At 54.1% G+C, this 286,396-nt stretch overlaps 1 protein-coding gene and 1 long non-coding RNA gene across 2 annotated transcripts; one reads left to right on the forward strand and one right to left on the reverse strand.

Annotated features, from left to right (window-relative positions):
- The first annotated feature begins 2,373 nt into the window (after positions 1-2,373).
- Positions 2,374-5,766, forward strand: LOC122490177. Its single transcript, XR_006299109.1, has 3 exons — positions 2,374-2,609; positions 3,392-3,486; positions 5,680-5,766. It is a non-coding gene; the product is annotated as an uncharacterized LOC122490177 (long non-coding RNA).
- Positions 5,767-20,273: 14,507 nt separating this feature from the next.
- Positions 20,274-187,276, reverse strand: RPS6KA2 (ribosomal protein S6 kinase A2). Its single transcript, XM_043592740.1, has 21 exons — positions 186,942-187,276; positions 114,678-114,794; positions 107,989-108,070; positions 93,377-93,457; positions 90,192-90,271; positions 87,606-87,712; positions 85,309-85,346; positions 80,911-81,053; positions 74,864-74,934; positions 72,050-72,138; positions 59,039-59,103; positions 49,936-50,038; positions 47,596-47,726; positions 46,444-46,569; positions 37,603-37,692; positions 35,400-35,558; positions 33,763-33,924; positions 31,321-31,397; positions 29,107-29,224; positions 25,067-25,204; positions 20,274-23,341 (listed from the first exon to the last, which is right to left on the reverse strand). Exons 1-21 carry the CDS (start codon positions 187,038-187,040, stop codon positions 23,216-23,218), a joined length of 2,202 nt encoding a protein of 733 aa, XP_043448675.1. The 5' UTR covers positions 187,041-187,276; the 3' UTR covers positions 20,274-23,215.
- Between the last annotated feature and the right edge of the window lie 99,120 nt (positions 187,277-286,396).

Here is a 286,396-nt window from a genome sequence, read left to right on the forward strand (position 1 = left end):
GAGAGTTAGATCACGCTGCATCCATTCCACTGAATCATGTAGCAGCTCGGAAGGGGAAGGGTGCTCTGTGTGTGCCGGTATGGAAAGAGCTCTAAAATGTGTAAGAAAAATCAAGGGGCAGAGTCGTGTGTAAAGTGTGCTACTCATTTGTGCATGGGGACAGAGAAAATCTGTAAGTTTGTTTCCAAAGTTGAAAGGGACGTGTTAGCAGGGACTGCCTCAAAAGATGTCCAAGTGCAGAGGGCTGGAGAGAAACTGCCTTTTCACCGTATACTTTTTTTATTCCTATTGAAATTTGTACAGGAAACATACGCTATCGAAAATAAACATCAGGGGCGCTGGGTGGCTCAGTCAGTGAACCTCCGACTCTTGATTTCTGTGCTGACAGTGCAGAGCCTGCTTGGGATTCTTTCTCCTCTCTCTCTCTGCCCCTCCTCGGCTCACTCTCTCTCTCAAAAAAAAAAAAATCTTTTTAAATGGCATTAAAGAAATGCCTTTGAGAAGTAAAACAGCAGGCCTTTGAATCAGATTCATTTTCTGCTCAGGATCTCCGTGGGTCACACCTGACCTTGATCTTGTTTGAAAGTTGTCTGAATAGGCAGCACTGCCATCCCAGAATAACACAGGAAGGTCGGTTATGTTCAGCTGGTGCTTCAAGGTGAAGGAATAAATGAATGAGCTGAGGAAAAACAAGAGGGTTGATTATTAATAGTGCTATGGTTATTAGCGCTAAAAAGAACCGCAGGCCCAAGGTGAAGTCACTTGCCTCCAGTCCTGCAAACCAAGACTTAATTGCAGTTTCAAACTTTCCGGGAGTGGAATTTGAAGCCAGGCAATCTGGAATTTTCTGGACAGTATCAGTGAGGTAATATGTTACTTGGGCCCTTTCCAGTCCCCCCCTGCCCCCAAAGGAGATGACATAATGTGCGTGATAAGACCCCTTGCCCTTCCCGAGGTGACCTTGCCTGAAACCATCTTTTCTTTTGCAAATAACTTCTTGCTTCCCTCTTTCCTATAAAAACGTTCCTGCCGGGAGCCGATCCGTCCAGCCTTCCTGATGGCACAGCCCGGGTGGTTGGCGGAAGGGCAATGCACAGCGACCCTCCGAATGGGAAGCTACTGGTATCCCTCCTGTTACTCATCACGGCCATCCCCATGGTCCAACTGGCATTGGTGATTCAAAATAAACCCATGGGGGCAAACTCGGGGATATTTTCTGGGGATGACCCCCAGAACAAAAAAGAAACCTTTTATCCAGCGGGTGCCATCCCCACCTGCCCGTCCCCTAAAGGAAAGGTAGCCCCATATATTTCCCAGCCAGGGAGGGGGGGCAAATGGGTTCGAAAGCCCCACTCCGGCCACAAAGGAATGTATCTCTGGATACAAGTTACTCCAACCCCTAGGCCCACTTGGCCCCCAGGAGGCATTCCAGATGGTAACTGGACCTGGTGGGTTAAGGTATAGAATGGTTCATTAATTCCTAGGTATACATTGTCTCTCTGGGAGCGCATAAGGCGTGGGTTCCCAGGGCCCTCTTGGCTCTTTCCCGGCACCCCAGACCAAAGCGAATACTTTTGTTCCTTGTACCGCAAATTGTTCAAAGGATCAATTGAACCATTAAGAAGTCATGTCCCTGTCAACGTTCCACTTGAGGTGTTGAGAGCTGGATGGCCTTTCATGAAAATAGCAGAGCAAACGCTTTATAAACTATAAGTAAACGTAGATACATAACGAAAGTAGTATGAAGAAATTAATCAATAAGCAAAGGGGAGGAGGGAATGTTACAAAGAAATAACCATGAAGTTCCTTAATGGGTGATGACACAAAGGAGCATTTTTAGAATTAGGTAAAGCCGAGAAACACAGATGATGCACGCCACAAGGAATAACGCATATAATGCCACGCTTGCCACAATAAAGCGGCCTGTCTAACACACTGCTGTCGTCTGTGTGCATTTGTTATTTTTGCCAACGCCGTTCATCCTTCGGGAACCCCTGGACCTGCTGGGGCTGGACTCCGGCACCTTCCATTTTGGACAACTCCTTGGAGCACGTCTCTGCTGGCCTGATGGAAGGCTGCCCAATTCATGAATCGCTTGATAAAGCCAAGTAGCTCTTTAAATTTTACTTCTTGAGTTTTGTTTTTTAACGCTCGCTACCGTGTGTTAACCGCTAGGCACTTTTCCTACGTTAGTTCTTACAACCCAGAGGGGTGGGAGCAGCGTAAGGAAACTGAACGGCTTCTTGAATAAAACCGAGGTGCTTCTGCAGGGTTCGCGGGAAGGGTCCCTCCCCGATTCCCAGAGTGAGAAGAGGCTCCCGGTTCTCACAATGGCTCAGTCTTATCTCCTAGTGTTTTCTTTTCCTCAGGAGCGGTGGATCAGAAGAATCCTCTGCAGATTCCTAGACCCCCGCAAGCTTAGAGCTTCAGGAGATCTGGAGGGGAGCCTCTGAAAGCTGGTCAGTGACAGCGCGTGGAGAAACACTACTGAGGGCTCCTGTCCCCAGTTCCTGGTGTCACCGCCAGGCCAGCGTCTGAACATTCTGCTTGCCACAGTTGGGCCACACTTGGATCTTCGAGGCTTCTGTTAAGTTCCCATTGCGTGGAAGGTAGGGGCTAGAGGATTTAATCAAAGGAATATATAAAAGGAATAACGCTCTGCTAAGCAGCAGCTTCCCCGAGATCTGAATCTGGCTCTCTTTCTCTAAGAGCCGTGCTTTCTTTGCTTATTTCGTGTTGCCACAATTAGGACTTCTTCCATGTAAATATGTATCTTTCCTACTTCAACTACGGAGCAGGTAATATGGTCTCATGTATAAGAGAACACAGCAGGAGGCAAGAGACCCAGCTACATTATTTCCTGAAATTCTAGAAAGGCCTAGAAACCTCACCCGGTCCCTACACGGACAGAGTATGGAAAGGTAAAAATGCAAACATCGCTGGCTTGGGTCCCAGGTTTCCGGAAGAGGCTGCAAGGGCCTAGCATCAAGCCAGAACCTCATACGCCCAGAGTTCTCAAAGTCCAGAAATGACGGTCACACACAGGGCTTCCCTGTTGACTATGAGGAACGGGAACTGTGAGCTCAGATTGAAGTCAGAGGAGGGGGGAAGCTGGCCCTTAGTCACACCGCACCCATGTGGGCCGGTGTTGTGTAGGCAGTCCATATACACCGTATCCAGGGCAGTGCTTGTGTGGGTAGGGGGGTCCTCCGTGGGGGTCCTGTGGAGGGTTTCCTGGCAGGCAGGTCTGTGATACCTCACACGGTAGAAGCAATCTTCTCTATGGCAGTACACTTGCCATGTTTTTTCACTTATCAAAATAACAAAAAAAAAAAAAAAAAAAAGAGGACAGGGTAGTTCTGCTTATGAACTAACACACTTAATTACACAGGTTTTCTTCTGGAAATGGGGATAACGAGGACCATATTGTCCATCTGGGACAGCTATTGTGATGACAAGAGACAATTTCCGAGGAGTACTTGGGGGGTGAGTACGTGTTTTATACACATAGATGTGTGACCGGGCTCCTGGGTGGCTCAGTCGGTCAGACCCCTGACTCTTGATTTCGGCTCAGGTCACGGTCTCTTAGTTCATGGGATCGAGCCCCATGGTGGGTTCTGCGCTGACAGCACAGAGCCTGCTTGGGATTTTCTCTCATCCCTAAGGACTGTTGGGGGGGGGACCCCTCAAGATAAGGCAAGGCAACCTGGCTGTATGCGTACGTAACATGCCTCATGACCCTGTGACATGAGGCCACCTGATCAGACCGCGTGACTGGGTGTTACCATGTATGGGAGACGGGCAAGAAAAACATTTATAAAAGACTACACCTCACTGCACTCGGGGCTCAGCTTTTCCAGTGCGAACCCAACCGAACGTTGCCGGCACAAAGTTCCTTCCTGGAAAGAAACGCTTCGGTGTCTCGACTCTGTGCGAACCTCGGTTCCCGTTCCACTCTCTCTCTGCCCCCGCCCTGTGCGCACTGTCTCTGTCGCTCTCTAAATAAACGTTAAAAAAAAAAAAATTTTTTTTTTAACGTTTATTTATTTTTGAGACAGAGAGAGACAGAGCATGAACGGAGGAGGGTCAGAGAGAGGGAGACACAGAATCCGAAGCGGGCTCCAGGCTCTGAGCTGTCAGCACAGAGCCTGACGCGGGGCTCGAACTCACGAACCGTGAGATCATAACCTGAGCCGAAGCCGGCCGCTTAACCGACTGAGCCACCCAGGCGCCCCTCTCTAAATAAACTTAAAACACACACACACACACACACACACACACACATACATTCAAAACATAGATGTGTTGTTACGTCCTGCTGCCCATCTATTGCAGCCCAACACCTGCCTTACATGGATTCCAGCTAGGTAGCACACATTAGTTTGATTGCTTTAGTAATTTAAAGAATGCAGTAAATGAGTAAGCCAAGAAACTCAGGAGTTCAGTGAGAACCGGGGACACTCAGAGGCCAGTGCACCGTCTGGAATATGGATGTGTACTTTTTTGCCTCCTTAGCTCTTCAGGTCCTACCTGTAATCAATCCATTGTGCTGCCCCTAAGGCTTGAATACTTGGAGATCAGCAGCCCCTGCCCCCACGCACTTTTCTCCTGGGTCACTGTTCTCATACTGATGAGGGAGCGTGGGGCAAGCTGAGGGCAGGGGACAGGCTAACAGCACCCAGCGCCTCAGGTGGGATGTGTGTGTGATGTTCCTCGGACTCTCCTGGCTGCCCGAGAACAGGGGAAAGGAAAGAAAGCAAATGTCTGACTGATGGAGATCATCGTCATACAGGACAGGGGGCTCCTTCAGTTTACGGAGAACCTAGTAAACTTCAAGAAAGAGGAAATCTAGGGGCGCCTGGGGGGCTCGGTCGGTTGAGGGTCCGACTTAGGCTCAGGTCATGATCTCGCAGTTCGTGGGTTCGAGCCCCGCGTCGGGCTCTGTGCTGACAGCTCAGAGCCTGGAGCCCGCTTCAGATTCTGTGTCTCCCTCTCTTTGCCCCTTCCCCGCTCATGCTCTGTCTTTCTCCGTCTCTCAAAAATGAATAAACGTTAAAAAAAATTTTTTTTTACAAAAGAGGCGATCTTATCCACAGAAACCTACAGACTCCATTTCCTGAAGCCCTAATATCACCCTCACCAAGATGTAAGGGGGGTTAACTGCTGGCCATGGTGGTGTAGGAAAGAAAGGCAAATGAAAAATTAAATTCCTTTACTGCCTACAGCCCAGCTACAAGTCCTTGAAACAGGCAGAGTGACCTTCCTCTAGGAGCTCAGCTGGCTCGTTGATAACTTTGCTGGGGGGCAAAAGGGAATCTTGGCTAAACCTTAGCCTGACCCTCAGGATCCCATGAGTCTACTTTAACTAACATATAAAAACTCATTTTGGAAGCCTCCTTTATCTCAACTCCCCCAGGATACATGCCGGCAATCATCCTCCAAGCTTATGGCCCCTGGTATACATCTGAAGGGTCTCATGACTGAGGTTTTACTAAACGGTAATAAATGGTGTTTTCAAGGTCCTGGAAACCTTGCTTCCAAAATGCCTTAGAGACTTACTCTGTCCCTGACCCCCTCCCAACCTGAGGGTATATCATGAGTCACTCACCACAACCCCAGTGCAGCTCTTTCTGCCCACGGGTCCTGTCCCCTTGCTTTAACAAAATCACCTTTTTGCAGCAAAGACATCTTCAGGAATTCTTCCTTGGCCGTCGGCTCCGGACCCCACCATCACCCCAAAGCCCCATCGATACTGTTCCTCCGGAAGTCACAAAGAAATGGCTTCACGGGCAAGAAACCTTCATTTTGCTTGGCAATTCAGGAGTTTCCTAGGCATAAACGGTAAAGGATATCATGTATGATAAAGGATAAAGGAAACAGAGGCATCACTCGTTTGCATTCTATACTGAAATGAGCGATTGGAGCCACAACTCCCACTAAACACTGAACTAGACACTGAACCCAACCCCTGAAAGGCGAGAGGGAACTGGGTAATCACAGGATGCCAAACTGTCACCCACGGGTCGCCCACTGCTGGTCACAGGGAAGAAGAGGCCGACACGCTTTGTGAGTATAGACAGCTTTCTCCTACCATGGTGTTCTTAGGGGCTTCAGGGGAAAAATGAAGCCGGTGGAGGGCAGGGGGTCCTGGGCCAATGGTGGGCAGGGTTTCCTGGGCCAAAGGCATTTAGGAAACGTGTGACTCCGACAAGGTTAATTTTTTTCTGCAGCTCTTTTGAGAGCCTTTATGAAGCTCATGTGAATTTGTGATGGCATAAAAGTTAATCCATGGAGCAGTTACCAAATGTCCTTAACCAGAGAGCCCTTTGGAAGGAGCATCTCGTGGGACTGGCGGTCCAGGGGCTCCAGTGGCCCCGTGCCCGGCCGCCAGGGTGTGCCGATGGAAGAAACCAGACCTGCCAGTCAGGTGAACAAATCCTGCCACTTTTTATTTAGCTGCCTGCATTTGGCAAGTTTTTAAAACTGCCTAGGCCTCGGTTTTTAAATCTATAAACGGAGCCAATATCGCACCATATATGCAGTTGAGTTTCTGTGCCTACCTGTGAGCCCCCTTCTGCTGCTGCTCCGTTTTCTAATCAGTGAGGGGCTGTACATGTTGGAGAAAGGTGGGGGGGGGATCTCAACTTCTCTCATACAATGGTTTGGCTCTGAGTGTGGTGAAAACACCCTGTGGGGACAAGCTGCTCTGGGAAAAAGGACTGAGGCTGCCTCCCCTTTGACCTCACGCTTCCCTGTTGGTTCTTCCTTCCAACTGGTCTCTTGGCTTGGGGCGAGGGCCCTTGAGGGCAAAGCATCTCCTGATGGAACCCAAACTACCCCTTCGAGCATCAGGACTGAGCTGAGCCAGCAGGACCACCCGGGATCACTGGGAGACAAGCTGCCTTTGACCTTCACTGCCCACCTGCACAGACCCACCTCTGCCCCACGTTCTCCTCGAATACACCTGCAAGTATCTTCGGCACTTTGGAGATCGTCTTTGAGACGCCAGTCGGCCGTCTTCCCGGAGCTGGCCTCCCTGAAATCAGTCCCTTTCCTGTTTCTCCGTCACTCCTTTCTCTGCCTTTGGGTTTTGCCAGCAGCGAGTGGGCGAACCTGCTGTGTTTGGGGCCCTGGGCCCCGGCTACAGCCACATCCACAGAAGGGGTAGCCCACATGGCCGGTGCAGACAGTCCTTCTCTGTGCAGCAGGACGGAGCGGCCACGGGATGAGCTCTTGGGTTGTGACGGCAGGAGCCTGCAAAGCCCCCTGGTCTGCTCCGAAGCTGGCTGAAACTCTACCTTTTGTGTTGATAGAAAAGGAAGCCGTGGGGAGGGCCTCCCAGTGACTAAACCCAGGACAATCTGAGTATCAGAAAGCACGAAGCCTGACTGCAGGACCCCTAAGGGAAAACCAAAGGATGTAAAGGAAGACCACAGAATGGGAGAAACTTGTTGCAAGTCATATATCTGATAAGGAACTATTTAAAGAATAACTTACAACCTAGTAATACAAAGACAGCCCAATTAAGTAACAAGCAAAGGACCGAATAGAGGTTTCTCCAAAGAAGACACACAAATGGCCAATAAGCTCACGAAACTTATTAGCCATCAGGGAAATGATAAAACCACCATGAGACCCCCCTTCACACTCTCCAGAAAGGCCACAATCAAGGGAGTGGAACACAACAGGTGTCGGGCAGGATGCAGAGGGACGGGAACCCCCATTCGCGGCCGCTAGGAGTGCAAAGTGGCTGGACTGCTTTGGAAAACAGCCTGGCCGTCTTCCCGGGGTGAAGCACGGGGTTGCCACATGACTCAGCCACCCCACCCCCAGATACACACCCAAGAGAACTGAAAACATATGTCCACACAGCACTTGCATCCAAATGCTCATAGCAGCATTGTAAATAACAGCCAAAGAGTGAAATCAACCCAAATATTGGGTCAACTGAGGAACAGATAAATAAACTGTGGACTAGCCACGCGATGGAATATTACTCAGCAATAAAACGAAACAAAGTCCTGGCACGCGCTACGACATGGATAGATCTAGCAAGCACGGTGCTTATGAAGGAGCCAGGCACCCGGGACCGCGTGCAGTATGAGGCCACGTATATGATGTGCACAGGGTGGGCTCATCCAGGGAGACAGGAAACAGACTAGCGGCCGCCTGGGGCTGCGAGGCTTGGGGCAGGGCTTTGCACTCTTCTTCCGGGTGGAAACCGTCCAATATTGGTTGTACAGATGGCGGGATAACTCTGTGAATGTGCTAAAAACCACTGAATTGTACACTTTAAAGGGGGACACTGCATATGCGAGTTGCATCCCGGTAAAGTTATTTTAAAAAACTTAGCGCAAACAAAAACCTTAAAAAAGGCACAGAAAGAAAAGCCAACAAAATAAAAACCTGAAACTCCTTTGTGATAATTCGTGCGCCAACTCTTCCGGTAATTAAAGGGAAAGAAGCGTTTACCCCTATGAACTACTTCAGACAGGCCTGGTGACGGAGGAGGGCTCTTGTCCTCAGAAGGAGCTCGGCTGATGGATACGGGAGAGTGGTGGAATGAAAAGAACACCAGTTTGCAAGCCCGACCGCAGTGGCGGATTCAGACAGAAGGCAGCACAGAACTCCAGTCATTTGGTGAATAAACGGGAGCCAGATCTTCCCAGGGACTGTTCGCCGTGTGAAAGGGGAAATGCAAATGAACACGGAGGGATCCAGGAGATTCCACTTGGCATCACCATCAGAAGGGCTGTAACTTACTGCCTCCCGGTGTGATGCTTCAAGTAAACAGCTGGTGAAGGGTCCACCCACACCTGGAACCTGAATCCCATCAAGCCTGGAAATGCAAGGATTAAGGCACGTAACCCAGGGACACTCTCAGGAAGTAATCAAACACGTCCCAGCAGGTGCAACATGCAATAGGACAGCCGGCGACGGAACCCCTCTCCCACGAGACCCCGGCATGAGGAAAAAGGAACTCGAAATATCACCGGAGCCACACGCAGGACTTGAAGTTTCTAGTGACCACATTCAAGCTGTAAAGGAAATAGGTGGGGTTAATTTTAGTGATAGAGTCCGGCCGAATATCCAAAATATGATTTCAATGCGTAATCAGTATAAAATTATCATTGAAGTATTTTATTTTCATATGAAGTCATCAAAATCTGGTGTGTATTTTACACTTATGATTCATTTCAAATTCAGATGGTAAGTTTTCTTTTTTTTAATGTTTTTAGTAATCTCTATACCCAATGTAGGGCTTGAACTCAAGACCCCGAGATCAATAGTCACGCACCCCTCTGACTAAGCCAGCCAGGCGCTCCCCAGATGCTAAATTTTCATTAACAATATTTAAAAAAATTTTTTTTAATGTTTATTTATTTTTGAGAGAGAGAGAGACACAGAGCGTGAGCAGGGGAGGGGCAGAGAGAGAGGGAGACACAGAATCAGAAGCAGGTGCAAAGCTCTGAGCTGTCGGCACAGAGCCCGACGCGGGGCTCAAACTCACAAACCGCGAGATCATGACCTGAGCCGAAGTCGGACGCTCAACCGACTGAGCCCCCTGGGTGCCTCTTCATTAGCAATATTTGATCTGTATTTACATTTCATAGAATTTATAGTTTAAAAATTATATTTATGTAACCAAGTTATTTCAGGCATATGGAAAAAGTTTCCAAAACTGAATCGAGTAACCCCTGAAATCATTTTCCTTTAACATTTGCGTTCGCACTGGCAACACTAGTTAATCTTTTTTAGGAGAATTTACTTTGAAGCAAAAGCACATCAGTTGCAAAATACATCAGCTCAATGTAGGTGAACCGGCCTCCTCCTGCTTCAACTCAGTTGTGTTAGCACTGAATTCAAAGGTTCCTTACTGTGTAAACTGAGAAGCAGCCCCTCAGCTCTGGGGGTAGTGTTTGCAGCTAATTCTTTTTTTTTTTTCTTTTTAAAAAAAAAAAAATTTTTTTTTCAACGTTCATTTATTTTTGGGACAGAGAGAGACAGAGCATGAACGGGGGAGGGGCAGAGAGAGAGGGAGACACAGAATCGGAAACAGGCTCCAGGCTCTGAGCGGTCAGCACAGAGCCCGACGCGGGGCTCGAACTCACGGACCGCGAGATCGTGACCTGGCTGAAGTCGGACGCTTAACCGACTGCGCCACCCAGGCGCCCCCAGCAGCTAATTCTTATAATGCTATAAATTCGTGCTGTTAACACGTTCTATTTATTCACGTTAGAAAAATTCGTAAAATCAGCATATGGATTTGTGTTCCAAAGATTTGGATTGCAAATACATTTCCCTACCTGCCTAGCAAGGTCACCAATAAGCTTTTCCCTTCCTCCCGCCCCCCCCCCCCAAAGACTTTACTTTTAAGCAATCTCTACACCCGACGTCGGACCCGAACTTACTACCCTGAGATCCCCGACGTCAGACCTGAACTCACTACCCTGAGATCAAGAGTCACCCGCTCTGCCGACTGAGCCAGCCAGTTGCCCCCGAAAAGCTCTTTAAATGGTGTTGTTAAGCTTCACATTGAGCTCTTCTATGCACATGCTGACATTGATGAGAAAACATAAATCCCACTCCATTTGTTGTCTTTGATTATTATTTGGTGAGAGAATCTTAAGCAGGTTCCACGCTCAGCATGGAGCCGGATGCAAGGCTTGATCCCACAACCCTGGGATCATGACCTGAGCCCAAATCAAGAGTCAGATGCCCAACCGACTCAGATGCCCAGGCGTCCGTCCCTCGAGAAATTCTTGGACTGCAGGTAAAGGACTCTTTCGTGACTCAGCCAACAAGCACTGGCAGACATCATTCTGTTCCTTGTCCTTTGTTTCTTTCCAGGGTCTTTGAAACTGACGATGCTTCATGGTATTTGCACAATTTAAAAACTCTGTGACTTTCTTCCTAGTGTGTGCTTCAGAAGACTGAATACAATATTTTTACAGTGTATCACACAATGTAACACACAAAGCCCTAAGAGGAACATCAGGGTCGCGGTTTAAAATTCCAGTAAATCCCAGTTCGCAGCTAACATAGCTAGAGCACCGTCTGTTGTGACACACATCAGCTTGTTCACCTCTAGCCGACACTCAGGACTCAAAAACACCCTCTCCCTGGGTTTAGTTTTCAGGCCACGAATTGGCAACGTTTGTTTCCACATTTGAAATTCTGTTCTGTATTTTCTATGTTGTTTCATACTGCAGTTGCTAGTGTGTTTTAGATCAGCCCATTCGGTGTTACCGTTTTTAAGCTAAATGATGTTCCATGGGGTGCTCTGGGTGGCTCAGTCGTTGGGTTTCCGACTTTGGCTCAGGTCCTGATCTCACGATTTGTGGGCTCGAGCCCCGCGTCGGGCTCTGTGCTGACAGCTCAGAGCCTGGAGCCCGCTTTGGATTCTGTGTCTCCCTCTCCCTCTGTCCCTCCCCCGCTTGCGCGCGCACTCTCTCTCTCTCTCTCTCTCTCAAAAATAAACATTAAAAAAAATGACGTTCCGGCAGTGGAAGATTTTGTGTCTATTCTGAGTACATAATACTGGCTGAGCATATTGTCATGAATATGAATTGTCTGTATCACGATCCACAGTGTGGCCCTTCCTTGCGGCGTTCCACCCGTGGTCGGTGGCTCGTTTCCCCAAGACACGCGGCGGATTCTCGCCTCTGATGCGCCATGAACGTTTCCTCCTGGTCATGGCCCGGGGTCGCCTCTTGTTTTCCCTGCGTGGCCTCCACCAAGCTCCACGAGCTTTCCACGATGGTGCCTCTTGTCCGCCTGGAGCTGGCGGTGGGGAACTTGAATTCCAAGGGCTTTGTCTGGACTTCAGCAGACACACTGTCTTTTTTCTTTTCTTTTTTTTTTTCTAAATGTGATCTCAGTGCCGGAGGTGAAAATCGCCAGGTGAACCGAGGCACATCCGACCTGAACTCCCCGGGAGGGTCGTACCATCACACGGATGAGTCAGGGACGTGAAAACACAGAGCGAGCTCAGCTCAGTTCTGTAGGAATCTTCCACAAAGTGGGTCGACGTTCGCCGCTCACCAGGGTTAAGTGTGTTTGCTTGACCTCAGAGCAACTTCCACGTGGGCCACACCGCTCAGGTCTGGAAGGCCGTCCTGGGCAGCGTATCTGAAAGCTAATATTTGGCTTATCCTCATCCCGTACCCCTACACATAAGAAGATGCGGTTTTACCGGATTCCCTGGTCAAACTCTAGTGTCGCTGAATGATTAACCTTAAGGGGACATTGCCTGCGGTGGCAGTCAGTTGCTCTGGATGTTTCTGCCAAGGGCACAGGGCACCTCCTGGGTCCCGTGGCCTCGCACGCGGGGTGCGGGAGGCCCCTGTGCTTCTGTGAGGTCTCCCTGAGGGAAGGACCCCCCGGGTGGGTCCTCACGCCCATCAGAAAGGCCCAGGCTCGAATTTGAACCCCTGACTCCCAGATGCCAAAGTGCACGAGTGCGTCTGTCTTCACGCAGCCCGGGTACCATGTGTTGAAATCGCTTCCCAGGGACTTCTGGGGCAGGTGGGGAGGAGGAGGAAGGGCAGTATTTCTAAGGGAGACGTGGCTCGGACCTCACGGCACCCCCCCCCCCCCCCGCCGCCCCATCTCTGTGCTGTTCCCCACTCTCTTGCTGTCAGCATCGCCCACATCCATGAGATGTCCGGTGTTGTGCCTGGGGTTCAGGTCAACACAATCGGGGACTCTGCCCTGCTCGCACTCCAGTGGGAGAGGCAGGTGGGGCAGTGGGGGGTGGGGGGGGATAGGTCTGGCAGGTCGGGCTGAGTGCCAGAGGGAGTCCCATGAGGTGACGGGGCAGGGCACAAGAGACCGGGGCTCCGGGCTCCGTCTGTCCCGCTCACAGCTGGAGGCTGTGCGAGGCGGTGGGCAGTCTGACGCAGGTGTGTTGGGCCAGCGGTGGCCCAGCCCCCTGGCGCCTCCTGGTGGCCTCAGGGTGGTTCTCCTTGACCTGCTTGGGGGAGGAGGGCGAAGGGAGGGCACAGTAAGTGCCAGTCACGGATACACGCCCTGTTTTCTCCAGCAGCTGCACCCGTGGGCGACCCTTGGCCCAAACGCATTGAAAATGCACGAATAGGGGCGCCTGGGTGGCGCAGTCGGTTAAGCGTCCGACTTCAGCCAGGTCACGATCTTGCGGTCCGTGATTCAAGCCCCGCGTCGGGCTCTGGGCTGATGGCTCAGAGCCTGGAGCCTGTTTCCGATTCTGTGTCTCCCTCTCTCTCTGCCCCTCCCCCGTTCATGCTCTGTCTCTCTCTGTCCCAAAAATAAAAAACGTTGAAAAAAAAATTAAAAAAAAAAAAAGAAAATGCACGAATAGTTTCTGACCCAGAAACTCACGGCCAAGGGGCACGATGGGCTGAGGGTTTGTGTCCTCAGGTCCATACTTTGAAGCCCTACCCCCCCTGAGGTGACGGTATTTGGAGGGGGGCCTTTGGAGGTGATTAGGTTGAGGTGAGGTCATGGAGGTGGAGCCCCTTAAAGGAAGATACTAGAACCTTCTGTGAGCCAGGAGGTGGGTCCCACCAGACAGGGACGTGCTGGCGCCCCGACCTCAGACTTCCTGGGCTCCTGAACGACGAGGAACAAAGGCCCCTTGTGTCCGCCCCAGGCAGGTGTTTTGTTAGGGCCTGAGCTGACCAAGATGGGAGGGAAGGAGACCCAGCAGCCAGTGACCCGGGATTCTCGAGTCCTGCCATACGGTCCTACGGATGGTGCCCTGTTAGGATAGCGGTGTCGGCGATCGAGGGATGGTCACGGCACTGGGGGACCGGGGTGGGGGGGGGATGTCCTGGCCTGGGCAGCCGACACTGGTCCTGCAGCGAGGGGCTTTTCTGCCCTTGTTGGGCTGGAGATTGTGGGAGGTAGGTGCCAGCAGCCAGCAGAACTCCCTCCCTTGGTGGCCGGGGACTCACCAGCAAAGCATTTCCTTTCTTTCTCTGTGCTCTTGGGCTCTGCGGAAGGATGCTTCCCCAGGCGACACAAATGCTCCAACTGACCCGTCAGATGTCTTGCGTAACCCACAGACCCCAGGCGTCACCTTCCAGTGATCTCAGCTGGTGAACAAGGGCACCGGGGCTCTTGCTACCCTGGGGGTGGGGGTGGGGGGTGAGGAGGTGGCCCCCTGTTCGCCCGTGACAAAGGCCCAGCCCCCCAGGCGCAGAACAAGGTGAACACGAGACAGAAGGTCCCAGGCAGCTCACACCCTGGTTGGGGGGAAAGCTACATGGAATCAGACCTGGGGGAGGCGGCTGAGGCTGCCACGAGCTTCTGCTGTGACAGCTACGGTGGCCATGTCTGTGCACTCGGGCCGCGGTGACAAACCACCACACGGGGGGCTTAAACAACAGAAATTTCTCTGTCTCACTTCTGGAGGCTGGAGGTCCAAAGCCAAGGAGTGAGAAGGCTTGGTTTCTGTGGAGGCCTTGGTGCCTGGCGTGGACCCCCCTTCCTCCAGGGAAAGTCATACAGGACGAGGGCCCATCCAGCGACCCCACCTTAACTGGACTGAGCTCCCACGGTCCTCCGTGGGCTGAGGACCTTGTCTGGAGGGGACACAGTTGAACGGTGAGTACCCACAACTTCTTCCTGGGCTTTGCCATAACCCATTTCCTCCCCCCGCCCCTCCCCGGGGTCCCCCGTTTCTGTAGTTGGCCGTGGGTGGCACCACGTGTCTCCTCAGTTTTGGGCTATGGCCCTGGACGGGCCGGACGGGAAGGGTCACTGGCAGCAGAGCTGATGGGCTGAGGCCCGTCTGGGTTTTCTCTCCGGGGCGGTGGGCGGGTTGCGCCCCCATCATTTACAAAGGGTCGTTGCCTGAGAGGCGGGCATGCGTCTGCTGTCACTGCCGCTCCCAGCACAGGGGGAAGGGCTGTAGCACCTGCGGTGGCCGCCGGCTGCAGTGTGGACGGCGTGACGGATCGGCTTTCTTGTGCTGCAGATATCTGGAAGTCTGGGAGCCAGGTGGAAAGGCGTCGTCCTCACGAGGCGGGAGGCGGAGGGAGTTTTGTCTGGGGCGATCCAGCCTGCGGTCCCTGGCAGGCGAAGCTGGGATGCAGGTGGCGGGGGCGGGGGACAGGGTGGAGGTGTGGGGTGCGGGTGTAGGTGTGGGGGCAGGGGCAGGGGCAGGTGCGGGGGTGGGGAGGACAGGGAGTGGGGCGGGGGACAGGGTGGGGGCAGGGGGAGGGGCAGGGACAGGGGCAGGGGGAGGGCCAGGTGGTGGGGGCAGGGGGCAGGTGCGGGGGTGGGGAGGACAGAGAGCGGGGGCGGGGGACAGGGTGGGGGCAGGGACAGGGGCAGGGGGAGGGCCAGGTGGTGGGGGCAGGGGCAGGTTCTGGGTGCGTGGGCGGTGCAGGGGGCTGGGGGAGGGGCAGGTGCGGTTGCGAGGGCAGGGGGAAGGTGGTGGGGGCAGGGACAGGGGCAGGGCGTGGGCGGGGGCCTGGGGAGGGGCAAGGGCAGGTGCGCGGGGGGCAGGGTGTTTCTGCCAGCACCTCCCCCCCCTCCCCCCAACGCTGCCTGGACACTGTCTCTGGTTTCGCGGTCTCTGGCCACGCAGCTTTCCAGGCCTGCTCGGCCGCGGGCTCAAGTTACCCAATACGCTTGAATAACTCTCTTCCTGCTTACGCCGGCTGGAACGGATTCTCTTGTCTGTAACTAAGACTCCCGATCGGCACACTAGAATAGTCTGCGATTAAGGGAATGTTCTAGAGTCTCTGCTGTCCAGCACGGGAGCCCTAGCCTCACGCGGCTGTGGGACACTTGAAACGTGGCCACTGTGGCCACAGAACTGAAGCTGAACTGTATGTCAAGTTTAAGCGTTACTAGCCCCATGTGGGCTCGTGGCCGCTCAGCAGCACAGCATAAAGTTCGGGTGCGGTGGGCCTGGAGACGGCCGAGGAGGTCGTACTGGCCAAGGTCACGGGGCGGGGTGGGGGTGGGGGCTGCGTCTTCGGACAGAGCTCTGAGCTGCAGTGTCCGGAGGTGACCTCGGTGGCCCAGGGCCGTGCAGACTCAGGCGCCATGCCTGTGACCTGTCGGGACGTGAGGGGTGGGAGAGAGGCTTCGGATCAAAGGGTCCCGGCTTCATCCCTAGGAAATGCTGTGCAGTGCGTTCAGGTGAGTGCAGGCATCCAGGAGGAGAGCCAAGTTTGGGTCTGGAGGGAGCTGCCCTGCGCCCTCTGGTGGCGGTCTGTGCCAACCGCGAGCACCCCGATGGCAGGTGCCCTGTGCTGGGCGCAGCAGCGAAGCTTTGGGAAGAAGAAATGAGCTAATGTCATCCACCCGCCGCCCTCAACGAGGCCACCTAACCCACCTGAGGACGCCAGGCCCTATTTAGAATGTCCTATGCCCCGCAGCTCCATACCTCATCTATTTGTTCATTTGCAAATACTTTTTTCTGCCAGGCGCTGTGCTGGGCTCAGAATAGAAAGAACACAGCCCATGGGGTGCCTGGGGGGCTCAGCAGGTTAAGCGTCCCACTGACTCTTGGTTTCCGCTCACGTCGTGAGCTCTCTCCCTCTCTGCCCCTCCCCTGCTCAGGTGCGCATTCTCCCTCTCTCTCTCTCTCTCTCTCTCAAAAATAAATAAATAACTTTGAAAAGAAAGGAAGGAAGGGAGAACATACCCTCAGCGGTGTCCCAGGCAGGGGTAGAAAGACGCACCCAAGCCGAATTCCTGGCAACGTCTTCCTCGCTGTGGTAGGGACTCTGAGTGGCGACAGGGTCCAGAGAAGGTTTTGCCTGAGCCGGCACGTGAAGGAGGGGGCAGAATTTGGTTGGCTGGACAGGCCCCGATGATGCCGAGAAACACTCGGCACCAGCATTGCACTCCCCTTGCCTACAACGTTTGGCATGAAGTGGTTGAGCCAGATGATTGGATACACGTGGCCACAAGGAAAGCAGGTCTGAGGTCCTTGACAATGATGGAGCTGCCTGGGCCCCTGCTGCGGATTTGATGGCGTGCATATGACTTGGTGTGACTGTATCGGGCCCAGGTGACAGCCAGGTTTGCCTCTTCATTTTCTCCAAGGGAAACACAGTCTTACTGAATCAGAGTTTTCTGGAAACAGAGACAATAGGAGATATATTTCTATCTCTAGCTACATAGGTATCCCTCTATATCTAACTATCGTCTATCTACTATCATTTATCTATATCTATCATCTATCTATATTTATCATCTACCTATCTTCTATCATCTATCATCTATCAATCTACTATCTCTATTCTATCTATCGTCTGTCTTCTATCTATTATCTATCTATTGAGAGGGAGAGACATTTATTTTAAGGAACTGGCTCATGCCATCCTGGGGACTAGCAAACCTGACGTACATAGAACGAGCCAGCAGGCTAGAGACTCAGGTAAGAGGTGATGTCACAGTCTGAGTCTGATGGTCAGAGACTCGGGCAGGGTCTCCATGTTGCAGTCTTGAGGAGAATTCCCTCTTCTTTGGGAAACCTTGGTCTGTGCTCTCAAGGTCTTCAGGTGAGCTGTCAGCACAGAGCCCGACGTGGGGCTCGAACCCCTGAACCATGAGGTCGTGACCCGAGCTGAAGTCGGACGCTTAACCGGCTGAGCCCTCCCCGCCAGGCGCCCCTTATTGGCTGTTTTTTCCTCATCACGGTAAAGTGACAAACATATACCCGGATTGGACAGACGTCATGGATGAATGCTTTTGATTTTAGATCCTGAATTATCGCCATGCACAGGGAATGCGTGAACTAAACTACAAAGTTCATAGCTGTGCCTTGACAGGCTGGTAACATCTGTGGCTGAGAGGAGCTGGGGAAGCTTGAGGAAGGATTTACGCTGTGAATCCCCTTCCTAACTCGAGCAGTAACCCCCTCACTCCACTAGGCTTCCCTTCTCAGCAGTCGTGCTGGGAGCCTGCTGCGTGTCTTACTGCTGTTTTCTTTCTCCCTCTGCGAGGGGATTGCCTTCCCGGGGCGGGGGGGGGGGGGGGCGGCGCTGCTTTGCTGCTGCCACATCTCTAGCTCCGGGGACAGTGAGGGGCGGTGGTCCGGGCTCAGGAAGTGGTTTTTGAATTACTGAATCTCTGCCTCGAGGGATCGTCTCATTCGGTCTGATTTTTCATGCAGCGTTTCCGACATCGCTTCACTCTGGGTGGAAACGCTGACAAACTGGCAACAACAGATGAGGTTGAACTCGCGTGAAGGCAGGTGTCCTGGTCCCGGGCGAGGCTGAGCAAGCCCAGCTGGGGGGACGCGGGACGCGTGCACACTGCCCGGGGGGGGGGGGCACACCTGCACCTGCTGTGGGCCTCGGACTCTGGGATTCCGCCTTTGCAGACAAAGAGTGCTCCTTGTACCTAGGAGGTCACAGGCCAGATGAAACGTCGGAGTCTGCCGGGCCGAGCCTTGGCAAGCCAAGAGCCAGGCCTAAGGCTCCTTTACGACACGTGGCCTCAGCCTCTTGGTCTCAGCCTGGGTCGGTGTCCCTTAGGACAAGGGACCAGCTGAGTCTGAGAACAAATGCACCGTATGCCACATGAAAGGTATCTGCAGGACCACATGAAAGGTATCTGCAAGTCCTTGGGTGGCACTCGGGGACAGCAGACACAGAGCCGCTACTGTTGGGAGGCGAGTCCCCATGGGTCTTGTGTCCCTGTGCGTGTGTGAGCCGTCACTGGACGGTTTTCTCAAGGACGCTTGCCTGGAGGACAGCGCCAGGGGCCCCCCAGGGGCCAAGGGCGGCCAGCCCTTATCGACTGGGGTTTCTCAGGTGCGGGTGCCCAGCTGTGACCTAGCCCGTCGTGTGTGCCATTCTCCGTCACCACGGGGGGACCCGAGGGCAAGGGGGAAGGGCGTGGGCCTGGGGCCACGCTGTTTGCTGCGGGCTCTGACCCCGAGTCTCGGGCCTTCATCCACACACCGGAGACTGTGCCGGGCCGACTCGTCCCCAAAGCCTCCACAACGTCACCGTTCTCGACATCCTACCTTCGCACCCAGACAAACACGCAGACTGAAGACGGCAACACGGACTCTCGCTCTGTGTGACGTGGTGGACAGGATAATGGGCCCTCAGAAGATGTCGTGTCCTGGTCCCCAGGACCCGTGAGTGTGTCAGGTGCTAATCAGCTGACCCTGAAACAGGGAGAGTATCCGCGAGTATCCACGTGCGCTGAGGTCGCCAAGTGTCGTCAAAAGTGGAGGTGGGGGTGGGTGAGGGGAACACACGGGCCTCAGCCCCCTGGGGCTGGCTCTGCGGATGGGGGAAGAGCCAGAGGCCCAAGAACGCGGGGGCCCGGGAAAGGCAGGGCTCTGACTGTTCCCGAAGCCCCCCAAACGCAGTCCTCCCCCCACCTTGACTTTGGCCCCAGGACCCACCCGGGACTTCTCACCTCTGGAGCTGTAACCTCAGCTGGGAGGGAAGGCTATTTCACACCACCAGGTCTGTGCCAAGGGGTCAGTGACAGGGGAGGGGGTGCGGGCATATGGTGGCCGCCTCCCCCCCCCCCCCCCCCCGCCCCGCCACGTAGCAGGAGGCATAATGTTCATGCGTTTCCCGTGGGCTCTGGAACCCCTGGGCCGGCTCAACACTCCTGCCTGCGCAGAGAGCCTGAGGGTTCCGGGAAGAGTTCCTGGTGCTGCTGGGGAGGCACCTCGGAAGTGGCGGCAGAAAGCTGTGGACGTCCGCGCGTGCGCGCGTCTCGCTTGCGGACACGGGCCGCTCAGCAATGGACCAAACGGGAAGAAGAAATTAGGTCGGAGAGCGGCGGACAAGAGCCTAGCTTCTTGTTTGGCTTGTGTGTCAAGGACAGGCGGGAGGAGGCCGGGTGGCTGTGCAGAGAACGGGGACAGCGGGGACACCCCCGGCAGCCCCCACCCCGGCGCCACCTGCTTGCCCGCCACACAGCCGTCCACGTGTCCGGCCGGCACCCACCCCATCACGCGGCCAGGTTCCGTGTGGAGTGCACGCACGCACGCACACACTTGTACAAGGCACACGTAAGCACACAATCCGCTCGGGCACACGTGCACACACACAGCACACAGCGCACGTGCTCACACACAAGCCGCACGCGCACGCAGAGGCACCTGCGTGCCCCCCACCAGCTCTCCACGCGGCCCGGACGGCCATCCCGTCCCGCCCCCCCAAGGGGAAGCCACCTTCCAGCCGCAGGGGCCGCAGCCGGGACAGAGCGAGGGGGCAGCAGGGGTGAGAAGCGTATCCGCCGACGATAATTGGCAACGACACGGACAGTCCCCAAATTACCGCTCTGCTAGGAAAATATTACACTTCATAAAACTCATGTTTATTCAAAAAAATCTATTCAGAAAGTCTGGAAAGCGTAATAAATATCTGTATAGTGGCCGCCCATCTCCAACATAAAATACAAAGCGTGAACACGGGAATGACCTGTACGCACGGTCGCGGGCTTGTAAACAAAGTGCCGAGTCGGGGGCTGGGTGGGAAGCGTGCTCCGCGGAGGCGACCTGCAGCGGTGCTGAGCTCCTGTCTCCCAGGTGACCCCCGGGCTCTGCGAGGCCATGCGGGGTGCACCGCCCGGGCCCCTGCGGTGTCCTCTTCCGTTCTAGAACTTTAAGGACTCTTGGAGAGGCGAAAGGCCACAGAGCCGTTTGGAAAGAAAAACAGAGTGCAAATCAAGTTCCTCGTGTCCTGGAGAGCCCCAGTCAAAAGCGTGAGGCAAAAATCCCAACGTGCGGCTTCAGGAAGAACACCATTTAATCAACAATACTGGCTAACGGGAAGCACTGTGGTCACTTCAAACGCCGGACAGTCCTCCAAGTGCACGCGCGCGCACACACACACACACACACACACTGAGGTCATGGACAATCTGACCTAAGGACACAGGTGAGATCTCACTCCTGCCCGAATCGGACTTGGGGCGGCATCTGGCAGAGCCCTCGTGGTGGGGGTGGGTGGGGGTGGACCGCAGTGGCCGGGTAGGTTTTCCGGTGACAAAGTCTGTGGTTTTGGGATCCAGAGGGGCTGTGATTCTACATATTGGGGGCGGGAGGGGGGACACAGCTATTTCGTTCTGTGTGATCTCACCACGTGTGCGAAGCCCACGGAGCCACGCATGACGGGCGGGGGCGGGGGTGAACCGCACAGGGAGAACTAGATATGATACCCCCCTTCACACACGACCGCTGCTTATAAAGCACGGCCACTGGCTGTTCCGCTCAAGACTCTGACGTGAAGCTGAAAATAGTGACTTCTCCAGGCTGACTTTCTGTCGGACGGTTTCAAGTATCGCCTCGTTCTGGATAAGCTGAGAAAGCAGAGGTATTTGGCGGACATTCAAGTAACGGGGGTGAGCAGGGGGCGCCCTGGGGTCTCCGCTCAGGGCACGGCTTGGGTGAGGTGAGTCTCGGGGTCCCTCTGCGGCTCTCAGAGTGAGGATGTGGGGCTGTGTGCATGGTGGCCCTGAAGGGGATGACAGGCAGGGGCGGGGGAGCCTGGGAAGCACACACGGGCCACCCCCCTTGGGCCTGCGTCCCTCACGCATTGGCCTTCGGTGAGCAAACCAGTGAGCCAGCAAACCTCGTGCGGCGGACAGAAGGCGTGATGACCTCGGCTGGTACCTAGGAGGTCGAACCTGTGACCTAAGGGCTGTCCAGTTTGTCCTAAGTTTCTAACAGTCGATACAAGAATCCAGACCTAACACGAAACGGTTGAGGATCAAGTCTTTCTAGCCTTGGGGAAAAGCATTTTCTCCTGGGAAACACGAGAGATGCCTAGTGAGGCTTGGTGCGCAACAGACGGGTGAGCCTGTCCCCACCCTTTATGTCGTGTGGTGTCCGAGGGAAGGAGAGGGCTCGTGGAATAGCGGGAGCTGCTGTAGTACGTTTACCTGGGAGGATCTGAAAACAACTGGAGAAGGTAAGGGGTCGTGCCCAGAAGGCGACATGTGGCTCTTGTTGGGTAGTTAGCGGAGATGGGGAGGAAGGGAACTAGGAAACACGCCTTCTCGGTGAGACCTGCCTGAGGACCACCGGCGCCCCGCACCCTGCCAGGGCCGCGGGGAGTCACGGCCAGCCTGGGCGCACACGCTCCCCCTCCGCCTGGGCAGTGGCGTCCAGCCTGTCCCCTCCTTCCTGAACAAGGAGCGCCCAGCCCCGCGCTCCACGCCGCGCCCCTCCTGTGCGCACGCACCCCAAGGGAGACATACGACGTCACTGAAGAACAGAAACACAAATGCAACACATAAGCACAGCTTCCACAAAGTGCACGGTTGCCCTGGAAATGCCTCCTTCCGCTCCCCTCCAGGCCCCCGCGTAGCGGCCCGGCCTCCGGGCTCCCCTCTGGCTCCCTCCCTCCAGCTCAGGGTTGCCGGCGCCCCGGGAGGGGAGGGGGTCTCCCGTGGGCCAGAGAGAGGAAAGCAGACAGAGAAACCGGTGCTTTGGGAGAGCACGGGGGGGTGACAGAGGGCCGTGGCCGGCTGTCGGGCCTAGAGCTCTGTCTCCGAACCTCCGGGCGGGAGCGCGGACCCCGGCCCTGCAGCCGCCGCCAGCCATCCAGCCGCGGGGGGAACAAGGACACGGGCCGGTGTGTGTGTGTGGGGGGCACAGGCTGCAGCTGGCTCCTCCCCAAGGACGTGCTGTTCTTGTGAAAAGAGGCTTCCGAGGCAAGGATGCTGCTCGCCGGTTCCGGGCCGGGCTCCTCCCGCTTTCGGGTCTGCGACCCGGGAGAGAACAGCCAACACCTCAGTCAGAGACCAGGGGGAGATGGGACAAGGGCTCTTTGGATCATGTGGAGGGGACCCGGCGCCTAGTCTTGGGTGCCACGTGCCGACCCCATCCTGCCGGCAACAGGCAAACCAGCCAGCGCGCCCTCCCGGGCCAGTAACGAGGACGCCGGTGTCCGGGTCTGGCCAAGTCGCTGGCTCTGTAACTGGCAAAAATCTCTGTCCCTCAATATAAGCCACGATCGGAAAAGACCTCCAGAGTCCGAAGGGCCCTACGGGCGATCAGCAGGGCGGTGAGCGGTGACACAAGTCGGTCTGGCTTTGCTCGGGGGGGAGGAGGCGGGAGGCCGGAGGCGGTGGGAGGTCCCGGGGCCGGATCCCATCCAGGCGGAGCGAGAGAACGTGGAATGGGCGGAGGCGCCCGGGGCCGTGGCCAGGCGTCGGTCACTCCGTGGCGCCCGTGGCGGGGGCCCAGGCCGCTGCCCGCGAGCCCGAGGACGCTCTGCAGAGCCTGCGGGTCCTACAGCCGCGTGGACGTGAGTCTCTTCATGCCCCTGCGCTGCGCCAGGCTGGACGACAGCACGGGCTCCAGCCGCGGCGCCTGCGGGGTTCGGTTCAGGGCAAAGTAGGTGGCGGCCATAGCCCCCTGCAGAGCGAAAGGAAGAGGCGGGTCACCCGCTGCCCGCCCACTCCCGAGGGGGCCCGACCCCCGGCCTCGCCGAGCCCTCGCCTGCGCGCGCGGCGGGCGCAGACGCCCTTCCTGCCGACCCCGGGGCGCGGGGCGCGACGTGCTCACTGCAGGGTCCACGTGCACTGGGGCCTCGTGAATAACGCGTCTGTCCACCGCCCCCCGCCAGTCCTGAACTATGCCTGTGGCCTGTGACCTGGGGTATTCCGGACGCGCACGGAACCCCAGGATGGGGTCCCGGGCCCCCTCGCCCCGAGCCATGGTACGTTGCCACACCAGCAGGACTTTGGGAGACCCGAAAGGGCTGACCTTGACGTCTGGCCGTGGTGTGGCCCCAGTCCTTCCCGAGAAGCTCCAGGCAGCCGCTGCCCAGCATGTGAGGCAGGATCTGCTCGTTCCTGCGGTATAGACCACCCCCCCACCGGTTCTCTGGATGCCCCCCAGTCTATCTGGCTTGCCCAGCGGGGTGTGGGTGAATCACGACCCAGGTGGCCAGAAGCCACTGCCTTGCCACGGTTACGTGCAATGACACGTGGCTTCCATCAGAACAGTTGTACCGGAAGGTCAGGAGAACCAAGGCTGGGATCGCCGGATGGCAAGGGTCGATGGAGGGACATGAGTTAAAGGAGCAGCTATTCTGTCCGCTAAAACCCTTTGATCCCTGGGGGGACACTCTCACTGCTGCTGGCCGCGTCCTGACAGTGTTCCCTCCACAGCCTTGTGTCTCTTTCGCGGGTGTCGGGACACGCTCGCCTAGGGGGCGCAGCCAGACTCCACGTTGCGTGTGCTGTGGGACACGTCCCAGGAAGCCGAGGGAAGCAGTTGTGGAGAACGGCGGGGTCAGCAGACGACCGCGTTGGGGCCCAGCCCAGGCCCCCCGCTCTTGTAGATAAACTTCTACTGAAACACAACTGCATCCATCCACCTGCGTATCGGTTCTGTGCTACGGCAGGACATCCGAGGCGTAGTGACAGAGACACCTGACTCGAAAAGCCTCAAATGTTCACAGTCTGGGCCTCTACAGACAAGTCTGCAGGCCTCTGATCCGGAATTGAGGGCTGGGGCGCCCGGGTGGCTCGGTCGGTTAAGCGACCGACTCTTGATCTCGGCTCGTGATGTCATGCTCTGTGGGATCGAGCCCCACCTTGGGCTCCGTGCTGGCAGTGTGGAGCCTGTTGGGGATTCTCTCTCTCTCTCCGCCCCTCCCCTGCTTGTGTGCTCCCACCCCCCACCCCCACCGCCAAAATAAATAAACATTAAAAAAATCATTAGAATGAAGGGCTTTGGAACCTTGAATTAGTACAGATGTAAGACTCCATCCACCTCCCTCTCCCCCTCCTTCTCTCCCACTCTCCACCCCATTCGTCTGTCTGTCTGTCTCTCTCCCACTTTCTCTCCGTCTCTGTCTCATATGCACACGGGTGCGTGCACACACACACGCGCACACAACGAAGCTGTTCAGGGTCGTTCCCAGACGTGGTAGCTTATTCAGAGCTTTGCATGTGGTGGCTCGTCGGTGAAGAAACGTGTGGAAGTAAGAAATGAGGGATACGTGAGGCGCCTGTGATCGGTTCCCCACCTGGCCCCCACACTGTGATGTCTTCCGGTGAACTGGGAGGTCTCAGGGCCACGCCTCTGTGTTCCCCACCCCACTGTTGTGCCCCCCTGACCATTTGTTGGTACCTTCACCAGGTGGGCGTCCTGTCTGCTGAGCTGGTTTTGGGACAGGTACTCTCTGTTCACGATCCATGGGTGTTTGAGAACTTGAACTGCCGTCAGGCGCTGATGAGGGTCCACGTGGAGCATCTTGGATACGACATCCTGTAAGGGCAGATCACAGGGAGGGGAAAGGGAGGATGATCGGGCTGATTCAAGCAGGCTCCCGAGTAAAAATCCTTTGTTTCCTCTCACGGCAAAACCTCACCGTTGTTCCGGCCGATTCTTAGCATTTTGGGGTCACGTGTTCCCGTTCAGCTTTTAAAGTATGTGAGTGATTTTTAAATCTTAATTATCATCAACTTGGTGGCTCATTCCAGGCTTATAGCGGATTAAAGATTTTACATCCGAAGAGAACTCAAACGTGGAAATGTTAAATGGTGCATATAATGTAATGAAATGGTCTTTTAGTCAAAATGATATCCTTCCAAAGGGAGAAGCGAAAATAATGATTGTCCCACAGATTTAAACCAGTTGTAACACTGGATGCAGGGGCGCCCGGGGGGCTCAGTTGGCTAAACGTCTGACTTCGGCTCAGGTCATAATCTCAAGGTTCCTGAGTTTGAGCCCCGTGTTGGGCTCTGTGCTGACAGCTCAGAGCCTGGAGCCCGTTTCCGATTCTGTGTCTCCCTCTCTCTCTACCCCTCCCCTGCTTGCACTCTCTCTCCCTCAAAAATAAATAAACATTAAAAAGAGAACAATGGGTGTAGTTACATTTAAGTATAACTATCCATAAACATTTGCTATAAATAATCACCAGCCATGGAATTGACAATCTGTAGCCATTACATGTGTCCGACGGGCTAACAATGTCCAACAGAGGTAATTTTTTCTTCTTTTTTTCCTTTTTCTTTTTTTTAATGCTTATTTATTTTTGAGAGACAGAGCACGTGTTGGGGAGGGGCAGAGAGAGGGAAACACAGAATCCGAAGCAGGCTCCAGGCTCCGAGCTGTCGGCACAGAGCCCGACGCGGGGCTCGAACCCATGAACCCTGAGATCGGGACCTGAGCCGAAGTCAGATGCTCAACCGACTGAGCCAGCCAGTGTCCCAGAGGAAATTTTCTTATTTGACTGTAAGGTAATAACAATAAAAAGTCCTCCAAGTAGCTTAAAGACAAAGCTCCCGTTTATGCCACACATCGCAATACACGTACACGTGTGCACACACAGTTACGGCTGTGATCGGTATCTGCATAGCGTTCATGAGACTGTCTTCATGTGCTCGATGCGCCTGTTCTCAAGAGTCATCGGGACTGGCCTTGGGGGAAGGAGGGCAAATATCACTTTCCCTGTTTTGCAGATGAAGGTGTTGACATTTGTAGCCATTGAACAATTGTCCAAGGAAGAGCCATGACGAGAATCCATGCTCTTCTGCTAGCCTGCTCATCTTCCTCTGGTATCGCCGTGACATTTCTCAGTGAAACACATGAATTAGTGCACACGCATACCGCAACGCTGAAGCACTCAACAGGAGATCTGGTCATAAACCAGGAAGGAGGAATACCATAGACTAACACAAAATCCTTTCTTTCTATAGAGAAAGCCCATGCCTTTTAATATTTGATAACATTAATCTTAGTAACTTCTTGCAAGAAATATGTTCTGGAAATATTACTGTTCCCGTTTCCAAGTGTAAAAATGGAAGCAGAGAGACCTTTATTTATTCGCTCAAGATCTCCTAGTAAATAACACCTTTCTACACGGTACGTGCAGGATGCGGGTAAAGTAACAACAGACAAATCCACGGGCTGTGTCTGTTTTGGGGAAGATTGGAGGTTTGTGGTACGTACGGTGAACACAGAGGGGAAGAGGCACGGGGCCAGATGAGGTAGAAGACACGTCAGTGAAGGGGCAGGAAGAAATCGTCAAGGTCCTGGGAGGCAGTGAAGCCCTCTGCCTGCAATCTTGGTGCTTGACTTGATCCTGCACTTGACTCGACTCCTGTTCTTGACTTGACTCCTTTCCTGACGCCTTCTCCCTGCCTCCCACTCTTGCCTCCAAGATCACCTCACAAAGGAACCCCCAGCACCCGAGTGCTGGTCTACTCTGGGGACCACCAGACTAGACAATTCCTATACTCATTTGAGACAGAGTGGATGGAAGGGAGCAGTGGGAGTGGCAGGGTCTGACACAAGGGATGTGCTCACCAGACACCAGCTGCTGTCTCCTCTGCCATCACCTCTGCCATGACCTCAGCCATGACCTCTGTCATCACCTCCACCACGATCTCTGTCGTCACCTCCACCATGACCTCTGTCATCACCTCCACCATGACCTCTGCCGCAAACTGTCATCACCTCCACCATGACCTCTGCCATCACCTCTACCATGACCTCTGTCGTCACCTCTGCCATGACCTCTGCCGTCACCTCCACCATGACCTCTGCCGTCACCTCCGCCATGACGTCTGCCGTCACCTCCGCCATGACCTCTGCCGCGACCTCTGTCATCACCCCATCACGACCTCTGCCATCACCTCCACCATGACCCCTGTCATCACCTCCACCATGACCTCTGCTGTCACCTCCGCCATGACCTCTGCCACGACCTCTGTCATCACCTCCACCATGACCTCTGCCGTCACCTCCGCCATGACCTCTGCCGCGACCTCTGTCATCACCTCCGCCACGACCTCTGCCATCACCTCCACCATGACCCCTGTCATCACCTCCACCATGACCTCTGCCGTCACCTCCACCATGACCTCTGCCGTCACCTCCGCCATGACCTCTGCCGTCACCTCCGCCATGACCTCTGTCGTCACCTCCGCCATGACCTCTGCCACGACCTCTGTCATCACCTCCATCACGACCTCTGCCATCACCTCCACCATGACCCCTGTCATCACCTCCACCACGACCTCTGTCATCACCTCCGCCATGACCTCTGTCAGCACTTCCACAATCATCTCTTCTGCTGACTTCATCATCTTCCCCATTCCCTCCGCCATCTACTCCGTCACCTTCTCCATCATCACCCCCACCATCACCTCCACCATCATTTCCACCATCTCCGCCATCCCCTCCGCCATCTCCGTACGAGGTCACACAGTGACGATGACGGCGGTCCTGAAATCAGAACCCCAGATCGTCTGCCCATTTCACAGGAACACAGGAAACGGAAAGTCGATACTTCTTCCTGCTAGTGGTCAGGTGATCATTTACTATTTAATTAGAGAGGAGATGATGATCTCAACTGAACAAGACGAAGTCTGACGTTTCCTTAAACAAGGCTGGTCCCAAAAGGCGAGGCTACCGAGAAGCCCCCGTGTGAAGTGTTTGAAAACAACAGAAACGCATCTCTGTCCCAGAGTTGTCCTTGATCAGTCTGTGATCGTTCGGGGCCGCCATTTCACGACATCACCAGAAGGGTAAGGGTTAATTTTATGGGTCAACTTGTCCAAGCCACGGTCCCCGGTGTTTGGCCGAACCCCAGTCTAGATGATGCTGTGAAAGTCTTACTCAGACGAGACCAACACTGAAATCTCTCAGCTCGTAGTAATGACCCTTCATGGTGTTGGTGGGCCTCATCCAATCAGGGGAAACCCTGAAGATTAAAAAGACAGAGGTTCCCCTAGGAAAAGGGAAGTCAGCCAGCAGAAGGGCTTTGCCCTCGAGCTCCGAGACCAGCTCTTCCCGGAGTCTGCAGTCTGCTGACTCTGTAGACTGGAGACTTATCACATGTCACTTCCACAGTCACATGAACTGATCTTAAGAATAAATCTATTTCCGTATCTGCCTATCCACATGGAATCCAATGAATTCCATAGAATCTGTCATGGAATCCAATGGATTCTATTTCTCTGGAGAACCCCAGGGCACCAAGACTGTGGGACACGTGAGAAGCTTTGCGAAAAAGAATTTTTTAACTGAGAAGCTAAAAGAAAAAAATCTACGAGATAAAACACATGTGTTATTTCTGTGAAGGGTCTCCCCTAGCTTCCTCGCAAACGGAGCGGTCACTAGAGTCCCCACCCGAAGCAGCGAGAGCGCTGGGAAGCACTCACCTTTGCCGCATCAGAGACGGAGTCCCAGTTCCCCCCAGAAAGGGCGTATTTCCCACTGCCGATCCTCGCCAAAATCTCCTCGGGAGTGTCATCGGGGCCGTTTGCAAAAGGGGTAAATCTGTGCAATGAGAGAATTCAGGTAAAATGAACCTCTGCTGTACGACCTACGGTGAAGTTCACAGCTAGATGTTGCCCCTGCCTTGTTGAGAATAGCTCTTTCTTTGCCACCGTGCTCCAAATCCAGAATCAGGGGAAAGCGTTACTTATTTCTTTTTTTAAAAAAATTTTTTTTATGTTATTTTATTTTGAGACAGCATAAACGGGGGAGGGTCAGAGAGAGAGGGAGACAAAGAATCTGAAACAGGCTCCAGGCTCTGAGCCATCAGCCCAGAGCCTGACGCTCCAGGCTTTGAGCTGCCAGCACAGAGCCCGACGCGGGGCTCGAACTCACAGACCGTGAGATCATGACCTGAGCCGAAGTCGGACGCTTAACCGACTGAGCCACCCAGGCGCCCCGTGTTACTCATTTCTTAATGCTACGTCCCTCTTCCGTACTTGGTCAATGCTGTAGGTCAATAAGGCAAATGCAGAAAACCCTGTGGACCCCATCATGAGCTCCCTGGACCGTTTCTGGACCCCTGCGGACACTGTGTTAGGGTGGTTTGTCTGGTCACTTGTTGAGACCGTGGCAGAGAGCCTGAGATTTGAAGTCTGAGAGACCCACGGTTGGTCTATTACCAATTCCAGTTCTCAAACAAATTGTTTTTTGAAAGAGAGAGAGAGAGAGAGAGAGAGAGTGAGTGGGGAGAGGAAGAGTGAGAGAGAGAGAATCCTTTTTTTTTTAAAGAATTTTAATGTTTATTTATTTTTGAGAGAGAGACTGAGTGTGAGTGGGATACAGGCAGAGAGAGAGACACACACACAGAGTCTGAAGCAGGCTCCAGGCTCTGAGCTGTCAGCACAGAGCCCGACATGGGGCTCGAACTCACGGACGGCGAGATCATGACCTGAGCCGAAGTCGGACGCCCAACTGACTGAGCCCCCCAGGCGCCCCAATTTCTTAAGACTCAATTGCAAATAGGCAGGATAATACATCGCGGGGACCTACAGAGACACTACACAATGCGTCGGCACTTGCCGCGTTGTGTTATCATATCACCTCCCACCATAGACCGAGGCATGCCAAGAAATGCCTTCCTGGAAAAGGAATTCTGCGTGAATCTCATGACACTTGGTCTCAGTGGCCAAGTTTGCGGTCTGAGATTTACGTACACACAAGCGAGTATCAGAAGATCACAGAGCGATCCCACTCTGGATTCGTAGGGTCCTAGACCTTTAAGGCTGGAGTCCTATAGTGTCACACAGTGCCTTGTTTTTCATTTAAAAGTGAGGGGGGTGAGGCCAGTAGAGGAAGGAGCCCAGCCCAGAAGCAGAGCTGGCGAGGGCAGACCCCGGATCGGAAGGGGCGTGGCGGACCCGACCCTCCTTCTGTGATGGCAGGCGTGTCGTCCGGTGGCCACGCAAATCAGTCACCTGCCTTTACCTGGCTGCCTGCCTCGAGGTGCTCTCTGACCAGGAATACTTACGGGTGCTTCCTAACTCAAGGGGATGTTCTTAAGGGGCGATGTGCGTGACCTTTTAAGGGGGTGGTGTGGTGCAATGGAGAAGGTGGACACGTGGTCAGAGGCTTGGGATTTTTGCTGATGAGCTGAGTTCTGTGCTCAGTTCCCTAATTCTGGAGATACATCTGAAAGGAAACAGGGGCGCCCGGGTGGCTCAGTCGGCTGAGCGGCCGACTTCGGCTCAAGGTCAGGATCTCACGGTTCATGGTTTCAAGACCCGCTTTGGGCTCTGGGCTGACAGCTCGGAGCCCGGATCCTGCTTTGGGTGCTGTGTCTCCCTCTCTCTCTGCCCCTCCCCTGCCTGTGCTCTGTCTGTCTGTCTCTCTCTCTCTCTCAAAAATAAATAAACAGTAAAAAAAAAAAATGTAAAGAAAACATAAAGCTAACTTTCTTATCCCTGGTCTTTATTTGTCCCGAAAGGGCTAAGGAAGCCTGAAAGCGTTCACCCAGGACCTGCGAGTGTGTGTCCCCACCCGAGCACGGGGCAGGGCTGACCCTGGGCCCGGACGGGACAGCCCCTGACACCTCTGCCTCGTGACGGCTCGGGTGTGCGTGCCGTCGCGTGCTGACGCCCATGGGAGGCACGCATTACCCTGCCAGCATGGTGTAAAGCAGGGTCCCCAGACTCCAGATGTCACACGCTGCGTCATAGCCTTGTCGCTTCAGGACCTGCAGGGGAAAAGCAGGAGATGGGTGAGCACTGGGGAGGAAACCTCAAGCTCCCAGCGTGCTGTTCTGACGGGATGATGGGCTGGGCAGGTGGGGGACGGGGGACGTCTTCAGGGCAACTGTCGTTTATCAACGCAAAGTCAACCGTGGCGCCTGGCAGTAGGGCTCCCCAAGGACCAGGGCACACACAGGAACCACAGTTCTTGCCAGATCCACTGACACGCGGACTGAAAAGGAAAGACTTACTTTTTAAAGGAACTTTAAAGACATTATGGCAAAACGTACATAGCATAAAACTTACCGTCTTTTAAGAAGCATTTTTTTAATGTTTACTTACTTTTGAGACAGAGAGAGACACAGCGCAAGTGAGGGAGGGGCGGAGAGGGAGGGAGACACAGAATCCGAAGCGGACTCCGGGCTCCGGGCTGTCAGCACAGAGCCCGACGCGGGGCTCGAACCCACGAACCTCGAGATCGTGACCTGAGCCGAAGTCGGACGCTTAGCGGACGGAGCCCCCCAGGCGCCCCTAGAATTTACCATCTTAATCAGTTTTAGGAGTCCGGTTCAGTTACTCAAGCGTTCCCATCATCCACCTGCAGAACTCTTTTCTCTTGCAAAACTGCAACCAACTCCCATCACGCACTGGCTCTCTGTGCCCCGCCCCCAGCCCTCGCCCCCACCCTCCTTCTCCCCCTCCCCCGGTCTCCTCTGCGGATTTGGCTGCTTTAGGGACCTCATGGAAGTACAATCATACGGTAATTACGCTCTTCTGCCTGCGTATCACACACCACGTAACGTGCTCGAGGTTCATCGTGTTGAGGCGTGGCACGGGGTGTCCTTCCTGTTCAAGGCTCATAACCCACTGGAAAACATGCCACATTCTGTGCAGGCACTCAGCCGCTGACGGACACGTGGGTGGCTCCCACCTTTGGTGAACAGGGCTGCTGAGAACACCGGTGGGCGAGTGTCCGCCCTTGTCTCTGCTTTCAGAAACGCTGGGCATGGGCGTGACCGCACCGCGTGGTGAGCCTATGTCTAGTTTTTTGAGGAACGGTTAAAACAGAAGAATTCAGGCGTCCTAGGATTGCATACTTCCGTGGAAGACGATGCTCTGATAGATTTATAGTTGAGAACAGTAAGGAAAGCAGCATAAATGCTCACGGATTACTGTACATTACGGGGTTTAGCATCAAACACGGAGGGCCGTGTCCGATTGTCCTCGACACAAGGGCAAGGACCCCGTCTTCCCGTGTTTGCAACGCGGACACCGTGGGCTGTGCCGGGAACGCGGTCGGTGGCCAACCAGCCGGCACACGCAAATGAACCGAATGTTCGTTGTTCAAGCCTTGTCTCCACTGGCTGAGCGACCTTCAAAAGTCACTTGAACCCACTGAACCTGGTTTTTTTCTTAATCTATCAAGTGTGGCTAATAGTATTCACCCTGTGTACTTCGTACGGTGTATCAAGATAGAAGTAAAAAATACCGGTGAAAATGCTTTGGAGATGGTAAAGCTAATAGACCAATTTAAGATAGTCTATAATCGCTAAAATCAATACCATTGATATTATTTCTGATCAGATAAGGCAGCAATAGAGGCTTATAAGCAGATTATTTCAAAGGGGCCCCAGGTAGCATCTGGGTGACCCCAAAATGGCCTTGTGTCCCACGCGTGTGGGCTCCGTGCCCGGCTGTATCTCGACTCAGCACCCTGCCTTCCTCACCACCCTGGGGCGGGGAGGGGGGGCTACCTCTCAGCTCGCAGACCCACCACTAGGTGCCAGCCTGCCTCCACCAGCAGCCAGAAGGATCCACACAGAATCCAAATCTAGCACCTGTTCTCCTTCCTGACCCCTCATCCCACCAGCCCTGTCCTGCTCGACCGGCCTCTCAGGTTTTGTTGCTAAGTTTCTAGATAGCAAGAAACTGGGTTTGTCTTCATGGACACATCAATGATTTCGGAGCCTAACAAAACCATCCCCGGGAGCCCGGGAAGGTGGAAATGTACCCGAGGCCGTTGCTGAGATCATCTGACCCACTGGGTGCCGGCCAGGAGCCCTCCCCTGCGAGTCGCCACGGGCCTCGTGTGACATTCCACAGCGGCCGGCCGGCGTCTGCCGTGGGCCACAGTCTGGAGCAGCATCTGGCACAGGGCGGCAGGACAGTCCGACCGCATCATGTCTCAGCGACTCCCAGCAAACACTCGGGTTTGACCCACACGGTCTACCGCACAGTCCGATTTTACATAAGAACGTCACCATGAAAAGCGTGACAAACCGGAAACTAAGACGGTAAGGTGGGGGTGCTTGAGCAAGATCCCCCTCTGCAGTGGGGGAGGGCGCGCCTCCGCGGGCTCGCAGGTCTTACCTCCGGGGCGACAAAGTTTGCCGTGTAGCAGGGTGTCATCAACAGCCCGTTCTCAGCTCGAAGCTGCTTGGCGAACCCGAAGTCGCAGATGCGGATGGACTCAGGGTTTCCAGACTCGTCCATGTACAGGATGTTACTCGGCTTCAGGTCTCGATGAACAACCTGGAAAGGCAGCAGGCCCGGGACGGGGCAAGAAAGTGAAGGGGCGACGCGTTCAGAAGACCAGGGTTTAGACTGGGGCTGACCTGCGGGGGGCGGGGGGGGGGTGTTCCCTCCTCTCTTCCTCTCGCGTTGACGCTCAGACCGGGGGGCCCACTAGAAACCTCTTTGGTGGCGAATGAATATTTCAATGAGTAAGTAAATAACCAGTTACCTAAGCTGAGAGCATCACATGCGGTGAGTTCAGGTGATGTGGATGAAAAGACCTCTACAGGTACGTGTTTATCGTGTGCCCACCACGCTCCAGCGTGGTGAGGGGTTAGGCACACCATAGAGTGAGGCAGACGTGGGACGTGTGACCACAGACAGGCCCAGGTGATCGGCAGGAGCCCTACAGCCGCCCCTGTGCCGAGGGAGCCGCGGGGCTCCAAGCACGAGGGACAGGGTCGGCCAAAGTTGTCATCACATCTCAGAGCAAAGCAGCTACCTGGGGCACGTGGCGATTTTTCTGAAGGGGACAGAGGCCGACTGGGAGCACACGTGTGTGTCTGAACACGGCCTGGAAGCTGCACTGTCCTGTTAAAACCCAGGCACGGGGTATAGGAGGGAGGTTGAAGGGACACAGGCGGGCAGCCAGCCGGGTTTACGGAGACCCTGAGGGCAGGGGAGCAAGAGACTCTGGGTCCATCACCCCCCTCATTCAAGAGACGCCAGTCTGGAAAAACCATCGTCCAAAGGGTCTCCTCTGGGGTTCTGGGAAAATGCTCCCTACTCCCGGACCGCCGGGTGACCACCGAACAGGCCTGCCGTGTGGTCCCAGAAGAGCATCGTCCTGTTCAGAAGCGGCTGCATTTTAAACGCTTACGACCACACGTGTGGGGCTGGCCGGGGGAGCACCGTCCACTTCGCGGGAAGGGCCGAGAGGACGGGGGCTGGAGCAAGGCGTGGGGCCACGCGGCCACCCCCAGCCAGGCAGCCTGGGGCTGCGAGCACGGGGTCTGGAAGCCCAGAGCCGGGCGGGACCCTGTCCCTGTCACTCCCTCTGTGAGACCAGCCCCAGGCGAGATACTTCACCTTCCTGTGCTCTGGCCTCCCGGTCTGTCCGGGACTGCAGACGTGGAGGGCACAGAGCAGCGCGTGGAGGACGGGGAGGCGGCGGGAAACCTAGCCCTTACTGTGGTTTCACCCGCGGAATCCCTTTGTGTTGGTGCAGGAATTCAGTTCTGAGAGCAGGTGACGGAAACTCCAAAATTCCCCTTTACCAAGCCCACCTACGTTTTTCTGAATAACCGGTCCAGGTAAACGTAATGTCTCCGGCTGGCTCCCCGGGACGCGGCATGTGCCTCGACCTTGGCCCCCGCGGGGGCAGGTGTGACGCAGAAGGAAGCCGAGTCCCCCTCCCCCCCCCCCCCCAGCTCCCTCCCGATCCGCGGTTCCTGCTCTGACGCGGCCCCTCCCGGGGAGGACGGCGGGCTCACCCCCTGCGAGTGGAGGTAATCCATGGTCCTGGTGATGATGCACAGCACGTCGCTGGCCTCCCGCTCGGAGAAGTGTCGCTGTCGCAGGATGCGGTCCAGGAGCTCCCCGCCACGCATCAGCTCCGTCACCAGGTACACGAACTTGCCGTCGTCATAGACCTGGGAGGCGGAGACAGGGGCGCACGGACCTCAGGCCCCACGCAGGGACCGCGGCCGCCCCGCCCCCTCACCAGCCAGCCTGCCGTGGGGGGGAGGGCCGCCCTGGACGGGGTGGAAGCCGGTGCACGGGCTGGGGGCTCAGTGCCCGGCACCCCCCCCCCCCCGCCCCCCGCCAGGTGTCAAAAGAAGGCTTCTGGTGAAAATGAGCCAATGGCCATTCCAGTCACACCCGACGCGGTTCTTAGGAAAAGCCGGCTTTAATAATCTGCCGCAAAGCAGGGAATGAGTCAGCGAGGCCAAGAGCTTGCAAGGGCGAGGTTTGAGTGGAAACGAATCGTGGGGGTCTCGCTCCCCTCTCTGCTGGGGAATTAGGGACAGCACCGTGCTGCTGTGGGTCTCCGGGGCCGAGCCCTGCAGACTTTACTGGGCACACCACTTGGGGTGGGGGGAGGGTTGTCGTCAGCAGGCAGGGTCTGGCCCAGCAGGTCTGGGTCATGTCCAAGCAGCCCCCAGGGGCCCTCTGTCCCGCTGCACCGTAGACAAGACGTAGCAAGACCCCAGAATCCAGAACGGGAGGGGCGGGGAGGCACAGAGAACCCACCGCATGGCAGCCGCACTTTTATGGCCGAAAAGCCAACGGACAAGGAGAGCTTCGTCAAACCACCTTCACGCTCAGGAACTTAGAAACACCACGGCCAAGGGGTGCCTGGCTGGCCCAGTCGGTGAAACGTTGGACTCTGGATTTCAGCTCAGGCCGTGATCTCACGGTTCGTGAGTTTGAGCCCCGCGTCGGGCTCTGTGCCGACAGCACGGATTCTCTCTCTGGCTCTCTCTGCCCCTCCCCTACTCGTTCTCTCTGTCCTTCTCAAAGTAGGTAAATAACATCAAAAAAAAAACCCAAAAAAACAAAAAACCCAAAAAACCCCACAACAGCCAAAAACTCCTCCGCCCTTGCTCTTTTCGTGACATGCCTGTGTGGACACAACCAGCCTGCCTACAGGCGTGCCCGGGCATTGAGAAGAGCCTCGTGGAAATGGGGCAGATCCCCCACAAACGAGCACTTTTGAGCTCACAGATCAGTGAGCTTCCAGAACAAATCGCTGAAACGATTTGCCTGACTCTGAGCTCAATACAAGCTGTAAAGGTAATTTGGGTGTATTTGTTTCCGGTTTATGAACCCAGAACATGCTCTACTTTGGAGAATGTGCTTATGAAGGTATCACCAGCTGGGGACCTCTCACCCCAACAGGGTGGAAGTGGCTTGGAAACCTCAGGGGGTTTTCACATTAGCTGCTTTGCACTTGTGGATCTTAACATATAAATAAAAACTGAAATGCAGAGAGCCCCGAACGGTGCAGTGAAGGTGATGGGGACCCGGTGACAGGGACCCAGGGGAACAAAGCCGGCGTTTACTCTACTCTTGTCAACACAGGTGCCTCTTTCACATTTGCCTCAGAATTCGGTCAGCATTTTGCAGTCCTCCTGCTCCAGGAGCCGACGGGGCCTGGAGGGAACTCCAAGTGGCCTCAAAATCTTAAGGTTTGGGGTTGGGGACAGTGGAATCACTCGGGAGTGTGAGGGTGCAGGTGGCCGGGTGAAAGCTCCCTCTCCCCTCCGGCCCCACCCCTGCAGCCCCGGGCTCTGTGGTGTCCTTCCAGTGGGGAGGACCCCTGCTCCCTTCCCTCTCCCAGGCCAGCAGGAGTGGAGGATGCTGGGAGGAGCCCCAGGGCCAGAGCTCCGGATCCGGGGTCTCGGATCTGACCCAGCCCCGTCTCGTCCACTCCATGCCCTCGTTTCTGCCAAGTTCACGAACGGCCCAGAGTCTGCACCAGCTATCCCTCCCTTTACATGGCACTCTCTCTGATTTGGGAGGGGGCCGCTGTCCCGGGGACTCGGGCTCACAGGTGCCGAGGGACCTGGAGGTGTAGGCGGCAGAGGCTGGCACACACTCGTGGGGGCAGGAACAGTCGCTGGACCGCGGAGAAAGCCACCCCCAGAGAAACACGCCGACACGCGACACGGCAGCCGTGTGAAGCTCACTCACGTCTTTGAGCGTGATGATGTTCGGATGCTGTCCGTATCTCAGGAGAATCTCGATCTCTTCCGAGGGGTCTCTTTTACTCTTATCGATGATCTGGAATCAGCAGAGCACCTGACGTGAGGCTCCCGGGCAGCGTGTGCTGGCTCGGACCCTTTCTGCCTTCCCTTCGCCTCCAGCTCACGCCCACAGGACACCTTACAGTCGCCTGGATGTTCGTGGCAATCCTCCCTGCCGACGAGCACCAGGGCGACACTTACAAAAAGCAGGCACGAGCCTCAGACACGAATGCTAAGCTACTGCAGGGCGGGTGGAGAGGGGTGGGCTCGGGGAGCTCACTCAGGCACCACATAACGGAAGGTGCTTCTCCACTAGATGGCGGGCTCCGGGTGGGTGGCCTGTGCTCGTCGCTCATCCAAAATGAGCCCCCCGCTGCCGCCGGGCGCGTCTCTTAGCCTTACTCTGTGGCTACGCGCTGGCAACAAAGTGTGGCCAAGTGCATGGCTCTCCCCAGGGGGCACGGGGCTGGCGTGCACACTGAATCGGCCGCTGTGGCTCAGACACGCAAACGTCCCCCACCTCCGCAACCCAGCACCTGTAGCCCACGCTGCGGGCTAGCAGATAAAATCCTTCCACCTGTGAAAACAGATGGCCTCCGACGACAGGACGAGGTGTTATGAGCAGTGCCCCTATTTTTTTTATTTGAGAGAGAGAGAGAGAGAGAGAGAGAGAGAATACAAGTGTGTCTGAGTGGGGAAGAGGTACAGAGAGAGAGGGAAAGAGACAGAGAATCCTAAGCAGGCCCCACTCTCAGCACAGAGCCCGATGTGGGGCTCGATCCCACGACCCTGGGATCATGACCTGAGCCGAAATCGAGAGTCAGATGCCTAACCGACTGAGCCACCCAGGCACCCCTGCATCTTGGCTCTCAAGCCCACAGCCAAGCTCCGAGGACTCCGGTGCCCCAGGACTGTGAGCCCCATGACACGCGTTGTTACACAAACAAAAAGTTAAGCTCCCTCCCTTGACACGTTTGTCTTGTCTTGCTACATTTAGTTCCACTGGAGTTCTAGCTCGGACCCCAGGATTACTTCTGCGATGGAAAGAAGCTAATGCGTCGTCCCAAGGGAGAGCCTTTGTGAAGGCTCGTTCGGCAGGGGTGGGGGTCCTTAATACACGGCTTGGTGGGACGTGAGCTGGCCGGGCCCTGGCACCCCTTCTGTTCCAACGGCCCGCAGGGACGTACGGTCTCTCTGGTCTGTGACCTTCTCTTTGAAACCGGAGGCGGTTGAAATACATTACTGGATTTTTGAAAAATTAGTGGCTGATGCATTTCTTTTCAAAGAAGATTTCATAATGAAAAAATGTATTCTTAGCATAGATCTGTTTGATCGCTCTCATGGTGGCGTGGGATGTGGGACGCCTTTTCTCCACTGCCCGTGGCCTGGGGGTGGGGGGACAGCCAGCGGCTACTGGGCCAGAGGGGGTGGCTGTGGGGGCCGTCATCCGACAGGAGCTGGGGCCTTGACCTTCCTCAGTCCTGTGGCATCTCCCGCGGAGGAGCCGACCTGAAGCCAGAAGGCAAGGCAGGGAGGTGGGGAGGTGGGTGTACAGGGGAGGTGGGCACCCAGCCCGGAGGGGAAGCCGGGCCCAGCAGTGGCAGGCGCAGGACCCGACGGCCGCCCTCCTGGCTCTCGACCATCTCCCCGACCTGGGCAGGGCTGGCCCGCGTCCCCACGGCTGCAGGCTCCGGGCTGGCCCCGTGTGTCGATCCTAACCCTTGTCAGCAAGTCCTGGCTGCTTCTAGCCACCAATCTTTTTGTCTTCACAGAGATGCTTAGCCGTGAGGCCCGACGACTGGTCCCCGAGCGCGAGCTGCGGTCTGTGCTGGGGGAAGGCAGAGCCCAGAAAGAGGTTCGAGCACACTGTTTAGACACGTCTAGGAATGAATCTCCTCCCTGCAGGATTGGTTTCTTGGGACTGGCACTGTTAGACTTGCTTCTGGTCCAAGAAAGTGCTGGTGGCTCAAGTTCCTTATTCTGAGAATATACTGCTTTATAATCTTTCTGAGGCAACGGAAGAAGGGACTCTTTGCATATGTGCTGGCGGGCCAGGCCTCCTCCCTCCCAAGCTGATGCTCAGGTAATCCTGATGGAACACGGAGGAGGCGTCGGAACGCCCACCCTGTCTCCTTCTCATCCAGCAGCGGCCGCAGACGGCAAGCGGGGCACTGCCTGGGGGGTCGGCCACCCACCCCGGCCGGTGAGCGAGCCGTCCGCGGTGCCGCTGTCTAGCCAGCTGGGCACTTGCGGGGCTAAGTCAGTGCGCCAGGCGGTGCCGGGCACGGGAGGGCTCCCTCCACAGGCGGAGCTCAGAGGTACCAACCAAGAGCATTGCCTGCCTGCCTTCCTCCTTCCTTCCTTCCTTCCTTCCTTCCCTTCCTTCCTTCTTCCTTTTCCTTCCTTCCTTTCTCTCCCCTTTCTTTCTCTTTCCTTCTCTTTCTTCCCTTTGTTTTCTTTCCTTCTCTTTCCTCCCTTTCTTTTCTTTCTTTTTCTTTCCTGTTTCCTCCTTTTCTTTCTTTCTTTTTCTTTTCTTCTCTTTCTTCCCTTTCTTTTCTTTTTTCTTTTTTCTTCTTTCCTTCCTTCCTTCCTTCCATTTTCTCTTTTCTCCCTTTGTTTTCTTTCTTTCTTTCTTTCTCTCTGTCTCTCTCTCTCTCTCCTCCTTTCTTTTTACTCATGGCTCTTGAACTCACGACCCCAAGATCGAGACCCTCATGTTCCAACTGAGCCAGCCAGGCTCCCCTCGTGTGCATTTTTATTCCTGGCTACCGAAGAGAGGCCCAAGGCCTCATGGTGGTCAGCATGGTTTCCCTCTTCCTTTCCATCTGCACATCTCCACCTTCCCCTTCCCCGGCTCCCTCCACAGGCACCCCTCCTGGGACACTGACTCCTGTGGGGAAAGGGCTTTATGATGAGCATGCGGTGGGGGGCTCACGGGCCTGAACAGCCCCTCGAGGCGGGGTATTTCCCTGACTTGTTCCAAGGATCAATGCCCTATTTGGAACAGGGGTAGCAGAACGTGTGACCGTTTGTAAGATTTAGCGGACGACTTCTCTCGTACCATTAACTTAGGCAAATTAGTTTGCTTACACAGTGAAAGAACTCTGAGTTTTCCGGCTGGAAAAAAACGAAAGTTTCCACGCCAGTGTTCCTTCTAAAACTAAGCTCTGTTCATGTCAAACATCTGTCTTAATTCTGCTGTGTTTCTGGTGGGCACACGGCATACACATACGGAAACGAGCCCAGACACGCTAACGCTACCGTAAACGGTCTGCCGTGGACGCAGAGCGGGCTGGGCGCAGGGAGCGCGGGCCCAGCGACTCCCGGAAAGACCCGGGCGACACGGACTCACACGCTCGGAAGGACCCTCCTGCATCTTCACCCGAGTCTGTCGCTACAACAAACGACGTGACTTCGAACAACGCACACGCACTACCGAAAAGAAGGCATGGCCGTGTGTGACGCGGGGGCCGCCCCAGGAGGAGCTGGCCACGGCTCCCCAACGTGCCTCGGCCCGCAGGCGCCTTTCAGCCGCGGGGACCCGCTTGTACGTCTGCAGATACCAGGGCCCGCGGCCAGGGCTGACGTCCGAAGCGCATCCAGCTTCAGACTCCTCAGTTACGCGGGCTGTTGGCGGCAGCTTCTGGCCCTGCGATCCCTAAGGCGCCTCGGTGGCTGGCTTGTGGGTTCCCTGAGAACAGGTCCGTGCTCCCGCCCAGGACCTGCCACTGTCTCTGCCGTGGGAAAAGCGCTAACACAAGAACCGCGCAAAGGAACGGACGGCGTCGGCTGGCCGAACGAGGGGGTCCGTGCAGAACGCGACGTGTTCCCAGACGAGAAACGCTCCAGTCCACACCTGTCCTGTCAACACTGACAGTGAAGAAGCCCAGGAAAGGCTGGAAGGGACGTGGGATGTGAGGAAAAGCTCCTGATGCTCCTTGGACGTAACACTTGTCCCTGACACCCACGGTCACAACGGGGGTGGAAAGACGGACAGGAGAGGAGACACGAAGTCTGTCGGGTGTGAAGCGTCACGAGAGAAGGCACTGCGGGCCACGGAGCACGGAGTGACAGCACAGGAGCCAGGGCGGGGGGCAGGGAGACCCCGGCCGAGAGCAGGGGCCTGTGGACACGAGGTGGCCGGCACCCGGGTCTCGGGGAGGAAGTTCCAGCCCCGGGGAGGCAAACGCGTTCCCCAGGCGGGAGCCTCCCGTGTCCTGGGAAGAGCGTGGGGAGTTGAGTCCAGCTGGGGAGGTGCGGGAGGGGGGACAGGCAACGGGGCCTCGCCGGCGGCTGCGGGGTTTGGGCTCCGGGGCAGTGGGGTGGAGGCCACGGAACCACCCGCTCGGTGTGGCCGTCTCGCTCTCTCAAGACCCGGGTGTCGCAACACGCAAGGGGGTGAGCTGGACGGGGGTATCACGGTCCCCCCCGTTGGAGCAGAGAGGCAGCGCCCCGCGGAGGGCAAGGGCATGCACCCCCTGGAGGGAGGGCGGCTCCCCCATCTACGAGCTGGGTGTCCGGTCTCTGTGTCCCCGAGGGGACGCTGAGGGTGATCACAGCACCGCGTCGTGAAGGTGACGTGAGCTCACGTGCGCAGCGTTTCCGGGCTGGCGCGTAGCGAGTGCTGTTCACGGTCATCGTCCCCGTGGCCACAAGAGGGCACAACGCGTCGCGACAGGTCTGGATTCTGTCTAACGCCTGCCGCTCCCCGTGTCCTGAGCTTCAGGTGTTGGGTTTGCTGCTTAGACGTTTACTGATGCTCGTGTCTCGAAACCGAGGATCTAAGCGGCAGAAGTGATACTTCGGGGGTGGGTGTCAGTTCCGCACCCCGCAGTCGGCACCCACCGAGTCGCTCGCAGACACCTTCCGGAACGGTCTCAAGGCGCACCTGCGGAGGCCTATGAGAGGCTGAGACATCTGGGGGCGCGAGGCAGCTCTTCCACAGCGAATCCCCCCCCAACACAAGGCTCCTCGGGAGCCCTTCCTTCGACACAAGCCTGCGCCCTGGGCTGTTTGCCGTTGAGCCACTTCAGGAGTGGCTTCGTGGAAAGGGACACGTAGCCGGAACGAGAGAAGACTAGAGATGCTTCCGCTCCGCAAACCTCCCCCCTTCAAGTGCTGCTCCATTGCAGCTCCCTTCTGAGCCGTAAGCCATCCCGCTCTCGCCTTAAACAACTTGGTGTCTGGGCTGTTCTGTCAGGTTGTCAAAGTCCCGCATAATTCCCTCCGGCCCCCTGCCTTCTGGGGCCGACGAGGAGAGCAAAGGCGAACTTCGGTGGCGCCCGGATGGCTGGGCTGCTCTGCCCTCGGAAACAGCCGGGGTTTAAGAGTGGACGCATCTGTCAACCGTACTGAGCCTGACGGAGGGAGGAGGGAGGGAGGGGGTAACGGCTTTCCCACCCGGCTCCCCAGCACTGGGTGGGCGCACCGGAGGGACACCCCACGCCGAGTCGGCCCGAGGTGGGGTCCGCGAGGACGAGGAGGCAGCACCCGCCTCACCGCCTGAGGCCGGGCTCTCCCGGGGAAAGAGCCTGGTCAGTCCAGCCTCGTTTGCTTCATCCGAAGACAGGGACCAAGCTGAGGGATTCAGAGTCTGTACCGACGCTTACAGAGTGCCCACTGTGCGCGCGCTGCCTACTGTGAGATGTCCATCCGTCCCCCGTCCCCGAAGGGTGCCTTAGGCTAGAGTTCTCCTCTTCAGCACCGCTGTTATTATGGGCTGGGTAATTCTTCGTTGAGGACAGCGGGAGGGAGCCGTCCTGGGCCGGATGTCAAGCTTCATCCCTGACCGTTGTCCCCTAGACCCCAGCGGCGACTCCCACACCAGCTGTGGCAAGCAGAATGTCTCAGACATGGCCAGTGTCCCTGGATGGGGGCAAAGCCAGCCAGACCGATGACGACTGGGCACAGGAGCCCCAGCACTCCGGTCACCGTCCTGTTCATCCAGGTCCCTGCGTGCGCTTTTCTGCTCTTGACTCAGGGGGGAGGCTTCCGAATCGCCCGTGGAGGTGGATGAGGGGACAAGGAGGCCCCCTGGCTCGGACTAGACGGTTTCTCAAAATGAAACAGACACCCTTTTCCATCCACGCGCGAATGTGGATGGCTGGGTCCCCACACTTTGCGAGCTAGCCGGGAGGGTGGGCGCAGCTCCAGCCGCTGAGTCCCGGAGGGCGTTTATCGACCCGAGGTCCGGCTCACACGCCCGGCGATTAAGTGCCACGTTCTCGGTTCTGCCATGTGTCAGCCAGGCAACTGATGCAGAAAAAGGTCAAAGAATAGTTCAGCTCCACTCTACCTGGAAAATGCTGACAAAGGGCAGGGTAGAGATCTGTAGGACGTTAAAACGTTCTGCTAACAAACGGGCCCATCCTGAAAACCGAGCTCTTTGCCTTGAAACTCCTGCCGGTCCTGTTGCCCTTGAAGGAAATCCAAGCCAACACCAGTGAACTGACAATGGTCATTCCAACCAGCAGCCTACACAGCTCTGGGTCCCGGGCACTCCCTCCTGCGCTTGGTGAATTTAAATACCTTCTAGATAATAAACTACGACCCACTGTGGTCTCAGCAAGGATCGGGGGTGGGGGGGGATCCCTGCCAGGTCCACCAGGTCTGTCTGTCCAGGGAACTTCAAGGCGTGCAAAAAAGAAACAGGAAGGCTTGACTTCCCATGGCACCCAGCTGCGGCCACGCGCCTGGCTTCTGGGCCCTGGGGTGAGATGCCTCAGAAATTCCCAGCACAGCGTGGCCTCAACAAGAGCGTCAAGGTCGGAGCTAAAGCCACAGAACAAAGCCGAATTCACATGGTGTTTTTATAAGAGAGCTGGATATGGGGACAGTACGGGGAAACACACAACTGCCTCTGTCAATGGGAGATTTATTTTCAGAGGCACAAAACGCAGCTGATCAACTGCACAGAGGCTGGCTGTTTTCTAGAAGGGCATCGCGGTCACTGAGCCGGCCGGACAATAGATGTGTTTTTCCTCGCTCGCTGGAAGCTGCGATTGTTTCTAGGATGGCTGCTGGTCACCAGACAAACTGCCGAAAGAAATTCTGTGCGAATGACCCACGCAGAAAAGATCCTACGAAGCCCCTGTATGCTTGTGAAGCCTCCGTCGTGAAACACGAGCGAGACACAGAGGGCAGGTGCACACCCACGTCGGGCTCCAGGAGCAGCATTGCCTGGGGAACCAGGGGCGGCCTCGCAGGTGCTCCCATGAGCTCCCCCAAGGAGGAGGAAACACGAAACTCCTCAGCAACCCAAGTCCTAGAAACTCCTGGAAGACTGCTTGCGACACCACCTGGGGGCCCGTGCACACCCCCTGCGGACGGCTGGACAGCTGGCAGTGCTGTGCACACCCCTCCACCCTCTGCTCCCGGAGCCCTCTGCGCGCCTCCCCTCTGCTCCGGGAGCCCTCTGCGCGCCTCCCCTCTGCTCCGGGAGCCCTCTGCACGCCTCCCCTCTGCTCCCGGAGCCCTCTGCGCGCCTCCCCTCTGCTCCGGGAGCTCTCTGCGTGCCTCCCTTCGACTCCTGGCGCAGTGCTCTAGAAGTGGGCAGGCTGAACATGGACAGCATGTGCGTGGAACCCACAGACCATTCCTCCGTATTTCAAATGCTCTTTCTTATTAGAGGAACTCAACATACAGGCGTCCACAAGCCATCATTTTCCAACCCAAACTAGACCTACGGTCTTTGGTCTAGGTTTTTTGGCTGTTGTCTTTTCCGGAAAGAGTTGGGCATTTTTTTTCAGTGCAGGAAACGCTGGGTGGGTGTGCATGCTATTCTCGGGGGGTCTCCCTTTTTGCAAAACCTGCGTTCACTACACGGTGTGGGGCCTGGGTGAGGAGTCGCGCAGAACAGCTCATCTGCCTGAGTCATCATTTTGGACAACCTCTTCAGAGGCCAGGAAAATCGCAACGGACGGGATTGCTCCTTCTACCCTGCTGCCTGCTGGAAGGTTCCACGCTCCCCCAAGTGTTGGGGGGCGGGCAGGGGCAGGGCCACGTGCTGCAGACAACACTGGGTTCGGCCACGACGACGCCACAGGCCGGACCCGGCGGCCAGTTCAGCGGGATAGCGGTGGACTTAGAGCCTCTCTCCCGCTCTTGTGGACAGAATGTGCCATTTGCGCTTTTTACGTAAGTTAGGTCGTGCTTTTAGCGGGAAGCTTTAGCTTTAGTCCGTATTTTATCACCCAGAAAACTGAAGAAACTGGTCTTTGGGATTTCCAGATGAACTATCAAATGTAGCAGCAATTACAGAGGCTAAAGGTACTATGTAGAGACGGGATTCTAGATAATTACAGATAATCCTTACTACGGACTTTTCCGGATGGTGGAGAGTAAAACGGCCAGCTCTCTGCTTAGGTTTTCACAGGTTTAACCGGTTTATGCCTCTATTCGTTTCTTTGAGGTAGTTTTTGGTGACCGGGGCTTCCTCCTTCCTTCCCCCTCTCCCATCAAACACTGCGCCTGTCCCCCAACTGTATTTTCCAGAATACTGGGCACCCAAAGCTTTTATTCCAGAGTGCACTTATACAAAGCTACTAACGGTGGTCGGCACTCGGATGTGGGATAAAGCTGAAAATACTCATGATCTGCAAAATAATTTTTGAACGGATGACCTCACACCAAAGCAGACTGAGCTCCGTCACAGGAGACCTGGGGAGACGGTGAGCGGGGAGGGAGGCGGCCGGCTCAGCAGGGCCTGCCGCGGTCAGGGCTCACCAGAGCGGTGCGGTTGTGCGCGGCGACCGCACGCGGCACTGCCCACGCCCGCGCGCGGTCTTACCTTCACGGCGTACTCTGCCTCCGTCGCTTTATGCACACATCGCTTGCACACGGAGTAGGAGCCCACCCCGATGTCCTCCTTGATCTCGTAGCCGTCGGTGAAGTGTACGTTGTTCCCGTGCAACTGCTGCGGAGAGAGACCAAGGGCGGAGACGGCCGTCAGGGCTCTCTCGTGCAAGGGCACGACCACAGGCACACGGGACACGGGCAGGAAGGGGGGTTCCAGACGGTGCACTGAGGTCACTGAGCCCAGGGGTTCGTGGAGTCATGCTGCTGGTCGGCAAGGGCTCTCGACCTACCTCCCGACTCCCCTGACCTCTCCGGTTGTGAACTTCATTCTCAGACCACAGTACCCGGTATCCACTGCCTGGGCCCATCCCCCTGAAGACCTGAGAGCCTGAGACAGGGGGGCAGGGGACCTGCAGAAGCTGCGTGTGTGGTTGTGACACTGGGGTCTAGAGCGGTGCCTGGCTGTGTCATCTCCCTGGAAATCCGACCCCCTGATGTCCCAGGCATGGCCCGTAGGCACGATCCCCCACTCAGAGCACGGTCGAGAAGCCGCCAGCTACGGTCTATCCTGTCACATCAAGCACCCACGTTAGACACACCGTGGTTTCCCAAAAGGCTCTGGAGAGGCGATGTGGAGATCTAATGCCGCCCAATTTTCCCTGACCCGGTCTGTAAATAAAACGTGATTGCCATTCCTTCTTAGAATTCTCTGCATCTGGTTACACTAACTGGGGGGGGGAAGCGTCTTATAAAATAAACGTCCTCTGCATCGACCTCCCAAAAAGTCGATTTGTAGCCACAGACCAAATCGCTCTCTCGGGGTACTGGCCCCACTGCACACCGTGAGCACGCCCCGTCTGACTCGTGTGGGGGCTCTGGCTGTAGACACGCCACGGTGACAGTCTCATCAGAACTCTTTACCCTTCGTTAGGATGAATGTGGAACAGGGGTAACAGCCACGGCTCGGGTCACCATGAGACTCAGTGACCCCCACGAGGCCGGGAAAGGAGCTGATGGCAGAAGGCGCTCCAGGCACCAGGCACCAGCCGCCCCCGCCCCCGCTCCCAGGCCGGCTTTCCGTCCACGTGTGACCCTCCCCACCCACACCTGCCGGAGACCGTGGAGTCGGGCGGTGCGGGGTTACCTGCACGATGGGGTGGACCGTGGCTTTGTGCAGATCTTGCGGCGAGGGCTCCTGGACCAGACTCGAGGCCACGAAACTGAATCCTCTGAACAGATGATGAGCGTTGGCGCTGGGGGGGACGCCAGGTGAGTCTGCAGGTAACAACGAGGGAATTCCACCTTCCAGGGGGAGCTTCCTAGCTGGAGTTCCCCAGTCACTTTTACTTCATTTAATGACATCACACAGTTGGCCTTTGTGCGAGGGACTAATTGAAGTGTTGAGAGACGGAAAACTCATTCTCTCTATACGTATATATTAATAAGAGGGTAGGATTTTCTAAGCACACGAGCCGAGAGCATGGCTGTGTTAAAGGGCAGCTATAGCAATGTGATTCTGAAACAGTGCATAATCCACATCCTGTACGTAAGGTTTCTGGATGCGCAGTGGGAATGTCCTCTGAAAGGCTTACAGCATTTTTTCCCCTAAACTTAAGCCAATACTAAAGCTAGTTTGTATCTCCTTTGGCCACTGGAGGCTGCTGGCTGGTGGGAGATGCTGGGCTAAGATTTGAAAACCCATCAGACAAAGTAGTCAGAAACGAGTCATGGGATCATCAAAGTTTCCAAGTCTTCAGTTTCAGTTAGTTAGTTGAAAATTCTCTCTTATCCAACTCTTGTGTTTGCTTTTTAAGTACCATGCCGAAAATCAGCATCCCCTCGATGATCTTAAAGCCTGTTACATTCTATTTATGCCACCTCCCACGTGGGCACGGCAGCCACACCAGCCAAATGCTGGCCGAGGCAACCTTCGTAAGGACCCGCCTGGACTTCAGCTGATGGCCTCCGCGCCCCTTCCTTCATTCAGAGACACTGCTTATGCGATCTACGAATTCTCCGCTCACTAATGCAAGTGCATCTGTCCAAGTTAATAGGGCCGTACCTCCCCCAAAGCACACACACTCCTCAGAGGCTGTGAAGGAGCCTCCTGAGGTACGCTTCACCCTCGCCATTTGCAGGGCTCTGGCGAATTCTCTGGGATGAGCTCAAATTCTTAAATCTAAAGCCTCAAGGAAGGACGCCAAGCACCCTGGGGGTCGAAGACTGCTTAATGGTGCTGGATCCGTTGTGCTCGGTGGGGACCTTCAGAGCAGCTGGTGGTAGCCTGGGAGGTTTCTAAAGGAAAGCAGACCTCGGAGCCGTCGTTCTGTGCAGGGGCCCGGGGTCTAGAACAGCTCGGCGCCCGCCGGGGCAACACTGCAGCATTCAGAAGGCGTTGCTTCTCGCAGAACATAATCTTCAGATTCTAAAAACTACTCGGCTGAGCCTTCTGGGTTTTAATTAAGCTTCTCTAGTCTAGCACCGGGCGAATTTACTTCCTAGCACCAGGAGCCTAAACCAAAGGGAACAAAGTGGATTCTCTGCTCCAAGTTTTCCACGTAGTGTTTTGTAGTTGGCTGTGTCTTTCATAACCACCTTTAAAGTCATGCAAAATTTCGGATTCCACGTCAGCGAGCAAAGAACCCCCATATACACCATATGTAGCCCCGTATCCACCAGCTCCCTGAACGTGGTCCCCCATCCCTCTACGAGGGGGGGTTCGCCTCTTTAGTTTACATAACACCATTACACAATATACCACTACTGTATGGCCTGGACTGCGTCCCCCCAAATTCAGAGTTTGAAGCCCTCGCCCTCTATGTGCCTGTCTTTGAAGACGGGGTCTTTGGGGGAGGTAAGTAAAGTTCAACGAGGCCATGGGACCTGAGTCAACAGCACTGCTGTCCTTCTAAGAAGAGGGAGAGACAGCACCGAGTGAGGCCCCGTGAGGACATGGAGGGAAGGTGGCTGCCTGCAAGTCGGGAAGGGAGCCCCTACCGGGAACCAAAGTAGATGTCTGTTGTTTAGGGCGTCCAGGCCAGCTGTGTGTCATGTGGTCCACGCAGACTGAGACCATTCCCAGATCTCAAAAACAATCCCCTGATACTCGTGAATGTCACAAAATGATGACTTTGGACTGATGGAATTCGACAGCCCTTAAGAGGGATTGTTGACAGATCCCGAAAGCCAAGGCTCCGTGTCCGTCTGCTGTGCCGAGACCCGGTAGCTGGTAAGGCTTTGTGGACAGTGTCGGCTGCTGGCATGCGTCAGGGCTACAGTTCCCACAGCTGTGGACTTCACCCTCGGCCCTCCTCTCCCCACAAGACCCTCTAGCTGAATGGAGACTGTCACTGTCTCGACGTTCCCTTCTTGTGCTTGCCTGAAAGAACTGGTCCCTGAACTGGCAGCGGTTGGTGGGGGTGGGGGTGGGGGTGGGGGGAGGACCCACGACCAGACAGAGCGCTGGGTCGCTGCTGGGACACACCTGTGGGCGTCCGTGCTGTGAACTCGGGGTCGAAGTGGAAGGTGTCCTCGGGCCTGCCCACCGCTGGCTTGAACGGCGGCTTGATCTCCTTCCGGTACAGCTTCTGCAGGGAAGGCAAGACAGAGCCGTGAGGAGCCACCGACAACACCAGAGAATGCCGTGGAATAGCGCGGCCCGCCGCCGGGGCGGGGGACACACTTGGCGCACACAGCCCCAGTTTCCACCTGCGGATGGCACCTCTGGATACTCCGACGTACGTACGAATACGCGTAAAATATGCACGTACGTTACACAGGACGCGGAACACAATGGAATGTACTCTATAAAAGTCATAACCGAAGGCACGAGGGTCTGGACACGTGCAAAGTATTCTCCATTTAGGGCAACGTGACGTTTTAAACCTTTTTGGGGGGAGCGGAATTTTTTTCTTCTAGTACAATCTGGCAGGACGGCCCCACGCTGCCCCACCCTGGGTGACAGCAGTACCTGCTGCTCGGTGCCCTCCTCTCTGCCCCGGCGACCCCGAGGCCACCCCTGGGGGACGCCGTGAAAGCCCCCAGCTAGAAGGGAACCGAGCCTGGGCGCGGGGGCCTGGGCGCGGGGGCCGGGGCACCCGCTCTGGCGTCCCCGGTTAGGGGTCCGGACCCCTCCGCTCGAGCAGCTGCTTCACTGCCCTTCAACACACGCCTGTGCCCTCCGACGGGCCAGCACGACACCTGACTCGATGGTGAGTCAGCCCTTCTCGAGAACGGCCCGTCGGGAGGCCCCGAACCTGCGTCACGGAGCCTGAGCTGTGACAGGATGCCGGGAAAACCCACGCCCCGCGGTGCTCCGGTCTTAGTGGAAATTTGAAAACGCCTTCCGAACCTGACTGTGGTGTTCTCAACGCTCTCGGGCAGGGCGACGGTTCATGCTTTTCGGGAGATTCAATGTAAGGGACAACACAGTTTGGAATCGGGCCCCGGTAATGAGGCGGGTAAAGCTGCAGATGGGGAAGAGGGAGTGTGGGCAGGGGGGCGAGGCTGGGCTCGATGGGTCCGGGAGGTGGGCCGTGGGCTGCAGAGGTGTGGGGGCCTCGGGGCTGCCAGTCCTGGTGGAGGCTGAGGGGGCGCCACCGGGGTGGATTTCAGGACGTGGAAGCTCTGGGCGCACAGTAGTGGCTCTGGCCAGGGTGCTGAGCGCCTGGCGGGTTGGCACCTTGGCTGCGGGGCTTGGATACCAGGACGCGGGTCTGGCTGCAGCCGTCCGAGTTTCTCTAGTTCTGCCTGATCACAGGAGTGCCCCCGGGCCCTTTCTCGGTGCCTTTGTTTCAGTAAGCCTGGAGCTCAGCTCTGGAGCCAGGGATCCTGATGGCTCCGAAAACGTCGGCAGTGACTCCCGTCCAGATCTGCTCTGAATCTCTCAATAACACAGAAGAGCAGATTTCCTCTCCTGGTTTTACAGGTGAGGAAACCCAGGCTAAGACAGGCGGGCTGAGCTGTGCAAGGTCGGGAGTGGCGAAGGGCCGGCCGGGAGGAGGGTCAGGCATCCCGACTCTTCCTGTTACAGCAGCGCTCACGGCGGGGGAGGGTCCAGCAGGTGGCAGCAGGTCCCCGCCCGGAGCACACCCTTGCAGAGGCCCCTGTGGCCGCGGGAAGTGCGGGCGCGCTGGCAGAACGGGAGCTGTGTCCGGGCGAAGGGGCCCCGGAGGCTGGCACTGACCGATGGCCACCGGGCTCCGCCGCTGAAGGAGCAGCAGGGGCCGCGGCGTGCACAGGACGGCGCTCAGGGTGTGCACTCGGGAGTCACCCGGCGGGAAAGAATGTGTTAACTCCGCCCTGCATTCGCCGGTCATTTCCTGCCCTGGGTGAATCGATTTCATTAGGGATTGATTTACTCCTTGGACTCTTTCCGTAAACAGAAAGATGCTCCTTTCGGCGGCGACGCATTCCGGGAGGGGAATAAACTTCCCTGATGTATGCACTTGTCAGAGGAAATCTAATAGGGAGAAGCGAGCTGTGCACCCTGATTAAAATGCCGGCCGTCACCAAGACCGATGGCCCAGCGCAGCCCTGCGGGGCTCAGACCCTCTCTCCTGGCACCAGCGATTCTCCTGCGATGTTCGAGCTGGGTGATCAAATCGCTATCTGTCCTGCTCCAGGAAAACGCACATCCTCTCCCTCGGCATCCGTGTCTTCTCTCGCTACCTGGGGAGGTGGGGGTGGGGCAAGAGAGGGAGAGAGGAATCTCCGCCAGCCGGGGGCTCCTGCTTTCGTTAACAGGGGGATTTATTTCCACGCACACAGAACCGGCTGTCACTTAATCCAAAGGGGAGGCGTTACACCTGGAGCTGAAGGTGACCTTCAGCTCCTCTTCTAACCCCAGCTCCACCAGCACGGGGTCCCCTGGAAGCTGGGAGCCAGTGCCTGCCCCCAGCTTCACGGCTGCGGATTAAACAGTCCCCCGAACCCAGCACTTTGGAGCCGAAGCGCTTCTGCTCCCTGATGGTTCACTGGGCAGCTCCCGGAGGCATCGGCGGCCACGACTGTGCCTGTGTGCGCACCCCGCGGTGGGGACCGTGACGCCCTGCTCGGGGCACCCCGCGGCCTCGCTTCCCACCCGGCCACCAGCCACAGAACCGCACGCTGGCTTTGATGAGAAGACAGCTGGGATGCCGAGGTGACTGGCACAGTCCCAGCCCCTTCCCCTCCGTGCAGAAACCTGCCCAACTCTGCTTGTTAACCCGCCTCCCACGGAGGAAAACCCGAGAAAGCACAGGTGCCTCCTGTGACCCAGCTGACTCCCGGGGCCACGTGTTCTGCCCTGGTCTCCCGCTGAGACAGCCCCCCGAGAATGGCACAGCAGTCCTGGCCGGGAGGCCGACCTCTGGGGGAGGCACAGCTTCCCACTTTCCAGGTCTTTAGTGTAAGGAAAAGGAATTCATCAGGATGACCTCTGTAACCTAGCAGAGGACGTGGTACCCGCTGGCTTCCCCTGCTGCAGAGTCTCAGTGCCCTCCTTCCCAGCCCGGTGCATGTCCTCTGAACCCGGCACAGAGCCCAGCCATCACAGTGCGTTTACAGCACGTAAAAACTCCGGCCTCACTCATGCATGTGCACGTCTGCTCTTCCTCGTGTTCCTGAACCTCCTCTGTAAGCCTGTTCTTCCCGAAGGATTCCTAGCTGACGGGAGGGGAGGGCGTGCGAGAGGGTCCGCGGAAGGCTTGCCGGCCGGTGGGGGCATCACGGCGGGGCGGGAATCCCCGTGCAGACTCCAGAGCCCCCCGAACACCGGTCCCCGCTCTTGTTACGCCTATGAGCACAGCCTGTCCAAGGGCGGCCGGGAACACCCCCCTGCGGTGCCCCGAGGGTGCTGTGGTCTCATCCTGGTTCCAAGCAGGTAGCGGAGGGCTGGACAGGGTGGCCAGGTGCCCTCCGCCCTGTGCGTGGCTCCCCTGTGCTTGCTGCGGTCGTAAAGGTCGGTCAGTTTCTTCCCGTTGCTGGATAAACTTCTGGAACGTGCTAGTGTGTGCTATTATTACACATGCTTTTCTTTCCCTGCGTGCAAACCTAGGAGCGGGTTTGAGGTTTTAGCGAAAAAGTAATCTCGCTTCTCATTTTGCAGCGTAAACCGTGGCACACAGGGTTAATTCGAGAACGAAATGGCAGCAGCATTTTGTGTAGGTTTTGAGCTTGACAAGAGGCATTAGAATTCTGACCTAGATTCCCCTCTCTGAGCATCCAGAACGATCCATCCCACACTGCCGGAAAGAGAATGGGGTCTCATGATCAATTCGCCAGGCATCACTTCAAATCATCTGGCTCGTCCCAGGATCTCAGGCTGACACAAGTCGCAGCCACATTGGAACGGATTTCGCATCGAGCCAGTATGTGCCAGGAAGCTCTGAGCAGGTGCGGCACGGCTATTTATACCTAAAAGACCTTCAGATGACAGAGGGCAGAACAGAGGGAGCACAGGGAAAATGCTAACTGGATAATGGAATAGGAGGCTGAGGCGAGCTTGGGGTCACGGACCTAACACCTGCTTCTGTAGGCAGTTTTGGCTCCAGGCATTTCAAAATTAACACTCTCCAGTAGGAAAGGGCACAGCTATAGATCGCTCCCGAAATAGCGACGCAGAAATAATGCAGAGACGCAGAGTGGTGGCAGCCTGGCCGGAGTAACAGAAAATTCCAACGGCTTCCGAGCCCCCGGGGAAGTGGAGGGAGGATCTGATGGGGCTCTGTCTACACGGGTTACCCTCGCCGTAAGCCTGGCCAGAGCAACAGAATTCAAACAGCCTCCGAGCACCCAGGGAAGGGGGATCTGATGGGACTCCGTCTATATGGGTTACCCTCACCGCAAGCGGTTCCAACCAAAGTATCTGGATTTATAAGACTGATGAACCGAGGGGCGGTCATTCCTGGAACACAGTCCTGTCGGGCTCCTTGAATGAAGAAGCCCAGTATTTAATGTGGGAACAGACGGACAGAAGTTGCCTCACACTCTGACACAGGCACTGAGACTGGCCAGCAGCCCGCCGCTCCCGGGACCCGAACCCCTAAAATCCACTCTTGGGGGCAAGAAGTCCTTTCTCCGCTCCTGCTGGCACGCACGACCGGCAAGGACGGGGGGCTCTCGCAGGTGCTGACCTCGGGCTGTCTTCTCACTGCCCTGTGCCTCAGTTTCCCGCAGGAGTCCCTCCCACCTCACAGAATCACAACACCTGCTACCCTCGGAAGGGTTCAGAAGTATAAAAAGAACACAGGCGTGAGTTCCTCACAATAACGGGCGCTGAACGGCTACACTGAAGGTCCCAGCCCCGGCCAGGAAGCAGCAAGCTGGTCAGCAGGGGTCGGTCCGCGGTGCCTGTGGTCGAGGCAAGCATCTTTCCCACGGCGAGGGGCCCCCGGGCTGGGCTGGGGGTGGGGGTCCCGCGGGCCGCGGTGATGAACTTTCCCGCAGCATCAGGGGCAAATAAACGCAGACTACGTGCGTGCGGGGCTCCCCCGGATCCCCTGCCGAGGCCTCGGGCTGTAACCGCAAGTTTTCATTCGGCTGCTGAACGAGCCTCTTTCGGGAAGATCTGCTCCCAGGCGGTTTTATTTGCTGGGCTGTGCAGCCGAGTTAATGGCAGAGCGGGGCAAACCAGGGCCGTGACCCCACATCCACTGGGAATGGACTTATTCCACACCAACAGGTCACCCGAAAATTTCTGCTGGCAGCTTTGGGTCACAGAGGGAAGCAGAGAGCAAAATAAGTACGTTTATATTTTCCGGGTCGGGTCCCGAGGCCGGCGCTGGGCTCGCACACCCGGGCAGAAACCAGACGGTTGAGGAAATGGCTTCCCGTTGTCGTCCTGAGCACCTGCCGGGCAGAGGGGAGGCCTCCTGGCGGTAACGGCTTTTGCAGAGGCTCCTCTGCTGTGGCCCTCAGTTGTCCAGGCTGCTGTGGCAGGAGGCACACGTCCGGACACCCGTCAAGGTCGGGCATTTTCACGTCTGCTTTCCCGATGGGTCTGCGGCGTGCCCGGTGTGTGACCGACGGCCGGGGCTGGTCTTGGCGACACCGGGGCTCCCTGGCGCGCAGGGAGGAGAGGACAGGCGGGGAGTGGCGACGGGGATCTCTCGTCTACGTGCAGCAGTCAGATGTCAAGCAACTCGAGGACAGCTGCGTCTTGCAACTGCCGGACCACGGACGCCCTGCTCACCGGGACACGGGCCGGCACCCAGCACTGCTCGTGGAGTAACTGAACTTGCACAGAAGTGGCTCTTCAGAGCTCCCCGAACCACGCACCGGCTGCTTTCACCCAGGGCTGGAGAGGGAATGAGAGCCCTCCCTCCCTCTCCGCCCCTGCCTCGTCTTCTGCGGGCAAATACTGGAGTGAGGGTAGGTATGCTCAGTCCCCGTGAATCTGAAGGGCCTCTCTCAGAGACACAACGGAATCAAATGCCAAAAGCAACGGGAGAGGTTTCCCAACCTCAGTTTTAGTCCGATTACTTTGAAATAATGCAGACTGCTGCCTTCCTGGTGCAACATTCCAGTGACCATGTGTGTCCAGGCAGGGACCCCCGCCCCCATCCCCTGGCCGGCACAGCGGTGCTGGGTGCACTGGAGCTGGTCTCCCGCGGGACCCTCGCCTTCCTAACGCTGCAGACACAGGCCGGGCCGCTGCTCAGAGCTGGCGCGGACCCCTGGGACGCAGAGCCGACTGGCGTGGGGTTCAAGGCCGTCGTGCTGTGAAGAAGTTCTCTTGGCCCCCCCTCCGCAGGCCTGCTCTGCGGGGGGCTCCCTCCTTGGCCGGGATGGGCGTCCGTCCGTAGTTCTTGCCGACAGGTCCTCCTGGGCAGAGCTGTGAATGGTGCCCGGTCCCTCCTGGTCGTCCCAGCCGATGCCCCAGCAATCTCCTTCTCCTCTGTGTTCTCGGCTGTGCCGGGGGCGGGGGGCTGTGGTGCCCCAGAGAGTGGGCGAGAAGTGGGTTCCTCTGCCCCGAGAGCCTCTCTCGTTCCCTCTCTCGTTCCCTCGCTCGCTCAGTATTTACCAAGTGTGTCCTCTGAACCAGGCGCGTCTCAGAGGCGTGGGAGACACGTCTAACAACATTGACAGCGAATCCTCACCTCGGAGAGGGTATACCCAGTGGCAGGGGACGGACAAGGACGATCGACATAAATAAGGGCCGTGACCCAGTGCTTTGGAAGGTGATAAGCCGGAGGAAAAGGAGCAGAGGAGTCGGGGTGCTGGGCGAGGAGCTGCAGGTTTGGAAGGGCCCCCAGGGAGACTTCAGCGAGAAGCTGGCTTTTTTTTTTTTGGTAGTCTTCACGTCCTACGTGGAGCCCAATGTGGGGCTTGAACTCATGACCCTGAGATCAAGACCTGAGCTGAGATCCAGAGTCAGATGCTTAACTGACTGAGCCACCCAGGTGCCCCCAAGAAACTGGCTTTTAGGAGAAGACATGAGGAGGACATAACTGAGACACAGGGGGCCCCCGGGGGCGGGTGTGCTGGGCGGCAGACAGGTGCACAGAGACCGGGGCGAGGGGAGCGGGAGGGACAGGGGGTCTCAGCTCCCCTGCTCGTTCTTTTCCCAGCGCTGCTTTCTCTCTGGGACCAAGGGTGCACCCTTTGCTTACTGCCTCTCTCTCCCAGCCCAGCGTGTAGGACTTGCCCGTCCTGGCCACCGCTCTGTCCCCGGGTCCTGGAGGTGTCTCCAACATGCCCAACAGCAGGCTGAGCCGATGGGACAGTGAGTGACAACAGAAGGGGGTGTGTGGCTCTACTCTGGGCCGCGTGGGTGGGAGGGGACGGGACACGGCAGAGCAACCCCCCTGGGCCCCAGAGCGCGTCCTCGCGGGGTGCCGGGGTGGGGGGCACGTCCCCAGGGCTCAGCTTCTGAGGCTCTCGTGTGTGGTGCCGTGCCGGCACTCGGGGGGGCCTGAGACCCCATCACCCCACACAGCAGAGCCTCTGTGCTGTACGGAACTCGAAAACAATCGGCTGAAAAGGACCTTCAGGTGCCCGTCTGTGAGCTGGGGATGACAAGAGCTCCGTGTGAGCCTGCATCTCCGGAAAGCTAAGTAAAAAGACATTTCACGCGCAGGCAGTGGCTCTGATGTGCCGCTTCCACTTCCCATTTTTCTGAACTCAACCTGCTGTCGGTTTGGCCCTTGGGCCAGGCTTGTGTCCCCGGAGGGGAGGTGACGTGTGCCAGCATCTCACACGCTTCTCTCCAGTGTCACCGTTGGAAAGAAACGTGATCTCGTAAAAGCTGCATAGTCAGAAGCGTAGACGGGGGTATTAAAGAATCTCACGTTCTCCCAGCTTGACTTTCTCCAAAAGAGGAGGAGAGGGGAGGAGGGTCAGAAGCTCTGAGAGCAGGGGTTCCATCAGGGGCAACACCGGGGGCTGGGGGCCGCCGAGCCACTCCTGGCCGGAAGCGGCCGGGGCACCATGCTCCATGGGGACGCGAGGAAGACAGAGGGAAGGGCAAACACGCGTAATAATAGCCCTGTGCTAGAGAGGACATTAACTCTTTTTTTACACTCTGTTAAGATCTCCAAACGTAACAGCTGTGTTCACCTAAAGGAAAGGACCGGAAGAAACAGACATCAGAGGAGGGACGTCTTCCATGCACACAAAGCACAGGGCGGCTGTTGAGATGAACCAGCCCCGAGCTGAGGGTCTGGAAACGGCTCCGAGCGGCTGGTGGGATGAGATTCCGGAGCCCCGGAGCCAGCGTCTGGCTCCACGCGGCTTTGTGGCCCTGGCTTGGGGAGCTGGAGCCAGAGGCTGACTTCTGACGGGGTCTCCTCCCCCGACCAGGTGATGTCTGTCTCATCACCAGGCCTGGCGTCCAGCACAAGAGTCCCTCAGCCCTGGTGTGTCCTCTCAGGGGTTTTCCATCGGCACCCGGCCCGTCCCCTGGCTATGAACCCCACCGGCCCAAGCTCGGCAGGGCTGAGCCCCAGCTCTCTCCCGACTGCAGACCCCGGCCCAGTGGTCCCGAAATGCCCCACGATGGTAAGTCTTCCTTAGGTCGCTAACAAGTGTCAGCCGTGATTTTGTCTTTGACAGTCTGGATGATACATTTTTTCTTTAATAACTCTGTAAGAGTGCTAGCTGTGGGGGCCTGGGCCTGAAAAGAGACTGGAAAAGCAACACAGAATCCGAGGTGCCAGTGGTTCAGCACTAAAAAGGCCTGCACAGTGGGCCACTGCCCACGGCCCAGCGGCCCGGAGACCCACAGTGGCCCAGGGGCCCAGGGACAGAGGCCCAGGGACCCAGCAAACCACAGCCCAGTGACCAAGTGACCTGAGGGGCTCCTGCAGCCCCTTGTCGGATGGACGGTGATCTCCACTCTGTCCTCAGTGTGTAGCAGTGGCTGCAGGGTCATCTGAACCTGCCTCTAAAGGGCCAAGCGATAAAGGGATTTCGGGTCTGGTGCTGCGGGGACGGGTGGTCCCTGGTCTGTGCCTGTAAAATGTCAGCCTGTTCATAGGCTGCGGAGAGAGGTGTCACCCTCCTCCAGGTGACAGGGCCGCGTTCACCTCTGGTTTGTACCCGGCTGGTGTGCCCGCCCCCTCGCTCCCCGTCGTCGTGAGAGGCGGGGACCGCCGTGCGCTACTCACATTCCAGTCTACGGTCATGAAGAAGGGGTTCCGCTTGATCTCCTCTACCCCGTCGAGGCCAGCACCTGTCCCGGGACAGAGCAGACACGGGCATCAGAATACACCCCCGATTTCGTGGCCTCTGATGGTTTCGGACGCAGCAGAGGGAGGGGCTGGGCTGCCCAGAGCAGGGGTGAGGCAGGCTGGAATATTCCTGCCGCAGGTGTGGGGACGCCTGGAAATCCGGGGGAGGAAGTTGGAGGCCCCGTAGGCTCCACGCCCACCACCCACCGTGGGGCTTGAACTCTGCCCAGAGGTCAAGAGACCACAAGGGCCACAGGCTCTATCGACTGAGCCAGCCGGGCGCCCTCCGGCCACACTTCAGACGCCCATTAAAGCTGGCGCAGGCCGGCCTTCCAGAAGGCAGCGGACATACAGGGGCAGTAGGAGAGGAGGCTGCTCTGGGTTTACAGGGAAGGGAAAGAAAGCCAGGAACTGAAGAGGGAGCTTCCAGCGGGATGAAACCCAGAGAAAGACTGGCGTCCACACGAGCGAACGCTGGGGCCCCTGGAGACGGCTTATAAACAGTTCCACTGGGCTGATTGTTCCTACCCGGACTTGCCCTTTCCTCTCTTGCTCACATGAAATCCCAAGAACTGGGGGAGCGAGGGAGGCCCGAGTCTGCCGAGCACAGAGGATTCAGGGCTGTGAAACTTTTTTGCCCGATACTGTGTCACTATATGTCTGCCGTGAGTGCACAGGCAGAGGGAGCCTAACGGAGGCACTGGGCCAGCGCTGGTCTGTCCCTTACAACAAACGCATGGCACTGACATCAGTTTAGCGTTAGGGGAAACCGTCCAGGGGGGTGGCTGGGAGCGCGCAGGGAACTGGCTGTACTTTCCATTCAACTTTTCTGTAAACTTAACGCTGCTCTAAAAATAAGTCTATTAATCAGAGAAACCAAAACCCTAAGGCCCTGAGAGCTGTGTTTTCTCCAGGATGCGAAGTCAGGGGAAGAGACTGTGGGCCAGGGAGGGGGCTGGTGGCACGGGGGCCGCGTGGGCAGGGCCATCTCCAGCCAGCTCCTGTCCCAAGGTTGGGGACGGGGGTTCCGTGTCACTCGGTTTGTGAGGCACAGGCTTCCCGCTTCTGCACCCTGGGCTCCGTGGGCCCACCCCGAGCTGCTGTGGCCACTGTGGTGCTCCCCATCCAGCCTCACCGTCGGGGCCTGAGAGGTTGGGGGGCAGCCCCCACACGGGCTCCCGGGGTCCCAGAAGACGAGGCCCTCCTGGACGTGGCCGGATGCTTTTGCATCCTGGTCCTTGTGCTCACGTGGGGAGAAAAGGAGGGGCGAGAGCTGTCCTCGGGCAAAGATGTCTCAGGAGGACGGAGGCCCAGGCCCACCTCCCGTGTCTGCCCGGGGAAGCCTGGCCAGGCCAACACTCTGGGGGAGAACCCGCTGCTGGTCCCGCAGCATCGCCGGACTTGTGATACAAGGCAATGCGGGCGGCGATCAGACTCTGGGATTTTTCCTCTGCTCTCCTGCCCGGCTCTGCGCACACCGAGGGCCTATGACTGTGACCGCTACTTTTTAGGCTGAAGGACACGGGGTAAGGTGGTCACGGTCGCCCGAGAGTTTGTGAGGAGAACTAGGATTTGGAGGGAGATCTGTGTCACCCCAGGCTGGGGTTCCACCCTCGTCCTCAGTCCCGTTTGGAGTTTTCTTCTGAGGACCTGTGACATGATGATATGGTGAGAAGTATCCATTTCGGTCTTTGTCTCTGGCTCCTGGTCAGAGCCCCCCAACTCTTGCAATTTCCGAAGTCGTGAGAATAACAGAATCATCTTTGGTCACAGTATTTGGTTGTGGTCCCTGGCCCCAGCAGCAGCTCTTTTGTTGCTCACGACAAGCCTCTTTGACCCCCCCACCCCCACACACAGAATTTATGTCAATGGGGTGGCCCTTGGAAAGCCCTTTGAGGATGGGAGCTGGTCACCACGGAAGCCAACTACGGGGCCAACCACGTGACTACAGGGTGGGAACTTCCAGCCTTACCTCTGACCTCCAGGTAAGAGGTAGAGGGAGAGGAGAGGGCTGGAGGAGGGGCGTATCACCCACCGCAGTGATTTAATGGAGCACGTCCAAATAGTGGAAACTTCATAGAAACCCTAGACAACAGGGTTTGGGGAGTTTGTGGGTTGATGTGCAAGAATGCATCCACGTGCCGGGAGGGTGGCGCACCCCAAATTCCAAGGTCCTTCAGACCTCACCCTATGCCCCTCTTCATCTGTGTCCGTTAAAATATCCTTTGTAATAAACACAGATCTCGGTGTTTCCTGAGTTCCGTGAGCTGTTCTAGCACATTACTGAACCCAGAGAAGGGGTCTTGGGAACTCCTGATTTATAGCTGGTTGGTCGGATGCACAGGTGAGGCCCTGGGCTGTGGGAGGGGCACCAGAAGCGGGGACACCTTGTGGGACTGAGCCCTCGGGGTCTGTGCCAACTCTGGGTGGTTAGAGCCAGACTGAAGTCACTTCTAGGGCTCCAAGCTGGCGTCGACTGACAAGTGAAGAATTTGTTGGCATGGAAAACCCATACATCTGGTGTCAGCAGTGCCGGAATAAGTAGAAACGGGTGTTTCCCTGGAGGACCTCACCGGATTCCTGGGTCTGTCTCCCTTGTCCTGTGAACCCCTGACCAGAGCCCTGAGACCTGGTCCCAGCAGCTAGCAGCCCCTGATAGGGACCCAAAGCGCTGTTGTAAAGAAACGTGGAGAACCAATCCGCGGTCTGACTCCCAGCGCTGACCTCCCTCAGCCCATCCTGTGGGCAGGCCGCCTTTGACCAAGCCCAGAACTCTGACTGAAACACGATCCTGGTGATAAGGATTAAAGTAGAGGGAACCCCACCCCCGATTCCCTACTGCTTCCCAGATCCTTCTCGGTGAACGTTGACCTGCTGCTAGAGCACTGGGGGTCGGTCAGAGGTGCGAGCTTCGAGCCCGAGGTGGCTCGCACCCGCAGCGTGACTCATCGGCTCAATTCCTCTGAAGAACCTACTTTGCCTTCTGTTCCCATTACGTCTCGTCTTCGCTCATCACTTGCGAATACGATCCACAGGAACTGGAACCAAGTGAGACCCAAAGGAAACGCAGACATTGGTGTAACTCCAAATTCCACGCTGGTGCGGGCTGGGTTTTCTCGGAGGCTTAATTAGCACATTTCTATCTGCACCTTTTCCTTCTGCTGCAGCGAGGCTTTGTACCACGTTCGTGCTTTGAGGCCTCAGCCAACAGTCGACAGTGAACGAATTAACACTTTGGCTATTACTCAAAAATTATAGGTGTTCCAAAGGAGAAAAATGTGAAACAGAAGGAAAGTTTCTGCACACGGGTTTTGAAGGCCTACGTCAACCTTCCTAGGGCCCATGTGGTTATTATTTTGGATTCTGGTTTTGTCGATCTTCTCCTCACATGTGTTAAGTAGGCGGTTTTGTCCTTGATGACCCCTTTCTACGTCAACTGCACACCTCTGACAATCGGGCAGAGTTCTGGGCTAGGAAAGTCAGGGAGCGTTTGTGCAGATCCCTGAATCACAGCCGTCGGGGTAGGGACGTTTAATCATCTGTGGTCCATCGCCAAACTGTAGTATCACTGGACGTGTTCACCTGGCCCCACGCGTCTGATTTCTACCCCTGGGGGGACGTTGTGACCTGGCACCCAGTTGGGACCTCCTCAGTCAATGCACAGTCGTGAGCGTGCTCTCCGGCGGTGGCGGGGGTGTGCTTTTCCACGGCCCCGGTTACGGTCGGCTCTCCACTCCACGTTTTGAACAAGGCGACCTCTGTCACCGTGGGGTTAATCATCACTGGACTTGTACATTCTCTGTAAATTATTCTCAAAGGGTTTTGGCATCTGCCCCAAATACTTCCACAGACAGCCTGGGGAAATGTTTAATCCTGGCCCCTTCGAGATGCCTTTGAAGTATTTTACTCGGCTGCTGTTTTCGAGTCACACGGTATCCGCCTCGGATTCTTGGGGCGCGCTCAGGACAAGCTCACTTGGGACTGGTGTCCTCGCAAACACTGGAGCTCTGCCCGACTGTCACGTCCAGGCCGCACCATCTAGGACGTGAACACGAGGCCTGCGCTTTACATTTTAATCACTTACCCTTTGCCTACACGTTATTTTTCATAGTTTGGAAGTATTTTCTGGCCCTTTGGCATCTCATTCACTCAGGGTCTAAAACGTTTGCTTGCTGGGTCTCAGAGGGCACTGCCGGTTGAGAGCTGGGGTCTGGCGCCCGCTCGGCCCCCAGGGCTGGCTGGAGCCGACCGGCGTGCTGGTCTTGACCTAGCCGTCAAAGGTCGGCCTGTTGCTGACGGGAGCCGGGATGGGACACCGGAGACCAGGACGGGGAAAGCACTGTGGAGAGGGACGCTGGAGAGCAGAACAGAAACGCGAAACACAGAGGGCCGTCCGCCTGCCAGCGGGGGGAGCCGCTCGCCACAGGTGTGCTTGGGTTGGGGACCGGATCCGACGCGGTCTACACGGCCATGCTATTTTACCTTCGTCGGCCCATCTCCTTCCTACCTGACCGCGGCCGCATCCCCCTGGGGCTCTGAGACCCTCCCAGAAGTTCCTATAGGAGACACGGACGGTCACGAGGGACGAGCCAGACAAGCGGCCACTTTGCAAAGCCCTAGAGAGTGGGTCCGTTGCAACCTCCCATCCTGCAGAAGGTCTGGAGAGGCATTTACTCAAAACAGCCGCCTCGGAGGGCCCGCCCGACAGCCCCAGTCACGAGAGCCGCCACCACCGTCTGGTGACCACGGCCGACGGGCACACCCCGAGGCTCTGCAGGGCGCTCGACCCGACCCCACCCGGGTGCTCCCGGGCTGCAGCATGAAGGCTGGCACGGGGCCTTTCCCCAGGTTCTTGTCTCTGGCTTCCCGGGCTTGCAAATCTTTCGGGGCGACCAGTGTCGCACCTGGAGGCACCCCCGGGGCGGAGACAAGGACCCTGAGGTGCAGCGCAGGGACAGGCCTCCCGAGGCTTCCTTCAGGGAACACGCCCGACCTCCCTCTCCCCGCAGACCTGTGTGGACCAGGTCACCAGCGACACGGGCCCCAGGGGGCTTTCTCTAGTTCACCGACACTGTCCCCTGGCTGCCTCCTTCAGAGGGACCCCTGGTGCCCTCGGCACCCGGCTTGGCCTGGACTGCCTCTCCCGGAACCCCCCTCAGGCACAGGGAGATCACACGGGCCCTCCCACGTGCTGGTGCCTGCCCCAGTTTTTCCTGTGATGTTCTTTGGGCCTACTGTGCGCGCCCGCCTCCTGCCCCGTCCCCAGCACAGCTGTGGCCTCTCGGATGCAACCCGGGAATCCTCCAGGGGGAGTCCGCCCCCCGGGCCCCACTCCCGACAACAGCAGCTGTTTGGGGCCGCTGACCTACTGTGCACGGGGTTGTATCCCTGAGCCTATCACACTGTACAGTAAATAAGTGTGTGACACGCTGCCACGTGCACACCAGCTGCCACGTGCACACCAGCTGCCACGTGCACACCGTCACGGTCGCAATGAGCACACATGTGGGGCACCTGGGGGGCTCAGTCGGTCAAGCATCTGACTCTCGATCTCGGCTCAGGTCGCGATCTCACGGTTCATGTGTTCGAGCCCCGCACGGAGCTCTGTGCTGTGAAGGCGGAGCCTGCTTGGGATTCTCTCTCTCCCTCTCTCTGCCCCTCCCCTGCTCACGTGCACATGCACGCACTGGCTCTCTCTAAAAATAACATTAAAAAAGAAAAAAAAGAACACAGATTTGACTCCGAGACTCTTGAAGTCCGTGAAGTGGGGCATCTCACCGCTCACGACACGGAACACAGCGTGCTCCTGCCTCTCCCTCCCCTCCCCTCCCTCCAGGATGCCCGCTCCGCCCGCCAGCGTCCTGCCCTCACGGAAGGGACCGGCTTTTCAGGTTTGCTGGGGGACCGTCCCCCCAGCGGCAGCAGAGCGGAGGCAGGGGGCCCCTCCCCCTGCGGTTGCGGTTTCCGGCCTCCTGGCCCACGTGACCGGCTTTTGCGGGGGGGGGGGGGGGAGGGGGGGGCGTGGCAGCACCAGCACCCGCGTGTGACCGGCACCTGCTGCGGGTGTTCACGGCGTGTGTACCGAACGGCGACGGCCCCCGGTCAGTGGCAGGTGAGACTTCCATGCAGACTCTGGAGCAGGACATTCGGGGGATCCCGGGGCAGAAATGCCAGCTTTAGACCTGGGGTAGCCGTGCACCCTTGTGCAAATCGTATGGGGGGAGGGGGCCTCAGCACCTCCACCTGCAAGGTGTAAGGCATCTTTGCTCTTTCTTCCAGCATCTTCTATGCACGTGCCCCAGGAGGGTGTTACGGATTGAACTGTGTCCCTCCGAAATTCTTGTGTCGATGTCCTCACCCCCAGGACCTCAGAACGTGACCTTATCTGGAAGTGGGGATCCTGCAGATGTGGTTACAGATGAGGTCATACTGGGCAGGTGGGCCCTAGCCCAACATGACCGGCCGCCTTACGAAAAGAGGAAATTTGGACACAGACACACACGGGAGAGTGGGGGGGGGGGCTGGTGTCCCCCGAGGCCCCGGAGCACCAAGGATCCAGCATCTCCCTGGAGGGGGGGAGGGAGGCGGGGACAGACTCTCCTTCCCAGCTTCAGAAGGTACCCGCCCTGCCCACACCCTGTTCCTGGACCTCCGGCCTCCAGAACTGGGTGTTCTCTCCGCCCACAGAGGACAGGGGACAGCCAATGAGCATCTCAGCCTTCCCTGTGGTCGCCTTTCTCTTTTTACCCCCTCACAAGGGGACTCAGCAGGAGGGGAGGCACCGGGAGGTGGAGAAAGGCTGCTGTTTCCCAGCACCAACATCAGGCCCGGCCTCCGGGGCTGGGGTCCTTGGGGCCACCTGGTGGGCGAGGGCTCTTCAACAGGCTAGGAATCGAGAGACAGAGGTTCTGGCTGATGTGAAGGTAACGTGGTCATGATACAAATCTGTGTGAGAACGGGCTTTGGGGTGAGGGCTCTGAGCTCCCTGAACGGCACGGGGGCTACTTTGGGGCCAAGAATAAGGCTCACAGCAAACAGACAGGAGGGGAGGACCCGGCCTTCCAACCCAGCTGCCCTGCAGATCAAGATGAATCTCCCCAGCGTGGTCTCTCTCCTTATGGCTAAAGATCTGGGGGCAACTGGCTTCAGTTGCCTCCTTTAAAAACAGAACCAGCCTACGACCCAGCAACCGCACTACTAGGTTTTACCCAAAGGATACAAAAATTCGGACGCAAAGGGCCACACGTGCCCCAATGTTCACAGCGGCGCCATCGACAACAGCCAAAGTACGGGAAGAGCCCACGTTTCTATCGACTGATGAACGGATAAAGAGGATGTGGTTTATGTATACAATGGAATATTACTCAGTCACCGAAAAGAATGAAATCTTGTCATTTGCAGTGATGTGGATGGAACCAGAGTGTATTTTGCTGAGTGAAATAAGTCAGAGAAAGGGAAATAGCATATGATTCCACTCGTGGAATCTAGGAAACAAAACGATGAACATGGGGGAAGAGAAGGAAAAATAAAATAATATAAAAAAGAGAGGCAAAGCATAAGAGACTCTTAACAACAGAGAACAGACTGAGAGTTGATGGAGGGCGGTGGATGGGGGATGGGCTAGATGGGTGATGGGCGTCCAGGAGGGCACTTGCTGGGATGCGCGCTGGGTGTTGTATGTGAGTGATAAACCGCTAAGCTCCACCCCCGAAACCAATACCACAGAAACTAAGTAGAATTTAAATAAAAATTTGGAAGAGAAACAAAGATTCAGTTGCCTTCCTTGGGAAAGCTATGTAACCAATGACCCCGACTACAGTTTCTTCTTTATGTTCAGTGTGGACGTCGCATGTTGTGAACACTCCCAAGGGAAGGATGATGGCTCCTGGAAAGCTGCGTGATGATCCCCTTTAGAGATGATCCGGAGGGCAGTCTTTGGCCATAGACGGCTGGCTTCCATGCCTCCGTGGGCTCCAATGGGCCAGTATCTTCTAACGGACGATTATCTATACACTAAATACGCCCATCTTTCTCGCTCATCAATTATTTAAACTAAATAATAAAATAGGGGCGCCTGGGGGGCTCAGTCGGTGAAGCGTCCAACTTCAGCTTAGGTCACAATCTCACAGTTCATGAGTTCGAGCCCTGCGTCGGGCTCTGTGCTGACAGCTCGGAGCCTGGAGCCTATTTCGGATTCCGTGTCTCCCTCTCTCTCTGCCCCTCCCCTGTCCATGCTCTGTCTCTGTCTCAAAAATAAATAAAACATTAAAAAAATTTTTTAAAACTAAATGATAAAGTAATATTTGGGGGTTAGAGAACTATGATTTTTGTATAATTACGTGCTAAGACAAAAAATAGACTATTTCGAAAATTATATGCCTCTTCCAGAACAAAGGGAGAACACAGCCCCTCCCCGTGTCGCATTCACCCGGGTCACTGTGACAAATGCTCTCTGGCAAACGCAATGGTATCTGAAAGGAGACTGGCTTCCAGACAGAATTCTCCAGCGTCTACAGGAGACGGGTCGGAATCACATCTTCGCGTGTGTCTCAGCAAGCGGACGTGCCCCGCGTTTTTGTCTCTCTGTTTTGAGCCTGGTCTCCCCCGGGAGAGCTCGGGCAGGCTAAGACTCACAGCCAGGCTCCCTCGGGCGTGTCCGAGAGGGCAGCTGTGCGGGAGAGGAGGTGCGACCCTGGCCCCCTTAGGAAGTGTGTGATTTCCGCACGTGCCCCGTGCACCCGACAGCGACGAGGCAGAGGCTGGACAGATCTGTGTGGCACAGACTTGGTCCTGAAAGAAGAGTTCCAGCCATCAGCACAATTACTGTTGGAGCACTGTGTAGAGAGTCCTCTGGGGGCAACCGGGTCGGGCCCCCTCTTCTCCGTGACTGGGGAGGCCCTGCTCTCTTTCTGGTTCAAATTCAGGACGAGGTAAGTCACCTGAATGCTGTCCTGTCGTGGAAGGCAGACATTCGATCTTCCTTTTTTTGCAACGATCTCAGGAAAATGTTTAACTGTATCTTTTCAACGCATCCCATAAAATGACTTTTTCTTTTTTTTTTTTTTTTTTTTTTTGCCAGAGCTAGGTTACCGGTCCTTGCGCATCGGACAACCTTGCTCTGCCCTGTCCCACAACCAGGCGGCGGAGAAAGAAGAGGGTCCGATCGGGGGGAAGCAACGTGGCCAAGAGGTCCCGACGCGGGCTCCGCCACGGGTCTCTGTGCGCCGCCGATCTCTGCCTTCTCACGGATCTGTCGGACACGTTACAGTGTGTGCTGTGGGTCAGGCACTACTCTGGCCCTTCCGGTCCGTCCGACCACACTGGAGATAGTTACTGCCATCACGCTCCGTTCCCAGAGAGGGAAGCCGGTCCGGAGAGGATGCGGTCCTGGCCCTCTGCCCCTGTGCCTGGTGCTGCCACCCGGGGCTCCTCAGGAGCTCCCCTTCTCTAGGCTCACCCCTGCCATTCTCCACGTCCCAGCAAGCCTGGATTACATACTGTAGAGTCCCTCGCCTTCCTAACCAATGGGTCCCTAAGATCCGCCCAAGAGGAATGAGAAATGGGGGGGGGGCAGGCCAGGCACAGGGCCTCCCTCAAGTCCGCTCACCCTTTCCTGAACACCTCCTCGGTTGACCTGGAGGCTGGCAAATAAGACAACCATTCCCAGTCCCCTATTCCTCGTATCCCGATACTTGTCTTCTTCCTTCCTTTTAGCTAGAAGTGCCATGTGGCGGTTCCTTGCCCACAAGAAGCACAGGCAAGCCCCAAGGTTTGGGGAAAGCTTTGCCTTCCTGATAAAAGGGACGGAGGCAGCTCGTTTCATCCATTTCCTCCCTTCAACTGAATGTGACGCCTGGGGCTGTGGCAGCCACTTTGCGACCACAAGGCACCGCTCACGAGGATGGGAAAACAATGCACTAGGGACAGTAAACCCAGCAGACGGGTAGATCTGGGCTTTCGCTAACCAGCTGCCGAGCCAACGCTCACAACCCCCTACTGCCACGTGAGTCGTTACTTCGTTACTTCGAGAAAAAGAAACGGCAGTGTGAAAAACGACATCGTCGAGTTAAACAACTGTAAGTGAGTCAGGCGTTCTGTGAATACCCTCCTTTCCCTCCCGGGAAGCACTGCTGTGAGCATTTCAACGAGATAATGATTCTCTTAGGGCAGTGCCCCACGCACACCACCGTCCTCCCCGGGAGGGCCGAGGCCCCAGAAGAGGAGTGAGCTGGGCAGAGGAGTGCTTGAGCTGCCCCCAGCCTGCCTCCGGGCTGTGCGGAGAGGCTGTGCCCACGCCGGTCAGGGTAGAGCACTCGGGAAGGAGACACAGAATCAAAATAGAGGTGCGCCCGGGTGTCGGGACCAGGCATCTGAAGACGGACAGAACAACACAGGGGCTCTGACCGGGTGGGCTCGGGGGGCCCAGAAATGAGTGGAAATGACCGGCCAGATGTTTATGTGCACCCCAGACTCTGAGGCAGGTGCGTTCTGCGGGGTAAGACGGGCCAGGCTGCAGCGCAGGTTGGCTCTGGACGGGGAGGGATTCCTTCTGCGTCACGCGCACACGGACGGAGACGTTCAGGGGAGGTAACCAACTGATTCACGATCAGGAAAGTCAGATCAGAAACAGGCAAACGGTCACGATCTTTGTGCGATGCTCAGGGATGAAGTGGAGGGAGTGAACACACCGAACGGAGGGACGCATTTACTGTTTGCTTCCAGGTCTTGAAACACCTCTCGCAATTACCAGGTGCCGCCTACCTCCTCCCCTGAGGCCACGGGGACGGATGTGAGCGTCTGCTCTCTCGCGGAGGCGCCCGGGCCAGGCCACACGGGGTTTGGCAAAATTGCAACGACACAGCAGTTTCAGGACGAAGGGTCAGACGCAGGCCCTCGACTCCCCATCTGCGCTCCTGGGGCTGCGTTCTCCCGCTGCCCCCGTGGCCCTCACCCGCAGGGCAGGGTGGCTCCACGGTGACGTGAGGGCCTCGTCTGCGGCAGCCCCGTGCCGTGTAGGGGAGACCGCCAAGGCGGAGAGAGAGGCAAGCCTTTGCCGCCCTCCCGAGCCTGCCTGTGCAGGCACACGCAGCCGGGGAGCGGGCAAGCCCGGTTCCTAATGGAAGGGCCTGGTGTAGGCGTCGCTGCATGGCTCAGAATCGAGGGCCCCGGCCTTGCCTCGGTCAGAGCCAGGACAAGGAGGGGTCCTGACGATTCTTGGCCAGGGTCTTTAGGTCCCGTCTGGGACTTCACTGGGGTGCCCGAAACAAGGTGGAGGAGATTCTGTTTAGCCCTGGAGGGTTCCTCCGGATCACGAGCTGGACGCACAGACACCACGACAGCCCCTGATTGTCAGCACAGTGTAAAACCCACCGTGGAGGCCGGGGTGCGCCCCATCCTGGACCTCAAGGCTCCCTGCCCTGCCCGCTGGCACCTGGTGGCTCAGTGACCAGAGCTGCTCTCCAGGGAGGGCCTCGGCCTTGCCTCCAGGGAAGTGCCTGTGGCCCAGTGAGCAGGCCCTGCCTTTAGGGTCCGGCCTCTGGGCCCCTATGTGGTGCAGTGCCTAAGAGGCGCACAGTTATCACGCTGGCTGGTTTGAATCAAAGTCATTCGACCACAGCCGTTTAACAGACACCATCCCGGGGCTTGCACAAGGTGGGTGTTCGGGGCCGGGGCTCACGTGGGTCTCCCCACACCCCCTCGCAGAGACCGCCTCTGCTATAAAACGGGTACAGGCTCCACCATGGGATGCCTTTAGACTCTGTAGCAACTCATCTCTGCAACTAGATAGATGCTGGGCATCTCTCTAGCCGGGCTTACAGAACCAGGGTCTCACCGGGGGGCTGTCCCCAGGGTCAAGGCTAGAGACGGTTGTGCTTGCTAGGGCAGGGGGAGCGAGGCATCGAGGGAGGGGCCGGGGATGCTGCTGAACATCCTGCAGTGCAAGATGGTCCTCCACGAGAGAGAATTACCCAGTTGAGAGGTCACTGGTGCCATCGCGGGGACACCTGGTGACAGCACACCCCATTTAGATGGCTGCCCTGTAGGTCTGGGACGACGTGCCGTAATTTACTTGACGGTGTCCTTATTGTTGGACGTATGCCTTATTTCTAGGTCGTTGCTAAACAAGCGTTTTTTATACATGCAACTTACAGGCTGGATAGACTTCTAGAAGTAACATCTGGTAGGGGAACGTACACGGTTTAAAATGTTGGTGGGTTTTGCCGAGTGTTAATACGCTGCTCCATCAGCTCTCTGGACAGCAGAGCCTGGCGCTATGCGGGCACCAGGACGGGGCCTGCTCCTGTCCTTGCTCTCCAGCTCCCCCCGTAGTGGGCACCGTGCCGGGCACCTCCTCCCGCCCGACGGCCCCACCGCACTGCTGACCGCTGACCACGCGTCACTACGCCCAGCGCGCACGCAGGTGCCCGTGACAACGAGGGATGGAAAGCAGCAAGCGGGCAAAGAGGATTCGGCAGCTGTGTTACTCGCGGGAGTCCTAGGCAACCCGTGCGTCTGCAGGAGGAGACGTCCACCGAGAGGCAGCCGGGGGGAAACCTTTCGCGGAGAGTGATTCTGAAAGTGGATTAGTACTTGGCTAACATTCGCGTAACTCTTGATTTTCACACACGTTAGGATGTATTAATTTAAGGGGGACTGAACAAGAGGCAGCTTTCAGCCGTCCTGTCCCAGGTTTGCGGGGTTCTAAACGTAAAACGAGTAGAAACAAGTTCCACCCTTTTGTGCAAAAACAGTGCCTTTTGGGAAACGGCTAATAACCCCTGGCCAGAGACTGTGTCTTCGAAGTCCTTGTAGCTTGGACGCGAGAGGGCATTTGCACACCTGATTCAGGCCCCTTGCTCTCAGTGAACCTGGTAAAAGGTGCAGGCAGGCAGTAGCGGTGGGCGGGCGGACGGCCCCTGCCCTCCCGGGGCGCATGCGGGCTCTTACCCAGACGGTTGCACGGGTTCCGTTTGAAGAGGGCTCTCAGCAGGCTCTGCGCTTCGGTGCTGAGGAACTGTGGCATGCCCAGCTTGGCTCTGAAAACGGAGTTGTAGTTTAGGATGAGAAGGACGGCCAGAGTTTTCTCCAGCACTTTGCGATCCTGCTCAGTCAGCATGAACAGATCAAACCGACGTGAGCCAGAGCAGCGGCACCCAAACCTTCTGGCCTTAGGGCCCTTCTGCGCCCTAGAAGTCACGGCAGGCATCAAAGAACTTCTGTTTACGTGGGTTCCAGGAGAGAAATCTTTACCATAGCGACTGAATAATTCGCTTCAAAACTAATGCAACTAATTAAAAAGAACCACTAAGAATCCCATGAACATAAGTAACATTTTAAATGATGTTTTACTACGTTGCTACGCTACGAACCACGTTTTCCAAAATAACAACAAAAGGTTTGGCTGGGAGAGTGATATTGTTTACAGTTCGGGAATCTCTTCTGGGTGAGAGGAGAGAAAGACAGATATGCTCATCTACCTCTGTGTTCGATCTGTTGCAGTACAGGAAGAAAATCTGGGACTTCACGGAGCTAGCACAAACAATCCCAAACTTTGGATGGAACCACAAAAGACCTCACATAGCCAAAGCAATCCTGAAAAAGGAAACCAATGCTGGAGGCCTCACAATTCCAGACTTCAAGTTAATTGCAAAGCTGTACTAATCAAGACAGTATGGGACTGGCACAAACACAGACACAGATCAATGGAACAGAGAAGCCAGAAATAAACCCGGAAATATATAGTCAACTAATCTTCAATAAAGCAGAAAAGAATATCCAATGGGAAACAGACGGTCTCTTCAGCAAGTAGTGTTGGGAAAACTGGGCAGCGACATGCAGAACAATAGACCTGGACCACTTTCGTAACCACACACACAAATAAACTCAAAATCGATGAGAGACCTAAATGTGAGACCCAAAACCATAGAAGTCCTAGAGAACACAGGCAGCAACACCTCTGACATCAGCCCTACCGACATTTTTCCAGGTATGTCTCCGGAGACAAGGGAAATAAAAGCAAAAATGAACTATTGGAGACCCATCAAAATAAACAGCTTCTGCAGAGCGAAGGAAACGATCAACAAAACTAAAAAAAAAAAAAAACCGACGGAATGGGAGAAGATATTTGCAGATGACATATCGGATAAAGGGTTAGTATCCAAAATACATAAAGAACGGACACAACTCCTCATCCCAAAACCAAATAATCCAACTAAAAAAATGGGCAGAAGACATGAATAGAATTTTTCCAAAGAAGACCTTCAGATAGCCAACAGATTTGTGAAAAGATGCCCCACGTCACGCATCATCAGGGACATACAGATCAAAACTACAATGAGATATCACCTCACGCCTGTCAGAATGGCTAACATCAACAACTCAGGCAGCAACAGAGGTTGGCGAGGATGCGGAGAAAGAGGAACCCTCCGGCACTGTTGGTGGGAATGCAGACTGGTGCAGCCGCTCTGAAAAACGGTGTGGAGGCTCCTCGAAAAGTTAATGTACCCTTATCAACCTACTGTGATGAAAAACATAAAATGAAAATAAAATAAAACCCAGTAATCTAATTGACCCAAATGACTGCAAAAAAAGAAAAAAAAATCCAGGAAAGGAGGAGCCTGCGAGCCCCCAGGAGGCTCTCGGTCCCCGGGGTCCCCAGATTGTGTTCTGGGAGCCACGGGACCACAGCTTGGTGTTGACTTTCAGAAATGCTCAGCCGCTCCCAAGCGATGAGTCCACACACAGGATTAGCTGGAGGGAATTATTCTCGTTTTAGAGAAAGTACAGCTCGTGTTCCCCCTTAAAATTAAAAGTCACAGAGGTAAGCAGTGCAAAAATAGCAGGCCGCAGCCATAGATCCGTTGCCCACAACAGAGGAAGACACTGACCAAATCCTCTCTGTGGGCTTTCCTCCACTCCTTTCTCTCCTCCCACTTACACAATGGCGCAACCTACAAAAACTTAAGCTTTTTAGGCGCCTCTTGCTCTTATAAAAGTGTCGTGTCCACCTGCAGGGTCTGCGAGAGCGGGTCACGAGGACCAGCAGCTTTACGGCTTCTCTACGCCCTCGCACAGCAGAGAGACACTAATTTGGAGCGAGGGGTACCTGTTTCCAGCCGCTTCTCTACCCCCATCCACGCTCCTGTCTTCTCCTCCTGGAGCTCTCCCTTCTGACATCGTGCTTACGCGGAGCCTGCTCATGTTTAGGGTATCGGAGCCTGCTCATGTTTAAGGTATGATCGCAGGACCGGCACTGGGTTTACACGTCTTTCCGGGATGCTAAGAGCAACATCCACTTGCACGGTAATTGATTCTTTGGGAGAACTGAACAGAAAATTGTGCGTGTGTCCAGTCACGTGGGCAACGTGATTCCTCGCCAACGTGAGGCAGGAGAGCTCAGGGACCTGAACGAATGGGGTCAAGAGGGAGAGAAAGAAAGGAACCCCCACTCTTGTGCTCTCTGGAGCCCCTAAGTCCTCTACCCTTCCGAATCTGTACTTTGTTTCTGAAGGTCCCTGATCACCACACTCCCTGCCGCTGACACCACACGCGATTTTGCTGATGGAAAACGTTATCTGCGCTTCACCAGGGTCACTCGGGGATCCCCGTCAGCGTCTCCCCTGCAGCGAAAACGCCAAGAATGCGTATCACGGTTGTTGCTGATGCCTACTTAACAACCCGGGCTTCCAAGACCGAAGCTCTTGCTTTGGAAGGTGCTGGGCATACTGGATAGATCCCCAAGGGTGGGTGTTTCCTACTCACTTGAGGATGAGGGCCATGGTCTCCTTCCTGTCCTTCCCCTGGAACGGCAGCGATCCCGTGAGCATCTCGAACTGCAGAGGAACACAGAACAAGGAGGGTGAGTGTTCAGAGCAACTGGATTTACTAGCACAGACCCCCAGGTGGGCAAAATGCGGCCAAAGTTCACATGTCCTTTCAAAATCCCAATCAATCAGGCGGAGGCCCTGGCCGACACGCTAGGTGCACATCAGTGAGCAGAGCGGCCTCATGGCACTCAAAGTTGGGCGGGGAGGCGCACAAGCCAGCAACCCAGGACGTACCCCGGCCGTGGTAGGCGAGGAGACACGCTGGGGAAGGGGATGGATGGCAAGGGGATGGAGGCTGGGCCGTCCCCCTTCCATGGGGCCGGTGGAGGACCCCGTTCCCGTCCTTCTCTGGTGTGTGCTGTGGAGGCGGCGGCCAGGGCAGAGTGACTTTGGTCCGTTAAGAACGTCCAGTGAGAACAGTATGGCGCCAGGAATGTCTCCGACAGGGCCACGCTGAAAATAACAAGCGGACCTCTGCCGGGACGGAGACAGCATCGAGGGCCGGCCTTTCCCGAGCACGGAAAAGCCCGGACTGCACGGGCTCCGGAAGGGGTGGCCTGGACCCGCAGGGTACGACCTGGACGAGGTGTGCACCTGCCCCCTTCTGAGAAAAAACTAGGGCAGGCGTGCCACCAAACCCTGTCCTTGAAAATGGGACGCTGAATCTGACTGACAGAGGCTACAGTACTGGTCCCAGGCCGCGTCTTCACGTCCTTGTCAACTACACTTGAGCCTTGAACACAGGTGTGAACACGGGTGTGAACAACATGGGTGTGGGTGACACGGGTGTGAACACAGGTGTGAACACCACCGGCATGAACGACACAAGTGTGAACGCAGGTGTGAACAACATGGCTGTGAATGACACGGGTGTGAACGCCATGGGTGAGAATGACACCGCTGGGAACAACACAGCTGTGACTCATGGGTATGAGCGACACGGTTGTGAACAATATGGGTGTGAACACCATGGGTGTGAACGACACGGGTGTGAACGAGACGGGTGTGAAATAATCCACTTCCGTGCGGGTCATGTTTTGGTAAATATAGTACTACATACACCACAGGCGTGTTTTCTCTTATGATTTTCTCTTAACAACATTTCTTCACCTTACTTTACGGTGAGGATACAGTACCTAATACATATAATGCACGAAATGTGTGTTAATCTACTGCTTATGTTATCGTGAGACTTCTGGTCAACATTAAGCTATCTTATTAGTTAATGTTGAGGGGAGTCGAAGTTGTATGTGGATTTTCCAGTACCTTCAGAGGTCAGTGCCCCCTAGCCCTGTGCGGTTCAAGGGTAAACTGTATAAGGGAACAGCCTCAGTGCGGGTGTTGGTATGATCTTACTAAACTTGCCTTAGTTTTGATTCTGACTGCATGTCTCTGTTCCTTTAAAATTTATCCCGTGGTATCTCTCCTCCGCATTAGGAAAAACTCGAGAACTACATCGGAGTAGAAAGACCAAAATAATCACCCACAATTCCATTATCCGGGGGTAGCCACAGTTAATATTTGTTATTTCCTTCTGGTACTTTCTTGAAGCTGTGTTTTTTTAAAACACAGATAAGGTTTTATATACCAACCTTTCCTAGAACAATACAAAGGCTTCCAATGCTTATTGGAAAATCTTCATAACATCGCTTTATATGTGGATATGCCAAAACGCGTTTATTTGTTGTTGGACGCTTAGAACGTTTCCAATTTCCTGCTATTATAAGTAATGCCGAAATGTACCTAAAAGCTTTCCTACCCCATGGAGTTACCCTTATGACAGCCTGCCGGGAGTGAAATTAACCAACCGAAAGAAATGAGTGTAGTTAAGGCCTTATTAATACTCTCGGTTTGCTTTTTGAAGGTAAAATCTGAAAAGAAACGTTAAGAGTTCCTTCCTGTTGAGATGTGTGAAGCATTCCTCTGTGCTAACACCTGCTGTCCCTCCCGTGTGTACTCATTCGGTGAAAACACACAGAACAGACTGCAGGCAATCAATCAATCTACAAGCCATAAAAACGGAGAGTCAGAGAGTCCAGAAGATGATCCAAAAATAGGCAAATATAATTAAATGGAAGGGTAGAACGCTCTGGCAGAGGAGCCATTCATCTGACAAAACTAGATGAAAGTTTATACGTTGATCGTAGAAAAATCAAAGTATCTCTTAAAATAGAATCCTATTAGCAAAGAAAACCCCCTTCCTATTTTGCTTCTACCCTTCTTTCTCCCTTCAGGAATGAAATTCCATGGCAAGGAAAAGCCTTTGAGAACTCATTGCTACAAAATCGGGGCCCGTCCCGAACATCTGTGCCTCATGTAACCGTTTATTGTGGGTCAACCAGCAACTTGCAGCATTGGCCTGGTGATTCCTTCTTCGCTTTGACTATGACCCCGGGGGATCCACAGCCTTTGTGTTTCTCTCCCTCCTTCCCCTGTTCTTCCCCTTGCAACACAGCGGGAGGTCACGCACTATTCATGAGCATCTAACACAGCGGCAAACGTGGGTGTCCACTAAATGCTTCTTGGTGATGAAGACAATGCTGGTGGTGGTGATCGCGATGAACCCCACACGAGTCTATTTCCACCACTCCCAGCCCCCTTACAGGTTCCCTCTCTGTCACACGTGGAGAAAGGAGATCATTTCAGTTTTCAGTATTACTGTTCTCAACAAAGCCGCTCAGCACTTTCTCCGTATTTAAGCATCCCAGGAAATCAGGGCCTTACTGATGTGCTTTCCTGGGACATTATATGCAGTCAGAGGTTTGCTCTGCTGTTCAACAATACCGAGACCGACCAAGGTTTCCAGGGCAAACTGATATAAGCCATCATCGGCCTTGGGGTCCCACACACCAGGACACATGCTGGCGGTTCCCCAAGAGGTCCATTCACAGGTTGGCACCAAGGCAGGCTGTGGAAATGTACAGAAGGATAAATATTTTGATGTATCTACAGCAGTGGTTCTCAGTGGGGGAGGCTGTTCCCGTAGGGGGGTATCTCTCAATGTCTGGGGACAGGTTGATGGTCAAGCTGGGGAGGTTGGGGGTGTAGGTGCCCGTGACGTCTACTGAGTAGCAAGGAATGCTGCTTAACATCCTACAATGTGTAGAACAGCCTCCACCCAAAGAACTGTCCAGCCCCAAACCTCAACAGTGCTGGGGTAGAAAGCCCTGTCTGAAGGGACATCTGACAAGCCTCAAGAGAGTGGCCAGCCCTGGGGCACAGACACGACACCACGGAAGGCACCCAAACGAGGCCGGGAGCGGCGGAACGAGAAGGTTCTCCATAGGGGACACACTTCATAGCAGGGAGCCTGCAATTCAAGTTCGTTTGGCTGAACAGCATTCTTAAAAAAGAAATCAAGGGCAAGTTACATCTTAATGTGAAAACGGACAAGGACAAATCCTACAGGGAAATGGGATGTTTGGGATGGTGGCGATACCCGGGGTGGGGCAGGGCTGGCCTGGGCTCAGCAGGTGTGGTTTTTGTTTTAATTTTTTTTTAACGTTTATTCATTTTTTGATTGAGAGAGACAGAGCACGAGTGGGGGAGGGGCAGAGACAGAAGGAGACACAGAATCCGAAGCAGGCTCCAGGCTCCGAGCTGCCAGCACAGAGCCCAACGCGGGGCTCGAACCCACGGACCGTGAGATCATGATCTGAGCTGAAGTCGGATGCTTAACCGACTGAGCCACCCACGTGCCCCTCAGCAGGGGTGTATAAGTTTGTGTGCACGTGTGTTGGAGGGCGCAGAGCACAGACTAGTCCACAACCCTCAGCACCCACTGTGCATCACCCCTGCTCTGAGCACTTGAAAGTCTACGTGACCTGGTCCTTTGAGGGCAGAGGTGCAGGCGTTCATTTCCTTTCCCAGGGCAGCTCCTGAGCCCGAGCCAGCTGTATGTGCCGAACAATTTACACAGACACCTGGTGTGAACATCCACGCACGCTCAGTGTGAGTGGCTAAGAAATGAGAGAAAAATCTAAGGGCCTCTCCCTTACGACCTCGGAGCATTCCGATGTCTGCAAAGCACCCACAAAGCACAATCCCAACGTCCTCCTGAAAACGGAGTTCCAGGCTAGTGTGGAGATGTTAGCGATTTACTGTTGCCATGGAGACCACCACTACTGCTCAAGTTCTTTTCCAGCCTCAAGGACCTAACTTCAGACAATTTTGTTCGAGGACAAGGGCCTCCGCCATCCATGCAGGCGTCTTCGTCCGAGCCTGGAGGGCACTTGTGGCCATCGGACGGTCTGGGGGTAGCCCCTCAGTGAGGACGTGCAGGGGACGGGCGGCGACCCCTGCAGTGTGCAGACCGTTCCTGGCGGTGCTCCCTTGGTGGTCCTACCCGCCCTTTAACGAAGCCGGTGGAGGGCACCGTATACACACGGCATGCCCTAAACCGATCTCCTCCCGAGTCCGAGCTCAGACGCGACACCAATGCCACCCTAGACCCATCTCTCTTTGCAAGTGGGAATTTGGAAGTCGCTCCTGGTGCTGCCCAAAGGAAAACAGGCATCGTCACATCTGGCTGGTTAGCCAGCTGGTTAGCGCTGGGGGGCTAAAGGGATCGGTGGGCAGGTCTACATGAGAATGTGGGTTTTAGAACAATTATATGATCTTAATCACTCAAGCCCTTTGAGCCTTCGTTTCCCCTTCTATAAACAGAAAGAATGAGATCTTTCCCACATAACTTAATGATTTTTTTGGTTCAGATGGGATGAGGAGGAAGGAAGGCGCCTTGTAAACTCAGTGCCATGAGACCCTGTTATCACGGTGACGCCCCCTCCACTTCCTGCCGCCGAGCACAACCGTTCTGGACCCGTTCGCCTCCCCGGCTGTTACGAGACCCTGACTGTGGAGTCTTTTCAACCCAAATGACTGGATGATCCCACCAACTCAGTGAGAAACGCCCGGAGCCAAGTGCTCCCAGTTCCTGCTGCGTCAATGACGTCAGATGCTGCTGGAACCAGGTCTCCTTGGGAAAGGCAAAGGGCCGACGTCCGTGCGATATTCTCCAAACTCCAGAGCTCTCCTAGAGCTTTGGGACGAGGAAGGGCAGGGGACCCCGGGAGGAGGTTGAGGTGAGAGCCCACAGCCGCGTCACCCCCACGGGTCACGGAGCTCCCCGAGCGTGGGCGCTGCTCTCCGTGATGGGGTCCGACGGGGCGGTGCCCAAGTGCCTGTGTTGGGGAGACACTCCCAGTGGGTATTCGCAACATGACGGATTTATAGCGGCCACGTGTCAAAGTGCCAAGAGGACCCGGACAGGGTGCCCAGAACCCTGGGCGTCGGACACAGAGGTGAGGCATGTGGTGTGGTGGCCTGGACGCACAGAAGCTGGGCTTGGGACGCACAGGCTGTGCCTCACGCCAGCTGAGAAGTCTGGTGTGCGCTGAGGGCACGGGAGCACGGAGGGCCCCCAGCGTAGTGCTGTCGGGGAGGACGGCGGAGTGATGGGGCACAAGGAAGGGAGAGGAAGGACCGTCTGGGGACAGGACGCCCCAGGCTGGGCGGTGTCTGTGTCTGAGCCGTGTGAACACACGAGCTAAAGAAAAGTCAAATTTCTAGACGTAGATGTAAAAATGTCCAACTCCATGTATATCTTGGCTCACGTTAAGTTTTGCGACTCAGCAGGATTTTGTGCGTGACAAATGTCTTTAATACAAAGATCACCGCATCCCTTAAAACCCTCATGCTCAGCCTGTACGACTGTTAACTACAAGGAAGCTTTGACTCTTAGTACCTGTGGGTCCTTACATGAACCCAGTTCTGTTTCCTGATGGTGGAATTTGGGATGGGCAGAGAGGGAGGCGGCCAGGAGGGGCAGGGGCAGGAATCTGGTGGCCTCCTCCCCGTCCCCGAGTCGCACAGCCACACTGCTCGCATACGTCCCAAACACTGTTTTCCCTGGTCATTCGCGGGCCTCTGGGCAACCTGGGCACGGCCACAAGGGACAGCGACGCGGACGGGGAGGACCCTTACCATGAGCACACCGAAGGACCACCAGTCGGCGCTCTGCGTGTGTCCCCGCCGGTTCACCACCTCGGGTGCCATGTACTCTATGGTCCCGCAGAAGGAGTAAGCTCTCTTATCGTGGTCGATGGCCTCCTTACTCAGCCCGAAATCTAAAAGAGGGACAGCACAGGGCGCTGCTTCAGTCTGGGCGGCAGTCAGGACCGTGTCTGTGTGGGCTCCTGACCCGCCAGCTCCCCCGTCACGTGGGGGAATTCTGCCCGCACGTGTCACCCCTCCCGCCCGCTCTGTCCCAGCACAGAACCCTCCTTGGATGCAAGCGTCATCATGCCCCCACACGGTAAGTTACAGAGTCTTTCAAGAATCTACAAACCCAGGAGTGCCTGCTAACAGGATCGAGGGATGGCACTTCTTGGGGACCAACAAGCAGGCCTGGGGACAGAGAAGCATGTGGCCCCCGGTCCGCTGGGATGGACGGAGGTGGTTAGCTTGAAGGCAAGGGCCGGAAGGGGTTCCAGGCACGGGCCGCTGGGGAAGGTGGTCCCCGGAGCTGAGGCACAAAGGGAAGATGGCATTTGCCGTGGGGTGGGCGGCCACCCCTCCCCCCGACCTCCAGGAAATCCTCACGAGGGTCTCCGTTCTGGCACAGCGGGCGTGGCCACGCACTTGGTGGGCAAAGGTCGTGGGAACGTGGCTCTCAGGACGGAGGCCCTCGGTTTCAGCGTGTTTGGGAAGAAGGCCACGGTCCGTCATCTCCGTCAGGGCCCGGTGAGGGTGGCATGAGGTCACAGGCCGGGCAAGGGGGTCACACTACCTACGGGTGGATGTGCTTCCTCCAGCTGAAGGACTTGCTTTGCACATTAGTGCCTGGGAGCGGTTGTTTGTAATTTGCACCTGGCCCAAATAGCCAATCATGACACAGGATTAGCCCCGGGTCATGAGTAATAATAATAATAATAGTAATAATAATAATAATAACAGAAGCATGATTACTTGATCAGAGAAAGCCCAAACCCTGTAACATCATAGATACATTTGACGTGGGAGCTCAAGGCTATTCGCAAACACCGCACACAAGTGTCACTTCTATGTTCTACGTGCAGTTCCTCGTTGGGCAAAGACAACTTCTGAAGTATTAAGAGAAGCTTAACCCTCCACCAAATGCCCCACAACTCTGATGACAGGACATTACAGGTGCCCTACCGCCGTGCCAGGCAAGGTCCGGTTAAACGGACAGTCAGGATCTGGTACAGAAGCTCATGAGAAATTGTAGACCTAACTTTCAACATTAACAAGCATGTAAAGATGTATACTCAATATTTATTGCCAGGGGCTAGATGCACTGTGCCCGGTGCTGGCACTGGGTAAAACTCCCTTTGTGGGAAAACAGGGTGTGGGGACATGTGGCAGCGAGACTGTGTGGGCGCCACGGAGAGGGGAGGGGAGGCCTCGGGGGGAAGGGCTGCGGAGGAGAGGGGGCCTCGGGAGGAAGGGGTGTGGAGGAGAGGGGGCCTCGGGGGAAGGGTTGCGGAGGAGGGGGGCCTCGGGACGAAGGGGTGTGGAGGAGAGGGGGCCTCGGGAGGAAGGGGTGTGGAGGAGAGGGGGCCTCGGGGGGAAGGGGTGCGGAGAAGAGGGGCCTCAGGAGGAAGGGGTGTGGAGGAGAGGGGGCCTCGGGAGGAAGGGGTGTGGAGGAGAGGGGGCCTTGGGGGGAAGGGGTGCGGAGAAGAGGCGGCCTCGGGAGGAAGGGGTGTGGAGGAGAGGGGGCCTCGGGAGGAAGGGGTGTGGAGGAGAGGGGGCCTCGGGGGGAAGGGGTGCGGAGAAGAGGGGCTTCGGGAGGAAGGGGTGTGGAGGAGAGGGGGCCTCGGGGGGAAGGGTTGCGGAGGAGGGGGGCCTCGGGAGGAAGGGGTGTGGAGGAGAGGGGGCCTCGGGAGGAAGGGGTGTGGAGGAGAGGGGGCCTCGGGAGGAAGGGGTGTGGAGGAGAGGGGGCCTCGGGGGGAAGGGGTGCAGAGAAGAGGGGCCTCAGGAGGAAGGGGTGTGGAGGAGAGGGGGCCTCGGGAGGAAGGGGTGTGGAGGAGAGGGGGCCTCGGGGGGAAGGGTTGCGGAGGAGGGGGGCCTCGGGAGGAAGGGGTGTGGAGGAGAGGGGGCCTCGGGGGGAAGGGTTGCGGAGGAGGGGGGCCTCGGGAGGAAGGGGTGTGGAGGAGAGGGGGCCTCGGGGGAAGGGGTGCGGAGAAGAGGGGCCTCAGGAGGAAGGGGTGTGGAGGAGAGGGGGCCTCGGGGGGAAGGGGTGCGGAGAAGAGGGGGCCTCTGGGGGAAGGGTTGCGGAGGAGGGGGGCCTCGGGAGGAAGGGGTGTGGAGGAGAGGGGGCCTCGGGAGGAAGGGGTGTGGAGGAGAGGGGGCCTCGGGAGGAAGGGGTGTGGAGGAGAGGGGGCCTCGGGGGGAAGGGGTGCGGAGAAGAGGGGCCTCGGGAGGAAGGGGTGTGGAGGAGAGGGGGCCTTGGGGGGAAGGGGTGCGGAGAAGAGGGGGCCTCGGGGGGAAGGGTTGCGGAGGAGGGGGGCCTCGGGAGGAAGGGGTGTGGAGGAGAGGGGGCCTCGGGAGGAAGGGGTGTGGAGGAGAGGGGGCCTCGGGAGGAAGGGGTGTGGAGGAGAGGGGGCCTCGGGGGGAAGGGGTGCAGAGAAGAGGGGCCTCAGGAGGAAGGGGTGTGGAGGAGAGGGGGCCCCGGGAGGAAGGGGTGTGGAGGAGAGGGGGCCCCGGGAGGAAGGGGTGTGGAGGAGAGGGGGCCTCGGGGGGAAGGGTTGCGGAGGAGGGGGGCCTCGGGAGGAAGGGGTGTGGAGGAGAGGGGGCCTCGGGGGGAAGGGTTGCGGAGGAGGGGGGCCTCGGGAGGAAGGGGTGTGGAGGAGAGGGGGCCTCGGGGGGAAGGGGTGCGGAGAAGAGGGGCCTCAGGAGGAAGGGGTGTGGAGGAGAGGGGGCCTCGGGGGGAAGGGGTGTGGAGGAGAGGGGGCCTCGGGGGGAAGGGGTGCGGAGGAGAGGGGCCTCGGGAGGAAGGGGTGTGGAGGAGAGGGGGCCTCGGGGGGAAGGGTTGCGGAGGAGGGGGGCCTCGGGAGGAAGGGCTGCGGAGGAGAGGGGGCCTCGGGAGGAAGGGGTGTGGAGGAGAGGGGGCCTTGGCGGGAAGGGGTGCGGAGAAGAGGGGCCTCGGGAGGAAGGGGTGTGGAGGAGAGGGGGCCTCGGGGGGAAGGGTTGCGGAGGAGGGGGGCCTCGGGAGGAAGGGGTGTGGAGGAGAGGGGGCCTTGGGAGGAAGGGGTGTGGAGGAGAGGGGGCCTCGGGGGGAAGGGGTGCGGAGAAGAGGGGCCTCGGGAGGAAGGGGTGTGGAGGAGAGGGGGCCTCGGGAGGAAGGGGTGTAGAGGAGAGGGGGCCTCGGGCGGAAGGGGTGCGGAGGAGAGGGGGCCTCTGGGGGAAGGGTTGCGGAGGAGGGGGGCCTCGGGAGGAAGGGGTGAGAAGAGGGGGCCTCAGAGGAAGGGGTGTGGAGAAGAGGGGGCTTCGGGGAGGAAGGTGTGCAGACAAAAGGGGGCCTCGGAGGGGAATGGGTGCGAAGAGGCCTCAGGGAGGAAGGGTTACAGAGAAGAGATGGCCTTGGGGAGTAGGGGTTCGGAGAAGAGGGGGCTTCGGGGAGAAGGGGTGCGGAGAAGAGTGGGCCTCGGAGGGAAGGGGTGTGGAGAAGAGGGGGCCTCAGAGGAAGGGGTGAGGAGAAGAGGGGGCCTGGCGGGGGGGAAGGTATGCGGAGGAGAGGGGCCTTGGGAGGAAGGGGTGTGGAGAAGAGAGGGCCTCAGGGGGGGAGGGGTGGGGAGAAGAGGATGCCTTGGGGAGAAGGGGTGAGGAGAATAGGGGGCCTCAGGGAGGAAGGGTTGTGGAGAAGAGGGGGCCTTGGGGAGAAGGGGTGCGGAGAAGAGGGGCCTCAGGAGGAAGGGGTGTGGAGGAGAGGGGGCCTCGGGAGGAAGGGGTGTGGAGGAGAGGGGGCCTTGGGGGGAAGGGGTGCGGAGAAGAGGGGTCTCGAGGGAAGGGGTGAGGAGAAGAGGGTCCTGTTGGGGGGTGAAGGTATGTGGAGAAGAGGGGTCTTGGGAAGAAGGGGTGTGGAGAAGGCGGCTCCAAAACAGCCCGGACTGAGAGTCTGCAGGGAAGGTTCTGGAAGGTGTTCAGTCAGAAGGAGAGAGAAACGGAAGGGAAGCTGGCAAGCTCGAGAATTTCCAGATGCTGTGAGGACACACACACAGCCCATCCACATCAGTGAAAACGCCAGCCAAATCAGAGACACACAGCAGCCGACGCGGGCGTCAGGGGGACTTTGGGTCCAGACCGCTCCCCCATTTACCAGGCCAGGGGGAAGTCACCGGGACACCGCTGCCCTTTACCAACCTGTGATCTTGATGTGTCCCTCTTCGTCCAGCAGGATGCTGAAAGAGAGAGGAGAAAGCATGCCTCACGAGCGGCCCAGCCGGGCTGGCGGGCGCGACCTTGGGTGGCAGTCAGCACACGGGCCGCCTGCGACGCACCGACGTGGGCTTGCAGAGTATGGCCTCCCCCGCCAGCAGCTTCTGCCGGGGCACGAGCGGACTCAGATCCACGGTGTTTGGGGTTAACCCGGCAAAAGCTGGGACCCGTAGGTCTGAGACCTTCTTAAGCCCACGGGAAGGGTCGGGAACCCTTCAGACTGTCCTGTGCGGGGAGTGTGATTTTCAGGGTCCAGGATCGCCTTGGCCTGTGCAGATCCGGAGCCTCGTGCATTTTTTCTCTGGGTCAGAGGCCCCCTACTTCTTCCCGTCGCCCCTCCGTGAGCCCCACCCTGGCTCTCGTGACCACCCCAGGCTCTGGGGAGCCTGTGACACCTTGGGCCCTGGCACCGAGGAGCCCTGGGGCTCGGCAGGCTTCGCCTTGTCATAGGAGCTGGGTCCAAGCTCTTGTCACAGCGGCATCTGACATCTAGAAGCCCTGGGGGGGGGAGGGGCACTGGCCTTTCCGTGCCCGCCTCTCCCGTGGGAGGGCCCTGCTCACCGGCCGGCAGAGGGGGAGTCTGGAAGGGCGGACGCAGGCCGGCAGGCACCTGAGGGAGGCCCTTCTTCCGGCTGTCAGCCCTCAGGGTCCCCGGGGCTCCTAGCTTTCCATTCCTTCTTCTGCTGTCATTAGGTCCTGTCCCATCAGTTCTGGGTGGCAGCTCTGGGTACCAGCCCAGGCTTAGAGAGACCAGGAAGGGGAATGGACAGAAGCCACACCGTCCCACTCTAGCACCCGGATGGACCGGAGTGCGGTGAGCCAGGCACAACGCAGGAAAGGCCGTGCATTCCACTCACACGGGGGTTGGGGTCGGGGTCGGGGGGAGCCTAGAGCAGCCAGATTCACACGCAGAAAGTAGCAGTGGGGGTGCCAGGGGCAGGAGGGTGGTGAGGGGAGTGAGTGTCTCACGGGGACAGATACTCAGTTTTGCAAGAAGGGAGTTTGGAAGGTAGGTTATGCCACGCAGCCGTGTGAGTGTGCTTTGCGTCACAGGGCTGCACGCTTAAAAACGGTTAAGATGTCGGGGCGCCCGGGGGCTCGGTCAGTTAAGCTTCCGACTTCAACTCAGGTCACGATCTCACGGCTCGTGAGTTCGAGCCCCGCGTCGGGCTCTGTGCGGGCGGCTCGGAGCCTGGAGCTGCCTCGGGCTCTGTGTCTCCCTCTCTCTCTGCCCCTGCCCCGCTCATGCCCTGTACCTCTCTCGCTCTCAAAAAGAAACATTAAAAAAATTTTAAAGTGAATTTAATTAGTGAAGATGCTAATTTTATATTGTTTTTCTTACCACGATTAAAAACTATGCCCTGAGATGAAAAAAAAAAAAAAAAAAAGGCTGACTGCTTTAGCGGAATCTGAAGGGGAATGGTGCGGCACATAATTAAGAAGACAATTTATCAGGAAAGAAGCGAGTATTTTCATCTCTGCCTTTCAGTTGTGCTTCATCTCTGCCCAGAAAGGAGCAACTTTCAAGATTAATCTCCTACTAATTCCAATTGATGACAAGATCTTTCTTCCACTCTGCTATTCAATATCACTGTTTTTAACTGTAACGATCCCTTTGCCCTTTAAAAGAGAGAGAGAACCGGGGTGCACGCCTAACGGGCGCCCAGGGCTCGCAGCTCTGAGATCCGCTCCTGCCACCGCTCCCTAAGGGAGACGGCTGTAGTTCACAGGACACTGTCCCCTCTGTGGGGACACGGAAGACAGGGCCTTTTGTGATCACGGAGCCATTTATTTACGTGTGCAGCCGGTGCTGTTCTACTGTGGCTACCTGCTGCAGGTGCTTAAGTCAAAGCCATACGCGACCTGAACTTCCCACCGGTGCTGGGCAAATGAACTCTGCATCGTGTGCGGGCACAACGTCACCCGGGCGTGTCCCATAAACGACCGCCACACCTGGTAAAAATGGCTTCGGAGAAGAGCTGTCTTTTCTTAGCTCGCCGTGGATCAGAGTAAAGGCTCTGGAGGAAGGGCGGGGCCCCCAGCGTAAGTCGCACCCGTTGGGACACCTTCCCAGGGGCGGACAGGTGGAACCCGCGTGGGAGGCGTCCGCGAGAGGGTGGCCCAAGCCCTCTCTCCGGGGTGCACCCACCAGAGAGCGACGGCCACCGGCGGGGGCAGCAAGAAAGGGGGTGCGGAGGGGCATCCTTCAAGGGCTCGCTTACTTCTCGGGCTTCAGGTCCCTGTAGATGATCCCCAGACCGTGCAGGTGGTCTAACGCCAAGGCCAGCTCAGCCAGGTAGAACTTGACATCCTCCTCAGTGAACATCACCTAGTGAGAAAGTAGGAAAGAACGGGATTGTTCGGCGCATCCTGTGGCCGGAGTGTTCTGCCGGACCCGGCCCTGCGGAGCGCACGCTCAGTTACCTCCGCTCCGGGGGGGATCACAGCTCCCCCCACCGTGCTCTTCGGGCTCTTACGACAGAAAAGTGAGTTCTCTTCACACTTGTGAGGTCAGCGAAGGCGGAAGGGCACTTCCCCGCGAACTTAGCCTGTGAGCGGGGAGCCTGGTTTCCTCCTCCTCCTCGCCCCCGCGGCTCACACGGCTCTGGGGGGTGTTTCTGGGTGTATATTTTGATGTGAGTGGTTCTGCTATGAAACGGCACAGGCGAGGCCGGGTGAGGGGCTGCTGAGAACACACCTCGGGTCTCATCCCCCCCCCCCCACCGCCCCGGGGTTTACGCAAACCCACTGTCCGCCCAAAGTGAGGCGAGTTCTGCCAAAGGCGACACGCACGTGGGGGAGAGTCGTGGGGGCACCCCGATGCGGGGTAGCCAAGGCATAAGCCAGGCCGGGTGCCCGGCAGACTTCAAAGCCATTATCTTGGTGACAGTTCCGTACCTCCGGTCCCGTTAAGGACCAGCGGGCGGCTTTTAAAGTCACCTTACTAGAAAGCCAGATTGTTATCACAAACCACTTTTTTATGTTCACTGTGAGAAACCAATGTCACAGGGACCGCCAGGGCGTATTATTGCTGAATTCCTTCTCTGGATGTAGACAAGGCTCCCTGGTGAGCTCAGAATTAGAATAAGGGCAGTTCGGGGAACTGGGTGGCAGATACTTCAGGCTGCCACAGGTGCAGGGCATCCATCTCACAGAAGGGACACTTCCCCACGGGGTCGGGACACACACCCCATCGTCCCGGGCAGTGACGTCTGGGGCCATCAATCCTCATTGGCCTTCTGGCCGTTGGAACCACCCGTCGTCGCTCCACGCTCAACGGCTGCCTCTTCTGGCTGGGTGTTTCTTTTCCAAACTGGCTACCGTATTCCACGGGCTCACTTTTAGTCAAGTTCTGCCACAGCCATTGGATTCTCTTTAATCTGACTTCTTCTCTCTCTACAACCGTCGCGGGTTGTCTGCGTTCTGTGCTCAGAGCGCAGCCGTATTTCTCTACTTGTCCAGTTCCTACGACGCATCTCAGCATAGCCCCCAAGTACAAACGACAAGTCGTTTCTGCCCAGAAATGAAACACCCCACGGACGCCCGTCCTTGAAGGAAGTCAGCGCAGTGACCAACACGGCAGGACGCTGCCCACTGGCCTCGTTCAAAGACGGAACAGAAAAAGGGCACTTTCCCGTATCGTTTCTGAGAACCTGCCGTGCCCACACTTGGAAATTTTGCCTCGATTCTGCAATAAAGGGTGTCACGGGAGACACACGCTCCCCTAGTGAGGCCATATGGGGCTTTTTTGCTGATTATTGTTGCCTTTTGATCAAGAAGCCATCTTCGGAAACACGTGAGCACAAGAGGGACCAGACACACCCGCTCCGGGAGGCTCTCTGCAGAGCCCGGATCGGATTCCTCCAGCCCCGGGCCTTCCACGTCTATCGCAAGGAGCCCAATGTATCACTTGTGCATGGTCTGGGGGACCCTTGATAACGGAGGGAGACAGCAGCGCAGGGGGCTCTGGGACCCCCAGTCCTGCTCTACCATCTACTGTCCGCGTTGGACGGCCAGGCAGGATGGAAGGGTCTCCTGGAAAAGGAGGGGGAGAAGAGGGGGGCGGGCACTCTGAGCCCACGGTTGCAGCCGGGTGAACACCTGCGCTGGGTGAGAGGGCTCGGGAGGTCGGAAGCCCGGGGCTCCCGCCTCCTTCAGCGGAAGGCTGGTTTTCCCCCCGCCACGAAGCACGGAGCGCTTCACGTCATTAGGGGCCGGGGGGCTCTCGTGTCGCGCAGGGTGGCGTTCTGGACAACTCCCGTGTCGGGACCGTGAGGTCCAGGCTACGCCTTGGGGCCGGGAAGGGTTTGGCGGTCGTGGCGACCCCGTGTGTGCAGATCTGGCACCTCCAGGGTGGGTGGGCAGCGAGGGAGTCGCGTCTCCCTACGACGCAGGGTGAGACCCCGTGAAACAGTCCCTCCCGCCTGTTCCTACGACCCCTTGTTTGCGTCCGTTCCTCACGGGGAGGCGGACAGAGCCACGGACGGGCCGACGGACGTTCGCAGCCTCGTGGGGCTCCTCGGGGCCGTGCTCTCACGGCCCCTGAAGGACAACAGATGCCGCGCCACACCCCTTGTGCAGCCTGTTTAACACACACACACACACACACACGTGCGCGCGCGCACACACACACACACGACCCCACAGCGAACACACACACACGCGCGCGCATGTTGACACTCCCACACGCTCTCCCCCACACACATACACACTCACACACTCATACCACACAGTCACGCACACACTGTCACACGCAGCACACACCCGCCCCTCCCGCGGGCGCACTCCGCCCTCCCGGCCCCGCGCACCTCTTTGGAGAGCCGGCTGAAGAGGTCCCCTCCTCGCAGGAAGTCCAGTATCAGGTAGAGCTTCCCCTCCGTCTGAAAGGCTGTGGAAGGAGGGAGGGTCGGCATCCCGGGCCACACACGGAACATGCCGGAGCCTTCCAGAAGCAGGGCTGGGGTCGGGCGGGGGTCGGGGCAGAGTCCGGGGGAAGGGCCGCAGGCACGAGTCTGTCTGTGTCCCTCACTTTCAGGAAGAGCCTGGAGGGTCACCTCTCTGGTCTTTTCTCCTCTCCTTCACTCCCTGCTTCCTTTTTGATCCCAGAGGGGCTGGAACCGGCCTGGAGCCAGTGTCTACAGGCCCAGCCCGCTCCCCCGGCCCCCACTGCCAATGCTGGGCTCCGGGCTCACGTGGTCACAGGAGCAAGCCTCCTCCCCTCCCCGGCTGCACCCCGCATAGCTGCAGGTCAAGGAAGTCTGTCCTCTGCTCCCTTCCTTCGCGGAGGCGTCGGTGACCCACCGGCTGGGCCGCTGTGCGTCACGGCAGTGGGGCTCACGTCCGGGGTTTGCTCACCGTGAACTATAATTTCAGGTCTTGCCCACCGGTCAGCCAGCGTGCCTCGCTCCAGAGGGGGCTGGACGTGCATGTGGGGGTCAAGGGAAACCAATCACCGCTGACCACTGACGGCCAGTTCAACGTTATTGACGACCTACCACCTGGCATCTGTGTTATGTGCACAGGAGGTAAGGCTGCGGGGGTCCCGATATCCCTGAGCGCTCGAAAGCCTTTTATTTTCTAGAAGTAAACGCCAGAGGCACTACAAGTGTCAGGGCTGGAGAGACAGACCTCCTCTAACTAAAGACTCGTCTGAACTGTATAGATCGGAGGCTGGGTTGGATCCTCTCTCCTAGGGTTTGACGGGCAGCAGGAGAGCAAATGTCATTTGATCAACCACAGAGCTGACACGGAAGGTGCGATTAAAATCCCGGTAAGACGCCCGGTGCTTCTTCGGAGAAACACCCTGGAAACCAGCTGAAACGGCTGCGTGTCAGGGGCAGGGCCAGCCTCCCGCGGGCCCCTGTGGATAGAGGTAGGGGCACCTGCCGGCCAGCCCAGGTGACACGGTGTGACAGACCTAGGGGTACCTGCCGGCCCAAGTGACACGGTGGGACAGAGCTAGGGGCACTTGCCAGCCCAGGTGCAGGACAGACCCAGGGGCACCCACCCAATGGCCCAGGTGATGTTGCGGGACAGACCTAGGGGCACCTGCCAGCCCAGGTGACGCTGTGGGACAGACCCAGGGGCACCTGCCAGCCGGCCCAGGTGACAGGTGGGACAGACCCAGGGGCACCTGCCGGCCAGCCGGCCCAGGTGATGCTGCGGGACAGACCCAGGGGCACCAGCCGGCCCAGGTGACATGGTGGGACAGACCTAGGGGTACCTGCCAGCCCAGCTGTGGGACAGACCCAGGGGCACCCACCTGCTGGCCCAGGTGACACGGTGGGGCAGACCCAGGGGCACCCGCCTGCCAGCTGGCCCAGGTGACACGGTGGGACAGACCTAGGGGTACCTGCCAGCCCAGCTGCGGGACAGACCCAGGGGCACCCACCTATCGGCCCAGGTGATGCTGCATGACAGACCTAGGGGACCTGCCAGCCCAGGTGACGCTGTGGGACAGACCCAGGGGCACCTGCCAGCCGGCCCAGGTGACAGGTGGGACAGACCCAGGGGCACCTGCCGGCCAGCCGGCCCAGGTGATGCTGCGGGACAGACCCAGGGGCACCAGCCGGCCCAGGTGACACGGTGGGACAGACCTAGGGGTACCTGCCAGCCCAGCTGTGGGACAGACCCAGGGGCACCCACCTGCTGGCCCAGGTGACACGGTGGGACAGACCCAGGGGCACCTGCCGGCCAGCCGGCCCAGGTGACGCTGCGGGACAGACCCAGGGGTACCAGCCGGCCCAGGTGATATGGTGGGACAGACCTAGGGGTACCTGCCAGCCCAGCTGCGGGACAGACCCAGAGGCACTCACCTACTGGCCCAGGTGATGCTGTGGGACAGACCCAGGGGCACCTGCCTGCCATCCCAGGTGACACGGTGGGACGGACCCAGGGCACCCACCTCCCGGCCCAGGTGACACGGTGGGACAGACCCAGGGGCACCTGCCTGCCAGCCAGAGTAGTCTCACTCACCACCGGCTTCCAGCAAGTTCACATCCATATTCACTTGTACTAGCCCTGAAAAGATGGGCCACACACTTTCTACACAAGACTGAAGTGTTTGCTTAGCAATATCGGAAGTTAAGAGCGAGGAAGAGCTAGAAGTCTCTGCCCTCCTCCCATCTTTGGACTCGGCTTATGCCTTTGCTTCCTTCTGATTTGTGTAAACGTCCGGGACAACGCCCCACACCCAGCGCCTTCGAAACCAACAAGGTAGGGGTTTCGTTTTGTTTCTTTTTCTCCTGCACTTGACGCATATTAGTTATTCGCTAGGGTCGTAAGTGTTAACGCGGTCTGGCATGACTCCAGAGTCGCCCGTTCATTCGTTACTTTTAATGTGAAGATTGCACTTACTGCTTCCCGAGGGGAGAAAAGACCGAGAGCAAGCTAGGAGGACTCGGCGTGGCAGAGTAGGCACGTGGCCGCAAACATCAAAATTATTCGATTTGTGTCTCATTTCCCTTCCAGAAAATGGAAACGGTAACCTCCTTGAAAGGAAGTTTTGAGGGTCCCATGAGCTACTATCTTTAAGATGCTTGAAACCTAGCCTTCACTTAAAATACAAATACGGTGCCATTAATACTCGCTGTTAATGGCGGAAGGTGATGCCATTCTGGTTAAAGAAATTATTGGGTCATACGGCATTTCATTCTAAAACAACACAAAAATAGATCACAGATTCTCCCCAATCTAGGCTAAGAGACTTTTTTTTTTACTGTATCAGCGATGATAATTTAGCAACAAAGTCGAGCCCCCCCCCCCCCACTTTTGTCTCCGATTAGAACCGGGCATCCTGCTTCCTCAGAGAGGCAGACCACGGAAGAGATCACGGGACCACAGAGAGGAGGCAGCCCCACGCCACGCAGGCCCTCGACAGGGTGGGTGGTGGGGGTTTCTCCTTCTGTCCCAGCACGCGGTTTCATTTTCCCTGGATTTGGGGAAGGTGGCGTCAGGGCCTCTCAAAAGTAGGTTATGTTTTTACTCTATTTACCATAGTGAAGCTTTACAATGAAAGGGTGATTCACTTCTGCCAAAATGTCTCTTTCCATCTTCGATCGGACTCGGTCCCGAACTGCAAAACAGAAAAACAAAGGCTTTTAAGAGACAAGAATGGTGTTCTAGAGAGCACGTTACCTAAAACGTTAGCAACAAATAACTTCCCGCAATGTTTTGTTACAATTCTCAGGCATATACAGAAGTCGGAATACTAGGATAACGGTCACCCTCAACTCGTCTACCTACAGCCAACAACTGTCTGCGTTCTGGTACACTTGCTTTCCTCCTCTCTCTCTTCACACATACACACATTTAGCCCAAACTCCGACAATAAATCGCTGACCCCATGACACTTGACCCCTAGGTGCATGTGCACCAGCACGTCCTAGGAGGAAGGACAGTCTCTTACGTTACCCCCGACACGGCCGTGACCTCTAAGAAGACTAACAACCATGTCCCACTGTCACCTAATATCCAATCCATATTCCACACCCTCCGCCATGTCATTTACAGCTGTTGGTTTTTCTAATCTGGGGTCAAGGTTCACTCATTATATTCGGTTGTTACAATTCTTTATTCTATTTGCTTCTAGAACAGAACGGTCCCACATTTTTTCCCTCGTGTTCGGTGGACGTTTTGGTGAGGCCAGGCCAGCTCCTCGTAGCTTCTTCCACATTCTGGGTGTGTCTGATTGTTGCTTAATAGGTGGTTCTAACTCCTTTATTCCTTGCAAACTGAGGTCGGGTCTGGACGCTTTGCAAGATTGAGGCTGAACGTTCTGGGGGGAGATCTCTACTGGATGATGCCACGTGTCTCCGATCACAGCGGATGATGTGTGCGTGCTGTGTTACCCTCACTACGTGATGCTAAACTTGACGATGTGATTAAGGGGGCAAGCCATCAGTGTCCCCACACGTCCCTTTGTACATAGTCAGTGAGCTGCAGGGTGATACTTGGTGTGGAGGGCTCTGTGGGCTCCCACGACTCCTTCAGCCAAGAGCGTTAGCAGTCGTACGTGATTCTCGCTTGCATCATTTAGGGTCACAAAATGGCGACCTTCTCATTTCTGCTGGAACTGGAAATCAAGAGAAAGACTGCTTCTCCCTGTCCTCGAGGATAATTACACACTAGGGATTCTTAAAAAAATTAGCGCGTTTTAACCAGTTTCAGTATTATTCTTTTCTGGTGCTGACATTGTCCAAAGCGTAGCCATCTGGGAATACAGATGGAATTCGTTTTGAGGCAAAAATAAGCAAGCCAAAAGCGATCACCACTTGAGAATAAGAATAACCCCACGATTCCCACGAGCAAACCGATACACCAAGGGCGGTGACCTTGCACCACCCCCTGTGAGCAGAGGGAGAAAATTTCCTCAAATGTTCCTAAGGGTGAGGAGTACGGGTGTTGCGTTACCGGACCAGGCGTTTAATCCTTCCACAATTTGGCCTAGTGACGTGTCCTGTTAAAGGTTTATTTAGGGAGTGCCTCGCCAAGGACGGCCGTAATAAATGACGCCGAACGTGGGCAAGCATTGGCAAGGAGGCTGTAAGGACGTGAACCCTGGGTGGAAGCGGCGGGGGGGGGGCTGTACCACGGTGCGGCCTCGGTGCGAAACAAACCGTGCGCTCCTCAAAGAGTTAAACACAGAGCCGCTCCGCGACCCAGCCGTGCCACCCCTAGGTCTACGTCCCACAGAACTGAGGCCAGGAACTCGGGTCCCAGCGCACCCACGTGCACAGCGGCATGACTCACAGCGGCCAAAAGGTGGAAGCCCAAGGGTCCGCCAACGGACGGGCAGGTAAATACGACGGGGTCTATCCGCACGGCGCTCTTCCGCCTTAAAAATAAAATGCCGACACACGCGTCAGCACGGACGAACCCCGAGAACGTTATCCTGAGTGAAACAAGCCAGGCCCCAAAGAACAAATACTCTATGACTCTGTTTCTACGAGGTCCCTTCAGCAGTCAAATTCCTGGAGACAGAAAGGAGCCGGGTGGCAGCCAGGGGTGGGGGAGGGGGAGGGGGACAGAGTCGCTGTTCGGGATGATGACAAAGTTCTGGTATAGACGGTGGTGACAGTTACGTAACACTGTGAATGGGTTTTTTTTTTAATGTTTATTTATTTATGAGAGACCGAGACAGGGTGTGAGCGGGGGAGGGGCAGAGAGAGAGAGAGAGAGGGAGACACAGAGTCCGAAGCGGGCCCCAGGCTCCGAGCCGTCGGCACAGAGCCCGACGCGGGGCTCGAACCCCCGGAACGGTGAGATCGTGACCTGAGCCGCCCGGGCGCCCCCTGTGAATGGATTTAATGCCACTTGCAAATGGCTAAATGGTCAGCATGACGTTATGCCCACCGTATCAGAGTTACAGAAACAAGAAGTCCTGTGTCACTGCTGGTCCCAGGACAGCCGCCTGCCCTCTGCTCTAACGCTGGCTTCACTCTCCTCCAGGTACTCGGGCTCTCTGGAGTCCACCTTGGCTTTGGGGCCGCGACTGTGCGCTCCTTGCCCGCCCGCTGGGGAGCAGTGGCCGCTGAGCACGCGTCCTGGCTCTGTCACCGGGAGGCGGCGCTGCTCCCCACGCACTCTCTCCTCGCAGGGACGGTAACAGAACCTGCCTCACGGGGTCGTCCCGGGGACAAGGACGTAGCACGCGGGTTCCTGGCCGCACACACCGAGCTGGGCTCATTTGTGGGGTGGGCTGCACACCCCCGGGGCTTCCTCGGCTACTCCTCCTCCGTTCCACTGCTGCTGTTCCCGTCCCAATGCCAGACCCCGGTGACCGCGGTGGCTGCGGGTGACCCAGAAGGGCCGCGCGTCGGCAGAGAGGGCCGCGGGCAGGGCTGCGGGCCTCCCAGCGGCACCTGCACAGCCCAGCCTTCTCTGTGCCCCCACGGCCCCGAGCCCCCAGCACCAAAGCACCAGGCAGGGGCTGGGGTCTGGCTCGTCATCGTCCGCACCCCAGTGATGCTCAGCGGGTCCCCTTGTGGCTGTACCAGAGGAGCAGGGCCTCTGTGCTGCGCGGCCCCCGGGGAGCGCATCGTCCAGCCCTGGGTTTACGGGAGAGCAGGCGAGGCTCGTTGGAGAGGAGCAGCGGTGCCCGGAGCTGGGCCGGTGGGCACAGATTCCAGCAGAGCAGAGAACACAGACCCTGGGGAGGACGAAGGAGAAACGGAGTCGTGAGCCAGAGCCGTGAGTGCAAACTGCCACCCCGGAGACTCGAGCGGAGCACGGCGCCCCGCGTCGAAACAGTCGCTGGGCATTTCTCGTTCATGCGGCTTTCTATCGCTGGCTCTGGTTTTGTCTCCGGAGCGGAGAGCCTCAAGTTCAGGATTCCCTCTGGCTCTCTGACGGCAGTCATTGCGTGCAAACCTTTCCAGGAGGTCGTGTTGCCGAATTTAGTCTTGTTTTTCCTGTTTACCATTTGTGAGTCACTGTGTCGTGACCCAGGCTTTGGTCAGCGTAGTTTCTCTTTTCTCCGTAAACAGAAGGCGGGCCATGCGCGGCACGTCTGGTGGAGGGGCTGAGGGCAGAGCCTGGGCCCCTCGTCGGGGGAGCAGAACGTGAGCCCGGGACGGGACCGGTCCTCCTGGCTCCTTGCAAACGGGACGACTGAGTGGTGGGGGCACAGTCCTCCCACCTGGCCTCGAACTTCTCTCCGCCGAGCTCCGTCCTCCTGTCCAGCCCCTGTCCTGTTTGTCGGTCCTCTCTGTGCAGCACACGGAAGGCAGAGCCGTCTCTGTCCCCAGCGCGTTAGAGTCTGGGAGCCGTGCTGTGGGGACGGCAGCGTGGGAGCCCCGGAGGGCCGGCGGGGTTCCGGATGCTCGACACAAGCCCAGCATCAGCTGCAGGCACGTCGTGGGAATGAGGGCGGGGCCTGGGACTGTCCCTTCTGGCGCAGTTAGAAACTTTCCCAAGCAACCCGCTGTGTGGACCCAAGTGCACCACTGCGGCCCAGGCCCGGGCTGCCTCCTGGAGGCAGGGGAGGGGGGCCTGGGAGAGCAGGCCAGCCTTGGTCCCCCAAAATGTGGCCTCTTCTGGGAAAAGTCCCCGTTCCGTCCTCAGTACCCGCAGCCCCCCGCCCCGCGACGAGACCTGGAGAAGCAGAGCAGCCAAGAAAAGGGGACACCGCGTCCCCCACACCCACCCAGCCACCTCCCTGCAAAGCTCGGTCAAGAGCATCTGAGAATCCGGAAAGTGGGACCGACACGACTATCATCGTGTCAGATGTGCTTGCAGTGAAGGGAGCTGCTGGGCCACACGACGGACAGTGCTGGTAACGGCCGTGCTGGTGAAGACAACAGAGAAGATCTTACATGCAAATTTCCAAGGAACTGTTAAGTTACAGCTGGAAAAAAAAAAAAATATATATATATATATATATATTTCCTCCCTGCCTTTCACACAAAAATAAATCCCAGATCTATTAAGAAGTGTCTAAGAAAAAGATCAATCCACAGAAATGATGACAAGGAAAAATGTGCACCCTTGTCCAGGTGGGAATCTGTAACAAAGGCAATGGAGAAGTGACGCAGGACAACCCGCCGTCCCCGACATGGCGAAGTTAAAAGGCCGAGACAACACGTGGAGGTTGCGTGAGGCAGAGAGAGGGGCCGGGGGCCTCAAGAGACCCAGCACCCCGAGTGAGCGTCACGGCACTCACGTCAGCTGGGGGGACGTGTCTGCAAACGCGTGCTGTGAGAGTGGCCCCCAGGTGTGGACGGGGCCTTGCCAGGTGGCGGGACACAGGGGACGGCTGTGTTCACGCGGGACACGGCCTTCACGGTGCCGGGGCTGCGTCACCGACTGTTTCCGGGGACTCGTGTGGCCGAGCTGACAAGACGTGGAGGGGCAGCTGGCACACAGGGCCCCTTGGCTGCGAGCCAAGAGGGAGCCGGGGTCCCGAGCGGCCGGGACGGTCTCCAGGTCTGCGGATTCTGCCGAGCGGGGCTCACCGTCCACCCTCGCCGACGCCTCCCCCTGCCCGGCTGGCCGCTCGGGCGGGATCCAGGGATGGCGGGAAAGGCCCGGACCGGCGACTCTGCCACTCGGCGGGCGGCCACGGAGTGTCCTTGCACGAGAAAGACACGGGCATAAAGGCAGACGCATCCCCGTCAAGCCAGGGGACAGCGGAGGATGCCCAGGGTTTGATTCCCGAGACCCAGATGCATAACGAAGGGGGATGCTTCCCCCACGCCTGCATTGTGACGCGTCACTGAGTCACAGGACACGGGACAGATGTGGGAAGCGCCAGCAGCCGCCGCGCTGGGCGCCTCTAGGCTGGCGCAAAACCTGGGGTCGGGCCACACTATCTCCCCGGGGTATTTGTTCTCTGGTAGCTGACAGGTGAGACTGGAACTGAGCGGGGCTACGACGGATGTAAAGCGAAAAAATGTTCTAAGCTATTGTGAGATTCAACGATACACCGTAGATAGTCGGGGATAAATTGCCGTCTTTCTGTGTCCAACCGACCCTGTATTTGTGGCTGTCCTGTCACGAGGTGGATTAGGGTGACGTGCTTTTCACGACTGGCTTTGCTCCCGGGCTGCCAGCTGTGACCTTCATGCGTCCTGCAGCCGTCACGGCCCCTGGCTGCCCCGGCACTGAGATGAAAGTGGAGAAGCGTGTTAATTCACCCTGAAGAGCAGGATCTCCCTCCCAGGAAAACGGGGGAGGAAGCACACTGCGGGGTCGCCCTGGTGGACGCCACTCACAGCACAAAACGGGAGCTACTTTCTGGAAAGCTGTGCTTTTGGCGGGGGAGGGATCGGGCTGACAGCGTCGGGACGTCCAAACCCCACACCCCTTTAGACAAGCGTAGATGTCTACACCCGCTCCTCGGTGCTCCCGAGGAATCTAAAGTTCAGCACACTCCAACCCGTTCATGTTTTTACTCAACCACTTGGCCCGTTCTGGTTTTAGGAGACAAACGTTGGCTAACGCCCCTCTCAGGCAGGAGAGACAGAAAATCTCAAGACCCACGGTACTTTGAGCGCGAAACCAGAACGCGGGGCCTGTTTCTGCCGGCCAGCATCCCATCCCTCCTACGAGTCAGCAGAACTCTCTGAGAAACGGCCAGTGTAGTCTGAGACGGCCAGGTGGAAGGGTCCGCCTCGGACTCGAATCCACGCGCCCGTGGGCGGTGAGCTCAGGCTCGGCCGGGCGCAGTGACCACGGCTCACTGCTCCCCTCCGCTGCCCGCAGAAGCCTACTGGGTCTGAAATTATACCCCAAGCAGGCTCCTGGACGCGGGCAAAAAATCCGTCCTCACACGAGACCTGTTGGCCTTCGAGGGTCGAATTCATAGCAAAAAAGTGGCCTCGCGTGAGAAGCTGTGTCGGTAAATGTGGCAAAACTTTAGTCCAGAGGAAAAAGGAAGAAAACCACAAATAATAAAAGTTAAAAACGTAACCACCTTAACTACCATATGTGGCCTAACCCTCCAGGATTTGTCTGTTTCTCTATACGGATTATGTATTTGTTTATTATTATTTTTTAAATATAATTTATTGCCAGGTTAGCTAACATACAGCGTATACAGTGTGCTCTTGGTTTCGGGGGTAGATTCCCATGATTCATCGCTCCCAGTGCTCATCCCAGCAAGTGCCCTCCTCAACGCCCATCACCCACTGTCCCCTCCCCCCACCCCCCATCCACCTTCAGTTTGTTCTCCGGATTTAAGAGTCTCTGATGGTTTGCCTCCCTCCCTCTCTGTTTGAAACTATTGTTTGTCCCCCTTCCCCTCCCCCATCGTCTTCTGTTAAGTTTCTCAAATTCCACATATGAGTGAAAACATGTGGTATCTGTCTTTCTCCGCCTGACTTATTTCACTCAGCCTAATACCCTCCAGTTCCATCCACACTGCTGCACATGGCAGGATTTCGTTCTTTTCCTCATTGCCAAGTAGTATTCCGTTGTGGAGATAAACCACAACTTCTTTATCCATTCGTCAGCTGACGGACAGTTAGGCTCTTTCCATCATTTGGCTATTGTTGAAAGCGCTGCTATAAACATAGGGGTACATGTGCCCTTACAAGTCAGCACGCCTGTATCCCTTGGGTAAATTCCTAGTAGTGCAATTGCTGGGTCGTAGGGTGGTTCTGTTTTTCATTTTTTGAGGACCCTCCACACTGTTTCCAGACTGGTCACACCAGTGTGCATTCCCACCAGCAGTGCAAGAGGGTTCCGTTTCTCCACATCCTCATCAGCATCTAGAGTCTCCTGATTTGTTCGTTTTAGCCACTCTGACTGGTGTGAGGTGATATCTCGTCATGGCTTTGATTTGTATTTCCCTGATGATGAGTGATGTGGAGCAGTTTTTCATGCCTCGGCTGGCCATCTGGATGTCTTCCGTGGAGAAGTGTCTATTCATGTCTTCTGCCCATTTCTTCACGGGATCGTTTGTTTTACGGGTGTTGAGTTTGGTAAGTTCTTTACAGATTTTGGATGCTAGCCCTTTATTATACCAGATTATTTACAGAGAGCGACATGGTTACATAACTAATTTCTTGGCCAGAGAATCTTTCTGTGGATGAATCTCCAGCCTGTTTCTCTCCCGCGTACACACGGCACAGGCATTAAAGACGACAAGGGGAGACAGGAATCCATTTCCTACTTTCTACATATCTACAATGCAAGAAACACAGTCGTGGTAGAAACAAACGGATAAAGGACCCCTCGGGGTTTTCATCTGTAGGCAGGCACTGTAGACCAAGAAGCCGGGTGCCCGTTGCTGACGGGTGATATTTACCTGAGGTCCAAGGCGCCTCCAGGAGGCTGGAGAAAGACAGGGAGGCTTCTGTCCCTGACCATGTACCGGGAAAATAACCCCGAATAGTGAATGCCCGAAGGACAATTAGTGGGATGGGCTGGGTCCCCAGCGCCCGTTATCACGGGACGGGCACGGGCTCGTGACTCCACAGCATCCAACTCGGGGGACGGCGGGAAGTGGCTTCGCTACTCTGTGCCTCAGTGTCCTCACCTGTACAACAAGGACAATAACACCAGGAGGGGCACTTGGAACATGTGCTCGCGATTTGCTTTATTCTCCTCCCCCACCCAGAATTTGCAAGCATCCAAATGTGAACCAAATGACTGTGATGAATTTGCCTGGAAACAAAATCTGTGCAAACTAAGGCGTTCACTGAAGCTCGGTTTCTGAGCAAATCGGTGTTTTCAGTTTTTTAAAATTTTATTTGTTTCCGAGAGAGAACGCAAGTGCGGGAGGGGCGGAGAGAGAGGGAGACAGAGGATCCAAAGCGGGTTCCGTGTCAACAGCAGTGAACCCGACGCGGGGCTTGAACTCATGATCCGTGAGATCGTGACCTGAGCCGAAATCAAGAGTCAGACGTTTAATCGACTGAACCACCCAGGCGCCCCAACAAGTCAGCGTTTTTAAATCAAACACAACAGTGCTGAAGAGGCCGTTCTGAGGTCTGAGGCCCCCCGGGCTGAGTCGGGCTGGGCGCTGGTTCAAACACCGAAATCAGTACGAATGGAAGCCGTGCGTTTCTATCCCGGACACCACACACTCCGTGCTCCCTGAGCACCTGCTGAGTGATGTGATCAGGGCTCTACCTCTTAAAGGAAGGGCAGAGGATTAGCAGAAACGGCCTGGCCGGGCCATCCGACAAGCTCAGAAGGCGGCCAGGCCCACGTCCTCTGACCCCACGGCCGGCGGCCACGGGCCCCCAACCCACTGCTGCCAACAGACACGTGTGAAGTAACCGTGACTGCCCAGGACTTACGCAACTGGCCGAACAAAGAGATTTTGCCGGAATGATATATTCTTTTCCCCTTAGCATCGCTAGGACAGAGTAAGGACTCATTTCCTTCAGAGCAGGGAACGTGTACGACCCTTGGGCTTAGAAAGCGGGCTTCCAGGGAAGACGGTTGAAACATTAATTAGGCATGAAAACACAGGGGAAGTCCTACGGGCAACCTGTCGTGGCAAAGACACCTTTCACCCGAGCAGCGTCTGCACGTCGTGGAGGGCGGCCCGGCGAAAGGAGAGTGCCACACGGGGGGCCCGGCTGCGCCGCGTCTGGGCCTCTCCGCGGGGACCCGTCCTTCCGGGCGGTGAACGTGGCGGCGGCTGCAGGAAGGCGGAATCCGTTCCAAGCAGAGGGCAACCAGCCTTCCTCCTCGCTCCCCTCGCCCAGCGAGACCCACCCAACCCCAGACGGGACAGTCCTAACCTGTCTCCAGTTCTCGCGGAGGAAAGAGCCCGAGCCGGAGGCAGCTGGCGCGGAGCCTGCGGGTTTAACGCTCACGTCCCCAGCGCTACGAGGCAGGTGCTCTTACCGACATCGCCCCGCTTTAAGTAAGACAACGGGAGGCCGGGAGAGGCTCCCCCAGGCGACACGGCCGACAGCGGTGGAGCAGGACGAGCCCCAGGGCCCAGGTTTGTGCTCCCCACCACACTGTATCCGGGGGTGACGAATTCTCGTGTTCACACCCACCCAGACCCAGCAACTCAGAGCCCCGGGGGTGGCCCCAGGCAGCAGCCTCTTGGGAAAGTCCCGCAGGCAAGTGCAGCCTGTAGCCACGCTGGGGAAGCCCTGTTACTAAGGTGGGGGACCGTCCCCGCGGGCAGACTCACTTAGCTAGGGCATGGAGACCAGGCCGCCTTTATTCCTGGTGTCAGGCTTGGGACTGTGCCTACAGCCGTCTGACCCCCACTCCCAAGGCGTCAGCCTTTGGGTTTACGATGTGTGGAAGACCGTCTATAACACTGTTACCGTAAGAACTCAATGAATAATTGAGTGATGAGCAGAGTTACGAAAGAAGCCCGACATTTGCAAAGGGTCCTGAAGCAACCAGGAGGCAAGCGGCCCCACCCCGCGCCCTGTACCCCGCACCCTCCGTCCCGCATCCTGCCCCCCGTGCCCTGCACCCCGCACCCCACGCCCGTGAGGTGGGGGGAATGTGCTGGGAAGACCAGACGGGGCCGGGGTGGGGGTGCTGCCAGCCCCCACAGCCTCAGCTACGGAGCAGTTGACATTTCCCTACAAGCAATGTGTCACCTCGTTAAAGAAAGGGGTGCGGGCGCCCCACAACTCCTCAGTTATTTAAAGATTAACTAGAGCTGTCAGAGACTATTATCCTTACGTCAGGTGGTTTGGAATTCTGCCCACACCGGTTCTCTCCTGTGCACACGTGACAGTCATCCATGGCTCGGAGAAGCAATCTGCAGCTTTGCAAAGACGTCTGCACATCCTCCGCCCCCTTTTCACGTTTCCCTTCTCCAAATGGTTTCACCGTTCAAACTCCTTGCATTGTCTGCACCTTCTTCGGGTGTCGTAGGCGAGCGGGAGCGTCACTGTCACAGTGCATTCCTGGCCCCTCTGGCACATTCCGCAGCCTTACTAATCAGCCTGCAAACTGGTGCCGACACCAAGGTGGAGAGTGTCTGAAGAACTCGGGCTAACGGGATGCAGGGGGGTCGGAGCTCCAGCAAATTTAAACAATCCTCTGAGCCAAGCCCCCTCCTTCCGTGAGCCAGGAGGCGGGGAGGTTCGGAGAGGGCAGGGGTCCTTCCCGAGGCGAAGCCTGGTTAGGGGCGCGGAGACACCTGGCCTCCTGCCCGCCCGTAACTAGTCTTCCTGGGATGGGGTGCCCCTCGCGTGAAACACTGCTTTTTAATCTTTTCATTTTCTCTTCAGAAAATAAATCCCCATTGCATTTCTGGAAAGAAAAAGTCTGTCTGTAGTGATGGACGTTATGGAAAGCTGAAACAGTAAAGGATGTCAAACAATGTCTGGTTCGAGAGGCAGGTTTTTTTTTAACTTTTTTTTTCAACGTTTATTTATTTTTGGGACAGAGAGAGACAGAGCATGAACGGGGGAAGGGCAGAGAGAGAGGGAGACACAGAATCGGAAACAGGCTCCAGGCTCCGAGCCATCAGCCCAGAGCCCGACGCGGGGCTCGAACTCACGGACCGCAAGATCGTGACCTGGCTGAAGTCGGACGTTTAACCGACTGTGCCACCCAGGCGCCCCAAGAGAGGCAGGTTTTAAAGGAGCAAAAGACATGGGAAAGTTTTCTACCCTTTTATGCCGATGTGGCTCGTTCTCACCATGTAAACATGATTTTGTGTAGTCAACCACGTTGTCCTGGAATGTTTTGCAAATAACGTTACGTGATAAAAGTCACACGTGTTTCATTTTCGTTGAAAACTTGAAATATAGACAATAGGGAAGAAAATACAGGCTACCAGGAATCCCGTAACCGTGTTCATTTTGGCGTATTTCTCACTAGCGTGACATAGATTTCCTACTTGCTTGTACATGCACGTACCTGTGCTGATGGAGATATCCACGCATGTCACAATACTGTGATGTGCGGACACGCTTTGTATCCCGTCTAGTCCTTGTAACACCGTGTCCGGGGCGCTTTCTCAAGGACACTGGGTTGGATTATCAACAAAACAAGTGTGGAGATGTGCATCCACGGAGGGTGGAATCATTGAGCCAGGGTGCTTGGCCTGAGCACGGAGGTCAGGGTTAATGCTGGCAGAATTCAGGCTCAGCGGCAGGGTAAACAGAGAACAGATTCCAGTTCCTTGACTTGACTTTGCTTTTCCCGAGCAGGTGCACAGCGCGGATTCCCTGATCGGGGTTCCAATGTCACTCCTACTATTTCTCCTTCTCCTTTTAGGGCAGGAGATGGTGAGGTTGTATTTGAGGGGAAGAAGGGACAGTTATGACTTAAGGGAAAAGGGACCGTAAGGTCACTGCCGGGGAGGTTGACGCGGAATCTGCCGACGGAGAGAAGGCCGGGGCGTGATCGTGGGAACGACGCGGCTCCCTGGTTAGGCTGCGGATTCGGCCCACGTGGTGCTGGAGAGTCAGTCTCAGTGCTTTGAGGGTTTTAGCAAATGGCCCTGTTGTTCAGCAATTCATTTTTCAGATGACAGCTTTACTGAGCTATAATTCGTACACCATTCAATTCACTTATTGAAAGTGTGCAAGTCAACCATTTCTGGAACACTCAGAGTCATGCAACCGTCACCGGTCAATCTGAAAACTTCTCCACCAGCCCGAAACAAACCCACACCCTGGACAATCACTCCCTTTCTCCCCTCGGCCCCCGGCAGCTCCTGGGTGACTTTCTGTCTCTGCGGATTTGCCTGCTGGGGACTTTCGGACACGCAGAATCGCACAATACAGGGAGCTTTGCGAACGGCTTCTCTCACTTGGTGTAATGTTTTCAAGCATCGCCCACGCTGGGGCGGAGGGCGGCTTTCCTTCATCTCTGTCGCTGAGTAAATCCCACTACGTGGATATATCCCACTTGTGTGTGCATTAGTTGATGGGCATTTTGGGCTTTCCCCCAAATGTTATTGGCTCTTGTGAATCGGCTAATCACATGCAGGTGTTTGTATGCACACACCTCTTCCGTTTCTCTTGGTTACAGCACAGGAGTGGGGCGGTCGGGTCACAGGTGACTGCGTCCAACCTTCTGAGCAGGTGCCAGAGGGACTCTTTATTCCGCAGACATCCATTTTTCAGGTGGTCCTGAACCAACAAATGTCTAACTGACTTTGCTACGTCTATGGAACTACTGTTGGGCGAAGAGATTACTTTATTAAAAGTTGGGGACAAGGAGCCAAAGCCCGCTCTGTTTTCCGCACGTTTTCCCGCGGTTCGTCTTCGCTTCCCACGTATCTTTTGAAGAACCATCCTTTACAATTACATTATTATGAGCATCTTGGGATATTTGGCCAGGTTCCATCGACAGTTTTAGAAATATTATTACAGCTACCAGAAAAAACGTTCACTATAAAGAGCACGGCTTAAATTGTGGGGTAACTAGAAATGTTGAATGCAACTCGCGAGCGTCTGTGATAAGGCAGGATGCCGCGATCAGAGGACGCAAACAAGAGTTTCTGAGACAACTTGTTTAGGAAGTCAAATTCCAGGCCCCGAGAGACTGAGGTTCAGTAGGGGGGTGAGGCCTGGGAGTCTATTTCTAACAACGTCCCCTCCCAAACACGCACAGGTGATCCCGAGGCAGGCTCCAGCCTGACCGAAGTGGGCGTCCCGGCCCTGGGATGACCAGGTTGCCTGGGTCTGGTCACCTGCTGCCCAGTAACCCCACCCATCCTTTTGGACGTGAGTCTCACTTAGCCTCTCCGACCTTGAACGACCTCTTTTGGAAAAACACCTATTCTCTTTTGAATGCCTGAGACGTGCACGTCCGTATTTATTTGGTTTACGCATTTCCTGTCCTACAAGGTTGGTTGTCTTACCTTGTTCACCAGGCAACAGGAAGCAACGTGTGTGCAGAGAACGACACATTCCTTGTGTTGTCCCCTGAATGTACCCCTGAGGACGTTGTCCCAAGACCTGAAGCTTCAAAACCTGCTTTGACATTCTCGAGTCTCACGGAGCCCAAAGGCCTGGGAGCTCCCTGCCCTTGACAGATATCACCCCACCCCTGAGAGAGCCCCCCACCTTGATGGTTTCCCAGTAAGCTGGACCAGCTACCCCCCATCCGGTCCTCACCCAATACATGGGCCAGCCCACAGAATTATTCAAACAGGCCCGCCCATTCTCCGCGGAGACAGGGGGCATCTTGCCTCCTCAAGCCTGTCCTTGGTGGCCCTGCTCCTGAGTACCGGACCATGTGGCCCAGCTGTCCTTGGTGGCCCTGCTCCTAAGTACTGGCCTGTGCAGACCAGCCTGTCCTCGGTGGCCCTGTTCCTAAGTACCAGCCCAGCCTGTCCTTGGTGGCCCTGCTCCCGAGTACCGGCCCGTGCGGCCCAGCCTGTCCTTGGTGGCCCTGCTCCCGAGTACCGGCCCGTGCGGCCCAGCCTGTCCTTGGTGGCCCTGCTCCCGAGTACCGGCCCGTGCGGCCCAGCCTGGCATTCACACCCTCCTCTCCAGGGTGTGAGGACTGTATATGACCAATAACTCTGTGCCGCACCTGCCCAGGGCCTGGTGTGGGTGGCCGGCCGTCTTCCACCGTTCAGGGGACAGGCCCCTCCCTCACCGACAGGGTCACTGGAAGGGATCGGAGCGGGAGCAGGTGCTAGCTCGTATGTGTTGTGGGCTAGGCGACTGGGAGCCAGCGATGGGGGTCTCGGATGCAGTTTTGTTCTGACCTTGCGTTTAGTGCTTACACTTCCCTGAGGGCAGGGGCACAGAGCTCCACAGTCAGGTGTTGGACTCTAACCGCCAGCCACCGGGACACAACACGGCCACGAGTCACGTGTTGCTGGAAAGTGAGCAAGCCGGTGGGACTGGAGACTCAAGCTGAGTCACGGTCCACAGGCAGCCACGCAACCTGCTTCTGCTTTCCTCCTCGATGTTCTTTTTCCCAAATGGCACGCCGCGGCAGAACATATGTGGGAGAACGGTATTTACGCAATATGGCTCTTCTCCCTGAAAATCGTGGAAGTTTTGCAGGGAGATGTTAAATATCCAGGGGGATGTTTCTACTGTTTACCATCGGTTGGAGAGTAACGTGTCTGACACACTCCTTTAGAGACAGCTTCAGAAACCACGCACCAGCAAACAGAACGCGTATTCACGCAAATGGCAGGCAGCGGAGAAACCGCGGCTGCACGTCCCAAACACAGCGGCCCCTTCGTGAAGTCCTCACCTTTCAAAGTAGCTTTCTTGAGGACTTTCATCGCGTACAGCTGTCCCGTGTCAGACCCCTTGGTCTTCCTCACCAGGAACACCTGATAAAGAGAACACACAGCACCCGAACTTGGTAAGAGTTGAAACTCATTTTCCTTATTTGCGTTGACAAGGGGGTCTACGAGCGAGTCTGGGGCAGGGCGGGGGGGGGGGGATCCAGTAAAATAAATATGCCATTGGAAACTTTTACACTTAAAATGTTCTCCAACATCGAAGCGGGACGAATTTCATCTAATTGACTGCCTCTGCAATGCACAGCGTTACACGTTTGAAGAATCATTGGTTTTTTGGTATCGCTAACTTTCTCTTAAACATCTTGTATCAGGAAAAAAAAAGATGAGTTGTTTACAAAACCAAACAGTATTCGTGGGGTGCCTGGGTGGCTCAGTCAGTTGAGCATCCAACTCCGTTCAGTTCAGGTCATGATCTCATAGCTTGTGGGTTTGAGCCCCATGTCGGGCTCTGGGCTCGGAGCCTGGAGCTGCTTTGGATTCTGTGTCTCCCTCTCTCTCTGCCCCTCCCCCACTCACTCTCCCCCCCCTCAAAATAAATAAGTAAACTTAAAAAAAAACAGAAAAATAATATTCAGAAATTTTAAGGAAGATCATTTATCCTTAATGATTCTGAAACACATTTTGAGGTGCAACATGAAGGAAAACCAGAAAAAGGAAGGACAATCGTTGGGGGGGCTCGGTGAGCTCAGGGTCATGGTCGTGATCACTGAACACAATTAGCAAAATACACACACACACCTCCCTGGGGCATCAACGGTATTTCCCGATAGACACAAAACTCTGCTGGCATGATCGAGATGGCCATGCCGAGGACACCTGCCATCCAGCGGACAGGCCATCGCAAGGGTGATGGTGACTCACCCCCTCCCCCAAACGCCTCCCCCACGGAGCCTCCTAAAGCCGGAAGGACCTGCCGGAGGGGCGGGGGAGGCGAGCTCCAGGAGCCCAGCCCACGAGGCACGGTGTTTGGGGCGGGAGGGTGGCTGCAGCGTCACCTGCCGGGGACAGAAGCCAGCACGAGGGGTTTGCACACACAGCCTTGCCCTCAGGGGGGACAGTGACGAGAAGGGAAGTGACTGAGGGCAGGAGCTTGGGAACAGAGGGTCCTTTTCCTCACAGGACACCGCTCAGTCTACTTTCTTGGGCCTGGAAGACAAAGTCCCCGCACGCGGGTGTGGGTTGATGGGGTCATCGCCTCCCTCCCTAGTTCACAGAGTGCCCTCGAGGCGATTCGGCTGCCTCCTGCCCCGCTCCCTCCTGACCGCTGCCACACCCAGGTCACAGCACCCTCCCCAGACCGGGATGGATCAGGGTCAATGCAAACAGACCCCCTCCTCCGCCCAGACAAGAATGAGGGCAACGGGCTGGCCCCACCGGACGCTGCCCCCGGAGTGAGGACAGTTAGAAGTGGGTGCCCTTTTCCTTTCAGATTTGGACTATTCTGTCACCTTTGGCGGACGCGGGACGTGTCTACGTGTACACGCGTCCCACATGGTGGTGCTGGTTGTCTGGGTGAACCAGCCTGTGGCCCAGACCCCGGGGGAGAGCGTCCGAGTCTCCCTCAGCAGGTACGGCTATGCAAATCACCCCCTACAGTCCCTGCAGACGAGGGCTCTGCTGGGGACGAGCCTCCCGGCAGGCAGGTAGAAAATCATCAGCAGTGGTCAGAAGGGTGGGGTGTGTGGAGGGAAACTTCACTGTCTGACATCCTGAGCCCTCTGACTGCAGTCTCTGCTCATGCAGGAGGTCCCCCCATGTCTCCAAACCCAGTCCCCCCGATGGTGTGGCCATGTGGGTGGAGGGGAGCCCCCAGGATTCAGGGGATGGGCACAACCCGGTGATCAGGTGGGAGAGGCTGGGGGCCCTCCGGAGGGGCTTGAGCGTCAGTGCCCGGATCACACAGGAGAACGCGCACCCCAGAAGGCGCGGGGACGGGGGGGCAGGCGTGGGTGGCAGGGAGGGGCTGCTAGCTAGACAGCTGAGACTCGAGCAAAGAGGGAGCAAGACCCTCTGGGGCCAGAGCACCGCAGAGCAGGAGCCAAATGCTCGGGCTGCAGCCCCCTGCCACGGCACCGGGGACCACGGGGCCACGCAGCGAGCCCGCCAGGGTCACGGCGTCACTGAGCAGAGGCTCGGCCGTGGCTCCTCGAACCTCCGTGCGTTCCTATAGTCAGACAACCAGTAACAGCAGTGAAACCCCTCTTTCACGGCTGTGCAACATCCGGAAATGATCTTTTCCGCCTGTTTTCATTCCTTCCTCTGCCTCCTCCCTGCAATGTCAGGCAGGTGTGTGCAAGGCACGTGTGAACGTACGGGAGAGCACACGTGTGGACTCACGGGCAGGGGACCCCACGCCACTGAAGGCTTCACTGCAGACCAAGTGCACGTCGGCTGCCACAATTAAGGTGAGCTCCCGTGATGCCAAGTTCTGCATAAACAGGTGCTCATAAACCTCTTTCTCTACTGTATCTCAGGCTTTAAAAAAATGAGATGATAACAGTGATGGCTTCTCTGCCATGAAAAGAGTCATAGTCTTAGGGGCCCCTGGGCGGCTCAGTTGGTGGAGCGTCCGACTTCGGCTCAGGTCACGATCTCGCGGTCCGTGAGTTCAAGCCCCACATCGGGCTCTGCGCTGACAGCTCGGAGCCTGGAGCCCGCTTCCGATTCTGTGTCTCCCTCTCTCTCAGCCCCTCCCCACCCCTCTCTCTCTCTCTCAAAAATAAATAAAATTTTTAAAAAAAGAGTTGCATTTTTATTTTTGAAAATAACTGGAAGAGATTCCACTCTCTCAGCGCTTGTCGAGCCCCCACTCTGCGCCAGGCCCTGGGGTCACTGCGAGAACAGCATCAGGAGGGACCCTGGGGGCAAGCGGGGCACCTAACAGGAGATAAACGTGACCTCGAGAGAACAGACGGGCTCACGAGCCCAGGCTGCCTCTCCCGACCGCCAGCCGGACACACGGCATTTAGGACGCAGCGAAATAGGTCCTCAAGAACTCGGGCCATTTCAGCAAGCGCGGCTGCCGACTTTCATCTCTAATCCAGCTGGCTGTAACGTGTTCCCTCACTGCATTCTTGGAACTGCCTTCTTCAGCGGCTCGGCACGTGACACGCAAAGACATTGGGGGGGGACACACAGGTGCTGGGCCATCCTAAATCGCCCCAGATCTGCAGGTGCTGCCGTCATCAGCAAAAGCCCTCCCCGACTCTCTCGGCAAACTTTTCAGCTCTCTCTCAGAGCTGCAACATCGCAAGGGGTCTGCAAAGTCCTCCAGCCGGGTGGTGGCCGGGCCCTCTCAGGGGACGGCAGGTTGACAACGTGCTCCCAGTTTAGCAAAAGGAAAACAGGAGCCTGCTTTCGCTTGGTTTGATCGCTTCTCCGAACGTGGGGATTGTAATCCTTTCCCTGAGTATTGTAAAGAAAAGCGTGTTTCCACACGGGCCCCTGGTGTTTATCCACACGAGGGACCCCAAGGAACAGGTGAGGGGATGGGGCGGAGGGGGAGGCGTCGCTTTCTGACTCTCGGGTGGCTCCAGGGCCTCTCTTTCCTCCAGACTTTCCAGGAACACCTGGTCTGCACCTTGCACTTGAACACCTGGACTCATGGCCGTGTCTTCCAGCCGTTCGCTGCTTTCCTGTCCCGATGCTGAAATCACCTTGCCCGAGGACAAGGCTGTTTCTCCTGTCCAAGCACCAGCGTTTCCCAGCTCTCTGGATACCCCCGAAATCACGATGTCTCGACACGTCACCAGTGACCAGAGATGGTCTCCATTATTCCCAGCGAGTTGCTTCGGCAGACTGCTTCCTACACTTTGCAGGACTGACTCGGACACGGGAGGACACGCCATCCTCTGGGTGGTCCCGCACGGGGACCCGCCCCCAGCAGGGACCCATCCTCTGTCCGGGATGCACAGGAGGGGAGCAGCGGCTGAGGGAGGGTCCGGCGGGGCCCCCGCGGTGGGCGGGACGGCACAGTCCGTCTTGGTCCCCGGGAAGAGCCTGCAGTCGGAAAGTAGGCATCGGTGCCGAGGCCAAGTGGAGGAGACCGCGTTTTATTCCTTGCTGCGTCGCTGGCACCTGCAGTCCCTGCACAGGGGTGGGCCGGGGGGGGGGGGGATGGAGGGACCCAGTAACAGGTCACTGTGGCCTGGGGACGCTGCACTCCAGATTCACTCTGGCTCTCTGCTCCTGGGAATGGAGGTGACGAGGGAAACCCGTTCAACGTGCTTTTTCTGCAGGATGAAAACATTCCGTTCTGCTCTTTTTGTTTCTTCCAGAGGACTTCTGCATAAGGACAAACCGCATTCAGGGACGAAGAAGAGAATAACACGGGGTGTCAGAACACACGGCTTTTCCCCCCTTGCCGTTACTTTTGCTTTGATGACAACTTCAGAACAGGCAGCCCCGAGTGGGCAAATACGATCTGTGTCTGTGGCTCTCTAGTGCCTGACGTCGGCACCTCTGGGAGCTTCCCGGAGTCCCGGCTCGTCTGTTGGGCTCCCTCGTCCCCCAGGAATCCCGGGCTTCACTTCCAGGCCCCGCCGACGTGGCCCAACGCGCGGGTAGTGGCTGAGCTGGGAATGAAGTCGCTGGCGGAGGTCAAAACACGCGTGCAAGCAGCTACCGCCTCGTCCCTTCGTTTCTCTCGTTCACCACGACCCGCCAAGCTGTAGCCTCCGGTCCCACGCGTGTCACGGCACAAGTGAATGTAAAGCGACCAGGTGCGTGGAAGGCGCGGAGGAAGGGTGTGGAGTCCAAAGACGGTCACTCGAAGGAGTCTATCAAACATATCACCTCACTCGTTGCTTTCCAAAGGATGGTTTCTTGTTAAAGCCAATTGTTAATTCAAAATTTGAAACCTGGTGCGTTTTGGACAAAGCCCGTTCGCCTTTCACTGTTAACCCCCAGGTCTCTCGGGAGGGCATTTTCAAGGGTACGTCTTGTCCAGTCGAGTCTCTGAACGGACCCCCAGAACCCCAGACCCGCGTCTCCGTCGAGCTCAGGAGCACGGTCCCATCCATGCCGTGACCAAGCACCTTGAGCGGCGGTGCTGGGCACACACACTGTGAAGGAAGGGGGACTCTGTCACACGCAGGAGCCCCGCCCGCCAGGCCGGGCCCCACGCTGCACACGAGGTCACTCGGCGGGTCGTGGGCCCCATGGGCCGAATCCGTCCTCGGGAAACAAACGCGGGGAATATACGTGCGTTTGCTCACCTCTTTTCTGAAACCATCATCCTCAGAGACAGAATTGCACCGCTGGCCTTTTTTCTGACATTTCTAATTTTTCTGACATTTCTAATTAACGGCACACGTTCCATCACCACGTCAACCGACTCTGCCTTGTGCTTTTAGTGACGCTTCTGAGGCTGAGAGACCGAAATCTTCATCCCCCACTTCCAAAAATACCCTGTGAACCATGTTAACTAGACATTTTTGTAGGACGCAAAGTTCTGAATGCTGGTAATTTTGTACGGTTCAAAACTTGTATGTTTGTACGCACATCCGACGCGTTCCTTACCATGTCACCGTACGAAAGTGAAAAAGAAATAAGAAAAACACGTCCCTTCCACCTGAGAAGCAGGTCAAAAGATAAATTTCGCAATCACATCTTCAGGGTCTGTAAGAGACGTTCCAAAACATCAGCAACACGGTATTAATCCGACCTTAAACCAACAGGCACCAGATTTCATCTTGGCACAAAGTCCTACGAGGAATGGAGAGATTTGGTGAACGTCCGTACAAGAATGACTACTTTGAAGGTGCAGGGTGCTGCTCTGCTGACACCCTAGGAAAGCTTGGCTTTCCTCTTTCTCTCGGGCCCTGATATTCCAGAAATCAGGTTGTCCGAGTCTACAGACGTCTCACAGTTCCGCCACGAACACAAAGGAGTCGCGCTGTGCGGGAAGGACGCACACGTCATCGTAACTGAAAAGATTCACGGCTGTCCTGCCGTCTGTGGACCCGCCCACATCTCACCCCCTGGGAGGGATCAGCGGTCACGGCACTTGGAAGGTAAGAAAGGACACAATCCCGTGCACAGATACGGCTTAGCCGGCGCCTGACGGGATTCCAGCCATCTTCAATCGGCACAATAATCACATAGTTCTTCTCACCCCCATTTGGTAGACAGGGAAACCGAGGCTCAGAGAGAGAGTAACTGCACAACAGAGGCAGAGGGTAAGGAGAGGAGCCCAGGGGCAAGTCGCGGCCTTCCTGACTGCTGAGGGCCAGCCCTGAAGGGCACCGCTTTCTCCCTTCTTGAGCGTGTGCTTTCCGAGAGACACTGGCTGGGTCGAAGAACCCTCGTCACCATCGTGATGAGCGGACGTCTAGGGACGTCTCAGGAGAGGGGACCGTGTGGGGTATTCTCGCGGGTCCGGGCAGTCCTGGTCGGCACAGCCCCACGCTACCGGATCGGAGCTGTGCAGAGTGAGTTCACAATCCCGCGTGTGTGCGGGTTGCTGTTAACACGGGGCCGCGCACGGGGCGGGGGGCCCTGCCTGCGAGCTTCACTCCCGAGGCCTCAGGGCCTGCACATTTCCTGTGTCCAGGAGGCAACTTTGCCATCGTGCCTGTTCCCCAACAATCTAGTGCGTGAGACTCACTCAGGGGGAATCAAAGCTCCAACTTACCTTTCCGTAGGATCCTTGTCCTAAGACTTTCAGCAGTTCAAACTGGGAAGGGTCGGCCTTTTCAAACCCTTCCTTCACATGGTGGCTGATGTCGATCTCCTTCACGGTGCCTTCCTCCTACAAGAGAGCAGTGACACACGATGAAAGCACCAACCAATGGGGTCCCCCGCATGCATCACGCTTTCATCGTACGCTGACGTTATGACGAGTTGGGTAATGTTACGGGTTTTGAGGAACGGGGTGAAGGGAGGGAAAAAGTCTTCTCTGCCCTCAAGGCTTACAGCTGGACTGGGAGTTAAATTTACATGAGACAGATCAACAGGAGGAAAGAAAAATCAAAGTATTATTATGCGCGCACAGAGGCCCAATCACGGAATGGAGACCCAGAGAGATGACCAGAATAGGCGGTTTTTATTCTTTAAGGACAAAAGCGCTATAAATCTGTCAGGAACGGACCGGAGAAAGACAGCTTGGCTTCGGGAACTTCCATTAGGTAGGAATTCTGAAGAAGAGTTGGGCTGGGGTAAAAAGCAGAAAAGGTTCCCATCCCTGGCGACGGGCTATCTCTACTTCCTGGTGAGGGAGGGTACCTGTCACACGGGGGTTTATTGTGAAAGTCGGGACACCATGGGGCTTTACATAACCTCCCTTATTTGTGCCTATTTTATTTTTTTAAGTTTATTTATTTTGAGAGAGAGAGACGGGGGGGGGAGGGGTAGCGAGAGATGGGGAGGGGTGGAGAGAGAGAGAGAATCCCAAGCAGGTTCCTCACTCTCAGTGCAAAGCCCGATGCAGGGATTGAGCTCACCAACCGTAAGATCAGGACCTGAGCTGAGACCAAGAGTTGGACGCCTAACCATCCAAGCCCCCTGCCCCCCACCCCCGCCCGGTGGGCCACTTTTTCTTTCCTGTACGGATTTTTGTCATTGGGTCCTACCGGGGCCTCAGGGACACGTAAAGGGGCCCTCAGGGAAATCCATTCTGCTTCTCATGGTTCGGGCGAGAGTTGGGTGGGGCAGGCACGAAAGTCTTCCTGTGTCACTTGTAACAGGGTATCTACCCGCCCAGGGCCAGCAACGTGTGGCTGAGTCTATCTCTGCTTCCCTGAGACGCCCCTTCAATCCACCGTCCATCTGACCACTCTGTCCTCTGACCTGCTCTAACCGCTTGGCAATGCACGAGGTGCTGGAACACGTCGGGACGCGCCGGCTGAGAAGCTCCTCTAAACAGAGTGAAGGAAATGCATTCGCACGTTGAACTCTGGGTAGTCAGGACTCTCCACAGTTCTTTCTTTGATTCCTTAAAACGTGTCTTTTGAAGTAGAGATTCGATCCCGAGTAAGGTGCACAGCCCTTAGTGTTAGAGGTGGGTTTCCAATCACAGGCTGACGGAACACCGTTTCCTCCCCATACGTTCGTCTAAGAGCAAATATTTTCAGATGAAGTCGTAATAGCAGTGACTTACAGTACAGGACAGAGGTCTCTCTAAATGGTGTGAACACTTCCGTTTCTCAAAAGTTATAAACGGCATTATTTTACCTCCACGGAACTGGTATTCGACACCTTTTAAAGTAGAGGAAGCTCGTGCGAACGGCAAACCCTGACCACCGGTCAGCAGCCTCCGCAGGAATCGCTGGCTTTTTTTCTTCCAGTGGTTAAGGGAAACTCTCCAATTTCCATATCTTCAAGGATTATTTGGCATGTGTGTAAAAACAATGGTTATTCTATTTTTGAACACAAACAATGAATATAGCCAAATGGATTCTTTTCGGTCAGGACATGATGTTCCTATGAGCTCAATTAGGAGACGTGAATTAGAATGTCATTGATTTGGGGCGCCTGGGAGGCTCAGTGGGTTGAGCGCCCCATTTCGGCTCAGGTCATGATCTCGTGGTTCGTGAGTTAGAGCCCCGCGTGGGGCTCTGTGCCGACAGCTCGGAGGCTGGAGCCTGCTTCGGATTCCGTGTCTCCCTCTCTCTCTGCCCCTCCCTTGCTCACTCTCTGTCTCTCTCTCCGAAAAAAAAAATAAATATATTTTTAAAAAAAGAATGTCATTGATTTGTGATCCCTTCTTTTTTAATTTTTTAAGCTGATTTACTTATTTTGAGTCAGAGACAGAAAGAGAGAGAGACAGAGACAGAGAGAGCATGAGCGGGGGAGGGGCAGAGAGCGGGAGAGAGAGAGAATCCCAAGCAGGCTCGGCGAAGAAAACCGCACTCACGTCGCTGCTGCAGACTCCGATCCCCACTTAGAAAACAAGAGCAGAGCGAAGTTCTAAGTCCCCACAGAAACACAGATGCCACCCTTTCCTGCTGCTGACTTGCCCACTGAAGACAGAAATTGAAGATTATCTGTCGCCTAAGGACAAGGTGCCCCTTTTCCGTTCAGGAGGCACTTTGCAGTCATGGCTCCAACGGACCACCCGCTACGTACCGCACAGCCCGGGGTGAGTCACCCCAAACCCCAACTTCCCTCCCGAAATAACTTCAGTCATGCAGCTGAGCGGATGCAACACTTACACCAGGAAAAAGGTAATAAATAATTCACCGAATCTCATCTTTCCAAAACTTCGTTTTGGTTACGGAGGTGGGGGGGATACATTAACAGTCACAGTGCTGACTAGAAAGCAAAGTCAGCACGTCCCCAGGCATGGGCGGATTACAGAACCCAGCGTCTCACAGACGCCCAAAGGGGACAGGGTCAAGGAGGTGTGGACTCTTAACCCGCTGGTCTCTTCCCCGATGACATTTCCCCACACGTGTGTGTTTCCGGAAGATTCCAGATCATTCCTCCTCTTTAGCCGCTTTTTGTGGAGACCCAGCAGCTGCAGTAAGTGATGTCACTCAACCCACTGGGTAGGACAGGTGCTGCTCTCACAGCGGAACCCGCAGCGCCCACAACCTGGACATTGCCACCGCGTCCCTGCTCCTGGCGCGCCCGACCGTGAAGCTGGCTCGGCGCCTTTCTAAGGCTGTCCCGGCTACTGTCCGGGCTGCCTCCTCCTCCCTACACCACACCCCCTTCCCACCTCGGCAGCTCACCTTCTTGACATTTCACATCAAAGGTTTACAAACGAATCTCCAGAACATTTCACGATCTGTGTATTCTTGCTGTCCAAGAACTTCGAGTAAATGTGCCCACAGCACACACCTAATCTCACCTCCAAGAATGGCATCAGGAACCTGAGGACTTTCTTCCCTGATAACGTGGCGAGGCAGTTAATTCCTCATGTGAAATCAGTGAGGTCTTTAAGAGCAAAGAATCCCAACTATCCGTAGGAGAAGGAACTAAGAGTGTCGCATTTTAGATTTTAGAGTTTTGCATTGGTGGTGACATTTTGGCTTGAACTCGCCTGAGGATACTTTGTTTTTCTCTTTCCCAAGATCTTAAAGAAAGAAGAGAGAGGGGACGGGAGGGGAGGGGAGAGGAGGGGAGGGGAGGGGAGACAGGAGACGAGAAGAGAGGCCTGGCATCCGATGCTGACCACAGGCGCACAGAACACCCCCAGATGGACGCAGGGAGGGGAACATGTCCCGGCACGTCTGCTTCTGTTTGCGGACGGGATGGTCCTATTTTCTGGATCACTTCATGATTACTGCCTTAAAGGGCCACCAGAATTATAATATTCTCCGTGTGTCATTTGGAGATGAATGCCTTTTCTTTCTTACCAGCCGGGTCGTTTTATCTAAAACTCTGTGGATTTTAATGTTATTCCCTTAAGAAAATAAACTCTGTTCCTAAATCCTCTAAACATCTGGTTTCTAGTGTAACTCCTTTGAACGGATTGTTTTTTTAAATCAGTTGAGGAATTTGGGGGGAGAAGCTGGTATTATGGTCAAGTGCTTGCTTCACGAGCAAGAGGGTTTCAAAAACATTCTAATGTAAGAGATAAAAACTGGGGCCATAAATTGTTTAAAAGACATCACAAGATAATTTTCGACAATGGATTTTTTAAAGCCCTGTTGAACTGTGTTTGCAGTTCTGACGGGTCACACGGAGCGTCCCGTGCAGGGGTTCTAGCACCCCGGTGGCGAGAGGCTGGCGAGCTTTGGACGGTGGTGACCATGGACTGGGGCGGGGGACACCTCACAGCAGTCCCCTCCTCCCTGGACCGAGGCCACTTTCTTAGAATGTCCTCTGTTCCGAGGCATCCGCGTCTCAGGTCCTTTTCGAAGCAGAGTATTTATGAAAATGACGTGCAAATCAGAAGTCATGAAATACTAATGATGACGACATAGAAAATAAAAATCACGCCAAGTGTTAGCTTCACCTCCAGACACAGTTCATTCCGGAAATCACAATTCGCGTGGAGACTATCGTGTCCCACGAGGGCTGCAGAGTGAATTGTTAAACAGGCGGCTTGTCAGTGTAGAAAAGGTCAAGGAAAGCAGGTAACGTCTGACCCCCGCAAGCAAGCCCTGCCCAGCCAGCCCGGTCCTGCCGCTGGGCGGTCGGTGCGGCCACAGCAGCTAAGTCTGCGGCCCGGCGTCTGCACATCGGAGCACGGCCGGTTACCCCTCCCGACAGCAGGGGCACCTTGTTCCAGAGCTTCTCAGCAGCCTCGGACCTCGCCCCTTCTTGGGGCTTCGCGCGGACCTCCAGACAGGACCCCTCCCCAGAAATCCGGCCGGAGACTCATCCCAGGCAGCGGGACGTGTGTGACAGCCGTCTGACGGGGCACAGGCTCTGGGGTCCTCCGTGAGGTCTTCCTTCATGCAGAGGTGGGCGAGACAGCCACCTGGGACCTGTCACCAGCCCCCTGCCCCGTGAGGCTACGAGGTCACCCCAGGGTCACCAGCCTCGTCGACTGCTGTCAAGGAGACGGTCAGCCTCCACCGTCTCTTAGTCGGGGTTCTTGCTCTAACACAGGCTTTGGCCTCTGAATGTTTGCTCCCTTCCAACTCACTCATGCGTGTACGTATCTTAAAAAAGATATTGAAGGCGCGCCTGGGTGGCTCAGTCAGTTAAGCGTCCCACTTGGGCTCAGGTCATGATCTCACAGCTCGTGGGTTCGAGCCCCGCGTCGGGCCCTGCGCGGACAGCTCGGAGCCTGGAGCCCGCTTCGGATTCGGTGTCTCCCTCTCTCTCTCTGCCTGCCCCCTCCACGCATGCTCTGTCTGTCTCTCTCTCTCTCTCAAAAATAAATAGAACTTAAAAAATGTTTTTAAAAACTTAAAGAGACCCAGTGCCATGGGCTGCTTTCAGCACGAGAGCATGCCACACCTAGTCTGGGGCACTGCAGGAAAGGGAAGCTCAGGAATGTTCTCAGAGTGGAGAGAAGAGGAGAGAGAGAAGGCCCCACGGCCTTCGATGCCTCCTCCAGGAGGTACAGACGAGAGGAGAGGCCCTCGGCAGGGGGGGGAGCGGGGGACGACCCTCAGGGAGCTCCTGCAGCGTCTGACCCTTGGCCGCCGGCAGGTCTGGGGTCTCTTGCTACCAGCAAAGCTTCCTGGACCCTGAACCAGCAGAGACACCTGTCTCACTGCAGAAACCCGGGGGCGGTGGCTTCATGCCTCTCGCTAACAGCACGTAAGGATCACCGTGAACTCTAAGAGCCAGAAGGCCCCCCTCCCGGCAGACAGGTCAGGCGGCTCGGACGACGGGTCGGGGCCGGGCCTCGGGCAGGTCCCAGGCTCCCACCCCGGACCACGCTGCGGGCAGCTGGCCTCCGACCAGGCCTGGGCCCCGTGTGAGCAGCGGCAGCCCCCAGGTGGCAGGGCCGGCCACACGCCTCGGCCGGCGGGTCTGCTCTCGCTGGCCCGCGTGCGCAAACGTGAGATGCGACGGCAGGCCAGCCGCATCCGCCCAGTCGAGTCCTCGGGAAACTACTTCTACGAAGTTTCCTCTCCATCTAAGGGGTAAAAATACGCGGAGCCACTCAGTAGAGGCACTCCGTCCAGCTGGGCCTCCGGGCACCGCTGGAACCGAGACAAAACAGGATGGCTTTATTTAGGAACGAATCTACAACCGCAGAGGAGGGAGGGAGGGAGGGAGGGAGGGAGGGAGGCGGGAAGGACGGGGCGGGGAAGGTGCAGGAAAGGGCTGGGTGAAATGCTGAGCCGGCAGGGCGAAGCTCTGAAACTTCAGGAGCGGGACACAGGACACCCGAGTTGGGGAAAGATGTGCCCAGCCGCCCGAGGTCTGGTTTCCAGCCCGGTGACCTACAGCGCTTGAAGCACGGGTGCATTTGACCTGATGTTCGCCAGGATGCAGAATTCCTGGAGGGATGGGGTCGGTGCGGGCCCAAGGCCCCCGTTCATCCGGGGACACCTGCTTCCCTCCTTCTTCCTGCCTCCCTCCCTCCCTTCCTTCCCTCCTTTCTTTCTCTTTCTGTCTTCTTTCCTTCCTCCCTTCCTCCCTTTCTTTCTTTCTTTCTTCCCTCCCTCCCTTCCTTCCTCCCTGTTTCTTTTTCTCTTTCTTCTCTTCCTTTCTTTCTTTCTTCCTCTTCCTCCCTCCCTCCCTCCCTCCACAGAGAGGGCATGGGTGGGGGAGGGGCCGAGGACAATCCCAGGCAGGCTCCATGCTGTCAGCACAGAGCCCGACGCGGGGCTTGATCTTGCAAACGGTGAGACCATGACCTGAGCGGAAACCAAGAGTCCGAGTGCGTTTCCTTGTTACCCGAGGGAGCGCCTCGGCACAGAGGGGCAGTCCCCGCAGCAGGGCACACTCAGTGACACTGACAAGGAGGGGGTGTGCACGCCAGGCCTCGCGGAGGGGCACGACAGCACAGCAGCACCAGGCGAGGAGACACAGGGGAAGCACAGGGGAGCAGCGGAGCCATCCCGACCCCCTCCCACCCAAAACCTTGCCGTCACCCCGCCCAGTCCCATTGCTTCTGGTTACTGAGGTCACAGGAACTTCTCCCTCTGTTTTTAGGTGGAAGCTCCACCCCAACACCGTTCTGTCTTCGTCCCCGCTGCCTGTTGTCCCCTCCAATCGTTGTCCCTTCCAGCCTCTGAAAGGCTCATGTCGGCCCGCGTGTTTACGGATCACGGTCCACGCAAGTCAGACTCCCCGACGGCCGTGATTCTGTGCAGTGACAGCAGCCAGAGTGGCATTTCCGCGGGGGCTGGAGGCCCACGGCGTCCCACACGCTGCCGGCTCCGGGCTCCCGGGTTCTCGCGGGCTCGTCCAGCCCTGAGCGCCCTGCGTGAGGCTCGAGCTGCGAGGCTCTGGCGTCCGACGGCTGTGCTTGAGGTGAAGGCTCTAAACACGGATCGCTGGCCGTTTCTGCCTCATCTCAACAGTGGCCTCCGGAGATGTGCTTTCCAACCAGTCACCTCCAGCGTGAGGTGAGGAGGTCGCTATCTGTGGGTGTGAATTTATTCAGAGGCACCGAGGGGTCTCCAAAGAGCCGCCAAACTGGGTGTGGATGGAAGGTGTGCGCCATGGGGTCCAACGCCGAGAAGTTTCCTCAAGGAACGGGCAGCTTTCTATGGGGACGATACGTGGGCACGAAGGGGACCGAATGAGTCGTTACTCCCTTGCACAGTTTTAAAAACGGCGCCGAGCAAAAGGCCGCAGAGGGTAACGGAACACGCTGGGTGTGCACTGAGCAGAGGTCATCACGCTGCTTCCCTTCCAGCCCTCATCCTCAGAACATTCTCCCACTGGGTTTGAGGTGCGTCCCACGGAAGAGGATGGCCCGAGAGATAAGGGAAAACTGAGAATCTAGGCTCTGCAATCCCCAATGCAAAACCTACGTGAGGCTAACCCACACGATCAGCGAGCCGAGGAAGTTACAGTCAACCCCAGTGAGATCTACGGGGACGAGCTCCATCCCTTTTTCCAACAAAAGGGAAAATTTATCTGAATATCACCTTCTCCAAGACTTAATTATTTACACATTTCTTTTTTTTTTTTTTTTAAGTTTATTTAAGTAATCCTGACACCCAACGTGGGGCTTGAACTCATGAGCCTGAGATTGGGAGTCACATGCTCTTCTGATTGAGCCAGCCAGGCGTGCCACTTGTTTCTATATTTCCGACTCGATATCCTAGGTTTGGTTTTGTTTTTTGAAGTCAACATTTTGTAAATGTTCGGTAAATACCTGTATCAGGACAGTTTGTCAAAACCTGATGTTCCTGATAGAGAATAAGGTGCAGAATTGACCGCTGGTCAGCAACTCTGTGTGGGCAGGACTCCTCGCTCACACATTTCAGGTGCTCTGTAACTACAGTCCGAGAAAAGCCCGGGGTCCCCTGCAGACAGCTGGGCACTAAGCTTGTCCAGGATGCACTGAGCCACCTGGGCTGACAAGGACACATCCACTCGCACCAGTGACCATGGCCCACTCCTGTTCCTTCTTTAATAAAAGGGGACAGGGTCGCCGGGGGGCTCAGTCGGTTGAGCGTCCAACTTCCACTCAGGTCACGATCTCACGGTCCGTGAGTTCAAGCCCCACGTCGGGCTCTGTGCTGACAGCCCGGAGCCTGGAGCCTGTTTCAGATTCTGTGTCTCCTTCTCTCTCTGCCCCTCCCCTGCTGATGCTCTCTGTCTCAAAAATAAATAAAAACATTAAAAAAAAAGTTTTTTTTTAAAGGGGACAGACTCATGGCTGGACTGCATAGTTAGAGGCAGAAGGCATATCTACAAGTGTCATTACGGGGGTTTCACTTATTTTTCTCATCAAAAGGAAATCTGAGGTGTGGAGCCAAAGGTTCTCCAGAACCGTCAATAAGAAGCTACTGACATTCAAGGCTAGTGGTCAGATGGCAGGTTCACATCCTCAAAAGGGCAAAGGATATTCTCCAAGACAATGTGAACAGTCAATGTCTCCATGGATTGTTTATGTCTTTTTTTTTTGTAAAGATTTTTTTTTTATGTTTAAGTAATCTACATCCAACGTGGGGCTCAAACCCACAACCCGAGTCATACCCTCCACCGTCTGAGCCAGCCAGATGCCCCTGTGTCTTTTTTTTTTTTTTTTAATTTTTTTTCAACATTTATTTATTTTTGGGACAGAGAGAGACAGAGCATGAACGGGGGAGGGGCAGAGAGAGAGGGAGACACAGAATCGGAAACAGGCTCCAGGCTCTGAGCCATCAGCCCAGAGCCTGACGCGGGGCTCGAACTCACGGACTGCAAGATCGTGACCTGGCTGAAGTCGGACGCTTAACCGACTGCGCCACCCAGGCGCCCCCCCTGTGTCTTTCTTGACACACGCAAAAGATCCTCACTGTAAGTCTGTCCTCGGGAACGCTCAGGTCAAAGGCACAAGTTGTAATGGGCGTACAAATTCTGTAGCTCTCGCTGACAAAACAGACCTAAAAAGTGACTCAAGGCTGAATATCGAACTGGTGGGCAAAATGCGTGGGCTGTAGTAATTGAGTCACTCAGGCGGGCGCTGTGGCTCCGGGAGACTGACAAGTACCACGCGTTCTCCCGTGGAGAGGACACGGGAGAGGCTGACGGGGTGTCTCTAAGCAAACCTTTGTGGCTTGGTTTCCGCGAAGAAAAAGCTGCTTAAGTAACAGGTGTTTTTAATGGTCCAACAAATGCATGGCAATAGCTATTAAGGTTGATTGCTCGGATTGGGAAAGACTCATCCTTGAACGTCCACGTGCCCGGCCCTCCCTCTGGAAGCAGCCACGCCACGCTGCACGGCCACTACTTGGGCAGGTGCACGTATGCGACCTGCGGGAGGGCAGGCAAAGCAGGATCTGGAGAGAAGGATGGGTTATTCAGATTGATACCATTCTTCACATCCGAAGCAAAAGGATCGCAAGAGGCCGCTTGCGGGGCGAGAATCATGGCAGCACCAGGTACCGGGGGGGGGGGCAAGTTCGCGGGATGACGTCACGTTTTTGGGAAAACAGTAATGGTGCCCTATAAAGAGTTTCGTGTTGTGGTCGAAGGTAATCCGCCACGATACAGGGAAGGATCTAAACAGCCACTCAATCCACGTTCTAGAGAAAGAAGTGTGACCAGAAAAGAAAATACCGTGACTAGAAAAGCACACCTGTCGCGTGCAGATTAGCGGGCCCCGGGCAGAAAGTACTCTTCTATTCTCTACACCAAGTCCGTGGTCCGTCCGGAGGCACCGTCGTACCTTCTGGCCCAGGAATCTTTAGTTTTCAGACTTTGTCAATAAAAGTTGAATGCGGAAAGCTGTTTGTTACCATTATTTTATATGAGAACGAATAAATGGGAAACAATGTCAAGGTCCGCATTAAATGACACATCCGTCACATAAAATTTTACTCAGGCGTTAAATGTGACCGTGCCATTTACAACCACTCCCAGAATAATGGAACACTTACGTAAAGGCTAACAAAACACAGACAGTAGCTGTGCTGAAAACTACAGAATCCTACCGAAAGAAACACAACCGAAGAAGGGCTAAGTAAACGGAGGGAGATGCCGGGTCCCCAGATTGGAAGACTCAACAGAGTGAAGGGTTTAACTCTCCAAAAATTGATCCATAGGTATAATGCAATTCTTATCAAAACTGAGCAAGGCTTTTTGTAGATATAGACAAGCTTTAGTCTAAAATTTATTTTTTTGCGTTTTTATTTATTTTTAAGAGACAGAGAGAGCACGTGCAAGCAGGGGAGGGGCCCAGAGAGAGGAGGACAGAGGATCTGAAGCAGGCTCTGTCCTGACAGCAGAGAGCACGATGTGGGACTCCAACTCACGAACCGTGAGATCATGACACTCAACCCGACTGAGCCACCCTGGTGCCCCAAGCGGAGTCTAAAATTTAAATGGAAATGCAAAAAACCAGAAATAGCTAACCGCATTTTGAAAAAGAATACCAAAGGGGAAGGAGTCACTCTACCGATGAGAAGGCTTACAATGTAGCTAAAGTGATCAAGAGACTGGTCTGGCTGGACCAGTGGGACAGAAGACGGAGCCCTGAGTAGACCCATCCAATTACACCCAACTGCATTCTGACAGCGATGGAAAGCTAACTCACTGGAGGAAGGAGAGTCTTTTCAACAGATCGTGCTGCAGGAATGGATCTCCAAGGGAAAGAAAGAAAAAAAAGCAACGTGACCTACATCCCATGCTTCATACAACAATGAACCACAAATGGATCCGAGATTTAAATGATCATAAAACTTTCAGCAGAAAAGCTTCAGGACCTACAGCTAGGGGAAAAAAATTTAGACATGACACCAAAAGCATGATCCACAAAAGGACAAACTGACAAACTGAGCTTAATAAAAAACAATTTTCTTTTTTAGAGAGAGAGAGAGAGCGCACGCACACGCAAGAGCGCAAGCAGGGGAGGGGCAGACGGGGAGAGACAGAGACAATCTCTGTGCCCAGCGTGGAGCCCAGTGAGGGGCTCAATTTCACTATGAACTTAATCAAAACTTAAAACTTTTGCTCTCGAAGACTCTGCTGAGAAGATGAAAAGAGAGGCTATCGACTGGGAGAAAACATTTGCAAACCACTCCTGCAACAAAGATCTGTGTCTACAGCATAAAGTATTCTCAGTCAGTTGAGCCTCTGACTCTCGATTTCGGCTCAGGTCACGATCTCACGGCTGTGGGACCGAGTCCCACGTCGGGCCCTGTTATGACAGCTCGAAACCTGCTTGGGACTCTCCGTCTCCCTCTGTCTCTGCCCCTGCCCCACTTGTGCAGACTCGTCCACACTCTCTATTAAAATAAATACATAGACATTGGAAAAAATAAAAAAAAGAATTCTCAAAAGTCACCAGTAAGATGAGACAAACTATCCAATTACAAAATGGGTAAGAGTGTTAGTTGTTTCACAAAAGAGGATACACACGTGGCAAAGAAGCACACGAAAACAGACCCAACATCACGAGCTGTCAGAGGAATGTAAAACCACAAGAACACATCACCACCCACCTACCAACGGCAAGATAAAAAGAAAGCGATAACATCAAACCAACGGCAAGATAAAAAGAAAGCGATAACATCAAATGCTGGCAAGGATGCAGAGAGACTGGATCTCTCCTACATGGCTGGTGGGGACGTAAAATGGTACAGCCCGCAAAAGAGTCTGGTGGTTTCTTATAAAATGAAGCTTGCACTTGGTGTACAACCCAGCAACTGCACTCTTGGGCATCAACCCCAGTGGAAAGGAGACTCTGGTCGTACAAAAACCTTCACCAGTAACACTCAAACTGGAAACAACCCAGATGTCCTCCAGTGAGTAAACGGTTAAGCAAGCTGAGACACATCATCCCACAGCAGTGAAACAGAACAAACTACTGAGACACACAAGTGGAATGAATCACCAGAGAATTCTGTTGAGCAAAAAAAGCCGATCTCCGAAGATTGTATTTATGCGATTTCATTTGTGTGTCATTCTTGAAATGACAAAACTATAGAGAAAAAGAACGTATTAATTATTGCCAGAGGTAGGGGATGTGGAGGCGTGTGCGTGTGCGTCCATAAAAGAGTTGCAGAGGGAATCTTTGTGGACATGAAACTATTCTGTGTCTTGATTGTGGTGGTGGTCACATAAATCTACATATGTGTTGACTTGGACAGAACTACACACACAGCCACGCACGCACGTGTAATACTGGTGACAGCTCTATAAAGTCTGTTGATCGCATCGAATACCAAGTTCCTAGTTGTTTATACAGTATTGTCATATAAGATAATGTCAGCGGGGAAAATTGGGGGAAGAGAAGATAGTCTGTGCTAGGTTTCGTAACTTCCCGTGACTCTACAATTACTACAGAATAAAAAAAAAAATTTGTAAAGTGGGGCGCCTGGGTGGCTCAGTCGGCTGAGCGTCTGACTTCAGCCAGGTCACGATCTCGCGGTCCGTGAGTTCGAGCCCCGCGTCGGGCTCTGTGCTGATGGCTCAGAGCCTGGAGCTGCTTTGGATTCTGTGTCTCCTTCTTTCTCTGCCCCTCCTCCACTTGCACTCGTCTCTTTGTCTCTCGAAAATGAATAAACATTCATTATTCATTAACATGAATAAACATTCATTCATGATTAATTTTCTTCCCATTCCTTTCTAAATTTTTTATATAGAAGTATAAAACTGATCAAGACCCAGGCTTCTCTATAAGGAAATTTAAAAATAGTAAAGTCTCCTCACTAACCATCATTGTGGGATTCCTGTGCTCACCCACTGCTGTCCTATCCAGCAACACTGAAACACTATGGGAAGTTTAGGCAAAATTAACTGTGAGCTAATCAAGCAAATAAAATCCTGCTGCAAGAAAACAAAACAATACAAAACAAAACAGAAGCCAGCATTAAATAATTTGGATGCCATCTCTGGATGTGAAGAATAAGCCTACCATTTGGTGGAAAAGAAAGGTTCAACGTTTTTAAAGCTCTTAAAATTTTTAGAGTCAACATGCAAAGTCCCTCTTGTGGATGAACACAAAATTCGCAGTCAGGGAGCACATGGTAAGCAATATGGAGACCACACATATGTGCCAGCCTGGCAGGTGGCCAGTGAGTTCACAGATTATTTTCCTGGGACACAGGGTATTTGGGGGTAGGGGGTAGGAATTTACTGGAAACCGACAAACAAAACGCTGGTCTAAAAGTGAGATTAGAGATGAATGTCCGTTGTAGCAAATTAGACAACCGAGTCGAGTGTGATAAATTTCTCCTAAATAGGTTTGTAGATATAAATATGAAGAGTTTACATTTTTTCCTTGACTAGTCATGAGTAGTAATCCAAGCAAAATCACGCGTTGTGTTGGATTAACACTCCCGGCATCTCTGAGGGACCGTGCCCCCATACAAGGCTAAAGCACGATTCGGTACTTGGGGCAACGGAGGACAGCCATTTCTGCCAATACTCGGGTCCCAGCTGTTTTTCCAGTTTCCTGCTAAAAGTAGATCATCCCCAAATCTCCTTGGAGAAGACCGCTGAGTTGGTCATCAGAGTTTCAGAACACAGGTTTCATGTAACAGGTCTGCTGTATACACGATTTTTGTATCTCGATGATTCCGATAAACAGAATCCAGGCAGAAAACGATCACGAACTTCAGAATGAAGTTTAAACAATTTCAGCGGTAACGTGCAGATTAGTTTTTACCGGTTTCCGTTGAAATGGTGAAACTTCTGGTCAAAAACCTCATTGAAAGAAGTTACTTGGTAACCATCCCTCTTTTGGTTTCTAAGCCATCTTAGTTGACATTTTAGAAGATTACAAAGCGGGGCGCCTGGGTGGCTCGTCGGTTAAGTGTCTGACTCTTGATTTCAGCTCGGGTCACGATCTCATGGTTCATGGGTTCAAGCCCTGGGTCAGGGCGTACAGCCTGCTTGGGATTCTCTCTCTCCCTTTCTCTCTGCCCGCCCCCCTTTGCCCCTCCCCTGCTTACACATGTGCTCTCTCAAAAAAATAAATAAAAGCTAAAAAATAAAATATAAAAAATAATAAAATTCACTGCTCCCACCCCGGGGGGTGGGGGGGGGCGGGGAACTGGGGTCTGGAATTAGGAGGACCTGGCCCAAGATGATGGAATCAGATGGAATTAAGCAAAGTCGAACTCTACACGTGCAGTCGTTTCTGCCAAGATGAGCTATGAATTACAGATTCCCATAGTCACAAGTGCAGAGGAAGCATTTCAGCAGAGCAAACAGCGTGGTTTTCACAACACATCCTTCTGGACGGCGTCTCACTCGGCAGGTCACTGCCATCCACCTGCACCGTCCTTCACAGAACACCGAAGACTGAGACTCTAAACACCCAGTGTGGGGCCGACCGAGGCATCGGGACAATGACAGTTTTGCCCCCCAGGAGACAGACTTCATCTGCCTAAGGTCCCTGGGTACGCGGTGACCTGTGACGCTGTTTGGAAGAAGCTCGGTGACCCGGCAGACGCTTCTCAGGGAAACTGGAGGTTAGTGCAGGGTGAGTGCCTTTTTAGCTGACTCCTCCAGGGTCCTGGCCCCTTGGTGCCGACACCCATTCTGTTCTCGGCGGCACCCTCCTATGCAGCGTCTGGGACACGGAATTCACTCGGTACGTGTCTGTGCGGGAATAAACACATACCTTCCGGTGGCTTTAAAGAGCGCATCAAACACCCTCCTGTCTGGCCCTGCACAGGATGCCCTGCGTCAGTCTGCAAACCACACGTGTGGCAGGACCACACCAACCTGATGAGGGTCGACCCTGCTTGTGACGTTAGGCGTGGGCTTCGGAACCTTCCCTCCACGTGGAGTCATCACTTGCATGATATGCAATTTCTAATTTCAAAGAAGTCATACTCAAAGTATTTTTGATTTTTAATTATTTATTTTGAGAGAGAGAGAGCGAGCACATGTGCGATCTCGAGCGGGGGAGGGGCAGAGAGAGAGAGGGAGAGAGAGAATCCCAAGCAGGCTCCACGCTGTTGGTATAGACCTCGATTCGGGGCCCCATCCCATGAACAGTGAGATCACGACCTGAGCCGAAATCAAGAGTCAGACGTTTAGCCGACTGAGCCACCGAGGCGCCCCTAAAAATGTTTTACTTGGGGTTTTACCAAAACGCTCAGCCATGCTCAACAAGTCTGGGTGGCATCTTACCGCCCATGTAGATCACACGCTCTGTCTGTAACAGACCCAAGTGATGGAGAAAAACCCCCAAAACCGTCCTGAAGCTCTGGTGGTCATGTGCCGAAAGCTAACCTTTTCCGCTAGAAAAATGGTGTGAACGCTTGTTTAGAAAACCCATCAGCTGAGGCCATTACTCTGAACCACGGCGTGGAAGTTCTATCATTTCCTACGCACACAGGCGGCCAGGTCTTCATCCAGTGACACAGCAGTGACGGACCAGCCACGACATGTAACCTCTGAACTTTGGTCCTGGCAACAGCTGCGGGCGCTCCACGGCCCCGCCTGTCAGTTCTGGGGTAAAGCTACGACGTGTGATCAACCGGGCTCCATCAGCGGCTTAAGATCGGAATGATTCCACAATCGCGAGCATGGGAGCACACTAATATATTGTTGAATTAAGAGTTCTCCAGGTAGAACTCATATGCTGTAGGTGTCAGGTGTCTCGGCCGCTCGTGTTTATTCACACGCCTTTTGTTTTTGGCCCAACTCCCTGATACAAGACAACGCTCAGAAGGAACAGAATTCGTTGGAACGCAATGGCAACCACCGGTGCTGTTGGCGAGCGGCGATCGTAGGAAGGGCGCTTGGGGACAGCTCGGCTAGTGCAATGCCCCCCCCCGCCCCCCAACTGCTGCACAGCACCCCACCTCTCTCCTGTGCCCCGCCCTGACTCAACTGTCACACTGTCACCCGTCCGGCTCACCTCATCGTTGAGGACGCTGTTACCGAGCCAAACGCAAGGAACTACTTTAAACGGACGTGGCTGATTTCTGCCGCAATTGTAGTTTCCAAAAGAAAACCAGTCTGCTTTCAGGTTTCTGAGTGTTTCCAAATCGTTCTTCTTTCCCAGAATGACAGCTCTGGAACATGCGTGCGAATCCCACTGACATTTGCACGTATCCTCAGATCTCGCCCAAGGCTGAGCCCCACTCAAAAATACTTGGGTTAGGTCCACGTCTGTTTGTGGGCCCCAAGGATGTGTGTGTCAGGGTGAGGTCTCGCCAGCGTGGCTGCAATCACACCAAACCCTGGGTGTGTGGTGTGTACGGAATGATCTAGTGCGGTCCTGGGAGCTGCCATCACTGAGCCAACGGACCCACTGTTAAGTTCTGGCCACCCCTTCCCACAGACGGACACACGGAGCCTACCGCCCCTCACACCTTCCAAGCGATCGTTACCCAGGAAGTTGGACCACTGCTTTCCCCAAGTAAGAGCGCCGCGCATTTTCACGAGTCTGCGCAGATGTGAGCTTCTGTGTCAGGCCTGGGGACTGCTGTATTCCCAGAAGGCCGGGCAGCTTTGAGACAGCCCGTGCCTCTCTGGTTGTGAAAGTGGCTGCAAACAATCAGCCGTGAGGCCAGGAGCTGGCGACAGCATAAAGACCCCACAGGGTTTCTGAGCTATCGTCCGTCCCGTTTAGGGGAGCAGCGAGCACGGTCAGAGACCAGGAGGAAGGACGGAGTCACCAGGCCTCCCCTGAGGAGGCAGGGCCAGCGAGGGCGTCATCTCCCTTGGCTGCGGTCCTCAAAGGGCACACGCTGCCCCAGGGGACGTGAGAGAGAGCAAGCTGGCCACCAGGTGCGACCTTCCATCGGGGCAAACCTGACCTGGGATGGAATTCCGACACCCAGTCAAGGCAACGCCTCTTCACGACCCTGCCAGCAGCTTCCCTGTGAGCCAACACACATGCACACACACACACACACACACACACACACACACACGCACACACACACACACGACAGGTGCTCAGGGCCCAGCGAGTGAAAAGCAGTCATGGGCCTTACAAACGGTAACCGGTAACATAGGAAACCTGATTTTGAAAGGAGTTTAGGGATTTATTTTTCCGAGAAATTTCCCGTGTCGCTAAAATACCATGCTAAATTACCGACTTTTTCCAGCACTTTTGGCTCAAATGTACCACACTGGCTTGACCCAGGAACAAGCCATCTGAGCAACTCTGTCCTCCTCGTAGGTGCGTGCATCTCGTACGGAGGGAGAAGGGCGACCTTCTCCGAGTCAGAGGCCCCGGTGGGACGGGACGGCCGCGCCCGATCCCACAGCCGGCAGGGAGCCTGACGGGAGGGCCCGCCAGCTCACCCCGCCAAGTGCCCGCACCTACACGCAACTTTTGTTCGGCGGTCCGCCTGATCACGTGACGCACTTGCCGCCCGCCCTACACATCCCTTCTTTTCCCAGCTCATCGCCAATTTTAAAGAGCTTCTGAAGCAGATGAAAACAAGAGTTGACAAATTCCTTGATGATTTTTTTCCCCCCTTTGACGGCTGCCTTTTCATTGTCTAGCTCACCTGTATTCTTCAACGTGAAGTGTTTTGACTATTTCCTTTCTGTTGTCGGAGTTCTCCTTCCGACACTAGAAACACGGGCATTTTTCTCACGTACAAATGACACAGTCTAGAGAGGCAGAAACAAGATTCCGGGACTTTCCACCCGGGAAAGTTTGGCACGTTCTCGGGGCCACCCGATCAAGGTGAGGCCAACTTCCCAAGTGGCTCTGAGCAGCCAGCTCGTGTTTTAACTGGCCCGAGTGACAAGAACGAGGTGGTGGCTTTAGGACACACGGTCCCCTTTTCGTATCTGGGCTGTCCGTGTGTGGGCCGTAAAAATGCTTTCAAAGCTGATCAATTTCATGAGTCATCAAGGGGCTTGTATTGAGTTGCCCACTTAAAGGCTATACAGCGGGGGACAGAGTGGGCAGCCAAAGACTCCGGGATAAAGCAGGAGAGGGCGGACCCTGCTCCTGAAATAAATCTCCAACGTTAACAAGAGGAAAGGAAAGCCAATGTTCTACAATAATCTCACTAGAAGCCACACTTCGTGTGCTACAATGTAACATCTTAAACAACAAAGATGTGCTCGCCAGCGGCCAATTTTATTGTAATGCTAAAACGAATCTGAGCAGTGACGGCAGGTGAACCCTTCACAGGGGACCCTTACAAAAGCTTCAAAGTCCTAAGTCTGGCCCGGGCAAGTCTGGGCCTGTGACAGGAGCACCTGCTGATGAAGTGCTCGACCACCTGCTGAGGGACGACTGGCCCCGCTGCCCGTCCAGAAGGGCGTCGCGGAGCCTGCTTGGCCTCCCAGGCGTATACGCTGCAAGGTAAATATGCTCCCTCGGAACGTCGTGGCCCCTCCGAGCGCTCCCCAGCAGGCCTGAGGCCAGCTCTGTTTCCCAGCTGTGCTGTCACCTTGCGGGAGACGACAGCCAGCCCCAGGCGGTTCAGACTTCCATCAGCGGTTGGTGCCACCAGCCGGTGAACTATCCCTGGGAGCCCAGCCCCAGATCAGCCCGCTCGGGAGAACCAGCGTGGGCGGGGCCTGGTGGAGCGGGGCCCCCATGGAGTATTCTCTGGGGTGGCATCCTCTGCACTCTTTTCGAGGACACGGGATTCCAGATGGTTCCTGCCTCACCTCGGACTCCTTCGGGAGACGTCACCTGGGAGCTCCTGTGGCCAGAATGCCAGGCAGGGACATCGCCAGGAGCGGCGTTTCCTTGTCCTGGTGTAACACTACCGTGCGGTTCTCATAACTACCTCTCGAGAGACATGTGACTGGATACTTGGGGTAGAGATAAAGAACGGAGAGGTTTTCACACGAATCCAGCCTAGAATTCGGCAATTCATCTGCCAGGTGCCGGGGGTGTGTAACCGTGTGTGGTTTCGTCAGGGCGCGTGCGGCTAAGGCCTCGTCACCGCCTGTCACAGTCGCTAAGGCCACCTTCCTTCTCACCATTGTACTACGCTGGGCGGAGCCTACGTCAGCGTCATTTCCAGAACATTCTCCTTGGAAGTGTTCCCAGGCTGTTCCCTGGCATCTCCAGACGGACCCTCGCATGAGCCTGAGGACCCGCCCGCCCAGCACGAGCGCCCGGGGGCTCCGCACCCCCGGGTCTCCCGCCCTCCCTCGAAGTCCTGCCCACCTTCGCCTGCGGATGGAGGAACCCAGGCCGCCACAGTCCCCCTGCCCCGGCGGTTCTGATGCTGGTGCCAGAGACGCTGCCTCCAGATGCGGTGGGTGGTTCTGTTTCTGGATGACTCGGGGGTCTCACGTGAGGCAGAGCCTGGGTGGCGACCAGGGCGCTCTCTGGGCCGCCCTCTACCGCCTGCCTGCCCCGCGTCCTCGCTTGTGGCCAGTCTCGGCAGTTCTCGGCATTGCCCGACCCTGTCTGGAATCTCACAAGCCTCTGGGGAATAGGGGTCCTGCTCCCTTCTGGGCCCCCAGGCCTCCCGGCAGGGGGTCCCTCTCACTGGAGGTGGAGGGACAGGGTGAGGCTGCCTCCCAGCCTCACCGTTGCACCCACCCAGGCCCAGAGAAGCCAAGGGCTGGTGCAAGGTCACACAGCCAGCCCAGGAGAGGCACTGAGGGGCTGCCGAGGACCCAGGTTCCTCACACCGCAGGCGGCTGACTGGGCCACACGGTTTATCCCTCACGTGTCAGTGACTCCCAAGAGAAAGGCTCTTCGTGTAACAGATGATAAACATAAACCGAAGGGCCTTGCTAGTCTAGAGTCGGGAGCTTCCAGAATGGGTCGGATGAATTAATGAATAAAAGGCCCTCTTAATGCTCCTCCACAAACACCTTTTTTGCTTCCTTCTTCCTACACTGGATTGACTCCAGCCACGTCCATTGTGGAGAACCTGATGTTCTTTCTTAAGACTTTTTTTTCAACGTTCATTTATTTTTGAGACAGAGAGAGACAGAGCATGAACGGGGGAGGGGCAGAGAGAGAGGGAGACACAGAATCGGAAACAGGCTCCAGGCTCTGAGCCATAAGCCCAGAGCCTGACGCGGGGCTCGAACTCCCGGACCGCGAGATCGTGACCTGGCTGAAGTCGGACGCTTAACCGACTGAGCCACCCAGGCGCCCCAAATGTTATATATTTTTGAGACAGAGAGAGACAGAGCATGAACAGGGGAGGGGCAGAGAGAGAGGGAGACACCGAATCCGAAGCAGGCTCCAGGCTCCGAGCCGTCGGCCCAGAGCCCGACGCGGGGCTCAAACTCACGGACCGCGGGATCGTGACCTGGCTGAAGCTGGCCGCTCAACCGACCGAGCCACCCAGGCGCCCCCTGATGTTCTTTCCAAGGCGGATTGGAGCACCGTGCTCCCGTCCCGCTGGGTCCTCACCCCCCTGCCAGCAGCACTGCCCCGATGCGCACTGCATGGGCCCCTCTCCCCAGAACCCCGGTACGTTTTCCGTACGTGGCCTTGGGCGTGAATGATTACCAAGGACGCTGTCTGTCGCAGGAAGATCCATGTGACTCAAAAACCAAAAGGAAAAGTGTATAAAGATGAGCAAACCCCCAAAGGGGAACTGAGGAAAAGATGACCCGTTTTGGTCCGTTTCCCCAGGCTCCAATTTAACGAAAGTGCGTCCACTTGGACTGATTAACCACGGAGCAATGTCAACGTGTGAACAGAACTAATCATCCAGGAAGGTGATTTTTGACCAGGAAACCAGCTTGGAACAGAGTGCTTCGGAGGGGCTGACAGGGCCGCTCACACACGCACAGATCTCTGGACTGAGCCTGGGGTGTGTGAAGGCATGGGACACACTCCCGGCCCGCCTGGGCTGGCCAGTCGGCTCGAGGAAACCCTCGGTGCCCCCAGGGAACACCCAGAAGTTCCCAGACCAGTAGAGCACAGGGGGTTAACTTCTTTCAGGCCATCTATGACAAACGTAAACTTCCCCAGGCTCTGCTAAAATAATGGCCAAGAGATACCTATTTCCTGCATCTTTTTTTTCTTTTTAATGTTTATTTTGGGGGGGGGGAGAGAACGAACTTGAGTGGGGGAGGGGCAGAGGGAGAGAGGGAGACACAGAATCTGAAACAGGCTCCAGCCTCTGAGCTGTCAGCACAGAGCCCGACGCGGGGCCTGAACTCACGGACCATGAGATCATGACCTGTAACTGACTGAGCCCCCAGGTACCCCTCCTGCATCTAAATCTAAAAACCAACCCATCTGGGACAGGAGCATACTCCAGAAGCAGAATTAGCCTGCGATGCAGCATCCACACCAGCACAGGAATGCCTCCTGGGAGTCCAAGGCAGGGTCACCTCTCGAGTCTGGGGGGCTGGAGGACAGACCCCTGTTGCCCAGGGAGCCCCCGCCTGCTGGTTTAAGAGTCTCCCCATAGCTACTGTTCCCTGCTCTCGGTAAACACCAAAGGGAACTAGGTCGCACACAACAACTTTCCGGGACAGAAATCCTTGGGAATATGATGAAATCATGGCATCTCCTTCCCAGAAAACCACACGGGTACACATCCACCTGGAAGGTGTCCTAGAATGTCCAGAATTCCTGAGACCCATCCATAGAACCCCTAGTTAAGGATGTCTGAACTTAAGAGGACCACATTAAAGGGAAATTGAATCCAGAGTCAATAGTAATTGACTCTTACGTTTTGGGGCTGAATTCATTTCCGTGTCTCTGAAACACATCAGACTTCAGAAATTCCAGCCAACCTGCAGCCTGGAGGGAGAGTCTGACTGTCACAAGTATCTGTGTCGCCGGTGGCCACAGCACAGACCTCAAGCCTTCTCTGATAGGGGCCGCCTAGGGTTTTCGGTAAAATTCAAGAGACTAGAAAACAAGCAAGCAAGTGAAAAGTGGTTGTGGGCAAAGAACAGACTTCAAATCAGAAAATCTGGGTTTCACGGTAAATTCTGCATCTTCCTGGTTTTATGATTTTGGACAACTGAGTGAGCCAGTTTCGTTTATCAAATACCGTATGTTCAAAGTGTATTGAAAAGATTAAACTGACTTTAGTAAATGTATGCAAAAATATTACATTCTGGGTTTACTAACAAAGGAATTCATTGGAAGAAAAAAAAAACAGCCAGGAAAGTCTGTAAGATAAACACAAGTTTACCCGAAATACGTGATCGCACAGAGCTCCTCTCTCTCAGAGTGGGTCTCTCCGGAACAACCCTCCACCCACAGGTCCCAGAAGCGCCACCTGAGAAGCAGAGGCTGGTCTCAATCGGGGCGCCTCTCCCTGCCCCGGCAGTGACATCCCTTCTCTGCAGGTGTCAGAACAGGAGTCCGTGGGTGTTGTGGCCTTGGCCATGGGGCTGCCTGCAGGTTCCTCTCCCTTTCTGCGTCTCGTCTCCGAGTTTGTGGTGTCCCTTCCTGTGGAAGGGCCTGTGTGGCTTGGGGACGGCAGGACTCCCTTCCGACAGCCGCACCTGCTCTGGGTGGTCTGCGAGGCCTTCCTGAGCTCTGCTCCAGGCCGTCCCTCCAGACCTGCCCGCCTGCGGGTCTTTCCGAGGCCACGCTTCCCCAGGCGAGAGCTCCCAGGTGCCCTCGGCCCTCGGCGGACACGCTCTCCTGGGAAGACCTACCCGGCCACCCATGTGGCAGCGGTACAGACAACATGAAACGAGCCTCGTGGGCTGCTGTCTAGATGCAGGAATTTATGTCACCCTCTGGGGTGACATCAATCCTCCACTGTGATTCGGGAAAGGAAGGACTGGTAAAACGTCCCCGGGGAGACATCCCCTTGGAAACCACACGTCTCCCCAGCACCGAGTTGGTGCTCTTTCCTTGAAAAGCATCTTTGGTTCGTCCCACACAGCTGCTGGGCGAGAGATGCTGCTTATTCTGAAATTCTGCCATCCTGGGAGAGAAGTCTGGTTTGTACTTGGACCGCTTAACGACGCACCCAGAATGACGGGATTCACAGCAGCGATTTTTAAACTTTTCTCACTTTGGGGTCCTAAATCTCAGGATCCAAGAGTTGGTTAGACAGTTATCCCTTGGAAGAAAGTTCAGGAAGTCATAAATAGACGTGGGGAAGAGGTGCCCAGCGACAGGATGATCCGAGAACACGTCACATGCTACGCAGCCTGAGGTTCTGTGCTTTGTACATTAAATGACTCGACGCCTTTGTTCTGTGCTGGGCTAACTCCCAGGGACACCACCGTGGTTCACCTGGCCTCTGCCCCAAGCCAGACTCACAGGAAAGGCTCCAAAGCCCTGGGGGACAGCACTGTGCACAGGCAGGTCCTGGGGGGGTTTAGTACAGGCTCCCCCGCCTTGTGGATGAGAGGACAAAAGGGTCACTTGATATGGTCTCAGCTGCCTTCTGTCAACCTACACGACAGGAAGGCATTTCGACAGCGACACCACAGTCAGAAATGAACGTCGCCAACGACGATGCTTTAACTTTTGTTTCTTGTATTCCATCTGCAAAAGCAAAAACAAAAAAATCCCCCCAAAACTACAGCACTTGCAAAGACACACATAATTACCGTCATTACTTAATACTCCCCTAGAACTTCTAGAAAATGCAATGAGCACAGAAACAGAAATTAGAACTAAGAATGTAACTCGGAGGTTGGCTGCGTGTATATTCAGCATGCGGAGAACCTATGCCAAAGTAAATACGTTAGATTTAATAATAGAGGGTTTGGATGCAAAACAAGAGAGACGATTCATTCTTAAACATCAAAATCAGCAAGGAAGTGAATGCAACAGATAACATTGTTATCTGGAAGCCAGATAACATTCCAAGGGGAATAAAATATGAAAAATGGCAACTAAAGGGTATTTAGAAAGTATTTTAAGACATGACAGAGACACGGACACATCCGAGTAAGCAGAAAGACAAGCCAGTGACACAGAGTGTTGCCCGTTCTTTCCAACCCAACGGCCGTTTAACCTAGTTTGAATCCAAATTATAAGGGGCTTCTTCAGGGATTTAAAAATGACAGATTTGAGGGCACCTGGGTGGCTCACTCGGTTAAGCATCTGACTTCAGCTCAGGTCATGATCTCGTGGTTCACGAGTTTGAGCCCCGCGTCCGGGTCTGTGCTGACAGCTCGGAGCCTGGAGCCTGCTTGGGATTCTGTGTCTCCCTCTCTCTCTCTCTCTGCCCCTCCCCCGTTCCTGCTGTGTCTTTCTCAAAAAGAAATAAAAAAACATAAAAAAAAAAAACCCAACAAAATAAAAATGACAAATTTGGGGTGTCTGGATGGGCTTAGTCAGTTAAGCATCCGACTTTTGGTTTCAGCTTATGTCATGATCTCATGGGTTCATGAGTTTGAGCCCCGAGTTGGGCTCCACACTGTCAGTGTGTGGGGCCTGCTTGGAATTCTCTCTCTCTCTCTCTCTCTCTCTCTCTCTCTCTCTCTCTCTGTCTCTCTCTCTCTCTCTCTCTCTCTCTGTGCCTCCTCATTCTCTCTCTCTCAAAATAAATAAATAAACTTAAAAAAGTTAAAATGACACATTTATCTAAACTATATATGAAATAACGATGAATACCGTAGAAATTTGGAGGAAATAAAAAGCATTCCGGGAGAATTTGCCCTCTGGGGCACTACGCTGTGTTGTAAATCTACAGTAGTTACAACAGGGACGGACCGACGTGGAGGGTGCTGGGCTGACGGGGCAGGACCGAGGCCCGGAGCAGGCCCCTGTGACACAAGAGCCGAAAACACGAGGGAGGAGCCAGCCTCCGGTGACGGGGAGGCCAGCCCACCTCCAGCCGACACCAGACCCCGACGTACCTCCCCGATGGTCTAGCGCCGAACGCACACACACACCAACACACACTCCGTATGCAAAATCAGGGAAAATATAAGCAAGGACGTCACTGTTTGCAGTTGAGGGAAGGAAGGAGTCTAAAAGCCATGAGAACAGAAAGAAAAATATTTAACCACATAAGAAATTCTAAAATTTGTAAGCAATTCATAAACACCACCAAAAGGCCAGTGACAAACTGGGAAAATATTCGGAACGAAAACAATAGTGTGTGTGTGTGTGTGTGTGTGTGTGGGTGTGGGTGTGTGTGCGTGTGTGTGTGCGTGTGTGTGCACGCGTGCTCAAAGCAAAAAGCACTCCATGGAGTAACGGTTTCCATCTGAGGAAATTAAAAATCCAACGAAGGTACTTCCTAAAGTAGCCTCACCAGCTATCACAGACCTAAACTTCAACACAGGAGGCCCCGGGCTCATCTCTCCACATAACGAAGACGCTGAAAATAAAAACATCTCGTGTTTGCCAGACTGTAGGGACCACGTGCTGGTGGTGCAGCGTTCACCATGCGCTCCGGAATGTCCCCAAATATTCAATAGTTAGGTCCGAGTGGTGGGATGGAGGAGGGATTCCAGCGTTCTCGATAGTCTTCTGCATTCTGGTGTCGGGTCTCCCATGTGCTAGTTAATAAATTTCGGCGAAGAAAAGGGTTTCGCGTGTCTGACGTAAGCTTAGACAGTTACTAACTTTATACCAAGAAAAGAGCCAGGATGTTACGAAGCAGCAGTCGGTGTCAACATTGTCAACGTGCGGTAGTGACCCTGCCCCAGCAAAGGGGTGGCCGGTGCCTGGCACCTGTCGCCTGGCCAACACCCTGCGTGTGGAGCGGTGGCTGCTTGTGACGGCTTTCACGAGAACACAGAGGGGGCGGGGGACACTCTCACGGATCGCAGGTGAAGCCGCTTTCTTCCTGGCACACGGCGGGGGGCGGGGGGTGGGCTGGCCCCTGGGTTGGAGGCGCACGGTCCGGCCCCTTGCGTCCCGGGGTGGTTCCCGGATGTGGGTTGCGAGCCAGGCCCTGTGTCGCTCTGGTCTGTCCCATCCCCGACCCCGAGGGTGGCGGAGCTCCCACGGCGGCACCCCACCCCACTCTCACGCGGGGTGCCGGATCACAGCGCCCACGTCTCTGGCGTCCCTCAAATTGCACCTTTGGGGCTTGCCGCTGCCTCTCTCCGGGAGGGAACGAGGGGACAGAGGCAGCGGGGGTGGCAGGAAGGGACGGGCCACCTCTGTACACACGGCTCCCGCTCCGTGCCCGGGGGACAGCGTGTCTGGAGTGCCAGGAGCCGCGTGGGAAGCGTCCCCTCCCTCTGCTGGGCGCGGGGTGGCCCCAGACACGGAGTCCATTTCGGAGATCCCTCTCCACTGGACGGGCCGCCTGACTCCGGGTTCTTTCCGAACTGTAGGTCCACGTGCGTGGGGAGAGGACACGGACAAGCTGGCAGGTGCACTCCTGCTGTCCTTGGGGACAGCATCCTGCTGCCGAGACAGACTGCCCTCCGTTCAAATGTGGGACAGCACAAAGCCCAGGAGCACAGTTCCTGCGGGGAAGGCGTCCAGGAGCCCCTGCGTGGCCCGCGTGGCCGGCGGATCCACAGCGCCTGTCTCCGTAAAGCCACGTGAGTCTCGTCACGTGGACACGTGGAGCTGCTGGCCGTCCTGGTCTGGTGGCTTCCTAAGACCGGCCGGGCGTTATCGGTAAACACCGAAGTTCTCCCTCAGAGCCTGGGAGGGTGAGTCCAGCCCGGGATGAACAAGCCGGGCAGGGAAGCAGCCTGGCGTTTTGCCGGTTTTGAAATAAAACTAAAGAGAGTTTTTAAAAATCTTAAAGAATTCAAAGGCAAAAGGTTTTCAGTTCTAATGAACTCAAAATAAAACCACTTCGAGGGGCACCTGCGTGGCTCAGTCAGTTCGGCCTCTGACTTTGGCTCAGGTCATGATCTCCCGGTTCGTGGGTTCGAGCCCCGCGTCGGAATCTGTGCTGACAGCTCGGAGCCCGGAACCTGCTTCGGATTCTGTGTCTCCCCCTCTCTCTGCCCCTCCCCTGCTCACACTCTGTCTCTCAAACATAAGTAAACATTGAAAAAACTTAAAGAAAGAAAAACAAAAGCAGTGAAGTGTAACTCTGCACTATAATGGTTTACGGGACGGGTTTTGTCCTCACACCTGCAGCGGCCAGCCGGCTGTTCACTGGCACTGGGCACCCCGCCCCCGCTCCCTGGTGATGACATCCCACCAAGAGAGACCCTCGGGTCCAGTGGGGCACTACTGACAGGGTACGCCTTGCACCCAGGATGCGGGAACACCCCCTGGCCCGGGCACTGGGTGAGGACTGGGTGTCCCGTCTGCCGGGGGAGCAGGTGTGCGGACAGGAAACCTTCACAGCAATGAAAGGGGCTTCACGTGGGTGTATATACGGCCTCATTCCCTGCTTGAAAATCCACTCAAATCCCCTCCCTGAGTGTCCCACCCGATGCCCCCCCCCCCCAGGCCTCTGTGACCTCCAGGCCGACCTCCACCCAGGCTCTGCCCCATCCTCCCTGCCCCAAATGAAAACCCCTCTCAGCACTTCTTACCCCCCACGGTGGGATTCAGTCATTCCCACACAGCCCAGCACAGACCCGGCCGATGTCAGGCCCCAGCTGAGGTCGCCTTCTACTTGAAGTACCACCGCTCACGTTCAGACGCGAACCAGTTTAGATGTCAAAGCCCCGAGGAAGTGTCACCTGAGTCTGGGCTGAGCAGGTGCGGCCCGGAGCAGGAGGCACGTCAGACAGGACACAGGACGACGCACGTCCAGTGCCATCAAAGGCTATCTGGATCCGTCAGGCTGGCTTCTGGGGTGCGGACTTTTTGAAACAAAGAATTGAAACAGGGACACGTCCAATGAAATCAAACTTCTACGGAGAACGAAAGACTTTACTTTAACAAAAAATTTTTTTTTAATGTTTTATTTATTTTTGAGACAGAGAGAGAGACAGAGCATGAGCAGGGGAGGGGCAGAGAGAGAGGGAGACACAGAATCGGAAGCAGGCTCTGGGCTCTGAGCTCGAACTCACGAACTGTGAGATCATGACCTGAGCCGGAGTCGGATGCTCAACCGACGGAGCCACCCAGGCGCCCTGAGAACAAAAGACTTTAAAACCGCCGTCTTCTAAGCCATCGTACGGACTAGTCCAGCAGCGTGGCACCCGTGACCTCACTAAGCGGGTGGTGACGAGCACACCGTCCTCTCCCCAGAACAAACTGTATTTCACAACCTACGTGGATCTGTGGGAGTTATTTTTTATCTCAAGTTTTGTAGTATACTATGTATTCTTACCAAACTCATTGCATAACATAAATGCGAACAAAATGCAAAAGGCATCTATTCTATGGGAAAAAGTGCCAAAAATTATACAGATGGTAATAAAATCTCCATTATTAAAAACATTAGACGTGATTTCCATCTTAACTGAGAAAGCTGGAACATTTGAGAAAAGCTTTTGGAGAGGCTCTTATGAAAGGCATGCCAATTAGAGAAGGAATGGGAAGCTCCATAAAATACAGCAATGTAAGAATAAGCCGGTTTTAAAACTTAAATATTGTTTGTCGTTTGGGGTGGATGATGATTTGAAGGTTTGGGAAAAACGCCTCAGTACATTTTCATCCTGCGTGTTTTCTCCTACTTGGAAATTCATTTAACTTCCCATAATCTGATTGTTGACGTCTTTCATTCATAAGAAAAATCACTTAGGTGGGGTGCCTGGGTGGCTCAGTCGGTTAAGCGTCCGACCTCGGCTCAGGTAATGACCTCATTGTCCGTGAGTTCAAGCCCCCCACTGACAGAGGGGAACCTGATGGGGGTTCTCTCTCCCTCTCTCCTGCTCTCTCTGTTCCTCCCCCACTCGTGCCTTCTCTCTTTCTCAGAATAAATAAATAAACTTAAGGAAAAAAAAAAAGAAAAATCACTTAGGGAGGGGCGCCTGCGTGGTTCATTCAGTTAAGGTCACAATCTCACAGTTGTGGGATGGAGCCCCGAATCAGGCTCTGGGTTGACAGTGTGAAACTGGCTTGGAATTCTTTGTCTCTTCCTCTCTCTCTCTCTCTGCCCCTCCCCCTCTTGCTTGAGCTCATTCTCTCTCTCTCTCTCAAAATAAATAATTAAACATTAAAAAAAAAGAAGATCAGTTGGAGAAAAGAGAATTAAAGCACACCAGACTGAACTTGGCCAAACAAAATGGTTATTTCAACGTCAATTCTAATTAAGATAAAGCAATTTGGTAAGTTTTCCTGTAAATTTGCATGTTTTCCAAAGTTTCATGTTTATATGACACATAATCAGTTCCTGGAAACTACCAAATGGCTATTTGTGGCCTAAAAGCACTGAAATTGTGCTTGTCCGGGAAGCACCTGGCCCTCATCGGTGGGCCTGATGTCCAGCATCCGTCACCAGGCCCACACGCCCACATCCTGGACAGACCAGCGCCCCTGGCCTCCCGCATTTCTTAGCGACTAGACATCTCACGAGATCCTTGCACAACTTTAAGAGCACAGGGTGGGGGTAATCGGTCGTTGAGAAGCTGGTTATGGAAGAATTGAGTGTCCTGCGCATTTTTCTTAAAGGCTGGGCCAGCACGGACACTCAGGCGAGCACACGTGCCTGGGCCCCCTCCGCTACCCAGACAGGGCAAGAGACGCCCTGAGAAACGTTTGCGTGACATGAGATGTCAAAACAACAACCCAAACCCCAAACCGAAGCTAAACCCATCGCATTCCTTTGGGAAGCTTATTAAAACATCACAACATTCCGGGCTTCCTTCTCTGGGCGGCCGTGCAGGCTTTTGCCAGGCTCATTTCTTTCCAGGAAGCAGCGTGCAAAACGGTGAATGGATGTGTTGAAGGAGCAATGTGCAAATTTGCCTGTTCTCATAGTTTTCTACAGACTTTTACTTTCCTAAATGTACGGGTCCTGCTTAACAGCGACCATAGCTCACAGTGAAAACACAGTCAATACGTTAGTTTCATTTAGAGTAATTGTGTAAGCCCACCCAGCGGTGACAAATACTCCAATACAAACTGACGTCTTGAGATCTATTTTACCGCCGGGTGACACCACATAGTTGTGCCGTGAACTACCGTCAATGAACAGAAAGCGCCTGGGGGCCGTAGGGACGCCACACGGCCCTCCACGCGTCGCAGACACCCTGTGTCGTGCACTGTGCCCCACTGTGTTCGTTTCCACATCTGATTGTGATCGCATTTGTCACTCTCAAGATTTTCCAACTGAAAGTTTGAATGAGACCAAACAGCCACGCCGCCAAGCCAAGTTATCAGCAAATACGTCCTTCGAAGAGCTGGGAACACAGAAATCATTCCCACGGGACTCCGTTCCCACTAAGCAGATCGTGAACGATCTCGTTGAAAGGTGATGTGGGCGCAGAAAGTCGGAAACGCGTAGCGCTGAGTGCAGGGAGAAGGCGGGGTGAGCAAACAGGAGCGGGAAATCGAGGTCCCCCTGCGCCGGGATGTTATTCCCTCTAGCTGCTTGGTTCGGACGCCCTCCCCTGTGGGAGGAGCTGGGGACTGCTCAAATGTCTGTACTGATCACTGACAGTTCTCCAGTACCTCTGTCAGTCTTAGCACAGAACCTACTTCGGACGCTTATTTATAATTGCGGGCAATTGCCCAGGCTGTTTGCTAACGTTAAGGAGAAAAACTCAGTGACAATTAAAAAAAAATGTTTAAATTTTACTTGAATCCAAGTTAGTTAGCATATAGCATAATAATGATTTCAGGAGGAGACTTAGTGATTCATCACTTGTAGGCCTCTTTCAAAAAGGTTATTTTTAATAAGGCCTACAGATTACTCCATAGAATTACAAGGTTTATTCTGAAGTAATGCCACAGATCTAATGTGAATCAGTTACACGTGGAGCCAAATCCCCTTAGTATCATCTTGAACAGAAATGCTTCTGGGGCCAAGGGTGGGCAAGGTGGGCCTCCCGGCCTGGACTACATTTCCCAGCGCCCCTTGGGGCCACGCGTGGTCACGTGACTGGTTCTGGCCAATGGGAGAAGAGCGGTGGTGTGCTTTAAGAAGTGGCTGCCCCCTTCTTCAGTGTCTCCACCTACCAGGGGAGTGGAGGGCTGTCCTGGCCCTGGGGCTGGTGGAGCCTGGACCCATCATGGAGAAGAAAACCAGGCTCTGACCAGAAACGCTGACATCAGACAGATACTGGGGCAAGAAATGAACTTTTTCTTTCACCAACTCACTGCAATATCCTGTATGGTGCTGCACTAAAACACCGACCAGGGCCAGAGTGCCCGTGACCCTGTGCCCGAGAGGCGCTGGGTTAGCCCGACGCCTGAGTGTGCGCACTGCCTGGGACTCGGCAAAGCCACTGAAGAAACAGGAAACACAAGCCGGGGGCTCCTCTCTGCTTTTGCGAGGGAAATGCATCACCAGAATCAACTCTCACTGTGGCATCAGGCAGTGTACCTGACCTCCCTTCTCTCCTTCGTGGAGCGGGGCGATCTGGCCTTGACGGGGTACCCTGAGAAATGAATGAGCTAACACACGCATAACACCCGCTCTACCTGGTGCAGCCTCAAAATATTACTCGTCATAATAAACATTATTATTATTATTCCTGAATATCTGATACAGTAATCTAGTATCTTCCTTGGAAAAGTTTCTGCTTCTGCAATAAAAGATCAAAAAAGCAGATCATCATAAAGTAAATATAATATGGAAGATGAAGGGCCCGAATCTCTGAAAAAGTAAATCGTGAGATGATAAAACTCAAGGTTTGGTCTTACTGGAATTTTCTTTCCTCTTTTTTAACGTTTATTTATTTTTGAGAGAGAGAGAGTGAGAGAGAGACAGAGCGTGAGCAGAGGAGGGGCACAGAGAGAAAGAGACATAGAATCTGAAGCAGGCTCCAGGCTCTGAGCCGTCTGCACACAGCCTGACATGGGGTTCGAACTCACGAACCTGAGATCATGACCTAAACTGAAGTCGGAGATGTAACCCCAGGCGCCCCAGGAATTTCCAATCATCTGACTTTCTCCGGGCTTGTAAGGCGGGCACGGTGCATATGGCACAAATCGACAAATACTGTGATCCGCAGTGACGCGGGGTGCCCCGTGGAGAAGGCGGGAGCCAGCACCATCAGGCTCTGCCCTGAGCTGCTTTCGGGGTGGGATTTGAAAACAGGGACAGCGACTCTCAAAACGTTTGCTGCACGTTGGCAGGGGGGGGGGTGGGGGTGGGGGGAGCAGAATCAAATCTGCTCACGGATCTACTCAGGGTGCCCTTTACAAGCCGTGCCACGTGGTAGGTGCTCAGGAAAATGAGGTGCGCAGAGAACGAGTCACGGCTGTAGCTCCGGGCAGGCAGCTCAGCCAGACGCGGGGGCATCTGGGGCTTCCTGCCCCCGGAACTCGGGGTCTCAGAGGGCTCCCCTGGGTGCCCCACTCCGCGGCGGCCGGAGCCGTGCACCCCGCACGCTGCAGAGACACCGGGCTCCAGGGAAACTCGGACGTCTCCTCCCTCCGGCCCGGCCAGGCGGACGGCGCTCAGCCTGGGAGCAGTTTTCCACCTGGGGACTTGCCACCCTGCCTGCACAGGATTCATATCGCTGCAGAAAAACTGTCAAGGCAACACTGGATCCCGAGATCTCCGTTCCAAGAACCGCTGACTTCGCCGCCTGGGTGATGGAGGAATAATCAGCAGCCTGGGCTCTCCCGGGCGGTCCTGATGATGGACACAGGGGTTCCTGGAGGCCCAGGCCCTGAGACGCCAGGAGATGCACCCACGCCCTGATAATAACGGTGCCGCACACTCAGGCCCGCGTCCGGGAAACATATTTTGTTCACCGCCAACGTGACGGCCGGGGACCACGTACTGGATCTCGGGCTGACCGCTGGCGCTCGGGACAAGTCACTGGGCAAGGAATACAATGGCTGTCCCCGGCCTGTTGCCAAGCTGGGAGGCGGGGCCGTGGGTGGCTCAGGGAATCTAGGTGGTGGGTGGCCAGGGAGTGGGCTCTGTGCAGAACAAGAGGAAAAATCTCTCAGTCTTTGATGAATCATCATCGCTGAAATTAGTAACATACCTCCCAGGGATCTCGAGCTGTTGCCACGCTTTCAGAAGTGAAGTGCTTTCAAAGAGAGCCCAGGCCTTCTGGAAACAGATGGTCAGACTGAAATGAAAATACTGGCCGCGGGGCCAGACGGCCCCTCGCCGCCAGCGAGAGCCCGTTACGTGCCACAGCCAGCGTGGAAGGGAGTCGGCTCGACAGCTCGACAAGGAAGGGAGCGTGCCCCGGGCCCCCCTCGGCCCTCCTGCCTCCCGTGCTTGTTCTCACCCGGACAAAGGAAACGATGGGCCACACGAGTCCGCGGAACCACCCAGACAACTCTGCCGTCCTGTGGGCACACGCTCCATGTGGGTACCGGTGCCTACCACTCTGGAACCCGACACCCACCGGCCCAGCGGCCTGGCCTCTGTGGGCAGACACGGATCCACCCTTCCCTGACGTGGGCACTGTGCCTTCACGCGGGAAATCAGGTGACGTTACTCAAGTTTTACGGAAAGGCGGCACTGACGACGCCATTCTGTCCTTGGTACGTTGTTTCGTGCTTAGTTTTTTCTACGTCATGGACGGTAGGTGCCCAGAGGTACATCAGGAGACTGGAAGCCCTGGAGTTTCAGCTTTTCGCGCTGGCTCCAGTGCCGACCCTAACCGAAAGGCGCTGACAAGGGACGCTGTGTTTGAGAGACACCACTTGTGTCCCCAACGCCTCCTCATTCCAGCAGAACATGTGATACCGGCCTCAGAAGGACTTTGATGGAACGTTTACGCCCACACAGACTGTATTCGTTAGAACCGTTTTCAAAATGTCCAGCTCCCTTCACTTGTATACGGTATAAACTAAACTCTCGTAATGGGGACCGAACGGAGAGAAACTCGCGGTCTGACTGAGGGACGAGACCGTGTACCCCCAGACGAGACCCCCAAGGACCGGGACACGCGGCGTGGGATGCAGGGACAGGGAGAGCCACGGAGGTCAGGGCAGGGCCGGTGTGAGGAGGGCATGCTTCCAGGAACATCTGGGGAATTCGAAGACTGTGGTGGGGAGAGGGCGTTCAAGGTGGGGCAAAGCAGATGAGGCCAAAGACAGGGGCCGGGCTTGGCAAGCGTTGTTTGGATAACAGAGACCAAGTCTTTCCGATTAGAGCAGGCTACTTGCCTTTGTGGGCTTTTTTGTCTGGTCTTACTTTTTTGTAGAAAACTTGGAAAGAGTGGACAATCAGATCAGAAACGTCTCGAGCACCAGCAGGAATGAGAGCCTTTACGGTATCTGGCAGAAAACGACGTCAGTTTAAGACAATCCACGCGTCCCTGGATGTGACCTCAAACCGCCCCCAGATCTGGGAAAGAGAAGACCCTGTTGCTGGCCATGGAACACCCACTTCAACCTCTAATACCTGGAGACAGTGGAAAGGAAGCCAGGGTCCAGGGCTTGGCCGAGACGCCACCCCCGGCTTCCCGCTGCGTGCCGAAAGCGAATCTGAATGATGTCAGGACGTGGAGCAAAGCTTATGTGGAAATGAGGTCACTGCAAATGCACTCAGTGAACACGACGTCCTACTGTAGCAGGGTGGCCCCGATCCCACACACTGGTGTCCTCGTAAGAAGGCCACGTGGAGACAGCACGCAGGGGACAGTGTCCCGTGACAGCAGAGGCAGAGGTCAGAGGGGACAAGCCCAGGAAAGGCTGGACCCCTGGCAGCTGGAGAGGGCGTGGAAGGACCCGCCCCCAGGGGCTCTGAGGAGACCACAGCCTTGCAGACAGCCTGATGTCAGACTTCCGGCCTCCAGACTGTGAGGGGGCAGGTTTCTGCCGTGGCAGCCCCCCGGTCCGGTGACGGCTGCCCCAGGACACCAACCCAGCACGCAGCAAGCACTGGCCGTCACTCACCGCCACCGGGACCCCGGCACGCACGGCGATGCGTCGTGCCCACTGTGGGGTTTGCCTGCAGCGTACGATCAGGGCCCCGAAGCGTAGTTAACGATAAGCAACCACAAACTGAGCCCAACCGAAAGGACAGACGAGTCTTCCGTAGCTGCAAGAACAGACAGCAGCGGTGATCCAGGAACATTTCCGAGCTGCGAAAGTCAGAAAATGATGGGAGGGCCGCTTAATCGAAAAGCCACGCCCCCACCACCTTGCGCACAACCAGCCGGGATGTGGCGGAGGGCTAGAGAGTTTGCTGAAACCCCGCAGGGCGGGATAGAGAGGGGACTGGCTGGCCGGGGGGAAGCAGATGTCGCAGATCGGCAGAAAGGGAGCTGTTTCCCAAGCACGGGAGGTCAACTGTTACAAACAGCAGGCGCGGGGCCACAGGGAGAACAGCTGGATAACTGATGAGCACCTGTGCCGGGAAGAGCGGGTCCACGGACAGCATCGCGTGGGTGTGGTTGCCCACGGAGACCAGGAACACGCGAGCACCAACCGGGGAACACAACCCTACGAATTAGGCTCTTTGTCCCTCCCACCTGATACAAGGGAACTGAAGTAACTTACTAGTTACTTCCTGACTCGTAAGTGAGGAGCGGGAATCTGAACCCAGAACCTACAGTCAACGTTCTCGACCACTCCCCTAAGTGCCTGATACACAGGGGGAGAAGGAGACACACAATCAGAACTCGACTGAGAGCCTGTCCCTACATCAGATGGAGTGGAGAAAGGCCCAGAAAGAGAAGAGGGAGGGGGTGAGGGAAGGCAGGCAGGTGGTCCAGGAGGAGGGGACTGCACCGAAGCACCTGCCTTCGAGTGAAGAAGGCGTTCTTACCTGGCCACCTGGGGAGCCTCTGCCCACCTGCCACCCACCTGCCGCCCACCCTTGCATACTACAGAAGCGCTGCCCTTGGACATGCCCTTCCTTATTTAAAGGACAGGTGTGTTGAGAGAATAGACCATGCCAGTACCCTAACCTAATATGTTTGTTTATTCATAAATAGGAACCAGTAACAAAGGATCCTTACGTCGGAGAACAAAACAGCGTCTGCAGGAAACCTTGAGGGAAAGTATTTTGAGCCTCTAAGTCAACATCTAGCTGCAGTGGTGATCACACAAGAGGGCAAAACAAAGACATTTTAGGCATTCAGGATCTGAGCTGCTCACTCAGGTGAGAGGCGGGCAAAGCTGTAGAGCACGACCTGAGACCGAAGGCGGGGCTCAGAGGAGAAGTCAGGAGCCTCAGCAGTCAGTTTTCCTGAATAATCAATGGGTTTATTTTCATTCCAATCAAATCCCAACGTGTGTTTTTGGACCCTGAAAGAGAATTCTAAGCGTTTGGAAGAAACGCACTTTAAATAAGCCTCTACTAGCGGGTAAAGAGATGGGAAAAGCAATACAACAGACTGGAATGGGACAGATCGGAAGAGAAAGGGAAGTAAATCTGAGACTCTATAAAGAAAGCATAGGACAAAAGTAGCTTTTAAAATTGTGGGTGAGTAGCTATTTCCAACACGCATACACGATACAGTCGTCTGGAATCACGGCGATGAAGTGTTAAAAGCGAAATGACGATGTAAGCAGCGAACGATAGGTGAGCGTCTCTCCAAAGCCCAGAAGGATGCAGATCTTTCCTATTTAGGTACAAGGGTGAAGGAAGAAGTCACAAAGATGATTTACAAATCTGGCTACCTTAAAATTTGAAGCTTAGCTATATCAAAATGTTCCATAAAAAAAGGAAAGAGGCAAACTGGTTAAAAAAAAAAAAGCAAAGGCAAGTTGCTGACATTCTTAATATGTAAAGAGTTCCTGCAAATTAATAAGAAAAAGACAAAGAGCTCCATGCAAAACGGCAAAGCTCCAAAGAGATGATTGACACTGAGTAGTAATAATCAACATACGAACAAATTTCAAACTCACTGATGCTTAAAAACAAACAAAAGCATTGAGCATTTTTACTGTATCAAACTGCTACAAGCAATAGAATAAGGACATGAGGGTTCTGAGAGACCAGGAAGGTAAACATCCTGGGAAATACTGGGATAGATGCTGGGATACATGTGTAGAAAATAGAACTATCCCATCAGTGCGACTGACCCGGCAGGTCCACTGCTGAGAGTCTATCCTGAGAAAATAAAAGATGCACAGACAATTCATGGTCATGACCGCTCATCATAGTGTTTTTAATAATATAAAAATAGAAAGGAATTCAGTGTTTAAAAAGGAAAATTAAATTCAGCCTTTATTTGAATGCGGCCATTATTTTTTAGTGTGTGGGCTATTCAGTGACATAAAAGAAATGCTGACGATGTATTGTAAGAGACAGAAGCAGATTGTGAAGCACTTTCCAGAGCGTGATTAAATTTTTTAACAGCTGCACATGTGCGTACATGGGAAAGCACCAGATCGACCACGCCAGAAATTAGACAGGGGCTGCTGTGGAGGGGGAGACCGCAGAATGTTTTAGTTTGGTTTTATTTAGTCCCCTCCTAAGTTTCTGTAATAAACGTGTATTATTTTAGAAATCAGAACCAAAAAAAAATCCTATAAAAAACTGTCAAATGCAAAAAAACAAGAAAACCCCCAAACAACAACAACCTTGCCATTTCAGACACATGGCCTTTCCAACGATCTGTCCCAAAGCATCACGTCCATATTGCCTTTTTGTCGTGAAAGTAGTACTTGGCTGTGAGAACCCCAAGTTATTCCCACTCAGTATTTACTACGTGATCTGCTAACTGACAGAGACGGGTCGAAGGATATGAAGACAGGAGATGGAAAACTTACAACTAAGTGGGGGGCATCCCCTTCGATTGATTATCACCACATCCATGAACAGGATCCCTTATCGGCTGGTCTGATGAGGCAAACATACCCAAGCCAATCGCAGATCAAGGCCTCCGGAAGTGGGCAGTCTCCTAGAATGTACTGGAATGGTATTCAATTCTACAATGCTCAACATAAGATAAGCCTGGAAGTAGAGATCAGGATCTCGCTGCAGAAATCCTCGAACGGTAACCGGGATCTGACCTTACGAGAAGAGAAAGGCTTTTGATGGGTTTACAAGGTGCGCACTGACCAGGATGCCAGGGACGTCTCTCTGGAACTGGGGTGCGGCACGGTTTGCCAGGCGGAGAACCCCCAAGGCTGGGGTCCGGGGCCTGGGGCGGGTCACGAGGTGAGGACCAGGAAGGGGGTAGATGCAGGTTTTATGGTAAAGGCCAGGTGTGCACTCCTGGACCTCGTTACAGGAGAAGAGTGTGGACTGGGACAGCGGTCCTGCCACAGACAGACCGAGATGTGGAGGAGGGAGGGGGGACTTCGGGGGATGTGGAAATGCTCCCTGCGGGGCTGGGCACTGGTGCAGACACGGCAAGCACAATCCTGGACGCACACGAGTGTGCCCACGTTCACCGAGGGAGGGATAAGCAGGTGGGAAGTGGACAGAGTGAGGGCTGGAGGAAGAAAGACGGGAGACGGGACGGTGGGACACGGCAGGCAAGGCCCGGGGGCCACGAAGGGGGAGCACGCCAAGGGGCCTGGAGTGTCCAAGGCCAGGCTGCCACATGCCGTTCTGGGGGGCAGTGAGCAGGTGCAGGTGCCCTGTCTGTGAAGGGAGGGGAGGCGGAGTGCGGAAGACCGAAGACCGAAAGACCAGCCAGTAGCCGGGACAGCGGGGCGACCCGGGTCCTTCCAGCACAGGCTCCAGAGTCTCGGCGAGGTGAGGCCAGAGGGACAGTGTTCCCCGGGAGGTAAGCGCGTCCAGCCAGTGGGGACACGCGTGCTGGAGGGCAAGGGGGAAACAGGCAGGGAGAGAAGGAAGAATTTCTCTTCCTGCAGAGAAAACATCGAGGGGCCGGTCGGGTGCACTGATGGATCCAGTCCATAAGGGAACGTTACATGAAAATGTCACTGATTTGGACAAGCGCTGCAGTGACCCGGACAATGTGCAAACACAGCCCGAGCAGATGACAAAGCCAGAACCAAAACTGCCATCGGGTTTTCTCTGCATTCAACCAGCAGCACTGAAACAGGGCTTCTGAATCAGGAAACAGAAAGAGTCAAGAAATGCCCCCCCCCCCACCAGGGCACGACCCCGGAAGAGGCGACACGCGGCCAGTGCGGGGGCCCTGCTGTCAACACGCGCTCCTCTCCGCGGATCCGGATCCGGAGCACACGGCCGCCGCATCGAGCCACTGCGATCACGCAGGAGCCCGAGCTTTGGCGCAAAGGGCGTCTGTCTTCCTCTGTTAAAATGCCCCACTCGGTTCCCGGTTAAGTGGGTCCACGAGCCGTCCCAGGGACATCTCCGGCAGCGGGCGCGGTTGGCTTTCACGGGCACCTGACAACCACAATCGTTGCTATTATTCCCCCTTAGTATCCACCTCGCAGGCAGAGAGTACACAAAACACTTCTCGGGATGGGAGGGAGGGAGAGGGGAAGTGAACTGGAGAGCAGGAGCGGTGCTGGCCGGCCCCCTCCCCTGCAGCCCTGGCGCCCCCCCCCTCTGCAGACCATCCCGTCCTCCTCCTCAGCCCCCAGTGCAAGGAAGGGGTCCCGAGAAGAGGCCAAGGGGGCAGAGGGTCCACGTTTCAACTTTCTCACAAGCATTTATGCTCTCACAGGAACAATTCAGAGAGGCTTACAGACGGATTACATGGTTTGCAAAATTAAGACTGAATTCTCAGCAATGAAGACGGGCGGCGACAACAAAGAAATGGAGAGGTGCGCTATGTTCTGAACGAGCACGATGCTGAAGCCAGTTCTGGATGGAGACCTTGGAATCAGATGGCCCTCTGAACTTCAAGGCTTTGGGTTCAACAGCCTGGAATGTGCTCATCGTGAACTAAGTCACGGATGCCTTGTGCGGGTAAAAGCTCTAAACATTTTGGTTCCGAGGGTCTCTGTTTATACAACATTCTTCCCTCTTGCGTCAGGAAGAGAAAGCCTGTTTTTGTTGGAGGAAGGAGGGCAGGGAAGAGAAATCATGTCCCAGCTCCAAGAGATTCCGGAGTCATCCAGGCAACCACGAGGGTCTTCTCTGGGTGAGTACCCAGGTTTCTCTCTTCTGTCTTTCCTGCCATCCTGTACTCTTCCTACACTGAAAACTACAGAAAGCTTATGAAAGAAATTGAAGAAGACACGCACACACGCACACACACACACACACACACGAATGGAAAAACATTCCATGTCATGGGTTGGAAGAACAAATATTGTGAAGATGTCAATACTACCCAAAGCAAACTACATATTCAATGCAATCCCTATCAAAATAACACCAGCATTCTTCACAGAGCTAGAACCAAAAACTCCAGAATTTTTATGGAACCAGAAAAGACCCCAAATAGCCAAAGTACTGTTGAAAAAAAAAAACCAAGGCTGGAGGCATCACAATTCCGGATTTCAAGCTGTATTACAAAGCTGTTATCATCAAGACAGTATGGTACTGGCACAAGAACAGACACTCAGATCAATGAAACAGAACTGAAAACCCAAAAATGGACCCACAAACGTATGGCCAACTAATCTTCGACAAAGCAGGAAAGAAAATTCAATGGAATAAGGACAGTCTCTTCAGCAAATGGTGCTGGGAAAACTGGACAGCGACATGCAGAAGAATGAACCTGGACCACTTTCTTACACCAAACACACAAAAAAACCTCAAAATGGATGAAAGACCTCAATGTAAGACAGGAAGCCATCAAAATCCTCGAGGAGAAATCAGGCAAAAACCTCTCTGATCTTGGCCACAGCAACTTCTTACTCAACACGTCTCCGGAGGCAAGGGAAACAAAAGCAAAAATGAACTACTGAGACCTCATCAAAATAAAAAGCTCTGCACAGCGAAGGAAACAATCAGCAAAACTAAAAGGCAACCGACGGAATGGGAGAAGATATTTGCAAACGACATATCAGATAAAGGGTTAGTATCCAAAATCTACAAAGAACTTATGAAACTCAACGCCCAAAAAACAATCCAGTGAAGAAATGGGCAAAAGACATGAATAGACACTTCTCCAAAGAAGACATCCAGATGGCCAACCGACACATGAAAAAATGCTCAACGTCACTCATCATCAGGGAAATACAGATCAAAACCACGATGAGATACCACCTCACGCCTGTCAGAATGGCTAACATCAACAACTCAGGCAGCAACAGAGGTTGGCGAGGATGCGGAGAAAGAGGAACCCTTCTGCACCGTTGGTGGGAACGCACACTGGTACAGCCGCTCTGGAAAACAGTGTGGAGGTTCTTCCAAAAATTAAAAACAGAACTACCCTACGACCCAGCAATAGTACTACTCGGTATTTATCCAAAGGATACAGATGTGCTGTTTTAGGGGGGCGCATGCACCCCCATGTTTATAGCAACACTATTGACAATAGCCAAAGTACGGAAAGAGCCCAAATGTCCATTGAGTGACCAACGGGTAAAGAAGATACGGCATATATACATGCAATAGAATATAATTCAGTGATCAAAAAGAATGAGATCTTGCCATTTGCAACAACGCCGATGGAACTGGGAGGTATTATGCTAAGCAAAATAAGTCAGAGAGAGACAAATATCGTATGATTTCACTCATATGTGAGATTTAGGAAACAAAACAGAAGAACATAGGGGAAGGGAAGGAAAAATAAGATAAAAACAGAGAGGGAGACAAACCCCGATTGTTTCCCGAATACGGAGAACAAACTGAGGGTTACTGGAGGGGAGGTGGGTGAGGAATGGGCTAAATGGGTCAGGGGCACTAAGGACGACACTTGTTGGCATGAGCCCTGGGTGTTTTATGTAAGTGATGAATCACTACATTCTAACCTGACATCAAATTACACTACACGTTAACTAACTTGGCTTCAAATAAAAAAAAAATCTCTCTGGTCTCCGGAAAGGCACTTGATAAGGTTTTCTCACTGGTACATGGAATAAAGTGGACACATATTGACCAGCCACCTGAAGTGATCAATCCACGTTGTCCAGGAAGGGGGCTTCCCACGGCCGTGTCCTTGGCCTTCTGCTACGTGGCGCTCTCACTGGGTGAAGCACGACGCTTCCTGAGGCTGGTGGGACGGTCCCCTTGCAGGATGACAGAATGCACGCCTCTAAATGCACTGACAGATTGGAAAGCAGAAGTTACCAACAGAAACAAGTCAATAACAAAACGAAGCTCAATGTCAAAGAACAAATACGCTGCAGGATAGAGAAGCCGGACTAGCGACGGGTTTTAGCCCAGGATGAGTTCAGCAGTGAGATGACAGTGACATCTATTTCCTAACGCAGGGACGGGACCCCTCAAGTCTCGCGGGGCAGGTCGCCCGCGTCCGGCAAGTCGCCGCCCCTCCCCCCACCAGGCACACCTCTCAGACTCTGGCCAGTGCATCTCTGTCCTCCCCTTGACTGTGTCCTTGTCACCTCCATCTCCTCCACGGGCCTCCCGCTGGCCGGTTACATTACATCCCTCAGCTCTATGCACCACGACGCTGTCTGCTGGTCCGCCCGCCACACTGGAATCGCTTGTTCAGTGTCTTCCCCAGCAGACCGTGGGCTCCAAGGGCACAGAGACGGTTTCCGCCTCATTCTGGGAGGTTCCCCCAGGCAGTGCTTGGCACTTGCAGAAACTCAATAAAGGCTTGTTAGATGCAGAAATGAATGAGTCACTCCAGTCAGATGTGACTTTTCCTATCTGAGTTCATCTGACTTGTCCTCCTGGACACACCGCCTCGGGAATTCGGGCACACGGCTTATTCTTGATGGATTTCGGATCTGTGAGCGCCAGGAGAGTGCCCCACTGATCTTTGGGCAAGAGCCTGCCAGAGCTTCAGGCCCGAAGGCCAGCTGGATAAACGGGAGAACGAAGTGATAACTCTTACAGCACAAAGGTTGCCGTATTTACCCCATTTTCAGGGTTAAATCATGAAGCTTCGTCGAGACGTTTGAAAGCGAAATGAAATTTCAACCGCGTGGAAATCAGTGACAAAAGCAAATGAGACGCTCATGCGTTTCGCAAACGGTCTTATCAAATCAGTGTTTAGTTACATTTTAAACCTAGTCATTTTTATTACAGTTTTTCCTGTTGAAATCTGCCTGGCTTCCGTCTAGTAGAAATAGGGAATAGTTGATCGAAATACTCTGTGCGTCCTGTATTTCTTAAGGGAGAGAGAGAGAAAAAAGGAAGCAAGAAACACCTTGCCCTCACCGCAAAAAAAAAAAAAAAAAAAATGGTGATAAATGAAGAAAGGAGTTAGAAAACCAACACAAACACAGACACAGCTAACGGGTCTGCCTTGAGCCTGACTGACGGATGATTCCACGCGGTAATATTTACTGAGCGCCGCAGGCTACGTGACACGACACAGGGCAAGTAACAAAAATCGACCCCCGCTTCTCTACTTGTGAGCAAGTTACATCCTTGTAGATACACGAAATACATAAGATGCTCTTAAATCCACATAAACCTCAATATTTTCACAGTGTGAGTATCCACGACTCAAATCCATATAGCTCTCCACTGCTTATAAAACATCGCCACATAAAACATCACGTTTAATTTGAAAGTGAGTTAATCCAGTTAGGATACAGTGGTGTCAAGGACGAGCTGTCTCTAAGAACTTTGGGAGCATAAACGCAAGGTGATAGGGAAGAAAAACAATGTGACGGTAAGAGAGCCCCACTGAATTCGACACCAAGGCTTATTTGACGCCAATAGCGAATAAGACAGGGGGCACCAGGGTGGCTCAGTCGGTTAAGCATCCGACTTCGGCTCGGGTCATGATCTCACGGTTCGTGGGTTCGAGCCCCGCGTCGGGCTCTGTGCTGACAGCTCGGAGCCTGGAGCCTGCTTCAGATTCTGTGTCTTCCTGTCTCTCTCCTCCACTCATGCGTGCTCTCTCTCTCTCTCTCTCTCTCTCAAAAATAAATAAAACCATTAAAAAAATAGCAAATAAGACACTGTGGTTTTGGCCCAGGTTAGACAAACGGAACCGAACTAGACCCGCTGCTTCTAGGGGAGCATACAGTGTGACAGAGTGGCCGTCAAGGTCAGTGCAGAAAGCACGGACAATTCCGCAAGTGGGGCTGAGAAACCAGTTATCTTATTCCAAAACAATGGAATGCAGAATTAGTTTCATATCTCAGACTAGACAAATAATGCATCTCAAGCAGTTAAAGGCCAAACTGTTAGAAATAATAACACTTGGGGCGCCTGGGTGGCACAGTCGGTTAAGCGTCCGACTTCAGCCAGGTCACGATCTCGCGGTCCGTGAGTTCGAGCCCCGCGTCGGGCTCTGGGCTGATGGCTCAGAGCCTGGAGCCTGTTTCCGATTCTGTGTCTCCCTCTCTCTCTGCCCCTCCCCCGTTCATGCTCTGTCTCTCTCTGTCCCAAAAATAAATAAACGTTGAAAAAAAAAATTAAAAAAAAAAAAGAAATAATAACACTTTAAAGGTTTTAGATAAAAACAAATTCGCTTTATGACTTCAGAGTAAGGAAGACCTCTTATCATAGGAAGCACACGCCATCAAGAAAAAGATCGATAAATTCAGCTACATAAAAAATTCAAAGCTTCCACAAGAAAAGGTTAGAAGACAGGCCACACCCTGGATGCTACTTATGACACACACAACTCATGAATTCCTGGGCAGAATATGCAAGGAGTCCCCATAAACCACCTAAAAGAGACGGACAAAAGGAGACTAGGAAACTAGAAGTGAAACCGGCCAGTGGCGGGGGAGCGCCAGACGCAGGGGTCCCAGCGGCGTGAGTTCGAGCCGCAGAGGGACACCACCTGGCAGCCCCAGGTCTGTGCCCTAGAAAACGCCCCCCACTCCATGGGCACAGGGAGCGACGTGCCAGGGCACCCGAGCAGCATCGCTCTTAACAAACGTAGAAAACCACAACGTCGCCCGTCCACAGAACGAAACGTTCATATCGTAGGTAGCAGGACCCCACACGCAAGCCAGCATAGGGAACCAACCTGCGGTGACGGACGTGGACATATGTCATCAATGTAACGTGGGACGAGTCGTATCAGAATATGAGCCCCGGAGCCACTGCAGATCCTGTGTCCCCCCTCTGTCTCTGCCCTCCCCCGGCTCGTGCTTTGTCTCCGTCTCAAAAATAAATAAACGTTAAAAAAACTTTAAACAAAAATAGAACAGGTGCATCTGACCATACACACATAAGCCGCCCCCAAACAACAGGAAATAGTGTCCGGAGATATACGGTAAGGAGACGAAGAAATAAATCGGGACAATGATGCCAGATCCAGGACAAGGGTCACCTCTGGGTGACGGACCGGAATGAGATCGGGGAGGTGTAAATGCGGGGTCACCCATATCGACAACGTTTTATTTCTTAGGCTGAATTATGAGGAAATAAGTGTCTGCTATGATATTTTTAAATTTACATGTACGTCTGAAGTAGTTCACAATAGAAATTGGAAAAGGAGTGAAGTCAGTATTTCTGTTTATTGAACTGAGCACGTGTTCTGCAGAGCAAGGGGCCCAGCTGGGGTGTGGGATGTGGAGAGCAAGGTGCTGTTCAGGGGGATTCAGGAAATTTTCAAGGGAAGCTGTGCTCTTACCAAGGTCACAACGACTTAAGCAAACTTCAAAGCGCAGCCTCTGTTTCTGCCCCGAGCTCGCATCGGACATCTGCTTTGTTAGCAAGTGGCCTCAAAGAAACATTTCAAACTGGAGAGTAAAAATCTCCCCGGGTTCCCAAGCCGGGAAGCCTGCGACCTTGCCCGTCCGGCAAGCGTGAGATCAATTTTCTGCAGCTTTCTGGAATGGCCTTGCTGCTGAGGGTTCCTAATTCTTGATGGCACAAAAACATACACAGTCCTGTCTCACACGTTCCTTCACTCTCTTCTTCGTGAAGATTGTGTATCCCCGGCAGGTGTCCTCACTTGGGCTCAAATAAAACCATTCCTTTCAAAAAAAAAAAAAATCGAAAGGATTTTGTTCATTTTGCAGCGACAAGGGGCACCTAGGAACTCGTCCGGCTTTCCCTCTCTGAGTGAGTTTGCTGAAGGCCTAAGAGATCTCAGTGTTTGCAGACACAGACATTCACTGAAACCAACACAGCTTGTTAGTTCTTCTGAAATAACACCAGCCTTTGGTATAAAAGGGCACCCGGGTACGAAGAATGGAACATTCTACATCCTTCCTCCCACTAACTCTTGGTCTCTGAGCTGTCTCTGGGTGACCCACATTATGGCAGAGATCCATCACATCTGTCCTTGCCCGTGTGGGCTGTGGCGATTCCAGACAAGACTGTGCTCCCTACCATCAGGAACGTGGTACAGCCTGAGAGTGTGGGGGCGGGGTGCCACCAAGGGAGGGCAGGGTGCCTTCCTTCCAGGTCCTGATCTGCCAGAAACAGGGGGCTGGTGTCAGACGTGGGCTTCATCTGACTCCGAAACGGGACAGGCATGGGGACGGCCACTGCCCAGGGTTCCTTTTGTGGTCAAGGACGCCCAACACCTTTACCGGGAGACAGCTGGGTTTCTGAAAGGTCGTGGGGAGGATTTCGTCCGTGGATTTCCCCTCCCTCCGACACCTGTAATTGGTGGAGCGCCGTGAAGGACGCAAGCAAGGTCAAGCTGAGCTGAAGTACAAGTTAGACGGCCACAGCATCACCGACGGTCCTCAGTGTGGCGGAGCCTTGCGGGGAGCCCATCCCAAATGAACCCCCTCGTCCTGTTGCTCAGGATATGATGTCAGGGAGGGTGGAGAAGCCAAGGACCCTCCCCCAACACCTGTCAATCGGCGGTAGAGACCGGGTAACTGCCCTGCGTACACGGCGGAAGAAGTGGGTCTGCAGCTAAGAACTCCCTGTGCATCCCTCTTCTAAAGGTCACCAGGAACATGGGGAAGGACCACAAAATAAGAGGGATAAAAGGCAACATTTATTGGTGAGAAGAGGGGATGTAATAAAATAAGGCAGAGTTGCCCTCTTCCCAACGTTCTGTGACAACATTCCCAGGAGGAGGCTGTTCCAATTCGAAGTTTCTAACCATGAGCAACACTATTTCAAAATACATGGCCACTAACACTCTCCCCTTGTAGACAGCTCTGGTGTTGAGATGTGATTTGAACAAGTGGTCTAGGAAATAATTGCTTTAAAACCAGTGTTTGGGAGTTTCAAGTTTACTTAAATGGGAACATCACAGTTCACTGATAAAAAGTAAGAAAACATCTTACTTTCTTTTAAAACTTTCCCCCCAATACAGGATTGCTTATGTGACCTATTTGGTGGTTTGGAGTGAGCCTGTGGAAAAGGAAAGGAAAGGGAGAAAAGAGAGAGAGAGAGAGAGAGAGAGAGAGAGAAGGAGAGAAAGAAAATAAGAGGGAGAAAGAAAGAAAGAAAGAAAGAAAGAAAGAAAGAAAGAAAGAAAGAAAGAAAGAAAGAAAAGGCGGGGAGGGAGGGAAGGAGAGAAGGAAGAAGGGAGGGAGAAAGAAAGACAAAGAAAGAAAAAGAAAGGGAAAGAAATAAAGAAAAGAAAGACAAAGAAAGAGAAAAATAAAAAGAAAAAGAGGGAGGGAAAAAGAGAGAGGAAGGAAGGAAGGAAGAAAAGAAAGAAAAGGGAGGGAGGGAAGAAAGGAAAGAAGGAAGAAGGGAGGGAGAAAGAAAGAAAAGAGAAAGAAGAGAAAGAAAGAGAAAAAGAAAAAAGAGGGAGGGAAAAAGAGAGAGAGAGGAAGGAAGGAAGGAAGGAAGGAAGGAAGGAAGAAGAGGGAGGGAAGAAAGGAAGAAGGAAGAAGGGAGGGAGAAAGAAAGAAAAAGAAAGACAATGACAGAAAGAAAGGAAGGAAGAAAAGGGAGGGAGGGAAGAAAGGAAAGAGGGAGGGAGGGAGGGAGGGAGAAAGAAAGAAAGAAAGAAAGAAAGAAAGAAAGAAAGAAAGAAAGAAAGAAAAGAAAGAAAGAAAGAAAGAAAGAAAAGAAAGAAAGAAAGAAAGAAAGAAAGAAAGAAAGAAAGAAAGAAAGAAAGAAAAGAGGTAGCAGTAAATGAAGGACTGAGCTCCACATTTACTACTGTGCAGAGGGGTCCACGGCGCCCTGACGGGGTGACTGCAGGGTCCTGAGCTAATCACAAGGTGTCACACAGCAGACCTCGGTCAGAGCGCATCGGGGGCCCTTCTGACTGGGCCGCGGAGACGGAGGGGAGTCTGGGACACGGAGGGGAGTCTGGGACACGGGGGCCTGTGAGCTGGGGCCGCAGACCTTCAGCAAATCACCTAATCAACCGGGGCCCTGCCTCATCCTCAAGGCCAACTTCATGAAAGTGCTCTCATCACGGAGCTGTCGGTGCTGAGGCTCAAACGGAACACAGAACGTGCTCGAGCACGGACACGTGAGCTCCGGGGAAGCACGCATTTCCCGAGCACAGCGGTCACACCACTCAAGACGCGGGAGAAGACCGCCAGCCTGTGCTATCTGGAGCACCAGCGGGGCTCCCATGGCCTCTGAGCCCGCGCCCTGTCTCCTCCCTCCACGGGGCCTCAAGGGCTCTTCCCTGGACAGCTTCCCATTCCGGTGTTCGCCATCTCTCTCCTCCCTCCCCTGGAAGCACCGCCAGTCAGAGTCTCTGTAAAGATTGCGTCCACACAGACGCCGGAATCTGCAACCGAGTCACGTGCGTTTGGGTCCTGGTTCCTAACGACCAAGGGCAGAGTCCCGGGACACTTGTTCATCCTATCAAGGAAGACTTCAGCCCCCAGACGCCTTCCCTTCTTCAAAAAGGAAGTTTTACACTAGGTTAGACCCGGTGCCTGCTGTGATCTATGCCACACGTGACATGAAGTCTTACAGCATCTGAAATTATCTCCAGGATATTGCCCTTATCTTCTTAATTAGATCGTAAGCTCCTAAAAGGTAACGTGTGAGTCATCACTTAGCCTAAAAGATGAGTTTAGATATGGGGTCCTAAAGTTCTGGCTTGGAACTTAAAAACTGCTTGTTAAGGTTTAATCCAATTAGGATATCAGAATTTATATTTATAAGTCTCTATTAGCTATTCCCACTTAAGTTTCATAATATGCTTTCCATCCTGGCACTTAAAATTTGATGTGACATTATAGCACAAAATTAACACGGACAGTACGATTCCAACAGGAAAGGGCATGTGGGGGCGGCATTTTAAATAGAAGAACATGCAGAAACCCTCTCACCCTCCCCTCTATGCATTCAACTGGGATGTTTCAGAGGTGACATAAAATAGCGTACACATTTTATCAAAAAGAACAATGCCAAAGGCTGCTTTCTATGGCAATAAGACTTGAAATGAAAACGCGTGATTAATGGTTAAGACATAAAGGCATCCGCCTGCCCAAGACACGGCCGCCCGAACAGAAAGTTGGTCACTTTGCAGGTTGATGTGAACTTAGCTTAAGGCATCAGACTGCTGGCCTCTGGGCTGATTCCTCGCTGGAGGTTCAGAACCATGGTTAGCGTCTAGGAAAACAGCCAGCCCAAGGCGGCCGCGCAGACGGGAGCAAGGCGGACTCCCCAAGTTAGAGCCTTCCGTTCTTTTTTGTTGTAGCTACAGCCCAGGGTTGTGGGGTCAGCAGTCCCTGCCCAGCTGAAAACAAAATGGTACACATCGTACCATTTAAGTAGATTCGGCTGTCTGACACTATTTCTTTCGAGACCCATAGACCCAAGTGCTTATGGAGAGTTAAAATCAAGTCCTTGGAAATGTGCCTCCCTGTTCGGCCCGGGGGAACCAAACTAAACAGATATGAGAAAAGCAAGTAGCCGCGAGGATTTAGTTCTGCACAAACGTATCCTGAACACAACAGCCTACTGGAAACCTGGGTATCTAAGCAGCATCGCAAAGGGCCTTTGAAGAGAGTGCAAACCACAGCAGAATGACAGCTAGCGTGGACGTTAGGGCTGCATGGCTGCAAGTGACATCATCAAGAAGGTGAAGACTCCCCACAAAATGGCGGGAGGTACCCGCAACTAATGTATCTGATAAGCGACTTGTACCCAGAATATAGAAATAACTCTTACAACTTCATGAATTTAAAAAATCACCTAATATTTAAAACCGGTCAAGAGATCCGAATAGACATGACCCCAAAGAAAAGATGCCCAATCAGCACACAAAAAGATGCTCGATGCCACGAGTCAGGTGGGAAACACAACTTGGCCACAATGATACCACTCCACACCCATGAGGATGGGTGTCACCAAAACAGTGAGTGACACTGACATAGCAAGCGGCGGTGAGAAATCTGACCCTCCCCCACTGCTGCTGGGAACAACAATGCGGCAGCCACTTTGGAAAACAGCCTGGAGGGTCCTCAGAAGCTTAAACGCAGACTTAGGATCTGATTCAGTAATTCCATTTCTAGGTATACACCCAAGAGATAGGAAAACTTGTGTCCACACAGAAAGTCGCTCATAGCAGCATTAATCACAAAAGCCAAAAAAGTGAGAAAAATGCAGCTGTCTGTGAGCTGACTACCAGGTAAACAATATGTGTTCTGGCCACACGTATGTGTCCACGTCTGGCAACAATGGATGAGCCTTACAAGAGATTATGGTAAGTGCACAAAGCCAGTCACAAAACACCACGTGTAGGAAAGACCCAAAGTAGGCCAATCTGCAGAGACAGAAAGTTACTAGTAGCTCCCTAAGGCTATTGGACACCAGTGGAGGAGAAAACAGGTGTTGTAGCAATTGTCCAGAAGTTCCTCTGGGGGTGAGGAATGTTCTCGAGTGCGTTGATGGCTGCACAGCTCTGTGAATAGACTACAAACTTCTGAGTTGCACATTTTTAAAAAAAATTTTTTTTAATGTTTATTTATTTTTGAGACAGAGCATGAATGGGGGAGGGTCAGAAAGAGAGGAAGACACAGAAGCTGAAGCAGGCTCCAGGCTCCGAGCTGTCAGCACAGAGCCCGACACGGGGCTCGAACTCACAGACCGTGAGATCATGACCTGAGCTGAAGTCGGAAGCTCAACCGACTGAGCCACCCAGGTGCCCCCGAGTTGCACATTTTATCTGGGTGACCTTGATGGTATGTGCATTAGATCTCATAAAGTTGTTTATAAAAACAAACAAACAAACAGAAAAAAGTCCTGATACTCAAGGGAATTTAGAAGCAAACAATCCTGAGGCGTTTCAAAGAAGGGACTTTCTTGGCGCCTTTTATGACAGCGCAACTTAAACACGGCGCGCGGTACCTTCTTCTCCCACATCTAACCTCAAATTTGGACTCAATGCTCAGAAAAAACTATAGAGTTTTTCACAAAGGTCCTCAGGAGGCCTTGGCTGAAGTCACGACGGGCAGTTTCCCCAGGATATCTGCTTATAGACACTGCGAGAGGATTTAGGATGGAAAAGGGGACATAATTAGGCTATGGAGTCCCCCCCACCCCCAGGGCATGACGGATGCTCCCTTGGCCCCTGCAAAAACGCAGGCACGCACAGGTATACAAGCTGGGTCCCTCTGTTCACTCATATGCTGGTAGCAAGTATCCCTATGTCCCTGTAAATTTAATCCAGTTTGGTGCTACAAAAATAAAAAAATGCTGGAATCAAGATTCTCACATCTAATTTATCAACCGATCGGTATGTGGGGGAAGCCAATCCCCACCCGAGAATTTCCAGTTACAGGCTTGGGATTACGTCCATCTGTTAGGGAGACAAAAATCAGGGGACAGATAACATTTCTGACAACTGTTTGGATCTGAAAGGCACATGAAAGCATATGTGTGCGGATACCACACAGAGAGAGGCAACCTTCTGAAATTGGTGAAAGGGTCTACAGGCTGTTTTCCCCCGAGTCTTGCAGAACTTCCTCTCATTCGTTTCTCGCTCTATTTCTTCTTCAAGGAACAGCTTTCTCAACTTGTCAGCCTTCAACCAGATCCCCCCCATGGATGTGGAATCATTCCTTAGGTGTTTATTCTGTTTCTTCTATATCGGAAACGTATTTAGACATAAAGCTATGTTTATTCCCAAGTCCAAGCAACCAGGAAGCTAGAGATATTTTTTTTTGAAGAATAGAAAAGAATGAAACAAGTGTCGGCGAGGACGTGGAGAAAACGGCACCCACGTGCACTGCTGGCGGGAATGCAAAGTGATGCGGCCACTGTGGAAAACAGCGTGGAGGTTCCTCGCAAAGTTAAAACCAGAGCTACCCTACGACCCAGCAGTTACACTAGGTATTTACCCAAAGAACACAAAAACACTAATTCGAAGGGATGCCAGCGTCCTCTACAGCAGCACTATTTACAGTAGCCAAATTATGGAAGCAGCCCAAGTGTCCATCGACGGATGAGTGGGTAGAGATGTGGTACGTACACACACACACACACACACACACACACACACACACACTGGAATATTACTCAGCCATAAAAAGAATGCAATCTTGCCATTTGCAAGGATATGGATGGAGCTAGAGAGTATTATGTTAAGTGAAATAAGTCAAAGACAGACAAATATGATTTCACTCACATACGGAAGTTTAGAAGCAAAACAAAGGAGCAAAGGAAAGAGAGAGAGAGAGAGACAAACCAAGAAACAGACTCTTAACTATAGAGGAGGAAATGATGGTCACCAGAAGAGCGGGGGGTGGGGGGTGGGGGAAACAGGTGGAGGGGATCACGAGCACACGAATCCTGATGAGCACTGGGTGTTGCGCAGAAGTGTTGAATCACTATATTGTACACTCGAAACTAATATCACACTGTAGGTTAACTGTATTGGATTGCAAAAGTTTTTGAAACATGAAAGAGGAAAGTGAACTGATCAGAAAGAACTGGACGATTCAGGGCTGGGAATTTATTCTGAAGCGCAACCTCCGGAACGTAAAACAGGGTCAGCCCAAATTCAGCCCGATGCCCCCTGGCCTCTGGAAAACGCTTGCGGGGGGAAGGGGTGGGGGTGGGGTGGCAGGGGGTCTGTTGTCTCCACTTGGGCAGATGGGTGCAGACGGCAGAGGCAAGCGGGTTCATGGTAGTTCCTCTGATATGGGGAGGTCTACTATCCTGGGAGGATGAACACCTTCCCCCCCACCCATCACCAGCAAGCAGGGTGGCTCTTCTCCAAAGTCTGTCTCATATACCGCGAGTCTGTGCATGATGTTTGAAGACTGCGTCCCAGGGTAGGAGACACGTGGAGAAACCATGATTTCAGTCTACTTTCAGGGTCTCCACAGAAAGGACTGCTGGGCCGCCTGGGGACGCCATCATCCTTCCAATATACAACATGGTTGGGGCACCTGGGTGGCTCAGTCCCTTGAGCGTCCGACCTCGGCTCGGGTCATGATCTCGCGATTCATGGGTTTGAGCCCCACATGGGGCTCTGTGCCGACAGCTGGGAGCCTGGAGCCTGCTTCAGATTCTGTGTCTCCCTCTCTCTCTGCCCCTCCCCCGCTCGCACTCGGTCTCTCTCTCTCTCTCTCTCTCAAAAATAAATACAAACATTAAAAAAATTAAAAAAAAACATTGTTGCAGCCACGTTGGTGGACACGATGTTTCATATTCCTACTAATGACCTAGAACATCAAAACATCAAAAATGTATTATAGGGGCTTCTGGGCGGCTCAGTCGGTTGAGCGTCTGACTCTTGGTTTCAGCTCAGGTCATGATCTCATGGTTTGTGAGATCGAGCCCCCCAGTCGGCTCTGTGCTGACAGCTTGGAGCCTGCTTGGGATTCTCCCTCCCCCTCTCTCTCTGCCCCTCCCCTGCTAGTGTATGTAGTCTCTCAAAATAAGACATTTTTTCTAAAGTGTATTACAAATTACCAGCATCTTGATTTCATTCCGAAAGGTTTTAATGTCAAGTATACTTCATTAACTTATAGTTATTTGAAAATGGGGAGTTCACAAACTGGAATCTTCTTCTAATCAGAAAATGCCTTGCTACCTTCAAGATAAAGCGAGCTCATCAGCTTCGCATCACCCGATTTACTCATTTACCTTCTTTTACGCATTTTTCGAATCATTCTTACTCTTTTTTCTTGTTTCGATTTTTGTTCTCTACACTCCTACCTTTTGCTACGTATTTCAACGCTACCTTATACCACCAAATAGCTTGCCAGGAACAGCAATACTTAATGGGAAGCATCACGGGAAAAGGGATTCTGAAGGGGATCAGTGAGCCTGCAAGACGCTTAGTGCAGGCTGACAATACCATGAAACCTAAAAGGCAAATGGCTCCTGGTCCTTCCTGTGAAGAAGATAATCCAGTCACCACAGACAATGGCCACAGAAGGAGGGGTGAGAGTTAAGGCAAATTTCCTGAGTTGTGAGAGCATTAGTTGTCCATTGAGGACGCGATTCAAAGGAACGAACTCAGCATGCTTAACAGGGGGAGGATCCTAGGAATTAGGTGGTGGGTTTCCTCATGCCAAACACTTACAAAGGCATTTAGCACACACGTTCGCGGATACCTTTGGGGCAGAAAATGTGGTTCGCCCGTCAGTCTTTATCTCGTACGTCATGGTTTTGTACACTCTTGTATGTAAACAATTCCTTCTAGAAATGTATCAAAATATGGCCACTGCAGTTAAAAGACAGGGCTGGTAAAAATCTGGCCACGATAGCATATGAAAATGATGGCAGAGAAAACAACGTTACAACGCTTTCATGGAATTGACTCCACAAAATACACATACGCATATCTAGTTATTACGTAGAGTTACGACTGAATATTTTTAAGAAGTGGGAAGCTAAGTATAATAAGGAAAATAATATTCCTAGAATCAACACCCATGTTTATCTTGTTCTGAATGCTTACTTTTTCATATTATTACTTGTATGATCTAGATTTTAGACTGGAGATTACTGTGGGAAAGAAAAGGAGACAGAAAAGGAACAAAAGTATCCTTAGACCCACTAAACACCCCAAAAGGATAAAACAATGATTAGCAACATATAAAATATACCTTTTGGGTTTTTTTTCAATGAATGAAAACTATGTAACTTGAGTGTTCCCCAGGTACCATCTCAATTAAACCGGAAACTCTGAAAAAGCATTTCCCCTATGTTTGGAGACACAAAAGTATGATTATTATGTTTTCCAAATCCACATCCTATAAAGACATGCCCCCCTTCTGTCAGAATTCTATCGGTGTTTCTAAAACGGTTAAATATTTTACCACACACGTCCATCGATGCGAAAGAAACAGTCACAGAAATGCGTTAGCGGGACGAAGCCCCACTCCCAGGGAAGCTTCTCGAGGCTGTAATTCCTCTGGGGATCTGCTCAGCCTCAGTTGTACTTTGCCACGCGACTGGCTCTGCCCCTCACGGTAGTCTTTGCCATGAGGACACCACAAAGACCCAAAACAGTAGCAAAAGGTGGAAATCAGGTGTGGTGACGGGCCCCTTGCTGCTGTCATTACAGGAACATCAAAAGCTTTGCGGTTTAGTGGAACCATCGGTAGTTTGGGGCCGGAAACCCTGGACCGGGAAGGGGCCTGTCCCGCTAACCAGCCTCCTGAGCCCCCCTGGGCCCAGGGATGGGAAGCAATCACACACGGCTTCCTTGCTGAGCACCTGTACGTACGAGGCATCCCCCACAAGGGACGCTGGGACTCAGACACCGTGTATACCTCCCCAGGGAGTCCCCTCCTCATTTCTTAGACACAAAACACTTCTGGGATGGCAGTTTCCTGGCCAGTGTGCACAGAACAGGTCACGCGGTCTAAACACGCTGCTCTGACTCCAATGCGCATCCTAGTGGCTACGGGCACCTGCTCTGGAGGCAACGAACCGAGTTTGGTCCTCAGTTCCCAGTACGAACAGCACAACCCCGTCAAGCTATGTGATCTTCTAATACTCGTTTTCTCAGCTGCGAAAAGGGCATAATTATACTACTTCTTAGGGTTCTTATAAAGAGTTCATGAAATCACATGCGAGCTCCAGGACGGTTTCATCTGCATGAGTGAAAACACAATGATAAGGGACTGGCTAGATCCCATAACTGAATGTCCCCAGGCAATACGGACCAGGGGCTCGAGCTGATACGCGGCTCTGATTTCACTTCTCTAAGGTTGGCTCTGCCCTGCTCTCTGTACCGGCCCCATCCGGAGGCTGGACCTCGCGGTCACGTACACGAACGCGCACACACACACACACACGTACAAACACATACGCATACATCGGATCGTTCTGTTTTAATCCCTGGACCATCAGAGCGAACGCTTCATACTCTCCTTCGCTAAGAAAGAAAACTTGCCTTAACCAGTTTTCAGATGGTTCTATCCCCTTCACTGTAGGGACCAGAAAATGCATGAAAGGGTGTTGACTAGAGGAAGAATAAACATTAAAAAAATTTTTTTTTAATGTTTATTCATTTTTGAGACAGAGAGAGACAGAGCATGAACGGGGGAGGGGCAGAGAGAGAGGGAGACACAGAATCAGAAGTAGGCTCCAGGCTCTGGGCCATCAGCCCAGAGCCCGACGCAGGGCTCGAACTCACGGACCGCGAGATCGTGACCTGAGCCGAAGTCGGATGCTCAACCGACTGAGCCCCCCAGGCGCCCCAAGAATAAGCATCTTAATCCTGGTTTTGTGTCTACTTGTCTTGTCCCAGATGGAGGAGCTCTGGGGGTCTGTCTCACGGACGGACGTGTCCCTGAAATGCACTTGGTGCGTTTCACCAGCCGCGTTTTCACAACCCGAAAGAGCTGGTGGTGACGAAGGACGCTGTAGGAGAGTGAAATTCACCGAGCGCTTGGCTCACGAAGACCCAGGGGAAGTGAAACAAGGGTGTGTGAGCTGCCACTCTGGACTCTTTGATCACATTGAACAAGGGCTCGTCCTTCCTTGGGCTCCAAGCAGCTGCTGTCCAGGGCTGTGTGGTTGGCAATACGTTCTTATGTTTCCATACATCTGTTCTTGAAGACTCCTCGGGCCCCATCCGCGGGCAGGGATGCCCCAGGGGTGTTGGGGGGGGGGTGGGGGAAGGCTCCGGCACCCACGCCCCGGGAGCACACCGGCCACGGTCACCTAAACACAGGAACACCCTCTGCTTTGTCGGCCTGCCGCGTTCTGTGACGTCAGCACAAACACCGCCAATTAACAAAGATGGGACTTGCTCTCCAAAGTCCCTCTCCAAGACCCGTCTGGGTGTTTTCTGCCCTCTGGCTTTTCTTTGATGTTGCCACCCCTGCAGGCCAGAGCTCTGCCCACCGGGGGCAGCAGGAGGGAGCTTGGTTGTCCCCCCTGAGAAGAGTCTGGGGGAGACTCCCGGGTCTCCTTGGGGAAGCTCGCGGCTCAGCCTGTCCCCGACCCCGTGTCTGCCAGGGGCCATATATCCTGGGCACCCCTCCCCCGCATCTGCCGACAGGCGTCTACCCTCGCTGCAACGGGCACCTGGTGAGAGGACCACCGAAAAGCAGAAGCCGCCGGCACACAAGCCGAATTCGCTCCAGAATCACATCCTGCACCTCTGCTCTGCTCTGGGCCCCAGCTGTGAACCAGGGCGAGGGGCCCAGACTCGCGGAGCTCCGTCCGGTGCCCCTGCTCCGTGCCCCTGCCCTTTCCTCTTGGCTTCGAGCAGTCCTGTGCCTCCAACGTAGGTTACAGGGCACCCTCTGCCCGTTCCCGCCGTGTTCCCGCCTGCCGTGCTGCGGTCACGCTCAGGACAGCGTGACTTCTTCCCACGTTTTGATGGTTTTTCCTCCCAAGTGGCCACGACCGAATCTTCTCTGTGTCAGTCTTGTCTCTCTGCCACGCCCCTTCTCTGTATGTCTGCCCCCCGGCCCTGCTCCGACCCCTTTGCTGACTGTGCTCCCCACCTTCCCTCCTCTTCCTTTCCCCTCCTCACTCTTCTCCACACCCATCCCTTGATTATTTCTTTTTTAGTGTTTATTTATTTGAGAGAGAGAGAGAGAGAGAGAGAGAGAGAGAGTGTTAGAGAGACAGAGCACAAGCAGGGGAGGGGCAGACAGAGAGGGAGACACAGAATCCAAAGCAGGCTCCAGGCTCCGAGCTGTGGGCACAGAGCCCGACGCGGGGCTCGAACCCACAGACCATGAGATCATGACCTGAGCCGAAGCCGGACGCTCAACCGACTGAGCCCCCCGGGTGCCCCGACTATTTCTTTTTAAAAATGAGTAGTTGTTTCGTGCCTTCAGAACACACAGAGGAGGCACAGCCTGCGGGAAACGAGGCGTCCGTTCTTATCAACTTTTCAGGACCTTTCCTTAATACTTCAAGTCTTTGATGAAAAACGTGTGTCCGGATTTCTGAAGTTGGAGGGGAAGTCTGACCGTCACAATCAGGAAAACGTCCAGTCTGGACACACGCCTGCCTCTGCACTTACGGCCTCCCACCAGTGCCTCTGGCATGGTGTGTGACGGGCCCGTGGACGGACGGGGGCCAGGGCCGGCGGGAGGTGCGGCTCCACACTGCAAACCGAGCGTGGCGTGAGGGGAAACTCGTGCTTCCCGAAGCCCTTCTGTCTTCCACGCTACCGTGCAAAGCACGTGGCTGTCTGGGGGCACCTCGCACTGTCCCCTGGGAAGGAGAGCCCAACGTGAATCCCAGCAGGCACCCTGGGATCTCCCCACTGAGGCCCATCAGGGCCTCCATGGGGCAGGGCCCACGGCCCCTCTCTCACTTACATGGGGGCCGGGGCCTGCCTCCCTCATCAAATGCAGCTTTCCGCCCCCCTCCCCACCACCCAGGGGTCCGCTTCCCGCACCCCATCTGGGAGGGGCTTTCCGAGGCACACAGAGCCCTGTCACTCCCCAGAAGGACCCCGTTTGGGGTGTCGCTGCCTGTAGGCTCAGATCCGACCCCTCCAAGCTGCAAGCCCCCCCCCCCCCCGCAAGCACTGGTCCTCCAGCTCTGGGTGTGCCGGCCTGCAGCTGCCCCCCTCAGGACGCATGCACCTGCTTCTCCCCGAGGAACAGAGACACTGGGAGCTGTGTCCCCGCTCTGCTCCCCCTGCTAAAATGGCCCCGAGACGGAGACGTTTCCCTGGGCCGCCCTATCAGAGCTTGCTCTCCTCTGTCCCCCTGGCTTCCCACTCACTCCGCGTGGCCTTTCTCCACAACCCCGTCACTGTCGGTACATTTTGCTCGGTCGATCTGCCTTTTTCCTCTTCCCCCACAAGACCACCAGCTCCATGAGCAGAAGCTTCACCCCTCGGGAGAATGCTCCCCAGACCTTTACTGCCTGAGCGATGGTTAGGCAGGGCCTCCCAGGCACCCCGAGAGCCTCAGAGAAAGCCATGGCCACGGCTCGTGCTGGGTCGTCGGCCGCCAGCCTCGCACGGTGTGGGAGCCCCACACGGCGGCCCTGAGACGCCCTGCAGGCTCTCAGGCTCAGAGCTGAGGAGCCTTGTGGATGCCGCCTCCCCCACGACTGGGGGTGCAACTCAAAACCAACTGACCTCCGGTGCCTGTCCGTCTGCTGCTGGGACGAATCGCCACAAACTCAGTGGCTGACAAGAACACGGACTTTCCCGACGGTTCTGGAAGCCAGGAGTCCAAAGCCGGTGTCCCTGGTGTGGACAGGGCTGGGCCCTCCTGGAGGCTCCTGGACGGCCGGGTCCCCTGGCTTCCAGCTTCTGGCTCTTCCCCCATCGTGTCCTCTGCTCCCTCCTCTCAGTCTCCCCCGACCTACGTCTTGGAAGGACAGGTGATGCCCCGGGGCCCCCGGATCGTCCGGGACTGTCCACCTCACGACCCTCCACTTAATTCAATCTGCAAAGTGCCTTTTGCCAAATACCGTCACGTTTACAGGGCCCTGGGGTCAGGACTCAGATGGACCCCTTCTGGGGCCATCATCCAGCCTCCCAACTGGCCGAGGATGCCGTGGGTCCACGCCGGCACACTCGGCCAGCTCCCCAGTGTGGACTCTGGGGCTGGGCTCTCTCGCACTCCCCGGGCTGACGGAGACTCAGCGGGCAGCCCTGAGCCCGGGCCCCTCCTCTCCTTACGTCGCCCGTGCCTCCTGCCATCGGAGTCCCAGCGGGACACATGGCCGTGCTCCTCACCTGCCTTTGTAGAATTTCGGCTCTAGTAACTAAAGGCTCCATCTCAGCTGAGCGTCCGCGAGGTGCAAAGAACATCCCGTCCATGCTGACAGGTGCTTCCCAGGTTGTGGCTCACTGGTCACGCAGCACACGGGGGGGGGGGGGGGGGGGGGGTGGAGCTCGCGGAGGGGAGGGATAACGAGGAGGAAGCATCGCGGGACGGACGGAGGGGTAAGAAAAGCGTCTTAAGACTTCTGAAGATATCACACGGGGTGGCCCTCTCCTTGTGAGCTAAGGAAAGTCCTGGACACGGGCACGTCAGGTCAGGTCGGAATGAACCACCGACCGTCTGGAACTTTAGGGAAGCCGCCACTTTCCTGCCTCAACCACGGAGGAAGGACACCGTCGTTGGCCCACAAAGGCTGAACTGGAGTAGGGGACTGCAGGAGGCACGTCCGGGGGCCACGCGCACACAGGGAACCGCGGCAGATCCTGGCTGCTGTCCACCGGCCACCACTCGTCCCTCCACGGCCACCACTCCCTCCACCAGCCCGGAAGCGGCCTCGGGCACATCAGTGTTCACGTGAGATGACCTGTCACAAAAACCCAGCATTTGGAGTTGGGAGGCTTTCACATTTCATGGGAAACTGCCTTCGGAGCTGTCTCAAAAGCCACCTTCCTGGAATTAAACTTATTCTTCTGGAAGCACAAGCTCTAAAGCACAAATCCTCATTGGCCTTTCTGGTTTCTCAGTTTTTAAAAATTGCTGCTATGCATTGTATTTAAAAATTTCGGGGAGTTTAAAATGTGGATAGCTTCTGAACCTCTTAAACGATCTTAGAGCTTTTGGGGCGCCTGGGGGGCTCAGCCGGCTGAGCATCCGACTTCGCTCAGGTCATGATCTCATGGTCTGTGGGTCTGAACCCTGCGTCGGGCCCTGTGCTGACAGCTCGGAGCCTGGAGCCTGCTTGGGATCCTGTGTCTCCCTCTCTCTCTGCCCCTCCCCTGCTCGCGCTCTCTCTCAAAAGTAAACATTTTTAAAAAGATACTTTTGCAGCTTTTGAAAAATTTTAAGTGATAAAAACGATTTGTCTTGTTTTTTCCACAATCCCTATTGCAGGACGACGCTTGTATCGGCTACACTGTGAGTGTGGCTCAGACACCAGTTGCGTGGACAAGTTTCGCCAAACAGCAGCCTCAGAGTCGTGAAGCTCCCACTGCCAGGACCGTGTCGCGCTGACGTGCGGTTTTATCATCCTTTCTTGTTTGCTGCACGCACACCGTGGTTTTACCTCCCCCCACCATGAGTCTCAGGTCGTGCCCATTTGCCCCTACGCTTTAACCCCCTAAACGCAAGCCCCGTAGATCATTTCTAGGCGCGCGGGGAGTATTCGGTTAATACCGAAGGCCTCCAAGGGCTTCACACACAGCGACCCAGAACACACGTGCTACACGGGCAGCATCCATATAGGGCATGGCAGGACGACAGCCCTGGGGGCCACGCGCGCTGTCCACGGACCCAGAGCCACTGGCGTCGAGCCTGATGGGTCCAGGTCAGCTGCAGGTTTTCTGTAAGTTCACACATAGTGACAAAGCGCTGAGCTAGCGCAGAGGAGCCGGGCCCACGCCGTCGGCAGCCGAGGACAGGCGCGTTCCTCCGCACCTGCTGGGGCAGCTCCCCAGACCCGGGCCTGACCCGGCAGGAGCGGATGTGATTCGGGGGATAAAAACCTAGAACATCGCAGAAATGGGTGACCGAGCCCACACCACAAGGAAGTCGCTTCTCTGCCGACACCTTCCTTCCCTCCGGACGGATCCTGAACACAAACCGCCCTCTGGGCGAGGACCCAGGGTGGCACGGTCCACTCCTTCCCGGGCCTCGTGGCACTGCCGACCTCTCTGCCCCCAACCCCACAGGGCTTCTGCGCCCAGGTGTCCGTGCTCCAGAGCCAGAGTCCTCCGGGAAAGCAGCTCTGGACCCACGCCCCGGAGCGGCTCCAGCAAAGGGGAAGGCTGGGTGTGGGAGGAGGGGCCGAGGGACAGCCAGCCAGGGTAGGGGACGACGCGGGGGTGGAGGGAGGGTCCCCAGAGGGGCTGGACGGGGTGTGGCACAAGAACCGGGGGCGGAAGGCCGCGCTCACAGCTGGGAAGAGGGGCCAGGTTCCCCTCGCTCTGCACGGAGGTGGAGACAGTAACGGGAAGGCGGGCGCTGTGCCCCCACGACTCGCCGTGCCCGTCACCCCTAGTAAGGAGGAGCCCCGTCAGGGCCTCCGGTTTGTACCTCTTGTCCCTCCCTTGTGCACCTAACAAAATGATCACGGCCCGTTCATTCTGAGTCACCTTGTCTGTTCTCACGTCAACTACTGAGGTCCTATTGTCACCAGTCTCAACAGCACAGGCTGTCAAAGAAAAAAGCTGTAGGTGCCAGTGAAGACGTTAAGACGGGGGCGCCTGGGGGGCCCAGTCGGTTAAGCGTCTCACTTCAGCTCGGGTCATGAACTCACGATTTGTGGGTTCAAGCCCCGCGTCGGGCTCTGTGTTGACAGCTCGGAGCCGGGAGCCCGCTTCGGACTCTGGGTCTCCCTCTCTCTCTCTGCCCCTCCCTGCTCACGCTCTGTCTCTGTCTCTCTCAAAAATTAAAAAAAAAAAAAAAGAAAAAGAAAACTTTAAGAGTCTAAACATTTACAGACACTGAAGTGCACACTGAGCATGTCGTGTACACGGGCCCTTTGCGGACCGACCTCAGCATATCCTCTCAGGTCACACATTTTTCTTTACTTCGCTGCCGGAATGGAGCCTACAGAGTCTTGATTCAGTTACACATCAAAATTCATGCAAGATCTCGAAACATAAGATCTAGAAACGCAAAAGTCATGCCCAGCCGCATGCTGTTTCGAGGGGTTCTCTGGGATGAGGACAGTCGGCCAGAGTGGCTCCCGCGTTCCAGCAGCACATGTCCCGGTCCCTAAAGTAGTTACGATCCGAGCGGAACGCGAGAGGCCGAAGGGGTTCTAAACATAAGTGCTCTCTTCCGCTTTGTTCGTCTGGTTTTCTTTCCTTTCCTTTCTCCTCAGAGCCAACCAGAGACTCATCCTAGCAGGTCCTTGGACAGGAGTGTCTCCAGTGGCACTTTTGTGCGTTCGCCTCGTGGCCTGTGGCCGTGACGCACCTCAGCGGTTCACCGGAGGACGGCCACGCGAATGGGGGGCCCCACAGGCACTAACTCCGCTGGGCTTCCTCAGCCTTTCCGGCCTCCCTTCCGCCTCCTCGCACAAAGACCCTCCAAGGCATCTTCCGGCCTCCTCTTGCATTGTACTCACATTTCCAAGTTGGATGCTTTCTGGTGTTTTCATCCTTAGAAAGGGACTGTCCATGCTATACTTTGGATAGGCAGATACATTTGGAAATCGATACTATATCCAACCTTAGTTCTAGAAAGTCTGCAATTATCCTGGGCCAAAAGTGTGAACATTGCTGGGGGTGGCTGGGTGGCTCAGTCGGTTGAGCACCTGACTCTTGATTTCGGCTCAGACCGTGATCGCAGGGTTCATGAGTTCAAGCCCTGCACTGGGCTCTGTGCTGACAATGTGGAGCCTGCTTGGGATTCTCTCTCTCCCTCTGACCTTCCCCTGCTTCTGTGCTCTCTCAAAAAAAAAAAAAACAAAAACAAAAAACAAATCTTAAGAAAAATGTGAACCTTGAGACCCAGATGAGCAATTTAAGTGGTCACTGGAGCATTTTCACCATCACCATCCCAAAATAGAGTCTTTCACAGTAAAATCCCTCCCCGCCTTCCCCTTATAAATCCAGCCGCACATTTTAGGGAGAGCTGTGAGCCCGTGGGCCTTGGGCAGGACGGTGTGGCCAGGACGCCTCATGCAAAGTGTCCCAACTCACGTTAACGGCAGACACCCATCAAAGCAGGTCCCAGACTCGTGTTCTGGCTAAATCTGAAAATCCCACGCCGGAAAACACAGCGCACGAATCATTCCAGGGCACGAAGCATGTTTCTCCTGGCTTGTGGGTCTTACTCAGAGCCCTCTTTTCTCTGGCAACGGGAGGGAACACAACGGCCAATAGTCTAAGTGCTCGTTCTCGGAGTCAGGTTTTTGAATCTTGTTAATTTCACGCGGGAGACCAGAAGAGTCAAAAGAAAGGACGATTTTCTGTGAGAAGCCAGAGCACATGTACCGGGACCTCACCCCCTCTCCCGACACCCCCAGCCCCGGCCACCCTGTGTCAGCCTGTGAACCCCCCTTCTCTTTTACAAGAGCTGCTATTCCGTGACCCGCATTTCAAACGTCAGCAACGTCGATTAAACCATCACTCTCGGTAACCTCAACAGAGCCACAACTTACGAAAAGCTGCTTTGTGGTGATGATACGAACCCGAGGCAGATGTGCACTCAGAAGGGCGAGACAGGGGAGAAACTCTGTGTTTCTGTATCGTAGCGCAGAACCCGATGCAGACAGGGTCCAACCAAAGCCGGCCTCGCCTGAGCCCACAGAACGCCAAGTGCAGACTCTGCCCTGACGAGGCACGTTTCACTTTGCGAGCATCTAATAACTCGAGGACAGCACTGGCCTATGCTTCTCCCTGTTTTGTCGCTGAGGAGGCAGGAGCTCAACAGGGTGAGGGGCCCGGAGAGGCAGAGGGAAGGGCCAGGTGGCCAGGAGAAGGGCGGCCAGCAAGGTGGGGGCGCATCCAGTGGTGGGAGGTGGCACAGTGCAGGGTGTGGAGGTTCCAAGGACCTTTGTAAAGCAGAGCTCGTGGGGGGCACGTGTGCTCTGTAGTTTCCCGGTGCGGCTGAGGAGGGTTCTCTGACCGGTGGTGTTCCTGGGACACCCTTCATGGATCTCCAGGTACATATGCAGACGACCACAACATTAAGTGTCGGGCAAGAAAGATTATGCTGACACTTGCTAAAGACAGTGAGGAAGACTGTATTCCTGGGAGCACAGCATCCTGGGAGCACAGCAATAGGGTTTTGCGGGAGGGGAGAGAGGCTGAGCCCCACTCGGATACAAGAAGGAAGAGTGGGGATTTATGGGCAAGAAGCAGGGCTGGAGGGTCGGTGAGGGCAGGGTGAGTCTTTCTAGACCGACCTAGTGGGATTCTTGCTGTAGGCGGGCCAGAGCGAGCAGACATCAGCTGCAGAGTGGTGGGGATAAGGAATCTGGGGGGCGCCTGGGTGGCTCAGTCGGTTCAGCGTCCGACTTCGGCTCAGGTCACGATCTCACAGTCCGTGAGTCCGAGCCCCGCGTCGGGCTCTGCGCCGACGGCTCGGAGTCCGGAGCCCGCTTCGGATTCTGTGTCCCCCTCTCTCTGCCCCTCCCCTGCTTGCACTCTGTCTCTGTGTTTCAAAAATAAAAATGTGAAAAAAAATTAAAAAAAAAAAAGAAGTTGGTCAGATATTGAGGGTATGGGGGGAGAGAGGGGGAATTCTCTCTCAAGGGACTCAGCGGGATTCCTGCTACCACTGGGCACTGCAGACCCAACACAGCATGACACAGGAGCCCAAGGTCGGAGACTCAGAGCCTGACTACAGCTTGGTGGGGGAGAGCCTGTGCCACGGCGCATGTCGGGCGGTTTCAGACACAGAGTCCTGCCTGCTCAGTGGGAAATCGTGGGCTTGTGTCTCCCACACGCTCGCCATCCGTGGCCCGGCGTGCGGGTTCCAAGTGGTTAATTGCAACTGCGCCACCACGGCGTCCCCTCGCTGGCTCGTAGCAGGAGGGGCTTCTGACGCAGCTGCGAAGCAGATATGATGAACCACAGTTTATACTGAACATATTTGTGCCTCGTCCATTTGCTTGATTAAATCGCTCTGTGGCTTAACAGACTATTTGTTGATAATTCCTACTTGAGTTTAATTTAATAGCTTTTACCAGTGAAAATATATCAGCATATCAGTGTAATGCTGGGGGGAAAATACCGCACAACGTAACCCGCGTCATCAGAAATAACGGTGGGGCACGTACAGGACGCCGTTAGTGTTAGCTTGACGCGCCCAGGACCTTCGGGCCAAAGATGAAGGTTATTCCTGGCTCGACTACTGGTTGCCAACTGTATCCCAAACAGACCTAGCCTCGATTTCCCCACATTTTGGAGGGGCACTTTCCACTGGAGCACCCGAATGTACTGAACAACCCCCACAACACTGGTTAGCATGACTCTCGGTTCAAGCCCCAGAGCCTCTCTCTCTCTCCACCTCCCTCCTTGCATCCGAGAGGTCGGACGTCTCCTACCCACTTGCTAATCTGCCACATCCGGGACACTGTTCATGCAGTTTCTCATGCAAGAAACAGAGTGAAATCCTGGGTAATAAGTCAGATGATGTGGACTGAGACCCCGTCCTTCCCTTAGTCGGTGTTCAGCTCTTTCCTGGGCTTGTGAAAGCAGGAAAAACATAGGGAAACCTCCTCTGCTGTATTGGGGTATGCCACAGAAGGACTGCCTGCCCGCAGATTTACGGAAAGAAGGTGTAAACGAGGTGAAAAAAGACAATGGGGTGAGATCTCAATATTTTCGGCTGTCTTTTCACATACTTTTGAACAAGCAATGATACTTTGGGGACTTTCCTTCCGTGTAAGGAGAGAAATTCTGTATTGAAATTGCAGATATAAGGCTTAGCACAAAAAATGACCACAAAGAAATTTGAGTGTCTTTATTTTTTTTTCATACTTATTGATTTTTGAGAGAAAGAGACAGAGAGACAGAGACAGAGACAAGCGGGGTCGGGGCAGAGAGAGAGGGACACACAGAATCTGAGGCGGGCTTCAGGCTGTGAGCGGTCGGCACGGAGCCTGATGCAGGGCTCGAACCCATAAGCTGTGAGTTCTTGACCTGCTTAACTGAGTCACCCAGGTGCCCCTAATTTTAGTGTCTTTAAAATAGAATAAACAGGGGCGCTTGGGTGGCTCAGATGGTTGAGTGTCCGACTTCAGCTCAGGTCATGATCTCATGGTTTGTGAATTCGAGCCCCTGATCAGGCTCCGTGCTGATGGCTCAGAGCCTGGAGCCTGCTTCGGATTCTGTGTCTCATTCTCTCTCTGCCCCTCCCCTGTTCACACTCTGCCTCTCTCTGTGTCAAAAATAAATAAAACATTAAAAAAAATTTTTTTTAAATAGAATAAACATACATAAGCAGAACGGTAAGCAAATGAAGTACTCATCAATACGGACTATTTATTGTGGTCGTCTCTGCCTTTTGTTGTTCTGAAAGCCCAATAAAAAAAATCAGCCTTAACATAGAACTTTTGGGTGCCTTTACTGAAGGCACCTGAAAATTATTTTAATTAGAAATGGTTTTCCGGGAAACCACCCAAGATCTAGAAGAAGAGCTTACCTATCAAGCACCAAGAAGAAGCCTTAAAGTCTGACTTTCCAGGAAGCTTTCTTTTTCTCCATGACTAGAGCCAACAACGCTCACAGTACTCGGTGAGAGTCCCTCAGCAGTTACTTTATCGGCACATCATGCTTCCCTTTAAAAGGGGGTAAGCAGTTAAAAAACACTCACAGATAGCGCTCAGTTACCTTCGACCGTGGGAAATGGAAACAAATCGACAATCGGTATAATAAGACCATTTACGTCCGGTGATGTTGGTCATTTCACAGAACTTCCACACTGTAGGGCTTCCGTTCACAAGAATGCCTCTCCCACTAGATGTTAAGTGCATGGAGGGCAGAGATCATATAAAGATCACATATCATATACCAACTGCTTAGCACCATGTACATGGTAGATGCTCAAAATTCTTGGAGTTGTGTGAACAATTGAGTGAACACATAAACAAATGAAATTCTCCTTCTGCTTAACCGCTCACCATCATCCGTCTCCCAGCTAAAGGACATTGTGTCCTGGTCACTCACCCTCAGTCGTCTTTCAGCAAAAATGTCAAAGACAGATGAAATGACAGGTAGTCAAAGAGAACCGACTCCCTGGCTTTGATGACTGCAAACAAAATGACTGTTCCTTAAGTGACTGACTTTGAGTATTGATACCTTTGGCCAATTGGTAGATAAAGCTTACTCAGTACATGATATCACTTTTTATTAATTAAAAAAAAATAGGCACTCAACGCCCTTCCTAGCCAACCCCTCTCAACCTGCCCCAGGCCCCAAGCCAGCCACTGGAGCTTTGGGGTCTCTCCTGGGGAACTGAAGGCCCAGCCAAGGAGGACTCCTTCCCAAAGCTCCATCAGTCGGGCCACTGATGCTGGGGCATTTCCTGACTCTAGAAGCCACCTCAACTCATGATGCCATGGCTTTGGGACCCGAACTGGTAACGGGTTCACGGATCGGTACAGCTGACTCATAGCGCAGTACATAAGATAAGGATAGAGGGACATGGCCATCCCAGCCAGGGGACGGGAACTTCATCTTAGCGAATGGGGCCAATCTCTGGCCTTTGCTTCCCCTAGTCACACAGGAAGGTCATCTGAACTCTTAACTACCAGGCTGAGAGTGTACTGAGATAGCACACGCCGTGGGTTCTGCAGGCGGTAGGGGCAATCTCAGGTGCACACAGAGTCAGGAGACACTGGGCAATAGGAAAAATGTCGATAAACCCAGAAAATATTGATCAGTATCCATACTGACAACTCTTGACTTGCAGAGTTACCATCCAGAGCAGCGTTAAGTCTTCACGACAGCTCACGCTGGCCACTTTAACCCCCTGAGGCAGGAACTACTCTCGACAGCTCACCGTGCAGGGAAAAGAGGCTCACAGAGTTTAAGGAGCCAGCTGCTGTGAAAGGTGGACTTGAGAATCCAATTCAGGTGACTGCAACACAAAGCCCAGGTTCACCCGGAACTTTCTAACTTCCAAAAAAGGTTCTCTAGAAGAATCTTAGGTTTGGGGCACATTCCAAAACATCCCAATTTCCCTCAGGGTAATTTCCTTGTAAGGATTACAACAGCCTTCCTTCAAGTCCCGTCTAACACCTGGTAAACTCCAGTAACCATACAACCCAGAATGATAGCACACGTCCTTATGGCAAGAGCGTCCTTTACAACATTCTAGGGGCCAGGACCATAAAGCAAGCCCTTTGGATTTCCCCGGGCTCCGTTTCCTCATCTGTAAAATGGGCTGCTGAATCAGGAGACGGTTGCACCTTCCGGGAAGGTGGTGAGATCCTCGGGCAGTGTTGTCAATGCCCTGAGATCAGGGTGAAGGGCAGACACCGAGGCTTGATGCCTTTCTCTGGCATGCTCAAAGAAGTCTAGGAAAGATATCCACTTTCCATTTAGAAACTCCCAGAATCATTCCAGCCAGAGTCAACTATCCTGGTCATCTTAGTTGGTGCAATGCTGAGACACTACAAAAATATTTAAGCTGTAATTCATAAACTGTTTCCAAGTCTGATTAAGTAATCTGGCTTCTCTGTTGGTTAGAGCTTACCAAATGTTGGATTCTAGATTAAAGTGAGGTTAAATTTAAAACCAAGTGCGAAAACATTAAGACCACGTCTCTCCCTGATGGCTGTTTTAATAAAAATAACAGTGTTTTTACCCTTAAAGTAGCTACAGTCACTTTCCTGTTTATGTCACCAGATTTTGAATTCAAAAACCAAATTGTTCAGTCTCTGTGTATATTTTACAAAATAAATTTCACAGAAACAATTAAAACAATACGTTCATGTTTACAAAACGAGTTGTCTTTTTCTTTAGTCCAAACAGGAAATACACATCCATGCTAAGGCTTTATATGTCCTATCACACAACCTCAAACTATGGACAGACCTCCCCTCTGAAATTTAACTTTTTTTTTTTTTTTTTTGGATGAGCGTTTCTTGGCCTATAATCTGCTGTGGATACGCAAACAAATTAACAGCCTTCTCTGGAAAAAGAAAGGCAGCTGGATCGGAATCTGGAAGTTACTGGACTAAAGCACAGGGTCAGCGACTTATTAGAACCCCCACTAGGTGGAGGCACCGTGAGGCCAGGACTTCCAGGACTTAGGGTTTCTGGATCTACAATGCTGAGAAAAGGGCTGAACAAATACTAGGTCTTTACAAAGCAATTGCAGAATCAATCAGCTGGTAAGCTTTCATCAAGATCCTCAGTTCTGGGGGGAGATCCTCCTAGCAATAGACTGAGGATAGTAACACACGTCTACATGATTTTTCCTAAGACACAGGTGAAGGCATTTGTACAGAACAGAGTACTTTATCTGGGCTGCCCATTCTCTATTAATGCTTCTGTCCAGCATCCAGCATCCAGACTGTATGAAGTGCTCATCGATTACGTGCTGATAGATCAATCACATCCCTTTCTAGTCAGTGGATGTACGTAGCCAACGGTGTATTTATTGTTTTTAGAAATTTTATTTTCACATTGAAGAAACCTCATTTATATTCCCCTCTTGGTTTCTCACCATGTCTTTTTAATTTTTTTTAATGTTTATTCATTTTTGAGAGAGAGAGAGCGAGAGAGAGAGAGAGAGAGAGAGAGAGAGAGCGTGCACAAGCGGGGGAGGGGCAGAGAGAGAGGGAGGCACAGAATCCGAAGCAGCCTCCAGGCTCTGAGCTGTCAGCAGAGCCTGATACGGGGCTTGAACCCATGAACCGTGAGATCATGACCTGAGCCAAAGTCGGACGCTCAACCACTGAGCCATCCCAGGCGTCCATTATATTCTTTTTTTGAGGTACTTTCAAAACCTGGTTCTCTTTGCTGAGCCATGACACGGGAGGTTGTGTATATCATGCTGTATAGGATCGCTGACCCTCCGCTAGTTCAGCCTGGTATCTGTTGCCTTTCTTCCCGAACAGCCCCGGGGAGTTGGCTCACCCGTGTGCCTCCCCGAGGCAAGGACAAGAAACGGAAGGAGACAAGGAGCTGTATAATGAACTTGGCATTTGATGAATAAAAACTTATTAGGCATAAAGGTAAATACTGTTCTGAGTTTCTATTCTTATCAGCTTTAGCTTTTTAAAGTGCCTGAGATCCAGCAAAGTGATTTATCTCAATGAACATGTGTTTAATTTCTGTCAATGTGAGGTTTAAGGCAAGCCCTCCTCCATTATTTGATTAACAGTTGTACTTGTCTGAAAAATCTGTTTTACCCTCAGAGCCCAGCCACAAAGATTCCCATCTAGTCCAATTCTGACTGGGTGATACCGCAAAGGAAACTTTTTATACAAGTAATTCCCTGTTGCATTCATGTCTACCCCTGAGCTTTGCTTAAAGATCTCTTAATTGTAACAACCCACGCCCGTATGGGTATCATGGCAGCTGGACAAAGAAGGCCAACATGAAACATGTGACATTGTTCCAACTGATTCGACTTCATTAGAAACAAACAAAAACGGAGATGGGCGCCAGCCCTGTGGCAAAGGCCAGGGCAATGTCGAAGGGAAACGCTAGCTTGTGTCGCCAGCCCCTCCCCCCAACATCACAATGTCTCTGTTTTACTTAAACAGGGTTCCACCATTTGGTCATCTATAGATTCAACGATGTAATTGGAACACTGGGATAAGGAGAAGAAGGTCTGATTGCTGAAATAAAAACCACATCAGAGAACTGTCCACAGATGACTTTGGAAACCCAATGACAAGATGAGGGACAGGAGAAAAGGACATTAATTTTCAGGGTCCTCTGGGTTTCAGGTCGAATCTATATCAAACCCGGAGCTGCAGGGATATTGCATCAGGCACTTCACTACTGAGCATCGTTTCAGACTGGCGGGAGGGGATACTACTGCTACCTTTATATATGTATACATATACATATGGTCAACGCTACACGGATTTCGAGTACAGAACATCTGCCCGCTACGGGAGCACTTGAGTGGCTGTGGGCCACCGTACCATAAACCCGATCCACCCCGACCCACAGCCGAGGGGAGCGCCGGGGAGGTTCTGTACTTTGGACTTCGGGGGAGCGACAGCCCAGCCACACGGATCCCAACGCCCCCCTTACCCGGAGCACCTATGTGGGCACGGTGACTGACCCGCATCCTGCGCAGACCCGGGAACAAAATGAGTTAGAAATTCCACAGGGGCAGAGTTTCGTCCCCGATGAGAACCCGAGGACCGGTCCAGTTATTACTAAGTCCCAACAATAGCGTTCGATTTTAGAAAAACCGGACCAGCTCTCAAAAAACTTTAACTCCCAGACATGGGACTGTGGGTACCGTGCATGTGACAATAGAAAGGGCTCGGAATGGCTCTGAGACCCGCAGCATCCTCCAGGGCGCGGCGGGGACCCGGGTACCTGCGCGCACAGAGGCGACGGCATTTACCTCGAGTCGACTTAGACTGGAGCTCTTGGAGCGCGACTTCTTGCGCAGGTACACGGAGAAGAACCGTCGCACGGTGAACTTCTTCATGCTCAGGTCCATCGCCCCGCGCCCAGCCGGGAGGAGCCGCAGGCCCGGAGGACGCGCATTCCCGGCGCATCCCAGGCGCGCGGGGTCAGGTCCGCGGGCGGGTGCGCGCCGCCAGGGAGCCCGGCGCGGCGGCCATCGGCGCGGGGCGCGGGCTGCGGGCACAAAGGGCAGGCCGAGCCGGCCACGGCGGCCGGCGCTCCAGCGCTCCCTCCTCCCTCCTCCTCCTCCCCCTGCAGCCTGCGAGGACCAGCCCCGGGCAGCCCGCCCCGCCCACAGCCACTACCGCCAATCAGTGCCCGCTGCCCCAGCGGCCTCCAGCTCCTCCTCCTCTTCCTCCTCCACCTCCCGCTGCTGCTGCTGCTGCTGCTGCTGCTGCTGCCTCCCCGCGAGGACCAGCCCCCAGCAGCCCTGCCCCACCCCGCCCCGCCCCGCCCCCAACCACTACCGCCAATCAGTGCCCGCCGCCCCACATGCTCCCTCCTACTCTTTCTCCTGCGGCTGCAGCTGCTGCCGAGGCTGCTACCGCCCCCCGAGGACCAGCCCTGGGCGGCCCCGCCCCGCCCACAGCCACTACGGCCAATCAGATGCTTCCTCCTCCTCCTCCTCCTCTCCACCTCCTGCTACCACCACCTGGCGAGGGACAGCCCCGCGCAGCCCAGCCCCAGCCCGCTCCGCCCACAACCACTACCGCCAATCAGTGCCCGCCGCCCCACATGCTCCCTCCTACTCCTTCTGCTGCTGCTGCAGCCACCAGCCCGTGAGAACCAGCTGTGGGAGGCCGCGCCCCGCCCCGCCCACAGCCACTACGACCAATCAGATGCTCCCTACTCCTCCTCCTCCTCCTCCTCCTCCTCCTCTCCACCTGGCGAGGACAAGCCCCGCGCAGCCCCGCCCCAACCCGCCCCGCCCTCCATCAGCTACCAATCAGCGCCCGTCTCCTTGCCCCGCCCCCTCGTCACTGCCACCAATCAGCGCCTGCAGCCCCAAGGTCTCCCTCCTTCTCCTTCTCCTCCTCGGCCTCCGAGAGGACCCGTCCCGAGAAGCCCCGCCCCTGCCCTGGGCCCCGCCCCTACCACCAATCAGGGCCACCGTCCCGCCGCCCCCCCCCCCCCCGGGGCTCCTGCCCTGCCTCCTCTTCCTCCTCCCTGGGAGCACTCCCGGCGCACTGCCCCGCCCCCCGCCCACAACGCCAATCAGCGCCCTGGGCGGTGCCTGCTTAGCGAGCCGGGCGGAGGACCGGGCGGAGGACCGGGCGGAGGACCGGGCGGAGGACCGGGCGGGGCCCCGGGCGGGCGGTGCTGGGCCCGGCGTCTCGGGCGCCTGCCCTCGGTTCTGCTCCGCTGGCCTGCGGGGCTGTTCTCTAGCTTGGGGGTGTCGCTGTTTCCTTTCCTTAAAACAGACACATACACACTTGGGCATAATGCTCTTCTGCGCCGGACAAAACTTTTGTTCATTAGCAAACATGCCTGGAAACTGAACCCCAAATCCCAGGGGCTCCGTGAGCGTTCCCAGTGCGCCCCGCACCTCTCCTCGGCCCCGCCAGGCCCCGCAGCCCCGGGACTCACTCCCCGGGGATGAACGGATCCGCACGCGCTCTGGGGAAACCTCCCTTGGCAGTGCTTGGAGAACAAAGGCATATCCGTTCTCCATGACCTCCGACTCCATATATAGAAAATTATTCAAACGGATGACTTACTAGGCCCGGCACAGCCAGTGTCCTGAGGCAGGGCTCTCAGAGGCCAGCTGCTGGCTGTAGGGCTGGGGGGGGGGGGAGGGGGGGTTGCCTTAAAGGGGAACACACTTTTTTTTTTTTTTTTTTTTTTTTTTTAAGAAACGCTCCTCAGAGAGCTATGGACAGTTTCAGATCTTTGAGCTCAGAGCTCTGTGCAGCCTTTTCGATTTTACTCTTGTGCAATGTGCACATGTTGAGTCAACGTTTAAAATAGGGTCTGGGCACCTGGGTGTCCCGGATGGTTAAGCTTCTGACTTCAGCTCAGGTCATGATCTCAGGGTTGGTTAGTTCGAGCCCCGCATGGGGCTCTGTGCTGACAGCTCAGAGCCCGGAGCCTGCTTCAGATTCTGTGCCTCCCTCTGTCTCTGCTTTCTCTCAAATATAAATAAACATCTTAAAAATGTAAAACAAAACAAACAAACACACAAACAAAACCTTTAATTTAAAACAAGGTCAAACAATCTCAGGAGCATACTGCCACCAGTGCCCTGAGAAGTCCAGAAACATTCACGCATACGCTGTGTGACAACTACTGCTCTGTGGCCGGAAGCTTGTGAAAAATCCACGTGTCCCGTCATCCCCTTGGCTAAACGATAGGTTGCATTAAAACCCCGGGGAGGGCTATCTTGGCTAAAGTGAGTATGGAGGCCAGATGCCTCCAGTGGGAACGGTGATTTCATGCTGCATCTGGGCGAAGACGTGAGGGCAGATCTGCTCTCTGGGGTTTAATGGATGTCGCGGGCTCCGTGGCGTAAGCGCAGAGTTTAGAGTCAGGATGCGGACATGGCCACTTCCTTGCTTGGCGAGGACAAAAGCCTCGGGGCCAGCCTAAATCAAGGCCTGTGTTTTACCACAAGAGCATTTTGACCTGGTGTGACAGAATTGGAAAGGAAATGCCTCATGAGATGCTCATGATTCCCCCTACACTTGAGTGCAAACAGTTCTAGTGAACTTGGACGTCACAGGAGAAAAAAATAAAAAGCCTTCCTAGGTTCAATTATAGACATGATTTCATTGCTAGAATATTTGTCTGCCTGTGTCTTTATCCAGGTAAAGCAAGTGTATCAAAATCTCTAAAGGGGTGCCTGGGTGGCTCAGTCGGTTAAGCGTCCAACTCCTTGGATTCAGCTCAGGTCAGGAGCTCATGGTGGTGAGATCAAGCCCAGAGTCGGGCTCGGCGCAGAGCATGGGGCCTGCTTGGGATTCTCTCTTCCTTCCTATGCTCCTCCCCTGCTCGTGCTCACCCTCTCTCCCTCTCTGTTCATCCCCTGCTTGTGCATGCTTTCTCTCTCAAAGTAAGTAAATACACATTTAAAAAGTAATCTCTAGAAATTGTTTACCACCACATTTACCACCATTTCCACGAATACAATGAATACCTCCAGACCACCAAATCTATAGGAGGTCAGGGTCCTCTTTAACCTGGGCCTAAATGATCCCCCCCCCTAAATACTAGGGGGAAGGGTGAGCTTAATAAAGGCTCACGCCCAGAGGGCGGGGAGGAGGGGGACATCTTGAAGAGAAGACAAAGCTGATCGGCACCCCCCCACCCCGCCGTGGTTAAGTTTTCCCCTGACTTAAACACAGAAGCCTGGGACTGAATGCTGCGTGGTTGTTGCTTCGAAGAGAACGCTGGACTGGCCACGTGCATTCACCTCAGTTCCCCAGGGGACTGCGGAACACCTCACAGTGCTCGATACCGTGAGCAGCCTCAGGAATACAAAAAGGGCTGTGGCTCGTGGCCCACACAAGTTCGCAGCCACGAGGAAGAGAAGGTGAGCGAACACACACGATGCGGGTTTGATGCAAGGAGAAAGGAAGGCGTAAGGAGACGCGGGGGCGGAGGTAAATGAGAAGTCAACCCTAGCTGGAGAAGCCACGGAGGCGGTGGTGGCATCTGGGGTCACCTCTAAGGATGAGGAGCCATTTCCCAGGCAAACAGAGGGAGTGGGGTCCCGGCTTGCGGAAGAACAGGGTTATCGAGAAGTTACAACGAACAGGGTTTCATGACCGAGTCATGAAAATTAAAGTTCCTACCAAGTCCCCAAGACACATGAGGTATGATGTTTCAGAATTTCGAGACAACAAGTAAGGTCTGCTCGACCCTGGAGCCCCGCCTTCCTTGAGGACAGAACAGACCCTGGACAGGAAGGAGAGAGGGTTCTGGAAGGAAGGTAACTTTGGCAAAGTCTGTGCTGTCATACCCCTCCTTCCCTTCCACCCAGAGGACCGGGTGGGGGGATGGCAGCTTCTTTGCTTCAAGCCCCACGGTGACAGCTGTGATCTGCTGGGGACGCCGCAGCTCAGGCCTGGGATCGAGAGAGCCACGGGGTGGCCCTTGCTCCGGGTGGCTCGGGCGGGGCCGTTTAGAGAGCGGGCCTGTGTTCACAGGGCTTGTAGGGGGAAGGATGCGAGAAAATGTCTTACAGATCAGGCATGGCCACGTGGGAAAGGGGCCAGTGTGGGGGTCTCGGAGACCCTGTCTGGAGCAGAAGTGGTGTGGCAGCGGGCCCAGGGCTGAGGGAAGAATTCCAGGTAACTTCCAGAGAGAGAGGCCTCTGTCCTGTTAGTGTGCACAGGCTGGGTGGGGGGTCTCCAGGCACAATACCCCCCGAAGAAGACAGGACAGCTCTCCCTGAGAGGAAGGGTCAGCGAGAGCCCAGCTGGGCACAGAGCAGTGTAAGTATATGTGTCCTCTCCCTTATCCCCTGCCCTCCCGATCTGACCCTGGAGGGGACACAGCAGGTTCCAGCCAGGCAAAGAGACCCGAGTGTGGCCAGTCCTTAGGACTTGAAATATTCATTCCTCAATCAAGTATTTAACACTTAGAGCAAACACGGTTGTCTATTATCCGGGAGTGGGAAGCAAAAGCTGTGCAAATTGACGGGGTCTCCCTGTGGTTCACTTGGACGAGCATCGAGCATCGGAAGGTGTGTTTTGATCCGCTCACAAGCCAAGTCTGTTCGACAAACCAGTTACAACTGGATGTGATGAGTGAGGGGGGAGAGGAGTCAAGAGTCACATCCAGGTTTGCTATCCTGACGATCCGTTTACAGCAGCGAGGGGCCCAGAGGGGGGACGCCACCCTCTGGGGTCGGGGTGGGGCAGGGCTCTGCCCTCAGGGCAAGGTGGACAGAAATTCCTCCTACAGACAAGGGCTCACGACAGAGCACTGGCACAGGACGGGGAGGGGGAGGGCGAGAACGAGCCCCTGGGACCTCTGTGCCCACACATCCCCTCCTGGATCGAATGCATTCTCTGGGTCACCCAACAACGGCAACGCAGACTCAAGTGATCCTGGCTAGTTCTCACCCGAGGTGCCCAGCAGAAACACACAGCAAGGCCCTCTAGAGAAATCCCCATGAGACCCAGCCTTCGAGAATTCCCTCAGACGCAGCTCCAGGGAGCACGAGCTCATGGCCACCGAGCGCATGACCAGGAAGACAGCTGCCCGTGGCATCAGACGTGCCCTGATTTACCGGATGTGGGATGTGAAATTATGACATCGGATACGTTCAAGGAAATAAAAGGAAGACATGAAAATACAATTCAAGAGAGTCTAAAAGCGCCCCAGCAGAGAAAACTGGACAAGATACTCCTGGGAACGTGCCGACGTAGGGCTGGACACATGTCACACACGCTCGCACGCGTGCTCCGTGTCACAGGGCTGACTGGCCGTGGGAAGGGCTGCTCCGTGGAAGGCGTATCAGACGTCGAACACCTGAGTCGTGTTTCTGTGCGCTGTTCCTCTCCTGAAACCCTGAGCCTCTAGAACAGGGTCCTCAACTGCGTCAGGCTTTGTCCCCCAAGGGGACGTCTGGCAGTGTTTGGAGACACCCGTGTGTCATGGCGGGGGGGGGGGGTGATGGAGGGAGGCTGGGGCGCTGACGAGTGTCACACAGAAAACGAGTGATGGTGACTGGGAAGGAAGCAGACCCCCACTTCTAGAATTTCCATCTGAAAGCTGCCTGTTGAACCGTATCGTCTTCTGTAAGTGCCCCGTGCACCCCGTTGTCCAAACCAGGAGGCAAGAATGACGCTCACTTCTGTGCCTCCTTATTCCCAGATTCCAACGTGCAGAGACGTGCTGGCGAGACGTTCTCAGTATCTTTCACTCCTCCCCCCGCCTCCCTCCCAGCCCTTGCTATCGGTCACGTGGCTTGGGCCCTCATCGGTTCCTGCCAGAATGCAGTAATCTCAGGCCGGGTCCCATCCATCACAGCCCATCTGCAATCCTGCTACTAAAATGATCTTTCTAGGAGCAAAGCGAGTCAAGCTACCCCCATGCACCACAGGTCCCCAGCTCTTCCAGAAGAAGGACAGACTCCAGAGCTGCACGGCCACGCTCTTCTTGGTCACTGCTCCCTCTGCCCTGCCACTGTCCCCCACCTTCCCTGCCCCAGAACGCGGGCTGGGCCACGCCGACGCGCCCCATGAGCACGAGCTCCCGGTGTCCCCGACACCGCGCGTGCTGTGGTCACTGCCCGGGACGCCCTTCCTGCCCGCCCGCCTCCACCCACTGGCTGCACCCCTCTCCCACTTCACGGCGCAGGGCTGGGTCGCTGCCGGGAAGTCTCCCCAAACCCCCCAACGCTGCAGGCGGTGTTCGGGAGTCTTCCCCGGGGCTCCCCATGTTACTTACGGCACCAGATGATGACTCCTGGCTTCTCTGCCCACCCCGCCCACCAACTCGGAGATACTCAGGGCGGCTACGATCTTCAGGCCTCCACACGTTCGTTTAAGGGGTTTTACGTTGACTATTTTCGGAGATGTGCTGGTTGTCAACAGCTGGGCCTACATCACTGTTCATCTATATAACACACTTATGAAATCCGCAGAATGGACACAACGAATCCCATCTTAGGCGGCTCAGGGTGCCGAACCTAGTGTCTAAACGTACGTAAGACAAAAGGGTCCCCACAAGGTCTGCGTATCAGTGAGTTCCCAGCAGTATCTCAGGCACTTTACTAGGTGTTTACCAAAAGAAATCAAAGAAGGGAGAGGCAAGCAAGACGGTGACAGGCTAGGACCCTCATTCCCTAGATGATTACACTTGGTCAAGATGTGGCACAAGGCCAGAATCCTGGGGACACAGCATCTCACAGACAGAAGTCTGTTGGCCTCCCTGGGCCTCCTTATGGCTGTGCTTTTGGTGCAGAGTATCTAGCTTTCCTCTTAAAGGTCAGCTTACTCACGAGACAGCACAGGGACACCAAAGTGAGGCTTGTTACACGAAACAGCGGAAGGGACCCAAGCCCGTGGCCGAGAAAAGCAGTTGGAAAACATTTCGTGTAGATGCCGTAACGTGCTTGGTCTTTTCTAATGATCGGTATTTTACGTGGGGGAGGGGCGAAAGGGGCATTCTTCACTGGGGGGTGACAGTACCAGCAGAAACCCTGGGGTTGACCTTCCTAGTGTTTACATGTTGGTTTCTTACGGGTTGAACTGTGTGCCTTTCTAAAACAATATGTTGAAGTCCCGACTCCCAGGCCCCTAGAATGTGACCTTATTTGAAAACCGGGTTGCTGGAGATGTTAACTGGTTAAGATGAGGGCATACCGGGGGAGGATGGGCTCTAATGCAATGTGACTGATGTCCTCACAATGAGGCCACGTGACAAGGGTGGCAGGGATCAGAGTGGTGCAAGAGGTGAGGCAGAACTCCCCTCCGGGAGTCAGGGGAGCCTGACCCTCGACGCACCTCGATCTCTGTCTCCAGCTTCCGGCTTCCAGAAGTGTGGGGCCATCAGTGCCTGCTCTTTGCGGCCCTCCGGTCTGCCGTGCTTTGTTATGCTGCCCGCGGAGATTAAGGCACACTTGTCATCCCCAGACAGAAGTCCCGGTGACCCTCTGTGATGGAGACAGCCGGTGCACAGGCTCACCAGTGAACACAGCGTTTGGTCTAACGGCATGTGAGAAAACCCGACTGTGAATAGAGGCACGGGGGCTTTTTCTTGTCAGCCCGAGCCAATGCCCAAGTTACAGAGGAACTTCAAGAGGAAGGGAGTCAACAGGAAAGAGGAAACAGGTGAAAACTATAGCAGGAAGGATTTCTGTAACTTAAAAAGGAAAAAAAAAAAATCCTCAAAATAGAAAAGTCCCTCAAGACCTGGAATGGGTACAAAGGAGAATGTCAAATCTTGCCAGAAGTTTTTCTTAGCGAGAAACGTTCATCTTTTAAACAATATTTCATAGACATCCATGGCATCCCAAACACCAAACACCTATATCGGAGATGGGAACCAGATGCACACATACGAGAAATTCTCGGCGACACTAAAAGCCACAAGGCTTAAGGGCTGTAGTGCCTGGAATTCACCTTCCTCATCAGGGAGCCTCTGGCGGAGGCTGGGGAGGTGGCAAGGGGGGGGCTGGGGAGGTGGCATGACATTCTTCCTAGTAGAACAGGTTACGTATGCAGAGGGAGCCTTCCTGAGACACAAAGATGCTGGATAGAACAAGAAGAAAATCCTCTTTTTTTTAAAAGCATGGCTGATCCAATAGTACGTAGGGGAACACAAATGTAAGCAGAAATTGAGGCTCAGAAGATATTCCCTAAGAGGAAGCAACGTTTGTCCCGGAGGTGGATGTCAATCCCTGTAACCCAGACCCGAGTCTCAGCAGGGTCTGGAGAACAGGACTGGAGAGAGCTTGGGGCCGTGCGGGGTGGGAGGTCAGGTCTGAGCCACTCTGCTGAAAGTCAGGGTCCCCACAGAGCAGATTGTAGGGGGACGGCTGGGAGGGGACCTGCGTATTCAGGCGTGAGCACTGTAAGAAGCGAAGGCCAGCCTCCTGCGGCTCACGGTTAGTTCCAGAACAAAATCCACAGGTACTACCAGCTTGAAAAACTCCAAGCCAACAATTTACTTTTTAATGGTCCCAGACTGTAGCATCCCAAGGACCAGGCAGAAGCAAATATAAGGACTCTGGAGAAATTACTTTAAGCGTGTCTCAAAGCTCAAACAGAAAACCTTCCAAGGGACCCGATTTGCGATCATAAATATGGCGAGGAAATAGCTACCACGAGCGAGAGGCAGCAGAGATGATGAGCCGCGGAATCAGACTCGCAAAGACGGAGAGGTTGAAATTTTTGTGTAAATGATATAAAATACGTTAAATATGTTTAAAAAACAAAAAAGAAGACTGAAAGTATTAACAAGGGAACTAGAGATTATAAAACGATCAAGCAGATTTGTTAACATAAGTAGAACTTAAAAAAATTAAACTGAGGGTGCCTGGGCGGTTCAGTCAGCTGGGTGTCTGACTCTTGATCTCAGCTCAGGTCTTGAGCTCAGGGTTGTAGGTTCAAGCCCCGTATTGGGTGTGAAGGCTACTTTAAAAAATTAAACTACAATGATTTAAATTAAAAGCTCAACAGATAAACAGTGGTTTAGACCACGTCCAAGAAACAGTTAATAAAGGAAAAGTTAGATCTGATGATAAGTGACAACATGTAAACTGGGAAGTCAAGAAGACAAGAACTACAAAGGCCAGTTTAAGGATGTGGAAGACAGAGGGAGAAAAATCCAGAGTGCCTCTGAGTCGTACTCTGAGAAAGAAACCCAGATACATGTTATTCAAAGAGGTGAGCCGATGGCTGAGAAGCTTTTGGAGTTGATAAATACACCAATCCTCGTATTTATGAAGCCTCCCCACATCCCAAGGAGGATTAGATAAAAAGAAATCCATACCTAAATACATATTAAATCCACTGAATGCTTCTTCAAAGCAACCATAAGGAGAGACAGGTTTTCTACATAGGAACGTCAATTAGAGTGTCAACTGACATCTCAATGACACTATTGGAAGCCACGGGAGAGTGGAATAGTAAGTAAACAGCGCTGAGGGAAACCATTTCGACTTCAAAGCCTCTGCCTTGCAAAATACCTTTCCAGAATAAGGGCAAGATAAAGTCACTTCCAGGTAAACCGGCTGAGAAATCCGACAAGGAAACTTATGGGTAGAACAAAACACTTACGAACGCATAAAGAATCAAAGCGTCGCACAATTTGTGCGTGTATACCTTGACGTAAGTTATCAACGACGTCTTGATTTAAAAAGTAGCATAGACGGCGGGACGGGAACTAGCGTGAACATCTTCCAACGTCTCGCTGAGGGCGCGGCCACCATGGGCCCTGAATGTCTCTGCTTTCTTCATTCGTTCTTGCTGAGTATGGGAAACACATAAGGCACTGCCCACTCCTAACCCAGGCCAGTGCTCGGGATTTTTCTGGGAGCAGGCATCCTTGAGGGATGAAGTCATGTTTCTCTCCAAGACAAAGAGCAGTCTTGCGACCACTCGTCACAAAATACCAGGCCCCTCAAACTCTGTGTTTCTGGCAGGGATGCGGCTTGACAGTGAGCACGGGATCCATCCGCCCTCCAGCCTAAGATGGCCCAATGGAACTTGGCGGCAAAGGAACCCCGTGCCAACACGGTTTTCATGCCACCGTCTGCTCCTTGCACCACGAAGTCCCTTCTTTCTGATCCTTGAAGCTTATGTCTCCCTCCCCCAAACAGTAGCAAGCTAATTAGCTGCGAGTAAGGCAAAATCAAACTAAACCTTACACAAACTGAAAGGGTAGAAAAAAATCAAAATATATAAAAAATTACAATCCACATTAACGGGCTACACTCTCAGTGAATAGACAAAGAGCGCTAAACCGGTTTAAAACAAGTGTAGCTATAGAGACACGTCTAAAACAACAGACACAGAAAGGTTCAAACGAAAGAATGACAAAAGACAGACCATGCAGATACTCATGAAAAGAGGGCTGGTAAAACAACATTAGCCCCATATGAAATACACAACAAGCATCTGAAGATACAGTATCACTATATACTGAAGAACATTCAATTCACCAGGAAGATTCAATAACCCTAAACCTGCATGCACCAAATAATACACTTTCAAAATACAGTAACCCCAAATGGACAGAACTAAGAGGAGAAACTGACCATCCATTGTCATGTGGCAAAGTTCTTAACATAGCTCTCAATACAGGATAGATCACACAGAAAAACAAAATTCAGCACGCATTAGAATAATTAAATAATACATTTGGGAAAGCTGACCTAAGGAACATATACAGTGCTCAACATCCAACCACTCCAGACCGGGCATTTTCTCCAAGTACACGTGGAATAGTTAAAAAAATTGACCATCTTGGAACTTAGGCTGCAAGGCACAGATCAGTAAACTATCTAAAAAAATAATCTCCTAAGTAGTTGCTACCATATAGGTTGATTTTTCTTACTGCACCATAAAGACCATTTTTTCCTCTATCACTTAACAACCCCACATGATTGGAAATTTTAAAAATACAGTCTAATTGCTTATATAAATGACTCAATATTATTGATAAGTAAATATTTAATAATGTATAAATCATAGCAAAAACTGGAGATTATTTGGATTTGAGAGATTTAAAGAAATACTGCTTCTCAATCTCTGTGGGATGCTATCAGGTTAAAATTTAGAGAGATGTTTACAGCATCCAATGCTTCTGTTAGAAAGAAGTCTAAAAATTAATGCATTAGGCATATAACTTATGGAATAAGGGAGGAAAGCCCCAGGAGAATAAACTCAAGGAAAGCAGAGGAAAGAAAATACTGAAAATGAAAATCAGATTCATGAGAGAAAAAAGATACAGTAAAGAAGACAAACAAATTGAAAAGTGTATTTTGAAAAACTCAATGGAGTGATACATGTGGGTAAGAATAATCAATTGAAAAGGACGCAGCACAAATACTTAGGAATAGAAAGGGCCCAGCTCCAGGGACAGCAGAAATGAATGGGATTCTCAGAGTCGATCATAAACAACTTTAGGGCTTTGAATTTGAAGCCGTGGGTGAGATGCACCAATCCTAGGAAAAGATAATGTCAGAAAAGTGACTCAGGGAAAATTAAAAATCTTACAGGTTTTATAATTACTTAAAAAATTGATCCAGCACTTTAAAAATCTTTCTAGAAAGAAGGGCGCCTGCATGGCTCAGTCAGTTGAGCCTTTGGCTCTTGACTTTGGCTCAGGTCGTGATCTCATGGTTTGTGGGTTCGAGTCTCACATTGGACTCTGCTGACAGCGCAGTGCCTGCTTGGGGTTCTCTCTCTCTCTCTCTCTCTCTCTCTCTCTCTCTCTCTCTTTCTCACTCTGCCCCTCCTTGACTTGTGCTCTCCTCCCTCCCTCTCTCTCTCTCTCTCTCTGCCTTCCCCTGTTCACGCTCTGTCTCTCTCTGTCTCAAAAATAAATATAGACATTAAAAAAAGTCTTTAAGAAAATGCAGCTCTCAAATACTATTTAAGATACAACTATAATAATTATCATGAAATATTTAATTATTAAACTATTGAATAATATTAAAGAACACAGGAAATGGAGAGACAACCAATGCTCAAGGGGGAAAAAAAAAAACCCCACAAAGATAAAAGTATCCTCCAAATTCGGAGAAGGGAAATTCTCTCCACGTTGATTAATAATCTAACTGGATTCTGATGAGAACCCTGGGGTTATTTGGTGCAACTTGACAAACGAACTCTACCTGTTTTATGGGAGAATGAAAAGGTCAAGAGGAACCAGCACAGCCTTGAAGAATAACAAGTTGAGAGGCGCTCTCCCGATCAGAGACCCAGGTTTCACACAAGCCCTTCAGCTGGTGATTAATCCCTTAACTCGGGAACTGACAGTGTGGCCTCCAATATGTAAAACACCGCTCTCGTGTACAGAAGCTGATGGAGGCAGAGAAACACTCACGGTGCTTCTCCTGTTCTCTCTCTCTCTTTTTTTATTATTTATTTTTGAGAGACAGAGAGACAGAGGGAGACACAGAATCTGAAGCAGGCCCCAGGCTCCGAGCTGTCAGCACAGAGCCCCACGCGGGGGGCTCGAACTCATGAACCTGGACATCATGACCTGAGCCGAAGTCGGACGCTCGACCCACTGAGCACCCCGGGCGCCCCAAACACTCACGGTGTTTTGACACAAATCTCAGGCCTATTTCCAGATCAATGCCTTGAACGCCTTTCCTTCCTGCGAACGAAATTCTACAGAACTGACCTCTGACCTCAGCTCCTCACTGGCTCGGGCCCCCACCCCCAGTTACCCCGCCCCGGGGCACATTGCCCCCCCTGCTCTCTTTCGCCGAGATTACACCCCTCCTCCAACCAACACCAGTCCTCCCGGGGTGCCTTCCATGAACCCCCACATCAGCCAGGCCCCCAGGAGACGCTCTCGATGTGAGAGGAATTACTCAGATGGGAATACTTAGGTGTCTGTGCGATCATGGGATGAATGCTTTTATTCCCCCTGGACCACAGACTCGACGAGGGCAGAGTTGCGTCTGTCTTGCAAACCGGCCCACCCAGTGCCTGGTACACGCAAAACACGTATCTGCTGGACAGACAGGTGATTGAAAGCAGGCAGTGGGACCGGCGGCCAGGCCGCACCATTCCTCCCGACACCACGCGCTTTGTGACGCAGGACAGAGGGTACACGGACGAAGACTGATGTCTAAAGGCTGGTCCCCTCCCCGCCCCGCCCTCTTCCTCTCTTTCAGCCCGTAACTGGAGATCACCTTGGCAAACTAAGGGGCCAAGTCGGCAACCAGAAATCATATTTTTAGGTATGGAAGGCCAGAGGACGTGCTACTTCCAAAAAGTTCTTTACAGGGAACAGGTGTTCAATTCACAATGGGACATCCTGAAGTCCAGCGCTGGGACAGCCACGGTTCTGAGCCAACAGTGCCTCGTTTTCTGTGCGGCTCCCCCAGCCCACGACGGCACGGCTTCTGGTTATTCTTGTGATCTCCCTTCCTCCCCGGGAGGCTGCGGCGGGCTCTCGGGAAGCGTGAGACTCCAGCCCCACCACCGCTTTCCGGGGAGCCACACTTCAGCGAGATCCCCGTCTTCCCAGGGAGGGATTAGGCTGAAAGCTGCAAACACGAAAGCACACGGCAGACACACTTTAGCTTGGAAATATTTTACGTAACGGCCTAAGAGTATAAAAAAACCCACAAAACCCTCAAGAAATGCAGGGCTGGGAATTGGGCTCTTCCGTGGGGCATTAACACGACTGATGTGTTCGCGGTCTGTGTCCCCCCAAAAGATACACTCAAGTCCCGACACCCAAACCCGTGAATGCGACCTGATTTTGAAAGAGTCTTCACAAAAGGCAATCAAGCTGAGACGAGGTTATAACGGGATTCGGCTGGGCCCTAAATCCAGCACGTCTGCCGTCCTTACGAGAAGAGACACACGCACGGAACAGCACGTGCAGCCAGAGACCGAGACCGGCCTGATGCCTCTACGTCCACACGCCAGGGACCCCGAGTATCCCCGGCACCACCGGAAGCTGGAGAGAGGCTGGCCCAAGATCTCTGGAGCCTTCGAGACAGAATCAACTCCTTGATTTTGGAACTGGGGCAGTCGAGAGAGAGAGAGAGAGAGAGGGAGAGAGGGAGAGCGAGAGAGAGAGGGAGAGCGAGAGAGAGAGAGAGAGAGCGCCAGGGGTGGGGCTGGGATCACAGGGTTAACTTCTTTGGGAGAAGCCCCTGTAGAAAAGGCCAGGGTCCCTGAGAGCACCACCATGTCCCAGGAGATCCCCCCTGTGGGGAGGACCAGTGTGATGTCAGTGAGCCCGGGACGCACAGTGGGGGCAGGGGCTCTCCTTCGGTGCGACACGATGTTCAGAATAAAATCAGCCCCCACCCCTGACTGGGTCTTGCTCCTCCCCCGCTGGGATGTCAAGACTGATGCCCGCAGCCTGCAAGCAATGGTGTGGACCTGGGGTCTGCTCTCAGCAGAGGACCCGAGAGGCGTGGGTGAAGCCACGTCCGTCTGGGTGGCACCCGGACAGCCTCCGGGGGGCGGTGAGGGCTCTGTAGGAGTCCGTGTTTCTACACAGTCCCGGATGGTGGCTCTGACGTGTACAACGTGCACGGGATCATTCCACACCTACATCTGGATGGGCTCTCACAAGTCACGGCTGGCCAAACCCCTCTCTGACCCCCTAGTCGCTGATTTCCCCCTACTTTTTAGGATAAAGACTGAGTCCCTTGGATGACCCCTCAGAGCCCCCAGTTCCTCTTCAACCTCTTTCTGGCCGACTCGCAGACAGGGGTCCTTCCCCAGGGCTGCTCTGCCTCACTTTACCCATACACGGTGGTCTTGTCATTTTTCGAAAACAGCACCTTGATGTAGCCAATTTGGCCTCATCCTTTACAGGTACGTTTAAGGGCCATCTTCCCCGGGAAGCTTTCCTACGCACGCACACACCCAGCATATATGCACACGTACGTGTGCACAGATAACACACACGTGTGTGCACATGCACACCCACCTCACCGCACCACTGATTTTCATGCTCTCTCCCTGAGCGCCTGCAGGATAACGTACACGCCTCCATCGCGGGCTTCACAATCACCCTGATCGTCCATTTGCCTCCAGTTCTGCACTGAGTAGGTCGCGGGCGCAGGGAATACCGTCGATGATAGACGGATAGTGGTGACAGCGGCAGCCACGGTGTGGGGAGCAGAGCATAACGTATGACTTGTTGAACCATCCGTACACCTGTAACTAATGTTACCACCTGTAACTGGTCCCATGTCAACAGACGTCCGTGAAACAAGCAACACCCATCACTTGTCCCCATCTGCCCTCAAGCTACATCTCCCACCACCCCCGGCCTCTGCCCGACTCTCCAGCCCAGCAGGACCAGGCAGGTGCATATGCCTCGAGGAAAGTCTGCTCAACATCAGGTCACATGTGTCGTTGGGAAATACAGACGTGCACGACTCCCCTACACCCCAAGCTGCTGAGCCACAGTCCCCTCTCCTCTGAGGGAATCAGGTGGGCTTCCCCGGGACTCTACTCTGGGGTCTCTGCAGGAGATCTGTCATCACCACACTCTTACTCCTAGACACTGAAAACAACGCAGCGTCCAACTTGCATCAGGAGCCAGGAAGTGGACGACAGGGCTATTCTCCAGCTCCCTGGAGGCAGGCAAGGGGCCAAGAAATGGTGGCTTCTTTTCAGGCCTATGTCCCGCATTCCCTATAGCGGGCCTTGCACTAAGGCCAAGGGCATCACATGCCTATGATACTGTGGGCAAAGGTAAAACTGAGTCGGGCAGGTGCACACAGGCAACATTCTATGGGTTTGGGAAAGCTCAAAATTTGGCTTCCAGCCTACCCAGGCCCCCCTACCCCCCACCCCAACGTTCCAGCTGAAATTCTAAATGATTCTGACTCTCAGAGCAACCAGTAGAAAAGTGACTCCCAGGACGCAGACAGGACTGCAGGACTGGTCGTGACTGGGCAGCGTAGCGAGATTCGAGGCGGGTTCATAGAGCTCATGAGACTCACGTGGCTCAGGTCTAGCACCTGGACAGGCCGTTGGCTTGGTTGTTTTTAGCACCTGAAATCGTGGCCCGGGGATGGGTCCACGAGAAAGTCCCGTGCCTCCCGGGCACACCCCTGATGCGACCACGTCCCGTGCCCTCACCAAGCCGTCTCTGTAGCTACAGACTCTGTCTACCCGAAAATGTCAGCACAGGACATGTCACCAGCGAGGTGAGGGTCACAATTAAGATCAGAACCGAGGGGCGCCTGGGTGGCTCCATCGGTTAAGCGTCCGACGTCTGCTCAGGTCATGATCTCACGGTTTGTGAGCTCAAGCCCTGTGTCAGGCTCGCTCGCTCTGTCTCTCTCTCTCTCTCTCTCTCTCTCTCTCTCTCTCAAAAATAAGTAAACGTTAAAAAAATTTTTAAAAAGATCAGAACTGAAATCTTTTGGTTCAACATTGGTGCTTTCTCTACTTTATCTCATGGTTGCATCTTAAGTTCCTTCCTTCCTTCCTTCCTTCCTTCCTTCCTTCCTTCCTTCCTTCCTTCTTTCTTTCTGAAAAGCAGACCACATCTACTTCCAATGGATGTAACCATTTGTACAACTCAGCAAGTACAGGAAAGTGTTGTATCATGTGGGCAGGGATTCAAAGATTTCTTTTAACCAGATGATGCAATTATCCCGAGGCACAGCATTATGTAAGTGTACCTGAAAAACAGGTTATTACAAGCAATGAAGCTAGAAGCCCGGTGTTGGTTCACCTCTTACGAATTTCTCACCTTTGCCAAGGATCGTGAGATCCACTAGGCTGTGTCCTTGCTTCGCTTAACATTTTATCACCGGTAGACAATTCTTCACAGAAAGACCAAGGAAACCCGAGGAAAGCTATGAGCTTCATCGCAAGAAAGGGGGGCAGACATTTCCTTGAAGCACTGGGGACTGTGGTCAAATACTCTGCCACCAGCTACTAAACTCACTTAGGTGCTTAGGCGATGACCACCTTTGTGGAGGATTCTGAATTATCGGGTCTGACTAGCTGATTAATGAGGATGGTGACATTTACGAAATGGGGCGTGGCTTACGGGCGTGTGTGCAACACGCGGTTAGCCGACTCTTGGGTCTAATACATCCTCAGGGCTCTTCCCTGGGTCCCTCTGGAAACACAGCTCCTGAGAACCCATGTGTAAGCTGTGGCCCGTGGTTATTTCAGGTGCCCACACGACCGGGACCCAGACCGGCCAGCCCCTCAGTCTGCACCACCCCGGACGCCGCCGGTGAAGGGTTAACACAGTCGCGATTCGGGGGCAGGGGGCTCACCCTTCCCCACCGGGCTCCCATGACCCCTACGCGCCTGAGACACCTTCCTTCTTTCCTGCTGCTGGGTTTTCAAGACCATTAAAAGCTAAAAGAATTTAAGAATATTAAAGAATGGGGGCACCTAGGTGGCTAGTCGGTTAAGCGTCCGACTCTGGCTCAGGTCACGATCTCACGGTTCGTGGGTTCGAGCCCCGCGGCGGGCTCTGTGCTGACAGCTCAGAGCCCGGAGCCTGCTTCGGATTCTGTGTCTCCCTCTCTCTCTGCCTCTCCCCCACTCACGCTCTCTCTTTCTCAAAAAATAAACATTTTAAAAATTTTTAAAAAAGAATATGAAAGAAAGTTAAAATAGAGATGCTGTGAGAATATGGTCTGTGATCATCTCTGCTCTGCGTAGACGGGGCAGGCTGAGGCTGTGGGTGGCCTCAGAGGGGAACCACCTGCAGGTTACATGTGACAAAGGCCATCTGGGGTATTACATCTTATCTGTTTGCTATTTTTATTAAAAAAAAAAAAAACTCACCAGGAACTTATTTCCATATGTATTTTCATTCCAATTTCCTTTCCCACTTGAAAAATTTTATTGAGAATCTGAAACTTTTCTTGGGAAATTTATACCACCTGGTTTTACCCAAAAGACAGGTGCAAATGCGTAGTCTTCAACAGAAAAGAAATTCGTCTCCTTTCCCCAGGCACAGCTGGATATTATCAGTCTGTTGTCTCTGAGGAACTTGGCAGAAGCCACGTGGAGGTCACCTTTGTGTATGACTCAACCTTGAAGCTGACACCATTTCTTCGCTCAACCAAGCTATTTTCTGCTTTGCTCATAACGAGCTTCTTTATGTGGCAGGGAAACAACTCACACTCGGCGGAGGGTGAAATGATCCAGTGACACGCTAACGCCTTGCTGCTGAAGGCCACCTGCTCGGGGTCCCGTGTTACAGGACATCCAGGATCGAACGAACCCCAGACCGCTCCGCTGTGAGCTGCGCTGGGCTTTTCTCACCGGGTCTTGACCACTCGGGTAGGGGAGCCTCTCTCCAGTCTAACGGGCAAGCTCCGCAATCACACCTTCATTGCCATGGCCGCACCAGACAACGTCGCAGCGCCTGGCTTCCCCAGCTGCCCGGACTCCGCGGGCCCCTCGGTCACGCTGTGGGGGTCTGCCTTCCCGGGGTAGCCCGGGAAGAACCCGCCACCCTGTTTCTCCTTATTCCACTTGTTTGTCCTGTGTCTTTTTTGAGGAGGTGAAATAATCCCTGGGGACCCGTCCGGCTCATTGTTGCCATGAGCTCCAGGCAAACCAGGCCCCACCGTTCCGGGATCGGGCACAAGAACACAGAAGCTACAAAGCCAGCAACGTGTCGAAAGGCTGGCGGGCCTTCACCAGGTCACCAGCAAAGAAGAACCGTTTCCCTGAATTTCTTTTTCTTTTTTGTTTTTTTTCCTTTTTTTCATGTTTATTTTTGACAGAGAGACAGAGTGTGAGCAGGGAGGGGCAGAGACAGAGGGAGACACAGAACGTGAAGCGGGATCCAGGCTCCGAGCTGTCAGCACAGAGCCCGACGCGGGGCTCGAACCCACGAACCGCGAGATCGTGACCTGAGCCACAGTCAGATGCTCAACCAACTGAGCAGTCCAGATGCCCCTTGGATTTCTTATTAATCAGAGATACAGAGCACAGAGCAGCCGGAACTTTGCACGGATTTTGTATTACTTGATGAAAACACCTGAGAGCATTTGATTCATGAGCCTAAACTGATGGAAAACAGAAGTGAGTACAAGCCGACAGGAGATGTAGGGAGTGCCATGCAACTACCTCGGACCCGGGGTCCCCGGTTCACCGTGGGAACAAAACAAATGGGGTGGCGCCCCTAGAAACACTGGGGGGGGGGCAACTCAGAGAGGGACCACTTGTTCCACAAACCAAGCAAATATGTTCATATTTTCATGAAAACATATTTTCAAACACTTGCCATCGCGGACTATAATGCGTTGCGAACAGCATGACTACCCTTAACCTGTCTCCCAGAGGCCTCTGCCCAACACGGGCCACCGTGCCCACCAGATCCCTGCAGGATGGCATCTCCCTGGCGGAACCAGGGGAAAGGAGAGCCAAGAGCGGGTTGTGTTTTTATCTCAATGGACTCGTTCCTCAGCCATATAGTAGTCACGTCTTCAGAGACACTCGCCCGGACTCGCCCATAAGACTCTTCACGTTCTCTAATTTGGCGAGCGCCTGCCTCTGAACTACTGCAAAGAGAACCAGAGCTCGTTGCAAAGAATGTTTCCAGTGCCGCGTTTACTCTTCTGAAGTCACATGCCTTTCGGCGTAAAGATCGTCACAACGCACGGTGCTCTCCGCTGAGTGCTGGACACGGTGCTTGCACGTGGAGGAAGCCCACTTACTGGTTGTGTTCAATCGGAAAGCGCGCGGTTTGTTCTGTTTTCTCCGTTACCCGTAGCAGGACTCCAAGCAGGTGCGGGAGTGGGGGCAGGTGAGGGGGCAGGTGAGGGGAGCAGGCGCAGGCACAGGAGGTGGGAGCAGAGGGGCGAGTCCTAGGAGTTGAAGACGGGAGGCCAGGGACCTCCCAGACCAGGGCAAGAGCTTGGGCTGTGGCTGAGAAGACGGGGAGCTGTGGCAGGCTCAGAGCTGGGGGGCGGGGGGCGCGGGCCCGGCCACAGTTCCCAGAGCACCGTCATGGTGAAATCTGTCTACAGCTGAGCAATCCAGTCAGGACCCACCTGCCACATGAGGCTCCTTACATTTAAATTAATTCAAAATTAAATAAGATGTAAAAGTTCCATTAAAGGAAAAACCGGGGGTGCCTGGGTGGCTCGGTCGGTTGGGCGACCGGCTTCAGCTCAGGTCAAGATCCCACGGTTTGTGAGTTCGAGCCCCGCGTCGGGCTCTGTGCTGACAGCTCGGAGCCTGGAGCCTGCTTCGGATTCTGTGTCTCCCTCTCTCTCTGCTCCTCCCCCACTCATGCTCTCTCTCTCTCAAAAATAAACAAACACAAATGTTAGTTCCTGGGTCACACTACCCGACTTCTAGAAGGTCACAGATGTGGAACATCTCCATCCTCAGGCGGAGTCCTCTTGCTCTGTGCTGTGTAGGGGTAAGAAAGGGCAGAGGCAGGAACACGGATTTGGGGGCTCGGGGAACAAAGCAGGGACCAGACTGTAGTGGGGGCTCTGATGATGCTGTCACATGGGCTTGAAACAGGATCTCAAGTACGTTTTCCTTAAGCTACCCCTTGAGTCTCTAAATGTGAGGCCATGCAGACCACAAAGTTCTACGTCCCGAAGCACAAGAGGGTGTCCTCGTGCTCCAGAAGCCGAGCTGGAAAGTTCTTCGGCTTCAGGGGGTCCCGGGCGACCCGTGGCAGCACCCCGGGAAGGCACCTGCACTGTTCCGGCGGCAGCTTCCCCCACCTGAGTCCACCTGAGTGATCCTGGCGCCTCCTCCGGACGCACCTGTCCCCCCTCTGGACCTCGGGGAAGCCATCTCGCCCGACCAGTCGCTGCCAACAGTACATCAGGAAACGGGAAGGGTTTGGTTAAATCAGGAATCGTGAGAAAAGAGAAATCGATTTCCCAGATATTCTGTTTTAACTTAAAAGACCTAAATACGTATTTGTTTTGCCAATCGTCTCAGGGAGGGCCAAGGGCTTCTTTGAACGTGAGTCTACTCTCTTCCTTGGTTAAACCATGCACCTGCACATGGGCTGGACGAAGGTATGTTCAGTTGCGAGTGACTCAAACTGACGCAAGTGATCACGAATTAATTACCTTTCCTACCAAGAGCTCCACGAGTTCATGCTGGCCCCAGAGCTGTTGAGCAGCAGACTCACGGGGGTCAGCAAGGCTCCTTCCGGCTCTACTCCGCCATTTGCAACAACAGCTGGGTGTGAAGTACGTCTTTCCTGAGGGTCACAGAGTGAGCCAGGGCTGGGTGCCTTCAGCCAGAAAGTGAGAACTCGCCCCATTCTGGAACCCTAGCCTTCCTCCCACCTGGATGCACTCCACACTCAGTGGTACTAACATGGGAGAAAATGTGCACCCCTGGGAAGGAGAGAGACAGGCCCTGGCTGAGGGGTCACGATAGCTTCCAGCACCCCACATCTCCACGCCGAGTCTCAAGGTAGAGGAGTGGGGAGAAGTTAAATTAACTTGGCCAAGCACCCCAAAAGCTGATGCCTGGGCAATTTCACCCCCGACGTTTCCATATTTCACCCAACCCTCTTCTCATCTGTGCTCCTATATACCAGACATTTCCAAAGTATCCAGTCTATTCTTCCATAGAAATTTTCTCTCTCCCCTTTTTTTTTTAAGTGTTTATTTATTTTTGAGAGAAAGAGTGTGTGAGCACAGGAGGGGCGGAGACAGAGGGAGACAGAGGATCCAAAACAAAGCAGGTTCTGCATGAGAGCCCCATGTGGGGCTCAAATTCACGAACCACGAGATCAGGACCTGAGCTGAATTCGGACATTTAACTGATGAAGCCACCCACGTGCCCCTAAATTTTCTCCTTTAAAAATTTTTTTAATGTTTTTATTCACACTTTTGAGACAGAGAGAGACAGAGCATGAGCAGGGGAGGGGCAGAGAGAGAGGGAGATGCGGAATCCGAAGCAGGCTCCAGGCTCCGAGCCGTCAGCCCAGACAGAGCCCGACGCGGAGCTCGAATTTACAAGCCATGAGATCGTGACCTGAGCCGAAGCCAGACGCCCCTCTCCTTTTTTCTTGCTGAAAATTCATGCGTTTATAGTCATCAGTTATGATACCTGGTGAATCTCAGCCAACACGGACTGCAGGAAAGGAAAACACATCGCCAGCTCGGCATGACAGGCGAGAAGGGTCCCGATTTCAGTGACGGCGTTTGTACCCAGAGCCAGTGGTGTGGTAAATGCTGCCACACGCACAAAGCAGCGAGGCAGGTGAGGAACCCGATACAGGTGACTCTGGCACACTGGTAACCTCAGTGGTGGAGCTGAGCCAACGGGCCTGCTGGAGGAGCCCACCTTGGCCATGGCTGTGGACTGCACGCCCTGGAGGTGGCACTGATGGCAGGTGGGACTGGTAGGTGGTGACCGGAGGTCGGACGAGAGTCTGCTATTAACTCCCCATAAGATGGCAGATAAAAAAACCAAAACTCACCAAAAGAACTGAGATTTCTTCTTACAGCCCCCAATATGGCACAGGGGTTAAAGGCTGGCCTCTGTAAGAACAACAGGGACTCTGCTGCCCCCCTGGGTGGCAGGAGTGTGAACCGTGAGACCAGTTTGGAAAATTGGCAGGCCCAGGGAGGAGGGGGTGGAGGTGCCCAGCCCTGGGGCCCAGGACGGCACGGTGCCAGTACGGGTGCAGGTGTGGGCACAGGTGCAGAAAGGCAGAAAGGCTCATGTGGGCTCTCCCAGCCGTGCCAAACAGCCTCGAGCTGGGAGCGAGCCGTCCGGCAGGGAGGATGGGGGGCACAGGTGCATGTGACTGGGGGAGTGAGGGGAACAGTCTCCAGCGGACAGACAGGCAAGCCGCAGAGGCACCCGTCCCCACGGCGACTCTCCCAAATGCGGAGGTGAACCAGATAGATGCGAAAGAAACCTCACAGATGGATCACAGAGTTGGAAAACACATGTACGGCTTAGGAGGCCCTCCACGGGTAAAACCGTGTAAGCAGAGAGAGAAGTCATTTGCACAGAAGCCCGGGTGACTGTGACCTCGGCGGTGTTCTGGTTCTTGGCCTGACAGGGGTTCCCTGCATGTCTGTCTTACAATTACTCGCTCAGCCATCCGTTAACCCTCACGCACCGTCATGCGTGTGAACTTACTTCACGCTAACAGGAAAAGTCCTGCCGGCAGCCCAGCTCTCAGGCGGGACTTTGTTGACCGCCATGTCCTGCCTTCCGAGGTGTGGCTCGGACACAGAACGTCTCCCCACATGGCGTGCTTCCCGAACCAGCGGCTGCAGGTCGCCTCAAACCGAGCTGCTCACAGGCAGGGTGAACTTAGCAAATGTACATTGATTGGCACAAAGCAGAGCCGTTCGATAAACCCTAACGTAATACTTTGTCCTCCGCTGGCACACTGGGTCTGTGCTCTGGGCGGATGCAAGAGCAAATACCGCCTGGTTCCCAGTTTCAAGGGACCCTCGATTTAGGTTCGGAGGAAAACAGTTTGTTTGCACCCGAAGCACAAGGCTGGTGTGCTGCGATGCACGCGGGAGCACGTAGGGAGCGGTAACCTCGGCCAGACACTGGCCAAACTTCCGTGCGAGACAAGGCAGGACGCGCAGGAGCGCGACCCTGATCCGGAACACCGTGCTGGCACAGGCTGGAACATTCCGGAACCCCTTGATCCCCTTTATCCAAGAAGATAGGGCTGTGAGAGCTGCCGATCAGATACTTGAGGGTGCGGAACCAGGCACGCAAGGGTGCAGGCGGATGCCCTTGCCAGTAGTCAGGCTTTGTGAGACCTTGTTGATGACGGAAAAAGAGGTTAAGTAATGCCACTCTGTTCTTGGGGCCCTAAAACTGGGATCTGAGTGGCTACCTTGTTCCATGACCTTCGGTAAGGCCCTTAAGCCTGCATTTTGGCTTCCTCACCTACGGAACGGGAGTAACTACCTGGCAGGTGAGGTGATGAGCCCGCGACCCAGTAGATAGATCGCAAGAGGCTGGCGGCTGTCAACTTGTACAGGATTGTCACTGGGCCCGGGGCCCCAGGAGCCACCCAGAGAAAACTGCCACATCATCATGGGGCTCAACATCATCATGGCGGATGCCACGTCCAGCTTGGAAACACGCAGAACAATGAGCAAAGCTGGAGAGCGCGAGTGTCCCCGTGCTGGGGAAATGTCAGATGGTCAACAGGCGTTTGTCTCATTATTGCTGACTTTCTTAACAGCCACCAAAGAAACGTCAGAGAAACTTTAGCGACTAGGAGAGAAAGATGCCATTTCCACAATAAGACACGTCAGTGCCCCGAACAATGGCGTAGATGAGGCTCCGGTGTGCCCGACAATCGTATTCAGGGAACACCTAACACAGATTCTGGGGGAACGGTAGGCAGCTTCTGGGGGCTTTCAGACCCCGGCCCCGAGGACGGGGAGCCACAGAGCCGCGCACTGAGGGATGTGCACCACTGACATCAGGAAGGAAGAGACGTCGAAGGGCAAGAGCCGGTGGCACGTTCGTCTTGTCTGTGAGCAGATCTTGTCCACTACGGGACGCGGAGGCCAAGCCAGTATCTCTGACGCGTCTGATGACAGAGATGGGAACCGTGGGTGTGGTTCAGCCAGAAGGCCGGCTGGTGTCAGTTTACTCTTCCGAAGCAAGGGTTGACTGCTGACTCGACCAATGAAGGATGACGTCCGGACTAGCAGCTAGCATCCGTGACTGCATTGAGGGTCACGGGGATCCCCACCCACCTCCCCTATCAGTCGGCCGAGCACAGGTGACAGGTGCCGGTCCCCGGGGGCCTCGCCGAGCGCTCCAGCCGCACCGGGCACGCCTGGCTTCGTGTGGACGCGGCAGGGGCAGGTCGGCTCCCCTGGGGCAGAGGGGGCTTCTAAATTGCATACCGAGGGCTTCTCAGATGCAGAGGCTGAGCCACTTGATGAAAGCCCTCGCCAACCTGGGGACGCACCTCGAAACCCCGACACAGCCATCCGAGGGCCCAGCGGGTGGAACCTGCCAGTAACAACACTAAAGTCCTGCAAAGCAGAACCCCCAGGGTTTTCCCATGTGGTCCAAAACAGCAACTCTGACCCCCACCTGTCACGGGGGAACTCGCTGCAACACCGAAGCCCTCAGCAACTCGAGACCCTAAACCTTCCAGGTCCCTCGACACCCTTCGAGAAGGCGACGGAGCAGAAAGTTGTGCTTGGAACTTGTCCTTGGGGGTGCTGGAGTGGACAAACTCAGCCCCCCCTACAGCCTTCCGTGGTGTGGGTTCCCCAAGAGGGAGAAAGAATGGAGACCTCGACCAGGCAAGCAGGCTCGGTCACGCGAATGTCTGTTTCGTTGCCTGCTGTGCCTAAGATGTGCGTCAGTCAGTGTGTGCAGCGTGGGCCCGCGGGGCCAGGACTAGAACATGCCAGCAGCATGCCTTGTGGCCCCAACATTCCAGTCCCGACATTGACCGAATAACTAAATACCATGCATCTAAGGCACCCAAATTCTCACTCTTCCCAAGTGCTAGAAGTTTCCACGTCCCTCCCAGAATTATATCCCTCCCTTCACAGGACTCACCTGCTCCCCTGCCTTGCCCCCACCACGTGGGAGCGTAAAGCACTTTCACCCACCAAAGCCCTATTGTGGCGCTCACATGGGGGCCACAGAAGCATCCGCTGACACACAGACGGGGCAGATGTCCCAGGGGAAGTACTAACGAGGCAGGAAGAAAAACAAGTCAAATACGCTAAATATATTAAGACACAAAGTGCCTTTTCCGGATTGCAGCCTATTAATTAAAAAACAAAATTAAAATTAGGTAGGATCACTCATTAAGTCTTTCATTTATTTACACACAGGCTGGCAAAACTAACTGGACCAGAAACTTCCCTCAGCTTCTCCCGGAGGCCTCTGCACGGTCCTGGAAGGACCCGTATTCCCAGGAGGTCACAGCCCCTGCTCCGTGGCTCCGTGGCCAGTCTGCAGGGCAGAGCCCAAGGTGCTCGGGGGTGACAGTTTTGTTTTGGCCATGGAAAGAAGATATTTCCTTTCAAGTTGTTTTCTTCTTTCCTACACCGACTGTGCCAAAAATATGCACTTTCTTACAGGTCCGCTGCATGTAACAGTGGAAGCTAACCCCGGAGGTGAGTTCCGGGGATCTGGGCAGAAAGAGGAGGGTGGTCACAGCCGCCAGCACCGAAGACGGTGCGGACGTGGGGTCCTCCGATGCCAGTCCTGCTCCCGCTGCCCTCCGTCTCCAACACGAACCGTGGGACCAGGGACAGTCCCTCCTGGACCCCATCCCCTTAGTGGGGAGATGGGGGGGGTGGTTGCTTATCTTACTGGGTGAATCAAAGGAATCAATGGAAATGAAGAATATTCACAAATTAATCAAGTAAACTGGAGACACCAGCTAAGTGTAAGGCATGAACAAATCCCACTAAAAGAACTGCCTTTCAATTCTGCCTTTATTTCCTTAATGTGCTTATGATAGGTAATTATTCCATACGTCGCATGGGAACATCATGTCACTTTCTGCAAGTAAAGAATCTTATATAATCAGCACTATTATTTTGGTCTAGTCTCTTCTAGTGGGCTAGCGTCACTCGGCCTGCATCTCATTGTGTGTGTGTGTGTGTGTGAAAGAGGGGTGGGGAGGGAGACAGAGGGAGACAGAAAGAGGAAGAGGGAGGGAGAGAGAGGAGGAGGCAGAGAGAGGGAGAGAGAGAGGGAGAGGAAGAGAGGGACAGAGAGAGAAGGAAGGAGAGAGGGAGAGAGAGAGCCTATTGAAAAAACATCTGTATGCCTGCCTCACACGTAACTTGCCCCGTGCACGGGGATGTCCTTACAGGAGAAAACAAGATAAACACAGTTCCTGTCTCATGAACATACATTTCATTTGGAGAAACAAACCATCATTTGCACAATTGATGGTCTACTCACGAGGCAAGGATTCCAAAGGCTAATCTGAGTGACAGGAGAGTCGCGGGAGAGCACCCACAAACGGAGACTTGACAGCAGCAGCAGTTTGGGGCACCCGATTGCCTCACTTGCGGAACGCACGTTTCTGCAACCCTCCGAGGGTTGCACCATACCCTCATTCTGTGGGGTTACAGACTTTGGCCCTTCTGCCCGCTGCTAGATTTTTTTATGTAAAAAATAATTCTGCAAGGAATATTCTTGGACATAACTCACGAATGTCTCATTAATTCCACAGAACGCGTCTCTGCGAATTGGCGTAGCAAGTTAACAGTCACAGACACCTTGAGGCTAATAAGACACATGTCAAGTTGTTTTCCAAAAGCCTGGATCAACCCATACCCCTCAGCAAAGTTACAGCACCTGCTAGTATTAACCATGGCTCGGCAAAGAGTGGCAATCTGCACGGTCAAAAGTTGCCTACTCTATGCATTTGCATTTATTTGATTAGTGGTAGCGGGTTAAAAGTATTTGGTGGTTGTTTGTATTTTTCTAGTTTGTAAAGGACATCCAGGTCTTCTGCCCGTTTTTCTCTGTTGGAGAGTAGTTTCCTTATTTTCTTTTTTTAAGGTTTATTTATCTATATATTCCATTTTTTAAATATTTATTTTTGAAAGAAAGAGCCTGAGTGGGGGAGGGGCTGTGAGAGAGGCAGACACGGAATCCGAAGCAGGCTCCAGGCTCCGAGCTGTCAGCATAGAGCCCGACGCGGGGCTCGGACTCATGCACCGCGAGATCGTGACCTGAGCCAGAGTTGGATGCTTAACTGACTGAGCCACCCAGCTGCCCCTTAATGTTTCTTTTTGAGAGAGAGCGAGAGAGAGAGAGTATGAGCATGTGTGAGCGGGGAGGGACATGGAGAGAGGGAGAGAGAGAGAGAGAGACAGACAGACAGACAGACAGCAAGTGGGTGAGAGGCAGAGAGAGAGGGAGGAGGGGAGAGAATCCCAGGCAGGTTCCTCACTGTCAGCACAGAGCCTGACGCGGGGCTCAAATGAACCGTGAGATCATGAGCCGAAGTCAGATGCTTAACTGGCCAGGCACCCCTGAAACTAATTCCTCATAGTGCTTGTGGGAATGCTTGTTTTGTTCCTGAATTAATCATGGGGCCGCATTAAGTGAGCGAAGTCAGGCTTTCTTTACCATCTGACGAATCTCTCTTTATTGCCAATTTAATATCACAGAATCAGAAATGGTTTTAGATTTTGTCAAATTACTTCTCGCTCTTTTGAGATTATCGTAGGTATAGGATTCCCTCCCTCGCATGGATTTAATCCATTGGTCCTCCTCTTTCTGGGATGTCGCTGCTCCAAGAATGGGCTGTACTTGCGAGGTGACGGCTTTTGCGCTAAGGTGCGTTAGCCATCGGTTGGCAGGCCAGGGACACCTTTGGGGCAAGGGTGACAAGAGATGGTGGGCACGGGAGACACGGGGACTTACCGGACTCCAAATCACCCACACGGTAGGTGTCCACCTTGGGGGGGGATGTCGGAACATCTCTGCCTGCAGTCACATGCTTTCACGCTTGGAAGGGCTCACCTAGCCCTAAGTGGGTCGCTCGTGTATCGCCACCAATCGGCGCCAGCTCCCGGGATGTGGGAACATGAGGAGAGATGAAATTCACAGGAGAAGACGGATTTCTTAATGTGAGCACAACAGGTGAGCAAAGATTTCGCCAGGAACCAACCCGTCCTAGAGCACAACCACCTGTGCCTTCCTGGCGCACCGGACTCAGTGTAAATGTGGAACCAAACTTAAAATACGCTTAAGTCGGTGACATAATTTAAATGCATGTGAATATAATCAGACGCTGTGTTGGGGGGTGTATAAATTCGATTGTATGGAATATATCTGGACTCTCTCTGATTTAGCTTATTAATGTAATACTTCATCATAACCCATTAAACCAAATTAACTGCATGGTCTTAATCGTGCCTACTTTTCCAATTCATACGCCGAAACCCTAATGCGCAGGATCTCAGATTGTGACTGTGTTTAGAGACAGGGCCCCCGAGGAGGGAATTATGTTCAAATGAGGTGGTTAGGGTGGGCCCCATCCAGTCGGCCTGATGTCCTTACAAGAAGGGGAGGCTGGGACGGACGGACGGACACCAGGGATGCGTGTGCACGGACAAATGACAAGAGGCCAGAAGATGGCCGTCCACAGCCAACGACAGAGGCCTCAGGAGAAGCGGAACCTGCCGATCTCCTCTTCTTGGACTCCCGGCCTCCAGCACTGCGGGAAAGTAAACTGTGTCAGCCCCCTGCCTGGGGTACTGAGTCACGGCGGCCTGAGCATACTGAGCCAACAGCAGAACACTGATCTGTCCCCACTGCTTCCTCGCCGGAGATCTGAGCGGAAAGAAACAGAAACCGACAGATGGCCCTCCTGCCTCATGCTCCGGACACGCAAGGAAGGAATCTCCACTCAGAGCGGCTCTCTTCCACATGCACCAGTTGGAAAAGACGGCCCCGCAAAGGGCAGAGAAGGGGATACAGCACGCTGTGGCTCACCACACCCCGGCGCCCAGGTTTCACACTCTGAAGATGCGGAACGGCTGATGTCGCTTCACCACCACGAGTGACTTCGGCCACTCATCAGGGCCGAGGGGCTCACCAGGGATGCGCAGAAGAACCCGTGGGGGGCTTCTCCACTTTGGTTGTTTGGTTTCACCCCTAGTCCCAAAGGAGAATCTTACTTTCTGCGCTGTGCACGTCAAGATGGTTAAATAATGATCCCCACCATCCCTCGGAGAACCCAGCACCTTGTGGAGAAGCAGGTGGTGGGGGTTCTCACCACTTTCCAGAAGGGCTCCGGAGGAGGGAGCCACAGGGAGAGGAGGGTCCCTGCAGACAGAGGGCAGGGATCACGGTCACAGGAACTGCACCCAGGAAGCTGGTGTGTGGGTGCCATCAGCTCCCCGCTAAGCAGGGGTGAATGAGGTATCAGGGAACCAGCACAAGAACGGACGTCAGGGCCCAAGTCTCAGCTCCGGATGTGTATCCACCGGCCCAGGGACTTTACATAAACTGCGTAGACCCGTGATGTCTCAGTTCCGTTACCTGCAAATCACAGCCAGCACTACCCATCTCACGGGTTTTCTGGAAAGTTCCATAGTGGTTGAAAATACTTTGCAAACTTTACGCTTCTAGTGGAAATTCGTTAGAACCTTAATGACTCATTTGTCCAGTTGTACACCGTGAACTGCGTAGGCCGCCCTTGACCATCGCGCTTGTACTTGATTTAATTTCCCTTGTTCTGTTCAGCTTCCTAGACCACAACAAACACGACTGTGACGTTTCTGTTTCCATGGGCCTTTGCTCTGGGTAACCCTTGTCAACACATCCCTCTTTTTACAAAGGCCAGCACACCCACAACTGGACCAGTGCTCCAAACAAGTGGGGAATAAACACACTACATGAGAGGCAAGTAGTCCATGGTCATGGCCGATGTTTGTGCTATTCACTTAAGGACGAACTGTTCTCGGAGCCACTCACCGAAACACGTGCTCAGGACCAAATGTGAACTCCAGAAGATTTTTTAAGGGCTACATCAAAAAGATGAAGTTGAGTCTGTCCTTGAGGTACACACACACGCGCGCACACACACACACACATTCCCTTTTGTCTTACTTTGTGTTTTATGTGCTTCTTTAAGAACAGAAATTGCAACGCTACAGGGAAAGAATCTTGAATGCTATAATGAACGAATTAGGCCAAGCACATAAAATTGCCAAAATGTTGGCCATTTTTCTTTTTTTCTCATTTTTTTTTAGTGTTTATTTATTTTTGACAGAGAGAGAGAGAGAGAGAGAGAGAGAGAGAGAGAGACAGAACGTGAGCGGGGGAGGGGCAGAGAGAGAGGGAGACACAGAATCTGAAGCAGGTTCCAGGCTCCCAGCTGTCAGCACAGAGCCCGACGCGGGGCTCGAACTCACGGACTGTGAGATCATGACCTGAGCTCAACCGACTGAGCCACCCAGGCGCCCTTGGTCGTTTTTCAATAACAAGTTCATACATTATATGCTATAGCCTAGAGACCAAGAGAAAAGGCTACATATGATTTCTGCCAGAGATAATTCTCCTGGGAGACAGACGGGAACGTGAAAGGGGGGAGCTCCAGCCAACAGGACTCCAGAACCGGGGCTTTCCCCCTCCTCGACTCAGACAACCCCTGTGACCGCCCGAGGGTTACAAGCTCCAGTATACAGATCTGGACTTGACTTGGATCTCAGTGTCAGTACAGGATGGGAATTCAAATCCCGATCTGATTTAAAGCCTCCGTTTCCGTGAAAGACTGGAGACTCGAAGCAGGGTGGCTGGGAGGGCGGGCAGGAGAAGGGGCTGACCCAGGAGTTGGTCACGGATCCCCTGTGCGTGCTGGGGGCAGGTGTCCTCGACGGTGGCTTCCCCACCCCCGCCCTCGAGGAAGCACCTGCTGGGCTTGTCCTGCTCTGCCCAGGACGGTGAGCAATGCACAGAGCGCGGGGGTACCCCCCCCGCCATGCGTCCACGGAGCCTCTTCGCTGTTCCCTCCTCACCCTGAGAAGTGTGGCACACGCTTCCCGCCGGGCAGAGGCAGCAGGGGTGGGAACCTCCTGGAACTCAGTGCTGTGTATGCCTGCAGGACGCCTGCTCACCGCCCGAGTCCGCGTGTGCACCAGCCCCGCGCGGCACCCCCTCTGCCTTCGGTGCCCAGTCTGAGCTCCCAGCTGCGGCCCGGCACCTGTTGTGTCCTGCTGCATGAGGACAAGCGACACAGGAGGTTTCCAGACCTTAGGAACAGCTCCCCAGCTCTGGGCACCGTCGTGGACGAGAGAGATGCCTGGAGGCCCACGAAGGAGATACCCCCCCCCATCCTCACCCCTCCCAAGGGCACCCCACCTGCTCTGACCCACCCTGGACATGCCGAGGGCCCTCCCTCTGCCCTGTCTGCAGGGAACCACCACATCTACCTGCTGAATGCTTCTGGAACCCACCACCTCCTGTGTTCTACTGCCCCTCTCCTGGGCGCAAGGCCGCCCTCCGCTCTCCTGGGCACAGCCCCACCAGCCTGGATCCCGTCCTGCCCCTCCCCGCCCAGCTCCACACCCGTCCGGAACGAGCCACAGCTGAACCCTTCACGGCTCCACCCTTTACGAAGCCCTTCCAAAGCTGGATTCTCCCTTCCTGTCCGGGGTCCTCTCCCTTCGTGCGGTGCACTCGGGAGAGTCCGGATTCCCCCGGTTCCTCGAACCCACCGTGTTTCACAGGCCTAGCGTCCTGTGTGTGGTGTGTTGGGCCCCTTTGGAAGGCCAGCTTACCAGCAGGCCTCCAGGTCCCCAGAGAAACCCCCAGATGGCCAACCGACACATGACCCCGTGCTTGTCAACACATGCTCCACTCATTTCCCTTCGTGGTCATAACCGCAAGCTGGTTTCTCAGCTGGGCTGTGCTGACGCTGTGAGGGACAGGTGGTGGCAGGCACGTGTCCTTGGCTCCTCTCTGCTGTGCTCTCACCACGCCACGCCGGGGCGGGAAAGGCACAGCGGGTCATGGGAGCGATTGTCCCGCGCCTCAGGAGGGCAGCGTCTCACAGCTCCAGGCTGGGTCTGGGGTAGCTCAGAACCACCCGGGTGCCCCTGGTGGGTCATGGTGTGCAGGGTGGCGCCTGGCTTCATCCTGGCATTCCCACACCCCCTGGACTGCACCCGTCAGGTTGTCCGGCTCGCAGAGTAAGGTTAGGGCCAAAGGACCGCCGCCCCCCCCCCCGGACCGAGTGACGGCGGCGACAGCTCTGAGAAATCAGCCTCGTGCACATCTTCGAGGCAGGACGTTTGCCCTGGGACCAGACGTCAACAGAAGCAGAAGGGCCAATACCAACATTTGATCAATAAAGGGGAAAAAAAAGTAAAGATCAAATGAATGTTACAACATCTCTTAATAAATCCCCGGTTGATCAACACCAGTTCAAGCAAGCCACGCCGGGTTTGAAAATCAGTATTTTACTTAAGGCTACAGTCTGGTTCCGTCTGGCTGAAGTGTTCATACCCACAACTAGTGGCTACAGTTTCCAGTAGACCTTTCCACGGGCCTGCTGACGTCCAGGGCATGAACACTGCCCTCCTTCTCAATATCCCCACTACCCCCATGAAAAGTACAGTAAAAGTCTAGCTCTTTGGATTCTTCCATATCAAACAGCACGCATACATACCAAAAAGAATCATAAATAAATACGAATTATAGCCCGTTACCAGGGCCCAGGCTGGGTCCAGCCACACAGCTGTGTGATCTTGGCGAGCGCTGGACTTTTCTGAGCGCTGACTTCCTCTTCTGTACAGCTGGTACCATTCTACCTCATGAGTCCGCAATCGCAGCTGTGAATTCCACGTCCAGTATGGAACACACGAACAGACGCTTCTCCAGAGAAGACCCCCAGATGGCCAACCGACACATGAAAAGATGCTCGGCGTCACTCATCACCAGGGAAATGCAAATCAAGACCACAACGAGATGTCACCTCGCACCTGTCAGGATGGCTAAAGCCGACGACACAAACAACAGACGTTGGTGAGGATGTGGAGAAAAAGGAACCCTCGTGCACTGCGGGTGGGAATGCCAACTGGTGCGGCCGCTCCGGGCAACAGTATGGAGGCTCCTCAAAAAACTAAAAATAGAACCACCCTCTGATCCAGGAATCGTGTTACTGGGTATTTACCCAAAGAACACAAGAGCGCTAATTAGAAGGCATACACGCACCCCTATGTTTACAGCAGCGTTATCTACAATAGCCAAATTATGAAAGCAGACCGAGTGTCCATCGACTGAAGAATGGATAAAGAAGATGTGGTACGTCCATACAATGGAATATTCTCAGCCATAAGAAAGAATGAAATCTTGCCATTTGCGATGACACGGATGGAACCAGAGTGTATTAGGCCAAGCAAAGTAAGTCAGAGAAAGACAAATACTATATGATTTCACTCGTATGTGGAATTTCAGAAACCAAACAAACAAGCAAAGGGAAAAAAAAAAAGAGAGACAAAGCAAGAAATAGACGCTTAACTACAGAGAACACATTGACGGTCACCAGAGGGGAAGTGGATGGGGGCAGCTGAAATACACAGTGGCGATTAAGAGTACGCTTCTCGCGATGAACGCTGAGTAAGGTATGAGATTCTTGAATCACTATGGTACATTTGAAACTAATATAACTGTATGTTAACCACACTGGAATTTAAGGAAGAAAAGAAAATAACGCCTCTATTTTCATCCTCGGTGTCATCAACCTAAGCTAGGGGGCCAAATGTTCTTATGCCAATAATGTGATGCTAATAATTTTTCAACTTCTCCTAAATAATCCTGGAGTTTCTCAAATTCTCGTCCCATTCCACTGCCTGGGTACAAGCTCTTCCCCGAGTACTCTGACGGCCTCGTTCCCACTGACGTGAACATGTCGGTCCGCCCCGCCTCCGTCCCGTTCCCGAACTGCGGACTGACGTGTGTGTGTCCCACGGGGAACCTGGTGGATATTCATTTATCCGACGTTCTGCTCGTATTTTTGCTACAACCTCCCCCCATAGCACCCTGGCTGCCACGTATAAGAAACAACCGGTAGACCGATCGGAGGGTCATTCTTCTCTGGGCCTCAGGGCCTTCATTCATACGACTTGTCTGCCAATCCCGCCCTTCTCTCCAGACACCCACGCAAAGCAGCCCCAGTGCCCCACCCCCGGCCGGTGTCTCCCAGGAGGGGTCCCACACCTTGTCCCCCGTTTGCGCAAAGTACTCCGTATGTTTTTTACGATGGCACGGAACGTGAAGCCACGGCAATTTGCGCACGGAACAGCAAGCCCATGTAGGCTGCATGCCCCAGCCCTGTTCTGTCGAGCTCTGAATCTATCAGGATAGCCAGGACCTGACCCACAGCACACAGTTAGTAAGCGTGAAGAAGGAATAAAAGAAGGCGGTTGTAGAACCATTTATTACCAAATGTGGTACAGCCATCTGTATTTGAAACAGCTACTGATTTTTTTCTTTTCAGTAAAGGAGAGGAGTTCTAGACCATCGGGAACATGGGCAGTGTGGAAGTTACCAGGATGCTGAAAACGGTCATTTGTTTCTGGGACCCTCAAAGAAGGAACAGCAGTATACATGTTAAAAGGCACCTTTTCACACTCTACCCAGAAGGGCCAGCACTAAAGGAGACCAGCCTGCAGCCTCACAGCTGCTGAGACAGCTTCCAAACAGGACAAAATCTACAGGGCACGTGTTGTGGCGACACGGCCCCCGACGATGCTAACCCGGGTGAGGGAGAGCCCCGGGGGCTCGTCGTCCGGAAGGCACACTCTGGATTCGTTTACAGAGAACTCCGAGTCATGCCCTGGTCAGAACATCCCTAAACTTGCATCAAGAGTACAAAGTAGAGGGTTAACTGACTCAAAGTATGTTTATAAAACTCTTTACAGCCGCTACTGGGCTTTCTCTGGTGTGGGGTTTGTTTTTCTATTTTCCCCTCGCCCACCATTACCAGACAGAAAGAAGGCTCGGATTGCAGCAGCTTTGGGACAAAACTTCCAGCAAAAACTCCAGAAGCTCAGTCCTACCCTCTTCTCTGCAAAGACCCCATGTGGCTGTCCCCACGCGTGCAGAGAATCATACGAAGCGCACGGGAAGAATACAGGTACAGACGTCAAGCACCAACACGAAGTACTTTACGAATCATGTTTCCACTGGAAACACCCCAGAGCTGACACAATCCTCATGAGGATTGAGTCAGTGGCTAAGATCAGCCGGCCGGCTGGAGCACAGCCCTACCCCAAAATCTGAGGTAAATGAGAAGTCCCTCCCACAGAACTTGCTCCAAACCTTGTTCAGGGAAGGAACTGGCTGCCCTATCCCCACGTCCCCAAGAAGGAAGCTGCGTGAGGAAGAGGGAAGCGACGGTCACAGAGGCAGGACCGCGTCAGGGCAGAGCAGATGGCTGGTCTCGGCGAGAAATTCAGAAGAGAAACTCACAGTCCAGAGAGTCTGCCCGGCATCGTGATGATGGGCCCAATTACACATTTATAACCCAATCAAGTGGAAACCGTCAAGAGGGCTCATCATCTACTTCATCTTCCCTGAGCCCATGATCTGAAAAGAACAGTGATCAGTGGTCCCCAAATAGAAAAGTTATCGAAAGGCAATTTTCTTCCGGCTGATTGATACAGAAATGATGAAAGCAGCAAGCTGAACTCTCATCAGACGTTTGTATCTAAAATCGGAGACGTGCTCTGCAAGGCAAGTAATGCTTGGGTCACTCACGATCGGGACATCTCCGGATATTCTCCCGTACTTCAGAGGGTGGGGACGTCACGGGCCGCCTTTCTGGGGGAACCGAGATCAGGGGAGCACTCTTCAAGAGTTGTTGACGGCTTCTAAAGCAATCCACCTTCCTGCTAACGTCAGCAACGTTCCGCTCAGTTAAGTGGTTGGGCAGGTATCTGAATCCGTTGTGCAGAAATGCTAGCGAGTACCATTTTCGAACGCCAGTATGTTTTGGTTTCGCTGATAAAACATGGGGATAATTTCCCCCAAAGAAGATACACAAATGACTTAGCAAGCATACGAAAAGATGCTCAACATTTACTCATCATCAGGGAAGTACAAACGAAAGTCACATACACACACACAGCACCTCGTACCCACCAGGATGGCCATGATAGAGAAAAACTCCCCAGGAAACCACAACTGTTGGTGCGGACGTGAAGGCGGGGGAGCGCTCGTGCCTCGGTGGTGAGCACGTATGCACGGCTGCTGTGAACAACGGCATGGCCGTGACTCGCAAAATGGAACGTAGAATTCCCATACGCTCCGAAAACCCCGCTTCTGGCTATACACCCCAAAGAACTGGAAACATATCTCAAAGAGCAATGGGCACACCCGTGCTTACAGCAGCGTTTCTCCTAACAGCCCAAAGGTAGAAGCAACTTAGTGTCTGGGGACAAAGGAACAGATCAACGCGGTGCGGTGTCTAAACACAGCAGACTGTTCCTCGACCTTAAAAAGGAAGGGAATTCTGACACGTGCTGCGACCCGGAGGACACTGTCCTCAGGGAAATAAATCAGCCACAAAAGGACAAGTATCGTATGGCTCCACTTATATGGGGTTCTTAAAGGTGTCAAGTTTATAGAGATGGAGAGTAGAGGGGCAGGTGCGAGGGGCTGGGAGTGGAGGTGAATGGTGGTCAATGAACTTGGAACCACTGCCCTATATTCTTTTTCTTCTTAATTCTTCTTTTTAACGTTTATTTATTTTTGACAGAGAGAGACAGAGAGACAGAGCATGAGCGGGGGAGGAGCAGAGAGAGGGGGAGACACAGAATCCGAAGCAGGCTCCAGGCTCCGAGCGGTCAGCCCAGAGCCCGACGCGGGGCTCGAACTCACGGACTGCGAGATCATGACGCGAGCCAAAGTCGGGCGCTCAACCGACTGAGCCACCCAGGCGCCCCTGCACTATATTCTTTAAAAAAATTTTTTTAATGTTTATTTACTTTTGGGAGAGAGAGAGAGACAGAGAGACAGAGTGCAAGCAGGGGAGGGGCAGAGATAAGGAGACGCAGAATCCGAAGCAGGCTCCAGGCTCCGAGCTGTCAGCACAGAGCCCGACGTGGGGTTCGAACCCACGAACCACGAGATCATGACCTGAGCTGAAGCCGCACGCTTAACCAACTGAGCCACCCAGGTGCCCTGCCACGGCACTATATTCTTAAAAATGTATAACATGGTAATTTTTTTAAAAAGGAGGCTCCATGCCCTATGTGGGGCTTGAACTCACAACCCTGAGATCAAGAGTCTCACACTTTACTGACTGAGTTAGCCAGGTGCCCCAAGACGATAAATTTTATGTTATGTGTATTTTAGCACAAGTAAACTTCTTTTAACGTGAGGATTTAAAAAAAAAAAACCATAAGAGATATACTCTGTGCAAATAGTTCATTTTCCTGCTTTTTTAAAAACATGCCTGAACCATAAATTGAGTTTGTAATATACATATATTGAAACATTTTAGTGGTATCTGCATTTTTGTAAAATCTAAGTCTTTCTGACACCTCTACAGGACAGACACAAAAGGCCAGATTTCACGTCTTTGAGGCAAAAAAATACGTCGCAGGAACACACAGTTCTTTATAGATAGCAGCTTTCAAAATTTCCACATCCATCGACCACCGGGATAGGCCAAAAAGTGCCCCATTTTCCCCTGCTGTTGTAAAAATGCAGAACCACATACCAAGAAAGTAGCCGGAACAAACAGCATACGGAAAGCAGCCCCTGGGGGAGATCAGAACTTTATCATCCCTGATTAGGTATTTCAAATGGGATAAAGTTTGGAAGGTGTGGATGAAGAGATCCAGAGCACCTGGTGTGAACAGCTCTGCAATCTTCCAAGCTCGCCAAGGCATCAACCTGAAGTGAGAGTCTGCAAGGCTCTGAACCCCCAGGGCCCTGAAGGTACAAAGGACAGGTGGCTCTCTGGCCCTTGGATGGCTGTGGCAGAGAGGTCATAGATGTACAGGCGAGGAGCCCAGGACCAGGACGTGGTAGGAGCCCACGAGATGTTTGGGGAGGGACCGTCACCTGCTGAGGGAGATCTCCCTGATGGAAGCTGAAAGCGTGCAGGAATGTGAGGCCATTCGGACAGGCAAACACCAAGGGCCCTGGAAAGCCAGAGTGACAAAGACCTGAGACTGGCAAACGGTCATACGGACGCGTTGAGACACAACTGCCCACAGTCAAACCTTCAGGTGAGACCACAGCCCTGACTCCCAGCTGGAAGCAACATCACGAGAGACCCTGGGACACAGGCACCCCACCAAGCTGACCCACAGCCATAGTATGACACGAAGTGCTCGCTTTTTACGTGGGTACGTTTGGGGTAATTTGCTGTGCATCAAAGGTAGTTAATGCAGGAGGTAAAAAGCCAAAACAGGAGATAAAATCACTCTCGAACATAAGATGATCCATTTTTAATGCTTATCCGTCCCTACACAGAAGCAAAGTCGTAGACTTTCAGACATCGATGGCCAAAGTAAAGTGTGGCACTGTGGACCATTCTGGAGTGTGACCCTCACCTCTAAAAGCTTTTTAGCCACAATTTTCTTTGTCATGTTTGAAATGAGCCAACTCCCAGTCCCTACAGATGACAGGGAAGAAGGGAATCTCCCCACAATTCCACTGTGTCTAGCACGTCATTTAAATGCAATTTTCCTGTTTCCTTTCATCAGGGCATCGCAGAGAAACCGTCCGACATTGTGAAGACAAGAAGAATGATACTTTTGAGAAAGTGGGTGACACGGCTGTTAGAAGTCAGGGGCAGGGAACAACCCCCAGCTCGTCACTCCAGTCCTGGTCTATTTGTAACATATTGAAGAAGGTACCTGGTAACCGTCTCCACTCAAAATTGGATGGAACCCGCCAGCCCACGGCTGGTTCAGGTAGAAAGCATCCAGTAACAACTGTGATCACTGGGCATGGAAATAAGGAATTCCAAGGCAGGTAGAGTCCGTGATGCTACGTCGATGATGGAGGGAGAGCCCCCCGCCCACTACAACACTCTCGATACCGAAGAGACACTCAAGTTTGGTCACAGCGGCCCCACTAAGTTAGGGGGATAGGAGAGGGCCAGCATGCACGGCACGATGCCGCATCAGCGGTCTGATAAGAACAAGTGAGGTCGATTTGTCAGCCTCTGTCTTCGATTCTGGCTCTGAAATCAGCGGAGGAGAAAAGCCAAGTTGGGGCAAAGACCACAGGCTGAGTGGGGAAACTGGGTGACGGGCCCCAGGAGAGGCCACCCGGCAGGGCCCAGCCAAGGTCGGGGCCGGACCCCGTCGTGGAGCGGACGAGACCTGGACTCAGAGGTGAGCTGAGTTCTCTGACCGCGCGCCCACGAATCGGCAAGCGTCAGAGATCCCAGCCGGGTGGGCAAGAGTTCACCCATGTTCACATTTACGAGGAGGACGGGACAGACTTACTGGGGAGCCAGGGGGTCTGAAATCTGCGATCCTGATGGATGCGGCCTCTGCCCCGACCTAGTCCCCATTTATAAGCCGAGCCAGTGATATGGTCCTGTCGATTCTCGGGAGGGTCCTGCCAGCTGACAGATCGTAGGTTGTACGTCCGCTCTAAAGTCAATTTGGGGGGAAGATCACACACAAAAAAAAACACTGTGTGAAAAGGTCCTCGGTGGAGATTAAAGAAGCAGAGTGGTTCAAGGAAGCGCGCAGCAGGGTCCAGGGGTTGGGGACATGGCGGGAGAGACACCAAACCCAGGGTAAACAATGCATCGGTACATAAATCCTGACCCGGCGGTGATATTTCACCCTGAAACCATCAAAATTCAGGCAAGATAAGCGAGCTGACAATACTCATCTTTCACGTTAACACCAGACAACAGCCGTAATTAACCAATTAACCCGCAGGTACTAATGAGACACGCATCCTATCATTGCCAGAATCCCCTCTCTTTGAGCAGTAAGCTATTAACAGGCAGAAATTTGTCAAACCGTGATCTCAGTTCAATAAATGCAGCAGGTACAGGCCAGTCACTGTTTACCCGCAGACAGGGCCAGTCGGACCTCCAGATCTTTTTCTTGACTTCAGTCCTGATTTTTAAACAAATGCATATTCTTCTAGAAGACGTGTTGGGATGTCATGGCAGTGCTCATTCTGCGGAGAAACCGGACACATCTCTCTGTGGCCGGGAGACCGTCTGGGAGTGGGGACGGCCCCAGACGACCAAGCATCTCAGGGACCGCGGTCCCCGGCCACCTGCCCGTGACGCCGGGGGGCTCCGTGTGCGGAGGGCGGGACACTCTTGCCGCCTTCACAGACTCTGCCTCCCGAGAAGGAAGGCTTCTTCTTCTTGGCTGAGACACCCTTGCCGTGGGCCACGCCGAGAGCAGAAGCGGGCTCCCACGTTCCCCCTACGCCCCCGGCTTCCAGAGCGGGTCAAAGGTGTGGGTGTGGGAGCCCCACAGGGCTGCACCCTGGGTGGGCACCCCAAGCCCCTTCCTCGCCTTCCCAGCTGCCCTATCCCTCCCATCTCCCCTCAGTCATCACACTCCCACTCGCTCTGAAGCTACCTGTGTACTTGTGTGGTGCCGGGTCCTGGGCCACGTGTGTCCACGTGGACACGGGGGATGCACTGATGGGCCCCAGGTCTGGGCCATATGTGTGCATGTGGAAGAAAGGGAGGTCATGCTCGGTACATGCTCCTACACACACACACACACACACACACACACACACACACACACACACTCTCACTCTCTCTCTCTCTCTCTCTCTCTCTCTCTCTCTCTCTCTCCAAAAAGGCCAGAGAGCTGGGCTCTGTGCTATGGAAACACCGGTCCCAGGCATGGAGGAACCTCCTCTCACCCCAGCTCCCACCTGGCCAAAGCTGGGGGTGGAAGGCCCGTAGTGCTGAGGTCGGGCTCCTGGAACAGACAAGGAACTCAGGGAATAGACGTGCTGGCCAGCTCTACACAGGTCTGCCGGCCCCCCACCTCCAGAGGCCCCGGTGGTGGTACCTGGGCGTGGGGGACGGGGTCAGGGAGGGCCCCACGGACAAGCAGGAGGCAGTCCGCCACAAGACGCTCTGAGGCGTTCACCATCTCCTTACCGATTGCTGCTAAAAACAGCCGATGTGTCCCGCAGTTCTGATGTGCTTGTTCTAAACAGTTACCATCAGATCAATATCAATAAGGAGCCACAGTCATTTTCTGCCCCGTCCAGCTCTCCGTGGATGCCGGGGACAGGTGCGGGGGCTCGGCGGGAGACCTGGGCTGTCCGTCCACTAAAGCGCCCTCCACCCCTGCAGCCGGAAAACAGGAACCGCCAAGGGTCGTCCACCCGGAAAATTCTTCAGAGTCATCCATGACAATAAATAGGTTATTTTTGTTTAAAAAGAGCGACGCGATGCGTTCGGAAAGTTATTTATGGAAAACAGGAAAGGTCTAATTTGAAAGGGTGGTTGACTTTGATTAGGGACAATGGTGCTTTGAACCCGGCCGGCAGGCGCTCCGTGGAGACAGGGCCAGCGAGGTGAAAACATCCACGTCAGCGGCCGGCAGTTTCCAGCTGGTCCCGGGTGGGGACGACTAGCAGGACCGAGGACCCAGGCGAAGGCACAAGATCCCCTGTCGTCAAGATGTCAAGCCTGAGCCTGAAGGGACAGTGGACTCAGAGCCCGACTGGTGCCCAGAACAATGGGCTGATGTCTTGATGTCTTTGGAGGGAGGCCGGGGTGAGGAGAGGGCTTAGGAATCAGCAAGCACCAGATAGGAAATCTAGGAATGCATTCAGCAGTTATTTATGGAAACAGCAGAACTCCAACTTGAAAGAGGCCAGAAATGAGCCAGAAACAGGCATCGTGATTTCAAACAAAGAAATGTTTGAAAATTCACGCTTCTCCCAAACATTGCTGCGTGAATACAGATACTTGGAAAGTAAACCGTGAGGAACAAATAAATGGTGGCCAAGGCTCTAGGGTTTCCCCTTTGTCCGTCCAGGCCCGCGGCCGGGGCTCCCGCACGCCGCCCTCCCGAGGTCAGTGCCACCCCGCCACCGGGTGGGATGCAGGGGACACGCGAGCAGAGCCCCTCAGGGGGCACGGTGGTCTTAACCCTCACTGGTTCCCGACAGGAGAGGACCCGGGGCCCCCACCCCACCCTCACTCCCACCGAGAGCCCCAGTCCTACCGGTCCACTGCCCGCCCTGTGCTCGTAACTGACCTGTGGAAATACTCCTGGTCGGCCCTACACGGGAAAGGTCACCAAATGACCAGAGTAGCAAGGCTGGAGTCACAGCGGGTCCCTGGCACCTGCCGCTCCCAGAGGCGGGTAGCCTGTTGTCAGCCCCTCCAGAGGTAACAACTCTCATGCCTTGCTTCTTGGTGAGTCCGGAATGCCGAGGACTCCCCGACACGACAGATGAAGAGTTAACCAAGTTCCTTCTCTTTCCGATCACATTTTCTCTGTTTTCCAGTTCTACGTACCAGAGATTCCCTCAACGTTTTCCCCATTTTTCTGAATTTTTTGGCAGCCCTGTTTCATTTAATTTTATCTTCAGTTTATTTATTTGAGAGAGCGGAGAGGGTCAGAGAGAGAGAGAGAGAGAGAGAGAGAGAGAGAATCCCAAGCAGGCTCCGCACCGTCAGCACAGAGCCTGACACGGGGCTCGATCTCACAAACCATGAGATCGTGACCGGAGCCAAACCCAAGAGCCCGACACTTAACCAGCTGAGCCAGCCAGGCACCCCAGCCGCCGTATTTTAAATCCGGAAGAATACTTTTTTCTTCCTTAATTATTGCTTCTTCATTTCATCCTCTTGGCCATGATGCCATATTTTCTCAAATCTCTCCAGGTTCATAAAGTTCTCCTCTGTTCTCTGAGCCATATCTGCTTCTTCCGGGGTCACCACGTGCTTGTTTTCCTCCGTAAGGTGAGGAAGCCGTCCGTCCAATAACAGAAAGCTGGGCGCAAACCGGCTTCACCTCGGTGAGGGACCTGGCGTATGACGTCTTCTCCCCTGCAGTTTTGAGCCGGGCCTTCTCTGGACCCTCCCGTCAGTCATTTTGCTCCTCGGACCCTCGGTGGCTCCTCCCTCCGTCACGTGAAGTTGTTCCCAGTAAGACCTCGCCCCGCCTCGTGCACGACAATCCCACACCATTCCCACTCCACCTGGGCTACTTTCCCTCCCGCTCCGCCCCCTCCGGGTGCCCCTGTGCTAGGCCCACCTGGAGGCGACTTCCTGGACCCCCTCCTGCTAAGACCTTCCCCCTCTGAACTGACGTCACGATCCGTGCTTCATATTCCCGGGGCACTTAGCCTGCTACGGTATGAACAGCACTTGGGATATCTACGTGTTTCGTCCTACCAGATTCCAATCTGCTTCCATTTACACCTTTGTATGTAGCCCGCACGTTAAAAAAAGGCGGATCATTATGACCGAAGTACTTCTCTGGTCGTCTGCCCAGTTTGGGTTACCAGTGGCCGTAGCCGCTGGAGCTCGGGGAAGGCTTCTTTCGTAACCCAGCACATAAGGGACGTGTGCCGGAAAGACTGGACTCCCCTTCGACCAACGTGGTCTTAGTTAACTTGAGAAGGAAGCTCTTCCTACAGACGTACTTAACCAAATTTAGGTGGAACCACGTGGGAACGCGGCTGTCTGCAGATTTCCAAAATGGATAGCCTGGCATAAAACAACCTCCAGGTGTGTGAACACCTGAGAAGCAGGGGCCATGTTGATGTGGGGACGGTCCATGCCGCCATCCTCCAGGAGCCCAACTAGAGGTCACGGACACGCGGGCGGGGCTGGTTTCCACGCAGTGCTGACACAGCACAAGAGGGACACAGAGAAGGTGCAAGGTCTCACTGCAGAGGAAAATCATAAGCCTGGTCATACAGATTTTATTTACCAAACACAAGTAGGTATTGGATGCTGCCCCAATATTGACTATTTGAAAGGAAGGCAGATACTTTTGGATTCGTTAACAATGACTAGAATTTGCCTCAAAATAATCTGGAAATCGGTGGTGGCAGGGGGGAGCAGATGCATAAATAAAACAAGACTGGTCTTTACTTAAGAAGTCTTGAAATTATGTGTCTGGGAAAGATCCGTGGAGATTTAATATACTCTTTTCTTCCGTATGTGCTCACAATTTTTACGATAAAATTCACTTTTTAAGAAGGGATTTAACCTCTCAAACAAATCAGTGTGGTTGTAGATTCTTTACAGAGATTCTTTTAAAATGCTTCTGATATTAAAAGCATCCCAGAGCAGCATGAAATAACTTTAAAGCTGGGTGCTTTAAAAATGCAGCCGTGACCCTGGGCACGTATAACACTAATTTCGTATGTCGAGCCATACTTGGTCGTATCCGCACCACCTACCCGGCATCGCGGCACAAAGCCGGTCTGTGCTGTCTCATCAGCCTCCTGCCACCCAGGGCGTCCCCCCTACGTCCCTCCATGTCCCACAGACGCCACCTGCTCCTGACAAAAGCTATTCCTTCGTTCAGGGCATGTCCTGCCTCCCTCCCCCCACCCACGGCTCCAGCCCTCCGCTGAGGAGTCAGTCCGTCACGATGCACAGCAAGTCTGCTCACGTAGGAAGTTGGATCCCCCGGTAACTGAGCCCCAAGTGTGCTCTTCGTTCATTAAATGCACTATCAAGGCTTGACTCTCTGCCTTTGATTCTTCTGTCCTTTATTTCACATAAGAAACTTTGGCTTTCCCAAGCACGACTTAAACTCCGCGAGGTGGGGATACTGTCTGAATGTCTCTCTCGACAGGTGAGCGCCTTTATGAAGACTTCCCAGCTTACATCACCGTGACAGGGAGGAATTACCGCGGTTTGTGATTCATCCCTGGGTGTGAGTGGGTTGGGGGCAAGGTGAGAAAAAGAACAAGACCGAGTTTCAAAGAGGCCTTTGGACCTGCATCAGACTTACAGACAGTAAGCAGCCAAAGGGAGCTTGAAGGTTGGTCTTTTTTTGTAATTTTTTTAAAGCTTATTTATTTATTTTGAGAGACAGAGGGAGCGAGAGAGAGAGAGAGAGAGAGAGAGAGAGCGCGCACACAAGCAGGGAGGGGCGGAGGGGAGGAGAGACAGAATTCCAAGCAGCCTCCAAACTTGGAGCCCACGCGGGGCTCTAACTCACAAACCATGAGATCACGACCTGAGCTGAGATCAAGAGTCGGACGCTTAACCGACTGCACCACCCAGGCGCCCGAATTCTAGGTCTTTTAATTCTAAACTCCCTGCGTCTGGTGCTGCCCCTGTGGCCCCACTGTGCGTGCCGGTGCTCAACACTCAAGTGCACAGTACGTCATCGGTGATGGCAGGTGAATTTCCCAGATTTGCCCGCGGGTTGAACATTTAGTTGCTGTGTGTATTTAGATGTCCATCCCCAAGTGGATCTTTGGCTGCGGTCGTTAGCACACGGATCCATACTCGTTTGCCACAAATAGCAATTTTACGAAACGCGGCTCACGTTACAAGACCTGGCTGGCCAGCCACCAGCACAAACAGGCAACACATTAGTGGGAATAAAACCGCAAAGAGAACAATTGAGTGACGGACGTTGCCCCTTAGGTCACGACGCAACGAATAACACACACTGCCCCTCACGTTTGCCTCCACGTAAGACAGTGCAAACTGCGAAGACGCGAGGGCACGGAGGACAGGGCCCCGGGGGGCGGCAGGGTGAAGAGGGACCCTCAGTGTCCCCCCACGTGCCATCTGTCCCTGCCAGCCCCCGTCTCCCTCCTGCCTTTCCCCCTCTTCTGCTCCAAGTCAGCCTTCGTTCTGCAGCGAACAGCAAAGACAGAAGGAGACGGAAAGAAACCCAGCCAGAAAGGAAAAGGCGGTAGAAATCAGAGCAAGAAAGGAAGCCTCTGTTCCCTCACGTGTCAACCCGCGGACATTTGGAGAACTACGATGTCTGAGCCCCGCCACACAGCTGAAGACGCTGTGGGCTGACGGACCGTGGAGGAAGCAGACACCCCGCCTCGGGACAGGCAGCGGCGGCGGGGGGGCCCGCGACCTTCACCACCCCCAGGACCAACGGTCCTCACGTCGGCCCCGTGCGCGACGTCTCCTTGTAGGCCTGTCCCCGGTCCCTCCCTCAACCTGCTGCCCAGACTCGCCACCTCTGGGAAATCTGAGCCTCTTTCTGCCTGGACGCCTGGGGTCCCGGGCGCAGAAGGAGAGCTGTGCCCCGGTGGCCCCCAGACACTGCCCTCCTCGTGTGGCTTCAGGTCCCAGCGCTGGGCCACTCCTTCGTTTCTGCCTCCCCGAGGTTGCTCCCAAAATGACACAGTGGCCTCTGTCCCAGGGACAAAGCCCTCTCTTGAATTCCCCACCGCAGGATGCTAATGCACTGACACCCCCCCCAACAGTGTCCCCACCAGGAGTGTCCCGTCCTCAGCCCCTCCGCAAGGGGACACATACCAGCCTTCCTGCGCGTCACTCTCAAACCCCATCATTCTGTCCCGGGATGGTGGGCTCAGGTTTAAATCTTATGACGAGTAAGAATGTAAAGTGAGAAATGGCCTGTGCCACGCATGGTTTAAGCGTAACGTTTTGCTCGTCCTTAAGCAGCGTCCTAAGGTTTTCAGAGGCTGCTTTTCTGTTTAACCTACGGGCAGTTCACCCAAGGAACACATTTCGGAACAAACTTCCCCTCCGCTACTTATAGGCAATAAAATGTACCAGCTTTCTCCGTTTTAATTCAGTTATGAAACAAGGACCATAAACGCTCAATTGAAAACAAAGGCACAGGCCTCCCTCGGCTCTTTTCGGTCCCACTTACTTAATAAAACACTGGTGTTGAAATGCCACCGAAGGCAAATGGGATGTTCTTGCTCTTTTTCTTGCCCAGGGTTCACCCTCGGCTCACGTCATGAATGTGGCGGGTCTGCCCACCGCGCCCCACTCAGAGCCCCGAGCCCCCGGGCGGCGGGAGGGAGAGCCGGGAAGGGCGGGCCAATGCTGGGGGGCTCTGTGGCGCCCCCAAAGTCTGTCTCAGAGGGTGAGAATAATCGGGATCCCAAGAAGACAATGGGCGGGAGCTTGGAGATGAGTACCAGTGACCCAGACACAAAGGACACAGTGGCTGCTCACTTACAGCAAGACCCTTGATCAGAGCCTCCGAGGGAAGCCGGCTCCCTGCAAACAGCGTCCTGTCTGCCCTCAGTGTCTCCTACCGCCCTGCTTCCCGGAGACTCGCACCACCCTGTGTGACCGATGCTTCCGGAAGGCCATTAGTAACGTAAATCCTAACGTTTATAGCCATGTTCTTACAGCCAAGTCACCGTAGGGTGAAAAGCAACAAAAGAGAAGAGAAAGTTAAATGAGGGACAGAGAGAAGGTCTGTCAGTGGGGGGACATGTGGCCCCACCGTGTGCCTCTGGCTAAGCCCACCCGGGGTCGCTCCGGTCCACGCTCCGGTGCGTGGGGACCCACACTTTCACTCTGGAGTCTGGCTTCACAGACGCGCACGCGGGTCCGAGAAATCAGAGGCCAGGCTTGAAACCCACGTGTCCTCATGACCATTAACGCCTTCATGCGTCTCTGTATGGGACTGCGCGTGCTGCAGGCGTCTGAAACCCGAGACTTTAATTTTATAAATTATATGCAATTACATTCTTTTTTAAAGTTTATTTTGAGAGAGGGAGAGAGCACGAGCAGAGGAGGGGCAGAGACAGAGGGAGAGGGAGAGAGAGAACCCCGAGCAGGCTCTGGGCTCTCAGCACAGAGCCCGACGTGGGACTCAATCTCACAAACCACGAGATCCTGACCTGGGCCAAATCTAAGAGTCAGACACTTAAGCCACCGAGCCACCCAGGCGTCCCCGTGCAATCATGTTCTTAATTAGGAGAAAGTGTTGAAAAGGCAAGAACAATGACCATGCCCTCCCAACCCGGCAATGAGTAAACGAGAGAGAAAATGCTTCAAGAGTCAGTTATAATCTATAGACCTCACTCCCTCAGTTCCAGACATCTGAAATGTTCAAAATTATCTCATTAGTTTAAATTATGAGTTTTAGATTTACCTTATTAATTATGTGGTCACATAATGTCAGGTTTCATTTGTAATTAATGATTCACCTAAGAACGGGGGCTTACAACTCTTCCCTCCATTAATCAGCAAACGTCCCTTTTTCCCACAGCGCTCCTCTGCCTGGGAAATCGATGTCCCCAGATCACTGCCCGCGCACAAATGCCACCAGAGCGTGTATCAGACGGAGACTGTGGGAGAAGAACGCGTTCCGGACGCTTAACACCTTCGGGGGCCAAAACCCACCCCTGGTGGGTGCGGGGTGGTGAGGGAACTGGCTGGCCCGTAGGCGCAAGGTGGCAGGTGGGAGGGGGCGTCCTGGGGGCTAGTCCTTCAGGGCTGCCAGACCCCCGTGGCGCCGGGCCCCAGGCTGGGTGAGGCATCCAGCGGCAGAGCGACCTTTCTCCCCAGCTGCTCCCGCGTCGAGGCCGGGAACGCAGCAGGTGCAGCAGAGGCTGGCGATGCCCCGATTCCACCCCGGACTCTGTCCTGTGAGAACCTACAGCACGAAGTGAGTCTGTTAGCACGGCCCGTCATCTGGCTGCAGCGGGGACGGGGGTCAGGGAACAGGCTTAGCGCCTGCCCTCCCAGGAGGGGTGGGGTCTCGGCGGGCACTGCCCCTTGGAAGCACCCTCGGCGGGTTTCCCTCCCAGCACGAGCCTGACCTGTTCCCCAAACAACTCAGCGTGTTTCCTGAGAGAAAGCCTGGGCCTAACTGTTCACAAGGTGGTGCTCTTTCTATCTCTTTAGACGTGACAGTAACAGGATGTTGTAAGGTCTGAAGAGCTGTATCTGGGTGCCTAAGAAACATGGCGGGAGGGGCGCCTGGGTGGCGCAGTCGGTTAAGCGTCCGACTTCAGCCAGGTCACGATCTCGCGGTCCGTGAGTTCGAGCCCCGCGTCGGGCTCTGGGCTGATGGCTCGGAGCCTGGAGCCTGTTTCCAATTCTGTGTCTCCCTCTCTCTCTGCCCCTCCCCCGTTCACGCTCTGTCTCTCTCTGTCCCAAAAATAAATAAACGTTGAAAAAAAAAAAAGTGCAGAGAATGTAGATTCTTTTAAAAAAAAAAAAAAAAAAAAAGAAACATGGCGGGGACAAAGAGAAGCCCGTGGGGGCAGATGGCTCGTGGACACCCAGAGGGGGGGAGGGGTGCCACCTCCCCCCACCAGGGCCATCCTGATGCAAACAGCGGGTGCCAGGGAGCCTCGTCCCCACGTGCCGGGCGGTGCTGCGTGCTGTGGAGACGCAGAGGGGGCCTGGACGCACGCGGCACGAGTGTCCGGGGCCAGGAGCACGGAAGCACTGGGACGTCTGTGGTTAGGGGCCCCACCGGGCACTTCTGTCCCTGTCCTTCCCACCCTAAGCTCCCTGGGAGCATGGACAGGGTCTCCTGTGCCGACACAGGCTGCTGGGAGCGCAGGTTCATCCGGGACTGGAGAAGACCGTGGGCTCGAACCGACGGCCTCGTAGCTCCTCCTGCAGCCCAGCTCCTGTGGGGACCGCCTCCGCGCATCATCGCTTCAGGTCCTCACACTTCTGTGGACCTGGTTTCTCCCGGCCAAGGTGACCGTCTGGGGCTGAGAAACCAGCCCCAAGCCGGGAGCCGGGGAGGGAGCCGTGGGCCCGCAGCCCGGGTCCGGATGCTGCTGGGACGGCACCACTAGACTCCGAGAGCGACACCGACAGACGCGGTCAGGTGACAGGGGCCGGCTAGCGTGCGCGAGGAGCTTCGGTGTCTCCACCTCACACCTCGGGTCCAGGGACCGAGGGCAGTACGCGGTCGGAGAGACTCAGTGCCCTCGCAGACCAGACACAGGCGGGCGAGCCTCATCAGGCCCGGACACCAGGGACAGGGGCATGGCCGGTCCTGCTGGCCCCCATCACCGTGACGACAGTCACAGCCGGGGCTGGTCACTAGGGGTGGGGATGCGTGGGGGCACCACCAAGCCACGCCCACCTCTCCTGCTGCGGGATGCCTGGCTGTCCTTGTCCCTCGACGCACTCCCGAGCCTGGCGGAGGTGGCTGTCCTCGTCCCTCAACGCATTCCCGAGCTTCTTACCGGCTTCACGTGCAGGTGGGGAGATGCTTCCAGATGATCTCGGAGAAGGACGCAGAGGGGCCAGGGCTGAACCCGCAGTGCTGTGCTAGGACCCGCCACAGAAACTCAACCCGGCAAGCCCTGCGACAACCACGGGAGCCTGTCCCCTGCCTACAGACTGTGTCCCCCATGGCATCGCATGGCCTGCCTTTCGCTTGTGCCCTCCCCTCTTCCGCTCACTTGGCTCCTCCTGTTTATCCTGTGAGACTGGCCACCTCCTCCATGAAGACCGCCTTGACTGCCAGCCAGATTACACTCCTCTGCGCGTCCCCACATCTAGTCCACTGCTTCCGGCTGTGCCGGGCAGGACCTTGCCACACCGAGGGGTCCTGTGGCAGCACCCAGGCCTCCCTCTGGTGCCCATGCACACCGGCTGTCCCGACAGCCCCCCCAAGGCCCCGGGGGGCATGTGCGCACGTGGGGGCATCGCTCCATGTCCTCTGTTGGCAGATGGAAGGAGAGAGAGGAGAATGTGGCCCAGTAAAGGCGTGGAAGGACCGAGTCAGGGCGACAGGGGCCCCGGGGCACGTTCGTGCCGGCCGGTCACACGGAGGAGAGGACACGGGCCCACGCTCTGCGCCTGCCTCGTTCCTGCCACCGCTTCCCGGGCCGTGGGAACAGCACACTCGGCCGCATCGTGTCCCCAGCGCTCGCCTCCACGTCCACGACGGTGACAAGAGCAGCGGTGGCCGGTGAGGGCCCCGTACGCGCAGGAGCGGCGGGCACGGCCATCGGGACAGGGAAACAAAGCTGGGCAGCATCCTGAGAGCCGGGTGCCCACAAGCCCGACGGTGGAAAGCCCCGGAGGCCCGCGGGCAGGGGTGCCGCGTGGAAGCCTCGGCCGCAAGCGGCTTCCGACTTCGGGCGCCCGTGTCGTGGCCGCGGGGTCGGGGGCCAGCCGCGGGATTTCCCGCCCGTGAAGCTGAAGGGGCGGCGGGGGGGGAGGGGTCCAGAGGGAAAGGGGTTTGTTAGAAGCATGTGTTTCTCCGTCGGCGTCTGTCTGCTTCACCGTATTTATTTCTCCACTAGGCCAGTTTACCGGATCGTCTGGACCACGCAAATCCCATCACCGTGAGCCGCCCACATGTGGCTTGCTAAACTTTGACTTTCTGGGCTGAAGGGCCAGCCGAGAACATTCAGACACACTGAGTTTGGGAACGTTTGCGGAAGGGGCAGGATCGCCAGCGCGCAGCGGAGGCCAGCGGACCCAGCACCACGTGAAAGGTCACAGGGTTTCTGTCCCATCGGAGCACAGACGCGGGAGACGGGCGCTCGGCGGCGTCCCTCCAGACGGTGTGAGCCGCGGGGAGAGACTGCTGAGCCCTGCGCAGCAGAAACGAGCCCCAGATACAAGAGCAACACCAAGGCCGCCAGACCACCCGCCTGCCACGGGGGCGGCCTCTGTGAGCGGGGCTTCCTCGCTAGCTCGTCCCCCCCACCCGGCCAGAGTGGGATGGGGGGTGGGGGGTGATGCCGGGACAAAGGACAGCAGAGGCTCTGGCTGGGGTGCGGCTGATGGGGGTCTCTGAGGGCAGAAGGCGGGGCAGGGGTCCCTGGGCTTCCTGGGACACGGCTGCTGCCCTCGCTCTCCTCTGCCCAAAGTCTCGGGCAAGGCTCCCGCGGTCACTGAGGCCCGTGTGCAGGTGAGTCTTCGGGGGGATTGGAAGGTGCCGGGCTCGGCCGTGGGCACACGTACTGTGAACACCGGGACACGGGGGCCAGACCTTGGGGCGGCCGAGAGCCACCGCCCGGAAGTCTTCTCTGACCCCCTGCCCGTGCCGGCCCCACTCTGGCCACCCCCCTCGCCCGCGGAGAATACCCTACCGCCAGAGCCACGCCTTCGAGGACGGTAAGTCCTAAGGGACTGGTGATGAGGAACCCACGTGACGTTATCTTCCCCAGGTCCACTGACGGCCACTTAGCAAAGAGCAGGACCGTGAAGCAACACATCACCCCGGGCTGGGGTCTGAGCGAGGGACACGCAGCGCCGCTTCTGTGCACGGAACGTTCGTGGGCCGACGGGGCAAACGACGCGCGGCTAGAGTCACAAGTCTTCCAGGCTCTAGGAAGTGCCCCGGGGTTAGCTGTGCGGCACTAACGTGACAGGCAGCTTAGCAATGTTTCTATACACACCAGCGTGCACGCCTATAAACACGCGACCTGCTCACGCTCACTTCCCGCCTACGTAAAGTGGGGTAACCAATGCACCGGACTCCTACGACTTTTGCGGATTAAGTGGGTTATTACATGTAATGCACTTAAAACGGGGCTGGCATCTTCTAATGGGGAATCGGGAGCTTAATCCCCAAAGAGCCACAACAACGCCTCCATTTCCCAGATCCTGACTGAAAGGCGGAGAGGAATCGGACCAGCGTGGCGATGAGGGGGTCCTCCGAGCTGGAGACATGAGTCAGCCCCTGCACACGCCCGCACACACCTGTTGTACACACGCACGTCTGTACTAACACGCACACCTACACGCACCTGCACGCACGTCGCCCACAGCCCCAAGAGTCTCGAGCAGGAAGAGAACCTGGACGCAATCCTGAGTGAGCAGGTAAGGGCTTGAAGGTGGAGGCCGAAGACCAAGAAAGACACTCAAATCCACGGGACTTACCACGTGTGACTGACGGACGGGGAAGGCCCGGCCACAGGCGTCATCAATTACGCGGCTCCGGCTCAGGACTGGCCACAGGGAGCCGGGGGCCCCGACAGCAGACTTTCCCGCCCACCCCAGACCCCCGTGCACCGACGCTGCCCGCCCCTGCCCTCCTGTGGGCACCGCCTCCCCTGCTCAGAGCAGGTCACTCATCGGAGCAGCCGGGCCCGTCACTCCCTGAGCGGTGACGGTGGCTTTCAGCGGCGCCCGGCGTCCGAACACGGCCCCGAGGAGCCGCTCCAACATCGGCGACAACACAGGTGCTCGCGCTCCACACGGCCGTCTCGCAGTGGAGACTCCCCCCTCCCCTGTCATCCAGCACCCGCCGCACGCTCCCCCACCTGCACACGGCGCGGAACCAGGCCCCTCGGCCCAAGCCGCCCCCGCAGCAGCCGTGCGCACCAGCAGCCCCGCGTGCCCCCCACTGGGGCGTGGATGCACGGTTTCTCCGCTTCTTGCCTCCGACAGGAGGCGTCTGGATTCACCCGGAGAGGAACCCGGGGGCCAGGTGCCCGCCATACCTGCCGTGGGCGCGTGTGTCCCCTCAGTCCAACAGGGAAGACCAAAACCGTGTGCCTGGACACAGGAACAGGGAGGTGGAGGGGAGGGGAGGCGAGGCTGAGCCTGGCCAGCCTCACTGTGCATTGTTCCTTCCGACTGTGCCCTCAGACCTGCGGGCCCCGCTGGCCCTGTGCAGCTGACGCACCCTGGGCCGGCCGGAGGGACCCCAGAGGACAGGCGTGGGTAACCGAGGACAACCGTGTAAGCTGGCTGCTTGAACCCCGTGCACTTAAAGGCCCCCACGGTTCACAGGCAAACGTCTGTTGAGTCCGAACAGGGCTGCCCGGTGGTAGCTACAAGGGGCTGAGCCCAGCATCCCCGTGCGCTTTGCTGGGACAGTGGGCGTCCACCTGCCATCGCCCCACAGAGAGAGGTACCCTGATAGGGACTCACCAGATGCTGAGGTGGAACCGACAGCCGCTCCGAGGCCCCCGACCTTGCTGGCAGGCGCCCAGGAGTCCTGACTGCGCCCCTCCCCGGGGAGGGGTGCCGATGGCCGGGAGGGGGCTGTCCGGGACGGGGCACGGTGAGGACTGGAGGGAGGAGGGTGAGGGCAGGAAGCCGTGTGCCTCTGCGGCTTGGACACACGAGCCCGTGCACTTGGTCACGTCTGTCGTTCGCATCCACTGCGGATCCCACTCGGGGGTGGAAAGGTGTCGATATACCCGGAGAGGACCCACTGGAGCAACGACTCGGCAAACTGGCCCTTTCCATCCCGCAGAATGGCGGCGCATCTGCCTGTTCCTCGGCACGGAGCGTCCCGGCCGCAGAAATACACGCCCATCGGCTCAGAGAGCCAGACGGGATTCCCGGCAGACATCGGGAAATCAGACGCAGACGTTGCGGCCAGAATTGCATCCTGGTGGCCACGAACCGCTTTACACAGTCATAAGGATCCTTAACAGACAGAGCACCGTGACCCCCGCTCGTCCACTTCCGGGCCGGGGTCCCCCACATGGCGCCACATGGCCATCTTGTCCACGCATGAGGCGAACGTCCCCTCCCTGGGGAGGGCGGCGTGGGGCCTCTGCTCGGCAGCTGGCCCGCGCGGTCACACCCCCGGCTTCACCACCACCCGGGGAACCGGGCAACTCGCCTCCTCCAGATGGCCTCGGGCTCCTCGTCTGCGAAACAGACACAGACACGCCGCCTAACGAGCGCTGGTCCTCTGGGGCAGGCCCCGGAAGGTTCTAGTTTCAGACGTAAGTGACCACGTGTACAAATACAGGCGACGTGTGCTTGCACCGAAGACGGACCTATCTGTTCCCGTTCTTCAGGGAAGTCCCCGGGGACGGAGACCTCTGAGCGCTCCTGCCGTGCACGCGCGTTCACGAGGGCCGTTACCTGGCACTAACATCTCTATGTTTTATAAGGACCGTTAATTAAGTGAAAGCTTGAAACAGATTCTTGGCTAGCTGGGTCATAAACAGTGTGCGGCACCCGTGAGCGCCAACCGCACACGGTTCCTACGGTTCCCGCCGCGGTTTCGCCACGCGAGAACAAAAGTGAAACCTCTCAAAGATCCTTCAGGTTCTAGAAGATTCGGGCCCAGGTGGTTCAGCTTGGGAAACCCGCGCTCTGTCCCAGTACATACAAACGTCTGTGACGCATGACGGGCGGAAACCGGCAAAGGGCAAACAGGCGAGACGGGCACCGTCTGGGGCTCGCATCCCGGCTCAGAGCGCGGGGGCGGCGGGGGGACCTCCCTTCCCTTTCGCGGCTCCTGCAGCTCAGGCCTCCCTCACCTGCGACTCCACAAGGATTTCCAGGGGCCGGTCTCTCCTCACAAACCCCGGCGAGGCCCACCAGGCTCCCCAACAACTGCTCCTGCGTCCCAGACGGGCACCCCCTGCCAAGTTTGCGTCCTCGCAGGGGCCAGTGGGGTCTGACCGCCTCCGAGACACTTTCTTCACCACCACGCCCAGTTTATACCACATACTGTGTGCTCGGCGCCCCAGGCCCCGACACGATCTAAGGACTCTGGTCTAAATCTTCAAAGGGACTGGGGGCCCCGTGGGGTTGAGGCAAAAGCATATTCCAAATAACAGTGCTGAGTATGTTTCAGGCGTTTCTTTCTTTAAAAAAAAAAATCTTTTTTAATGTTTATTTATTTTTGAGAGACAGAGTGTGAGTCCGGGAGGGGCACAGAGACAGAGGGAGACACAGAATCCGAAGCGGGCTCCAGGCTCCAAGCCGTCAGCACAGAGCCTGACGTGGGGCTCGCACTCACCAATCGCGAGATCATGGCCTGAACCAAAGACGGATGCTTAACCAGCTGAGCCACCCGGGTGCCCCAGGCATTTCTTTATCCAGGCATTTACTTGTTTATCCAAAGATTAGAACGGAATATTACGAATCACAGAAGGCTAGGAGGAAGCTGGCCAGGGCACACCCCCCCCCCCCCGCCTCGCTGGGCAGCTACCCATGATGCTCAGTGAATATCCACAGACCAATTAAAGTCAACCTCTTACACAGGACCAGTAACAGGCCAGGGAATCCTGTTGGGAGAGTGGACCACAAATTAACAAAGACACAGTTCTGTCAAACGGGATTCCCAGGGGGAGACAAAGTGAGCCAGGCAGGGGGGTGCTTGTGCCAATGCCCCACAGAGCAAGTCCAGATCCAAGACCTCACCTCCCACCTCACCCTCACCTGCTGGCACCTGCTGGCTCAGGGAAGGAGGGCTGGGAGGACAAAGTGGTCTAAAATAAGCAGGGGGGTACCCGGGGGGGCTCAGTCGGTTGAGCATCCAACTTCAGCTCAGGTCATGATCTCACAGTTCAGGAGTTCGAGCCCCTGAACTGACAACTCGGAGCCCGGAGCCTGCTTTGAATTCTGTGTCTCCCTCTCTCTCTGCCCTTCCCCTGCTTGTGCATGCACGTGTGCTCGCTCTCTCTCAAAAATAAACATTAAAAAATAAAAAAAAAATCGGCAGAGAAAGAAGAGGGCAGAAGTGTAAGAAAAACCTAAAGGGACTGAACGCCGCTCAGCCTCCTACCTTGTGCCTCCAGCTCTAGGTAACCTAAACTCGCCCCTTGCGGAAAAGAAACCGCTGCCCCCAGAGACCGGGCTCGAGCAGGGGCCCAAGAGCGAGCGAGGTTCTGCAGTCTCAACGGCGAGATCAAATAACGTCTGCCAGAGAGCCGCCGCTGGGCAACAGGACCCCCTCGCGAGTCAACATATAAACAAAAACAGCAGCCAAGCGGGACGAGTTTGCACCTAAACGAAGAAAAATAAGTGACAAAAGTGAAAGTTAAAAAAAAAAAAATCACACTCCAGGTCTCACATTCAGTATCAGGAAGCGAGGGGGAAAGGGTAGCAATGTCATGGGTGACTTTGAAATACAATTACCTAAGGGACTGGCCAGTGTGGCTCCCAGACGGGACAACACGGCGTGCTCCGAGGCAGTTTGTAAAGAAGCAGCGAAGGTACTTACTAACAGCGCCCCGTAGAATTTCGAGAAGGCTTGCCGGAAGCGAGAAAGCATCCTGCCTCGGTGAGAAATGGGTTTAGGGCCGGGAGTCGCCCGCTCCTCCTCCTGGAGCGTGGACAGTCTCACTCCCCCACGTGCCAGAGAGCACACCTCCCGCTGGGGTTTGTCAACATTCGGGCTGGTTCTCCCCGGGGCGGCAGCGACACGCCGTTCCCGTGCAGCGAGGCCAAATCAGAACCACTTTTAGGGACTGACCTAATCCAGCACCCCGGGCTCATTTACTTAATATAGGGACCGCCGTCTCCAACGGGTGGCGAGCGGGCAAGGTTGGCCACCTGTTCTGCTGCGGGTCTGCCGGGCTTGAGCGAAGCCCAGATCAGACGCGCCACTAACTGGAAGCCAAGGGCGGTGGGGGCAGCTGGACCACACGGCCGACCGCCCCGGCCAAACGCACACGCTCTGCTCCGTCTTCGTGCCCGGGAGCCGGCAGCGCGGGCCACTAAGAACGCGACTCCCGTCGTCGTCAGTCTTGCTTCCGTGCGTTTTTTTTCCTGGAGTCTCTATTTCTGTCATTTTGAGAAGCTCTGACCTCCTCGAACCGTAGGTAGGGCCTCCGCGAAAGAAACCTAAAACCGGGAGAACGTGAGCCATGGACCAGCGCCACGCGGCTTAATTGCAAAGCCGCAAAGATTCACTGTTCCTGTGTCCGACCGCTGTCCTCCGGGTTCCTAAACCGGAACCTCCCTCCAGATCTGTGGCCACGGATGTCTAAGGCGGACCCCGATGGTTCATGAAATGGCCCCCGCCGTTCTGAAGTGATGGAGCTTAAAAAGAAACGTCTCTGCCATTAATATCCACCCCAAACGGCTCCTTGACGGCCTGTGGCTGACGCATTCAACGTGCCGTCTTGCCTTCCCTGAGAACACAGCATGCCCACCAGCTCGAAACTCCCACCACGCCCACTAGGCTCCTCGTCTGTGCGTCCCCAAACAGCAGCTAAATTGGCGTTAGCAAAGTTGGGCAGAAGGCCCACAAAAATAAAAGGCATAAAAAATAAGGTCCACTGACCGTACTGCCGCTGAGACACATCTCAGCCAAAAGTGACTCAGCTGGTTTGCGCAGCCGAGGGGTCGGGACCTCAGCCTGCCTCCCCCGTGACCGACTAGCACCGCTCAGGCCCCCGCAAGGAACTCTCCCCTCGCTCAATGCGGATTCTCACCACCACGTGGAAGGACAAAACTAAGACGTGTCTCTATCACGCATCAGCGGACGTCGCCGTTCGTGGGGAGTCTGTGTGGCATTTTGGACGAGAAGACAAGAGAGTATCTTTATGCCCGTGAATCCCCCGCAATTCACAGGGGTGGCCGGTCCAGACGCTCCTCACGCCCCCACGCGTGGGGACTGGGGGACTGGAGGAATTTCACCTGGCAAGTCAGACCTACGCAGAAACCACCTGCTTAGCTCCACCTCGAGGCGAGCACCGGGGGCAGGAGGCCGGGCGTCTCTTCCCCGGGGAATTTGCAGAGACCCTCCCCCATTTGGAGCCACCTGTCACTCACGGCCCGGCCCGGCCAATGCAATGACGTCACTGTCACAGCATCTGCTGCCTCGCTAACTGGCTCAGTTGTGGAGAGGTTTCTAGTAACGTTCCAGAGCTGAAGGCAGAGCTCCCCGACCAACGAGAAAATGTCTCCAGCTGCCAAGTGCGGCCTCACAGGGCTTCACCGCCCCCAGCTGGGCTGAGGGCACAGGCCACCGGGGTCACAGCCGCACAATCCAGGAGGGCGGGGGTTGCTTCGGCCCTGCTGTGGGAACCACTTCCTGCCGCGTGGTGTTAGCGACCATCCACACTGCTAACTCCGAACGGTGTCCAGCTGACCTGTGTCCCCGACCTCCAGAAACCTGTACCAGCACCTGTCGACGGGGCACCCGGTGTGCGGCAGATGGCGCGGTCCCCAGGGCCACACCGGCTCCTTCTCCCGGCTCCTCTGACGGCAACAGCCAGGCACACCTTCCGCCCGTGACTCAGCTATCGGGGGTCTTTCCCTTTCGTTCCCACGTTGACTCAGCCTCTTCTCTGTCGTGTCCCTGTTTCTGTCATTCCCTGCACCTGCCGCGTGTCTCCCAACTGCCACAGAGGGGAGCCCCCGCCTCTCCATCTCGTAACCCCATCTCAACCCGTTCTCCACAGCGTGACCAGACCAACGCTGACATCCAAGCCTTATAATCCTTGAGGACCCCGTTGTCCTCAGGACAAAGCCCAAGGCCCCATAAAATGGTTCCCGAGCCCCCTGCCCTGTTGTGGCCCCAGTGTACCCCTCCTGCCTGCCCACCCCTGCTCCTCACCTCCTCCCTTCCCCCCAAGCAGGGTTTTTCCAGGGTGTATGCTGTGCCTTCGGTCTGCCCAACTCCCTCCCGGCTTCCTGTTCCTAGACAAAGGTCCGGGGGGTGAGTCCCCCAGCCCTGTTCACCTCTGTGGTGCCCTGGGTCACCCTGTACCGGCCACAGCTGTCTTGGCGGGTGTGGCCTGCTGGCTTGTAGGCCCCGGAGGGCAGGGGAGTGCCTTACCCACTCCGCACACAATAGCACCCCTACTCGGGAAGGAGGGGCCGCTGCTCTGGCCCCCCACATACAACAGGTCATTAAATCAAGTGTGTACACTGGCACAGCCCACAGCCCTGCAGGGCCACTGTCCCGATCAGCCATGTTCTGGATCCAAGAAATGCCGTTCCAAACTCTTACCCACATCTTCGAGACCCAAGAAGGTGAAGGCAGCGGGGGTGAGTGCCCGGGGGACGCAGACGCTGCTCCAGGAGGTGCCGGCACCCGGCTCTCAGCGTGGAGCCACCAGACCCTTGCGTATCACTGTCCCCTTCCCAGCACCGCCAAGTGCACATTTTCTCGTTTCTCTCACGCTGCGGTTCATGATTTGAGAGGTGCTCACCGCGGGTTGGCAAAAACGGTGCACGGCAGCGGAGTGAAGTTCGTCACATGAAACAATTCACGTTACTCGTGAATCTGTACGGACATATGCGTGCGTCGGGCCACACATACACATTCCAGATTAATGGGAATCGTTTAACGTGACAACAACAGTCCTGAAACGAATGCTTCCGTTTCTCTAGCGAGAAGAGACGGTAAGCTAATTCACACTTAACAAGCCAAACGGCTCAGAAAATGGTAGCCTTGAAGGAAGCTTCCCACCCGCGACCGGAGCACTTGTGGCTACCAGGAGAGAATGCTCTGGATGCTGGCCCATCACTGAACACGTTGACCGTTCCTCCCAGCGGGGTGCCAGCCCCCGACGCGCTCGGCATGTTACGCGTCATTCTCCTGCGCATCCGTGTATTCGAGAGAGATGCAGTAATCGCTCAGGCTGTGAAATAAACCCTGGAAAGCAGCGGTGAGTGAGAGGCACGCCAGCCTCGTGGCACTAACATTCCGCTACAGGAACGTCGCTGAACAAATGACTACAAGTTACGTACGCAAACGCAGTTGTTAGGACTCTGCATAGCGGGTCATCTGGAGAACGGAGAGCGGGAAGACAGGGGCGCCCCTGCGAGTGTCAGCAAAGCCAAAACCCAACAGGCGAGTTAGCGGTCGTCTACGCTGAGAAAAGTGAAAAGAGGCGTCTACACAAAGACCGAGTATCAAACAAAACACAAACACAGCAGACCCCGCGTGAGCAGACCCACCGCAGGCTCTGGAAGGCACTGGAAGGCCACGTGGCGGGAACCAGTGGGGACTGTGGCCGGCTGCATCTTGTTCTGTCCTAAGTGCAATGGGACCACGAAAGGGTTTTAGCTAGAAGGTGTTTCTCTGCGTGGTAACTGCCTCTGACCAGGGAAGAGCTGGACGAGGTGCGGGCAAGTCTCCGGGAACCAGCCGGGAACGTCGCTCGGACCACGGCTGCGTGAAGGGCAGAGTCATCTGAGATCCCACGGGTGGGGGGAAACCTGGATGGGTGACTGACTGGTGCAGGATGAACAAAACTGGGGGGGTCAGAGATGATCGTCAGAGACCCGCCAACATAGGCAGAGAACGTCGTTTATCCAGATGACAGCTCGTTTTTAACTCCACGCCAGACTTCCCTTCCAAGCTTCAGGCTAACGTGCCCACTGCCCACTCTCTGCTTGAAATGTTATTTCCACTTGCACAGAAACTCAACTGACAAGTCCACGGCTGAACACATCATTTTTTCCCCCTGAACCACCCATTAAAACGAACAGCTCCTCCTCTATTTTTCCTTATTATATTATATTAGGACCTTATATGTTATATTAGGACCTTATTATAGAGGTCCTACCATTTGCTAATCATCTGTGATGGTTAATTTTCTGTGTCAGCTTGACTGGGCCACTGGGTGCCCAAGTATTTGGGCAAAGATTATCCTGGGTGTGTCAGGAGGATGTTTTTGCATGAGATTAACATCTGAACAGGTAGAGAGTAAAGCGCGTTACCCCCCTTAATGTGGGTGGGCCTTGTCCAATTGAGTCCTGAATAGAATAAAAGGGCTGACCCTCCCTGAAGGAAGGGGTACTATCACCTACCTGATGCTTTCAAGCTTTTTCCTGCCTTTGGACTTGAACTAAAACGTGGCTCTTCCTGAGTCTGGGGCCTGCTGGCTCTCAGACCGAAACTTACACCATTGTCTCTCCTGGGTCTCCCGTTTGCCGACTGCTGATATAGGGACATGTCAGCCTCCACAATCAAGTGAGCCCATTCCTGGTAATACCTCCCTCTCTCTGTCTAGATAGACAGACAGACAGACGGATACAGATATCCAGATAGAGATATCTATAGATAAATACATACGTCTATCCTATTGGTTGTTTCTCCGGAGAAGCCTGACCGGTACATCAGCCAAAGAGGGGATGATATTGCCCAGGAAGGAGATAAAGTTAAAAACCAAACACACAAAAAACCCTAGAAAACGAAGATAAGTTCGAGGGCGGTACCACAATGGTATCTACAAACTCTGGAGCCCACAAAGAAACAGGAATGAGCAGGATCGCTTCAAAGTCAGGTAGGTTGGAACGGGGGCAGGGCAGCCACTGGGTGCACGGCCAGCCAGCAAGAGCCTCCGTCTCCCAGATTCCCGTCCTGCTGAGTGCGGCCGGGTGGCCGAGCTCTGGTCACCGGTACGTGTGGGGGGTTGATGGGACTCCCCAACACCCCATTAAAGACGGACTCAACGTGCCAGGCTCCCCTTTCTGTCTTCCAAAGGGTGGACACCCAGCCTGAGAACGATCCCGTCTGAGCTCCATGGACAAGGACTTCACCCTCAAAGACAGCAGAGTGACAATATGGGCGGTCCCCAGATGACGCCGTGCGGGAGAGCCCCCCGCTTCCCCACCAGCCTGGACGGGCTGCGTCGGTCCCCCCCCCCCCCCCCCCCCCCCCCCCCCCCCCCCCCCCCCCCCCCCCCCCCCCCGGCAGATCCAATCCTCCCTGATGTGAGTCACGATGTTCTGGAGCCTCTTTGTTGTGTCCTAGCAGAATCAGACCCTGACACACCCACAGATTAAGCAGCACAGCCACTGGCAGAGGCCCTGGGGCAGGGCTGGAGGGGATGCCTGTCTGCGTGGTCACTGCTGTAGCCGAGCACCAAAGAGTGTCTGCACCAGGGGGTGCAGGCGGAGTGAACGGACAGCGGGCAGAAGGTGCAGAAGTGGGGTGAGAGGGGGTAATTACAACGATTTACGGTGACGAGGAGAGAACACTAAATCTAAGGAGCGAGCATGTGTAAATCTGGAGTGAATGTGTGTGCACGGGCGTGTGTGTGCGTGTGTGCGTGTGTGCGCGTGCATGCATGCATGCGCGCGTGCAGAAGAGACTGGGACATAAACAAAACTGGAAAGACTGGAATAAGAGTATTAACCCACCTTGTGAATCTCCTGATTACCTTTAGAGGAGGAAAGATACTTTCTTAAACGGGGTTGGGTGCGTATAACCAGGACCTGTAGGGTCAGAGCAGGAATCTGAGGATGTTTCTGAGCGATTTGCTCTTTCTTTCCTTATTTCGTCTTCCTCCCTTTCTCCCCTCCTCCCTCCTTCTTTCCTCCTTCCTCCCTCTTTCCTTCCCTCCCTCCTCCCTTTTTCCCTTTTCCCTCCCATCCTTCCTCCTCCCTCCTTCCTCCCTCCCTCCTTTCCTTCCTCCCTTTCTCTCTTTTCCTCGTAAGAAGCAAGGTCAACTGGAGAGAACGCTGGCCAGAGTGCGGGTCAGGTTGAAGTGCGTGGAAGAAAGCGGGAAGTCGTCCCCGAAGAGCGAGCACGGTGAGCACAGGCCCACGCCGGGAACAAGGGGAAGTTCTTAAAGGCTGGGCTGGCGAGGCTGGGTCCATGCATCCTTATGGGAACAATGTACCCTGTAGTCATCAGGGTTCAGACACATGGAGAACAGGAAATGACTGGCTCCATCCAGGTTGTGTTTTTCCCCCGTGACCAGATTAAAAGGCTACAGGGCAAGATATCTCAGAGTCTGCAGCAGAGTGATGAGAGAACCTTTGCTGGCCAGAAGGAGGTGACGACAGGAGGGGTGGGTGGGCCAGGCGGCGGGCCCATCGATGGGCGGGAGATTCTACTGAGAGGACACACATCTACAGCGTGGCTTCCATTACAGCCGGCGAGAAGGACAGAAACGGAGCAAGACAATGTGCAGGATCACTTGTCGACCGCGGTGATGGAGTTCCCGGGATGACAGGGTTTAAACTAGCGGCATATTTGGAGAAGACGGAGAAAGTCACGGGAGAGGGGGAGGCGAAGGAAGTAAGAGGTGACGGCATCGGATGAGGTTTTCATACAGATGTCGAGGACACGGGCATGGAGGCTGGGTGGGCTCCAGAATCAGCAAATAATCGCCGTGGGGATGCCACGTGGAGTGGACAGCCACACAAGTACAGGGACAAGTGGTGAAGCCAATCGGGTGAGATGCAGAGAAGCACGAGGTGTCCCAGTTGACGGGAGGGCTGAGGCCAGGAGCCACCCGCCCCAAACACGTAGCACCCAGGCGCAAGATGCAACGGGGAAACGAGTCACCTCCACTGGGGAGGACCCCAAGGCAGAGGATTCTGGGAGAAGAGTCTGAGGACAGGGGGAAGGTGGGTGGGAGCACGGGGCGTCGAGGGCAGCGTTTGGGAGGGTGTCTGCGGTCACAGGCATGAATGTGTGCGAGGGAACGAGCGACTGCGAGGTCGTGCTTTGAGAGGCGGCGGCACGGAAAGGGGGCGGCGTGGGGCGCACGGGCTGGTCATCTTGCCGGAGAAGGACCTGTCCCGGGACCTCTCCCTGGACTGACAAATGATCTGACATCCTTCATTCACCTCCATCCTTCATTCTCGCAGAGTTACCTGACAGACCCTCTCCTGCATTTTCCAGCACGTTCTGTTGATGTGAATGAGGTCACTCTGAGAAGGCTGGTTCGTCATTAACTGCTGTTTCTCCTATAGACCTGTCTCGCCCATCATTTTAACCGTCTGTCCTGGCCTCGTGCTGATGACGACCATCGAGTTCTCTGCTCTGGGATGGGAAGGTGCCGCACTCTGGCCTCTCAGAACCAGGAACTCACATACGGTCTGATAGCCTCTGTCACAAAGACACAGATTGAAATACACATCCAATTGATAAGGACCCTTGGCTAGGCCAGGAGACTGGAACCCACATCGGGCAACCAAAGAGGTTTAATGTTTAACGGCACTACTTTCTCTCTACTCTTATCACACTCTGTACCCGCAAAATAACGAAGGTCGAGGCCAAGGAACATCCCTTCTGAGTTCGGCCCTGCCCTTTCCTTGCTCTGTGACCTTGAGAAGCTCGTGGGGACACGGAGCACCATAATTTCTCCATCTTCCAGATAGAAATAAGTGCCCTACGCTGCCTGCCTTGCAGGTTGCTGGGGATGCCGAGTGACTCAGGAAATGTGGCACAATATCACGTTCACGGTGACATTTTATTGTTCCCAGCACGACGTAAGTCCGCATGCGTCCTCAAAGACCGTTCACCCAAGTCAGAGCTTATGCCTTGCGATGCTGTCATCAGAATTGGTGTTTACTCACCTGATGTGTCTGCGGTCTCCCTTTCACACCTGTCCTTTCCCAAACTGTCCCTGGGGAGCCACGTGCGGGATCACACTGGAGTTTTCAAAAATCATTTCTCCATTTTCCTCTTCACGAGGACCATGTGAAGAGCACCACGTAAGGTGGGTGCCGAGGATGCTTCTGTTCCGGGGAGTTATCTCCCTCAGGCTTTGTCATCCTACCTGCTTTGTAAGCCCTGCCTCCCAGAAGCCCGGGGACGTGGCTAAGCGCCTGGCTCTCCTTCCTGGACAGGACTGCCTCGTCCAGCTCTCATTCAGACTCTCCCTCCAACAAACCTTCTTCCGCTGTGTCCGTAGACTGCCGTCTCCGGCTGGTGACTGCCCTGCCGCCACAGGCCTCCGTTGGGCGGGGGGGCACCCCGCATCATTGGGTCTGACTTTCCAATACGTGTCTCTCTGGGTGGATGAAACTCCCCATCATTTTCTAAGCTGGACTCACCTCACCAAGCGAAAGAGGTAAAATCATGTTATCACCTACATCACGATGTGACGCGTCCCGCTCACGGAACTGCTCGTAGCCGATGGATGCCAGTGGCGACATACATCGATCAAAACACCCTTTCCCAATCATGCGATCGTGGGAACCGGACTTATTCCAAATACGGCACCTTTTCTGTATTATACCCCAGGTCGTGGGGGAGGCAATTTCCTCTGCAGGAGGGGTCATGGCTCTATGGGACTGACAATGCACCTTGTACACGGGGTTCAATTCACACGAGCTGAGACCACTTTTTAAATCCAAAGAACACACATATTGACTCCATTAGGAAGCCCAAAACATGCTTTCACTAGGTTGCCAACATCAAACAGAGACACAGCCTCGAAGGGGAGTTAGCTCGTAATCTAGGCCACAGCGGGCCCTCAGTGCGTTGCCTAAGAACGCACGGCCTCCGGGAGGGCCTCGCTTCCTTCCCACCCGAGCCACCAAACATGCATCTTCTTTTCTCCTCCAGTCTCCCTCTTGGTTGCTCCAAATTTCTTCAGGGGAGAAATATGAAAAAGAAAAGCAGCCACCTAGCCTGTGAGGTCAAAGACAAGGGCTTTGTCCAGAAGCACGCAAAGCTCTAGTTAACTTTGATGACAGTCCAGGGAGCCTGGCAGCTTCCAATTTCTTTTCTGCGATTCAATTAAGCTAATGTGTACATTTGTGCTTGAAGGTGTTCATTTTTTTCTACACAAGAGAAATATAAAAGGAGCCTGGGAAAAATTCTGAGAGCACAAAATCTAACAGACAAACGGAATCATTCAGCATGATTTCCTCAGGTAACGTTTGTTTTATGAATCCACTTTCCAGTTGTTTCTAGTTGTCTTAAGAAGAACTTAAATTGATTCTGGGTACTATTTCCATTTCTTGGAAGGGACCGGCTCACATTTCTCACAGACCGCTGGGCTGGAGCTTGATTTTTCATAAGACATGAGGGTAATATCTGGAGAACGGCCACATCCCCCCCAAAAGTGGGGTAAGTTTAACTCGATCATAAATAACAGACACTGAAATGCCCCTCACAGGTACAGCAATCTTAAATAGTAATAAGGCAGTTGTTGGTAACATACACCAGGTAGCCAAGGTGATTCAAGGTCAGTTTCTTCTTCCAGAAGCTTCTGCAGATAATCAGCATCTCCCAACCACCCACCTGATCCTGTCCAAAAGCAATGCCCTGACATTTGCAAGTTACTGATGAAATGCAGCTTGGTTTGCTACGGGCATATGTTTTATAAAATGCATTTGTAGGGGCGCCTGGGTGGCTCCATCGGTCAAGCATCTGAATTCGGTTCAGGTCATGATCTCGTGGTTTATGAGTTCAAGCCCCACGTCAGACTCTGTGCTCACAACTCGGAGACTGAAGCCTGCTTCGGATTCTGTGTCCCCCTCTCTCTCTGCCCCTCCCATGCTCATGCTCTGTCTCTGTCTCTCAATAATAAATAAACGTTAAAAAATGTTTTAATGTATTTGTAGCGGACAGAGTTGGGACTGACTCGACACGAACATGATGCGGGAGACGCAGGGGGCATAGGCAGACTTCTCCGGCACATGGAAGTCACCACGCTGAACACCAATGACCCTAACACAAGTGAACACGGCACCCACTGACCCACGTCTCCCCCCTTGGTCCTGTTTGGCCACAAGCTCAGTCTTGAGAGTCTGTGTGGCAAGACTCTCCAGGGTCTTTGTCAAGAGGAGCGAGCCCAGATCATCTCCAGAACTTCTGCTGGTGGTTTCACTGCATTTTGTACAAAGCCTGCAACCGTCCCTCTCTGTCCTGGCCTCCCCGCCAGCCACCCCAGCCGTCCTTGCCCGTTCTGCCATCAAGCTGCCTTTGTCTTTCACTGTTATTACAGCAGAATTCCATCTGTACTCTAGCATACTTCATTTCATAGGAATTTGAAGTGTTATTTCCTACGCAAGGATTTCTTTCCATTTAAATTTAAGTTAACGTATAGCGTAGTATTAGTTTCAGGAGAATTGAGTGATTCATCACTTATATATAACACCCAGTGTTCATCCCAACAAGTGCCTTCCTTAATACCCATCACCCGTTTGGCCCATCCCCCTACCCACCTCCCTCCCATCAGCCCTCAGTTTGTTCTCTGCAGTTAAGAATCTCTTATGGTTTGTCTCCCTGTTATTATCTTATTTTATTTTTCCTTCCCTTCCCCTATGTCTGTCTGTTTTGTTTCGTAAATTCCACATGAGTGAAATCATATTTGTATTTCTCTGATGGACTTATTTTGCTTAGCATAATGCACTCTAACTCCATCCACGTTGTTGCAAAAGTGGTAAGATTTCATTCTTTTTGATCACTGAGTAATATTCCATTATATATGTACACCACATCTTTTTTTTTTTAATTAAAAAAAAATTTTTTTAACGTTTATTTATTTTTGAGACAGAGCATGAACAGGGGAGGGGCAGAGAGAGAGGGAGACACAGAATCCGAAGCAGTCTCCGGGCTCCGAGCCATCAGCCCAGAACCCGACACGGGGCTCGAACTCATGGACCGCGAAATCGTGACCTGAGCTGAAGTCGGACGCTTAACCGACTGAGCCACCCAGGCGCCCCGTCACATCTTCTTTATCCATTCGTCAGTCGATGAACATTTGGGCTCTTTCCATAATTTGACTAGTGTTGATGGTGCTGCTATAAACATTGGGGAGGATGTGCCCCTTTAAATCAGTATTTTTGTATCCTGTGGGTAAATAGTAGTACAATTGCTGGGTGATAGGATACTTTTTTTTTAACTTTTTGAGGAACCTCCATATTGTTTTCCAGAGTGGCTGCACCAGTTTGCATTCCCCCCAACAGTGCAAAAGACTTTCTCTGTCTCCACATCCTCGCCAACATCTGTTGTTTCCAGAGTTGTTCATTTTAGCCATTCTGACAGGTGAGAGGTGGTATCTCATTGTGGTTTTGATCTGTCTTTCCCTGATGATGAGTGATGTTGAGCATCTTTTCATGTGTCTGTTAGCCATCTGGATGTCTTCTTTGGAAAACCGTCTGTTCATATCCTCTGCCCATTTCTTCACTGGATTAGCTGCTTTTGGGGGTGTTGAGTTTGATGAGTTCTTCATAGATTTTGGATACCAACCCTTTATCCCATATGTCATTTGCAAATATCTTCTCTCATTCCGTTGATTGTAAATATTTATATCCCCAACTTGAAAGCACCCAAATATATAAATCAACTAATCACAAACATAAAGAAATTCATGGATAATAATACCTAATAGTCGGGGACTTTAATATCCCCCACTTATAGCAATGGACAGATCATCTGAGCAAAAAATCAATAAAGAAACAATGGCCTGAATGACAAGCTGGACTGGATGGGCTTAACAGATATATTCAGAACATTTCATCCTAGAGCAGCAGAATATACATTCTTCTTGAGTACACATGGAATATTCTCCAGAATAGATCACACCTTGGGTACAAATCAGCCTCCAACAAGTACAAAAAATGGAGATGCATATTTTCAGACCACAATGCTACGCGACTTGAAATCAACCGCAAGAAAAAATCTGGAAAGACCATGGATACTTGGGAGATTAAAGAACATCCTACTAAAGAACGAATGGGTTAACCGAGAAATCGAAGAGGGAATAAAAAAGTGCATGGAAGCCAATGAAAATGAAAACACAACAGTCCAGAACCTTTGGGATGTAGCAAAGGTGGTCACAAGAGGGAAGTATATAGCAATCCAGGCCTTATTAAAGAAGGAAGAAAGGTCTGAAATACACAACCTAACCTTATACCTAAAGGAGCTAGAAAAAGAGTAGCGAGGGGCGCCTGGGTGGCGCAGTCGGTTAAGTGTCCGACTTCAACCAGGTCACGATCTCGCGCTCCGTGAGTTCGAGCCCCGCGTCGGGCTCTGGGCTGATGGCTTAGAGCCTGGAGCCTGTTTCCGATTCTGTGTCTTCCTCTCTCTCTGCCCCTCCCCCGTTCATGCTCTGTCTCTCTCTGTCCCAAAAAGTAAATAAAAAAACGTTGAAAAAAAAAAGAAAAAGAGTAGTGAATCAAGCCCCATACCAGCATTAGAAGGCAAATAATAAAGATTAGAGCAAAAATCAATGATACCAAAATCAAAAAAAACCTGTAGAACAGATCAACGAAACTAGGAGCTGGTTCTTTGAAAGAATTAACAAAATTGATAAGCCCCTAGCCAGATTTATTAAAAAGAAAAAGGAAAGGACCCAAATAAATAAAATCACGAATGAAAGAGGAGAGATCACAACCAACAGCACAGAAATACAATTATAAGAGAATACTATGAGCAATCATATAGATGTCAACAAACTGGGCAGTCTGGAAGAAATAGACAAATTCCTAGAAATTCACACCCTACCAAATCTGAAACAGGAATAGAAACTTTGAGCAGACCATAACCGGTAAACAAATTGAATGAGTAATCAAAAATCTCCCCACAAACGAGAGTCCAGGGCTGGATGGCTTCGCAGGAGAATTCTACCGAACATTTAGAGAAAAGTTAATATCCGTGTGAAGATTTTGAATAAGGATTATTTTTTTAGTTAGTGCTCTGGTTACAAATTTTCTAAGGTTTTGCATATTCTATTGCAACCCAGTATTTCCCTAAGCCCTTGCTATTTCCAGTGGATGATTCTGCACACTGCAAGGTTTCTCAGGAACACATGTACTGCTTTATAAATAACGCACCCGTATTGCCAATCCTTTAGTGGACACTTCAAAGGCAGGATATCTCATCGCATTCAGCGGCTCACTTTTATTCCAGTTGTGGTGTTGATGTATGGAGTTACAACTCACATACTTAAATTAGCTTCTTAATATTTTGTGTTTACTGCAACTTTGAGAAGTCTACCGTTATTCATGTATCCAGATATTTAAGTACAATTGCTATAAATTGCAATGTAACATTTAGACCTTATGAACAAACCTCTTTGCCTAGATGTGAGCCTCAATTTTCTCTGACACATAAAGACATCTTTAAGCGGAATATTCCGGGGGCATCTGGGGGCCTCAGTCGGTTACGTGTCTGACTCTTGGTTTCAATGATCTCTTTTATTAGGATGTGGTAAAGTGGTCAGATGCTAAGAAACAGGATAATAATAATTTTGGTGTAAACAGAGCCTCCCTTCCTGGAGACTCCGCATCTTCCTTGCTCTCGATGGTGGCGAAAAGCAGGAGAGCAGAGAAGGTGCCCAGTGACACCGCGCGGACGAACGCCTGCTCTGCAGGAAGCACCTGTGACCGGGCAGCATGCGCTGGTGACACGGGCAGACATCACTGCTAATTAAATCAGTGACAGTTGTTAATTGACTCTGAGGGTTCCCCACCATGGCTGACTTTCCCAGAAGACCGAAATCTTCTCATTTTCAACTTGAATGACGGTTTCAGAACAGGTGATTTCCGAACCGGAGTCTCCTCCACCCATCTCCACGGGCAACAAGAAACGGCAAATGGTGCCATCAAATTAAAGGCTCTTAAGCTCTGTGGACGGGGTTGAGTTAGTCACGCAGACAAGTGGGAGAAATGAGAAACACGGGTAATGTGCTGCTTGGTGTGTCAATATTCAAAGAAGGGAAATGAACAGGATCACGGGCTGCGAGCCAGGAGCCAGGATGACGGTCACCCCTCACTCTGCCAGCTAACACCGACTGCAGATGTCACTTATCCTGACTAGGGCTCGGTGATGTGACCTCTTAAAATTGGGCAGTGATCCCTGCTGCTGACCTCGCTGCGTGCTGCTGAAGAAGTGACAGACGGTGCCCGCAGGGTGCTCTGGACACGAACTTAACAAATCACTGCTTTTCTTAATGGAGGAACCAGAGCCATGGTCCCGGAAGCTGGGAATCTTGACGATGGGGCACGTACTGACATAATTCCACGACAGAAGAGAGGAAACTAAGACTGGTTTGTGCATTACTTTCATCTCAGCTCTCATTACACTTCTGATCATTGTTATTCTTCCCAGCGCCTCTGTCCCGGGAGAGTCAGAGTCTCCAATGAGATTTGGGAGGAACTTGACGTACAGGTAGGTCGAGAGGATTAGGAAATGTCAAATAACAAAAAGACGACGATGAGAAGGAAAGGAGTGAACTTAGATCCTGGCGCATTCTGTAGCCAGCTGTGTTCAATCTTTCCCCGACACCGTCTGGACTTACAGGTCCATCGATGCACCCTCTATTCTCCAGGGTGGATTTAATTATCGTCAACAAGTATTTTTCAAATAAACACTTCAGTTTCTGAGTCTGCCTCTGACTCATCACAGCTGAAAACGAATTAGGGGTTGCAAAGGTCCAAATCGTGAACAGAACAACTGTGATTTTCTAAACGAAAGGACATGTTTATTTTATTTTATTTTTTTTAATTTTTTTTCAACGTTTATTTATTTTTGGGACAGAGAGAGACAGAGCATGAACGGGCGAGGGGCAGAGAGAGAGGGAGACACAGAATCGGAAACAGGCTCCAGGCTCCGAGCCATCAGCCCAGAGCCCGACGCGGGGCTCGAACTCACGGACCGCGAGATCGTGACCTGGCTGAAGTCGGACGCTTAACCGACTGCGCCACCCAGGCGCCCCCGGAAGGACATGTTTAAACATCGGCGAGACCTTCCATTTTCACACACGCCATATTCCATATTTCACCAGAATCTGCCATATGAAGTCATGTTCAAAATCCCAAGGGAGTACTAATCAAATCCGGGCAGGGAAGTGTAATCGCATTCCTGTCTTGGGTCAGCACACGGTGTCTTTTTCTCCTTATCAATACTCTTACGGTATCACCTAGGCACGTCAACTAAAGAATGTATGCCACGAATCTCTGAAGACCTGGAAGATTCCGGTTCTATTTTGCTTTGTATGTTACGCCTCATTTCGAATCTGAAGTACTCAAGGTAAAGCTCTAGCTGTAAGCCCTGCAGATGCTGGGACTTTAAATCGGTAACATCTGATTTAGATGGATACTCGAACATTGCCCTGAACCCAGATTATTCCCCAGCACGGCTCATCACACCAGATGCACCCCTCAGCGCACTTTGTTAAGCAATAACGCGTGCATGCACGCACCTCGTGTGGGTGGGTACAAACGCTGTCTCTCTTTTTATTACGTCCTGGAAGTAGATGAGTTACATACGCAGAAGGCGAAACACAGATTCTTTTCCCTATTCCTCTAAGATCAAGCAAACCCTCTGGACATTTCACGGAAAACAAACACAAGATTGTGAACCGTGGAGAGAAGAAGGCAGGTCAGCTAAAGACTTCAGGACCCGAGGAGTGACCTGGGGGTCAGTCCCCCGGGTTTTTCTTTGTGCCTTGCGTATCCCACACCCAGAGCTGAAGAAACCAGCAACCCTAGATACCAATGGGCATGGTGGGGGTGGGGGGGGAGGGGAGAAGGAGATGAAGCCCCAACAAGAGCCGGTGCTCTCATGTGGAGGAGCCTGGAGTCCTCCCTCACTGGGCTACACTGAGGTGCCCAACACCCCCGTCTACTGCCCGGTGGGCAAGAGGCCTCCAACCACTGCTCAGTGGTAATAAGCCCACACCATCCCTTGGTGGCAGTGGAGGCCATGCAGGGAGCTGGAACACCCCCTTCTGCCCAGCAGCGACAGAACCGCCCCTTGAGAATCAAGTGGAAAGACGTGGTCTCCCACCCCTCTCTGCAGGAATGAGGTGGCGGCCTCCCCTGCTCTGCTGGAGTGGTCCCAGAACACACCTGCTAAGCCCGAGTCTTAGAAAGGATCCGGGGTCTCACAGCAGAACCACCAAAAATGCAGATTTCAACCACACCAAAAAAATCACTCATCACACCAAAAACCAGGAAGATCTCAATCCAAATGAACAAAGACAACCAACAGAAAACAGGATGACAGAGATGTTCGAATTATCTGACAGAGATCTCGAAGCAGCCATGAAAAAAAATGCTTCAGCAAGCAACTGCAGACAGGTTGAAACAAATAAAAATAAGTGAATAAACAATCCCCGAACTAAGAAATAGGAAATGCATGGAAGAATTAAGCAGAAATTTGGAATCTGAAAAATACACTCATATAGAAAGGTTGCAGTTTGGGAACAACAGCTGAATGGAGGGAACAGAGGAAGGAATTAGTGAAATGGAGGAAAAACAATAGAAAACTCTCCCTCCAAGTCTAGAGAAAGAACATTGTAAACCCACAGCAAGCACAGAGAAGGACATAAATACAAATAAATACGTGGAAATGAATGAATGAATAAATATAAACAGAGAGCAGTAATCAGTGCAATTAAAAACAGGAAAACAACAAATAGTATCAATGAAACAAAGACCTGTGTTTTTAAAGATCAATAAAATTGACAAACCTCTAACAAGACTGACAAAGGAGGGAGGGAGGGGGGAAGCACAAATCAGCAGTATCAAGAATAGAACAGGAGGCATCACTACAGATCCTGCAGACATCAAAGGTTAATAAAGGAATCCAGCTCAGCACACAGAGATTTGCCAGCACAGGTGAAATGTACCTTGAAGGGACACACTGCTGGCGTGGTCCGCCCACAGGGGGATGGACCTTCATAAGGGGCCCCCACGAAGGCCTTTGAGGGAGGTTCAGGGTCGGCGGGGCAGGCAAGTCTGAATCCCAGGCACTTGGAGCATGGTTAGAAGTGAGGGGTGCAGAATGTGGAGGAGTTCATTCTCTCATGAGGGGCAAGGGACAGGGACTCCTCTTGTCTAGATCCAAATACTAAGCTGATTAAAGAGGGGGTTTTCGGCTATTGACAAGGGGATAACACTCATAGATAGATACAGAGGACTACTAGGTGTTTGGGGCCCAATTAACACCCATTGGGTAGGTTACACAAGGCTTTGCAGCTGCCCTATTTAATTGACAAGTACCTCTGGGGTGCCTGTGCTGAGCCAGGGCAGGGCTAAGCTTACAGGCTGGCAGAGGAATGGACCACGGCAGCCTAGGGAGAGAGATACCACTACAGTATTGTTATGAGCCCCACACGCCACAGCACAGTCACTGCTCTCCCCGCGTGGTCTCAATGCAGCCCCACAAGGTCCACAGATTTGCTGTGTCCCTAGAGGTCCAGAAAACGGACTTAAGCCAGAGCACTCCGCCTTCCCAGTCCCTCATTCTGGATGCTGCCATGTGTTGTATGGACAGACAAAGATCACCTGAATAGGTAAACATAAAGTTTATCCTGAGTTTTCTTCTTCTATTGGCAAGGAAGTGAGCTCAGTGGTGTGTCACCAAGGGGCATTCATTAGAACGTACTAGCACAGGGGCACCTGGGTGGCTCAGCTGACCGAGCATCTGACTTCGGCTCAGGTTATGATCTTGTGGTTCGTGAGTTCGAGCTCTGCGCCGGGCTCTGTGCTGTCAGCAGAGCCCATTTTGGAGCACCTGGCCCCCTCTCTCTGCCTCTCCCCTGCTTGCGCTCTCTCAAAAATAAATACACGTTTTTTTAAAAAGAACATACTAGCACTTATCTGGGAGCTGACCATCTGAGATTCCCCACCTGGCAGGTCCGTCGAGTACGAGCAGGTGTGAGTGTGAATGGCTTGCTGGTCTACCCTCAGGTGGGAGGCAAGGTTGTGCTGTGAACCGGGGGAGAGTGCCTGGAGAGAGGTTTGCACTCCTGACAGTTTGTTTAGAAACGAAGCCAAAAACCACAGGCACAGACCGAGAACACACAGCCACACGATCACTAGAAAGGACTGATCTTCCATGGAGCCCACAGGCTATCACGTCTCCCAGGCAGAGAGGCTGCCTGTTCCAGCACCTACACTTTGCCACCCTGAGTCCTACTCACCGCCCGCATCCAAGCACAGCCCGCATGTGGTTTCCCTTCAGACCGCAGGAACCGTGGCTGCCCAGCCTGACTTTGTGGCCACTTGATTCTTCTGGATCAGAGCATGCAAATCTGAGGCAGCTTTTCACATGACAAAGGTGTGAGGGTTTTTTGTGTTTCTTTTATGTTTATTCATTTTTGAGAGAGAGAGAGAGAGAGAGAGAGAGAGAGAGAGTAAGGGAGGGGCAGAGAGAGAGGGGGACACAGAATCGGAAGCAGGCTCCAGGCTCCGAGCTGTCAGCATAGAGCCCGATGCGGGGCTCGAACCCACAGACCACGAGATCATGACCTGAGCCGAAGTTGGACGCTCAACCGACTGAGCCCCCCCCAGGCACCCAGGTTTTTTATTTTTCGAATCCCACCTGATTAATAAAATGAGAAGAGAAACAAATATAGGGGAAGCTCAGGGGGATGGAGGAGTAGATTTTCAACCGACGGACTGCAGAGGAAAACCCAGACAGCAGCTGCTGCTTTTTGCTGTTCTTTCAAATGAAATCTGGGTCGTGGCCCTGGGCGGAAATGCAAAAGCGTTCACTCAGGATGCGGAGGGAGGAGGGAGGGAGGAGGGAGGACGGACACATGGCCTCACGGTGGCTGAAAGTACTCACAGAACAAACGCAGTTATCACAAGTCCTAGAAGCAGAGCCCTTCCTGACCTCATGCAGCCTCTTGCTGAGACTCCCTGCACGAGCAAGAAAACACGCCCACCAAACCGGGTCCGTGAAATACTCAGCGCGAAACCAGAGGCAAAAGGAAGGGAGTCTTGCCTGTGATATCCTCTGGGTCAATTTTGAGCACGTTCTCTGCAGCGGGTGACGTCGTGGTGAGGTTTAAAACACAGAGGAAGCAGACCGGCTCACTGGGGCGCCTGCCACGGTCAGTCCGTCGTCGCCCGCGTCAGCCCCATCACTGCCACGACACCCAGCTCGAAGCCCCGCTGCTTCGTGCCTCAGTTTCCACCGTGGCTCGCCTGATCTCAAGAACTCCGCTGGGCTAGCCACTGACAACAGTGTGAGTTCCCTGGTCGGTCATCTGAGGCGACCCTACCTGTCCCATCACCCGGCATAACCCCAGCCCCCAGCGCGCCACGTAGGTCACCCTAACATTCCACACAGGGTGGGCCGTGGAAGGGCTCGTTCTCCAGCTTTGTCTGGGGGGTACTGGAGACAAAGGAGACAAAGGGGAGAGTTCACGGACAGTGGGGTGGGGAAGGGTGGGGGTGCCAGACACATAGAGCACGGTCTGCTTACGTTCCAGAATGTTCCAAGAATACAAATCAGCACGCTGGAAATGACCCGGCTTCTCTCATAATTAACTTGTACCTGGGGCAGATACATTTGATATAGATTTTCAGAGTAATGATCGTTTTATTGATTTGCTTGCCATTTTCTTACAAAGACAGAAACGGCGCTGAGTCTACCCTCACCCCCCTTTCATTAGCTCCCTTAGTCACAAGCACAAGGGTAGGAGTGAAGTTCTCTCTGCTGCGGGCTGCCATTCAGACCGGCCGCCAGCAGCGGCCAGACGCTGGCCTGGGGAGAAGCGAGTGCCCGACAGTTTCTTGGGCAACATTGCTCGGCCGTTTTAGGCTGCTTTTCAGCCTCCAAGAGGATACCTGAGCCAATTCATCAGGAAAAACGAAAAGTCTTTGAAAATAATTTTCCCGTTGAAAAAGATGAAGCATTCCATGTTTGCTTGAATAAAATAATCTTTTTTTTTTTTAGTTTTTTTTTTCTTAGTGTTTTTACTTATTTTTGAGACAGAGAGAAACAGAGCATGAGCAGGGAAGGGGCAGAGAGAGAGGGAGACACAGAATCGGAAGCAGGCTCCAGGCTCTGAGCCATCAGCACAGAGCCCGATGCAGGACTTGAGCTCACAAACTGTGAGATCATGACCTGGGCCGAAGTCGGATGCTCAACCGGCTGAGCCATCCAGGCGCCCCTGAATAAAATTAATAATCTTAAGGCCATATTGAAACCTCAACCAATGCATACTGACTTTTTTTTTAGGTTTCCTTACTTTGAGAGAGACAGAGCAAGTGGGAGAGGGGCAGAGAGAGAGAGAGAGAGAGAGAGAGAGAGAGAGAGGGAGAGAATCCCAGGCAGGCTCCATGCTGTCAGCACAGAACCTGACATGGGGCTCGAACCCCCCAACCATGCATGAGATCATGACGTGAGCCGAAGTCGAGAGTCGGATGCTTAACTAACTAAGCCACCCAGGCGCCCCGTGTTGACTTTTTAATCATACAATAAAATACAAACCATCTGAAAATATGAGAAGTTTGTGCACACATTCCCTTTAAAATTGTCAAAATAACTGGGCCCCAAAACATGGATGAATAAGGATGTGTTTCCAAGAAAGTAACCAGCAGCTGTTTCAATGGAAATGGATCTCAAGATCTCACTGACTGTTGCCAGAGACCTCACACCAGGCCACGCAAACCCAGCAAATGCTCCGAGATCAATTACATCTCAATCGCTGACCTTGAGTTTATGAAGAGCGAAATCCCAATATCTTTAAACACAATCACCAGGTCTTAATTAATTAATGAAATAAGGGAGAAGGTTTGAAGGCTCCATATCTGGCCGTTAGGTTTTTTCTTACTCGCCTGTGTGGCTGCACACGTGCACACGTGTGCACACGAACAATCGAACACTTAAAAAGGACTAAGAATTGCAGGAAGCAAGGACCTTGAGGACTGTTTACTAACCACACGGAAGAAATCCTCACTTTTGACCAGGGGTTGACTCCGGCAACACGGCCAAGAGGTTCCAGCTGCAACCAGCAAAATGTCCCTGTAGAGGGTCAGACGGTAAACACTTCAGGGGCCACACGGCCTCTGCCGTGCTCCCCTCTGTCGCTGCCGCGGGGTGACGCCCGTAGACAGCAGGTGAGCGGATGGGTGTGGCTTTACTTACGGAAAGTGAAATTTGAATTTCATGTAATTTTCATGTATCATGAAAATTTTCACACTTTTCCCCCACCCGTTTCAAAACACGGGAAACTTAATGCCTCGCTCATGGACCACACTGGTCTGATGTCACCTGATGTCCCCGACATGGTGCCAACGTCCCCTGAGGGTCAACAGAGGGCTACCGTTTCCATGGCGAAACCCAGAAGGAACCACAGCCAAAGTGTGGAGGCAATTCCAGAGAGACCAAGAGGAGGGAGGGGCTCCTTCCAGGAGAGAGAGGTGCCGGGGTGAGCGCAGGCCCTTCCGAGCTCCTCCCACCGCCCCGGCTGGTGCTCTGGGAGAGCTGTGCCTCATCCCTTTGGGGTCAGTTCAGTTCTTTGTTTCTGCCCGATCCTTAACTGCCACCTCCTAAAACGGCCCCGGGCACTCAGAGTCTTCTCCCCAGAAAATATGCAAGGTTTCATACCAGTAAGAACTCTAGATGAATCCTCGCCCACTCCACTCTGCCATTGCTCATTGAATACCGACACCTGCACAGCCCAGGTTGTCTGTAGTGATTTCTCTGTGTGTCCACTTCTCTTTTGAATGATTTCCTGAACCCCATGATGGCTATTCTGGATCCAGTCGAGAGTCTGATTAGATATTATTAAATACATCAGAACACGAAGGATTGAGCGAATGTATCTCACATTCTGCTCACTTATCATTAAAACACTCATCAATGGGGAGATATGCCATCATCATTTTTCAGGTTGGAAACCACTACTTTCTGCTCAGGAATCACAAGGGGGCATGATTACTAACCTTGCACTCTTTCTGGGGCGCCTGGGGGGCTCAGTCGGTTAAGCACCCAACTTCGGCTCAGGTCATGATCTCGCAGTTCGTGGGTTCGAGCGCCGCGTTGGACTCTGTGCTGACAGCTCCGAGCCTGGAGCCTGCTTTGAATTCTGTGTCTCCTTCTCTCTCTCTCTCTCTGCCCCTTCCCCACTCATGCTCTGTGTCTGTCTCAGAAATAAATAAATGTTAAAAAAAAGGTGGGGGGCCCCTGGGGGGCTCAGTCGGTTAAGCACCCAACTTCGGCTCAGGTCATGATCTCGCAGTTCGTGGGTTCGAGCCCCGCGTCAGGCTCTGTGCTGACAGCTCCGAGCCTGGACCCTGCTTCGGATTCTGGGTCTCCCTCTCTCTCTGCCCCTTCCCCGCTTGTACTTTGTCTGTCTCTCTGTCTCTCTCTCTGCCTCTCAAAAATGAACATTAAAAATTTTTTTTCTTAAAATCTTCCCTTCTTTCTAATAAATGTCGCAGTAGATACGTAGGAAATCTTACAGGGAATGTTCATATTATAATCTGCAAATTCTGTGTCCCAACATTCAACCACAATCTGCAGAGAGGAAATTATGTCGAATTTCACAGAAATGACAACCTTGGGATGTGTGGGAGAAAGAACGTAGATCTAAACATTCAACTGGCTTAAATCCCCAGATGAGAAATCGAGAAATGCTCAAACCCCCAAATCTTAAGACCTCTTTCTTATCAGTATTGACTCTCAGTTCTGTAAGCACTTCTCATAGTAATAATTCAATGCATATCTTAAAATAATAAAACATTGTAAAATAGACATCCTTTCATGAAATAACTATTCACATTTTAAGTGGTAAGTATCCAAATGTTTGGTGAAGCCTATCCAACATAACTACCGTTCGGTGAACACCTATTATGTGCTAAGAATGTGGGTAGTTTATAAACTCTCTAGAGGGAAGCACAATATTAATTATGATATTCATCTTCCAAGCTCACTATAAAGAACAGGTTTCTGGGGCGCCTGGGTGGCTCAGTCGGTTAAGCGGCCGACTTCGGCTCAGGTCATGATCTCACAGTTTGTGGGTTCGAGCCCCATGTCGGGCTCTGTGCTGACAGCTCAGAGCCCGGAGCCTGCTTCAGATTCTGTGTCTCCCTCTCTGTCTGCTCCTCCCCTGCTCACAGTCTGTCTCTCTCTCCCAGAAATAAATACAGATTTTAAAATATTTTTTAAAAAAGAATAGGTTTCGAATAATTATAATCAAAAGATGAAATGGTTAACTAAACAAAAGGACTAATGTTTCTGTGTCAGCGGATGGTATTGAAAGTTGAATGCCACCCACGCACCTTTCCCCAGAGTGAGCCAGCTAACCCAGAAGGAAACCCAAAGCTGTCTGACCCAGAAACAGAGCCATCAACCACCGTGCAAAACCGCCTCGGAAACCAACCAGCAAACAAACCGTAAGACAAAGAAAGCCGTCATCGCAGGAAGTTGAGTAAGACTTGAGCAAGAAACTAGCATCGAATGATTGGCCGAGACGGTTTGGACATCTTCCAAACTCAAACTGGGAATAAGACTTGGTAATAAAGCAATGTATTTTATTTACTTATTAAACGTCCAGTCCTATCGTCTCACGTTATTCGCGTGGCCCCGTTAGGTCACTATCCGCACCCTCGTTTCACCGGGAAGGCAGAGGAGGTGTGGGGAATTGAGCTCCTGCAAAGCAACGAAGCCAAGCCCGCCCTGCCGTCGAACCACACGCAACACCTCCCGCAACGCGTCCTAGCGTCTGTGCGGTAAACTCCCATATCTGACCTAAGGTACCTGAGAAGATACTTTCTGGAAGTTGCACGTCTGAGGTTACATGGTGACTTCTCTGTGCCACGCAGACTTCACAGAGAACGCAAGTGGCCTGCGTGTCCGCGACCCCCGAGCGCCCACGAGTGCGCCATTGCCATCTCCTGAGATGGGTGGTTGCTTGTGGATTTCATGAGGATCTCAACTCGGAATCTATAACTAAGATTGCCGTGACTGATGAAAGGGCTTCTGCTGAAGCGGTTACAGACCAGGGCAAATTAAGTAACAAAAGGGCACACGCCGGAGACCTCGGCAGAGCCACTGGGGGGCCCTCTCCTCGGGCACGGTTTCCAAAACGCTTACAGCCGCCCGCAAGACAGGAAGGCCACCAGAGAGGAAGAGCTATGGTGCAGCACACCCAGAAAAGAATCCGCTAGCCAGACCGAAGCACGGGAGTCCGTCTCTGGGCGTCCCCTTGCTTGCAACACTCGCGAAACACACTCCATCTCCCCGTGATGGGACAGGCGTCAAAGGAGACTTGGTGGCTGGGAGGCCAAACCAACGCCACGGGTGGGGCCTGGTGGGGCCGGCAGAAGTCAGTCCGCTGCTGTGGACACAAAGAGCCACTCGTCCAAGCCCGTTTCCGCACCCTTACGACGAGGAAGTAAGAGCCGAGGACCGCGGGGTCCTCCCCGGCTCTGACATCTCACGGCTGCGACTCCGAGGCCAAGGCGGGGACTTGTTTGGGCAGGCTGGGGCTGGCAGTGGGCAGAACGATGGTCCTGAGACACGCCTGCCTCATTGTTTTCTAGAAAAACACCAACGCCCTAAATGCCCATCTCTAAGGAAATGACTTAACACACCACGGCAATTTCCTGCTGCTGTTGAAAAGAACAGTGGAGACTTACCTCCAAGACACGCGGTCGAGTGGAAAAGACAAACCGCAGTTATTATTATACGAACCCTCTCAAAATACTGTTGTATATTTTACATAACCAAACATGAGTTTCTAACCATAAGAAGAAAACCACCGTGAAGACAGGTGCCCTTGGTAGGCCAGGAATTGGGTCTAAGACTCTTGGTATGTTTCACAAGGCTTTTCCATTCTAATAACAACGACAAGTCTAGGGCGTCTGGGGTGTCTGTTCCTTGACTGCAGCTGCCCTAAGGCCGTAGTGGCTCCGGTCATTTGGCGAGCCTGGTTGCACAGAATTGGCCTTTCCGGTGGGTCTGTCCGCACCTGCTCAGAGCAAGCAGACATGACATCCAGGAGAGGACTCACAGCCAGAGGCCACAGCCCAGCACGCGGGACCCCACCAGTCCAGCCGAGAGCCCCCAGAGACGGACAGACGGTCACGGTCAGTGGGGCCCGGACAGCCGGCGACGCCGTGAGGAGGGGCAATGCTGGACGGGGCATGGAGGGGTCTAGAAAACCCCATCTTTGTGTCTGATCAACACGACCCTACAGAGGAAGCCTCCGGACTGGGGTGAGGACGTCTGACTCCGAGCCCCCCACTCGGCCAGTACGCGGGCGTGGGCTGTAGGTTCTCTGAGCGGCAGCTTCCTCATCTGGAAAATACAGATAACAGTGACCGCTTCGCACCCCACGTGGCAGATTTGGAAATCAATGAGGTAACACGCGGAAGGTCAGCTGCAGACCAGAAAGTTCTTCAACTGCACATCCGCGGCAGCAGGCTGGCCTTGAACGTGTTTCAGAGCTACGACTCTCACTCCAGAGGAAAGGGCAGTCAAGAGGGGAAAGAAAGAGAGGTGGCAGGTACAACGCAGCGCCCTCAGAAGACAGGCAGGGTGAAAAAAGAAGGGATGTCGGGCAGTTTATCGACGGATTCAGCCGCGGCCCCACAACACGCGAAGGCCCACACGTTATCGATCGCGAAGGCGGTTCTGTGGCGTGCTTGAGACCAGACCCTCCAGCCAGGCTGCTCAGGCCCAAATCCTACATCCGCCTTTCATGAGCTGTGTGACCCTGGGCAAGTGACTTAACCTCTCTGCTTTTTCTCTGCCTCTTCTGTGAAATACAACGATAGGATCGCTTCGTAGGTGGTTAGGAGGAGTTAATGCTTATAAAGTACGTAGCTCAGTGCCTGGCACACAGGAAGCACCGTGTAGTTATTTGTGAAGTCAAGACGACGTGACCTCGGTCCGTGTGCCCACCCCCGCACGTTCACCACCCGAGCCATCAAGACTCCCTCGGACGTTTCCATGGCGTTCTGTAGTGCCTGGTGCCTCTTCCAGCTTCCTGTACTTACCGCTCACTGCATGCGCTGGTGGGGACCTTTTGAGCATTTCTTTCATTCATTCATTCATTCATTCATTCATTCATTCAAATACTGCAAGGTCTTCTGGGGGCCGCAAAGGACAGAGTTAGAGCCTTCGTGTCCACGGTGCTGATCATTAAGGAAGGGGTGATTATTTCAGGGCCGTGTGCGACCCCTTTGGCAAATCTCTCCCCCGCTGGCAGAGAACCAGAGTTTTTGCAGTTAGTCATTGCCCCCCACGCTGGCGGCCCCTCCGTCTTTCTTCCGTCATCCAGTAGGGACGACCGAAGGCAGCGTCCCTGCGGGTCTCCTTCTGTGTGACGACAGCCCTCTGCAACTTCATCCCCGTCTTGCATCTCTCCCTCACCCGGGGTGTCTCCAGAAGGTGTTTGCTTTTCTTTCAATTATTTAATTTGTGTTTTAGAGAGAAAGAGAGCGCACGAGTGGGGGAGAGGGGCGGAGAGAGAGGAGAGAGAGAATCTCAAGCAGGCTTCACGTGTAGCACAGCCCTTCGGCCAGTGTGCGAGCTTGGGGTGTGCCCGATGTGGGGCTCGATCCCACAGCCCTGGGATGGTGACCTGAGCCAACACCAAGAGTCAGACACCTGACCGACTGAGCCACCCAGGTGCCCCAGGGTGTTTTTGTTTTCGTTTTTCAAGAAAACGCTTCTAGAAGACCTAGTTTTTAAGATGGCTCCTTCTGGAAAGAACAATTTCCGTCTTCTGAACAAAACTCACACATGAACACGTTAGCCCCTCTTCAGAACAGAACAGTGGGGCGTCGCTGCACTGGTGGGTTGCAATCGACTGCGAATGAGCTCTTCATTCCCGGGCAGAACCCCGCGGAAAGGCCAGCCCCGCACACCCAGCTGCTCTGGAATGTTCTGCAATAAGAATTAGCAGAACTGGGAGTTTTTTTTTTTTAATTTTTTTTTCAACGTTTATTTATTTTTGGGACAGAGAGAGACAGAGCATGAACGGGGGAGGGGCAGAGAGAGAGGGAGACACAGAATCAGAAACAGGCTCCAGGCTCTGAGCCATCAGCCCAGAGCCCGACGCGGGGCTCGAACTCACGGACCGCGAGATCGTGACCTGGCTGAAGTCGGACGCTTAACTGACTGCGCCACCCAGGCGCCCCCAGAACTGGGAGTTTAATGGAAGCCCCTTCCTTGTTCTGCCAACTCGGTCTGTCCACTAAACCGTCTGCCTCAGAAACTGCCAACTCAGAGGAGAAAGGCGGGCACCAAAGTTGGGTCAGATCCAAGCCCTTCGCCCCCAAAACAGCCGTTTCCGTGACCCTGCCCTGCCCGCCAGGACACCACCATTGCCGCGAAACACGGAGGCACCCATTTCACACGCGGAGAGTTATTACACTGGTTGATTTTATTTTCAATATCATAAGAGTAACTGCAACCTGTAGCAGGAAAGCAGAATATGGACAAAAATATAATCAAACTATAGTATGATCCTGGGGCACCTGGGTGGCTCAGTCGGTTAAGCATCCGACTTCAGCTCAGGTCATGATCTAACGGTTCGTGGGTTCGAGCGCTATGTCGGGCTGCTGCTTCGGATTCTGTGTCTCCCTCTCTCTGCCCCTCCCCAGCTCGCACTCTGTATCCCTCTGTCTCTCAAAAATAAATAAACATTAAAATTAAAAAATATATATATATAGTATGATCCGAAAAAACAGGAAGTGTAAGCAAAATAAATCAGCAGGTGCTAGTTTTCTCAGGGCTTAGTTATCAAACCCTGGACTTTCTGGAAAAGCAACCTACGCTCTGGGACTTGGTCGAGCGGATGTCGGGGGGCCCAAACAGTTCACTCTAAGTTCCAGCTCTGTGCTCCAACCACCGGGCGACACTGTCTCCTCTCAACACCACATCGGAACACACGTGGAGGGTGGAGACCCCTCCTCCTGTCCCTCAGGGGAAGGACAGGCCCCAACACATTTCAAGTGCGAGGGTGTTGCGTGAGGCCGCGCAGGCCTGCTACACGAGGAAGAAGCGGAGAAGGAGCGGGGGCAGCCGGGAGGCGCGGGGCTCGGGTGGCCGGAGGCTTTACCCTGGTTTTCTTTCCCCCTTCCGGCCACAAGTTCAAACAGGGGAGGGTTCTAAAAATACTGTCCCCACATCGCAAGGAACCAGCAGACCACGGGGGTCACACCTTTGAGCTCAGCGTCACCTGTCAACCACCTGAGAGGGGCAGAACGCCCATTCGACGGCGAGTTCCTCACGTCCCCTTTATCATCCTTTCTCTGGGGTTCTAGAAGAAAACTGCCACGACGCCCTTCGGATAGGACTGCTGACGTCCGTCGTAGGTGGAAAACTTTTTCGTTTCCTTTATCTCATCCTCCGAAACGGGTGATGCTCTGCTTCTCGGAGCAAAGCACAGGGCGTCCCTTCTGGAGACCTGGCCTTCTTCGGTCTGCTCAGAGTTTCCTTCTGTGCTTCCCCCCGTTTCGACAGGAGCGAGCCCCTTACCTTCAGTTCAGGAATTCCATCCCGCTCTACCGCCCCGGAATAATTCGAGCTACTCTCTTTTGAGCACCCTCCACCTCTGTGGGCCCACGTGACTCCTCACGGCTCTCCGTGACGCCAGCACGAACCATCCCTGTGCTCGGCTCCCCGGGAACACCTCTAAGCTGACTGCAAGGTCTGGGGCCTGTATCTCCAGGGGGATATGACAGAAGTGCTCTGTAAAGGTGACCAGTATAAATTTTTTTTAATGTTTGTTTATTTTTGAAGGAGAGAGAGAGACAGAGTGTGAGTGGGGGAAGGGCAGAGAGCGAGGGAGACACAGAATCCGAAGGAGGTTCCGGGCTCTGAGCTGTCAGCACAGAGCCCGACGCGGGGCTCGAAATCACAGACCACGAGATCATGACCTGAGCCGAAGTCGGACGCTTGACCGACCGAGCCACCCAGGTCCCCCAAAGGTGACCAGTATGAAGGGGACGGAGTAGGGTCCAGATAAAGTTGTAAGAAAAACCAGAGGTGCGTTAGGGCAGAGGTGAGTTAGGGCGGACGGGCCTCGGCCAAGCCTCCCGGGTTGAGGCTGATTCTACGGCCCAGGAGCTGTGAGCCTGGCTCAAAGCGGGATCTGCACGTTGTTCTGATAAACTAAAGCACTACGTCTTGAGGCCCAAATGAGGTGCCCCGTGGGCACATACGTGCATTCCTCATGCATATACACGCGTGTGCTATGCACATGAAGAGAGACAGAGAGAGAGAGACCCACACCCTGAAATTAGACCTCCCTTTCCGGTATCCATAAAGCATGTCACAAACATGTGCTCTTTTTCTCCAAAGAAGAACTCTGTCACTTCCTAAAAGTAGAATCCGTTCAGACCCTATTCTCCGACCACGGTGCAACACTCGAGACGTACGGCCCCGATGTTCTCCCCACCGTCCTGCTGGGACTTGAGTCCAGCCGCGCCCTGGGCCCGGGCACAGGCAGTGCACGCGGCTCTGACTCCGGAGGGGACGGTGTCAGAGTCATCATAACCCACCGGGGGCGAGGCAAGATTTCCTCGCTTTGTGGCTCTTCTCCTGGGTCGTCTGCAGCTTTGTTTCGCGAGCTTACGTGCTGCTGTTTGGAGTATGGTCCCGGGACGGGACGGCTTCTCTCCAAAGCGCTCTGTCACGGTCACAGTGAACATATTTAATGCTCGTTTCTTGAACTTCGCCCGGTTTGTTTTCATGCTGCAAGCCGCTTCCTTTTTTGAAATCCTTTTAGTCCAGACTTCATAGTCAACCTTTCACAGATACGGTGCAATTTTTCATATAAATAGGTAGGTTTTACTTATTTTTTTGGTTTTGGGGTTTTTTTTTGCTTTATTTTGTTTTTTATTTACTTTTATTTGCCTTTATTTTATGCAGAATTTACTCCCAGATCGTACGTTTTCGTTTCTTCAGTTCCTTCTGGGATATCTCTTTCTTCTGTGCAACCTCCTCTCCTGGTTCCGGAACAATCTGCCCTGGGAGCGTCTCCATGTGGCAGGGCAGCTCACGCATGGGTGAGTCCGACCATGAGCCCTGTAAGTTCTGCACCACATCTTGGGGGTTTTGCTCACCTGGATGTGCTCAATGACCAAGAGTCTGTGTCTAACCCCTTAAGCTCAGCTTCACTCCGTGCATTTTTGAAGCACGTGCAGTAAAAAATCAGGACTCCTTTTGGCCACCAACCCTGCGCCCAGCCCCTCTGTGTGGCCAGCTCTACCACTGTAGCCACAGAATGGCACACATTGCTTCTGCAAAGTGACCTGCTTCTCATACTTGGTGGCCATCCCTGTACGCACAGCCCGGGTGGCCTGGACAGTTTCACTCAGGTTCTCAAGTTCAACACGAAGCACTATCAACCGTAGCCAAAAGTATGGAAAGAGCCCAAATGTCCATCGACGGATGAATGGATAAAGATGTGGTATACACATCCAACGGAGTATTACTCGGCAATCAAAAAGAATGAAATTTGCCACTTGCAACTCCATGGAAATGGAGGGTATTATGCTAAGCGAAATTAGAGAAAGACAAAGATCAATGACAAATTAGACAAAGACAAAGATCACATGACTTCACTCATATGAGGACTTTAAGGCACAGGACGGATGAACACAAGGGAAGGGAGGCAAAAACAATATAAAAACAGGGAGGGGGACAAAACCGAAGAGACTCTGAAATACGGAGAACACACAGGGTTGCCGGAGGGGGGATGGGCTAAATGGGGAAGGGGCATTAAGGAACCTACTGTTGCAATCACTGTTATACTATATGTTAATTTGGATGTAAATTTAAAAAGTAAATGAATCTTTTTTTAAAAAGTCAGGGGCACCCTGGGTGGCTCAGTCGGTTAAGCGTCCGACTTCAGCTCAGGTCAGGATCTCACAGTCTGCGGGTTCGAACCCCGCGTCGGGCTCTGTGCTGACAGCTCAGAGCCTGGAGTCTGTTTCAGATTCTGTGTCTCCCTCTCTCTGACCCTCCCCCGTTCATGCTCTGTTTCTGTCTCAAAAATAAACAAAGGTTAAAAAAAAAATTTTAAAGATCTGAACCTCTTGATCTGCATGACTTTGTGGGGTTTTCCGGGTCCAGGGGAGAGGGAGCCATTTTCAGAGATCCCCTCAGGCCACGTACAGGAAGAGTAGTTTTGCTCTGACTCAACCTGAGAATTACTTTTCGCGTGTGTTCGCCACGTGTATTGTGTGACGTGAAAACTCTGCTGGGGCTCAGTTTTGGTGCCATACTTACCATGTTTCCGGTTTTCTGGTTTCCTTTGCTTCCTACCTTTTGCCATTCGGCCCCGTTTCTCAGTTTTGCGTTTTGTGTGTTTTCATCGCGTTGAGCCGTCCGCGGCTTGGTTTAATGAAGAGCTTTATGATAAACGGAAACTTCTATTCCTTGACTCATCCGCTTTGCACAGGCTCCCTTAATAACACACCACGAAAGATGAACTTGTTCGCTCACTTCTCCGTGTCATTTTGGTTCTGGCTTCTTAAATTACAATATTTCATTTTCTAGTAATTCAATACCTGTACCCTTGATTTTATCAAACTGACATCCTCTCTACGGGCTCAGTGATCTGGGCGTTGAGGAAATAGGCACAGACTCCCACCTTCTCTTCTGCCTTTTCGGTGTCTGATGTTATTTTACATGCTTAACACTGGTGGCGTTTACACCCTCTCCTGTCACAAAACCCCCACGGTCATTTGCCTTTGGCTCTATATCTAAGTAGACTCTATGTTTTCTTTTTCCCCTGGCTTTTCCAAGGACCCCTTGGCTTGCTGAACTCAAAGAAAAAAAACTTTGGAGCACCTGGCCGGCTCAATCGGTAGAACACCTGACTTTGATCTCAGGGTCATGAGTTCAAGCCCCATGTAGGGCGTGGAACCCACTTAAGAAAATAAATATTAAAAATAAATAAAGCTTTCAAAACAAAGATTACTATCACTCCACGACCTGATTTCTCCTGTATTTTAAATGTCTCAGAATCTTGTCCTTGAAGGTAGACCTTGGCTCCACATTTAAATCCTCTCCTCTGCTTGGCCACATGATGTTTTCTCTATAAAACATTACCCTTGAAAAATCTGCGTGTGCTGTAATGTCCCAAATTCTAGAACTGATTTTTAACTCTTTGTTTCTAATATATTAAGATAAACAATTACCCCCTGTTGAAACTTATGACTGAAAATGACAAGATAACCCCAGAATTCAACTATGACTTAAGAAATCTTATACATCCATGGGGCGCCTGGGGGGCTCAGTCAGTTCAGTGTCTGACTCTTGGTTTCGGCTCAAGTCACAATCTCACAGTCCGTGAGATCGAGCCCCACGTCGGGCTCTGCGCCGACAGCTTGGAGCCTGCTTGGGATCCCTCTCTCTCCTTCTCTCTCTGCCCCTCCCCTGCTCTCTCTCTCTCTCTCTCTCAAAATAAATAAATAAACATTAAAATTATGTATATCCTTAAAAAAGAATCTTTTTTTTTTTCCAACGTTTATTTATTTTTGGGACAGAGAGAGACAGAGCATGAACAGGGGAGGGGCAGAGAGAGAGGGAGACACAGAATCGGAAACAGGCTCCAGGCTCTGAGCCATCAGCCCAGAGCCCGACGCGGGGCTCAAACTCACGGACCGCGAGATCGTGACCTGGCTGAAGTCGGACGCTTAACCGACTGCGCCACCCAGGCGCCCCAAAAAAGAATCTTTTACTTCGAAAGAAAAATATTCAAACTTGCATTTAATTTTAAAGATCAATGGTGGAAGACACGAATTTACTTTGTTTCTATAGATTTGCCTATTCTGGACGTTTTGCTTCAATATCCCAGCACTTAGCAAAAATTGTTTCCGCTTTCTTAAGACGTAGATGTTGACAAGATGCTAAACTGCCTTTTACGTCTGACTGTCAATGAAAGAAAAACACATAAACCTTTTCAACATAAAAACGTTTTAAACACAAAAAGCATTTTAAAATGTGCCAGCAATCAGTCTAACAGTGAAGGTGGAGCCCGATGAGAGAAGTCTACCCTCCACGAAAGTGCGTGTTTCCAAAGTCCGGAAGCTCAGCTCTGAGTGAAGATGGACTACGAACATACCGAACTTGGAGGGGTGGACCGTGCACTTGTCTGTCCGGCTACTCGAGGGTCCGCACAGAGACGTCAGGGTTTGCTTTTATATAAATGCCCATTTATGTGTCAAGCTTTTATTCACCCACAGAACCCAACAGTCCTGCTCCTGTAGGGCTAAGCACCTTACATCAGAAGGGAGAGTTAAATGGGGAAAGGGTCTCACAGAGGGAAGGGACGAAGGAAAGGCAGGACGGGAGAAGGCAGACCCCCTCCGGGCACAGGGGCGGAGACGTGGGTGAGAAGCGGGGTCCCAGCACTTGCTCGGTGGATGCGCGTGTGCGAGCACGTGCACGGCGTGGCGGGACACACAATCGGGCTGATCGGGCGGCAGACAAGGCAGATGGCACGTGTCCCTTGAGTGGGTCTCATTCATTCGGCCTCAAATGTCTCTGAAATACTTCGAGATGAGCCTCCTCTCCGGCCGCTGTCCCAGAGGTGCTGTCAGAGGACCAGAGTAGGACTTGTAACCATCATCCGGGCCCGCTCTCAATGGATGTGAGATACAGGGGTGGCTCAACTCAACTGCCAAGGGCTCGGGAAATGAAAGTCCGGCCAAACGACTCTTTCCGGCAGCTTCCCTGTTGTTTTCCACTGACTTTGCCCTACGCAGCCGCCCCATCACTACAAGACAAAGACCCTGAATGGACAGGCTGTCAGACTGCCAGATCCTGGACGAGTGGGACCCACGTTAGGTAACAGCGAAGACAACGGTTTCTCTTTTCTGGTGCAGGCTCTACGTTTATAAACACAGACAAGCACTGCTATTCGAAAGGAAAAGCTCTCTAGCTGAAAAATGATGCTAAGATTTGTAACACAGGCATCAAAGACACAGGTTGAGCTGGACTAACTTTACAGGATGCTTCATTCCCGAAAGATTGAACCTGATGGAGCATCACCACAGATCACTCTTCTTTCTGAAGCCTACCGAGGGGCAGATGAAATATAAACACGAGGTCTGCCTGCTATCAGAGGTAAGCGACTTTCTGAACGTGCCAAACGAGATTAGAAGTAAATCGCAGACAAGATTAGTCCTTCAAGACACAACCAAAAGGGAAGGAAGGTCTCTTCCACAGGTGGTGCTGGGGACACTGGAGATCCACACGCAGAAGGGTGAAATTAGACCCCTATCTTACACCATTATAATCAAATAACTTGAAATGGATTAGAGGCATAAACGGTAGCAGTGAAACCGTAACACTCCTAACAGAAAACAGGGGAAAGCTCCTTGACTTTGGTCTTGGCGACGATTTCTTGGCTAGGACACTGAAACCACAAGCAACAAAAGCACAAATTAGGAAGCGGGACGACATCACGCTCAAGTTTCCGCGCGGCGGAAGAAGCAATGCACACAATGGAAAGGCAGCCGATGGAATCCTACGCTATCCAAGTGTAAGGAACTCCTACAACCCAACGACAACAAAAACTAAACAATCCAATTAACAAACGGGCAGAGGAACTGAATAGACATTCTTCCAAAGAAGGCATCCAGATGGCCACGAGGTACATGAAAAGATGCTCAACGTCACTCATCACCGGGGAAACGCAAATCCAAACCACACTGAGATACCACCTCACACCTGTCAAAACAAGTGATCACCGGGGTGCCTGGGTAATTCAATTGGTTAAGCGTCTGACTTTGGCTCGGGTCACGATCTCGCGGTCTGTGAGTTCGAGCCCCGCGTCGGGCTCTGTGCCGACAGCTCGGAGCCCGGAGCCTGCTTCGGATTCTGTGTCTCCCTCTCCCTCTGACCCTCCCCCTGCTTAGGCTATGTCTCTCTCTATCTCTCAAAAATGAATAAACATTAAAAAAAATTTTTCAAAGACAAGAGATCACAAGTGCGGGTGAGGATGTGAAGAAAAGGCAATCCTCATGAACTGTTGGTGGGAATGTAAATTGGTGCATGAACAAGTTCTGGGGGTCAGACGTACAGCATAGTGATTATAGTTAATAATAGCGTATTATACACTTGAAAGATGCTAAGCGAGTAGATCTTAAGTGTTCTCACCACACACACAGAAAAATGGTAATTATGTAATGGGATAGAGACGGCAGTTAATACCATGGTGGTGATCGTTGTGTCGAATCAGCACGCTGTATGCCTTAAACTTACATGATTACCGCGCGTCAACTACATCTCCACAAAGCTGAGGGGATAAAAAAGATCAGCCGTTCAAAGGTAAACATTTGGCACAGGAAATCAGCAACATAAACACCTAAACTGATTGCACATCAAAAACTCTCAAGGATAGTGATGTGAAGAAACCAATGGGAACGTGATAGACTCAGGCCGAAAGGTTGCATTTTTAAAGGAAGTGATCTCTACGTTAGTCTGTATATTTTCCCCCGGGGTTTTAGGGCATTTCAAGTGAAGTTCTCATTATTTTTAACAAGAGTAAAATCTGCCATGTCTGCATGGAAATCTCAGGATTGGAAGGGACACAGAGGCCATCTAGACAGTTTTTTTTTTTAATGTTTATTTATTTGAGAGAGAGAGACTCCCAAGCAGGCTCCGCACTGTCGGCGCAGAGCCAGATGTGGGGCTTGAACCACGCACCGAGAAATCATGATTTGAGCTGAGATAAAGAGTTGGGCGCTTAACCGACTGAGCCACCCAAGCGCCCCTAGAGAGTTTTTGGGCACAAAGCCCCCTTTGATAGGCCTTCCCAAGTACCAGTGGGCTACCTGTTGTTCAAAGAAAGCACTAGAAGCGGGTGGCTCCAACCGTTGCGCTGAAACCCTGCTTGGAAACTGACATGCTTCCTTCCTTCCCTCCTTCCCCTTCTCCACATCTATTCCTGCTTGATCCTCTGGACCCACACACGACACACTTAATCGTGTTTTGTGCAGGCACCTCAAACAATTCGGCACAGCAAAGCCTTCCAGTTTCCAAACCATGATTTTTTTTTACAACACCGGGGGCCAGGAACCCTCCTCACCACCATGCCGGTGGCTTCCCCGTGTGCTACAGTGTCCTTGAACCTTTATTGGTCTTGGCCATGGCTCACGCTTTCCACTAAGATAGCTTCCAAGCAATACACGTTGGAGAATTGTGAGAAACCATTGAGGGAGGAAGCTAGCACACAGAAACAAAGGCAGTGAGCAAACACACAAGGCATTTGGCCAGTTGTGAAGAGAAAACCCCTCGGGCACCCCGTTTTTGCCACGGCAGGTGGAAGAGGACCAGACTGATCCTACGACTCGCCCGGAACAGGTTCTCATTTTGACTGAGAAAACTTGAGTTCTTCTGATTTCTTCTCATTAAAAGAATTTTAATTATCTTTGTTCTTTGAGTGACGGTTTTTAAAATTGTTACTCTCTCAAGCCTTTGATTCCTTTCCTGCAGCCAAGTATTGGCTGGGGACATGGGCGATGCGCCCTGGGTCATCTGGTCTTCAGTGGGAGCTCCGGGTCTCGGGAGAGCAGGCTTCCAAGGACTCGACAACCAGGAGACTGTCTGTATGACGAAAACCTACTGAATGACCGTTAGTAGTGTCGGAGGCTGCAAGTCGGGGCTCCCACCACCGTCTGCCGTGCAGGCTGGGACACGCAGGTGGCAGGGCTGCTCCTGTGACAACTCTGGGTTCCAGGGTGGGTGGGGGAGGGACCCCACGGCTGTTTGTCAGGAAAAACGTCAGGAATTGTCAGAGCCTGGAAAAACAGCAGCTACAAAACTGAAAACAGGAGACCAGACATTGGCTTCCGAAGCCGAGTGTTAGGGGAGGGTCAGGAAGGGAGGGTCTAGCGGGCAGCTCCAGGCGCCATTCCCAAGCTTGGTCACTCATCCAAGTCTCTTGATGCCACAGGATGTGGGTAATGCTCGGGATCCTGAATGCAAGGGCTCCCAGGGTGTCTTAAAGAACACCCCATGGGGGCGCCTGGGTGGCTCAGTTGGTTGAGTGTCTAGCTTTTGATATGAGCTCAGGTCAAGATCTCAGGGTCCTGGGATCGAGCCCCACATCGGGCTCTGCCCTGGGCATGGACCCTGCTTGGGATTCTCTCTCTCCCTCCGTCCCCTTTCCCGCCTGTGTGAGCCCTCTCGCACGCACGCGCTCTCTCTCTCTCTCATGAAAAAAATAATAAAAAAATTGTTTTAACTTACCAAAAAAATGTTTAGAAACCCCCTATGGTCCAAACTGACTCCAACCAGAGGAAGCTGGAAACTGTGTGGATTTTACAGCGGGATCAACACCACGTGTTCCTTCCTCATTTCCAAAATTGCCTTGTCTGGGCTTACAGATTACAGTTCTTTCTTCTACACGACTAACGAAGCCAGAGCGGGAACGCGAGCCTGGAGATGAGGTCCATCGCAGACAAGTCTGTGGTTGCCCCACGGTCTCGGAAACCATCATTCTAGCGCACTGACTTTGGTATTTCTTAAACTTGAAGGGACCTACTCTCTCTGCACCCCTCGTTAGCTTAGTTTGGTTTACCTGGTAGCATTTACTTCGTGATCTGCCCTTTAATAAGCACATAGACAAAGACCTGAAGACTGCAAGAAAAATGAACAAAATCCGATGAAACGCGGATGCCCTTCACGTGCCTGGTGTGGATGGTGCTCCTAACGGGTCCTCCTCTCCTGACTCTTGCAGGGCCTTCCCGCCGGCTGGCCCTGAGCGCGCTGTGCTATTTACTTGACCGCTGTCCGCCCAGGAGATGCGGAACCAAAGGCAGGGCCTAGAGGGACGCGCTTACTCTAACACCATGAGAGGGACAGCAAAGTCACCCGCCATTGTTTTCCATGTCATTTCTAATACAAGCTACAAAAAAAAAAAAAAAAAAAAGAATACAGAGAAGTTTTTTCTGGAGATTAAAAAAAAAAAGTTACTAGAACTTTCTAATCCCTCCTTCTCGACCGACTAGCCAGACAGGCTGCTCACAATCAATGCAGTCCAGGCGGAATGCATCCCTGAGCGTATCCGGTTGGAGGAGAATCAGACCACACAGCAGAGTGGAGAGAACGTTCGTGTCCTGAACCGCACAGATGTTTTCCAAGCCAGCTTCCAGAGGAAGAAAATGCTTGTGTCCCCTGACACCAAGGATGCCCAAGTCCTCACCCCATAATCTCAGAATGTCACCTTCTTTGGAAATAGGGTTCTTTGCAGATGATCAAGCTGGAATGAGGTCATCGGCGGGGGGGCGGGGGGGGACCTTCATCCCATGTGACTGGTGCCCCTGTGCAAAGGGGAGATGTGGACACAGACACACACACACAGGGGGGATGCCATCAAAGATGGAAATCGGAGTGTTGGTGCCACGGGCCAAGGAACCCCGAGGGCAGCTAGCAAACCACGTGAGCCAGCAGGGAAGCCTGGAGCAGGTTCACGGCCTCTGAAGCGGCCACGCTGGGATTTCACCCACACCCGATCTTGGACCCCCTGCCCCCAGGACCGTGACAAATTAATGTCTGATGCGTAAGCCACCATCAGGGGGGACTCTATTACGGCAGTCCTAGCAAACTAATACAGACGTGAAATAATCATTTTTGAAACCTGACTTAAAAAGTTCCATCATCGGGGCGCCTGGGTGGCTCAGTCGGTTGAGTATGTGACTCTCAGTTTCAGCTCAGGTCAATATCTCAGGGTTTCATGAGTTCGAGCCCCACAGTGGGTTCTTTGCTGACAGCGTGCAACCTGCTTGGGATTCTCTCTCTCTCCCTCTCTCTCTGTCTCTCCCCTGCTCATGCTCCCTCTAAAAAAATACACAAATAGTTCTATCCGTCCAATTTCCTTTGCTCTCCACCCTGCTCCTCTTCCTCCCCTTCCCTGCCTGACTCTCCCGTGCAGACCTTCCTAAAGGGTCCACCAGCCAGTGGGCTGCTGCCGGCCAGGCCACTCTCCCACCCCTGGTGTTAGAGCAACCTTGAGCTGTCTGGCTCCAGCTGAGCTAAGCATCACCTCTGACCTGCTCTCGTGGATGGGCTCCCTGCCCCCACCTCCGGCCACACCACCCAGCACAGGTTGGCTCCCGGGTGGGGTGATGGCTGGGACGGGCCCCCTGCCTGCTGAGGGAAGGGGGATGGCCTCAGGGCGGGGGGGGGGGGGGAGATCCGGACGGGCACTGCGCATCCCACATAAACACACTATCTGTTTCTAAAATCTACTGGGAACCAATCAATCAATAGTGGTTTCTGGGCCCAGGAGACAGTTCTACTAAGAAGCCTTAGGACAGAAGGCCGGGAACCCCTGGTAAAGTTGAAAACGCCCTGTTACTCCGAGATTCCCATTCTAGGCACACGGGGAGGGAGAAGGGACGGGAGGAGCCACACGTTGGGTGTTGAAAACAAACAGGAAATAGTCCCAGGCTGGAACGCTGAGAGGCCCTGAAAAGGACTGAACCACAGACGTGGAAAATCTAAGCGACAACGTGGGGTGAAACACACAACCTGCAGAATGACAGGCGTCGTGGTTTCAGTTTTTTCTTTTTTTTTTCTTTTTTTTTTTTTTTTTTTTTTAAATAGTGTCTTTTTTTTTTTTCAACGTTTATTTATTTTTGGGACAGAGAGAGACAGAGCATGAACGGGCGAGGGGCAGAGAGAGAGGGAGACACAGAATCGGAAACAGGCTCCAGGCTCTGAGCCATCAGCCCAGAGCCCGATGCGGGGCTCGAACTCCCGGACCGCGAGATCGTGACCTGGCTGAAGTCGGACGCTTAACTGACTGCGCCACCCAGGCGCCCCATCAGTTTTTTCATTACATAAATTTTAAGCTACACAAAGCTATTCTGTATATTATTTTTTAATACACACGTACTCTTAACAAAAAGCACAAAAGCGGAGGGGAAGGCATTGTACCAAAGTCTTATTAGCCACGGCTGTGGAGGCGGGAAAGGACTAGAAATACTAAAGTCAAAATACTTTTTTTTGCAGAATTTCATTTTTTTTCTTTCTCTTTTGGTTTTACTACAAAAAAGAAAGACAAAAAAAAAAAAGCCAAAATATTAACATATCAAACTAGACGCTAGGAACCTCACACCTTGTTGAATTTTTCCGAAATTCCTGTACCGTTTGATGACCTCCTCTAAAATATCCAAATGGGAAAAAACATTCTTAGGAGTAGTCCTCCCCATCGGGATACGGTGCTCTCAGAAAGAGGAGTGCACTCCAAAGCGGTTCCACGGGATCCAGCGTTCAGAGGCCACCGGCCACCCAGGAGACAGCTGGTCAGTCACCGGGCCTCCTGGACCAAGCTCACCAGGGGCTGGCCCCCTGGCGGGACGGGACGGCCGCGAAGCACCATGAGCCCTGGCTCAGGGGAGCCAGGAATCATTTCACCTTGCCTTAGAAGCTGTCACAGCTTGAAAAGGAGCCCCCAATCCTGACGCCATTCAGCAAGCATCACCATTCTATGTTCCAGACCACTGAATATTCACCAGGAATTAAGAACAGTGCCCCCTTTGTGGGGACTGCTGTCCAGGGAAACAGGTGGATCATGGGGACGCCTCCAAACTGTTCAGTGCAGAGGGGACAGGTACAATGGGAGGCCTCAGGAGCCTCTTCCAGAAGACACGATGCTAGACATGAACCCTGAAGGCAGGGGCAGTGGTTGGCCAGAACAAAGCCTTGAGGAATCCCAGGTACACGTCCTTGGCTGGGCCCTCACTTCTCAGGTCAATCCTGTACCCCGGAGCGGTGGTAGGGAGTCAGCTGGCTCTCATTTTAGATAAGTTCTGCTTCCCTGGGATCTTTCAGACACATAACCCTGAACTCAGTCACCTAACACGCCTCAAACATTGTTCCGGACAAGTCAGCAGCATATGAAAGCCTGCGGTCTTCTCCCCAGAAAATGTACCCTAGACATTCCCCAAATGTCACCTCTCTCTCTCTGGGGGTTCAGGACCCTCCTCCATGGGGCTTTCATGTGTCTGGGGGCAGGAGAGGGGTCAGCGAGCGCTCCTGGCCCAGCCAGACCGCCCTGTGTCAGTCTGGGCCTCGAGGATTCTACACCAAATGATACTTGGCCGTGACGTTCTCAGCTTGTTGAAGGGAAAGTCTGCGGACATCTGCGGCATCAGGCTGCAGGGCAGAGGTGATTGTACTGTTCCTAACGTCTGATAACCCGCTTTACGGACCCCAGGGAGCGAGGTCTACCAAGCCAGTAACAAGAGCAGCTTGGCTCACCTGGATCGCTGTACTGCTTGGAGACGGAAATGCCTGGAGTGTTCTCTTGCACTGACATCTAGGGAACTTAGGAGTAGACAAGGTGAGGACACACGCATTCCCAAAAGATGCAGGGGCCCCACGGTAGGAGCTGTGGGCACCAGCCCATGGCTGTTCTCGTCCTGCCCTCAGCCCCTGGGTCTGCTTGTACCGTAATTCTGACGTCACCTTGCAGCGTGGATGTATGTCCTTCATACCCTTGCCGCTTAGGAGAGGGGAGGTGGGCAGGCCTCAGAGGGGAGCCCGCGGCCAAAGGAAAGCTCCTGGGTTTCCTTGTGAGAGAGGACCGGAGCGAGTCCGTGGGCCGAGTGGGGGGCACCGGCACTCAGGGGAGAGGGCGAAGTGCACAAGGTAAGGGTTCCGGGATGCTGTCGGGGCAGGGGTGAAGCTGCCGCGAGAGGGGGTGTCGGCCCCAAACAGGGGGAGGGCCCCACCCTCGGAGGCTGCCGCGAGCAGGTGCAGGCTGTCAGGGCAAAGATCCACTCGTCAGAGGGAGACAGGAACCGAGGTGATCGCTCTTTCTCCAACGCGGGAGCCGCGGTCCT

Source organism: Prionailurus bengalensis, chromosome B2 (genome assembly GCF_016509475.1).
Source record: "Prionailurus bengalensis isolate Pbe53 chromosome B2, Fcat_Pben_1.1_paternal_pri, whole genome shotgun sequence".
Taxonomy (NCBI): Eukaryota; Metazoa; Chordata; class Mammalia; order Carnivora; family Felidae; genus Prionailurus; species Prionailurus bengalensis.

What these genes read in the sequence shown, in the direction of transcription:
- RPS6KA2 (XM_043592740.1), bottom strand. Translation starts at nt 187,040, where the DNA reads ATGGACCTGAGCATGAAGAAGTTCACCGTGCGACGGTTCTTCTCCGTG. An exon ending in CCAGTCTAAGTCGACTCGAG is followed by an intron (nt 114,795 to 186,941) that starts GTAAATGCCGTC and finishes GCTCTCTTGTAG; the next exon opens with GAGGAAGGCACCGTGAAGGA. An exon ending in AGGACGCCCACCTGGTGAAG is followed by an intron (nt 23,342 to 25,066) that starts GTACCAACAAAT and finishes TTCGCTCTGCAG; the next exon opens with GGGGCTATGGCCGCCACCTA.